The 288,358-nt window shown below is 36.9% G+C and overlaps 2 protein-coding genes across 4 annotated transcripts in view; one reads left to right on the forward strand and one right to left on the reverse strand.

The window, feature by feature from the left end:
- Positions 1 to 7,865: 7,865 nt before the first annotated feature.
- On the forward strand, positions 7,866 to 172,179 carry LOC150090631 (transcriptional repressor NF-X1-like). Of its 3 annotated transcripts, none has more exons than XM_090371845.1 (13): positions 7,866 to 8,172; positions 30,142 to 31,155; positions 44,735 to 44,896; positions 54,680 to 54,933; positions 70,435 to 70,570; positions 81,740 to 82,042; positions 84,183 to 84,497; positions 96,525 to 96,724; positions 120,877 to 121,107; positions 125,622 to 125,794; positions 138,595 to 138,796; positions 150,914 to 151,059; positions 171,951 to 172,179. In XM_090371845.1, exons 2-13 carry the CDS (start codon positions 30,159 to 30,161, stop codon positions 172,123 to 172,125), a joined length of 3,294 nt encoding a protein of 1,097 aa, XP_090227971.1. In that variant the 5' UTR covers positions 7,866 to 8,172; positions 30,142 to 30,158; the 3' UTR covers positions 172,126 to 172,179. The 3 variants fall into 3 exon arrangements, with proteins under 3 accessions (XP_090227971.1, XP_090227987.1, XP_090227980.1); XM_090371861.1 differs by lacking the exon at positions 7,866 to 8,172 and adding an exon at positions 8,247 to 8,344; XM_090371854.1 differs by lacking the exon at positions 7,866 to 8,172 and adding an exon at positions 8,607 to 8,707.
- A 24,169-nt stretch (positions 172,180 to 196,348) lies between these two features.
- Positions 196,349 to 288,358, reverse strand: part of LOC150090632 (translocation protein SEC62-like) — a 124,701-nt gene continuing 32,691 nt past the window's right edge. Inside the window, exons 2-8 of the mRNA XM_090379248.1 lie at positions 285,325 to 285,448; positions 249,670 to 249,775; positions 236,870 to 237,059; positions 232,010 to 232,102; positions 218,219 to 218,279; positions 208,092 to 208,211; positions 196,349 to 197,416 (exon numbers count right to left, since the gene is read on the reverse strand). Of these exons, the coding sequence (XP_090235374.1) occupies positions 197,040 to 197,416; positions 208,092 to 208,211; positions 218,219 to 218,279; positions 232,010 to 232,102; positions 236,870 to 237,059; positions 249,670 to 249,775; positions 285,325 to 285,448 (1,071 nt within the window). The 3' untranslated portion in view covers positions 196,349 to 197,039. The remainder of the gene's footprint in view (positions 197,417 to 208,091; positions 208,212 to 218,218; positions 218,280 to 232,009; positions 232,103 to 236,869; positions 237,060 to 249,669; positions 249,776 to 285,324; positions 285,449 to 288,358) is intronic.

The raw sequence follows: 288,358 nt of genomic DNA on the forward strand, positions 1-288,358 counted from the left end.
ATTATGATCCTGCTCAGATAGCAAACAAACTGAATGAGTATTTTGTCTCTACATTCACACATGAGGAGTTATTAAGGTTCGAGAATGGCAGAAGAATATCAAATTGTAGCAGTGTGCGTAATGATTTTGTAAAAACTGAGAGCAAAGTGGAGAAGAAATTGTTGACGTTAAACATAAGAAAGGCACCTGGGGTGGATGGGATCTATCCAGTTATATTAAAGGAGGCGGAAAATCAACTAAACAAACCCTTAGCCATAATTGTGAGAGCATCTTTAGATTCAGGGGGGGGGATCCCCCACGGACTGGAGATGGTCAAATGCATCCCCAATTCACAAAGGGGATCGAAGGGTGACACGAGTAATTACAGACCAGTTAGTTTAACTTCTGTACCGGTAAAATAATGGAGTCATTGGTTAAAGTTTCATTACAGGATCATCTAGACAAGACTGCAGTAATAATTCAGACATAGCATGGGTTTGTTAAGGGAAAGTCTTGTCTGACAAATTTGGTAGTATTTACGATGTGGTTACAAAGGAACTGGATGCAAAAAATAATTTTGATATCATATATTTGAATTTCAGGTAAGCTTTTGACACTGTTGCGCACGGAAGACTATTGTACAAATTGGAGCAGAATGGTATTCAGGGTAAGTTGCTACAATGGATAAAAGGTTGGTTGAGTGGGAGAAGACAGAGGGTGGTAATCAATGGGTGCTGCTTTTCGGGACTAATGTTATTCGAGGAGTCCCACAGGGATCGGTGTTGGGTCCACTGTTGTTTATTATATTTTTCAATGATATTGATCAATGATATTGATGAAGATATATCAAGCGTAGTGTCGAAGTTTGCAGAAGATACAAAGGTTGGCAGGGTTGTTAATGACAGTAATAGCAGTATGCTACTGCAACAGGATCTAGAAAATTTCTGCAGATGGGCTAAGAGGTGGCAACTGAAGTTTAACCTTGACAGATGCTATCGAGGCAGTGTTAGGTGGGTCGGAAAACTGCTAGCTTGGGGGGATACATAGACGAATACAGAAACAGTAGCCACTGGTAGAGGTGAAAGAGATTCTCGCACTGCTTCTATTGGAATGAACAGAAGCCTGAAAAACAAGATTCAAGATATTTCAGAGACTGCTGGGAGTCATTGCGGTACAACTAAACACATGGGTTGTGTTAGGGTAGCTAAGAATAGAAATAGGTTCATGTATACTTGCGTGTACGTCAATGCTAGGAGTTTAGTAAATAAATTTCATGAATTTGAGGTATCGCTCAAAACATCAAAGGCAGATATTGTTGGGATATCAGAGAATTGATGTCGCACAGATATAAGGAATGCAGAACTGGAATTGGGGGAGTACAACGTCTACAGAAAGGATAGACTGGATAGGAACCGAGGAAGTGAAGCCAGTGGACATCGCTGGACAGTGCAGTGTCGAGTCAGTTTGGTGTGACATAAGCATTGGGAGATCAAAATTGAGAGTTGGAGTGTGCTATAGTCCTAATGACTCTGATGAGTATAGTAAGAAACTGTACAGGGAAATAGAGTGGACCAGTAAATCAGAGAGTCTTATAATGAGAGATTTTAATTTCCCAGATAGTGACTGGAATTTTGGGACTGGTCACTCACACACAACAAGGCGTTTGTGGATTTATTGGATGATTGTTTTCTACATCGGCATGTTCGGGAGGCAACTAGAATGAGGAATACTCTTGATTTGATTATCATTAGGAATCTGCAGATAAATGAACCACTAGGTGGCAGTGATCACAGTGTGCTGAAATGGGATTTACTCAAAGAGGTAACTACCATTAGGGGTAAAGGGAAGGGTTATTGCTTTCGTAAAGGCGACTACGATGGACTGAGACAGTATTTAAATTTTATACAGTGGGACCAACTGATGATGTTACCAAGAGCAAATGCAAAATGGGAAGCATTCAAAGAACTTATCTTGGAAGCTACTAGGCTTTACATACCAGCTAAGAAATATTGTTCAAGGTTCAGTCCTAAATGGATGTCAGATGAACTGATGTGGTATATGGCAGAGAAGAAACATGCATGGGATACATACAAATTAACACATGACACAGAAGCCTATGATAGATACAAGTTGATCTGTAACCAAGTTAGAAAGGAGGTTAGGCAGGCGAAGGCAGATTACGAGAAATCTTTAGCAAGGGATGCAAAGGAAAACAGCAAACAGTTCTTTATTTATGTAAACTCTAGAAGGAAGGAGATACTGATGGGTCAACTGTTGATGATCCTGCTCAGGTAGCTAACAAACTAAATGAATATTTTGCATCGACATTCACACATGAGGAGTTATTTAGCGAGGGGAAAGCAAGAGGTGTATTCAACTCTAGCAGTAAGCTAGAGATTCTTGTAATAACTGAGAGTAAAGTGGAGGAGAAATTGTTGAAGATAAACACAAGAAAGGCACCCGTGGTTGATGGTATCTATCCAGTTATATTAAAGGAGGCAGCAGAGGAAGTAAGCAAACCCTTTGCCATAATTATGAGAGCTTCCTTGGACTCAGTGGAGGTACCCACAGACTGGAGATGTGCAAACCTGACCCCAATTCCCAAAGGAGAATCAAAGGCTGACACAAGCAATTATAGACCTGTGAGTTTAACTTCTGTTCCAGGAAAATTAATGGAGGCACTAGTTAAAGAAGCACTGCAGGATCATTTAGGCAAGACTTCAGTTATAGCTCGGACACAGCATGGTTTTGTTAAGGGGAATTCTTGCCTGACGAATTTGATTGGATACTATGATGCAGTCACAAAAGAACTGGATGCAGGGAATAACTTTGATATTATATACTTGGATCTTAGAAAGGCTTTTGATACTGTTGCACATGGAAGACTGCTACACAAATTGGAGCAGTGTGACATTGGAGGCAAATCGCATAAGATGCGCATCCTCTATTTCCAGTAATAATTTCAATAATAAACGAATAAAAACACGAAATTGTTTCGAACTTTGAAGTTTAATTACACGTAGCTCTCATTGTGCGCCAGGCGGTGTCACATTTTGTATTCCAGTGAATATCTCGTAGTTGGTTGCCATTGGCAACTTGTCGATATAAATTTTTTATAGGTGAAACGAATAAAAGTCACTGTAAAGTGCGCAGTAAGTTTTCCTCATTGAACCATGATGGGTGTGTAGCCACAATGACGGTGTCTTTTTGTTATTCGCCTGAATTCCCATTAATTAACTAAATAATACCAGTTTTAAGTCAATAATCAACATTCAAAAGTGTAATTTTGTGATTACAGCTTAATTGCTAATTGAGCTTGAACTTTGTAAGTTGAAGGTGATGTGTAAGTAAAACATTATTTCTTAGGCACATGATTTTGTGAAATTTGATTCGATCATGTCCTCCATTCCTCATGAAGTATATATATGTAGTATCTTCTGTACAGCGGTTCCAGGAACATAAGTTCGTCTCTGCCATGTTACTCTGTGATGATATAAAACTCTGTAGAACGGCCAGAAACATGTTATGTTTCTGGCCGTTCTACAGAGGCCGCAAACATAACGCCAGTTATGTTTGCGTATATTATGTGTTGTTTAGTTGTTTTTGGCCTCTTTCCCACCGGGCAGGCGATCTCCTGGAAATCGTGCCCGATGCCTGTATACACCACGAGGAGGTGGGCCACAACTAGATATGTCCTTAGCCAAGTGGAGATAGACCATTACAGTCTTTGTCAGCCCTGAAGAGGGCGAAGTCCCGCACCTACCTGAAGTAGTGCTATACCAGTGGTTGCATGAAAACCCCTACCCAAACTTTGGGTACCAGCACAGAGAAAAAATAAATAAAGGAAATCATGATTTAAAAAAATAATAATAATTTAATTTAAAAAATAAAATAAATAAGTTAATTAAAAAAACAGATAGTAAAATAAAATAAATAAGTTAATTAAAAAAAACAGATAGTAAAATAAAATAAACTAAGTTAAAAATTTATAGATAAGAGTAGAAAAAAGTAAATAAAACACTATTAAAAAAAGTAAATAAAACACTATTAAAAAAGTAAATAAAACACTATTAAAAAAAGTAAAATACAATAAAATAAATAAATAAAATGAAGGTTAAATAAAATAAAATAAAAAGCGCCATTCAACATTCTTCTTCTTCTTTAATGCTGCCGAATGGCGTTTGCGACTTCGTTTTGATATTGTTCTCTGTCTAGCGCTGCGTGTAGAATTTGTGCTGTTGTCATGTGAAGCCAGGTGTTGATGTTATCTAGCCATGCCATTTTCGGTCTGCCTGGGCGTTTCTTGCCTTCGATCTTTCCCTCCAGGATGAGTGGTAGTAGGTGATATTTTTGTTGGTTCCTAGCGATGTGACCTAGGTATTTGCATTTCCTGCTGATGATGGTTTTGAGCAGGTCCCGTTCCGTGTGCATGTCCTGCAGGACCTGTGCGTTGGTTATCTTGGCTGTCCACGGAATTTTCAGCATTCTTCGGTAGAGCCACATTTCGAAGGCCTGGAGCTTTTTTGTAGTGGCTGATGTTAGAGTCCAGGTTTCTACACCGTAGAGCAGTATTGGCCAGATGTAGCATTTCAATGTGCGTAATTTGAGCATGATGTTCAAGCTTCTGTCGGTGAGGAGGGTTCTCCATTTGGTGAACGCCTGCCTGGCTTGTTCAATTCTGCTTTTGATTTCGGCCTCATGGTTCAGCTGGTCATCAATGAGTACTCCGAGATACTTGAAGCGGTGTATTTGCTCTAATTTTTCATTGTTCAGTTTGATTGTGATTTTGCTTGCAGTCCTGCTGACCTTCATCACCTTTGTTTTCTTTTTGTTGATTCGTAGCCCCCATGCTTGGCTTTCTATGTCCACTTCGTTCAAGATGGTCTGTAAATCTTGTTCTGAATCCGCTATTAGTGCTGTGTCATCGGCATATCTTAAGTTATTGATGTAGTGTCCGTTAACTTTTATGCCGACGTTCTTGTCAGCCAGTGTTTGGTCGAAGATCATTTCCGAATAGATGTTAAAAAGAATGGGAGATAATGGACAGCCTTGCCGGACGCCTTTTTTTATTGGAATTGGGTCTGTCAGGTCGTTGTCATAGCGAAGCCGGGCTGTTTGATTCCAGTAGAGAGTTGTAATAAAGTTGATATCATTGTTTTCAAGCCCAAGGTTTCTCAGTCGGTCAATTAGGCGGTCGTGGTCTACTGAATCGAAGGCTTTCTCGTAGTCAATAAAACATATATACACGTCTTTTTGATGTTCATAGCACCTTTGTAGCAATATTTGTAAACAGAAAATTGCTTCTCTGGTGCCTAGTCCCCTGCAGAATCCGAACTGTGTGTTTCCTAGTGCACTTTCGCACTTACATCTTATCCTTTGCTGAATCACCTTGAGGAAGACTTTTAGCACCTGGCTCATTAGACTGATCAGCCTGAAGTCTTCGCATTTCCGGCTGGTAGCCTTTTTTGGTAGGGCCACAAAGATGGATTGGAGCCATTCGGATGGAATGTCGTTGTTGTTATAGATTTGATTGAACCATTTCGTTAGTTGTTGGATATTGCTGTAGTCTAGTTGTTTCAGCAGTTCCACATGAATCTGATCAGGTCCACAGGCCTTGCCTGGCTTTGTTATTCGGATGGCATGTTCCACTTCAGATGTTAATATGTGGAGATTGTCTTCCTGTGTTTGTTGTTGCGTTTCTGCCGGTTTTCTGTTGGTGCCGAACAGATTGTATATATAGCTCTTCCAGATGTCGAGTTTGGCTTGTTTGCTTAGTATAGGTTGATTGTTGTCCGTATATAAGCTTGGGATAGGAGCCGGTTTGTAGATGTTTCCAGCTTCTTTAAGCTTCTTGTGCAGGTTATAGTTGTCATTTTTCTTGATTAGGTCTTCGATTTCTGCACACTGATCTTCCATCCATTTTTCCTTCGCCTTCCGGATTTCCTGTTTGATCTTTTGTTGTATTTCTTTGTATTTTTCCCGGTTGTTGTTGCTTTTGAATATTCTCCGTTCATCCATCAGGTCTAGTATGTGCTGGGTCATCCACCGTTGTTTCTTTTTCGACGCCTGATGTCCTAGCAGGGTTTCTGCTGTTTCATTGATGCACTGTTTGAGTGAACGCCCGAATGCTTGCACGTCTGTTGTTACTGCTTCGATCGATCGGATTGTAGTGTTGAGATGAAGCTGTACTTGTCGCCTGTTATTTCAACATTAAAAAGAATAAAAACATTTTTAAGGAGCACTATGAATCAGGAAAGGTTAAATGCTCAAGCAAAGCTTTCAATGAAGAAAAGCTTGGTCAACAGTGCACCAAACTTGAATGAAAAAGTTATTAATCTATTTTCAACAAAAAAAAACTGAAGAATAGATTTTGTTTTTAAATAAAAGTTCAAGCCTGTTAATGGTAAATGTCTAGTTAATGTTTTGTAGTATTTTTAACTCGCTTATTATTATTACTGTTTATGTCTACATGTCTTATAACCATGGCAATTTAATGTAACTTTAAGACGTAGCATCCCCAAACATCAGAGTCATGAACCGCCACTGGTAATTTCTATTGCCTCAGCTTTTTAGGAGATCCGATTTATTAGCAATACTAATATATAAACAGTGCACAAAAAAAAATCTGTAATATTTTTTATTTCAAGTAGAGTTATCAATTAGTTAACTACAGGATCACAGAAATCATAATAAAGGTACGATATCCTATTGTACAAGTCTGGTAATACGGCAGAATTTTTAGATTAGTGAAATTTGTCAAACGTAGAGCATAACATAAGATAAAATTATCATATAATAGTAGAATCCACGATAGATATGTGCCCTGCGGCAAGCTCGTGGATGAGTTTTTGCTAACGTTTTAAACTTAATCTAGCAGTGGCTTGACTGGATTTTAACGACTGCCAAAGAACTTACTGGAAAATGCACCCATTACTGACTGGCATTACCACTCTTAATAACTATAATATCGTTTAAAATCATTTTCTATGATAGAATTATCACATATCAGCAGAATCCATGATATAATCTATGGTAGAGATGTGCTCTTCGGGAAGCTCATGGTTACTAGTATCGTTTGTCCTAAGCTAATCTAGCTGTGCCTTGACTGGTTTTTAACGACTGTCAAAGAACTTTCTGGAAAATGCGCCCATAGCTGATCGGCACTACCACCGCAGTAACTATCATATCGTTTAAGATAATAGTGGTGAAACTCAGATAGCATCAAGTGACTCAGGTCCTCCATCAAGGGGATGGGGTACTCCAACAAGGGGACTGGGAGCTGGCTGAAGGTTGGTTCAGTATGGTTTTTAAAGATCGCGTTAGGATATTTGGGCAATTTTCTGAGAACCCATAATTCATAGCTTCACTTCTGAAAGATAATTCCCTCCTATTACGTTTCTGTATGCATTTTGCTTGTTCATGATAATATACAATATATATTTTTAATTGTGTATTTTATCGATATCAATATTCTCTTTTTATCGTATAAGTTTTTAATATTACAGTTCTGTTAGCTTCTATTGCCATATCATGTCCGTTCCAGAACATGGTTGTTCCTTTCTTGTATTGTGACTTTAAGGGAATAAATGGATATTGATTGACTGAGAATTCTTACTTCGCTTATTAGCTTAAGTTAGACTAAAACTAATATAAACGTGACGTAACCGTGTCCATACCTCACGTGATTTTTTTCGTAATCTCTTTAAAACATGTACATACCTCAGTCAGCAGTAGCGCCGCCTGCCCAGCAATAGCTGTTTTTGGGTGAAAGTATGGTTTTGATTTAGTAACGTTGTTTATTTATTTTTTCTTGCTCATGTTTAGCGAATAGTTATAAACTCTCCTATCCACCATCCAACAGAAAAAGTCTTATTAATCAGGATAATTATTCACGCTGAATTAAGTAATTTTTGTTATATGAGCTGTAGTGAACTGAATGGCTCCGTTGAGAAGTCCGGGAATTGCAACTTGTTCTGCAATTAGCTTTACTACTACGCTGTGTTCTCAACAGCGTTATTTACTTCATAGAAATATGGATTTTGGAAAGATAATGGGCCGTATCGGTTGAACGTTCTGTATCAGGATGACTCAAAATGAAAAGAAAAGAAATTCTAGATAAATTAAGAAATTTTCATTATCCTTTCTAACCTAAAAAAGAAAAAGCAAATTTTTGTCAGGGAAAAAAAATTTCAGGTGTGTATTCGAAACATTAATTAAGTGGAGCGCTAAGAAAGTTTCTTAGGTTATAATTGAATGTATCTGTCTTTCATCGCTGGCTACAAATCAAAGCCTGTTTTGTGGGTTTGATTCTACCTATTTTAGTTTCTTGGCGTACGAAACTGGGAAATTACTAGAGTTGCGCAATGTAAATTGTTCAAATTGTTCTCGTAATTGGGTTTATTTTTTCATTTTGGTCCCTGCTGTGTATTTCAACATTGGGCTTGCATTTTATATAATTCTAGTTAAGATGCGCTGAGGCTATTTGAAGAAATGCCCACACAAATCTTTAATAATAATTTACGATTGATAAGTGTTTCAGACCTGTCTTGCACACGTCACGAATATTAGTGATAGGTTTAATTACTATTTCAAGTAACTAAACCAATGTTGATTATGATTTTGAAAATGCATGATTTGTATTGAGCATAGGTCATATAATTCGAACGGATAAGGGATTTTTAATTAAAAATAAAGTGAACGGTGCCGTAAAAGATAATTGCGGAATCAGGTAATTAGTATTTTTAACAATGAGCATAAAATATGTGTACCTATGAGCGAAGTGAATGCTAAATGTACTGATATATGTTGGCATGACAGTCAACGCACTGTGCAAATGCCGATATAGAATATGTTAAAACGGTTATTTTAACGAGTGATAATTATGTATATAGTGAGCTAGTGAGCATAATTATTTTGTGTACTTAAATTTAGAAGGACGATATTGAATAATGCAAGTATTCATCACTCCTCATTCTTTTCTCACTCATGTTACCATTTTACAAAGAAATTGTTTTTTTTTTTTTTTAAAGATATTTTACTGGATTTATATGTTATCATTATTTCATTTCACCATGGATCCTAGTACAACAGGCCCATTTGTACTTATAGCTTGTATGTGGTTGTATACAAGTCAGTGGGCCTAAGCTTCTGGAGCCTTGTAAGCAGAGATCTTAGTGCATTACTGTGGTGTATTATTTATTTTTTAGCATTAGTAGAGGCACACGATGCAAGAAAGCAAGCTTATAGAGCATCAGCCAAAAAAAAAAAAAAAAAAAAATTTCCATTTCACTGATCAATTCATTCCAAATGTTTGTTTAGTTCTGCTTTGAATTTATTTACGCTATCAACTTCCACAACAACAGATGGAAGTTTGTTCCAGCAATCAACTACCCGCTGGCTAAAGGCAAACTTCCGAACATCTTTTCTACAACTGTCTTTCCTCAGTTTGAATTTATGCCCCCTCAGGTTTGTAATCTGAACAAGAGAAGAATCCCATCAGCATTAAGCCTGCTCAATCCATTCAAGGCTTTATGCACCTCAATCAGATCGCCTCATAGATGCCTAGTCTACAGAAGCTGCAATTTGCAGAACTTAAGCCTTTCTCCATAAGGGCACCCCTTTGTTCCCTTCACCAGTCTTGTTGCCCTTCTCTATACTCGTTCTAGTAACTCTACATCCTCTTAAAATGAGGCTTCCAGACCTGTACACAATACTCAAGGTGTGGCCTGATCATTGCCTTATACAAGGGGATAATCACCTCCTTATCCCTGCCAGAAAAATTCCTGTATATCATTGACAAGACATCATGAGCTTACTTGCAGACTGTCTGCACCACTCAGAAAACTTCATCTCTTACTGCACAATTACCCCCAGGTCATTTTCATTCTCCACTACCCTGAGTGTAGTACCACACAGTTGGTACATTTCTCTGAGGTTACTGCTACCCATATGCCCTTGTGTCACCCTTTGATCCTCTTTCCTTGTTAATGTTAAACTTCAGTTGCCACTTCTCAGCCTGTCTGCCCAACTTTTCCAGATCCTGTTGCAGCAGCATGCTGTCATTACTGTTATTAACAACCCTACAAACCTTTGTATCTTTTGCAAACTTTGACATTAAGCTTTATATACCTTTATCAATCTAATTGATAAATATGCAAAACAACAATGGGCCCAACACCGAAACCTGAGGGACACCACTAATAACATTAGTCCATGTAGAGCAGTGCCCATTGACCACCATTCTGTCTTCTCCCACTTAACCATCTTTTTATCCATTGTAGCAACTTGCCCTTAATGCCATACTGCTCCAATTTGTACAGTAGTTTTCCATGTGCAACAGAATCAAAAGCTTTCCTGAAATCCAAGTATATGGTATCAAAATAATTTTTTACATCCAGTTTCTTTGTGACCACATCATAGTATCCAATCAAATTGGTGAGATAAGACTTCCCCTTGACAAACCCATGCTGTCTGAATTATTGCTGCAGCCTTGTCTAAATGATCCTGCAATGCTCTTTAACCAATGACTCCATTATTTTCCCTGCAATGAAGTCAAACTAACAGGTCTGTAATTACTTGTCACACAAGGTGCCTCCGTAGCCAGGTGGGATGGAGTAGCAGTGCGTAGCACGCACTTCTTGATTAGACCAGGGTTCGAGCCCGCCACTACCAAATACGGAGGATGTGGAAAGGTCAGGGAATGACCACTGCATTTTCCTGAGCAATATGGTCTTAGTTGCTAATGCTCCTAAAAATCAAATAACAACATAACTTGTCACATTTTGATCCTCCTTTCTGAATTGGAGATACATTTGTACATCTCCAGTCCATGGGGACTTACCCAGAGTCCAAGGATGCTCTCATAATTATGGCTAAGGGTTTGCTTACTTCCTTTGCTGCCTCCTTTAATATAACTGGATAGATCCGTTCCACCCCAGGTACCTTTCTTATGTTTAACTTCAATTTCTCCTCCACTTTGCTCTCAGTTATTAAAAAATCATTTAACTCCTTGTCAGAGTCAGATAAACATCTAGCCCTCTCCTTGAATAACTCCTTGTGTGATGTAGATGCAAAATACTCATTTAGTTCTGCAGCTATCTGAGAATGATCATCAACAGTCAAACCATTGATATCAAGTGGACCAATCTGATTCGTCCCCTTCCTTTTAGAGTTACATAAATAAAGAAGTCTTTGCATCCTTTGCAAAAGACTTTTCCTAATCTGCTTTCGCTTTCCTAACCTCCTTTGTGACTTGATTACAGACTAGCTTGTATCTACCATAGGCTTCTGTGTCACTTGACAATTTGTGTGCATCCCATGCATTTTTCTTCTCTGCCATGAGTCTCATTAGTTCATCTGACTTCCATTTGTGCCTGAACCTAGACAGTAATTCTTAATTGGAACGAAAAGCCTACTAGCTTCCTAGATTACTTCTTTGAATGCTTCCCATTTAGAATTTGCTGTTGATAACATCATCAGTTGGTCCCAATGTATAGAACCTAAAAAAATTCTGAGACCACTGTAGTCACCTTTAGAAAAGCAAAACCCTTCCCTTTACCCATGATGACAGTTACATCTTTAAGTAAATCCCACATTAGTGCACTGTGATCACTGCTACCTAGTGGTTCCTCTATCTGTAAATTCTTAATGCACGAATAATAACTGCTGATAATCAGATCAAGAGTGTTACTCCCTCTTTTTGCCTCTCTAACGTGCTGCTGTAGAAAACAGTCATCCAATAAATCCACAAAAGCCTTACTAGTGTGTGAGTGACCAACCCACGAGTTCCAGTCTATATTTGGGAAGTTAAAATTCCCCATTATAAGACACTGATTTGCTGGCCCACTCTATTTCTCTGTATAATTGTTCATTGCACTCATGAGTCATTAGTCTAACAAATTCCTACCCTCATATTTGTTTTCACAGTGCTTATGTCACACCAGACTGACTCAACATTGCACCATCCATCTATGTCAACTGGATGCACTTCCTTATATTTTATGTGTTTCTTAACTAACAGCATAACTCCTCCTCCCTTCCTATCCTGTCTATCCTTTCTGTACACATTGTACTTCCCAAATTTCAATTCTGCATCCCTTATATCTGAATGGCACCAAGTCTCTGATAGCCCAACAATATCTGCCTTGGATGTCTTAACCAGCACTTCAAATTCATCAAATTTGTTTACTATACTCCTAGCATTGGTGTATATGCAAGTATACATGTACCTGTTCTTACTCTTAGTTACTCTAACACAGCCCATGTATTTACTTCTTTCATGTCTCCCAGGCAGTTCCTGAAACCCCCATCAACTGGCTTTCTGGGCTGCTGCTCATTCCAAAAGAAGCAGTGCAAGAATCATTTCCACCTCTGCCTGCAGCTGCTGTTAACCTATTATTCTGTGAATCCCCCCCCCCCAAAGCTAGCAGTTTTCCAACCCACCTAACGTTGCCTTGATAGCATCAGCAAATATTCTTGCACCCTTTCTATCTAAGTGTATCCCATCCCTGTAGAAGCAATCTCTCCTATTAACAAGCACAGATCATGCTGAGAAAAATTCTACCCCATGAGCCCTGCACAATCTCTCCAGAATCAAATTGATTGATAAGGCCCTCATCATATACTCCCTCCTATTGTGTCTGGGCAGGATTGCAGACACTTTAAATTTAACCCTAACTCGTGACTTTTTCAGCATGGACCTGTACTTGTTTAGTAAATCTGCTGATCTCTTACACTTAATGTCATTAGTGCTAACGTTATCACCATTGTATATCGATATCACCTTTTGTGCCCTTAAAAGATGCTATCTGCTCTACAACATCATCAACTTTTGCTCCTGGCAGACATACCCTGGTCCTATTCCATCTATCCTTTTTGCACAATATATTTCTCGTTTCCCTGATAATTGAGTCACCAGTAATAACTAGCTCCTGTGGGATCAGTGTTGCCGCTGTGTTGCCTGGTGCATAAGAGTGTGCTCTGGCATTGTTGGGCAGCTGAGAACTTGATGGGCCCCCAATTTTATTTCCTTCGAGGGCATTCACCTGACTCTTCAAGCTCTCATAGACGCCCAGTAGAACGCTGAGTTGGCATCTAATTTCTTCACATTCTCTGCACCTAGCACACACAGAGACATCCTCCATGGCTAGATCATGTCCTGTTCAAGAGAGAGAGATCTGCAACCATGTCGCATTTTGCACATTTTTTTAGACTAATGTGTTGGAGAATTGTTCCCTATGGTTCTCCCGCAAACCACAGCACTTTTGCTACTTTGCACAAGTTGCTTTGCTGCTCTAGTCTTTATAAATTTAATTGATTAATTGCAAATACTATATTAAGCTAACAGATTCCTACTGCATTATGCTGTCTAGTTTTACATTATGCCTTACACTATCAAGTTCGAGATATATGTAATACTATTCCATATTGATACTACACAATGGTGGCAAGTTTCGAATGGTACAAGTTTTACCGATACTAAGTAATAACCCACAAAAATCTCTATCCAAGTTCAAAATAAATTAAGTATTGTAACTAGGAATATAAAGCTACTTCTAGAAAATAAATTAATATGCCAATTTAGTCAATAAAATGGTAAAAATTTAAGAAAAACTTCTCTAAAACTTGGTGTTAATCATTCCACAGGGAATGATTAACACAAAGTATATTATTACAATCAGCAGCATAAGGCATATATATTTTGGAGGAGAAATTGACTGGCTCAAAACTCCTGTCAAAAATTACCAGTAAAAAAAAAAAACCCATTTCCACCCCTGATTATTAATATAAAATAAACGAATACATCTAAGTTCATTGGTCAAGAGGCTTGGTTCATAGAACATACGTGTTACTGAGACTAGAGAGAGATAAACGCAAAGTATAATTTAATGATAATTAAACAAATATTTAAAAGTAATTTTAATAATAACCTGTTACACATCAAATATCAATTTCTCGTCAACACCATAGACTGATGTACAGTCACAAGCAAAGGAAGGTGTCACTGTAGTAAACTAAAGGCTATTCCTTGTCTTTTCAGCAAAAAGACACTTGGGGAAGGGGGAGAGAGACTTGGCACTTTCAGCATTATTGGGAGTGAAGTAGAGCAACAATAATATTCCTATATTTTTGTTAACTGCAGATAATGTGGGAACCACATTGAAACATTGACATCCTTTTCCTTATCTGCAAAGGTCCAATGTAACATGTGCCTTGCTAGCCACCTGCTTAAGCTGTATGGAAAATTTTGTTTGACTGAATTATAATGTAATCTCTGACTCCTTTTTTGTTCTAAACCACCTTTAACTCCCCACCCCCCCCATCTTGTAAGTAACACCTCGGCCTCTCTAGTTTCAAAACCTTATATTTAAACGCATTACGTTTCAGTTGCCATTTTTCAAATCATTTGTGCAACTGATCTAAATCATTTTGAAATAAAATGGCCTGGTCATTAATCCCCCCCTTTCCTACCTTGAAATTGTCAATACACTTTTACAACTTCTCATGCACTCCCTGACTAGTGTGCGCCTCCGTAGCCAGGTGGGAAGGAGCAGCAGTGCGTAGCACGCTTCTTGATTAGACCGGGGTTCGAACCCGTCACCACCAAATATGGAGGATGCGGAAAGGTCAGGGAATGACTACAGCATATCCCGGAGCAATATGGCCTTAGTTGCTAATGCTCCTAAAAAAAAAACCAAATAAACCCTGATTAGTGTCATTTACCCAGTATTATTCATGCTGGACCAATTTGACCCCGAAGCAATTTGTGCTTCAACTACGCCAGGGATCCCTTTTTGGAGTTGTGACCAATTAATGAAATCCTTTATACTTCATCAATCCCCAACCATTTAATAAAAAGAAAATAATAATAGCAACAATATTTTAATGAGTTTCTGAATTTAATCACAGTGAAGAGAATGTGTTTCCTAATTTACGCTGAAAAATGTGGGAAACATTTAGTGAAGTGCTAAATGGGGTCTGATTTGATGTATATATTATTTAAAATTAAAGTATTTCAAATATTTTTTACTTATTTTAATTTAAAAATTTACTTTTGAAGTCTGTTTTTTTTTTCTGAACTCTTTGTTTTTTTGAAATTTATTCCATTTTTTTTCTGAATTCCTTTGCAAAAATAAAACTCATTAAAAATAAATTAACATATTCTTATCGAATTTTATGTCATATTAAGTATTATATTTATTGAACATTAATTCAATAATGTTCAATAAATGTTTTAATTGATGTTTTAATAAGCTTTTTAATATTGGGTCTGAGGTTTGTGGGTTTTAATCTTATCTCACCATGCTCTTCCAAGTTTAGTTGGTTCCTCTCTTTTGTTAAAATGCCATTTATATGACTAAAACCGGCTTTAACCCTGTAAGTGCTCCGAAATGCAAGTAAAAATGGCTCAACGGCTGGAAAGTTTTGGGATATTTTGTTGTAATATTTATATTCGTCCAATAATGGCTGATACTTTTATTATTAAATAAAGATTTAGCTTCTATATCAACATAGAAGATAAATATATGAATTCATTGATATTTTACATATCAATGAATATGTAAAATATCAATGTTTAAGTAACCTGGTTCAAATCCATTTTCGGTATTTATATCAAATTGCTTAGTGATCCAATCAGGTACAGGGATCCTCGTTATCCGAGGATAATTGGTTCCAAACAATTCCACTTAAAACAGGGACCAATTTTCATAATGTTTATTATTTAAATTAAACTAAATGCAAAAAGGCATAATATTTAAAGAGTTTAAGATTCTATATCTATATAATATTGGTGTAGATACATCATAGACAACTCTTAAAGAAAAACTATGATAGTAGTGTGAAAAGCATAATTTTATCTGTATCTCATATTGTGCTCATCCTTCACAATGAGTTGCCCATGTATTGCACTACCTCAAATAAGTAACACTTCACTAATAGAGAAGACTATTGTTACTTATTAAATGATGCTTTTCACACTACTATCATAGTTTTTCTTTAACAGTTGTCTATGGTGTATTTACACTGATATTATATAGTAATGTTTATCATGTATATAGTAAAAATATATACATGATAAACATAGTAAAAATCATGTACATAGTAAAAAATGGATGAAGGAACTGAAAAATGAGAAAATTATTTTATTAGACATTTTTTTATTATGTGTTACACAATGTAAGGTTAAGTAAAGTTTATTGAAGTTACACTATTTTTCAGTTGTACAAATAAAGAATGAATCCAGAGGTTTTTTTTTTTTTTTTTTTTGTTGTATTTTTTCAGATAAAATTGTGTCAGAGCATTTAGTTATGTCTTTAACATCTGTTGCACGATCATGAAGAAGATCGTTCTCACAAAAAAAAAAAAAATTATCAATTTTCTCAAGGGAAAAAGCTTTAATTCTTTAATTTTCAAATCCTCGTAACTGTGGGGATTTGGATATCAGGGACCCCCTGTACATTCATTTCCTCCATATGCTTCAGGTCCTTGAAGTGTATTTTAAAGTCGTCCCTTAATTTTTCAAGATGCTCTATGTATATTTCTAAATGATCATCTGAAAGTTTTTTACCTCCTCCTTCCAGTTGTTTTAAGTTTGAGAAATACTAAAAATCTCTGTGTGCCATTGAAGATCTATATAGGCCTATCTGGACTGGGAACCCTAATAGAATTGTGCAGGTTTGAATGATGGTAGCATCTTTACCATGGAGTCAGTTCTGTATCTCGTTAAATTTTGAATACAGGTCTGCCAAATAGAACAGATGGTTCTTACACTTTTTCAACTCTTCACATAGTGATGGATATATGCTCGTAAGAAGCTCCACAGTTAAGTCATACAAATCGACAGGTCTTTGCAAACTGTCACCTCTTGACAGCCACCTTCGGTATGCCAAAGTAATTGGTTGAATGTTCCATCATTTTTTTCACATAACATGGGAAACAGATGTGAATTAAATGGTGGATGCCTTTGATTTTATTAATTGTTCTGATACACACTTTTTGATCATCATGCAGCTTACCACTGAGTTTCTTTGCTACATGATGGTGTCTGTGTAACACACAATGTACAGTGCATACTTCTGGAACCTGTTCTTTGAGATGGGTGGCAAAACCTCTGTAATGGCCAACCATTGCTGGTGCATCATCAGTAGCCACTGCAGTTATATTGCTGAGGGAAATATTGTTTTTCTTAAAGTACTCTTTCCAACATCGTAAAATTGTCTTATTTTCTCCATCAACTTTCATATACATGGCAAATAATTCGTGAACAATATATTTTTGGCTTTGGCTATAATACCTCACATAGGCCATTAGAATTTTTGAACTGCTGAAAGTTGACTCATCAAGTTGGATGGAGAATTTGCAATTTTGAAGCTCAGATACCAAGGTTTTTCTCCACATTGGCCATCTCCTCAATGCGTTGTTGCACTGTATTTTCACTTAATGGCAGGCATTTTAAAACAGGATAGGAATCCTTCATAATCGTTTCAATCACCTCTTTAATTTCTGGTATTATAATCTCCTCACCAGTGGTATATGCTTTCTCTTTCTTTGCTATAATAAGAGAGACACTGAATGATGCCTTCAGTCCTCTTTCATTATCTGCATGAGCAGATGCTTTAAAAATATAGTTAAATTTGACTGATTTCTGAATTTTTTCTTCAGAGCCTTAAAAAATTTAAGATCTTCATTTTTCTTATCAGTATGAATCCGTTCAATGTGTTCTTTCATCTTCAAAGGTTTCATGGTGTCATTACTAAAAGTATTTTCATGTAAGAGGCACATAGGCATTGTGTCCTTGTTAATTGAGGGCACAAATCCAAATACTCTTGTGAATATTGTCGAATCTTTTCTTTATTCCTATTTTTTAAGCTTCCTATTTTTAATGCACGAAATTGTTAAACTGCGTATCTTACCTGTGCAATTTGTGTGTGCTCTATTTGTCGTTATTGATTGCTTATCTTTTTTAACGTTTTAAATTTTACAATCCAAACAAAATGTCAGCGAACAGAAATATCAATTAGTATGTATATATTACAGTGCTGTATTTACTGTAATATTTATTTATTTATTAGAAATTTAAGATTAGTGTTAGAAAATTTTATTGGGTTTCTAACTTTTTGTAGTGTTTTACTTATTGCACTGAACAAATTTTGAGTACTCTGCCCCTATGCTTATATTTCCCATAAGCCCTGTTGTTTTTAATGCACAAAATACCATGGTGCCTCCGTAGCTAGGTGGGCAGGAGCAGCAGTGCGTAGCACTCGCTTCTTGATTAGACTGGGGTTTGAGCCTGTGACCACCAAATACGGAGGATGCGGAAAGGTCAGGGAATGACCACCGCATATCCCCGGAGCAATATGGCCTTAGTTGCTAATGCTCCTAAATAACAAACAAACAAACAAACGAAATACCATAACGTTGAGATTTTTAGGAACACGTACCTCGTTATAGCAGAACTGACTGTACTGTATATTACTTATCTTTCTGTGTAGGATGTGTACAATACTATGTAGAACAAGACTACTCAAATGTATTTTGTATCTTTTGCTATGATGATTTTAATTAATTATTTATAGTATTTTTCTGTTTTAGATTTACTGTGGACTTGATATGCTATGGCATTAGTTGCTGCTACTCTATAAATCATTTGGTATTGCAAATGATTTACCCTATAAATCATTTGCAATACCTTAAGTTAAAATTGTAATTGGCTCTGAAAAGTTTTGCAGTGACTTTTACCATTTTTTTTTCTCCCCCATTTAGAAAGATTTTGCCTTTTAAAGAGAGAGAGAGAGAGAGTGCAAGCAAGCGAGCATTGATTGCAGTCATATGATTGAACTTACACTATAGAATAATGCAGCAACTAATACTTGCTGTCAAGTTCAGGTATATGTGAGAACAAGTGAATTTTGCTTTGCAAGAAAATATAACTTCAGGTTGAATGATAAAAATCAAGTTGTCTGCCATATTTGGAACAGGAATTTATTCTGAGGCTAACACATTATACAGAACATTGAGTTGGATTTGTTTTTAACTTGGCTTTGAAAAGGAGATTGCACAAATGGTCTTAAAACATTATCCCTGCTTAGTTCATTAATGCATTCTGTAGTTCCTTAGTGTCAGAATAACTGTTGCTAACATGGTGCACAGTGGGATTTTCATTATTCAGTTACCTCTCTCTCATATCATATTCATTCATCATTTTGTTCCTTTATTTTTATTTTTTATGCATACCAAAAATGGAAGGGATTATTCAGAACTAAACTAAATGTTATTTTTTTGCCATTGTAACCCAATTTTTGTTAACCTCTTTTGAACTAAGTACATAGATATTAGCATTAGTAGAGGCATTTGATGCAAGAAAGCAAGCTTATGCAGCATCAGCCAAAAAAAAAAATAAATAAAATAAATAAATAAATAAAAAATAACCACTTCCACTTCACCCATCTGTTCATTCGAAATACCTGTCCAGCTGAGCCTTAAACTTATTTAGGCTATCAACTTCCACGACAAGGGATGGAAGTCTATTCCACCAACCAACCACCCGCTGGCTCAAGGCAAATCTCCTCACGTCTATCCTACATCTGTCTTTCCTCAATTGCCCTCTCAGGTGATTATTCTGAGCAAGAGGAAGAATCCCATCAGCATTGAGCATGCTCAAACCATTCAAGGCTTTATACACCTCTATCAGATCACCTCGCTGGTGCCTACTCTCCAGACACTGTAATTTGCAAAACTTAAGCCTTTCTTCGTAAGTGCACCCCTTTGTTCCATTCACCAATCTTGTTGCCCTTCTCTGTACTCGTTCCAGCCTCTCTACATCCTTCTTGAAATGAGGCCTCCAGACCTGTATACAGTAGTGTGGCCTGACCATTGCCTTATACAAGGGAATAATCACCTCCTTATCCCTGCTAGAAAAATTCCTATATATCATCGATAATACACCATGAGCTACTCTTGCAGCCCGTCTGCACTGTCAGAAAACTTCATATCTGCCTGCACAACCACCCCCAGGTCCCTTTCATTCTCTACCACTGTCAATGTAGTACCACAGAGTTGATACGTTGCTCTGGGGTTGCTGTTTCCCCTATGTAGTACTTTACATTTGTCAATGTTAAACTTCATTTGCCACCTCTCAGCCCATCTCCTCAACCTTTCCAGATCCTGTTGCAGTAGCATAGTATCAATAGTGTCCTTGACAACCCTACCAACCTTCGTATCGTCTGCAAACTTGGACATTAAGCTTGATATACCATCATCAATATCATTTATAAATACAGAAAACAATAATGGACCCAATACTGAACCCTGAGGGACTCCACTAATAACATTAGTCCACGATGAGCAGTGTCCATTGATTACCACTTTGTCTTCTCCCACCCAACCACCCCTTTATCCATAGCAGCAATTTGCCTCCAATGCCACACTGCTGCAATTTGTGCAGCAGTCTTCCATGTGCAACAGTATCAAAAGCCTTTCTAAGATCCAAGTATATAATATCAAAGTTATTCCCTGCATCCAGTTCTTTTGTGACTGCATCATAGTATCCAATCAAATTGGTCAGGCAAGACTTCCCCTTAACAAAACCATGCTGTGTCTGAGCTATAACTGAAGTCTTGTCTAGATGATCCTGCAGTGCTTATTTAACCAGTGCCTCCATTAATTTTCCAGGAACAGAAGTTAAACTAACAGGTCTGTAATTACTTGTGTCGCCCTTTGATCCTCCTTTGTGAATTGGGGTCATATTTGCACATCTCCAGTTCATCCCCTGAGTCTTCCCCTGAGTCCAAGGAAGCTCTCATAATTATCGCTAAGGGTTTGCTTACTTCCTTTGCTGCCTCCTTTAATATAACTGGATAGATCCCATCCACCCCAGGTGCCTTTCTTGTATTTATCTTCAACAATTTCTCCTCCACTTTACTCTCAGTTATTACAAGATTCTCTAGCTTACTGCCAGAGATGAATACACCTCTGGCATTCCCCTCGCTGAATAACTCCTCATGTGTGAATGTCGATGCAAAATATTCACTTAGTTTGTTAGCTACCTGAGCAGGATCATCAACAGTTGACCAATCTGATTCATCCCCTTCCTTCTAGAGTTTACATAAGTAAAGAACTCTTTGCTGTTTTTCTTTGCATCCCTTGCCAAAGATTTCTCATAATCTGCCTTCGCCTGCCTAACCTCCTTTGTAACTTGGTTACAGATCAACTTGTATCTATCATAGGCTTCTGTGTCACGTGTTAATTTGTATGTATCCTATGCATTTTTCTTCTCTGCCATGTGTCTCATTAGTTCATCTGACATCCACTTAGGCCTAAACCTTGAACAATATTTCTTAGTTAGTATGTAAAGCCTAGTAGCTTCCAAGATAAGTTCTTTGAATGCTTCCCATTTTGAATTTGCTGTTGGTAACATCATCAGTTGGTCACACTGTATAGAATTTAAATACTGTCTCAGTCCATCGTAGTCGCCTTTACGAAAGCAATAACCCTTCCCTTTACCCCTAATGGTAGTTACCTCTTTGAGTAAATCCCACTTCAGCACACTGTGATCACTGCCACCTAGTGGTTCATTTACCTGCAGATTCTTAATGCATGAAGAATCACTGCTGATAATCAAATCAAGAGTATTACTCCCTCTAGTTGCCTCCCGAACATGGCGATGTAGAAAACAATCATCCAATAAATCCACAAAAGCCTTGCTAGTGTGTGAGTGACCAGCCCCCAAATTCCAGTCAATATCTGGGAAATTAAAATCCCCCATTATAAGACTCTCTGATTTACTGGCCCACTCTATTTCCCCGTACAATTTCTTATTATACTCATCAGAGTCATTAGGCCTATCGCACACTCCTACACTCAATTTTGATCTCCCAATGCTTATGTCACACCAAACTGACTTGACACTGCACTGTCCAGCAATGTCGACTGGCTTCACTTCCTTGGATTTTATGTATTTCTTAACGAATAGCATAACCCCTCCTCCCTTCTTATGCTGTCTATCCCTTCTGTAGACATTGTACTCCCCAAATTCTAGTTCTGCATTCCTTATATCTGTGTGACACCACGTCTGAAATCCCCACAATATACCTCAAATGCATCAAATTTATTTACTAAACTCCTAGCATTGGTGTAACATATACATATACATCCTGAAACATATACATGTTTCAGGATCATTTCAAGTATGTTTCCGATCTATCCATTTATGTATGAATTGTGTTAATCTTCTAGTAAGTGCTGCCATTTCTGATTTAGCCTCACTTTCCCTAATCTCAGAAGCACTAATGGTGACTTGCCATAATCGCACATGCCCTAATGAATGCTTGCCATAATGGTGACCTGCCCTAATCGTGCCATTTTTCAGACAAATTAAATTTATTTACGTCTTACTGAAGTAGCATTCTTTGGTTTCAATGATGGCTATCATTGTGGAATCATCATGCTAATTTTGGTCCTCAGACAATAAATCATGTGGAAGGATGGCATTATGCCTTAAAGAAATCTGTGGGGCACCATCATGTTAATATATTGAAGACTGAAAAAAACAAGCTAACTTTAAGAGTATACTAGGATTATTAAATATTGGAAATCTTCCACCTCGTAAAAACCATAAATACAAGGGCATTAATGAAATTAACAGCAAATAGACAAAACAGGGATGTCGATTTGCACACTTTTGTGCAAGCAGGTGGGTGCTTTTTTCCACTAAATGATTAGTATAATTTAAACTTTAATAATATGTATTTATATTTTAAACTTATGTTTATTTCTTTATTTGATATCAAAGCATTTATACATAAAGAAAAATAAATTGTTTATTAAAAAAACAATTTTTTTATTACTGTATTTTTATTTTGTTGTTCTTTTTTTATATTTTTTTCCATTATGTTTTTGAAGTCCATTTTTATATTTTTATCGCTCTGAAAAAATAGAATACAGTTACATACACACAATGGAAATATGGGATATAGGCCATGCGATTAGGGCAAGTGGAATATAGGGCTTAAGCTATTAGGGCATATGGTTTAGGTAAAAGTGACGTAATGCCTCCATTTATTATTGACGAGAAATGGCAGTACTTAGTATTAGTAGTGGCAAATGATGCAAGAAAGCAAGCTTATAGAGCATCAGCAAAAAAAACTAAACTACCCACATTGTTCATCCTGTCCAAGAATTTGTCTTATTCTTCCTTGAATTTATTCAGACTACCCACTTCCACAACAACAGATGGAAGTTTGTTCCAACAATCAACTCACTAACTGAAGGAAAAATTCCACACATCTATCCTGAAACATCCTCAATTTGAATTTATGCTCTTCGTGTTTTCTTAAGAATGCTCTCAAGAGCTCTTAATGCTCCCAGGAAGAGGAAGAATGCCATCAATATTACTCAATCCATTCAAGGTCATAAACATTTCAGTCAGATCTCACAGGTGCCTTGTCTCCAGATGCTGCAATTTGCAGAACTGAAGCTCTTTCTTCGTAAGAACAGCCTTTTGTTTCCTTCTCTGCACCCATTCCATTAGATCTACATCCTTTGTAAAATGAGATATCCAGACCTATATATGGTACTCAAGATGTGACCTAACCATGGCCTTGTACAAAGGAGTAATTATTCCTTTGTGCAAGGCCATGGTTATCTACTTATCCCTGCTAGCAATGTTCCTATAAATCATTGATAGAACTCCATGAGCTATTCTGGCAGCCTGTCTGCACTGCTCAGAGAACTTCATATCTGACTGCACGATTACCCCCAGGTCTTTTTCATTTTCTACAATGCTGTGTATAATACCACCCAGTTGGTATGATAATCTTGGATTACTGCTACCAGTATGCAGTGCTTTGCATTTGCCAACGTTAAACTTTGACTGCCATTTCTCAGCCCATCTACCGAATTTTTCCAAATATTGTTGCAGCAACTCACTTTGATTACTGACATTAACCACCCTACCAACCTTTGTATCATCTGCAAATTTAGACATTGAGCCTGATTATACCTTCATCAATATCATTGATAAATATTGAAAACAACAATGGACCCAGAACTGAACCCTGGGGAATTCCGCTAATAATATTAGTCCACGGAGAGTAGTGCCCATTGATAACTACTGTCTTCTTCCACTTAACCATCCCTTTATCCATAGCAGTAACTTGCCCTTAATGTCACATTGCTCCAGTTTGTATAGCAGTCTTTTTATGCGCAACAGTATCAAAAGCCTTCCTGAAGTTCAAGTATATGATGTCAGAATTATTTTTTGCATCCATTTCCTTCATCACTGCATCATAGTAACCTGTCAGATTGGTTAGCCAAGTTAGGTCATTGACAAATCCATGCTGTGATTGCAGTATAATTGCATGCCTATCCAAATGGTCTTGCATTATTTCTTTAACCAGTGATTCCATTATTTTCCCTCGAACAGACGTTAAGCTAATAGGTCTGTAATTATTCACTTCGCCTTTCAATCCCCTTTTTGAAAACGGGGATATATTTGCACTTTTCCAGTCCATAGGGACCTTCCCTGAATCCAAGGATGTTCTCATAATTATGACTAAGGGTTAGCTTATCTTCTTTGCTGCCTCCCTTAGTATAATTGGATAGATTCCATCTGCCTTAGATACTATTTTTATCTGCATTCTCAACAATTTCTCCTCCACTTTCCATTCAGTTATCACAAAATAATTTAACTCCCTGTTAGAGTTTGATAAACTTCTGGCATCCCCTTCCATAAAGAATTCTTCATGTGAATATTGATGCAGAATGCTTATTCAGTTTGTCAGCAACCTGAGCAGCATCATCAACAGTTAATTCACTGATATCAAGTAGCCTAATGTGATTCTACCTCTTTATTCTGTTGTTAGTATAAGCATAGAAGTCTTTGTTGTTTTTCTTTGCATTCTTTGCCAGAGACTTCTCATCTACCTTAGCCTGCCTAACCTCCTTTGTGACTTGTTTACAGACTAATTTATGTCTATCATAGGCTTCTGTATCACCTGATAATTTAGATAATTTATATGCATCCCATGCACTCTTTTTCTCTACCACATGCCTCAGTAGTTCATCTGACATCCATTTAGGTCTAAGCATTGAACAGTATTTCTTTGTTAGTATTAAAAGTGTAGTAGCTTCTTTGATTATTTCTCTGAATACTTTCTATTTATAATTTACTTTTTGGTAACATCAGTTGTTCCCATTGCACACAATTTAAAAACTGTCTGAGACCCTTTAGTCACCCTTATGAAAGAAAAGCCTTTCCCTTTACCCTTACCAGTAGTTATGTCTTAAAGGCACCTCCATAGCCAGGTGGGAAGGAGCAGCAGTACGTAGCACATGCTTCTTGATTAGACCGGGGTTCGAGCCCGTCACCACCAAATACGGAGGATGCGGAAAGGTCAGGGAATGACAACCGCATATTCCCGGAGCAATATGGCCTTAGTTGCTAATGCTCCTAAAAACCAAATAACAAACAAACAGTTATGTCTTAAATAAAATTCCACATAAGTGCACTGTGGTCGCTACCACCCAGTGGGTCTTTTATCTGCAGATTCTTAATGCATGATGAATCACTGCTAATAACCAGATCAAGAGTATTGTTTCCTCTAATTACCTCTCTAACATGCTGCTATAGAAAACAGTCATCCAAGAAATCCACAAAAGTCTTGCTAGTGTGTGAGTGACCAACCCACAAATTAGAGTCAGCATCTGAAAAGTTGAAATCCTTCATTATTAGGCATTCTGATTTGTAGGCCTATGCTATTTCCTTGTATAGTTGTTTGGTATACCCATCACAGTCATTAGGCCTATGACACATTCCTACTCTCAGTTTTGTTTGCCCAGTGTTTATATCACATCAAACTGACTCAACATTGCACTTGTCATCCAAGTCAACTGGATGCACTGCCTTAGATTTAATGTTCTTCTTTACTAAAAGCATAACCCTTCCTCCTCTCCTGTCCTGTCTATCCTTCCTGTGTACATTGTACTCCCCATATTCAAATTCATCATCACTTATGTCTGAGCGGCATCATGTCTCTGCTATTCCTACAATGTCTGCATTTGACGGTTTAATCAGTACTTCCATCAAATTTATTTACAACTCTTAGCATTAATGTATATGCAAGTGTACTTGCAGATATTCTCTCTTAGTTACCCTAACACAGCCCATGTATTCATTTGTTCCTTGATGATTCACAGCAGTGCCTGAAATCCCAGACACCTCGGTTTCCAGGCAACTTCATGTACCAATAGTAGCAATGTAAGAATCACTTTCACCTCTGCTTTAGTTGAACTGTGCATATCCCCCAACCTACCTATCACTGCCTCAATAGCATCAGCAAATATTCTTGCACCCCTTCTATTCAAGTGTATCCCATTCCTGTTAACCATTACAGACCATGCTGAGAAAAATTCTACCCCATAAGCCTTGCACATTCTCTCCAGGGCCAAATTAATTGACAAGTCACTGAACATATACTCCTATTTAACTGTTAAACGTTTGCCTGTACCAAATACACTGATCAATTTTTTGATGTATGTTTGACCTAATCTTTTGGCCATTATGTTTATAGATATATGCTATTCTGCAAGAGGTATGTAAACATCCTGTAAATGAAAAATTTATAGCTTAGTAATGTGGTAGTGCCACTGTAAGCTCAGGTGATAACTTGAACTGTCCAAGTTTATCCTCTGTGACTAATGGACATGTGATTTTAATCTTATGTCATGACTCCTTAAAAGGTATGTGCTGAGTGAAGTCAAAGCTGTGATATATGCCAGTAAACATCTCTTCATAAGTTTTCAACCTATCTGCAGACATAACAAATTCTCTTAATGTGGCTGCATGGAAATATAAAAATATTGTAACATAAAACAATTAATAACATAACAAGATTATAACACCAATATAATTTGATAGGTGAGTAGTATTCAAAGAACTTTAAAAATGAGATATATTCATATTGTTAGTATTGAGCATCTGAAAAGGCCGCCGTAGCCTAGTGGTCAGGCGCGCGGGTGCATAAGTACACGTGCCTTGAGTGACCGGAGTTCAAGCCCGTGAATGCTGAATACGGTGTTGTTTCTTGTATTCTGTCTATCTTGTGAACCCCTCTGACCGTTTGGTTGTCCTGGAGTATAAACAGAAAATTTATTTATTTATTTATTATTGTGTCAGGGCAGAAATGCAGACACCTTCAATTTCAATCCTAACTGTTGACTTTTTGCCGACATTGCCCTGTACTTGTTAAGTAATCCTTAGATCTCTTACTCTTAATATCATTAAAAGATATCTGCCCTTAAAAGATATCTGCTCTACAGCATCATCAATTTCCCCCTCCCTTCCAGACATACCCTGGTTGTATTCCACATATCCTTCTTGCATAACATATTTCCCGTTTCCCCGACAATAGAGTCACCAATAATAAATAGCTCCTGTGAGACCAGTGCATTCTGCCTTGAAGATTGCTGCTGTTGTCTGATGTACAAGAGTGAGCTGATTGGTGAGTTATCGGTGATGTTTAGTGATTCAATTTTAAGTTGTAACCCACGAGTTAAGAACCATTGGTAAAAGACTTCAGTATTCTTAGCTATATGCTCATAATTTATTATAACATCATAATAGCTTATGAGAATGATACAAATTCAAGGGTTTTTTAGATATTTTATAGGCGCCTCCATAGCCAGGTGGGAAGGAGCAGCAGTGCGTAGCACACGCTTCTTGATTAGACCTGGGTTCGAGCCCGTCACCACCAAATATGGAGGATGCAGAGAGGTCAGGGAATGACCACCACATATCCCGGAGCAATATGGCCTTAGTTGCTAATGCTCCTAAAAACCAAATAACTAACTAACTAACAGGATATTTTATATACAAGGCTATTATAATTAAATTATTCTTATACAGAATTTTATGGAGGGTTCTTCCACTCCATAGTCAGTGAAATACAATTAAACTTTCAACATGCAGGAGACAGAGAAGAAAAGAAAAAATAATTTGAAAGTATGCCACCAAGGGCCAGAGCAGCACCCTTGACAACACTTTGTCAACAAAGAACCTGCTCTGTGTGGTTATATCATTTATAATATACTCTTCTCATAAATGCATATTCAGTAGTTGAATATAAAAATGTCTGGACTAGTGTTTCCGACATGATGTGTTGTTTTCCCTAATGGTCTGCAAGGTTATGAATGTTTTCGTGGTACTTAGTGTTCTTTTAATAATCCTACAACTAGAAGTCATGAGGGTATGTTAGATGAAGTGTCACACTAAGTTAGATGCAACTGATTACTCTGTCAGATGTGAACCATTATTGTAGCAATTGTTATATAGAGAATAATGTATGAGGTGCTCCATTTTACATAAATACCAATCTCAAGGAATCCTCACTGTTGCACTTTGAGGAAAACAGTAGTCAAGGCTAGTCACAACAGGTGCTGTTCTGAGACTGGCCACTTGTTGACAATTGTTATCCTAGAACTCCAGTAGGTTGATTGTTTTGGAAGATGTATAGGCCAATAATGGTGACTGTGAAGTGACTTTCGTCGAATGCACAGAGACTTCATGCTGCCTCCTGAAGCTGCAGAGTTGCCCAGACTTGGCAGTTCTCTGTGTTAACAGACTATGCAAATTGAAATGGTCCTCAAAAGCTACCTCTCTTCCCTACAATATTCCATGATCAATAGACCTCAGGGGCCTTCTCCCCTAAAGGATATTCCATGTGAATATCGTGAATGGAACAAAGGGTTGCTCTTACGAAGAAAGGCTTAAGTTTTGCAAATTACAGAGCCTGGAGACTAGGCATCGGCGAGGTGATCTGATAGAGGTGTATAAGTCTTTGAATGGCTTGAGCATGCTCAATGCCGATGGGATTCTTCCTCTTGCTCAGAATAATCACCTGAGAGGGCATAAATTCAAATTGAGGAAGGACGGATGTCGGATAGATGTGCGGAAATTTGCCTTTAGCCAGCGGGCAGTTGGTTTGTGGAATAGACTCCCATCGCTTGTTGTTGAAGTTGATAGCCTAAACAAATTTAAGGCTCAGCTGGACAGGTATTTCGAACGAACGGAGGGGTGAAATGGGAGTAGTGGTTAGTTTTTTTTTTTTTTTTTGGCTGATCCTGAATAAGCTTGCTTTTTTGCATCATATGCCTCTACTAATGCTAATGACCAGTAGTCTTCCAGTTCCAATCATGTGAGGATTATCACAGCAAATATCATTCTCACTTGTATATATTACCTGCTTGGAGCTGTTGCACGAGGTGAATTTTTATTGAAGTACTGCAAAACTCTGCACATTACTTTCTATATTGTGCGAAATGGTGTATTTTTAAGGTCTGCAACTGCATGTGCACTGGTGTTGTTGTGTGGGCTGTCTTTTGATGTCTCTACCGCTGCATCAGCGATTCCAAAAGCTATAATTTCTGTACCAGTTTCTGCTCCTTCATGATTTTATGTTAAGATAGCCTGTTTCCTTGAACTTTGCAACCATGTTTTGTACAGTATAGGTGTCATCGGGCCTCGTTTAAGATGCTTTTGCCAATCTTTACACCATCTGCAAATTTAGACATCACACCCTCTATCCCTTCATCAATGTCATTTATGAAAATCAAAAACAACAGTGGTCTTAATACTGATCCTTGGGGAACCCCAAGGATCAGTATTAGGACCACTTACATCAACCCAGTCTGAGGAATAACCATTTATCACAACCCTCTGCCTACTGCCCCGAAACGATCCAGCTATCCATCTAAGGATTTTCCCTATGATTCTAACCTGTTCCAGCTTATAAAATAATCGCTCATGTGGGACTAAGTCAAATGCTTTGCTGAAATTGAAATAAACAGTGTTGAAATTGTTTATTTGGATTTCAATGCTTACATCTAGGTTTACATATAGTTTTTTTTTTTTTTGAACGATGCTATATAAACTTGCTTTCTTGCATCATTTACCATTATTACTACTACAAGCCAGAAAAATAAGAGAGATGGTAGGGACAGTATTCTTCCTATTTTTCATCATTTTTGAAAAAAAATTTTTTACTTTGATAAGTTTTTTTTTATTTTTAATGCATCTAGTTATAGTTCTAATGATAATGCTTTTAAAGATCTTTGTATTTTCTGTTTGGTATTTTTGATGTTCTTTTGTTATATCTTGTTTATTTTTAGGGGACAAAAGGAGAAAGATGGAGCCTGCTATTGAGCCTGAATTAGGTGCACGAAATAAAACATCAAGAACCCAGAAATTTTCTAACAAGAGGTTGTTTCATCATGGTCGTTATACAGGATACCGTTCTGATTATTATGATAATATGGATCCACCTGTAAGTGAAGATTATAATAGATACTTCCCTTCTTCCTCCTATCAATCTTATGGGAATGGCATTTCAAATTTGGTTGATTATCAGAGTCCTGAAACGTCCACATATGAAGAAAGCAAGAATAACAAAAAGAAGCCATGGCAGAAAAACCCTCGCAGTCAACAAAATTATCAACCCCGAAGGTTTTCAGATCAGCATGCAAAGCATTTTGAAAAATCCAGAAAAGGTGTGGATGAAGAAAGTGCACTTTGGAATCCAGAAGTGATAAATCAAGCTTCAAATAGATTAAATGTTGTAGATCAGAATGTTGATCCAAAATGTGAAGGTTATTCAGGCAAACCATTTAGAAATAAATATCAAAATAGGAATTCAAAATATATTGGTAGATATATAAAACAAGATATGCGAAATCTGCTGCCTGTGGAAGGTAAATATTTTCAACACGATGCTGCAAACATGTATGGCGAAAATATTAATAGTACCGGTTATTCACATGAAAATTCACCCCTACATAACAGCTATCCTAGCCCAAGTGGTAATAATGAACATTCTAGACAACATAGGTATAGACATGATATAAGGGACCAAAATTTTAATACTGGTAATCATAAATGGAATGGACAGAAGCCACTTCATTCCAAAGTGTCATATCCACCTACTTCCGAGTGTAATTCACATGAAGTTCAAGAAAAGTTTTCAAATTCCCACAGCCTTACTCTGGAAAAAAATTTCAGAAAACATACAGAAAGGAAAACTAATAATCTTAGATTCAAAAGAAATAAGGGAAATGCAACCTCAGGAAATAGTAAGGATCCCTCAGAAAAGGTTAATTGCAAGGATGATGATAATGCTACGCAAAGAGGTATATTTTAAAATGATTTTGATAGTATATTATCTCTAAGGAATTTAAATATAAAAGTACTCTAGAAAACCTTTTTTTCTCTTCCATTTAGGAAGAAGCCCATTCTGCTTATGTAGGCGCCTCTGTAGCCAGGTGGGAAGGAGCAGCAGTGTGTAGCACACGCTTCTTGATTAGACCGGGGTTTGAGCCCGTCATCACCAAATACGGAGGATGCGGAAAGGTCAGAGAATGACCACTGCATATCCCGGAGCAATATGGCCTTAGTTGCTAATGCTCCTAAAAACCAAATAACAAACTCTGCTTATGTAGTGAAAGGGATAGAGTTTAAATCCATATGATTACTGGATTTTTAAAATTTAATTTAAGGTTTCTTGTCTTTGCTGCATTAGCTAGTCCCAGGTGGTGGAAGTTAAGTTTCATTAGCAGTTTCAGCTTTCTATTATGCAAAATTGTATTATACATGTAGGTGGTAGATGACTTTCATCAACCGGTGTAATACCACCACTTTGCTTATTGGAGGCTTGAAGTGGTGAAACCCATGTTTAGTCTCTAGAGCAAAGTTTCCGGCATCCCCCTCCCCCCATACTTCTCCTTCAACCCATGAACGGTACTAAGTACTATAGGTTTTGATACCTTTCATGTTTGGGGTTTTCATAAAAAAAAAAAAAAAAAAAAAAGATATTCTAATTAAGCTATTGCACAAGCTTCATCACGATCCTAGTTTTACTTTGTGCAAACTTAGTCATGCAATCTTTTTAGAATTTTTAGTTTAGCTTACTTTCAGAGTGGAAAGTAGGTTTATGAGATATGGTCTGTATCACACCCTAATAATTCATAGCTGCCGACTCACCAGATATATGACAGAGAATTTATCTTTTTTACTCTATTTGACCCTTCTCTTCATTTTTGATTTAATTGGTGGCAATAAGTTTCTCAATTTTTTTTTTTGTCTTTTTTATTTTTACAAAAAATTGCACTACGTTAAAATTGGATTTTTTCTGAAAATTTTGCTAATTTCTGCTTATGTTTGTTAACAAATTGGCCACCAGCTATGCTGGTTTAGTCTGTGTTGCAAAATAGAAATGAGTGATAATGGCATTGTTCTATGTACTTTTGTAGTATGAAGCCAATTTACAATGCTTTTCAGTAAGGTTCCAAAGAAATATAATCTAAAATTTCAGAAGATATATATGCAAGCTTTTCCATGTATTGTAAAATCTGAAAAGGTAACATGTTTGTTTTTGTGTACCATATGTGAGTGTGAATTTTCAATTTCAAGTAGCGGGAAACACGATGTAATCAGACATATACAAACAAATGAGCATAGCAACAGTGTGGTGCATAGAAAGAAATGCAAATATAAGTGTATTTCATGGTGATGATGATGCCATGTGCTGAATATTTATTTGCATCTTTTGTCTTCAAACACAGTCTTCCTCTGAGATGTGCTGATTGTGCAGGTGTGTTTTTCAGAAATATTTTTCTGATAGTGAAACAGCAGAAAGACATAGTTATGGAAGAACAAAAACAAGTATTATTTGTAAAATTGTATGCGTAGGGAAAGAACAGGTTGTGATGGCTCTGAAAAATGGGCCATTTTTGATTGTTGCAGATGGCAGTATTCAAAGTGATGCAAAGCTATCTCATTGTGATGACCTTTTGCAAAAAAAAAAAAATTAAATGGAAAGCAGCTTGTTCTCAGTGCCAGAATTGGACTGTGACTCTACAGCAACGTTTCCCAAACTGTGTTCCCTGGAACACTAGTGTTCTGTGAAAAATTGTAATTAATAAAATAAAATAAATTTTGCAAATTTGTAGCATACACTGCTTTTGTATCATTATAATTTTTAACATTTTTTTTTTTTTTTTTTTTTTTCATTTATAAATATACTGGCATAGATTAATAATCGAATAGACTGCGGAACACTTTATTTTGGTGGACTTTTGCATATAGAATTATGCATATAGGTTATAACATCTACGAAAAAGTAGCAATGTAGTGATCAAATATGCCATTCGTATGTGATTTAGCCTGCGATTTAGTACACACAGGTTGAAGGAGAGGGGGAAGCGAACCAATATAACTAAACTCACTTCCTTGTATAATTTTTTTTGTTAATTATTAGTATTTCGAAATATTATTATATAATTTTTTTTGTTAATTATTAGTATTTCGAAATATTATTATTAAAATATGTGACCATGGATTTGTGGTTTAAAAAAGGAACTTTAAAACAAGAAGCAAAGTACTTCTAGTAGTGCAACAGTGGTTGATGAAAATGAACATGATATTGTCGCACTTCAAAGTGAGGATGAACAATCTCGCAGCCTTTTGTTCCCCAAAAATCCGAAGTGAAAAACAGGAACCAACTAATAAAAGACCAAAACGAAAATATAATGACAGTTATTTGAATATCGGCTTTACGTGTGTTGGAAATAAAGATGTTCCTGATGCACAGTGCGTCGTATGTAATAAAATATTAGCAAACAGTTCTTTTTCTCCCTCTAAATTTGTATTTCGTAAGTGTTCTCACTAAAAAAAGTTTGGGAAACGCTGCGCTACAGAGTGCAACATTGGATCAACCTGAAAGCATTTGGGATTCCTTCAAAACTGTCTTGTACTTGGTTTTGATAATTTGCCTATTACGGTAGGCCTAAAAACTTGATCCAGAATGAAATGTGTGTTCATGCACTGATTTTCATGTTGTGCGGACTGAAAAACCTGGAATAATTTGCAGGGTATGGGATGCTGAACCTACTTTCTCTGCCTGAGCAACTAATGACAGCCTTCATTGAACACTAATTTATAAATTCTTCTAGTTGTCAATGGGAATCGAGCCCAGACTTCTCCAAATGAGTGGCAGGTATTATGTACTTAGTCTTAATAACCAAGTTGGAATAAACTTCATTAAGCATGGGTATCCTTGAGAAGCACTACTTTTAAATGAATAACATCACTGAAAGCACTGCTGGTTTTTTTTTTTTTTTTTTTTTTGATGCCAAACTACATAATACAAAAATTTCCTAATTTACTGATTTATTTTGTAGGCCTTAATACCATTTTTTTCATATTAAATATCGAAGTTTAATTTTCAGGAGTCACTTGTCTCTTGGGAGGTCATTAAGTCTTGAAACAGATTGTCTGATTGATTGCAAACTTTTTATCCATTGTCTTGCATATTAAGTAATGAATAACATTACTTTCTGCCTTTTGGTGGTGGTGTTTAAAAGTAGTCCTTCTGAAGGAAATGTTTGATTGAGGAAGTTCATTCTGTCTTGAGTATTAAGACTACAGTGTTATTTATAGCAGTTGAAATTCTGTTCACCAAAAAAATAGAATGGCAGGATTGTCCCTGATTTATCAGTTTTATTTAATAGGACTTTTCCTATGTTAAATATTCAGTATTATACATTTTTATTCTTATTAATAACTTGCATTACTGCTATGCAACTCTACTAGAGTTAATTGTCCAATTTGATATGGGAAAAAATTAGCCAAAAATAAAAGTTCAGAGTTTTATTATTCCAATTTTTCTTTTCTTTTGTAATTAAAAATGTAGGACAAGAGGTGGATTTTATAAACCCATGCTGTGTTCCTTGTGTAACTTCTTGCCTATACATATGTTTTTGTGTAATTACATACCTGTCTATATGTTTTAGTAATACTGCCTTTGGACTCTTAATTTTCCCTTTCACAGAAGTTAAACTTAAAAGTCTAATTATTTCATTTTATTCTGGAGCCACCTTTGTAAATTGGAGAGACGCTTGCACATTTCCAATCTATGGGAACTTCACCTGAGTTCAGGAATGCATGCATTATAATAGCATTAGTAGAGGCATATGATGCAAGAAAGCAAGCTTATTCAGCATCAGCCAAAAAAAAAAAAAAAAAAAAAAACACAACCACTACTCCCATTTCACCCCTCCGTTCGTTCGAAATACCTGTCCAGCTGAGCCTTAAATTTGTTTAGGCTATCAACTTCAACAACAAGTGATGGAAGTCTATTCCATAAACCAACTGCCCGCTGGCTAAAGGCAAATTTCCACACATCCATCCTTCCTCAATTTGAATTTATGCCCTCTCAGGTGATTATTCTGAGCAAGAGGAAGAATCCTATCGGCATTGAGCATGCTCAAGCCATTCAAAGCCTTATACACCTCTATCAGATCACCTCGCCGATGCCTAGTCTCCAGACTCTGTAATTTGCAAAACTTAAGCCTTTCTTCGTAAGAGCAACCCTTTGTTCCATTCACTAATCTTGTTGCTCTTCTCTGTACTCGTTCCAGCAGCTCTACATCCTTCTTGAAATGATTCCTCCAGACCTGTATACAGTACTCAAGGTGTGGCCTGACCAATGCCTTATACAAGGGAATAATCACATCCCTATCCCTGCTAGAAAAATTCCTGTATATCATTGACAAGATACCATGAGCTACTCTTGCAGCTCGTCTGCACTGCTCAGAGAACTTCATATCTGCCTGCACAATTACCCTCAGGTCCTTTTCATTCTCTACCACTGTCAGCGTAGTACCACAGAGTTGATACGTTGATCTGGGGTTACTGTTTCCCATATGTAGTACTTTACATTTGTCAATGTTAAACTTCATTTGCCACCTCTCAGCCCATCTGCTCAACCTTTCCAGATCCTGTTGCAGCAGCATAGCATCAGTAGTGTCCTTAACAATCCTGCCAACCTTTGTATCGTCTGCAAACTTGGACATTAAGCTTGATATACCATCATCAATATCATTTATAAATACAGAAAACAACAATGGACCCAACACTGAACCCCGAGGAACTCCACTAATAACATTTGTCCACGTTGAGCAGTGTCCATTGATTACCACTCTCTGTCTTCTGCCACTCAACCATCCCTTTTTCCATAGCAGCAATTTGCCTCCAATGCCACGCTGCTCCAATTTGTGCAGCAGTCTTCCATGCGCAACAGTATCAAAAGCCTTTCTAAGATCCAAATATATAATGTCCAAGTTATTCCCTGCATCCAGTTCTTTTGTGACTACATCATAGTATCCAATCAAATTGGTCAGACAAGACCTGCCCTTAACAAAACCATGCTGTGTCTGAGCTATAACTGAATTCTTGTCTAGATGATCCTGCAGTGCTTCTTTAACCAGTGCCTCCATTAATTTTCCTGGAACCGAAGTTAAACTAACAGGTCTATAATTACTTGTGTCAGCCTTTGATCCTCCTTTGTGAATTGGGGTTACATTTGCACATCTCCAGTCTATGGGTACCTCCCCTGATTCCAAAGAAGCTCTCATAATTATGGCTAGGGATTTGCTTACTTCCTTTGCCTCCTTTAATATAACTGGATAGATCCCATCCACCCCGGGTGCCTTTTTTATGTTTATCCTCAACAATTTCTCCTCCACTTTCCTCTCAGTTATTAGAAAATCATCTAGCTCACTGCCAATGTTTACTTCACCTACGACATTCCTTCCTGAATAACTCCTCATGTGTGAATGTAGATGCAAAGTACTTGTTTAGATTGTTAGCCACCTGAGCAGGATCCTCAACTGTTGAACGATCAACATCCAGTGGACCAATCTGATTCATCCCTTTCCTTCTTGAGTTTAAATAGGTAAAGAACTCTTTTCTGTTTTTCTTTGCATCCTTTGCCAAGGATTTTTCGTAGTCTGCCTTTGCCTGCCTAATCTCCTTTGTGACTTGGTTACAGACCAACTTATATCTATCATAGGCTTCCATGTCACCCATTAATTTGTATGTATCCCATGCATTTTTCTTCTCTGCCATATGTCTCATTAGTTCATCTGACAACCATTTAAGCCTGAACCTTGAACAATATTTCTTGGTTGGTATGTAAAGCCTGGTAGCTTCCAAGATTAGTTCCTTGAATGCTTCCCATTTTGAATTCGCTGTTGGTAACATCATCAGTTGGTCCCACTGTATCGAATTTAAATACTGTCTCAGTACATCGTAGTCGCCTTTACGAAAGCAATAACCCTTCCCTGTACCTCTAATGGTAGTTACTTCTTTGAGTAAATCCAACTTCAGCACACCGTGATCACTGCCACCTATTGGTTCATTTATCTGCAGATTCTTAATGCATGAAGAATCACTACTGATAATCAGATCAAGAGTATTACTCCCTCTAGTTGCCTCCCGAACATGCTGGTGTAGAAAACAATCATCCAATAAATCCACAAAAGCCTTGCTACTGTGTGAGTGACCAATCCATAAATTCCAGTCAATATCTGGGAAATTAAAATCCCCCATTATAAGACTCTCTGATTTACTGGCCCACTCTATTTCCCTGTACAGTATCTTATTATACTCATCAGAGTCATTAGGCCTATAGCACACTCCTACTCTCAATTTTGATTTACCTATGCTTATGTCACACCAAACTGACTCAACACTGCACTGTCCAGCGATGTCAACTGGCTTCACTTCCTTGGATTTTATGTGTTTTTTTAACTAATAGCATAACCCCTCCTCCCTTCCTATCCTGTCTATCCTTTCTGTAGACGTTGTACTCCCCAAATTCCAGTTCTGCATTCCTTATATCTGTGTGACACCACGTCTCTGATATCCCAACAATATCTGCCTTTGATGTTTTGAGTAATACCTCAAATTCATCAAATTTATTTACTAAACTCCTAGCATTAGTGTACACACAAGTATACATGCACCTGTTTCTATTCTTAACTACCCTAACACAACCCATGTGTTTACTTGTACCGCAATGACTTCCAGCAGTCTCTGAAATATCCTGCATCTTGTTTTTCAGGCTTCTGCTCATTCCAATAGAAGCAGTGCAAGAATCTCTTTCACCTCTGCCAGTGGCTACTGTTAATCCATTAGTCTTTGTCTCCCCCCAAGCTAGCAGTTTTCCGACCCACCTAACACTGCCTCGATAGCATCAGCAAATATTCTTGCACCCTTTCTATTTAAGTGTATCCCATCCCTGTAGAAGCAATCTCTCCTGTTAACAAGTACAGTCCAGGCTGAAAAAAATTCTACCCCTTGAGCCTTGCACAGTCTTTCCAGGGCCGAATTGATCGACAAGGCTCTCATCATATACTCCCTCCTATCGTGTCTGGGCAGAATTGCAGACACTTTCAAATTCAACCCTACTTCACGGCTTTTTTTCAACAGTGACCTGTACTTGTTAAGTAATTCCGCTGGTCTCCTACTCTTAATATCATTAGTGCCAACGTGTACAACTATATCACCTTTTGTGCCCTTAAAAGATGATATCTGCTCTACAACGTCATCAACCTTTGCCCCTGGCAGACATACCCTGGTCCTGTTCCACCTATCCTTTTTACAAAGCATGTTCCCCGTTTCCCTGACAATAGAGTCACCAACAACTACTAGTTCCTGTTGGACCAGCGTATTCTGCCTTGGGGGCTGCCTCTGTGTTGCAAGATGACCAAGTCCAAGCTCTGGTGTTGATGTGGGCAGCTGAGAGCTTGATGGGCCCCTCAATTTATTTCCTTCGAGGGCATCCACCCTGTCCTTCAAGGTCTCATATAGGCCCATAACAACGCCGAGTTGTCGCCTAATTTCCTTGCACTCCTTGCATCGTGCACACACAAAGACATCCCCCATGGCAGTATCATGTCCCGTACCCGATTGCTCCGCAAACATCAAGCAAACAGTGCATCTTAAAAGGCCGTGATTCAGGGGGCAACCGCCCCCCTCAGTTCTCCCCTGAGTCACAGCACTCCCATTAGCTTGAGCCTTTTGCTTTGCTGCTCTGGTCAGAGTCATGATTTCGATTTAAATGTCAATAAAATTACAATTTCAGAACAAAATTAAAACCTTAAACTTGTATCTTAACACAGTTATAATGCTATATTTATTTTTCGGTATCGAGTGTTATCTACGAGTTCCCTTTATATAACTTCCGTATCAAGTATGTATTAATTATTTGTTACGTTTGTACTCTAAGTCGTTATATATATATAGTTAAAAGTACAATTTAATTGACAATGAAGTTTAACAAGATTAATAGATGTACTGATTAATTGACAATATTATATTATGCACTATACTATACAAAGCTAATGCTATCGAATTCCGGATATGCTGTATCGCGCTTCAGTAACGAGTGTTATCTACGAAATCCCTTTATATAACTTCTGTATCAAGTTATGTATTAATTATTTATTTTTACTAATTATTTATGTTCCGTAACCTAAGTGGTTATATGTATAGTTAAAATTACAATTTAATTGCCAATGAAGTTCGACAAGATTAATAGATTTTACTGATTAATTTTCACGTAACAATGGCGGCCGTTTATGAACGGTAAACACGTGGATTTGATACCCTTTCCGATACTAAGTAATACCTACAAAATCTCTATCTAAGTTATTTTAACTTTAAGTACCGTAAATAGGAATATAAAGCTACTCTAGAAATAAGTTAATATGTCAATTTAAACTAATAAAGCAGAAAATAAATCAGAAAAAACTTCTCTATTCCAAGAGCGGCAGAAAGGCACGTCCGCACGATATAAGGAACCAAGCTTTTATTATACTCATCAGAGTCATTAGGCCTATAGCACACTCCTACTCTCAATTTTGATTTACCTATGCTTATGTCATACCAAACTGACCACTGCCATGTCCATCGATGTCGACTGGCTTCACTTCCTTGGATTTTATGTGTTTCTTAACTAATAGCATAACCCCTCCTCCCTTCCTATCCAGTCTATTCTTTCTGTAGACGTACTCCTCAAATTCCAGTTCTGCATTCCTTATATCTGTGTGACACCACGTCTCTGATATCCCAACAATATCTGCCTTTGATGTTTTGAGCAATACCTCAAATTCATCAAATTTATTTACTAAACTCCTAGCATTGGTGTACATGCAAGTATACATGCACCTGTTTCTATTCTTAGCTACCCTAACACAACCCATGTGTTTACTTGTACCGCAGTGACTTCCAGCAGTCTCTGAAATATCCTGTATCTTGTTTTTCAGGCTTCTGCTCATTCCAATAGAAGCAGTGCAAGAATCTCTTTCACCTCTGCCAGTGGCTACTTTTAATTTATTAGTCTTTGTCTCCCCCCAAGCTAGCAGTTTTCCGACCCACCTAACACTGCCTTGATAGCATCAGCAAATATTCTTGCACCCTTTCTATTTAAGTGTATCCCATCCCTGTAGAAGCAATCTCTCCTGTTAACAAGTACAGTCCATCCTGAAAAAAATTCTACCACTTGAGCCTCGCACAATCTTTCCAGGGCTGAATTGATCGACAAGGCTCTCATCATATACTCCCTCCTATATATACTCCCCCCTTAGGTTCGTAATCTGAACAAGTGGAAGAATCCCATCAGAATTCAACGTGCTCAACCCATTCAAGGCCTTATACACCTCAATCAGATCACCTTGCAGTTGCCTAGTCTCCAGCCACTGCAATTTGCAGACCTCAAGTCTCTCTTGGTAAGAGGATCCTTTCATTCCCCTCACCAGTCTTGTTGCCCTTCTCTGTACATTCTCAAACAAATCTACATCCTTCCTAAAATGAGGCCTCCAGATCTGTATGCAGTACTCAAGGCATGGTCTGACCATTGCCTTATACAGAGGGACAATCACCTCCTTTTCCCTGCTAGCAAAATTCCTGTATATCATTGACAAAACCCCATGACCTGCCCTGGCAGCCTGTCTGCATTGCTCAGGAAACTTCATATCTGACTGCACAATTACTCCCAGGTCTTTTTCATTTTCTACCACCCTAAGTGTATTACCACACAGTTTGTACGTTCCTCTGTGGTTACTTCTACCCATATGCAGTACTTTGCATTTGTCAATGTTAAACTTCAGTTGCCACTTCTCAGCCCATCTGCCCAAATTTTCTAGATCCTGTTGCAGTGGCACACTGCCATTACTGTCATTAACAACCCTGCCAACCTTTGTACCATCTACAAAGTTCGACACTAAGCCTGATATACCTTCATCAATATCATTGATAAATATACAAAACAACAGTGGACCCAACACTGAACCCTTTGGGACTCCACTAATAACATTAGTCCAAGAAGAGCAGCACCCATTGATTACCACCCTCTATCTTCTCCCACTCAACCATCCTTTTATCCATTGTAGCAACTTACCCTTAATACCATTCTGCTCCAATTTGAAGAGTAGTCTTCCCTGCGCAACAGTGTGTCAAAAGCTTTCGTGAAATCCAAGTATATGATATCAAAATTATTTTTTGCATCCAGTTCCTTTGTAACCACATAATAATATCCAATCAAATTTGTCAGACAAGACTTTCCCTTAACAAGCCCATGCTTTGTCTGAATTATTGCTGCAGTCTTGTCTAGATGATCCTGCAGTGCATCTTTAACCAGTGACTCCATTATTTTACCCGGAATAGAAGTTAAACTAACTGGTCTGCAATTACTCATGTCACCCTTCAATCCCCCTTTGGGAATACATTTGCACATCTCCAGTCCATGGGGATCTTCCCTGAGTTCAAGGATGCTCTCATAATTACGGCTAAGGGTTTGCTTACTTCCTTTGCCACCACCTTTAATATAACTAGATAGATCCCATCCACCCCAGGTGCCTTTCTTATTTTACTTATTTTATTTTATTTTTTTATTTTATATATGCCTTTCTTATTTTATACTTCCATGTATAACCACATCAATCTTTGTGCTCATAAAAGAATTTTTCTCAGATATCAGTAACTTTTGCTCTTAGCTGACATACCCTGGTTCTGTTCCCTCTGGGCGCCTCCATAGCCAGGTGGGCAGGAGCAGCAGTGCGTAGCACATGCTTCTTGGTTAAACTGGGTTTCGAGCCCGTGACCACCAAATATGGAGGATGTGGAAAGGTCAGGGAATGACCACCGCATATCCCTGGAGCAATATGGCCTTAGTTGCTAATGCTCCTAAAAAAAAAAAAAAAAAAAAAACAAATCTGTTTTCTCTGTCCTCATGAAACAAGGATAGGACAATAGGACCCCTTCTCTCTAACAATTAAACTATTAAGTACTGTATATAACTTTTTTAGTCTGAACTGTTAATCAAACCATCTGAGTATACTTATCACAATAGAATATATAAAGCATAACCCCTTTTCCTTCTTGTTGTGTCAGTCTTTCCAGTGCACACTCTATTTACCATATTCAAATTCTGCATCCTGTATGACATGTTTCTGTTTTCATACTGTGCAAACATTTCTGATTTAACCAATACTTTAAATTTATTAACTATATTTCTATCATTAGTATACAACCATGCGAGTCTTTTTGTATTCTTTATAATCCTAGCATCGTGACGTAGTTGCTAATGTCTCTCGAACAATTGAACTCTTCAGTAGTAGTAGTAGTAGTGGTGGCATGTGATGCAAGAAAGAAAGTGTATGAGCTTATGCAGCATCAGCCAAAAAAAAAAAAAAAAATCACACCATTTCCTCCAAATGCCTGTCCTGTTCCTCCTTAAATTTATTTAACCTATCAACTTCCACAATGACAGATGGAAGTTTGTTCCAACAATTAACCATCCACTGGTTAAAGGAAATTTCCACACATCTATTCTACATCTGTCTTTTCTTAATTTGAATTTATGCCCCCTTAGGTTCGTAATCTGAACAAGTGGAAGGATCCCATCAGAATTCGGTGTGCTCAACCCATTCAAGGCCTTATACACCTCAATCAGATCACCTCGCAGTTGCCTAGTCTCCAGCCACTGTAATTTGCAGAACTTAAGCCTCTCTTGGTAACAGGATCCCTTCATTCCCCTCACAAGTCTTGTTGCCCTTCTCTGTACACGCTCAAGCAAATCTACATCCTTCCTAAAATGAGGCCTCCAGACCTGTATGCAGTACTCAAGGCATGGTCTGACCATTGCCTTATACAGAGGGACAATCACCTCCTTTTCCCTGTTAGCAAAATTCCTGTATATCATTGACAAAACCCCATGACCTGTCCTGGCAGCCTGTCTGCACTACTCAGAAAACTTCATATCTGACTGCACAATTACTCCCAGGTCTTTTTCATTTTCTGCCACCTTAAGTGTAGTACCACACAGTTGGTACATTTCTCTGGGGTTACTTCTACCCATATGCAGTACTTTGCATTTATCAAGGTTAAACTTCAGTTGCCACTTCTCAGCCCATCTGCCCAAATTTTCTAGATCCTTTTGCAGCAGCACACTGCCATTACTGTCATTAACAACCCTGCCAACCTTTGTATCATCTGCAAACTTTGACATTAAGCCTGATATACATTCATCAATATCATTGATTAATATACAAAACAACAGTGGACCCAACACCGAACCCTGTGGGACTCCACTAATAACATTAGTCCACGAAGAGCAGCACCCATTGATTACCACCCTCTGTCTTCTCCCACTCAACCATCCTTTTATCCATTGTAGCAGTTTACCCTTAATACCATTCTGCTCCAATTTGTACAACAGTCTTCCATGCGCAACGTTGTCAAAAGCTTTCCTGAAATCCAAATATATGATATCAAAATTATTTTTTGCATCCAGTTCCTTTGTAACCACATCATAATATCCTATCAAATTTGTCAGACAAGACTTTCCCTTAACACACCCATGCTGTGTCTGAATTATTGCTGCAGTCTTGTCTAAATGATCCTGCAATGCTCTTTAACCAGTGACTCCATTATTTTCACTGGAATAGAAGTCAAACTAACAGGTCTGTAATTACTTGTCACCCTTCGATCCCCCTTTTGTGAATTGGGAATACGTTTGCACATCTCCAGTCCATGGGGACCTCCCCTGAGTCCAAGGATGCTCTCATAAGTACATAACATTTGCGATCTGATTGCTTGCAAACTGAATTATCTGTTCGGAATTTTTATCACAATAAATACATGTACATTAGTTATTTCTCACTAAACAGAATCCTGCCTTCTCTGTTCTTTGCTTCTCATTCGGAAATTGGCATATATCTATGCAGATAAGTACATAAGTAAAAAAAAAAAAAAAATCCTCAAGGCAAAATCTCACTACTTTTAATCCTAAACTTCTGCAGGATATTTGCTTAAATACTTTCATTTTGCTGTCATTCATTTTATATTATTGGTAGAATGCCTTAAAATCTCTTAAAATGTCTTTTTGAGTAAAGGGGATTTCAGAAGCAGCTGCACCTCATTTTTCCAGGAACGTCTTTACAAGAAATGTCTTCTTCAGGTTCCGTGTTCCATTTGAACATGACCAGCATTTTCCAGCATAATGCATTGTACAAGAAATGTACAATGCATTAGACTGCCATCACAGTGGAATATCCTCAGTTCTAGCAAACAGGGAACTGGATATTGTATTATGGAATTGTTCATTTCTACTTAACTTTACAATCTTTTTTAATTGTGAAGGCGTTTAAACAAAGATTCAAAGTTCTGTTATTTTATTTTACTGTATTACACACAGCTTTCTTTTAAAATCAGGTTATGATTTATTGACAACTCTTGTAGTCTGCTCTTCTCATATATTTTTGGCAGTACTGTTACCATTTATCTTTGAATCACAAATTTGAGAATAGTATTGGAAGGATGTCTGACTTTTAACTTAATGTATTCATGTGACTTTTTTTCCTTTAGATCTTCTAATGCAACAGTTAAAGACTGCAGAATATGAATGTATGGTATGTTGTGAATCAGTTCAGTGTCGTGATTCAATTTGGAGCTGCTGCAATTGTTATCATGTCTTCCATTTACAATGTATTAGAAAATGGGCTCGATCTCCTGCAGCTGTTGTTGAAAGTAAGTATTCTATTTGAACTCAAGCTATACTTCACCATGATTTCTAATTTTATAAACTTTGAATTATTTAAATAAAAGTGGTATTTTAAAATTGTACAGATTATTGAACATGTATTTATGATAAAGTTAAATTATCAACTGGAGAGTAGCACACTCAACACTGTAGAAGATGAAGAGGACCAGAGGGTTTTAATGTAATCCAATATAGATGTTCTCACAATGGTGTAGTAAGGCTTCTAGAATAGGAGCATTAGCAACTTGGACCGTATATTGCTCCATTATGTATTATGGCTGAAAAACCTGGAATAACTCACAAGTTTATATAAAGGATGAGCTTTTAAAGTGGAGTGGGGAATAAAGGATTCCATTCCTACAAGAATCCTTAGATTGGCCAACTACAGCTTCGATTGAAGAGACCTTTAGAAATTCCTCCAGTCATCAATGGGACTTGAACCCAGACTTCTCCAAATGAGTGACAGGTGGCAAAATTTCTGTACTATAACAGAGGACACATACAGGCTGTCCTATTACCTTATATAGTATAGCACATGGGTTTCCTTGCAGCATATATTCCTGTATGTTTCTGACGTTACGGTCAATGAAATATAATGAATACAATTGCAGTGTGAGCTTATAAGCTTAAAAATAGTAGACTAAGAATTATTTTTAATGCAAGAGCTGGAAAATTTTAGATAAGAATCATTTTATTTAGGTCACTATAAAGGATTTTGTGGCTATCTTCAACATACTTTTTATCATGATGAATCAGGTTAATATCAGTATTTAGCTGTTTGATTATGTGGAGTGAGCGAGTAGAACTTGTCAGAATTGTCAATGAATATTAATAGGAATCAAGAATAGACATTGTGGTATTCCCAGGCAGGATATGCCAATGCTATCTTTATCCAAATTGAGGATGAAAACCATATTTAACAATTTTTTAAAGGTGAGTAGGGATTTTAATTTTTTTTTTTTTACGAAAACCTCAAACATGAGAACTTATAGTACTTAGTATCGTGCATGGGTTGGAGGTTGGGAAGATGAAAGAAGATATTTGTTGACATTAGACTTGAACTTCTGTAGACTATAATTTTCAGGAAATACATATGAAGAAAGGTTGTTCCAGAAACTGGCAGTTGAATGAATAAATGAGGAAGATGAAAAGTTGGTTCTGTGAGTTTGAAGTTGGACAGTAAATGGATGTTGGCTGGTGGTGGCACGTGTTTGGACTGTTTTGAAAGAAAGAGCAGGAATTATAGAAGTCAATTCAGAAGAATAGTGTCCATGGAAGCGTCTGTAAAAAAGGCATACAGCAGAAACAGAAAGTCTATGAGACAGAGAGTGGAGAGACTCTGTTAGAGATGAGTCATTAATTAACTTAATTGCCCTCTTCTGAATGGAATCTAGAAGTGGGGACACCGCCCTAGATGTGGGAACAATATTCCATGGTAGGGCAGTTTTACGATTTGTACAGAGTGAACAGCTGTTTGGAAGAAAAGTAACACCAAGAGCCAAAGAGAAAACCAAGTTTTTTAGATGCAGAGGAAGCAATATTTGTAATGTGTTTGTGCCAAGAGAGATTAGAAGTCAGGGTAATCCCAAAAGAGATCATCTTGCCTAGAAATTGGAGTGTCACCAAAGAGATGCACAGGAGCTGAAGAATCCTTTTTGCAAGATATAAGATAGGACTGAGTTTTAGAAGGATTGAAATCAACTGAGTTGTTTTTGCCCCACTGGAGAATTACCTGGAGATCGACATTTAAGGAAATGGCAGCAGATATTCAAGAAGTTGAAGCTGATTAAGCAGGGCAAGGTTTCTCAAACTAGAAAGTGAAATGCAATGTGCTATCATCAGCAAAACTATGGATAGGATTTCTGGTCAATGGAAGAAGGTTATTAATATACAAGAGGAAAAGAGTGGAGGAAAGAACTGAACCTTGGGGCAATCCAGCATTAGTGAATGGTTAGAGAGAAAACTGGATAACCAGTTACAAAAAAGAGTTAGCAAGCCATAAGATAGAAGCTTATTTAGGAGACTTTTATGCCAAACACGATCAAAAGCCTTAGAGATATCAAGAGTTTCACCAAACTTTTCCATTGAATTTGTCCATAAATGGGTAACATAAGCCAGAATATAACCAGTGGATCGACACTGACAAAATCCATACTGGTGATCGTTGAACAGACAGAGGTTTCTAGATAGTTTAAAGAGTTGGCAGTTAATTGATTTCTCCATTACTTTAGAAAGAGTAGAAGTAATTGCAGTGGGATGGTAATTGGATGGGAGGGATTTGTCACCCTTTTTAGGAACTGGCTGGATATGAGCAAATTTCCAAGCAGACTGAAAAACACCTTTGGAATAAGTGAAAAAGGGGGGCAAAGGACAGGAGTAAGTTCAGGAGCACAGGTTTTGAGAACAAGTGGAGAAATACTATCAGTACTTGGAGCTTTCTTAGCATCAAGATTCGTCAAAATCCTTCTGACATCCTTTTGATGGAAGACCGCAGGAGGCATTGAATGGAGCGTGTTGAGAATGGTGGGAGGTGTTTTACCAAGGTCATTAATACATGAGTTGGAAGAAAAGTCGGATGCTAGCAGGTCAGCTTTATACTTGGCTGAAGTGACAATAGAACCATCTGGTTTTGAGAGAGGTGGGAGAGAGAGATGGGCAAAAGTTGCAGCCAATAGCTTTGGCAAGAGACCAGAATGCTCGGCTACCATTAGGGCAAGAAGCAAGTTTTCTATTCTTAGCCGGTTTCCGCATCCTCCATATTTGGTGGTCACGGGCTCGAACCATAGCCTAATCAAGAAGCATGTGCTACACACTGCTGCTCCTGCCCATGGAGGCACCCTGTAACAATTGTAAAGCAGTTATTAATCAGTCCAAACTAGAGTGTGAACCGGGAAATTTGCCAGGGAATGACCACCGCATATCCCCGGATCAATATGGCCTTAGTTGCTAATGCTGCTAAAAACCAAATAACAACAGCAATAACAATTGTTATAAGCTTTGGTGTAGGCAGAAAATGAAACTGAAGAATTAGAAACAAGCCAATTACGATATGCAACATTCTTCTCTTGAATAGCCTTAGCACATTTATTGGAAAACCAAGGTTTATATAAAGGATGAGCTTTTAAAGTGGAGTGGGGAAATAAAGGATTCCATTCCTACAAAAATAATTTTAATGACACAATCTTAGCAAACATTGACATCAGAAGTTTTGAAACAGTAATCCGACCAAGGAAAAGAAGAAAAGAAATCATGCAGGTCACTCCATTTTGCATTCTTGTAATGCCAAACAACACGAGGTTGGGAATAGCCATGAGATAAAGGTTCCATTGGAGAAGAGACAATCAAGTTGTGATCTGAGGTGCCTAAAGGACCACTCACTTCTACCATGTACTTAGAAGGGTTGTTTGTGAGGGAAAAATCAAGTGTATTGGCTGTATGGTTAGAATTGTCCGGTATTCTGGTAGATAAACGAACAATCTGTGCAAGGTCATTAGTAATTGCAAAAGCCTCAGCATCTCGACCAGCCAGGTCTGTGTGACTAGAAAACGGAAGCCAGTTGGGGTTGTGTGAACATTAAAATCACCAAGGAAAATTACCGTGCTGTTAGGAAAGTTGGAATGGAGAAAGTCAAGTTGCAAAAAGAGGAAGTCAGAGAGCTCCACGTGATTAGTGGAGTTGGGAGAACGATAAAGACAACAGATGAATTGGACAGAATAAGGTAGAGAGATTTTAAGCCAGAGAAGATCAAAAAGAGGAGATTCCAAATTACCAAGTCTCTGGCAGGGTTTATCGGAACGGACATATGCAAAATTCCACCTTTTGGATGAAAGGAATCATACAGCAAATAATTTGGGCAACTTAGATGAGCAGTGGTTGAATTAACCGATAACTGAGATTCTGTCAGAAAAAGTACATGGGGTTTGACAGACCGTAAGTGGAAATGGACATCATTGAGATTAGAACTGAGACCACATATACAGTAAACCCCCGCTATTCGCGGGGGTTGCGTTCCTGAGAAATGCACCGAATACCGAAAACACGAATACTGAGTGATGGCTCTCATAGTAATAAAGGAGTTCCGTTCCAAAGCATGAAATATATAAGAAAAACTAGTCTAAAATTTTGTCTATGTATGTATTATATGAATCTTCATAATATGACTATGTACATAGTGAAATGCAAGCATATGGCATCGAAATGAAAATAAGAAACAATTTAATATTAAATGTAATATTTATTAGAAATTTCAAACAAATCTTTCAATCCAGCGCCTTTGCTAGCTAAAAAAACTTATCCCACCAGTACTACATCAGTTTCGCTAAAGTGTTGATAAAGGAGTTTTGCCTTTTCACGAATGATGAGTGAACTTAACGGAATTTTATTTTGAGTTCGGCCTTCTATCCACAGATTTAAAGCCTTTTCCATTTTTTCTAATTAACATCATGAGTTACAGAGCAAATTTTTGAAGCAATTAGCGCGTTTTCACGGACACTATGGCAGATTTTTTTCTTCCGATTTCTAGATTGATCGTACTGTTGACTCATTGATTTTATAATGTTTTGCCACCAGTTTCACCATTAGAAATTTTGTCTAATAACTCAATTTTATTCGCTAATGTCATCACCTTCTTTGATCTTTTCACATTTGCCTTGTTATTCTTAGCCATATTTTTCTACAGGTTAGAAAGAACTTGTCCACAATAAAGTCACTTTCTTCCGTTAACACACTCTAAAAAGTCTGTTTTACACTGCAAAACGGTAAATTTATCACTTTTGTAAGCATATCAATTTATAAATTGATAAATTTATTCAATTTATAAGCATATAAATTAAAAGCAAACGACGAAACCTTCCATGACAAGGGTATAACATATACTGAACAAGGATTAGTGAGAAACATCCATGCTGGGATTTTGTCACCCCTCTCCCCCCACCCACTGAGTGCTGTTTTGACTGGGAAAGATAATTTTAGCCACGCCCATGTTTTTTTATGGCGGAAAATGTTCACGGCGCTTTAAAATTCACATTTTTTAGGTTTCATTTTATATTAAATCAGCGACTGCGAAACCGCGAATACAGGTACCGCGAATAGCGGGGGTTTACTGTATTTGCGAAATGAACTAGGAAATGTTTCACAGGTTTAGATCTTTTCGCAGATAATTTTGTTCTATTAGTTTGACTATTCATGGTGTATTCAATAGTTAGAAAAAGTTGAGGGTGGGAGGGGAAATGCTGTATGAAGTAATGAAATTTTTGGATATGGCATACACATGGTAGGAACATACTTCTTGACATAACGTGATCTCGACAATGCCGCCTGCATACACACTACTCGGACTCCCTCCAGTCATTATCTGGCAGAGTAGAGGTAGCAAGATTATACACTAGCTGATCCGGAAGCCTCCTAGAGAGTTACCAATAGGTTCGGTGCGGTGTACTAACTAGTGGCTGGCCTGCGAACACCGTTTTAGAGCCGTACCCTCAAAATGTAAGGAAGTTGGATTCTGCCATGGTGTTCATCATAACTTCAAAAGATATCAATTATACTGCATGATGGAAGAGATGGGGAAGGGTTGACCGGAACTTAGCCCCGGGGACTAAACATGGGTTCTACCACTTCAAGCCTCCAATAAGCAAAGTGGTTGTATTGCACTGGTTGATGAGAGTCATCTACCACCTAGTTGAATATTTCTGAGAGATAAGCAGCAAAAGTTGAGGTAAGTCTGTATGGAAATAATCAAATTTTAGGTTGATTCATTTTAGGAGTTGGTACTTGACAGAGATTTTGACTTATGTTTTGAAGCCATAAGTCATTGAAGAAAATGGGAAGCTAGAGGCACATTGGAGTAGAATATCGAGGCTGCTGATATGAACCATATTATGTCTCGACATCCAAATACTTTTTATGGAGGAGATCTCAAGTTGAGCTAGGTGAGTATGGAAGAGCATTTTATTATCAAAATAAATACCTAGGCCTTTGTGAACAGAGGATGTCAGAAGTTTGCAATCAGCTATTGGAAAGAAAGGAAAGGGATCTTTTGTATCAGAGAGATGGACAGGTCTCTAAGAATTAATTTTAACACCAAACTGTAGATGTGTTCAGTAGTAGTTTGCAAGGCTTTACTGGTAATGTATTGGATATATTTACTATTAATATTAATATATTAATGCATAGGTTGGAAAAAAAATTCTTTATTTTAGGAATAGATAAATAATCCCAAATTCTAACATTTTGAAAATTTCAGTACTTTCTTCAAACAGGAAAATTTTTTATTCAGTCTTAAAATCTACATGGTGTGTGTGCTTGCGTGAATGCCCTGGAAAATCAAATAAGGTAGGGTTTCAAGAAAAAATAAAATAAAAATAAATGGCCAAAAAAAGATATCAACTGAAAAGGAGAGGGATGAAAGTGAAAGAAATTTGTGGCTTTCCAAAAAAGCATTTCTAAACTTATGGACCATGAAACTTATTTATTATTACAGGCAATCCCCCGTATAACACAGTACTTCTACAACACGGTTTTACTCTAACATGATTGATAAATTGCAGCAATCCTTGCACTACATTGTACTTATATAACATGGTTTCGCTCTAACACAGTTAGAGAATTTTGGTAAACCTCGCATAACTGGGTATTTTTGAGCTTTTGTGCCGGGGAAACCCGGCTATTATGTTGGTTGTAATTTTTCAACACTTCCACTCTTTTTTGAATCCCCGCTGTTGACTTGCTAGTCAAAACAAAAATTATTGAGAAATCCCTGTACTTTATTTTGTTGGGAAATCTCTGTGTTACGTTCTGTGCTATTGAACTTGTGGAAAAATCTAGATTTCAAAGTTTTATTTCTATTGGATAGCCCACCAGGCTATCCAAACATTGAAGTTATGTTCCTACCACCACAGTTGTACCAGGTTAATACAACTTGTTTCATTCAACCCTTAGATCAAGGCATTATATCTACCTTTAAAACTCATTCCATCAGAAAATCGTTACAATGGATTTTGGAAAAAAACGATTCCGAATCTATTGAAGTAATGGAGGCTCGGAAACATTTCTCAATTGTGGACTGTATCAGAATCATAGCTTTATTGCTTAAAGAAGTAAAACCGTCGACGTTAAATGCGTGCAGAAAAATGTATGGCCAGAGTCAGTTCCTTCAGGAAATATGATCGAACGGGTAGAAAACAGAATCGGTGCAATCGTCGAACTTGCTACATTGGTAGGAGGGGAAGGTTTTGATGATATGACTACTGAAGCCCTCGTGGGTAGTACAGTTGCTAGAATCGCCCTCCTCCCCACACTGGCTGGAAAATACCCGAGTTCAAATCCCATCGATGAAGGAAGGAATTTTTATGGGTCTTTTTCACAACTTGGCCGAGTTGCTTGGGCGAGGGTAGCATTGTTTTTTTCTACCGGAAACTTGGGTTTTTCGACCAGCAAAACAGAAAATCAACCTCAGGGCACACAAATTTATAGACAATATACACAGAGTAATATGGCCTTAGTCGCCGATTCTCCTAAAAAAATAAAAAAAGATATGATTACGTTCAAGAATTACTGGTAGAAAAAGAAGCTATTGTAGCGGATTTGGTGCAAATGGCATTGGAGATAATATCAAATCAATTCAGATGATGATATTGCAGATGAAAATTCTAAACTTCCAAATTTTACACTAAAAAACATAGGAGAAGGCATAAAGTTAGCTGAGCAATTAGAATCTTATTTTTTGATTGCAGATTTTTGAATGAAAGGAGCTCAGAGTTCAAAAGGTACTTCAAAAATGCTTAGTTCCATACGATGAAATTCACGGATTTATCAAGCAAAAGCAAACAAACCTAGATTACTGATTTTTTAAAGATAGCTGAAGATACACAAAATCTAGCATGGTGTATTTTTGTTAGCTTTTGGAACCTAACACCCTCCCCCCCTTCTTGTACTTTTCTTAGTCCCGTATAACATGATGTCGCACAACACGACATTTTGCAGGAACCTAATAACCATGTTATATGAGGGTTACCTGTACTACAATTATAATGGCAATTATTTTAGTAGTCTATGTTAAAAAGTTGAAGAAATCTACTGGTCAACTACATTTTGGGAAGATAACCACTATCCCAAAAGGCATAAATGGAGCTGAAAACAATCCTCTAAATGAGAGTAGTTTAACTTAAGAACCCCCTGAATTTGCAACTCTTGCTCAGGGATTTGTTTAGTAGATTTACGTGGGGAAAAAAAAAACCAAACCTCCATGCAAACTGTTATAGGGTATTGCATAGAGGCCTAATGAAATGCAAGTTTCGTCACACTTAAAACATATTTTTGGACAGTCTCTCTCTCTCTCTCTCTCTCTCTCTCTCTCTCTCTCTCTCTCTCTCTCTCTCTCTCTCTCTCTCTCTCAGCAGTGATAAAACTACCATATCATTAGGTCTGTAACTGTAGGGGGGGGGGCTGAAACCTTGGTTTAGATTAGTTCTTAAAGAGCACAGGAGGGGCTTAGCATTTTTAGATACTGCTACACAGGAAACATTTTCTGTGAAGTAAACAAAATGCATAATAAATGATTTCTAGTATTTAGTCTCTATTGTCCTTTTGTAAAAACCAAAAATGAATAGAAGGGCAGGATATATGTGGGTTTATTCCTTAAAAAAAAAGTATAATTGGGAAAGTGTTTTTTAAATGGGAGTGCTATAAATTTTTAAAAAAGTTTATGGCATTTCATGGGATTGCCATGCAAACCAGAAGAAAGAGCATTAAAAGTGGGAGGGCACTATAAGCAGGAGTATTATAATAGGAGTATACTGCTCTGCCTCTATGCAGTAATTCCATTTTGCTTTGGCTTATGTGGTTATTTAACAGTTTATTTGTCTTTCAGGCATGTTCATTATGCTGTTGGGCTGGTCATTTTATTGGTTTAATCTGTTTCAAATGATCATCATCTAACTGCCCCAAGTTTTGGTGATCACTTTGGCTTTACCCTGAAGAGATCAGACATTTTTGCTGTCTGTTTTTTTCTTTGTTCTTTAATTTTTTTTAATGACTGCAAACTACTCTCCAAAATATTTTTTTGAAGAGCAGCATGCAGATATTTAGGTCTTTCCATAATCTTTTAATTGCAGTTTTTAACAATTGAAATAATTTATTGTTTATTTCTGAGTACATTCCATGAGGTGGTGGTTTTTGTTGGATCTTAGGCAAATAATGACTTAGGCTATATACACATTGTGTATTATGTTATGCTCTTCTACTGATATATTACACAATGTTTAATATTTCGATAGAAGTGTGTGTTTATGGGCTGATTTGCAGGTTGTGTGGGCTGAAAGTATAGCCTTGATTCAAGAAGACTTTATAGAATCCTCCAGTCATAGATGAGAATCGAACCCAGACTTTGTCAAATGAGCAGCAGATGGTGAAACCACTATAAGAAACTAAACGAAACTACTTTGCTGTCACAGAAGACTTATGTGGTAAATCTCCCAGAGCAGGATTATGAGTTGCCATGTTTTTAATATTGGAATCAACCTGTTTTAAGTAGGACACATTATACGGTTCGTCAAGATTCTACATGTTAATACCTTGCAGCCTTTAACAGTTTTTAGGCAGTTTGTATGCCATGAGGTTTTATACTAATGTGGTTTTGATACTGTTTCTCAAATTCAGTATGCCTCTGAATGTATTGCATTACATAATTAAATTGTGCATCTAATTAATCTCATTAAAATAGACTTTATTACAAATTTCATATATTTACAATATCTTATTATTATTTTCAGATATTGGGTGGCGTTGTCCTGCATGCCAAAATATAACAAATGGTGTTCCATATAACTATTACTGTTTTTGTGGAAAAGTCAGAAATCCAGAGTTCAGTCGTTTTGATACTCCGCATAGTTGTGGCAAGGTTTGCTCTCGTAAAAGTGCTCTTCAGCAGTGTCCACATCGATGCACTCTGCTTTGCCATCCTGGACCATGTCCTTCATGTGTTGTAACTGTCAAAAGGAAATGTGAATGTGGTAAAACGCAACAGGTAAATAAAAAAAAAATATCCCAAGTATCTTGAAGTGAAATTTCCTCCAGTTTTGTTTTGTGTTATTTACTATTACTGTAAAAGTATCATCTCTGTAATTAGTTCACTAAAAAGTTCTAAATGAGTCCTAAATGTACTGGAGAAGTTTATTTTACTATGTTTTAAGTTCAAAAATTTAGCTATACCATGTATTGAAAGAACTGAGATTTCAATATTTTATAAAATAGAAGAGATAACTGAGAGTCATGGAATGTTGAAAATCTTAAGTTTTATGCATGATATTTACTCTTTTTCAATGTGAACATTTCACTGATTGGCCCTACAAACATCAATCTAGTGTGCTTCATTTGTATCTGAGAGTGTTCCAAATTATGTTTGCTAGAACTGTGTTAATTTTTCCTTCCTCTTTTTTTCTTTTACCCCTCCTTCAGCCTCTTGGCCATTTTGTACAACAATATTGTTCATTTTCTCTCATCAGACAATAAAGAGTGTTTGTTTATTTATTTATCCAAGTGATGAATTTTCTTAGCATGGACAATATTTTTATGTTTCCACACATGAAAAATTCTGAAGGTTTTACTTTAGATTTCTTGTCTTGGAAGCCACATTGGGTTACCTCTTCCTGTCTATTGGTTTTGAAACTTTACATTTAAAGCATCACAGAGCACTTATCAGTCAAAGTGACCTGTGAAAATAACTTGAGAGGCTAGTAGACAATGATAGAATCTGACATGGTGGATAAAGAGTTGCTGCTAACATGAATAGCTTCTATGTGATTAGATGTAAATTGTATGGTTTCAGGTGGTGCTGTCACTGGGGAGAAACAGGTGGATGCCAGTGCTTTGATTCTGGGGACAATTGGCAGAAAAAAAAAATCTTAAGAGTTTGGGAAGTTAGGACATCAAAAAGAGAATGAAGTTGGTTGTTTAAGCTCCTGTTCTGGTCCTATACATCTATAAATACTGTGATAAGTAGAGAAAGGCTGCTGCAGTTTGTATATGTTAATCCAGACAGGTATTCGACTATAATTATTTAGTGGAAGAGAAGCATTGCTTCTGAAATTGGGAAAGTTGGCATGATGTTTTGTATTAGCAAGATGATAAAGATATCTTACCAGTACAAAACATCATACATAATTATCACATAAAATCAAATCAAAATCATCACATCAGATCAAAACATTCTTGCTGCAAATTTTTCCAAAAAAAGACACTGAATGGGAATAAACTTCTGATTGCAACCATTGGTGCTTTTTAATGTAATACAATAAAATAATGTAATACAACAAACTTCTTTGTTGTAAGGGGATTTTAAGGGGATAAGGGGGGGGATTCACAAATCATTTCATTGTAAAAAAATTTCATTCAAAATTTTATATTTTGTAAAATAGAAGACACTCACAATGAGAGTTAAGTTATGTTAAAAGCCTCTGGATTTGCATGATACTTTCTCAATTTCAGTGTGAACATCACTGATTGGCTCTACAAACATCCATCCATCCAGTGTTTGTTTTTTGTTTGAGGGTATACCAAGTTATGTGATCATTACATCTGTGTTAATCCTTCCTCCCAATCAAATGGATACCTTCGTTTCCCCCTCCCCTAAACTCCTTGGCTGTCACCTGGTTCCTAACTGATGGACTGCCCCCCCCCCCCCAACAAAAATGTCTTGAAGGGTTGTTTAGCATAGTGAATTAAAAACAAAATATAATCTCAATCAAAGAAGTAAACTAAGCTTACTATTTTTATTAAGGGGATTACAGAACAATTACAGGCTTCAGCTCATTCAGAAAAAGAGGACTTCAGAAGTTGAAGGTTGGAAAATACAGCCCGAGAGCAGTAAATCAGAAAGTTATGTTCGTACACACTGATTAGAAATTGTTTCTGTACATTGGATTATGTTTACGGTTTCTTTTTAACACACACCTTAACACACTTGTATGTGGTGAGGGAACCTCCCAGTGATGCTGCTGGCCATCCAGATTAGCATCACTGGGACTCAGTGCCCACGCCTAGGTTCCAGGCTAACATCAGTGGAATCTGGCATGTTTTCTGTGTACTGCAACCTGTGGAAATTTGTAAAGGGGGATCCTGGTGGTTGAGGGGCCCAGCTTCAACACACCACTTTGGCCACTGCTTCAACAAGACGAATGATCCTGGTTGGCCCAGCTAGCATCAATCAGCTAGTGAATTCGCCTGCAAGGGTCAACCGTGTCAATGCCATGCCCTCATGGTCCGAGGGACAGGATTCAGGCTGGCAACAGTGCGAGTGTGGTGTCTGGGTAGCCCTGGCATTCCACTCCCGAGTGCATTTATTTCTTGCCAGGTAGTGGGCATCCCTTTGGGTTCCGTGGTGGGTAGGGAGCCTGGACACCGAACCATAAAAAAAAACTAATATGAATCCTGATAAACTTATTTCTTCAGGGGCCCTAACCCAATCCCTATCTGCAAATACAGACGGAAAGACAAAGTGCTATTGCTGCAAAGAGACAGTGAACTAAAGTACCATCAGGGCCTATCCCTAGGTTTTTAATTAACCACTCTACCAGTAAAAAACCTATTGGGACAATGTCGCCCTTTTTTAAACAGAAAGGTTTAGAGGGGTTATCAGGTTCCCCTAAATCAGTTGAGACTCCGTTCTGGAGACCTCTTAATTGAAACAAAAAATGATAGGCATTCTGAACAGCTACTTCGGGCAACATCATTCGGAGGAATACCGATAAATGTGACACCACATAGAACACTCAACTTGTCAAGAGGTGTCATTTCAGAGTGGGACCTTCTTAAGGTTACCGAGGAGGAAATCTGCTTTGAACTAAAACCATAGGGAATGATTGCCGTTAGAATTAATGCGCATAAGGATGGGAAACTAGTTCGAACTAGAAACATAATCCTGACTTTTGGCTCACCAATGTCTCCTAATTAGATTAAAGCTGGCTACATCACTGCCCACAGTGTCTCCATATGTTCAATCCTTAATGGTGTTTTAGGTGCCAGAAATATGGACATTTTCAAATGACTCGCCGTGGAGTCCTTGTGAGAGTGTTGCTGCAGTCGCGGTAGTGAATGGATGTGTCTACATGGAGCTGCACTTGATTGTTGACGGCGGACGGGGATCGTAGGATAACTTCGTTTGGTTTTGGATCAATGCTAGGATTTTACCATGGATTTTTTGGATTTTAAGGTACATGCAAATGGAGGTAAGTGATATATTCCAAGTAAGAGTTTTGCTTACTATAGTTTTCACCAATTTTTGTGCCTTTGAAAGTATTTTCGTGCAGCACGATCGCTAGCAGTAGCGATTGCACTGTAGTTTTTTTTTTTTTTTTTTTTTATGGAAACCCCAAACACGAAAGGTATCAAAACCTATAGTACTTAGTACCGTGCATGGGTTGAAAGTAAAGTATGGGGGGGGGGATGCCGGAAACTTTGCTCTAGAGACTAAACATGGGTTTCACCACTTCAAGCCTCCAATAGTATACTTGTAATATACTCAAAACAAGAGTTTTGAGTATATTACAAGTAAAACTAGCTACTTTAGACATATTTTGAATGGAGAATCTTGATTATAACGATAGTTATAACGTATTCTCAGAACTTGAGTTAGTTTTGTTTGTTTATAGAGGTTTTCCCGCCAAAACTGGGAAATCATGATATTCCAGTTTAAATAGGTGTACGTTGGAATTAGAAACATTAAATTATTTTCTCCAATATAAGGAACAAATGAAAATGGACAAAACGACTGGTCAAGAACAAAATACTGAGGATAAAAGACAAAAATCTGGAAATAACGATTTAGACATAGAGACAAATCCTGACTTAGAAATAAGAATTTTAAGCGAAAGGACTCCCAAATATGGCAATGAAACCAATAATAAAGGCTTAGATGCATGTGCTCTTGAGTATGAAAAGGGCCAAAAAAGTGAGGAACCAAGCTGAGAACAAAGAGAATAAACAAAGGAAAACAATGAAAAAACTGATAATAAGACGGAAGAGGAAAAAAGGTTTCAAGCAATGAATGAATTGGCAGATCCAATTAAGCAAATAAAAGAGTTGAAATTGCACTTAGAGGACTTCCTCCATAACCAGACTAGCAGAATAACATCTGCAGTTAGACTGCAGATTATAAACTGTTGGACAGCCTTAGAGCAAAGGGTATTAGAACTCAACACAGAAAATAGAGTTCTGAGATCTAGGAAAGACAATGTAACTGAGGAAAGGAATAACTACAAAGAAATGAACACCCTAAGTTATGCCCAGGTAGCAAGGGCAAGTAAACAGAAAATACCCAACCAAAGCAACTTAACAAACCTAAGGAAATACCCAGGACTAAAGAAACAAATATAATAATATTAAAAGCAAAACCAGACAGTGACTACAAGACTAGTGTGACTCCCCTCTTTCTTTGGGGTACACCTATGATATCTATCCTGCTTCAATTATGCAATCAGTTAGGACAATAATCTGAGCCCTCGGAAATCGGGTTTTAAGGGCCCTGGATCTCTGCAGCAGCAGATTGCGTTGCGTTTTTAATGGAAAGATCGTTTAGCATCTTTCCATCCGAAAAATCCATTTTCTTTATTTGTTTACCCTGGCGTGGTTTAAGATGCCGACAGAGAGAATGTGACATGCAAATAACACTTAACAACATTTATTATAAACAAAAAAGGGTCATGTATACAATCTGCTTTCACACAATAATAGTACAATGAGTAAAGTGTGCATCAATTCTAGGTGCAACAATATGCTAACAGTAGGACATAGTTAGAGTTACAAAATTCATTGGTTTCTCAATTTCATGCAATTGTACATTCTATCTTTCTAAGCAAATCCTGTCCCTTACTTCTAACATCCTCTAAACAATACTAGAACATAAACTATGATACACCTTATTGAATTAATTCTAATTTCCACATACAAAAGAGAATAAGAAAGGAAGCATTGAGTTTAATGTGAATTTGGCTGTGTCACACATTTTCATTCACACGTAAGAATGGTTTGCTTACCAGGTTAAGTTGGTTTGTCCTGGAGTCTGTTACAAGGCTTCCTTCTATAGTGGAGTGGACTGTGGTTTTCTCTGGCCATCACAATTCTGTCTCTTCAGCCAGACCGGATGGTTCAGGCAGCTACTGAAGAGGCTTGGGTGAGCAGCCGATGGTGACTGCAGCAGCGACGGCGACCAGCATTGATGACCGCAGGGATCCACTAGACGGCGGTGAACCGACAGCAACTATGTTGATGGTGGTGAAGATCGTCCGAGGAACATAGGACCGATGTTGACCGGAACCAGTAGAGCCTTCAGCAGTGGCGACGGAGACACCCCTTTGGGCTCATTTTGGACCCTTTTTATATTCTGCACTCTCCTTTGTCTTCTAGAGCAAAACTCTTTCATTGGCAACTGGAAGTCATGAGTTTCTTGCCCAAAATGGTCCAGGGATGACTCATGCTTCCAAAAAAATCACTCTGTCTCTGATTAACTTATTTGGGCACCGTGATGTTGGAAACATTAATAAATCAAATGACGCCCACCTACTTTCTCACGCTTGCTTCCCTTCTTCCCAACCTCCCACGACTTCTGTTCTGTTACCCCGGTCTTAAAATCTTTTGGGTATCGCGGTTGGCGAAGAGGGCCTGACCCACTGCATTCTTTCATGGTAGATTAATTGATGCAATTCTAGATGTAACCCTAGATAACGTTCTCTCTGACTCATCGTATCCCATGTTCGACATATGCTGTGGATGCCATGATGGTCTTCAGGGAAGTTTTATCTTACTTCTCATCCGATATGGGGGGAGAGAAACTAGTTAGAGCAAGAGGTTTTCACGTTCCTTGGGATACAAACTTCGCCTAGCTACAATGGAAATATTCTCTTTATTCTTTCAACTCGCAATAGGTACCCAATAGTTACATGACTCAGGCTTCATGTTATTCTGTTTACAATATTGATAACTGGGTATTAGTATGGATTGATTCTAATTACAGGGAAGGTAAAAACTCTCTGGCTAACAGAGGCAGTCAGAGAAGCTGTTGTGACTCAACTGAAACCCACCTAAAGGAGCTGAGAATAAGCAGTATGAGGAAAGAGAGAAAATGGGGTGCTACTGGAAGTAGCAAACAAAGAAGATTTGAAAAAGGTAGAAACTAACCCCAAAATCTTAAAACTTGGTTTAAAACCAGAGAAAGAACCCACATTCTACTGTTTGATGTCATACAATATATTCCTGAGAAGGAATTAATGACAGATATTATAAAAATTTTCAAGAAATAATGGACATAGAAGAGTTTGCTAAAAAGTTCCAACTCAAAAGAGCCACAAAAAGCAGACAGAATGGCCAGATAAATATTATCTACAAGGGCAGCAAAGAATCTATGCTGGCTGGACCAGCCATATATTTAGGAAACACTTCCCTGTAACAAGATGTTATAATTGTCATAAATTTGGACGCACTGCCAGGGATTGCAGTCAGAAAGAACTTGTCTGTGGTCACTGTGCAGTAGCTGGGCACGACTATAAAAAAACTGTAGAAATAAAAATCAGCAGCCAAAATGTGTTACCTGCAAGGCAGCACGGCTGACTGACTATGCACACAGCATCGGGGATGAAAAATGCCCCTACCATAAGAAAATGACAAAGCAAATACAATCTAGGACCAACTATGGGCCAGACTGAAAATAGAAATGTGACTAGGACTTTAAATCTCGTCCAATTGAATGCTCAAAGAGCAAGAACTGTTGTAGATCAAATCAAACTCAAATTAGAAGAAAGTAATATAGATACCTTGGTACTCCAAGAGCCCTACACTCATATGGGTAGGGTTCAAGGATACCAAAGAGGCTACAAAATAATAGAATACACCCCAGGTGTCCCTTCTACAGCAATAGTGGTCAGAAATACTAACCTCACAGTCACAAAGATGGGTCACCACTGCTCTCCCGTGGCAGTGTGTGCCCATATCACCAGTGTAGTTGGACAGTTCTATATTATATTTCTTTATGCAAGACCAGGTGAAGACATAAACCTTGATATAGATTACTTATAAGCAGTCATAAATTTGTTACCTACTGCAAATATAGTGTGTGCTGATGTGAACTGCCAGTCAGCCTTATGGCATAGCCGTACAGAAGACAGAGCAGGCACACACAATGGCCAGATATTATCAGATTTTATAGCCATCTCACCCTTTCAAGTAATAAATCAACCTAATAACTTACCAACTTTTAGCAGTACCATATAGGAGAGTGACATTGATGTTACTCTTGCCACCAATTCAATAGCTTATAAAATCACACACTGGTGTGTCCAGACAGTCTGGACCATGTCAGATCATAGAGCCATCACCATCGCCATCATACTAAACAGGCAAATACAAACAACCCAACACTTTTTGTTGGATATCAAAAGGTATAATCTTAAAAAGGCAAACTGGCAGATTTTCGCAGAACATACAGCAGCTGAGCTGCAAAAACAGGAAAATGAGTGGTCTAGATCAGGCAACTGTAGCCCGAACTAGCAAGCACTGATTATGGCAAACATTTTAATAAAAACAACAAACCTGTCTATCCCACGGAAAAAACCGAGGAAGCAGGTAGTCCCCTGGTGGTGCCTTGAACTGACCATACTCAGGAGAAGGGTGCACCAGGCGAGGAGAAATTTCCAAAGGACCAGAACAAAACATCTTGGCCACAAAAATGCACTGAGAGATTCTTATAGAACTCTCAGGAATCAGTATACAGCCCTCATAAGAGACAAGAAAAAGGAATGCTGTGGAGGCGCTTGGTGGGAACTACTGGAAACAATAACCCTTGGGGAGTTGTCTACAGAATAGTGACCAACAAGCTGGCAAGAGGAGATGTCTTGGAAACCACTGTAAAACCAGATGGAACCCCAACCCTGTGTTGGGCCGATTCTGTAAATAACATCCTAGACAGTATTATTCAGAGTGAAATTGGGAATCATTCCCCCCACGCAGCTGGACATTATAAAAGAAAACACTGAATATCACAATGCCAATATTGAACCTCTGTTTACTACACAAGACTTAGAAATAGCACTATCTAAAACCAAAAACAATAAATGCCCAGGTTTTGACATCTTAGAGGTTGAGATCATCAAAAAATTAGCAGAAATAGCACCAGACAAATTAATAGCACTATATAATAACTGTATGACAGAAGGTATATTCCCAAAAACATGGAAAAAAGCTGTGTTAAGATTAATTCTCAAAAATCCTGAGAAACCCTGTACTGATCCCAAATCATATAGACCAATAGCTCTACTCCCTGTACTAGGGAAAATATACAGATATATAGCAGATTAGCTCAATACTACACAGAAGCAGGTTTACATTCCAACAATCAGTATGGTTTTAGGCTGGGCAGTTCTACGGAGGATGCTATGCACCACCTACTGACAACAGTTAAAAACTCAAAGGATAAATATATGCTGGCAATCTCCATTGACTTTGCTGGGGCATTTGACTCACTCTGGTGGCCTAGTGTCCTTAGGAGACTTTGCCAGGAAATGTCCCACAAAACCTCTGAGGTAATAAACGGCTACCATACAGACAGAAGTGTCTCAGTATGTACAAGGTTCCAGGAATTGACACACCCTGTGAATAAAGGCTGCCCGCAGAGTTCAATCCTTGGCCCTTTTTTCTGGAACATTGTTCTGGATGAATTTCTGGGCTCCATGGAAAGCGTGGCCTTTGCAGATGACACGATTTTCCTTGTAAAAGGTAACACACGAGTAGTTGTAGAGCAAAGATCAAATGCCACCCTCTTGTTGCAAGAGTTGCCACAAATGCACATGCTCAAAATATTGCCTGAAAAAACCAAACAAATACTTCTAAAAGGCAATTTGGACATAAGAAGGTATCCACAAATCAAAATTAACACAACTATAAAAATGGTAACAGAACTAAAATATCTTGGAATGGTCCTTGATTCAAAATTAACTTTTTTTTTATCCCCAATTTGACCTGCTTGGCGAAGAAAGTGAGAAATTATGCAGGTATGATTGCCAGGATCAGTCAAGCAGACTGGGGGTTCAAAACCCTGGCAATCATATACTGTGCAATGTTCCTACCTGTATCACTTATGGAGCTGGTGCGTGGTTCACCCACTCGGCCCTAGTAAGAAATAGGAATAAATTTGAATCGATACAAAGGACAATACTTCTTACTATTACCAGAGCACGTCGCACAGTAACCACACCTGCACTACAGTTGCTGGCCGGAGCTCTCCCACTTTATCTGGAAGTAGCTAAAAGAGGCTTATATTATTGTTCAACACTCCCTAAAGGTGAAACTAACCTCCTGATGACCCAAACTGCACCTGTGGCAAGAGTGAAGACTGGGCACACATTCTATATGAATGTATAATTTGACACCCCCAGAACAGAGCTAATAGCACGGATTGGCCCCCTTCCCAGGGAAGAAGAACATCAGAGGAAAACTATAGTCTTTACAACCTTCACACAGAAAGGGGGGGGGGGGGATTAAATTCAAAACAGTAAAAAGATAAGCAGTCAATAACAAAGAACACGGGCACACACGGTATTATCGCAAATTCAATAAGATCGAGTTTACTATCAGTTTATGGTAGATTTCACTAACACAAAAGCCCAATAAACAGGTGACTGCTAATTGTTTTTATTGTTTTATGGTTGCAACCTCCAAAAATCCGAACTACGTTGTACAGAGACAATCGTAGGGTAATTTCCAGTGCTGTGGTCTCCTGCCCCGATTAAACGGCATTTTGTCCCAATTAAGCGAAGTAAACCCTGGCTATTTTCTCGATTGGGTTCTGTTTTTTAAGATTTGCCTCAAAATAACGGCTGCCCCGATTAACCGGTGGCCTAAATAACCGGAACCCACTGTATATTATAAAATATAAGAAAAAAAAAAAAGTATAAAAATAGAACACAAGTAGTATGAGAATGCAGATTATGAAGTAAATGTGTTTCTCTCCCACCCCCCCACTGCCAACTAACATATCCTACCCCTGGAGCAGGATAGGCAGTTTGACCATGCTACCAGAATCGACACAACATGGCATTGACAATCTGAACTGGGTACTCTAACCTGGTTCCCTTTAAAACCCCATTCCCAGGCAGGGAGGAGAGGAGACGGGTTTCTGTCTCCTCCTCTCCCTGCTTTCCCCATACTTCGCCTGGTGGGGTTCATCCCCACTGACCTCTTTGGGGATGCCTACTCTATCATCCCCATCCTTCTACCTGTTTCTCCCCCCCCCAGTCTTCAGTCTCCCCCTTCCTCTCTCATTAAATCGACCAAGTACATCCCTAACAATGCCGCCAAATTCTAATCAACGTCTAAATTCTATCGCTTCCTTGTAAATCTCTTTCGGCCTTTCCAAATTCTAGTGTTCAGCTCCCCCTTCCCTTTTTTTATAGTCCTAGCCACTGAAATCCTTGGAAACTAGGTGGTAACGCCTGCCAGAGTACTTACTTAAATAATCTACTGTGTGCCTGACCTGCCTCCTTGTGGCAAAGTGCGGGCAACGGTGGGTCCCAATAAGGGCCCAGCAGCTAAATGGTCAGAGAAACAACAGAACATAACATTACACAACAAACCACTCCCCATACACTTTTTAAAAATCTGGCCTCCACAGAGTTCTGTGTCACTTACAAAGAATACAACCTGGAGATGGAGGAAACCCCTGGTGCCTTCAGACAACTAACATACTTTACACTTTGTGTTCTTGCATACATTTGATGTGGTGCAAAGGACCACAAAACAACATTATTCTTAGTCACAAAACCGACTTGCATTAACTTCCAGGGAGAACATCGAGCCTGCTCATGAGCAGGCCAGAGGTGGTAAGAAGAAAAAGAAATTCAACGGTTGAAGCAGAGCTAAACATATCATACCAGGAGGCAAGAAAAGCGGTGAAACCTATAAACATCGATAAACCCATCTATGCCCAGAAGGTAGCAGGGAGATGTTCCATTGGAACGCAGATGGAAATGATGCTTCCTCCAAAAGTCATTTACTTCCATCACACATTATCTCTTAAGCTCACAAAAACCTGCACAGAAAGATCAACCAGTTGCCACTCCCATATTGGTGTACCTCCTAATGCTCCCAAAAGTAACAAAAGCAATAGCCAGAGAAAAGACCAAGAAAGATGAAGTACCCCCTAGTACCCAAGAAAATATGGACATTGAGGAGAAGGAGGTACAAGATGATTGTCTTGGAACTCTTTGCTGAGGAGGAAATGGACACCGCACAGCATCCATACTTCTCCAAAAGAGATAAATCCAAAACAGAAAAGTAAGCCCTCAGCACCTTGGAAGCACCTGAATGGCCCACCAAGCCGAAATAATGGGTAAATTCCTACAGTGGAACTGTTGTGGATTCCTGCGAAACAATGATGACATCAAGGCCCTCCTGCATAAGTATGAGCCAGTTTGCTTTTGCTTACAGGAGACATACCTGAAGGCAAATGAAAACCCTTCCCTTCGTAATACTACTATCGTTAAGGACAGAGCCAAGGTTGGACCTGCTCATGGAGGTGTTGCTATTCTTCTGGGCAACCATACCCTATTTCAGCCTATTCCACTCTTTACCAACATAGAAGCGGTAGCAGTTTGCCTTAATGGTGCCTCCGTAGCCAGGTGGGAAGGAGCAGCAGTGCTTAGCATACGCTTCTTGATTAGACCGGGGTTCGAGCCCGTCACCACCAAATACGGAGGATGTGGAAAGGTCAGCAAATGACCACCGCATATCCCTGGAGCAATATGGCCTTAGTTGCTAATGCTCCTAAAAACCAAATAACAAATAACAACAGCAGTTTGCCTTAAGGTAGGGTTCTTACTAACAGTCTGTTCAGTGTGTTTGCTACCTGGGGCTGACATCTCCCAGAAAGACCTTGATGATCTCATTGTGTAGCTGCCTATTCCAGTAAGATTGGAATAGGCAGCTTACTCCTAGACAATTTCAGTGGAATACTGCCCTGTGGGGTAGTGCTGATGTTAATGGAAGGGGATGTGTCAGAGTATATGCTCACTGACAATGACCTTTCCCTTCTAAATGTGGGAACTAATACCTTTTTACATGTGCCTACCCACAAGTTTTCTACCATTGATCTCACTGTATGCTCTCCCTCTGTGCTTCCTTCACTCATTTGGGAGGTAAAGGAGAACTACGGAAGCGATCACTTCCCTGTGATAAGCCTAATTAATGGAAGTCTATGCTACCCTTTAGGTTATCATGGTGGAAGGTTGATCAGGCTGACTGGAATGCCTTTCAACATCTGGTAGACTTTGACATCAGTACAGTCAGCCAGGAGCCTATCAATGATGCAGTGGTGTACATCACAGAAAGCATTGTCCATGCAGCTGCAACCACAATTCCCGAAAACATCTACCCAGTTTCCACCATTTCCGAAACCTTGGTTGAATGCTGAATGTAGAGCAGCAAAAAAAAGCACAAAACAAGGCCTGGGGTATATTTAAATGATATCCCACCACAGCCAATCTCTTAGCCTTCAAATGTGCACATACAAAAGTATGCTATATTCGTCGCCAGAGCCAAAAGACATTGTGGATCCACTATTACTGAGTTGACCAGCACTAAAGATGTCTGGGACAAATTCTGGAAAATGAAGGGAAAATATACATCGCCCCCTTCATTGGTCCTGGGACATAATGGATGTGTTATTGCAGATCAAACTGCAATAGCAAGTACTCTTGGGGAGACATTTTCTATCATCTCGTAAACATCTTCTTACTCCCAAGAATTTCTAGTCCTGAATTTCAAGTCTAAAAATTTTTATCCTTACATTGGGCCCTTCACAATAGAAGAGTTAGAAACAGCTCTAACTCTTACTAAGGCAATTGCTGCAGGACTAGATCACATCCATTATGATATGATCAAACATCTGTCGGAAAAATCCATGGGCCAACTGCTCTATCTTGTATATAATAGAATTTTTCTAGAAGAGCAGTTTCCAGATTCCTGGTATAAGGCAATTATTCTTGCCTTTCCTAAGCCAGGAAAAGATCCCAAAATCCAAACAAATTACCGTCCTATCACTCTGACTAGCTGTCTGTGTAAAATCCTGGAGAGAATGGTCAATGTCTGCTTTATATGGTAAGGAGGTAATATGGTAAGGAGGCAAATGGGCTCCTCTCCAGATTGCAGTGTGGCTTCCAAAGGAATAAGTCCACCCTGGACCATTTAATCCGACTCGAAACATCCATTCAAGATGCCTTTTTAAAGCGAGAACACCTGATGGCTGTGTTCTTCGATATGGTAAAAGCATACGACAGCTTGGAGATTTGGAATTTTAAAAGATCTTTATAGCATTGGCCTTAGAGGTAATCTTCCAGCTTTTATTAAAAACTTATCCCATCATTCTTTCCAAGTCCATGTAGGATCTACCCTCTCTCGGCCCTTTAGCTAAGAGGAGGGAGTACCTCAAGGATCAGTTCTAAGTGTTACTCTTTTTGCCATCAAAGTGAATTCCATCACAGAACAATTTCCTTCAACTGTAAACTGTGCCCAGTTGGCGATTTTAGCATATTCTGTCACTCCTGCAACATAAGGGTAATTGAGAGGCAACTACAAAATACCGTTGACCACCTGAATTCATGGGCAATGAATAATGGTTTCAAGTTCTCTCCATAAAAAGACCGTTTGCATGAATTTTTTCCACAAGTGCAATCTTCACCCTAAACCGGAATTGAGGCTTGGACGAAATACAATTCCAGTAGTACCTGAGACTAGATTTTTGGGGCTTGTTTGATAGAAAGTTGACCTTTCTACAACGCATCCGCCAACTACATGCGAAGTGAATGAGAAGCCTGAATATTCTATGTGCAATCTCATCTAATTCTTGGGGCGCTGACTGATGCACCTTGTTGCACCTCTATTGTGCATTCATGACATCTAAGTTAGATTACGGGTCCCAGGTATACGTGTTTGCTAGACTCAGCATACTCCAATGGCTGGATCCCATCCACCATCAAGTGATTCTTATTGTCACTGGAGCATTTCGAACATCCCCTGTCCAGAGCCTCTGTGTCAAAGCCAACGAGCCATTGTTATCGCTTCATAAGAAACAGTTGTCTCTGCAGTATGCTTTGAAACTGAAATCCCTGCCAGACCATCCCACACGGACACACCTGTTTTTGAGCCACTTTGGGAAAATCTGTACAATACTCTCCAGACTGCCAATCATCCATTTGGTATTCAAATCCAAAGGCTACTCAGAGATTTGGACATCACATTAGATAATGTTGCCCCAACACCAGGGCAAATTTTCTCCACCTTGGCATGCTCATGTCCCAAACTGTGACTTCTCTCTTAACAGCTGGGGAAAGGACAGTACTCCATTTGCTGTCCACCTGAAACTCTTTTCAGCACGCCGATCTGAACATTCTGATTTCTTGCTAGTCTACACAGATGGCTTGAAGTGTCTGTGGGATCTGCAACTGTTTTCCCAGACACCATGATACCTGAGCAGATCTCCCTTGGATGCAGTGTATTCACTGCAGAGCAGCATGCAGTTGAGCTAGCCTTGGATCATATACAAACCACCCACCAAAAGAAATGTATTATCTATACCAACTCTCAGTTCATTGCAGGCTTTATTATTAATGAGGTTCAGTTTCTCATCCTGTCTTGTCCCAGATACAGCAGAAGCTGCACTTCCTTTCGCAATCCAAATTTGATATTTGTTGCTGCTGGATCCCTGGCCACATTGATTTGGCTGCGGTGTCTGCCAATGATTTGGCAGACACCGCAGCCAAATCAATGTCATTTTTTAACTCTTGTCTGTTAGTCCCCTATACAGACTACAGGCAATTAGTATGTAAGAAACTGGTATCCCAATGGCAACACTCGTGGCTTGGGCAGGCTGCAAACAAGTTATATGAGATTAAGCCTGTAATTGAACATGGGCAGTCTAGTCTGCACAGGAACCGAAAAGAGGAAGTTGTTCTATTTCAGCTCAGCATAGGACAGTGTCACGTGATGTGCTTCTATCTGCTGAGGGCAAATGATCATCCTATGTGTAGAAATTGTGACACCATTTTAACTGCCCTTCATATTTTAATAGAATGCGTGAGTTTTAATAGAATGCGTGAGTTTTAATAGAATGCGTGAGTTTTAATCATCATTTGTGTTTTACCCATCTGTCTGAGTCTTATACACTCAGACAGATTTTATCGGACAATCACATGTCAGATATATTTACGTTTTTACAACTTATTAAATTTATATAATTTTATCTAGAATGTTTTATTGTTTTATGGTTTATAACTGTTTTATATTGTATACATTTTTACAATAATGTATTAAATTACTATAATATTATATTTTTATATTTTATACCTTTTTTTACTTGCCGCATTATAGCCTCAGATGCTAATGCACCATAAAACCTTTAAACAAACAAACACTTTTTAACACTTTCCCAAGTTTGAATTATTTAAAATATTCTCTAGTTGAAATTTTATAGTATTATTTTTTATTTTAGCTAGTTCGATGTAGTCAAGTTACTGTGATCACTTGTGAACAAGTGTGTGATAAAGTGCTCGATTGCGGCATTCATCGTTGTAAGTTACTGTGCCACCCAGGGTGCTGTGAGCCATGTAGAGTAACTGTGAAACAGAGTAAGAGAAAATAAACTATTATAATAGCATATACTTTTTACATTTATTATGGTTCATATAATTTGTTAATTCTGATGTGCTATTGCAATCTGCATGTCATATTTTTATTAGGCTGATATAACATATTTATACTGGTACTTGGATAAAGCATTCATTCCTTCTCAGATGTTAAATCAAATATTCCAATACTTCATATTGTACTTCATATCATACTTCATAGGGATATATTATTAAAGAGATGTCTCATTTTCTTGAATTTTTTGTTATATCCCCACAATAGTGTTGGGTGGTTCTCAAAGACCCTGTGCAACCTTCATTGATGTTTTGCTTTTGATCTGCTCAGTTGTCTGCATAGCTGAAAATAAATACCTTTCGATGAAAGTGTTTTCTTTTATTTTGCAATTGAAAATTCCAGAAATATATTAATTATCACACAAAGTAAAAATGCAGGATTAAGTTAGCATTACTAGAGGCATATGATGCAAGAAAGCAAGCTTATACAGCATCAGCCAAAAAAAAAAAAAAAAAAAAAAAACAACCCTTCCCATTTCACCCATCTATTGGCTCCAAATGTTTGTCTAGTTCTGCCTTGAATTTATTTAAGCTGTCAACTTCTATAATGACAGATGGAAGTTTGTTCCAGCAATCAACTACCCACTGGCTAAAGGCAAATTTCCACACATCTATTCTACAACTGTCTTTCTTCAATTTGAATTTATGTCCCCTCAGGTGATTAATCTGGGCAAGAGGAAGAATCCCATCAGCATTGAGCGTGCTCAAACCATTCAAGGCCTTATATACCTCAATCAGATCACCTCACAGGTGCCTAGTCTCCAGACACTATAATTTGCAAAACTTAAATCTTTTTTTCGTAAGAGCAACCCTTTGTTCCATTCACTAATCTTGTTGCCCTCCTCTGTACTCATTCCAATAGCTTTACATCCTTCCTAAAATGAGACCTCCAGACCTGTATACAGTACTGAAGGTGTGCCCTGACCATTGCCTTATACAAGGGGATAATCACCTCCTTATCCTTGCTAGAAAAATTCCTGTATATCATTGACAAGACACCATGAGCAACTCTTGCAGACTGTCTGCACTGTTCAGAAAACTTCATATCTGACTGCACAATTACTCCCAGGTCTTTTTCATTTTCTACCACCCTAAGTGTAGTACCACACAGTTGGTACGTTCCTCTGGGGTTATTTCTACCCATATATGCAGTACTTTACACATGTCAATGTTAAACTTCAGTTGCCACCTCTCAGCCCATCTGCTCAACTTTTCTAGATCCTGCAGTAGCATACTGTCATTAACAACCCTGCTAACTGTCTTATCGTCTGCAGACTTAGACATTAAGCCTGATATACCTTCATTAGTATAATTTATAAAACAACAATGAACCCAACACTGAACCCTGGGGGACTCCACTAATAACATTAGTCCATGAAGAGTGGTTGAATACACGCAGACATTGATCCTTAAAGCTCTTCAAACAGAGAAGTTTTTCCTGATTTATTTTCTGCTTTATTAATTTAAATTGTCATATTAACTTATTTTCTAGAGTAGCTTTATATTCCTAGTTACGATACTTAGTTTAAAGTTTAACTTAGACAGAGATTTCGTAGATATTACTTAGTATCGGTAACGGTATCAAATCCACGTGTCACAAATTGAACGAGAGGTCTTTTAACCAAATTTAGTCGATTTATTAACCAATTGTTATATCAAATTATCTTCTATAAGTAGATTATAGACCTAGTCAGGATCCTTAGTTTATTCTAAATTGAGATAGCGAGATTTCGAAGCTAATCAATACTTACGAGTCCGTAGAAATACCGTTCGTGAATTCCCGCCATTTTTACACGATAGCATAAGCTTAGTGTAGTATACTGCATAATATAATATTGTCAATTAATCAGTAAATCTATTAATCTTGATAAACTTTATTGTCAATTAAATTGTATTTTTAACTCTATAAATATATATAACGACTTAATCGTAACAAATAATTAATACATAACTATAGTGGTACACGTGATACGGAAGTTGTATAAAGGGAACACTAGATACCGAAAAAAAAAAAAAAAAAATATATATATATATATATATATATATATATATAACATAACTGTTTTGGGATATAACTTAAGGATTTAATTTTTGTTTTAAATTTTATTGAATTAAATTGGAATCATGACTCTGACCAGAGCAGCAAAGCAAAAGGCTCAAGCTAATGGGAGTGTTGTGGTTCAGGGGAGAACTGGGGGGGGGCAGTTGCCCTCTGAATCACAGTCTATTAAAATGCACTGTTTGCTTGATGTTTGCGGAGCAGTCGGGTACGGGACATGATACTGCCCAGGGGGATGTCTTTGTGTGTGCACGATGTAAGGAGTGCAAGGAAATCAGGCGACAACTCAGCGTTGTTATGGGCCTTTATGAGACCTTGAAGGACAGGGTGGATGCCCTCGAAGGAAATAAATTGAGGGGCCCATCAAGCTCTCAGCTGCCCACATCAACGCCAGAGCTTGCACTTGGTCATCAGGCAACACAGGGGCAGCCCCCTAGGCAGAATGCGCTGGTCCCACAGGAACTAGTAGTTGTTGGTGACTCTATTGTCAGGGAAACGGGGAACATGCTTTGTAAAAAGGATAGGTGGAATAGGACCAGGGTATGTCTGCCAGGGGCAAAGGTTGATGACGTTGTAGAGCGGATATCATCTTTTAAGGGCACAAAAGGTGATATAGTTGTACACGTTGGCACTAATGATATTAAGAGTAGGAGACCGGCGGAATTACTTAGCAAGTACAGGTCACTGTTGAAAAAAAGCCGTGAATTAGGGTTGAACTTGAAAGTGTCTGCAATTCTGCCCAGGCACGATAGGAGGGAGTATATGATGAGAGCCTTGTCGATCAATTCGGCCCTGGAGGGATTGTGCAAGGCTCAAGGGGTAGAATTTTTTTCAGCCTGGACTGTACTTGTTAACAGGAGAGATTGCTTCTACAGGGATGGGATACACTTAAATAGAAAGGGTGCAAGAATTTTTGCTGATGCTGTCGAGGCAGTGTTAGGTGGGTCGGAAAACTGCTAGTTGGGGGGATACAAGGACTAATAGATTAACAGTAGCCACTGGCAGAGGTGGAAGTGATTCTTGCACTGCTTCTATTCAAATGAGCAGAAGTCTGAAAAACAAGATGCAGGTTATTTCAGAGACTGCTGGTAGTCATTGCGTTACAAGTAAACACATGGGTTGTGTTAGGGTAGCTAAGAATAGAAACAGGTGCATGTATACCTGCGTGTACACCAATGCTAGAAGTTTGGTAAATAAATTTGATGAATTAGAGGTATTGCTCAAAACATCAAAGGCAGATATTGTTGGGATATCAGAGACGTGGTGTCACACAGATATAAGTAATGCGGAACTGGAATTTGGGGAATACAATGTATATAGAAAGGATAGACAGGACAGGAGGGGAGGAGGGGTTATGCTATTAATTAAGAAACACATAAAGTCAAAGGAAGTGAAGCCAGTTGACATCGATGGACAGGGCAGTGTCGAGTCAGTTTGGTGTGACATAAGCATAGGGAAATCAAAATTGAGAGTAGGAGTGTGCTATAGGCCTAATGACTCTGATGAGTATAATAATATATTGTACAGGGAAATAGAGTGGGCCAGTAAATCAGAGAGTCTTATAATGGGGGATTTTAATTTCCCAGATATTGACTGGAATTTGTGGGTTGGTCACTCGCACACTAGCAAGGCTTTTGTGGATTTATTGGATGATTGTTTTCTACATCAGCATGTTCGTGAGGCAACAAGAGGGAGCAATACTCTTGATCTGATTATCAGTAGTGATTCTTCATGCATTAAGAACCTGCAGATAAATGAACCACTAGGTGGCAGTGATCACAGTGTGTTGAAGTGGGATTTACTCAAGGAGGTAACTACCATCAGAGGTAAAGGGAAGGGTTTTTGTTTTCGTAAAGGCGACTATGATGGTCTGAGACAGTATTTAAATTCTATACAGTGGGACCAACTGATGATGTTACCAACAGCAAACTCAAAATGGGAAGCATTCAAGGAACTAATCTTGGTGGCTACCAGGCTTTACATACCAACTAAGAAATATTGTTCAAGGTTTAGGCCTAAATGGTTGTCAGATGGACTAATGAGACATGTGGCAGAGAAGAAAAATGCATGGGATACATACAAATTAATGGGTGACATGGAAGCCTATGATAGATATAAGTTGGTCTGTAACCAAGTCACAAAGGAGATTAGGCAGGCAAAGGCAGACTACGAAAAATCCTTGGCAAAGGATGCAAATAAAAACAGAAAGGAGTTCTTTACATACTTGAACTCGAGAAGGAAAGGGATGAATCAGATTGGTCCACTGGATATTGATGGTTCAACCAACAGTTGAGGATCCTGCTCAGGTGGCTAACAATCTAAACGAGTATTTTGCATCTACATTCACGCATGAGGAGTTATTCAGGAAGGAGAATGATGTAGGTAAAGTAAACATTGGCAGTGAGCTGGATGATTTTGTAATAACTGAGAGGAAAGTGGAGGAGAGATTGTTGAGGATAAACATAAAAAAGGCACCTGGGCTGGATGGGATCTATCCAGTTATATTAAAGGAGGCAGCAAAGGAAGTATGCAAACCCCTAGCCATAATTATGAGAGCTTCTTTGGACTCAGGGGAGGTACCCATAGACTGGAGATGTGCAAATGTAACCCCAATTCACAAAGGAGGATCAAAGGCTGACACAAGTAGTTATAGACCTGTTAGTTTAACTTCTGTTCCAGGTAAATTAATGGAGGCACTGGTTAAAGAAGCACTGCAGGATCATCTAGACAAGAATTCAGTTATAGCTCAGATGCAGCATGGTTTTGTTAAGGGCAGGTCTTGCCTGACCAATTTGATTGGATACTATGATGTAGTCACAAAAGAACTGGATGCAGGGAATAACTTTGATATTATATATTTGGATCTTAGAAAGGCTTTTGATACTGTTGCACATGGAAGACTGCTGCACAAATTGGAGCAGTGTGGCATTGGAGGCAAATTGCTGCTATGGATAAGCGGATGGTTGAGTGGCAGAAGACAGAGAGTGGTAATCAAGGGACACTGCTGAACGTGGACTAATGTTATTATGGAGTTCCTCAAGGTTCAGTGTTGGGTCCATTGTTGTTTTCGGTGTTTATGAATGATATTGATGATGGGATATCAAGTTTAATGTCTAAGTTTGCAGATGATACAAAGGTTGGCAGGGTCGTTAAGGACACTACTGACGCTATACTGCTGCAACAGGATCTGGAAAGGTTGAACAGATGGGCTGAGAGGTGGCAAATGAAGTTTAACATTGACAAATGTAAAGTACTACATATGGGTAACAGTAACCCCAGAGCAATGTATCAACTCTGCGGTACTACACTGACAGTGGTGGAGAATGAAAAGGACCTGGGAGTAATTGTGCAGGCAGATATGAAGTTCTCTGAGCAGTGCAGACGAGCTGCAAGAGTAGCTCATGGTGTCTTGTCAATGATATACAGGAATTTTTCTAGCAGGGATAAGGAGGTGATTATTCCCTTGTATAAGGCAATGGTTAGGCCACATCTTGAGTACTGTATACAGGTCTGGAGGCCTCATTTCAAGAAGGATGTAGAGCTGCTGGAACGGGTACAGAGAAGGGCATCAAGATTAGTAAATGGAACAAAGGGTTGCTCTTACGAAGAAAGGCTTAAGTTTTGCAAATTACAGAGTCTGGAGACTAGGCACCGGCGAGGTGATCTGATAGAGGTGTATAAGGCTTTGAATGGTTTGAGCATGCTCAATGCCAATGGGATTCTTCATCTTTCTCAGAATAATCACCTCAGAGGGCATAAATTCAAATTGAGGAAGGACGGATGTCGGATAGATGTGCGGAAATTTGCCTTTGGCCAGCGGGTGGTTGGTTGGTGGAACCGACTTCCATCACTTGTTGTTGAAGTTGATAGCCTAAACAAATTTAAAGCTCAACTGGACAGGTATTTCGAACGAACGGAGGGGTGAAATGGGAGAGGGTTTTTTTTTTTTTTTTTTTGGCTGATGCTGAATAAGCTTGCTTTCTTGCATCATATGCCTCTACTAATGCTAATGCTAAGAGCAGTGTCCTTTGATTACTAATCTGTCTTCTCCCACCAAACCATACCTTTATCCTTAGCAGCAATTTGCCCCCAATGCCACACTGCTCCAATTTGTGCAACAGTATCAAAAGCCTTCTCAAGATCCAAGTATATGATATCAAAATTATTCCAATTCCTTTGTGACCACATCGTAGTATCCAATCAAATTGGTCAGACAAGACTTCCCCTTAAGAAACCTGTGCTGTGTTCTAACTATAACTGAAGTCTTCTCTAGATGATTCTGCAGTGCTTCTTTAACCAGTGCCTCCATTAATTTCCTCAGAACAGAAGTTAAACAAACAGGTCTGTAATTACTTGTCACCCTTTGATACTCCTTTGTGAATTGGGGTCACATTTGCACATCTCCAGTCCATGGGTATCTCCCCTGAGTCCATGGAAGGTCTCATAATTATGGCTAAGAGTTTGCTTACTTCCTTTGTTGCCTTCTTTAATATAACTGGATAGATCCCATCTACCCCAGGTTCCTTTCTTATGTTTATCTTCAACAATTTCTCCACTTTTTTCTAAGTTGTTACAGAGTCATTTAGCTCACTGCCAAAGTTTAATACACCTCTGGCATACCCCTCCCTGAATAACTCCTCATATGTAGATGCAAAATACTAATTCAGTTTGTTTAGATACCTGAGCATGATCATCAACAGTTGAACCATCGATACCAATTGGACTAATCTGATTTGTCCCTTCCTTCTAAGGTTTTAAAGAAGTCTTTGCTGTTTTTCTTTGCATCCTTTGCCAAAGATTTCTCATAATCTTCCCTAGCCTGGCTAACCTCCTTTGTGACTTGGTTACAGACCAGCTTATATCTATTATTGGCTTCTGTGTCACCCATTAATATATATGAATCCCATCCAGTTTTCTTCTCTCCCACGTTTCATTGGTTCATCTGACATCCATTTAGGCCTAAATCTTGAATAATATTTCTTAGTAGGTATTGAAAAGCCTAGTAGCTTCCAAGATAAATTCTTTCAATGCTTCCCGTTTTGAATTTGCTGTTGGTAGCATCATCAGTTGGTCCCACTGTATAGAATTTAAAAACTGTCTGAGACCACCATAGTCATCCTTTACAAAAGGAAAACCCTTCCCTTTACCCCTGATTGTAGTTACTTCTTTGAGTAAATCCCACATCAGCACACTGTGATCACTGCCACCTAGTGGTTCCTTTATCTGCATATTCTTAATATCATTACTGATAATCAGATCAATAGTATTACACCCTCTGGTTACCTCCCGAACATGCTGCTGTAGAAAACCATCATCAAATAAATCCACAAAAGCCTTACTAGTGAGTTAGTGACCAATCCACAAGTTCCAGTCAGTATCTGCAAAATTACAATCCCCCGTTATAAGACAGTCTGATTTACTAGCCCACTCTTTTTCTCTGTACAGTTGTTTATTATATTCATCAGAGTCATTAGGCCTATAAAAACAAAAAAAAAAATATCACACTCCTACTCAATTTTGCTTTCCCAATGCTTATGTCACACCAAAATGACTCAACACTGCACTGTCCACCCATGTCAACTGGCTGCACTTCCATAGATTTTGTGTTTCTTAACTTATAGCCTAACTAATACCTTTTTCCCTTTCTATCAAGTCTATCCTTTTTGTACACATTGTACTCTCCAAATTCCAATTCTGCATTCCTTATGTCTGTGTGACATCACGTCTCTGATATTCCAAAAATATCTACCTTTGATGTTTTGACCAAAAACCTCAAATTCATCAAATTTATTTACTACGCTCCTAGCATTGGTCTACACCCAAGTATACATACACTTGTTCTTATTTTTAGTTACCCTAACACAGCCCATGCATTTACTTGTTCTGTGATGACTCCCAGCAGTCTCTGAAATCCCTCCTACCTTGTTTTCCTGGCTGCTGTTCATTCCAATAGAAGCAGTGCAAGAATTAATTTCACCTCTGCCATCGGCTTCTGTTAATCTATTAGTCCATGTATCACCCCCAAGCTAGCAGTTTTCCGACTCACCTTACACTGCATTGATAACATCAGCAGATATTCTTGCATCCTTTCTATTTAAGTGTGTTTCATCCCTGTAGAAGCAGTCTCTCTGGTTAACAAGCACAGACCAGGCTGAGGGCTCCTCCGTAGCCAGGTGGGAAGGAGCAGCAGTGCGTAGCACACGCTTCTTGATTAGACCGGGGTTCGAGCCCGTCACCACCAAATACGGAGGATGCAGAAAGGTCAGGGAATGACCACCGCATATCCCGGAGCAATATGGCCTTAGTTGCTAATGCTCCTAAAAACCAAATAACAAACAAACAACAAACTAGGCTGAGAAAAATTCTACCCCACGAGCCTTGCACAATCACTCTAGGGCTGAATTGATTGACAAGACTCATCATAGACTCGATAGGAGGGAGTATATGCAGAATTGCAGACACTTTCAAATTCAACCCTAACTCCTGGTTTTTTTCCAACATTGACCTCTACTTGTTAAGTAATTCCGCCGTTCTCCTACTCTTTATATCATTGGCACCAATGTATACAATACTATCACCTTTTGTGCCCTTAAAAGATGATATCTGCTCTACAACATCAAAAACCTTTGCTTCAGGCAGACATACCCTCGTCCTGTTCCACCTATCCTATTTTGCAAAATATATTCCTTGTTTTCCTGACAATAGCCACCGACAACAACTAGTTCCTGTGGGATCAATGCATTCTGCCTTTTGGATTGCCGCATTTGTCAAGTGCAAGCTCTGGCATTGATATGGGCAGCTGAGAGCTTGATGGGCCCCTCAATTTAAATCCTTCGAGGGCATCTCACCTGTTCTTCAAGCTCTCATAAAGGCCCATAACAATGCTGGGAGCCTCCGTAGCCAGGTGGGCAGGAGCAGCAGTGCGTAGCACACGCTTCTTGATTAGACCAGGGTTCGAGCCCGTGACCACCAAATACGGGGGATGTGGAAAGGTCAGGAATGACCACCGTATATCCCCCCAAGAGCAATATGGCCTTAGTTGCTAATGCTCCTAAAAACCAAATAAACAAATAACAACGCTGAGCTGGCGCCTGATTTCCTCACACTCCTTACGTCAAGTGCACACAAAGACATTCCCCTTGGCAATATCATGTCCCGTTCCTGATAGCCCCACAAACATCAAACAAGCAGCATTTCAAAAGGCTGTATTTCAGAGGACAACCCCCACCCCTCAATTCTCTCCTGACCCACAGCACTTCCATTACCTTGAGCCTTTTGCTTCGCTGCTCTGGTCTGAGGCATGATTTCGATTCAATTTCAATATAATTAAAATTATAACACTAAACTTATATAGTAGAGCCCCGCTCATACAGCGGGTTAGGTTCCAGACCACTGCCAAAAAGCGAAAATTGCTGAAAAGTGGGACACAAACCTTTTTTTTTTTCACTTGCAGATTCATATACAAGCCTAACAACATGTTTAAACTATCATATACAGGCAGTTCCCGCTTTAAGAGTTCCCGGGTTTACGAGTTTTTTTCCCCCCAAGTATCAACTATCAACAAAATTGAAAATATGAACATTAATTGCAAAAAAAGAATGTTAAACATTCATAAATACCACATTTCAAACCACGCTCGTAGCTGTACAATGCAATGCATCCTGTTTTATGATATTAATCCTTTCCAGAGATGCCATCGTATCGTGAAAATATCGTCATGTGAACCCAACAACACCTTTTTTTTTTTTTTTTTTTAATTTGTTCCAAGACCTTGGAAGTTGAAATTTTCGCTATATAACTAAGCTATTTATCTCTCTAAAAGGTAATTTTTATAATGGAAATTGTATTAGTTACCAATTCAAATCATTACAAACGCACTACACTTTCATCGTTATTCTATGTTCCGTTATAAGAATCAATTTTGAACGCCTTTGTATTTTTCTAAAACACATTTCATCACTATCAGAAAATAATAAAAACAATTTGCACTTTCGGGTTTATTGCTCTTTTCTATTAGTGCAATCTATTATAAACGGGTAGTAAACTCGATCTTATTGCATTTGCGATGAACCTGATAACTGGAATTCTGTGGGTTTTTACGCTATGGTATTATGATGGTGAAATGAGTTCCCCTTCACTGAATTTTTCAATCATATAAAAAACAAATAAATTTTCGGCATCTTCTCTTCATTCCTTTTTTTTTTTTTTTCCTTCTTTGTAAACTTGTTACTCCGCGCGAATCGTGTTAGTTGCCATCTCACTTGCACAAATCGTGTTAGTTGTTGCAATTTGTGTATGCCATTAAGAAATGCTTATGCATGCTATTATGAAATTTATAAAGAAAATAGAAGAGATTATCTTGGAAACAAACCCCTCTTGAAGCATTTCTGAAGAAGACGACTCCTTGTGCAACAAACCAACAGCGAGTGATCAACAAGTGTGCATTTAGCCGATGATGATGAATAAACATTCTTTAACATTTGTAAGTCATAAATAATTTCTTTAAATTATAATTACTACATTTATATAATTACTGTGACAGGCACAATTTGGTCTTAGTTGCCCTTGTGCTAGAAAATTCCCATTAAAACCAACCAGCGTAACTTAAAAGATTCTTTTAGATCAAAACGAAACGGGGACAGAATATATATATATAATTGAAACATTTAAGTGGGTCAGAATATCAGTAGTAGAATATATATATATTCTACTACTGATTACTAGTTGTCAATGAATTTGTATTAACCAAAAAAAAAAAAAAAAACTCTTTTATGATATGGCCTTGAGAGATATTTCAATAACAGTTTACTCTTGCATCCTGAAGGACTGTATTGTACTAATTAAATTTCTGGCTTCAGGAACTATTATTTAGTTATTCAGTTTTCTAATTTATTTTTAAAAAACAGGTAATCTGTTAAAAACATTTTCCTGTTGTTAATATAACTGTGCTATTGATTAGTTTATGTTCAAATTTATATGTTCTAAATTATGACATTATTTGAATTATAGATTCTGAATCAGAATTTTTATTTCTCTAGGATGCTACTGTGGAAAGTCTGACCGAGAGGTACCGTGCACACCAGAAACATCAACTTGTTCTCAGTTTTCCTGTGGACTTCCATGTAGTCAGAAGTTGAAATGTGGCCATCACATGTGTGAAGCAATTTGCCATCCTGGTGTTTGTGAACAGTGTCATTTTCTACCAGAGATACTAACCCATTGTCCCTGTGGAAAGACACAGATAGAACTTCTAGAAGGCATCATTATTAGAAAAAATTGTACAGACCTTATTCCCACATGTAATAATATATGTGGCAAGACTTTAATTTGTGGCCCAAAAGGTAATACCCTGAAAAAACAGCGTTATCTTAAACTGTTTTTAATTAGTACAGATAGTGCATAAAACTTAATGAATTAAAATGGTAATTAAATTTATTAATTATTAAATATTCTCTATGGATAGAAGCTATATGTTCTAATAAAAAGTGTTGCACTGAAGAAACACATTTCACTGCTTTGAAAGAAACAAAATTTTAGTGCAAAAATAACTGAGGTTACAATAACCTTTGATAAAGAATTTACAAGGCCGTATGTTTGGCCTGACACTTTCAGATGTTTCTCCTGTGGCTTTTAAGAAAGAAATTAAGAAAACATGGGCTGCCAAAATGTAGGATAGTGGACTCCCCATGCTGACTTCCTTCTTTTAGAGGTAGAACTCTCTTTGAAGTTGGAAATATGCCTGATCTGCTGTTCTGTTAAGGTCTATAAGATCTAGGATATCTTATCTGGAGAGTGGCATGGGGTGGCTGAAGTATATGTCAAGGTTGAGCCATTTACCAAGGCTAACCTGGGTACCTGTGAGTAGTATTCTGGTGAATATTGACAGTCTGCCAAAGCTTGCTAATGTGTTGAACAGAGGTGTGAGCCTAAGAGGTGTTTTGAGAGAATGGAAATTGTTAAGGATAATCTTGAGCAGGAAACATCAGACTTTCCCAGCACAATATGTCAAAGGAATAAATTTAAACGCTAAAAGGTCTAAAGAACAACCACTTCATCAATATTAGCAAGGCTGATAAAGGTAGAAGGAGAGGAGAATCATTCTTGACAAAAAAAAAAAAAAAAAAACCTGCCTATAGAAATATGCCCATGGATATTTTTCAAGATGAAGAAACATATTATAGCCTACAGGGGACCATATCAAATCTGTTGAGTGCTAGAGGCTGTTTTCCCAGTTTAAATGCACTTATTTTAAAAAAAAATTTAATTATTTAACAAATGGGAATGCCTACATTGTGGCTAGTGGCCTGTCCATGCTGGTATCAAGGAATATTAACAAAGTGGCAAAAATTAGAAAGGTCTTATGTACATCTATCCTTATAGCCAGAAACTTAAAAATTTTGTTTTCTAGCCATTAGGTTGGATGCATAGAAAGGCCTTTCTGATTTATTTACTAATATTATTTGTTTGTAATTTCTTTGTAAGTATCCCTTAATCCCATCATGGGCAGGATGCTATCTGAAATGTAAACATTTCCATTTGTTAAATGTTTTAAATATTCTTAATTGCTAATACTGATAAGGGTATTTGGATTTTATTTTTAATATTTAATTAAAATTTCAAAATAAACCAGCTCAATTAATGTAGCAAAGTATCTCTTTTAATAAGTGCTTTATTGTTTTGAAGATTTTTGCTGTTTCAACTGCTCTGATCTTAGTGCACCAGTTCCTTTGGTAGGTCACTTCATACATTTTTTATTGTTTATTATGTCTGTACAAGTGTTTTCTTGTGGGCTGATTTTCATCATGTGTGGGGAAAAAAAACCTGGAATAACTTGTGGGGAAACAGCTCTCACCGCTCTCTCACTAATTACAGTTACTCGTAAATTCGTTATTGTATCCATGACATTTCATTTATATTTTTTTCAAACATCAGATTTTTAGAGTGATTACAGCCTGAAATAAAGCAAAAAACCTATTTTTTTTAAAAATTTCTTTGTAGGAAATGTGAAATATTTATAAATGTCAGAATCAGATATAAATTACCTCATTGGTGTTATATGATTGATGTGATTAAACAAAAAATGCATGTTATTTAGAGGCACCCTTAAATTTCTATTTCTTGCTATTTTTGCATGCTGTATAAATTGTTTCTGATTAATCCTAAAAAACATAAGCTTCTGCCAAGGTGATTTTTAAAAAAACATTGCTGAATAATGAGAAATTTGCCCTTTAATGTTTTTAATGCTATTTCTATAAATTAAGAATGTTTTATATACTTTACTATTATTTGGTTCTTTCACAGTGATGTTGTTATGCTATGAATTTCCCAATATTTTAGTAATGTGCATATCAGAAAAATACCAAGTTCATTCATGGTTAACCTTCCAAATTTTCATTCTTAAGCAATATTTTTTACTTAGGTTTTATGTATGTAGCTTGTTATGAGAAACATAATGGAATATGTTTTCAAATTTTTCTTTAGGTGATCACCACAAATGTCAAGCTCTTTGTCATGTGGGTGAATGTCCAGCTTGTACGTTGGTTACAGCAGTCAAGTGTCGATGCGGTTCATTAACAAAAGAGGTTTTATGTGTTGATCTTGGTTCACTGGCTGAGTTTTTCTGTGAAAAACGGTGTAATAAGAGAAAGGATTGTGGTCGTCATAAGTGTTTAAATACTTGTTGTATTAGCATAGATCATAAATGTGAACTGACTTGTAATAGAAAATTAACATGTGGCCTTCACTTGTGCCAAGAACTGTGTCATAAGGGTAATTGTCACACCTGTTGGAATGTTGGTAAGTGAATATTATTCTCTAAAATGATTGGTGTTTTATTTCATTTTTTTAAAATATGATTTATACAAGTTTTGCTACAACAGGAATAGTTTGTTTATTAATGATGCGCTCCATCCAATGGAGAAAAAGTTTTGTAAATATCAAAGGAAATTTACATTTTAAGATATACACCCACTGCCAAAAAATTAGAAACCTTTATTCAGTATTTATTAGGATTTATTCAGTATTTAATATTCAGTATTCACATTTTGCCTGAATTACAAGCTCACACACATTGTTTCATAGATTCCACTGTGTTAGGGAATCTAACCCCACATTTGACCATTCTTCCATCTGGATATTTGCCAGCTACTGAATTGTGGTCAGTAGAGAACTGCTCTTTCCAGACATTCTCTGTTGGCTTCAGATCTGGAAAATCAGGGTAGGTTAGGTGTTGGAAATATTGAGAATGTTTCTCAAACCATTCACATACAGATCTTGCATGGTGAATAGTTGCATTGTATTATAAAGAAAGGATCATAATCAGGGTGAAGTTGGTTTGATACTAGAGAGAGAGAGAGAGAGAGAGAGAGAGAGAGAGAGAGAGAGAGAGAGAGAGAGAGAGAGAGAGAGAGAGAGAGATGTTCATTGTAGGTAACATGATCTGACAGTTGAGTGGACCCAGTCCGTGCCAACAGAATGTACCCCATACCATGATCACCTCCAGCCACTTGAGTGGTGGACATGAAACAATCTAGTTGCATGGTTCATGGGATTCACACACCACTTTCACTCAACCATTGGCAAAAAAGTATAAATTGAGACTCCTCAGACCACATTTTTTCCCACATTGTTTCACAGTTCAGTCTTAGCATTGGCATTCATTTATTTTTTTTTCATATGAGTAAAGTGGCCCCTAGCCAAAAAAAATCTGACAAATCCATACATATAGAAATAGTACAGTATACAATTATTTACAATACAAATTTCACATTCACATTACAAATCAACTGTGCTGTAGCTGATGGTCATCCCCTCGGCTACAACACAACTACCTGGCAAGTAGGCTACAGCAGAAACCGATGAAGAGACACTATCCACAGATGAGCACAAGCATCACATCCTAGAGACTGATCATCACAACAAGCTGGACAAGTAGGCTACAGCAGAAACCGATGAAGAGACACTTTCAGAGTGAGTGCAAGCATCACATCCTAGAAATTGATCATCGCTGGTATTCTCCAAAAGACAAATAGTTCAACAAACAGCCATCTACCAGCAGCCACAGAGATCAACAGAAGTTACTCATATTAACCAGCAAAACCAAGCTGGAAGAAGGCGTTATTGCTGGATCAAATCCAAGAAAAACAACTAAGGCTCCTTGGCAGGAGCAGAAGTGGACACCTACCCATTAAGGAAACAGAGTACCAACTTCCTGTCCACCTCTGCAAAGAATTTTCTGTTGTTCCTATATAAAAAATACTCTTAGCATTGGCAATGCCACTCCAATCGACAGTTCAGATTTTTTTACAAAAAGAAGTAGCTTTTGTATAGGTACAACTACTAAATCCCAGATTCTTCAGCTGACACTGTATAGTTTGGTTGGAAGTGGGGCTTTCTTTTTTTGCCTAAATTGAATTTTTGCATCATTTACTGAACACAATTGATGCAAATTTTGTTTTAAATTCTGCAGTCTCAATCTTGGAGTACCAAATTTTTGCCTCATTTCTTCCTTTTAGAGCTGCATTCTTCTTTCATCTTCCACTCATTCTATACTATTGAGATGGTTGCTTCTGACACAAGCGATTTCCTCTTGGTTTCTCAATTGTGACTTCTGCTAAATGTGCTCCAACAATGACACCTTTCTGAAAATTGAAAAGATCAACCATCTTTCATGACTGGGTTGATTAAGAAGCCCCAAGGAAACCATACAATATTTATCTGATACAAAAATACTTGTGATCATATCATACGACAAATTACATTTGCATCATCATCATCAGCCATTTTCAATCCACTGCAGGATGAAGGCCTCTCCAGCAACTTTCCAGTTCCTTCTGTTTTGAGCACTGGCCATCCATTTACTACTCAAAAACTCATGAATTTCATCTATCCATCTCCGCCTTTGTCTTCCAGGTTTTCTTCTAGCTCCTCTTGGGTACCATTCTGTTATTTTCTTAGTCCATCTGTCATCATGTCTTTGAGCTATGTGTCCTGCCCAAGACCATTTTAGTTCTTTAGTTTTGATAAGAATGTTCTTTACTTGAGTTTGCTGCCTAATTCATGTGTTTCTCTTCTTATCTAACAGTCTGATTCCCAATATAATTCGTTCCATTCTTCGCTGTGTAGTTCTTAGATTCTCTTCCATTCTTTTGGTGAGTGCCCAAGTTTCACTTCCATAAGTCATGGTGGGGAGTATACATTGATTCATTATTTTGCGTTTCAGACAAACTGGGATATTGCTCTTCAGTATGTGACTATATTTCCTGAATGCTATCCATCCAAAATTTATTCTTCTCTTGACTTCAAGCCATTTATCATTATTACAGCTAATAACTTGTCCCAGATAAGTATATGACTCCACCTTTTCAATTACTGCTCCTTCAATCATTATTTCCCTTTCCGTGGCATACTTGTTCATCATTACTTTTGTTTTAGCCATATTCATCTTTAGTCCAAAATCCTTACTAACTGTGCATAACTGATTAAGATTTTCCTCTAATTCTTTGGGATCGTGGCTTATGACCACAATGTCATCTGCAAATCATAAATGGTTTAGGTACTCTCCATTCACATTGACTCCTTTCTGCGACCAGTCTAATCTTCTGAAAGCTTCCTCAAGGGCAGCAGTAAACAGCTTCGGAGATAGTCTCCTTGTCGAACTCCTTTCTCGATTTTAAATTTGCTACTGTCTTTGTCTAGTCTAATAAAGGATGTAGCACTCTCATATATTTTCTTCAAAATCATAATATATGGAGTATCTATGCCTTGTCTTTCCAGTGCCCGAAACATTGCCTTATGCTGTATGGAGTCAAATGCCTTTTCATAATCCACAAATGCCAGGCATAATGGTGTTTTATATTCATTTGCTTTCTCCATTAGCTGTGATATTACGTGAAGGTGATCCGTAGTTGAGAATCCTGTCCTAAAGCCAGCTTGCTCTTTCGGTTGATTCTCATCAAGTATTCTTTCTAATCTGTTAGTAATGACCCTTGTGAACAACTTGTAGATATGGGATAACAAGCTAATTGGTCTATAATTTCCAATTTCTGATTTATCTCCTTTCTTATGCAGCAAAACTATGATTGCATTATTCCACTGCTTAGGCATTACACCTTTTCTAATGCACTTTGTGAAGAGCCTTGCCAGTTTTTGTGTTATGTCTCTTCCTCCCAATTTTAACAACTCTACAGTAACTTCATCTTTCCCCGGGGCTTTCCGATTCTTCATTTTCTTCAATGCATATTCTACCTCATCAGGAAGAATATCGGGTATGTCGTGTGTGTTGCTACTTTGCAATCCATGTTCCCCACTGCTGGTATCATTCCCTCACTCCTTGTATAATTCTCTATAGTAGTCTTCTGCTATTTGAATTATGCCTTCTCTGCTGTTTATAAGTACACCATCGCTATTCTTCAGTTTCAGTATCATTTGTCTTTCTGTATTACTGCTCATGGCTGCTGATTTAAATCCTTTGTTTTCCCTTAATGCTTGTTCTACTTTTCTTGTGTTAAATCTTCTTATGTCCTCTCTGAGTCTCTTTCTAATGGCTTTGCATAACTCAGTATACTCAATTTTCTCCCTGTCAGTGTTTTTCTTGCTCTTCATTTGTCGTCTTTGGTTCATCATGACAAGTGTTTCTTGACTAATTTTTTCTTCTTTGGATTTCTGTTTCCCTATAGGTTTCTTGGGCTTTATCACTTTCAGAAAGTTGTAATATTCCTCGTCGATATCTTGGTCCTGAGCAGTCTGCAGAAGCTCAAACTTGTTCTTAAGTTCCAGTACATACTGCTTTTTCTCCTCCTCTGTTATTTCAAAGACCTTTGTATTATTTACTCAAGTCAGTTTTTTCCTTTCCTTTCCTACATCTATATCAAGTGTACATCTTACCATTCTGTGATCACTTCCAATATTTACCTTATTCAGGACGGTAACATCATTCACAATATATCTTCTGTTAGTGAGGATGAAGTCGATTTCATTAGTTGTTAATCCATTTGGACTCTTCCATGTCCACTTTCTGTTCACCCTTTTCTTGAAAAAAGTGTTCATTACTGACAGTCCACTGCATACCGCAGTGGACTGTCAGTATTACATTTGCATACCGCATGTTAAATTATCTGCTGATTCTAGTTGCAAATTGTTTCTAATTTTTTTTTTTGGCCAGTGGGTGTACTTTTTGCCATGATATATTGATTTAGTATCAGAACGGCTATGGAAGCAGACTTTTTCTTCACACACACACACACACACACACACACACACACACACACACACACACACACACACAATTCACAGTTATTCATTGTCAAAAAATGATGATCTGGTTTTTCTTAGCCCTCTATGGCAGCCTAATTGGCATGATGCATTGCTCCCTGCTGCTTTTTTGGTGAAATCTGGGTTCGATTCCCTCCAATGACTGCAGGAATTCATTTGAGGCTGTAGTTTGCTGATCTGAGTCAGAGGGTGTAGCTCCTGTAGTGAATTATTCTGAGTTTCTCAGCCCATACAACATGCAAATCAGCCTGTGAGTACACACTCCTCTAGACATATGCTTACAGTTATGAGCGCATGCTTTGAGGGCCATTAATACCAATATTTATATATTTTTCTTGAATTCAACTTTACCAAATGCTCTCCTTCACAATCCTGATGGTAATTTATTTCTGATTCACAACACACTGCCTGAAGGTTAAATTTCATCAGATCCAACCTTCTGCTTATTTTCCAAGATTTTATATTTGTGTCCCCTAGTTTTTGTCTCTCTCTTACCAGTGAGAATGTGCCTCCCTTGTTCATTTTGCTGATTCCCTTCAGGGCCTTATACATTTCAGTTAGACCCCCAGGTATGTCCTCCAGACCTAACACAGTGTTCCAGATGCAGTCTCACCAATGTCTTATACAGAGATAAACAGTGACATGCTTATCCCTACTTGCAAGGGCACTTTTAATCATAAACAGAACACCATGTGCTTTTAAATAACTCCTGGATTTCTGTTTTCAAGGATCAAAACTTCATTTAGAAGCTGTAGACTGTCATTAAAGCCTGTGAGGATCGTACCTTAATATTATTTTTAAATAGACACATTATAATGAATGTTGGTTTCTGACTTGGGATTTTAGTTAGCAGCATATCAGTCGATTAGTTCTGTTGATAAATTTTATGCTGTTGTAAAAAGATTATTTATTTTTTTATTTTTATTTTTTTTATTTAAAATGTTTAAAAGTGAAGCCAATATGAATTTTAATATTCCTTCAGTGTGATTTTAGTTTTGACCATCAGTCTGCATTATTCATTGTGTTAGAATTGGAAAAAAAATACAACTATAGAAAAATCAGATAAGAAGTATACATTCTCACTGTTACATGCTTGCAAACTTTTTGGTTTTTTCAGGAAGATTTCCAGAAATTGTATCTTTTTTTAATAAATCGAAATATGTTGATTGAAATGTATCAATGTGTTGAGAAGATAACATTAAAATTTTTTAGCAGGAATAAATGGACCTTATGAGCATATTACTAGAAGGAATAAATATAGTTTATTAAATATAACAATAACATCCATAATTTTTCTTTTGCATTTTTATGCTATGCAGTAGTTATTTCTGTTATGAATTTGGAAGAAACATTTTGGATGAAAGATGAATTTGTTAAATGTTTTCTGGATCCTGATTCCTAAAGTTGGTAGGTATGCTATTAGCACACAAAGTGTATCACGTTCCGACATGGGCAAAATTTTTAGTTGTTTTCTTGAAGTAAAAAAAAAAAAGTTAGTTAATTTTTGCTGTCAAGATTATAGCCCCCCGAGGCCCTGTTAATCCACGAGTCAATATATTCAGCCCACTCTTCCATATCTGGTGGGATTCCCCCATCTGCAACCCAAGGGATGCACTCTCTAGGGGTCAGGGCCTTCCAAGAGAAGTGCCCATGGAGTTATGGAAATATGGCCGTGTCCAACTGATAAGAATAATAACAAGAATGTTAAATCAAATTTTGGAAGATGTGACTTCTGATGATTGGCCCTTATCATATATAACTCCTATCTTTAAGAAGGGCAATAAAAACAATCCTTCAAATTTCAGGGGCAGTGTGATGGACTCCATGTGTAGATTATTGAGTAAAATTATAACTACAAGGTTAGAGAAGAGTATTGCTTTCTGTGAGGTAAAAGAGGTAACTACTCAAAGAGGTAACTACCATTAGGGGTAAAGGGAAGGGTTATTGCTTTCGTAAAGGCGACTACGATGGACTGAGACAGTATTTAAATTCTATACAGTGTGACCAACTGATGATGTTACCAACAGCAAATTCAAAATGGGGAGCATTCAAAGAACTTATCTTGGAAGCTACTAGGCTTTACATACCAACTAAGAAATATTGTTCAAGGTTTAGGCCTAAATGGATGTCAGATGAACTAATGAGGCATATGACAGAGAAGAAACATGCATGGGATACATACAAATTAACACATGACACAGAAGCCTATGATAGATACAAGTTGATCTGTAACCAAGTTACAAAGGAGGTTAGGCAGGCGAAGGCAGATTACAAGAAATCTTTGGCAAGGGATGCAAAGAAAAACAGCAAAGAGTTCTTTACTTATGTAAACTCTAGAAGGAAGGGGATGAATCAGATTGGTCCACTTGATATCGATGGGTCAACTGTTGATGATCCTGCTCAGGTAGCTAACAAACGAAATGAATGTTTTGCATCGACATTCACACATGAGGAGTTATTTAGCGAGGGGAATGCCAGAGGTGTAATCAACTCTAGCAGTAAACTAGAGAATCTTGTAATAACTGAGAGTAAAGTGGAGGAAAATTGTTGAAGATAAACACAAGAAAGGCACCCGGGGTGGATGGGATCTATCCAGTTATATTAAAGGAGGCAGCAGAGGAAGTAAGCAAACCTTTAGCCATAATTATGAGAGCTTCCTTGGACTCAGGGGAGGTACCCACAGACTGGAGATGTGCAAATGTGACCCCAATTCACAAAGGAGGATCAAAGGCTGACACAAGTAATTATAGACCTGTGAGTTTAACTTCTGTTCCAGGAAAATGAATGGAGGCACTAGTTAAAGAAGCACTGCAGGATCATTTAGACAAGACTTCAGTTATAGCTCGGACACAGCACGGTTTTGTTAAGGGGAAGTCTTGCCTGACCAATCTGATTGGATACTATGATGCAGTCACAAAGGAACTGGATGCAGGGAATAACTTTGATATTATATACTTGGATCTTAGAAAGGCTTTTGATACTGTTGCACATGGAAGACTGCTGCACAAATTGGAGCAGTGTGACATTGGAGGCAAATTGCTGCTGTGGATAAAGGGGTGGCTGAGGGGGAGAAGACAGAGAGTGGTAATCAATGGACACTGCTCGTTCACTAATAACATTAGTGGAATCCCTCAGGGCTCAGTGTTGGGTCCATTATTGTTTTCTGTATTTATAAATGATATTGATGATGGTATATCAAGCTTAATGTCGAAGTTTGCAGACGATACAAAGGTAGGCAGGGTTGTCAATGACACTACTGACACTATGCTGCTGCAACAGGATCTGGAAAGGTTGAGCAGATGGGCTGAGAGGTGACAAATGAAGTTTAACATTGACAAATGTAAAGTACTACACATGGGAAACAGCAACCCCAGAGCAACGTATCAACTCTGTGGTACTACACTGACAGTGGTAGAGAATGAAAGGGACCTGGGGGTGGTTGTGCAGGCAGATATGAAGTTCTCTGAGCAGTGCAGACAGGCTGCAAGAGTAGCTCATGGTGTATTGTCAATGATATATAGGAATTTTTCTAGCAGGGATAAGGAGGTGATTATTCCCTTGTATAAGGCAATGGTCAGGCCACACCTAGAGTACTGTATACAGGTCTGGAGGCCTCATTTCAAGAAAGATGTGGAGCTGCTGGAACGGGTACAGAGAAGGGCAACAAGATTAGTGAATGGAACAAAGGGGCGCTCTTATGAAGAAACGCTTAAGTTTTGCAAATTACAGTGTCTGGAGACTAGGCACCAGCGAGGTGATCTGATAGAGGTGTATAAAGCCTTGAATGGTTTGAGCATGCTCATTACTGGTGGGATTCTTCCTCTCGCTCAGAATAATCACCTGAGAGGGCATAAATTCAAATTGAGGAAAGACAGATGTAGGATAGACGTGTGGAAATTTGCCTTTAGCCAGCGGGTGGTTGGGTGGTGGAACAGACTTCCATCCCTTGTCGTGGAAGTTGATAGCCTAAATAAGTTTAAGGCTCAGCTGGATAGGTATTTTGAACGAACAGAGGGGTGAAGTGGAAGTGGTTTTTTTTTTTTTTTTTGGCTGATGCTGCATAAGCTTGCTTTCTTGCATCAAATGCCTCTACTAATGGTAAATGCTAATGCTGTGTGTCAGAAGTACAGGCTGGTGTTACTGTTGGAAAGTTCTGTATTGATAATATCTTCACCTTGAGGCAGATCATAGAAAAAAGAACAGCCAAAGCACAGGGAAAAAGCCTATGATTCAGTTCCCATTATCAGACTCCAGGGATCGATGTGGAAAATGAATGTGAGTGAGTCGATCATCACTATGATTAAGAAAATGTATAGAATTTGCAGAACAGCTGTTAAATGTGGGGGTATGGTATTAACTGAGTTTGTAACATCCATGTTACTGACCCTATTTAATTTCTGCCTTGAAGCAGTACTAGCACGTTGGAATGCTTTGTGTGGAGCTATGGGAATTGCGATTGGGGATAGTGTCATTCATTCACTATTATTTACTGACAATCAAGTGATAATTGCTCAGGATCAGAATGATACTACTTTGTGATGAAATTGGTTGATGGTTATAGCATGACAGTTCTTAAAGTTAATTTTACAAAGACAAAGTATTTGGTGGAGAAGGCAGAGACGTAGACCTCTTAGTTATCAAAGTCAAGGCAGTAAAAGTAAACTGCAGCCATTATCAACCCACTGCAGGATAAAAGCCTCCTCAACAATTCGTGTTGAGGGAAATGGACCATTATCTGCCACGCTGGTCCAGTGCATGTTGGCAGATTGACTGTATTTAGCAGTCTGGGGCTTGAACCCCAGCATACTCAAAGAGCATGTGCTACTGCACTCCTGGTCCTGACGACTCTGCTACGGAGGCAGATCACTTCAAATATTTGGGATCTTTTATTCGTAAGTCAGGAATGTGTGAGAAAAGTGTAGATGATCGTATTACCCAGGCCCACACTGTTGTTAGGCAATTGAATGGTGTGTTGTCGAGTCGACATTCAACAGGAAACCAAGATGATACTCCAAAGGATAGTAGAAGTGTTTTGATGTATAGTGGGGAAGGATGATCATCAAGTACAAGGCAGCAGAGTTGTGGAGATGGATGATTTATGATGGAGTCTGCATATTTCTTGCCTTCAAAGAGTTCAGAATCATGGAGAGATTGAATTTGTGAGAAAATTTGGTGAATCACTAGGAGTGTTGATCTTTGAAGTAGTGTGGGCACATCTGACAGATGCCCCAGAAGAGATGGCCTAAGAGAGTGATGAATTGGTTGCCTCCAGGAAGGCAGAAAAAGGGATGGCCTCACCTTTCTTGGAGAGTAGTAGTGGATTTGATGCAAACCAAAGGGTTTCCAGGATGACCATTCACAATGGAGAAGGGATTTGCAATGCAACTAACCAGTGGAGATGCCTTCAAAAGAAAGAATGATCTTCACAAGTAGTGGATTATAGGATTATAGGTATTGTTTCTTAAAAAAAATTTTTCACATTATTTCTTGAGAATATTGCAAGTCAGGTGACCTTTAAAAAAAAATCAACTTTAACTTTCAAAAAATCTGAGTAAAAAGCATTTTCACATTTTATATTTTTCATATTATGTATTCAATAATATTTTAAGTGCTATAAAAATAAAATATATTATTCATGAAAATACTGTAGCCTTAAATAGTCACAAGGGCTGATTTTCATCTAGAATCATGTTGTGTAGCTACATAATGCAGTACTGCATTGAAATTCTCTCTATTTTTCTTTTTCTTTTTTTTTTTTTTTATTAATCTGGTCAAGTACAGAAAGAAGAAAGACGCTATTATAAATTTATTTACAAAACTTATTTAAAATCATGTAAAAATTGCAATTTTTTGGCTTCCTTTGCATTGTAAATTTGCTAATATAATTACCACAGTGTTACTAATTTTTGACAGGAAGCATTTAAACAATGTTGAAAACAACAACAAAAAAACCCTTTATCCATAAATCTTGATATTTCATGTTATGTGATACAAGAATCAGCTGCCCATGGGGGACTGTAATATACAGAATAAAAGATCAATCTTTTTGTGAAAGATGCAGAGTTTCAATATTTACTGCTGTTTTGAGTTGTAATCTGCTTAAATCAGTGGACCAGCTCTTTTTTTTTTCACTCAGGTTGAGGTCAAGCTCTCTGCTGGTCATTGCAATGGTATAGTGTTATTCTTGCCAAGCCATATGTTCATATTCCTTGTTTTGTGACATAGAGTATTATCATGTTGGAAGGTGGTCACTTCAATGCAAACAATGTAGGGTATGCAGAATTATTCCAGAACATGTGTTGGATGCAGCATGCATGTTTTTTGTGCTTTGTGATCAGTTGACCTAGTCCATACCATTAGAAACACCTGAAGACCATGATATCTTTTTCTTTGCAGGTAAAACAACACACTGAGTAGTGGGTGTTTTTAAGATGTCCTCCATACCTAAACACTTCCATCAGACTAGAAGAGCATGTAACATGACACATTGCTCCATACCATAAGACCAATTTCCATTGCAAGGTACCCCAAACCCACACTGTGTGTTTGGGATACCTTGCAACATGCCTATCGATGGAATTGCACTTTATTATGTTGCATATCTTGAACATACATAGGATAGCCACATTGTCATTTACTTAGTTAGAGCAAAAGAACTAAGGGTTTTTGATCTTTTTTTACTCACCCTATATGTGTGTGCATTTATTGTAATTATATATTTATTTATAAATATAATATATTAATATAATTTTCTTATTTGAAGGAATATATTTATTTATAAATATAATATATTAATATAATTTTCTTATTTGAAGGAATATATTTATTTATAAATATAATATATTAATATAATTTTCTTATTTGAAGGAATATGTTTATTTATAAATAGAATATATTAATATAATTCTTCTTATTTGAAGAAATTTATATTTCTAAAATTCATAGGCATACAGGATATAGTATTGTGTATTTTCATTGCATAATAATATTGTTTCATGTAGTCAAAATAAATTTCTCTCCCTTTTTTTTTAGTATGTTTACCTTGAATTTTACAAACACCTCAAATTTGTTGCTTATGGCTCAGAATTATTGGCTCGCAGACACAACATCTGATTATGTTTATATAGAATGTTTACATGATTTGCACACTCTGGCACCAATAATTTTATGTATGTGATATGTTATTTATTTAATGATTATTCACCTTATAATACCACTCAGCTTTAATATTGTTATCTTATATATTTTTTATGATTTTAGGTCTTTTAATATTACTCCCTCAAACTTAATTTGAGTAAGTAAAGGACTGATTTTGTGTCGGGGTTTTGTTACCTGGAAGGATTGTTAGCATGATGTGGTATCGATAGCAGTTAGTTGCCTATGGCCACATAGCATGAACTCAATTTACTTCGTGGGCAGCTGTAGCAGTTCATTTAGTAGAGTTAAAAAGAAGCTTTAGTTGGTTTTGTGTATCCTAATAAATATTTTCACTAAAAAATTACTTATATAGTAAGCTACTCCATAATAATATAGTTTTAAAATGTATCGTAGGATTTGATGAGCTGAGATGTTACTGTGGTACTTCTGTGTTGTTTCCACCTATCCCTTGTGGAACCAAACCACCAGAGTGTAATCAACCATGTTCTCAAATTCATTCATGCGATCATCCTGTACATCATAACTGCCACAGTGAAGAAGCTTGTCCACCTTGTACAGTACTCACTGAGAAATGGTGTTTTGGGAATCATGAGGTGTGTTTCATTTTAATAACTTAGGTATTTCGTGGAAAATTATTTTTAAGTATCACATGGAAATAATATAATTTTATTACTGCTTCTAAAATGTTTCTACCTAGTGTTTGTTTCAAGTTATTTTATCAAACAGTGTTGAGGACACATTGATATTTATAATTTATTTGTTATATATTGATATATTGACATTGATATATATAATTTATAATTTATTAGTATGTATAATTTGTTCAGAGGAAAAAATTATACTGTTAACTAGCAGGACAAATTAATTATATTTCAATAATTATTCATGTTGGTATTACAGAGAAGATACATGGGCTATGTGGTTGATATTTAGTGACAAGACGCATAAAAAAAAAGCTGTTTGATCATGTACATCAGGGGTGGCCAACAAGTCGATTACGATCTACCAGTCAATTGTGGCTTTAATTTCGGTCAATCACGACGACGAATTTTAAATATATATAAAAAGTAGATTGGTCAAAATCTAAATATTATTATTATGCGCTCCACTGCATACGCTAATTACAAATCTGTTGAATTATGTAACTACTCTTTTTGCCACGCAGTTGCTAGGCTTGTCTAATGAAAATTCACACAGTTGCTTGGTGGAGAGCATAGTGTATGTGTCAAATTCTTATTTAGCATAATATTAATAACTGGACAGTACTTATACATTATTAATTTAATAACCTTTGATTTAAAATGAATACTATGAAACTCACCCAGACTGAGTACACTCATAGACCCGACCAGGTAGCCAGAACAATACATCAGAAGCTAGCAAGGAAATAGAGCAAAATGTATCATCAAGAGTGGGAACTAGAATACTTTTTTTTGTAATGATAAAAAAAAAAATGCTGATGTTCGATTTGCAATGCTTCTGTGGCTATACCCAAAAAAAGGAAATTTAGAAAGGCACTTCAGTGCACTGATTAGTAGTATTTTTGCATATAAATATAAATTTTTGGCAATGGCTAAGGATCTCAAAGGGAAAAAAATCCGATCATTTTGCAAATATGCAAGATCAATTGCAAAGATATCTTGTTTTTGAATTTAATAGTGAGAAATATTTCCAAAATTGAGAAAGTTGTGGATGATTTTGAAACCAGATTCAGTGATCTACGGATTAGGCAATCCGCTTGTTCACAAAGAGGTCTGCCCATCTTTTCTTTGGTCTTCCTCTGTCTTTTTTCAGATTCAGTGATTTTAAAACAATTGAAGACATTGTCAATATATTTCTTATCCATTTAATGTCGACTTAGATACGAAACAAATTGCAAAAAAAAAGTCACTGAGATTTTTTCAAATGGGGAAAATATTACTTGAAAAGGAAATTTTGTTACATTGCGAAACGATATCTTCCTAAAAGCCAGAGCATCAGAAGAAGACTTTTGAAAATAAGTTTGCCGAGAAAAGTACCCAAATGTAAAAAAAAATGTAATGAACTTTTAAATTCCTGTTTTGGTTCCACATATCTGTGTGAATCGGCCTTTTCACATTTGAAACAAACAAAGACGAAGAATCGCTCTAATCTTACAGACTTGCACACAGAAGATTTTTACAGTTGGCCTTATCACGGTATATCCCCGATTTTGAAAGCTTGGCAGATGATATGAAGACACAAACTTTGCATAAATTAAAATTTTAAATACATGTGAATTTAAAATAAGAATTCTGAAATGTATTTAATTTTAAAATTTATAAACATTTTTCAATATGTGTTGATTAAATTTTTTAACCATGTGCAATGAAATTCTTGAGATGGTAGATCGCGGCACATTTTGAAGAAAAAAAGTAGATCGCATCACAAATTAAGTTGGCCACCCCTGATGTACATGATGCAATTTGGCATCATATAAATAGGCAGCAGAAATATGGCTAGGTAGAACTGAGTATACAGTTTGCTATTGCAAACAAAGTTGAATGGTTGGCTGTGCTTTAAAGTGGAGAGCAAGAATCACATGTATCTCCCATCCCTCTTTCATTTGCTGCATGGCAGTTATTTGCATTTTGATTTTTCCATCTATTGGTTAAAAGTTGGATGAAAGTTTGGTTGTGTTACCTGGAAAGATTGTTAGCACGATGTAGTATTGGTAGCAGTTAGACACCTATGGCCACATAGCATGAACTCAATTTACTTCATGGACAGCTGTAGCAGTTCATTTAGTAGGGTTACCAAGAAGCTTTAGTTATGATTGTGTCTCTAATCGTACTTGGATTGGAAATAGTGTATCATTATGAATAATTACCATTGTTTGTCAGTCAACAGAATTAATTATTTATATTTAGTAGTCAACACAGCATTAGTAATAAAACTTGTACTTCTGTTTTGTGACAAATTCACAATATAGTAGAATTTTGGAAGTTCAAGGGACCAGAATATGTTCATTTCAATTTAAACAGATTTTAAGTTCTTGTCAGTATTAATCAGTTGAAACTTTTATTCAGATATGAATACAATATAGAATTTTTACAATTCTAGTATTTAAAGGCTTTTATTAGTCATTTGTGAACAGATGACTAATATGTTAAATTAGTCAATATGAGAAAGATAACAATTGTACCATGGGGAACTTCACTTTCTTGCACATAATAAAAGATTGCAAACTTTCATTTTTTGCCACAATACCAAGAACTGTTTGTTAAAATAGTGTTATTTTGTATATTATGCATAATTGAAAGACACTCCCAGTATGGGGATGCAAAAGAAGAGAGTATCCATATATTGGGATATTATTTGCTGTACATATGATTACAGTTGTAAAAATTTACTCAATTTTCTGTACACTAAAATAAATAAAGCAAAACAAAAAAACATATATGCACACTGATTTGCAGGACTTTAGAATTGTCCATTTAAAACTCCTGAATCAGTTTCTATGGTTAATCTCTTTTATAAATAGTGACTTAATTTATGTGAACAAAAACTACATTTAATTCCAAGCTAAAATTTTACAGCTGTAATCAGACATACATTTTTCAAGCTACTATATCAATAAGGTAAGAATTTTCCTATTTCTCTTCACCCCAGAATGAAGCAATTCTGAAGTAATGTCAAACTTGGTCAATGGTTCATGCAAGTACTCTGTGACCAGTTTGTATAGCTGCAATTTTCTGGAGTAGCTTTTGTTGAGTTATGAAGTTTATTTGATAACCACAGTACTAAAATACAGAGAAATATCACCTTATTTTTTGCATGGATTATAAGTATTAAATGGCAAATAATATTCCAAAATATTTATACTCTCTCTTTAGCAGGCATGTAAATCATAAATAATAAACAGTTATTATATTAATGTTTAATACAGTTCGTATATATCATGCTGCATGATATTAGGCAGTGAAATGAAGCAACAATCTATGTTATTACCTGAGAGAAATAACAGAGATTGAGAAATACTGCATATACCATGTTGTGAATTCCTTAAGAAGAAAAGTTAATTTTTTATCCTATTTTTTCTTTGAAGCATTTATTGTCATTCTCTCACATATTGAGTGTATACATGTGTGGCTTAAAGAAAGCTGTACAGTACCTATGATGGGAAATTTCATGTTTTATGTCATTAGTGATTGCAGGATATTTTGGTTTCAATAGTGTGAACAATGGATTAAATGCATGCTCATAGTGCAAGTTAGAGGCTTGTGAGCATGTGATTCCACATCCAGTTTTGGAGGAAGTGGTTAAAGGCAATGTGTACAGAATAATGATACTATATACTGTACAGTAGCAATTTTTCCTTATAGCTCCATTCAATAATTGCTATAAGAATGTTTGTCTCTAGTTGATTTTGACAGTCCTTTTGAATTAGACAAAGCTATTCATAAGTTGTGGAACGTAACATTCAGACTTCAGCTTTCATTGTAGATGTATTTCAAATTATTCATACTAAAATACTTATAAAATCCTATATTGTTAGTTGAAAAACAATAGCCACTTCAAAATACATTTCGTTTCAAACAGTCTTATATTGAATTAAAGATATAGTGTACATGGGTGTTGTAATAAGCCTGTAAATAAGCCTCACTGATCGAACGTATTTGTTGCCACTATAAAAACTATTGTTTTGATCTTTGGTTTCTTTAAAAAAAATAATAATAATAAATAAATAAAAAAAGTCGACAAATAACCAGTATTTACTGAGGGAGCCGAGGTGAAAATGCCCGAATTGATAATTTTCAATTTTTTGCTGTAATGTTTTTGCTTAACTCTTCTGGAAATAATAAGTGGGCAGTTCTAAACTGATTGTTTCTAAATTGATTTTATAGTCTGCAAAAGAGTATCTGACCATGATATTTACAAAAAGTTATTCTGTATCAATTATATAGTACATAAACAGCCAATCTTGTTCAGAGGTACTTCTTTATATTCCAAGATGTCATGTTTTCTGTGAAAAAAAGTAGTGGCTCTTCATTCTCATGCCATTAGATTTTGTGTGTGATACTGAATTACATTATGTATAAGAAAAAATTGGTCTTTAGATTTTTTTTCTGTGCAAGGAGTTTGCATTTGTTTTTGTTTTTCCTTTGATACATATCCATTGCCCACCCATATCTATTCCTTTGAAGGAATAGATATGAGTGGGCAATGGAATAGATATGAGTGGATCCATATCTTTATGCAGTTGACATATCAAATAAAAAAAAAAAAAAAAAAAAAAGAGTTGTAAATAGAGTATTTCATTTACTATTACAAATATCAGTCTCTGGCTGGTTTTGTATTCTTAGGTTTCCGATACTGAATTCTAAGTTGAGGTATGACTTATGTAAGATTGTCTTTTGTTTTCTTTTTTTTTTTTAATTATTTTGTTTGTGTTGTGTTAGTTGCAAAAATTATATTAATTTTGTCAGTTCATTTCAGCTGCCAGTCCATTTATATCAAGTCCTTTTATATTCCTTCTTTTTAAGATAAAGTAGTTTCACTGTAATACACAAAGATATAGACAAATGTCACACGTACTATAAACTTGTTGAATTCTGTACGGTTTTACAAAAAAAGTGTTTTTTAAAGAAAATTTTATTACAGTTTCCTTTATATATTTGACCAGAAAAAAAAAATCAAGAAAAAATGTCCTGTTTACTGCCATGTTACAAGATGTTGTAACTATTAGTATTAGTTGAGGCATATGATGCAAGAAAGCAAGCTTATGCAGCATCAGCCAAAAAGAATGCTCCCATTTCATCCCTCCGTTTGTTCCAAATACCTGTTCAGCTCAGACTTAAATTTATTTAGGCTATCAACTTCCACAACAAAGGATGGAAGTCTGTTCCACCAACCAACTACCCGCTGGCTAAAGGCAAACTTCCACACATCTATCCTACATCTGTCTTTCCTCAATTTGAATGTATGCCCTCTCAGGTGATTTTTCTGAGCAAGAGGAAGAATCCCATCAGCATTAAACCTGCTCAAACCATTCAAAGCCTTATACACTTCAATCAGATCACCTTGCAGGTGCCTAGTCTCCAGATGCTGCAACTTGCAGAACTTAAGCCTCTCTTGGTAAGAGCACCCTTTTGTTCCTCACACCAATCTTGTTGCCCTTCTCTGTACTCATTCTTGCAATCCTACATCCTTCCTAAAATGAGGCCTCCAGACCTGTACACAGTACTCAAAGTGTGGCCTGACCATTGCCTTATACAAAGGGGTAATCACCTCCTTGTCTCTACTAGCAAAATTCCTATATATCATTGACAAAACTCCATGACCCGCTCTGACAGCCTGTCTGCACTGTCCAGAGAACTTCATTTCTGACTGCACAATTATCCCCAGGTCTTTTTCAATCCACCTCCCTGGGCTTGGTACCACACAGTTGGTGCATTTCTCTTGGATTACTCCTACCCATATGCAGTACTTTGCATTTGTCAATGTTAAACTCCTGTTGTGGCACTTCTCGGCCCATCTGCCTAACTTTTCTAGATCCTGTTGTAGTAGCATACTGTCTTTACTGACATTAACAACCCTGCTAACCTTTGTATCATCTGCAAACTTGGACATTATGCCTGATTTACCTTCATTGATATCATTGATAAATACACAACAACAATGGGCCCAGCACCAAACCCTGGGGGACTCCACTAATAACATTAGTCCACAGAGAGCAGTGTCCATTTATTACCACTCTGCCATCTCCCACTCAATCATCCCTTTATCCATTGTAGTGACTGCCCTTAACGCCATACCTTTGGATTTGCTGTGCAAATCCAATTTGTACAACAGTCTTCCATGTGCAACAGTATCAAAATCTTTCCTCAAATCCAGGTATATTATATCAAAATTATTTTTTGCATCCAGTTCCTTTGTGACCGTATTGTAGTAGCCAACCAAATTGTTCAGACAGGACCTTCCCTTAACAAACCCATGCTGTGTCTGAACTATTACTGAAGTCTTGTCTAGGTGATCCTACAACACTTCTTTAACCAGTGACTCCATTATTTTTCCTGAAACAGAAGTTAAACTAACAGGTCTATAATTATTTGTATCATCCTTTGAACCCTCTTTGTGAATTGGAGATACATTTGCACATCTCCAATCCATTGGGACCTCTCGTGAATCTAAGGATGCTCTCATAATTATGGCAAAGGGTTTGCTTACTTCCCTCGCTGCCTCCTTCAATATAACTGGATTGATTCCATCCACCCCAGGTGTGTCTTTTATGTTTAACTTCAGCAAGTTCTCCTCTACTTTGCTCTCCATTATTACAAAATCATTTAGCTCCCTGTTAGAGTTTAGTAAATTTCTGTCCTCCCCTTCCTTACAGAATTCCTCAAGTGGAATGTAGATGCAAAATACTCATTCAGTTTGTCAGCTATCTTAGCAGGATCATCAACAGTTGAGCCACCAACATCAAGTGTCTGTATCTGCCATAGGCTTTTGTGTCACCTGATAATTTACACTTGTGTTCCAAGAAAGTGCATCACCCCTTAAAATTGTAATTGTCGTCCGAATAATGTAAGTATATGGCAATATTTCTTACATATTGCATCAGATAAGATTGATTCGCGTAGGTGATGACGTATTATTGCATAAGCTGTTACTTTCAGCTATATAAGCACGCTCTGCAAGAGTTGCAGTTATTCCTTGCTTGTGTTGGGATGGCGAGTTATGTGCAGTTGATGCCATGAAGAAAGAGTGCTATCGTTGCTTTACGTGAGGAAGGATGTTCTTCCCATCATATTGCTTATAGAGTGTATTGTAATCAGTTAACAGTGAGTAGATTTTCCAAACTCAAGAATACTGGTTCTGCTGTTAGGAAAAAAGGAACTGGATGCATACGAGCCTCTATGCCAAAACATTACCGCGTTTTGAAGTGCTTATGCCTTAAAAACCATAAAGCTTTTTCATCTGAGCTAAAAAGAGAATAGTAAGAACATACAGGAGTGGTAGCAAGTGCAGTAACAGTCAGAAGACGCCTCTTCAAAAACGGACTTGTAGCCTGTCATCCTAAGAAGAAGCCCCTCCTCGCACAAAAAATGAAAAAGGCCCGATTAATTTGGTATAAGGAGCATGTCAAATGGATCCCCCCGGAGCAGTGGAAATCAGTTATTTTCTCGGCTGAGAAGAAATTCAACCTGCATGACTCTTATGGGAGACAAACAATTCGCCGTAGACATGGCGAAGAATACCATCCAGACTGTATGGTGTTGACAGTGAAATTCCTTACAAGCCAAATGATATGGGGGTGCATTTCGTATCTTGGAGTAGGTCACCTGCAGTTTATAAAAGGTTCCATAAATGCCAATGGATACCTGGCTATATTGGAAGGCAAATTGCTGCCAACCATTAGAGACCATTTCAACCTGCCAAGTAACTGCATCTTTCAGGGCAACTCTGCTCCTTGTCATCGGGCAAAAAGTGTAAGTAGGCACTTCTGTAGTTACTTTAGCTTCATTTCTGCATTAGAGGTTCGACAGTAATGTGTTTACATTTGTTACAGGGGAAAAAATGGTTGGAAGAACGGTCCATTACAGCTGTTAGCTGGCCAGAAAACAGCTCGGATCTGAATCCTATAGAGAACTGTTGGCATCATGTGGAATCTGCAGTTGCCAGAAAGAAACCAAAGACCCTTCGTGAACTTCGGGAAGCCATAATTTGTGTTCAGAACCACAAACTATCAGTTAACTATCATCAGAAATTGATCTTATCAATTTCTGATGATAGTTTCCCGATGACAGCAGTACACCGTCAAGGCATTGACGGTGTACTGCTGTCATCGGGACCAGAGGCGGTTCAACTAAATATTAGTTTGCACCTGGTGAACTTTTCATTTTGTTTTCCATTTAAAATGATAAACTGAAGCAAATTTGAGGGCTGATAACATTTCAGCCATAATTGTCGTGTTTACCAAAACTGTTGTATAAAGGCTGCAAATGCTCATTTTGGAATATTTTGTGAGCACCTGCAAATATTACTTAGCTTTGCCTTAACTATTAATAAATATCTTTTGTTTATCTTTCTATTTGTGATGCTAGTCATGAATATAACATACTATCATAAAAAAAGGTAAGAAATGTGAAATTCCTAGGTGATGCACTTTTTTGAACATCAGTGTACATGTATCCCATGCATTTTTCTTCTCTGCCACGAACCTCATTAGTTCCTTTGACATCCATTTAAGTCTAAATCTTGATCAGTATTTCTTAGTTCATATGAAAAGCATAGTAGCTTCTAACATGCAGCAATGAGATTTAATTTCACGTGTAACAGCCATGCTGAACAGAATTAATATATCAAATTTGCTCTGACATGAAATGACGTTGGAAGTGATATTTTTTGTTATGTTAAAAGAAGGTTGTGGGGGACGGAGTGTCATGAGCAAGGATTTTTGACTGCCACAGAAATTTAATAAGGTTAAGATGCCCGTGATGTGGAAAATAGTTGACCAGTCACTCGCAGGGTTGTTAAAAATGTCAAGAATGGTCAAGGATTTGATTCATTCAGATAGATGATTAAACAGCACAATGAACTTCCCATTATAAATACCATAATGAACTAGCATGTTATATGAACTGGTTTACATTAACTGTGAGAATGTTGGCCGAGGAGTTAAATTTAGATAAATAAGCATTCTGAAATTCTCATTCTGAAAAAATCTTAAAATAAGTTTGAGGATAAATAGAAAGAGTGAAGATTTGCTATTTGTTTTGGTGGTTTGTGGAAAGTTGCAGTTGGAAATGTATTGCACTCTTGAAGAAAATAATAAAAATAGTAGTCAGTGATGAAGCATGTTTTCCTTATGAACTTGTAACAGTGTCAAAGTGTGCAGTTGCACAGTGATTTACCTTTTTACTGTGACAACTCCATCTTTTGGTGTGCTTACTGAAACAAATTTTAGCCAAAAATGGTATTATCCAGCCTCATCTTGTACACTTGGCTCTGAATGATTTTGACTGTTTATAAAAATTGAATCCAACTTCAAAAGACACAAATTTCCATCACGGAAGATATTCAAAAGAACAAGACAATAGCTCCGAAGTCAAATCCAAATGAGTAGTTCCAATGTTTTGAGTAGTGGCAGCATTGCTAGAATAAGTGACTGTAACTCTGTACCATATCATAAGTAAAGGTGATCCTCCATGTTGAAGAAGTAGAAAAGAATTATCCACAAAACATCTATGCATTGTTACCTGTTTATTTTCTTTGTTATTTGGTGTAATAACTAAATCAATAAAAAATTGGTTAAAAATTTTCAAGGGTTAGTGTTGAATTTCCTAATATTACCTGCTTATTGTGCCATTGAAAGAAATTATTAAATCACTCATTACTTTATAGTTGCACCTCATATAAGTTGAAATTTGTGGCAGATAGAAAATTTGCAATCACTTAGGTTTTGCAAATAACATTCCCATTATGAAAATGTTATTTTGTTTTGTATAATGTTATATGGGAAGGATAGAAAAGGTCATAAGTGACTGCTCTATAAATGTTTAAATTTGGTCCAAAATGACCCCATGTACTACTCTCCATGATAGTATAGCAGATTAACCACTTGTCACCACTGTAAATTTGCAAATCATTTAGAGAGGTCTGAATTTGCATCCCTTTGGAGACTGGAGAAATTAAATGTCTTTGTTCTTAGCTGTAGTTAGCCCCCCCTTCCACAACACATGCAGTTTTGCCTGTGAACAACTTGTATAGCATAATATGTGATGAATACCACAGTGAACTAGCATATTATATGAACTGGTGTACATTGGTGCCTTCTAAATCCTTGATTCCACTGATGATCTTCCCATTAATTCCACCTTGTTCCAGTTTATGCAGTAACCTTTTTTGTGGAACTCTATTAAAAGCTTTACTAAAATCTAGTTAACCATGGCAAAGCTGTTTCTTGCTAACTTCTTTGGCCTCATAATAATAACTAACCAGAATGACTAGACAAGACTTTCTTTTTTACAAACCCATGCTTCAACCCTTTAATGTACTGTGCTTAGTGAGGTGGTATTGTGTCATGGTCCTAACCATATTCTCTGGAACCAATCGCAAAAGTCAGATTCACAAGTCTATACTTTCCCATCACCTTTTTAGGTCCATCCTTTATGGATGGGGAAACAGCACTTCTTCAGTACAAGTATCCTGGAGTTTCATATTATGTGACAGTTAAGACTGTACATTTGGCCAACACATTTTAAAATTCTCTGCATTTCAATAAATTTAATGAAACTTCAAAGTTGCAAAACTTATAGTAAGTAGCAAGTTGAATAAACAATTGTACTCCTAAATTTCACAACTTAATTATAAGTGTGAAAACAGCAGTTTTGTGGATATAAATAAATAAAACCAGTTATTGCACAGCCTGTTACTGTTGGCATATATGTTTTGTGTCATACATGTATCATGTGTACTGGCTTACATGCTTTTGTGGTGGGCAAAGTATACAGCAATTAATTTTTTTTTTTCTACATTTGATCGATTTTTTATTATTATTATTTTTTTATTTTGAAGAGAGGGTGTTTCTCTTTATACTCTGCAACAGTCATACTTCAAGAGGCATGTTGACAATGCTAAGTTTCATTGTTATATCATTATATATATATATATATATATATACACACACACTGTGCTGCCACTTTATTAGGTACACCTACCTAGTAGCGTGTTGAGCCTCCTTTAGCCTTCAAAACAGCCTGAATTCGTCTAGGCATGGATTGAACAAGATGCTGAAAACGTTGTGCAGGAATGGAGTACCATGCAGACATGAGTGTGTCACGCAGTTCCTTGAGATTCGACGGAGGTGTAGGCCTGCAGCGAACAGCCCTTTCCAGCTCATCCCAAAGATGTTCAATAGGATTGAGATCTGCAGACTGAGCGGACCACTGCAGAAAAGAAAAGTCACTGTCATGTTCTTGGAACGATAGTGACCTTTCCATAGTGATTCAGGCTTTGTGCACCGACACATTATCCTGCCGGAAGTAACCATCTGACTGAGGATCAACTGTCAAAATGAACAGATGCACTTGGTCAGCAACAATGTTTAGGTACAATGTGGCATTCAGACATGAATCTTTGGGTATCAATGGACCCAACGTGTGCCAAGAAAACATTCCCCACACCATAACACTGTCCCCACCACCTTGCACAGTAGTCGTCAGACATGACAGGTCCATGGATTCATGTTGTTTTTGCCAAATTCTGAGCCTTCCATCAACATGATGCACCAGAAACTTTGACTCGTCAGACTAAGCAACTGTTTTCCAATCCTCGATAGTCCAGTGCTGGTGTTGCTGTGCCCACAGGAGCATGCTCTCTTGTTCTTCATTGATAACAAAGGTACGTGATGTGGCCGTTGGCTGTTGTAGCCCATTCGCGGAAAAGTGCTTCTAGTGGTCCATTGCGATATTTTGTTCTGTGCACCAGGGTTGTATTGTGACGTGATGTGCGACATTGTGGCCCGTCTGTTTGCTTGCACAATTCTAGCCATCCTCCTCTGACCTCTCTCATCAACAAGCAGTTTTCTTCCACAGGAGTGCCGTTGAGAGGATGTTTTCTGTTTGTTGCACCATTCTCGATACACCCTTGAAACTGTGGTGCATGAAAAGTTTAGGAGAATTGCTGTTTCCAAAGATGCTTTGTCCTACACCTACTACCATGCCACATCCGAAGTCCGTCAGATCACTCCTTTTCCCTATTCTTGCTACGGTTTGTACGCTTGAATGATACTAAAAAGGTTGTTCTTCTGCATTTATATCCACAACTGTGGTCATGTTACTTGCAACGTTGTGGGACAAACCATTTGTGTGCACAGCAGGGGTTGTACCTAATAAAGTTGGCAGCACAGTGTGTGTGTATATATATATATATATAAATATAAATTATGAAAAATATATGAATAAAAGAGTAGCATACAAGATGTATCAGAAAAAATATATATGGAGAACACAACAAAAAAGCATGCTGACACTGATTCTGCTGGAATATATATTTAAAAATTTAATAGAGAAAAGAAATAAAACTGTAAAGATATATAGTAAGAAGATGGAAGTGTAGAGACCATGAAAATTAATTAAATTTAGAAAAACAAAAGAACAGGCAACAATCAAGAACAATTTAGAATCGGTTAATAAAGCTACTGATGAGATTAGGTTAAAATAAGACAGTGTGAAATATCACATTTAAGTGAGGAACTATGCACCAAATTCTGTTTAAATCCTAATAGGTAACATAGAAATGTCCAAGGAATTAAATTGATTAACAACACAAAAGGAAAATAATAGTATCGCCAAACATGGCCAAAATGAAATTGCAAAGTTTGCTGGCTACTGAGATGTTGGGACCACCAGATCCATTAGAGTTAAGCTGAGGTCTAAACTGCAAAATATCACATATAAAATAAACAGGGTGGGGGGGAAGAACCCCACTCAGTCATGATATCTCAGCAGCAATTTGAACAGTTTGGGACCCATGATCAATATTTTTTCTTTCTTTCCCCCCCACCCCCCTATTTTATGGGATATTTTATAGTTTTAGATCTCACCTTACTCAAATGGTTCAGGTGATCCTGGTATCTCTGTAGCCGGCAAAATTAGTTATTTTATTTTATTTTAGCTGTGTTGGGCAATACTATTATTTTTCTTTTGTGTTGTTAATCAATTTAATTTCTTTGCCATTTTTGTTTTTTCTTATTAGGATGCCCATAGCATTTTCCCAGTAGTAGCTTTATTATTTAATTTTAAATTGTTCTCGTTATTGCTTGTTCTTTTGGTTTTCGAAATTTAATTAATTTTCACGTTCTCTACACTTATATCCTCTCACTACTTATCTTTACAGTTTTATTTCTTTAGTACTGTTACTTGTTAAACACACACACACTATAATAAACCAATATATAACAGAATATCAGCCACCAGAGTCAAAAACCATAACATTTGTATTATTACTAGGAGACATCCGGTTACAGCCATTGACTAGACTAGGGGGTGTAGATACATATTCTGTTATGCAACAGAGGATAATATTATATACAATTTTACATTATATGTAACACTCGTTACTAAATTATACAATACAAGTAGTACTTATTATCAGAATTATACAATACGTTAATAACTTGTAATCTGCTTAAGACTTAATAAATAAACGAGAAAAATTTTATACTGCTGCGTTTAAAGCATAACATCACTATATTTACATTAGCATGGATATTCACAGCAGAACAGTATACAGAATACAATATAATACAGAGTAAAAGTGTAAAAAGTTCATTTTTACTGTTTTCAGCAGTCTGCTTTTTCTGTGGGAGTAGAGTGGAGTAGGTGAGGCATATCCAGGAGAGTGTTTCCAGATGAGGTCGGGATTCCTGTCAGCTACTGTATGGAGGTTCTTAGTGCTGTTTATTTTTTCTTACATCTGTATGTTTTGCTTGTGCAAAGTTTTTCAGGGTTAATTTTTAGCATATTAAACAGCTTTAGTGTTTGCTGGAAAGAATCTTTCCAGATTATCCAACAGCCTAAATGCTGTTCCTTACCTGCAACTCGTCTTTGTTTTTCTCCGGGTGTTACTAACCAATCTCGGGCTTTCGGTGAATCCAGCCATCCCGTTAAGATCTGAGCCAGTGTCATTATATTCTTTGTAGTGGTCATTTGTCTCCAGGGAGTGACTTCTAAATTGGAGTATAGTATACCTCTTGAGATGGTGAAAGGCTTAGCTGAAATTCTGTTCAGCCATCTCAAGAGCCAGTATTCTATTCCTAGAAAAGCCTTGATAGTGCTTTCCAGAGCTGAAGACCAGATTTGTGACACGTATAGAGGAATAGGGATAACACATCTATTAATATACTGAACCATTAAATTGGGGTTTCTAATACCGGGGAGCTCCTGCCTGGTTGTCCAGAGTGCCGCATGTGTTTTCCTAAGGATGTAAGCATAATTTGATAGCATATACTAATTAAATCAAGTAAAGAAGTGTGCTAAAATAAAAATACCATTTACTGCCTGAAAACATCCATGGGTACTCAATCAGGGACCAACATACATTGATGCTCTAGTATAAGTAATTAGCATTTCTCACTATTTGGTTCTGTGCCCCCATACCAGTAGAACAAAATATCAAAATACAGTAGATACAGACTGGCCTCAATTAATTCGTCCCGCGAACACATTGCACAAAATGGAAACTCGTTAATCGAATATAATAATCAATAGGAAAAATTATAATTGGTCCTTCACCTTCACCTTCAGGAATGTCCATAAAGAATTTTAAAAATACCTTTAAATAACTTTTAACTGTATACCCTGTAAAAGATAATGAAAATAATTATGGAATTAAATGTTTATTGCATAAAACAGCATTTCCCAAACTGCTGAATATTTTAAATTTTCAAGGGAAACAGTGATAATTGACATCTGTTGGACACCGCATGAACTATAGCTTGAGGTAGTTTACAGTTTCAACATTACTTATTAAGTTGTTTGGACATAACTACTTAAACAGAACTGTTAGGTATTTCTTTTTGCCTAGGGGTGCTGTGAAAAAATTACTGACACTAAGGGCACCGTGAACCGAGAAAGTTTGGGAACTTCTTTCATAAAATACACAATGAAGAAACTATTTGATATGAAAATATTTGAACAGAGCCGTTTGAACAGTGTTGGCTTTCTTTTTTTCATCAATCAATTCCCGATAGTCGACAACAATCTTCTCTAGGCCCTGGCGAAATAAATATCGCAGGGGAACCTCAAACAAAAGGTTTGAAGTTCTCTGCAATACGAAAGATTTCATCTAGTTCTTTTACTGTTATCTCCTTTGTGGTAACATTTTCATCTGGCTGCTCATTTAAAGATTAAGAATTTTTAAATGCAAGTCCGCAAGTAACTTTATTAGCGGGAGACAAACAAGTAACATATCTTCTTCCAGTGGTTGATGGAACAGACTGAGGTGGGCAGCGGGCAAACGCTTGTTTATTGCAAGTCTGAAAGTAAGCTTAGCGCACATCAAACATGCGTGGTAAGCTTGACGCATGATTCAAATCTTTTTCAACTGTCACATCACATAAAAAAACAAAATTCATTAACTAGAAATTTGCATCATGTAAAGCCAAAAGTGGTATAATTTTTTTCAAATAGTGGTAACTGAAAAACGTATTAATCGAACTTGCATTACGCAAGGCTTGGCTGTATTATATAAAGTATAAGTTAATTTTATATATAAATTTAATTTAATTTTAATTATAGGTGGGTACAAATTTAGCCATTCACTGGTATAAAGGAACTGTTGGTCTGACAGAAAACAACACAGTTACAATATCGAGTAACAAAGAGAAGTAAGTAATTAGACAACATAAGTGGCATGCATCCTTACTGTACAGTGGCAGGAACAAAATGGCCAAGTTTAGCTTTTGAAGTTGCCACTAAGTGATATTAAAGCTCTCTCTGTTTGAAGTGAAAACATGTACATACAGGAGTTAGTAATACATTACTTACTAGATGTTAATTAATAAAAATGAGAGTTGAAATAAAATAAAATTGAAGAAACCATATACATAGCATAGTAAAACATCACTTTATGGTCATATGCTATGGAATGTAGGAGTTTTTAAAAAGGGAATATGCCATTGGCTGTATGGGTACAAATTCTCATTAACTGTAAGACTTATGTAGTGGCTAATGACACAGCCAACTATACAAGTATATACAAACACCTCCCTGTTGAAATGACAGATACAAAAAGAAAAACAGAAAGATAGAAAAAGACAGGTAGAAAAAGGGGAAATATTTATGGAAAACCCATAAAATTATAACTCTCCTGTCCATATATCATTGCAAATAATGTCAGTTTTATTACATACGTTTTAGATGGAATTTTATGAAATTAGGTGGTACACCATTATGTTTAACTACTAATCTAGCAATTTCTGCATTAATACCACTGTTATCGTTGCAGATTTTAAATATTATTAAGCATTGTGTTGTTATTATATTACTATGAATATTTTTAGACATATTGGATATCCAGTTAGGAAAACTGATAGTTTTAAAGTTAAATGACTCTTTTGTTGTATAAATTGATAGCAACATGATCAGGTTTAATTGAGAATAGTATATCCAAATAAGCTGTTGACATATGATCCTTACTACATTTTATAGATCTGTTGGTATATATTAGCTATAGTTTATTTAAAATTAGGTTTTTTTAAAACAAGCAAGTCAACCACACACACACACACACACACACACACACACACACACACACACACACACACACACACACACACCACTGTTGCCATACGAACGCTACAGTAAGTAACACATTCTATAAAAGATATATAAGCATAATGCTATTAATTCAAATGTGATGCCTAGTTTCTAATCAGTGAGGTGCCATAAAGTACCGAAATAGCTATCTAGGGAGTGGTACTATATTACAGATAAACAGAATTAAACTTCTCTTTTGGAGAAATGTTACTTTTATGGCCTTTGGTATTAGTAGTAGTAGCAGTAGTGACAACTGATGCAAGAAAGCAAGCTTATACAGTATCAGCCAAAAAAAAAAAAAAAATGTGTAGCAGCACTTTCCATTTTACCTGCTCATACCCTCTAACAGTTGATCTAGTTCTTCCTGAATTTAATTGAACTATCCACTTCTACAATGCCGGATGGGAGTTTGTTCTGACAACCAACACCCTCTGGCTGATGGCAAATTTCTGCACATCTAATCTGCAGCCATCCATCCTCAATTTGAATTTAAGCTCCCTCGTGTGTGTGTGTGTGTGTGTGTGTAGTAGTAGTAGTAGTAGTGGCATGTGATGCAAGAAAGCAAGTGTATGAGCTTATGCAGCATCAGCCAAAAAAAAAAAAAATCACACCATTCCCTCCAAATGCCTGTCCAGTTCCTCCTTAAATTTATTCAACCTATGAACTTCCACAACGACAGATGGAAGTTTGTTCCAGCAATTAACCACCCGCTGGCTAAAGGCAAATTTTCACACATCTTATTCTACCTCTGTCCTTTCTTAATTTGAATTTATGCCCCTTAGGTTCGTAATCTGAACAAGTGGAAGGATCCCCTCAGAATTCGGCATGCTCAACCCATTCAAGGCCTTATACACCTCAATCAGATCACCGCGCAGGTGCCTAGTCTGCAGCCATTGCAATTTGCAGAACTTAAGCCCCTCTTGGTAAGAGGATCCGTTCATTCCCCTCACCAATCTTGTTGCCCTTCTCTATACACGCTCAAGTAAATCTACATCCTTCCTAAAATGAGGCCTCCAGACCTGTACGCAGTACTCAAGGTGTGGCCTGACCATTGCCTTATACAGTCACCTATCAACTTCCACAACGACAGATGGAAGTTTGTTCCAGCAATTAACCACCCGCTGGCTAAAGGCAAATTTCTGCACATCTATTCTACCTCTGTCCTAGCAGGGAAAAGGAGGGACAGTCACCTCCTTTTCCCTGCTAGCAAAATTCCTATATGTCATTGATAAAACCCCATGACCTGCCCTGGCAGCCTGTCTGCATTGCTCAGAAAACTTCATATCTGACTGCACAATAACTCCCAGGTCTTTTTCATTTTCTACTACCTTAAGTGTAGTACCACACAGTTGGTACATTTCTCTGCGGTTACTTCTACCCATATGCAGTACTTTGCATTTGTCAAGGTTAAACTTCAGTTGCCACTTCTTAGCCCATCTGCCCAAATTATCTAGATCCTGTTGCAGTAGCACACTGCCATTACTGTCATTAACAACCCTGCCAACCTTTATATCATCTGCAAACTTTGACATTAAGCCTGATATACCTTCATCAATATCATTGATAAATATACAAAAGAACAGTGGACCCAACACCGAACCCTGTAGGACTCCACTAATAACATTAGTCCATGAAGAGCAGCACCCATTGATTACCACCCTCTGTCTTCTCCCACTTAACCATCCTTTTATCCATTGTAGCAACTTACCCTTAATACAATTCTGCTCCAATTTGTACAATAGTCTTCCATGCACAACAGTGTCAAAAGCTTTCCTGAAATCCAAATATCTTCTTCAAGAGGAGTGTTTCCATTTACAGTGGGTTTCCTCAGGCTACAAGTTATTTCTTGTTAGGAATTTTTTCCCGCCATAAAGTGCGGTTCAAGGTGTCTTGGTTGGTTAAGCCTCGGGCTGTCATGCACTCCCGTACTCCATCCATCCATGTCCTCCTAGGTCTTCCTCTTCTCCTTCTTCCAGGAGGTATCCATTCCAGGATAGCCTTTGGATATCTGTTTTCTTGCATCCGTTTTACATGTCCATACCATGTTAGATGCTTTTCTTTGATGGTGTCAATAATAGTCTTTTTCACTTCCATTTTTTCCCTTATGTCTTCATTTCGTTTTCTGTCTCTTCTAGAAGTTCCTGCTGAGTGTCTCCAAAAATCCATTTCTGTGGAGAGCAATTTGTTTTCCGCTCGCCTATTCAATGTCCAGGTTTCCGCTCCGTACAATAGAATACTTTGTACAATCGTTTGAAATATAAGTTTCTTTGTTTTATTTAGGATATTTTTGCTCCACAGAACAGAGTTTAACATGCCGATAGCCTTTCTGCACTTGGGATGATCCATCACTTTGTAAGATTGATCCTAAATATTTGAATTTATCGACTTGTTTGATTTTAAAACCTGCAGTATTTAGAACGTGTCCTGGCCCTGAAGACAACATTTCAGTCTTGCTAAAATTGATTTTTAGACCCCATTGTTTATATTCCTCAAACAATTGATGACATGCATACTTTGCATCTTCTAAGTCTTGTGCTATCACCACCTGATCATCTGCAAAAAGTAAATTGAAAAGCACCATCCCAGGTACTTTTCTTATGTTTAACTTCAACGATTTATCCTCCGCTTTGCTCTCAGTTATTACAAAATCATTAAATCCAAATATATGATATCAAAATTATTTTTTGCGTCCAGTTCCTTTGTAACCACATCATAATATCCTATCAAATTTGTCAAACAAGACTTTCCATTAACAAACCCATGCTGTGTCTGAATTATTGCTGCAGTCTTGTCTAAATGATCCTGCAATGCATCTTTAAACAGTGACTCCATTATTTTACCCGGAACAGAAGTTAAACTAACTGGTCTGTAATTACTCGTGTCACCCTTCGATCCCCCTTTGTGAATTGGGGATACATTTGCACATCTCCAGTCTGTGGGAACCTCCTCTGAGTCCAAGGATGCTCTCATAATTATGGCTAAGAATTTGCTTAGTTGCTTTGCTGCCTCCTTTAATATAACTGGATAGATCCCATCCACCCCAGGTGCTTTTCTTATGTTTAACTTCAACAATTTCTCCTCCACTTTGCTCTCAGTTATTACAAAATCATTAAGTATCCTGCTACAATTTGATAACCTTCTGCCATTTTCAAACCTTAATAATTCCTCATGTGTGAATGTAGATGCAAAATACTCATTCAGTTTGTTTGCTATCTGAGTAGGATCATCAACGGTTGAGCCATCGATGTCAAGTGGACCAATCAGATTCATCCCCTTCCTTTTAGAGTTTATATAAGTAAAGAAACCCTTGCTGTTTTTCTTAGCATCTTTTGCCAAGGATTTCTCGTAATCTGCCTTCGCCTGCCTAACCTCCTTTGTAACCTGATTACAGACTAGCTTATATCTGCCATAGGCTTCTGAGTTGCTTGATAATTTATATTCATCCCATGCATTTTCTTCTCTGTTACGAGTCTCATTAGTTCATTAGATAACCATTTAGGCCTAAACCTTGAACAATATTTCTTAATAGGTATGAAACTTTTAGTAGCATCCACGATTAATTCCTTGAATGCTTCCCACTTAGAATTTACTGTTGGTAACATTGTCAGTTGATCCCACTGTACAGAATTTAAAAACTTTCTGAGACCACTGTACTCACCTTTACAGAAGCAAAAACCCTTTCCTTTACCCCTGATGGTAATTAAATCTTTAAGTAAATCCCACATCAGTACACTGTGATCACTGCCACCTAGTGGTTCCTTTATCTGCAAATTCTTAATACACGAATGATCACTGCTGATAACCAGATCAAGAGTATTACTCTCTCTGATTGCCTCTCTTTGGAATGGAACATGATATTGCCATGGGGGATGTCTTTGTGTGTGTGCGATGTAAGGAAATCAGGTGAAAACTCAGCATTGTTATGGGCCTATATGAGAGCTTGAAGGACAGGGTGGATGCCTTTGAAGGATCGAAACTGAGGGGCCCATCAAGCTCTCAGCTGCCCACATCAACGCCAGTGCTTGCACTTGGTCATTGCGCGACACAACGGCAACCCCCCAAGGCAGAATGCGCTGGTCCCACAGGAACTAGTAGTTGTTGGTGACTCTATTGTCAGGGAAACGGGAAACATACTTTGTAAAAAGGATAGGTGGAACAGCACCAGAATATGTCTGCCAGGGGCAAAGGTTGATGATGTTGTAGAGCGGATATCATCTTTTAAGGGCACAAAAGGTGATATAGGTGTACACGTTGGCACTAATGATATTAATAGTAGGAGACCAGCAGAATTACTTAACAAGTACAGGTCACTGTTGAAAAAAAGCCGGGAATTAGGATTGAATTTGAAAGTGTCTGCAATTCTGCCCAGACACGATAAAAGGGAGTATATGATGAGAGCCTTGTCGATCAATTCGGCCCTGGAAAGATTGTGCAAGGCTCAAGGGATAGAATTTTTTTCAGCCTGGTCTGTACTTGTTAACAGGAGAGACTTCTTCTACAGGGATGGGATACACCTAAATAGAAAGGGTGCAAGAATATTTGCTGATGCTATCGAGGCAGTGTTAGGTGGGTCGGAAAATGATATCTTGGGGGGATACAAGGACTAATAGTTTAACAGTAGCTGCAGGCAAAGGTGAAGGTGATTCTTGCACAAGTTCTATTAGAATAAATGATCTGGAGCGAGAGGTGTTGGGGGTTTCCGGGACAGATGGCAGTCATCGTGAAATAGGTGGGTATATGGGATGTGTTAGGATAACTAGGAATAGGAGCATGTATGCTTGCATGTATACCAATGCTAGAAGTATAGTAAATAAATTTGATGAATTTCAACTGTTGGTCAAGACATCAAAGGCGGATATTGTTGGGATAGCAGAGACGTGGTGTCACATAGATATAAGGAATGCAGAACTGGAATTTGGGGAGTACAATGTGTACAGAAAGGATAGACAGGATAGAAAGGGAAGAGGTGTTATGCTGTTAATTAAGAAAAACATAAAATCAAAAGAAGTGCACCCAGTTGATGTAGATGAACAGTGCACTGTTGAGTCAGTTTGGTGTGACATAAGCACTGCGAAAGCAAAAATAAGAGTAGGAGTATGTTATAGGCCTAATGAGTACAATGAACAATTGTACAGAGAAATAGAGTGAGCTAGTAAATCAAAATTTTTTTATAATGGGGGATTTTAACTTCCCAGATATTGACTGGAACTTGTGGGTTGGTCACTCACACACACTAGTCAGACTTTTGTGGATTTATTGGATGATTGGATGATAGTCTGAGGAAGAGGAGAATTCCATCAGCACTGAGCTTACTCAATCCATTCAAGGCCCTAAACACCTCAGTCAGACCCCTTTGCAGGCAGTCTCCAGATTCTGCAATTTGAAAAACTGAAGCCTTTCCTGATAAGTGCACCCTTTTGTTTCCCCCCTCACCAATCTTGTTTCTCTTCTCTGCATCCATTCCAACAGATCCACATGCTTCCTAAAATGATGCTTCCAAACTTGTATACAGTACTCAAAATGTAGCCTAGCGATTGCCTTATAGAATGGGATAAAATCCTCCTTATCCCTGTATGGCATTGACATAATCCCAAGAGCTGTTCTGGCAGCTTGTCTGCACTGGCAGTTCAGTCCTGTCTGTTTTGGCAGCCTGTTTGCTCAGAAAACTTCATATCTGATTGCATAATTAGCCCCAAGTCTTTTTCATTCTACACTGTCCTGAGTGTGGCACCACACAGCTGGTATGTTAATTTAGAATTATTGCTCTCTATATGAAATAGCTTGCATTTGTCAATTTTAAATTTCAGTTGCCATTTTTCAGTGGATCTACCTTATTTGTCTAGATCTTGTTGCAGTAGCATACTCTGATTACTGTGATTAACTATTCTGTCAACCTTCATGTCATCTGCAAACTTAGACATTAAGCCTGATTTCTTCATCAATATCATTGATAAATATAGGAAACAACTATGGGCTTAGCACTTGAGTACTGGGGAACTCTACTAATAACATTAGCCCAAGAGAAGCAGTGCCTATTGAAAACCACCCCTCTGTCTTTTCCCACTGAATCATCCATAGCAGCAACTTGTCCTCAATGCTACACTGCTGCAATTTACATTCAAGGACAAGGTTGGAATATCATTATTTCTATAATTATTATAGAAATAATTATTATATGTAGACAGGCTAAGAGCATTTGAAGCTCAAACTCAGCTGTCATTTTCACTCCTTTTAGTATGTGTCAAATCATTTTAGTATGTGAGTTAAATCATCTCTAGGTTGTCCCACCTTTGAGGTAGTATTAGTGGCATGTGATACAAGAAAGCATGTGTATGAGCTTATGCAGCATCAGCCAAAAGAAAAAAAAAAAAACCACACCATTCCCTCCAAATGCCTGTCCAGTTCCTCCTTAAATTTATTCAACCTATCAACTTCCACAACGACAGATGGAAGTTTGTTCCGGCAATTAACCACCCGCTGGCTAAAGGCAAATTTCTGCACATCCTATTCTACATCTGTCTTTTCTTAATTTGAATTTACGCTCCCTTAGGTTCGTAATCTGAACAAGTGGAAGGATGCCATCAGAATTCAGCGTGCTCAACCCATTCAAGGCCTTGTACACCTCAATCAGATCACCGCACAGGTGCCTAGTCTCCAGCCATTGCAATTTTCAGAACTTAAGCCTCTCTTGGTAAGAGGATCCCTTCATTCCCCTCACCAATCTTGTTACCCTTCTCTGTACATGCTCAAGTAAATCTACATCCTTCCTAAAATGAGGCCTCCAGACCTGTACTCAGTACTCAAGGCGTGGCCTGACCATTGCCTTATACAGAGGGATAATCACCACCATGGTGATTATCCCTCTGGTACCATGAGTAGCCCACATGCTACACTATAAATAGGTAACACTTCAATAAAAGATGAGCATAATGCTGCATTATTCAAATGTGTGGCGGCTACCCTCTAATCAGTGAGGTGGCAGTAAGTACTGAAATGAGGTGTCACTAAGCACCAGAATTGCTATCTGTGGAGGTAGAGTAGCATCATATTATGGATGAGCAGCATTATATTTTCTTTTAGGGAGGTGTTAGTTATTCAAGGTGTAGCATGTAGTAAACTTGTGATGGCAGCCTTAAAATATGAATGATCATTGCCTGAAAAGTTTGTTTTTAATTCAGTTTGCCTGGCCTATAAAAAGTGGACATATATCTCATAGAAATAGCTAAATATAAATTCAATAATTTTTTTATCCTTCCATTTTAATTTTATGGGGGATAAATTTTTTGTGAGAGAATGCATTTCAAATTATATGAATAGAAGTTGCTGAAAAAATAGTTTTACCCAATGAAATTTTGTTTAACAAAAGTTTTTCAGAATGTCTCTTTCATTAACTGAAAACTACTTCAGTATATGTGGTCTGTATCGTATATGCTTTTTAATTTGTTATTTATTTCTATTTCTAGAAAAGAAAAAATGTTCCTTGCTTTTTAACGGGTCTATCTTGTGGTCTGCCTTGTAAAAAACCTCTTCCTTGTGGTGTGCACACTTGTCAGAACACATGCCATGAAGGACTTTGTTTAAAGGAAGGTACTGTTTGTACTCAGCCTTGTCCTCTACCTCGAGTGGGTTGTGGTCATCCCTGTGGAGCCCCATGTCATACTGGATCATGTCCCAATACACCATGTAGGACTCAGGTATATTTACTTTGGTTACACTGCAGTTTAACAATATTTTTGATAACGTTTGTTTTTTTTATACTGGAGATTCACTTTTTTGTTTGTATACACTACTTTGTTAAAATATTGAATTTCTCTTATATTTAATTTCAAAATTGCCACTTCATTATGTAACACAAAAAATGTTTTGTGTTACATAATGGTCTGCTGTTTGCATAACACAGTAGCAGCGCAAGTCAAACCAGTACCCATTTCATAATTGCCATTAAAGCAGCCTTCCACTAAGCATTATTAGTGTTAATATCTTGAGGCATTCTTACCAGGTGGTCATGGTAACCAAAGTGTAACAAAAACAGTTGTCACCTTACAACTTTATTTTTAATTTCTGGAAAATGTTTTGGGTTTTTAAATTCTGCTTAAATAATGCCAGCGTTTTATCTTTTCTTAATGAATTGCAGTACTTGCTGTATGTACTTTTTTTCAATCTTAATAAAAAATTAAAAATAATAAAACATCCTTTTATTTAAAAAAACAAAAAAAATTTAATTCTGCCAAAAATTGCAAAAAAAAAAAAAAAAATTGATGTGAAATAAAAACATCAGTCTTGTTAGCCTCCTCCATTATTTAGTTTAACAAATTGTTAAGACTGAAATACATTAAGGGCTTTAGCCTCAGGCTGTGAGAGATTTAGACAACGTACAAGTTAGTGCAAATGCATCATTAGTACGCAGCTAAACTCTGAATTAGCAAAAATATGCAAAAGCGGCATCGCTTAAATTATATCTCATATTGTGAATACCTTCACAACGAGTTGCCGTGATGTTGCACTACTTCGAATAAGTAATGCTTCACCAAAGGAGAAGACTGTTGTTACTTATTCTCAGCAGATACCACCACCACCACCCAGATGGCACCGTTTCAGGGCTATTTGGCCCTTCTTTGGTGGGTGGGTAGGTACCCTAGTGATGCAATGATGACAAAACAGTTATGAAGTATAACTCAACAATATGAGAGATGCCTGATGGTGTATAATATAAATTAAGACTGAAATATGTTAAGGGCTTGAGCCTCAGGCTGCGAGAGATTTAGACAACGTACAAGTTAGTGCAAACATTGTCATCATTGCATCACTAGGATACCTACCCACCCACCGAAGAAGGACCAAATAGCCCTGAAACGAGTGCCGTCTAGGTGGTGATATCCGCTGAGAATAAGTAACAACAGTCTTCTCCTTTTGTGAAGCGTTACTTATTCGAAGTAATGCAATATCATGGCAACTCATTGTGAAGGTATTCACAATATGAGATATAACTTAAATGATGCTGCTTTTGCATATTTTTGCTAATTCAGAGTTTAGCTGCATACTAATGTGTTTGCACCAACTTGTACGTTGTCTAAATCTCTCGCAGCCTGAGGCTAAAGCCCTTAATGTATTTCAGTCTTAATTTATATTATACACCCTCAGGCATCTCTCATATTGTGGAGTTATACTTCATTACTGTTTTGTCATCATTGTATCACTAGGGTACCTACCTACCCACCCACCGAAGAAGGGCCAAATAGCCCTGAAATGGTACCGTCTGGGTGGGTATCCGCTGAGAATAAGTAAGAACAGTCTTCTCTTTTGGTGAAGCGTTACTTATTCAAAGTAGTGCAATATCATGGCAATTCGTTGTGAAGGTATTAGCCATGTGAGATATAACTTAAATGATGCTGCATTTGCATATTTTTGCTAATTCAGAGTTTAGCTGCGTACTAATATAATGTATTTGCACTAACTTGTACAAATTGTTAAGTGCATGAAATTTAAGTGCATAAATATTATTAAAAAATGAAACATGTGGTAGAACCCTATTAAGAAGTTTTCCAAGGAAGTGGAGGTTTAGAACTTCTTAGAAGGGAAAATGACCTAAGGGTATGAAATATTAACTACACAAATCAAAATGAAAAGATACACATGCTTAAGTTAAAGATGGTTTTAAGTACTATTTCAGAATTTATAATTTATAAATTATAAATATACAGTTGAACTTGGTTATAACGATCACAGAAATAACGAGATCATGGCTGTAATGAGCAAAAAGCTATAATGATTTTAATTTACGCGTATTCCCATACATTCGCTCACTGTTATAATGTGTGTACTGCACGAATAATACAGTACAAATTTTGGTAACTATGCAAACATTCTTAATTGCTTGGGTAGTCGAAAAAACCTAATTCTTGTATTAGACAGAAATGAAAAGGGCAACTTAGCTTTTATGACCACCCGAATCAGATTAGTGGTCAGTTTATGACCTTGTCCTTTTGGGGACATGGGCTATACAATAGTGCAATTGGTGTTCCGCTTGTTGCATTACTCTATTTACAGATTGTCTTGTATTCACTGAACCATAAATTTATTTTGGGACTTCTAAGAAGTTTGTATGCATTTCAGGACTTATAAGAACTTTGTGTGCAGATTACTTTACTGTTATTTTAAAGTAAAATCAGTTATAAACAAACCCTTCCTTCGGAAGTTTGTCTACTAACAAAAGAAAGTCTCTCAATTTGCAAAAAAAGTTGAAATTATTTGTGAGTTAGAATGTGGTGCAAAAAATGAAGTGTGTAAAAAGTTTTCTTTGCCATTTTCAACAGTATTGACATTGTGGATGCCTCCGTGGGCAGGAGCAACAATGCATAGCGCACGCTTCTTGATTAAACCGGGGTTCGAGCCCGTGACAACCAAATACGGAGGATGCAGAAATGTCAGGGAATGACCACCGCATATCCCCGGAGCAATATGGTGGCCTTAGTTGCTAATGCTCCTAAAAACCAAATAACAAATAACATAACATCGACATTGTGGAAGAATAAACCTGTTTATATATCAGCAGGTCAGCAGTGGAAAAGAACATAACCAAAAAAAAAAATTTCAAAGTGCGGGGTTACAAAAGTAGATGAAGCATTGCTTCGATGGTTCATTATACAAAGACATGCTGGATTTTCAATAGACGCTCCAATCTTGAAGGCCTGAGCTGAAAAATTTGCTAAACAATTTGGATGCAATGATTTTGTATGTAACAGCTGGATCAATTTAAAAACTGAATATAAGCATATTAATACAAATAATATGTAGGTATATACTAATATTAATAATTTCTCTGTAATATTTCTTTTGTTTTGTATCTATCTTTTTATCAAGTTATTGAGAATTAACAAAATAGGAGGTAGATTTCACTCATCACTGATATAGTTGAGTAATTGTTATAACCAAGTTTGACTAATTTATAAAACAATTGCAATATGTCCCTTCAATTATATAAAAATGTTTATATTATTTAATATTTTTTTAAATATTAAAAATAAAGAATTTCTATATTTAAAAAAATCGTATTAAGTGGGAAAACATTATTATAATTATATTATAAACGTATGTTGCTTCCCACAGAGTAGTGGTCATTTGGAGAGAATATTGAGTTTTGTGTTATTGTCTTTAATCTGCAAAAACAATAAATCTTTCAAAAACGTTTAGGGTAAGATGGTAGATGTTTATTGAACTAGTGGGAGAGGGAAAAACAAGTAACCTGAAACTTGAAACAAAGTGTCACTACTTCTTTGGTACTGCACTAATCTTCAAGCAAAAGCCAAATGGTTGCGAAGATGGTGATGGGTTCACCAGGCAGGTTCTTGAATGCAATTTCTGTATGAAAATCATAAAAAAATCACTTTAGAAGCTACGGCAATAAAAGTTTAATTTAAAAGAAGTTAGAAAATTTTTCAGATTTTTAATCATTGATTAACAGTAAATGTGGGAATGTTATTGTTGAGGATCACCTTTTGGGTGACCTTCTACTACTGCTGGGTTAAAGTAAATTGTGGAAATCACCAGAAAATCATGATAACCATGATTAAATATTGCCAAATCAATGGATGTCTACCAGAGGTCTCCCTTTGCAAAGGAAGAACTCTGGTAGACATCAGTTGCTGCAGAATTCGGACCACAGAGCTATCAAGAGGAGTGTATGAGTTTGAATTGCATGCAGCTGTACATGAATTATATGATAACATCAGCATGGGATGTGATTAGCCCATATTTACTCAAACTTCAGTTTCTGAGGTTTGATAGCCAAACAACTTTTCTTTATAGGGACAAAGGAAGATTCTGTGCTTTCAGCTCCTCAACTGGGAGATAGCTGACTGCATAAACTGGTCATTTTATCAGTTGATGGCAGAGCTCCACTGTTTTTGTATAAATGGTAGGGCTATGGCATTATGTTTATTTTATGATGATGAGAAAGCTGATATTAGAAATTCAGTAGAGTACATTTTATCTTTTTTTTACATTGGATTGTTAGCAAAAGAGGAGAAAACATGATAACAGTCACTGTGATGAATTGGATTGTTAGAACATGATAACAGTCACTTTGTTGTTTTGAAAAATTTCAATATTATTTCTGTTATATGAATTTCCACAGGTGTGGGGAGATAATTTTCTGTTTACTTTGAAATAGTAAAATAAATATGAGCTAATTTTAATTTCTTAATTTCAGGTTACAATGAAATGTTCATGTGGTAATCTGTCAGAGCTTGCAACTTGTGCAGATAACAACAAGGCTTTTCAACAAATATCAGCCTCTTTGCTGGCTTCAAAGATGCAAGATATTCAGGCTGGACAATCAGTAAGCCTTAATGATGTATTTGGAAAAAGAAAAAAGTTGAATAAGTAAGTATATTTTAAGTTTTTCAGCTGGCTTGATTTAAAGTAGCTATTTAAAGTAGGTATTAGCTGTTGTATAGAGTTTTAAGATTTAATTTGGCTGTTGTAGGAAGTTTAAAAACTATATTTATTATATTGAAAGTATTTACTCTATATTAGCATTAGCATTAACACATGATGCAAGAAATCAAGCTTATATAGCATCAGCCAAAATAAAAAAAAAAAACCTTATTTCGCACATCCACTCGCTCCAAATGTTTATCTAGTTCTGCCTTGAATCTATTTAAGTTATCAATTTCTACGACAGATGGAAGTTTGTTCCAGCAATCAACCACCTGCTGGCTAAAGGCAAACTTCTGCACATCCATCCTACAACTGTCCTTCCTCAATTTCAATTTATGCCCTCTCAGGCAATTATTCTGAGCAAGAGGAAGAATCCCATCAGCATTGAGCATGCTCAAACCATTCAAAGCTTTATGCACCTCAATCAGATCACCTTGCAGGTGCCTAGTCTCCAGACACTGTAATTTGCAAAACTTAAGTCTTTCTTCGTAAGAGCAACCCTCTGAACGAGTACAGAGAAGGGCAACTAATCTTGTTGCCCTTCTCTGTACTCATTCCAACAGCTGTACATCCTTCTTAAAATGAGGCCTCTAGACTTGTACACAGTACTCAAGGTGTGACCTGACCATTGCCTTATACAAGGGGATAATCACCTCCTTATCCCTGCTAGAAAAATTCCTGTATATCATTGACAAGATACCATGAGCTACTCTTGCAGACTGTCTGCACTGCTTAGAAAACTTCATATCTGCCTGCACAATTACCCCAGGTCCTTTTCACTCTCTACCACTGTCAGTGTAGTACCACACAGTTGATACGTTACTCTGGGGTTACTGCTTCCCATATGCAGTACTTTACATTTGTCAATGTTAAACTTCAGTTGCCACCTATATATTTTTTTTTATGTAAACCCCAAACACGACAGGTATTAGAACCTATAGTACTTAGTACCGTGCTTGAGAAGACGAAAGAAGATATTTGTTGATATTGAACTTATACTTCTGTAGATTGTAATTTTCAGGAAATACGTATGAAGGAAGATTGTTCCAGAAAACGGCAGTTGAATGAATAAACGAGGAGGATGAAAAGTTGGTTCTGTGAGTTTGAAGTTGGACAGTAAATGGATGTTGGCTGGTGGCTGCACATGTTTGAACTGTTTTGAAGGAAAGAGCGGGAATTATAGAAGCCAATTCAGAAGAACAGTGCCCATGGAAATATCTGTATAAGAGGCATGCAGCAGAAACAGTACATCTATGAGACAGTGAGTGGAGAGACTCTGTTAGAGATGAATCATTAATTAACCTAACTGTCCTCTTCTGAATGGAATCAAGAAGCTTGAGAGAGGTTTTGGGAGCACCACCCCAAATGTGGAAACAATATTCCATGGTAGGGCGGATTTGCAATTTATACTGAGTGAGCAGTTGTTTGGAAGAAAAGTAATGCCGAGGGTGAAAGAGAAAACCAAGTTTTTTAGATGCAGAGGAAGCAATATTTGTAATGTGCTTGTGCCAAGAGAGATTAGAAGTCAGGGTAATCCCCAAAAGAGAGATATCATCTTGCCTAGAAATCAGAGTGTCACCAAAGATAATCATAGGAGCAGAAAAATTCTTTTTGCAAGATATAAGACAAGACTGAGTTTTAGAAGGCTTGAAATCAACTAAGTTGTCTTTGCCCCACTGGAGAATTACCTGAAGATCAGCATTTAAGGAATTGATAGCAGATTTTCGAGAAGTTGAGGCTGATTGAGCAGGGCAAGGTTTCTCAAAATGGAAAGTGGAATGCAATGTGCTATCATCGGCAAAACTATGGATAGGATTTCCAGTCAATGGAAGAATGTCATTAATATACAAGAGGAAAAGAGTGGGGGAAAGAAATGAACCTTGGGGAACACCAGCGTTAGTGGAGAAGTTAGAAGATAGAGAGCCATCTACCATCACCCTCAGTGAGCGATCAGAGAGAAAACTGGATAACCAATTACAAAAAACAGTTGGCAAACCATAAGATGAAAGTTAAGTTTAGCCACCTATATATATTCATGTAATATTTGTATAATATATTCATATTAGGTATATTAATGTATTGATATATTCTATTCAATTCCATAAAACAAAATTATGCTTTTGAGAAATATGTTACAAATAGAAATTTTGACTAAATGAATTATGAAAAAAGAATACTATTATACCATGTCGTATTTTCAAGTAAATTTATGGAAACAACAATGCTTCAAAGCTTAATTGAATCCCACCATCAATCCTGGATTTATCAGGATTCAATTGAGTCTTGAAATGGCACTATTCAGTTAAGGTATTTATTTATAAATTAATTATAGGTAATTTGGTGGTTATTTTGTCTACAGGTAATCATTTTAATAACATGTGGGTTTAGTATCCTTTTTTAATAATTCTTAACTGCAAATAACTACTTATTGTCCCACTTTAAAAAATAAAAATGTAGAAAAATTGGGTTACATGTTGAAACTAAATTAGGCAACAAATTAGTAATAATACTAGAAATTACAGTGTGCACTTATTTATAATATGCAATTACTTTATATTAGGTAACAAAAGCAGAATTGGTTGGTCTATTTTGTGGTTAAAATAGGTTTTTAAAAATTAAACTAGGCATAGAACGTTCAATAGTTTAAGAAACATTACTAGAATCATGCACACTTACATTTCATATCCAGTTTTGTTGAGTTACAGCCAGTGGTGGGAGTCAAAAATTTTAAAAACCAGTTCTCTATCACCTTACTCCACCTTTTTGAGGTAAAAAAGAAAAACCAAAGAGTTTATTAATATTTTGTTTTTCCTTCAAGTACTTCCAAATTGCAAGTTGATTATCATCATACTGTTTATTTCTTCCATTTTTCACTCTCTTGTCATCGGCTGTGTGGTTAACTCTTATCTATGTTTGAACAGACGGAGTTAGATTCCTGGGACCCCACTGATCTCTGGAATCCAATGGAAGGCCGATCAGGTTAATTGTCGTCAAATTTGCAGCATTCTGGACCGTGAGGTGGCTTCTTTTATCTGAATATATAATATTCATCCTGCAAAAACCTCTTTCTGCTTCTGCAGAACTAATAGCAACTGTATTGATAATATTTTTTGCCTTTTTTATAATACTTGGAATTTCCTAGTTGTGGCAGTTTTTTTAGAAAACTTTCCACATAGTTGCAGAAATCATTGATGTGATTTCATGATTGAAACCTTTATGAAATTCACAGAGTTTTATTTGGCAGCTTTCCAAGGAACAACAACTTCATCAATATTCCAACAGTCCAATTCTAATAAGCTTACCACATCATGAATTTTATAATCTCTATTCTGTGCATTATTTCTTGATTTTAAATGATCACAATCCATCAACCTGGCTTCCATATTTTTTATTATTGTTTCCAGTAGTTTTTTACGAGGAAGGCCGACATATTTTTGATTCTCAACAAATCCAGTGATTTTTTTTGAAGCATTAACCGACCTTAAATGTGATATTAACTTGTGTCAAGTTTCTTGATGCCACCTTTAATAAACAGTAACACCTCATCGAATTGTTTGGGATTTAACCTGGATTGCTGTCTGTAAACTTATCACTTTTGCTAATATTGGGTATTAAGTTTTGAAATTTGCCCTTGTAACTAGTGCTTTCAATTACATTTGTCAACCTATTTTCTTAGCATGCAGAAGGAAATATTTTTTTTTTTTTTTATGGAATCCACAAACACAAGAGGTATTAGAACCTATAGTACGTAGTACCATGCTTGGGTTGGAGGTTGAGAAGATGAAAGAAGGTATTTGTTGACTTGAACTTCTGTAGACGCCAATTTTCAGGAAATACGTATGAAGGAAGGTTGTTCCAGAAAACGGCAGTTGAATGAATAAACGAGGAAGATGAAAAGTTGGTTCTGTAAGTTTGAAGTTGGACAGTAAATGGATGTTGGCTGGTGGCAGCACATGTTTAGACTGTTTTGAAAGAGAGAGAGAGCCAGAATTATAGAAGCTAATTCAGAAGAACAGTGCCCATGGAAGTAACTGTAGAAAAGGCATGCAGTGGAAACAGAATGTCTGTGAGACAGTGGAGAGACTCTGCTAGAAATGAGTCATTAATTAAACTAACTACCCTCTTCTGAATGGAATCTAGAAGTCTCAGAGAGCTTTTGGGGCACTGCTCCAGATGTGGGAACAATATTCTATGGTAGGGCAGATTTGCGATTTGTACAGAGTGAACAACTGTTTGGAAGAAACGTAAAGTTGAGAGTGAAGGAGAAAACCAAGTTTTTTAGATGCAGAGGAAGCAATATTTGTAATGTGCTTGTGCCAAGAGAGATTAGAAGTCAGGGTAATCCCAAAAGAGATCATCTTGCCTAGAAATCAGTGACCACCAAAGATCAGCATAGGAGAAGAAGAATCCTTTTTGCGAGATATAAGACAGGACTGAGTTTTAGAAGGATTGAAATCAACTAAGTTGTCTTTGCCCGTGGAGATCAGCATTTAAGGAATTTTTAGCGGACATTCAAGAAGTTGAAGCTGATTGAGCAGGGCAAAGTTTCTCAAACTGGAAAGTGGAATGCAATGTGCTATCATCAGCAAAACTATGGATAGGATTTCTGGTGAATGAAATAAGGTCATTAATATACAAGAGGAAAAGAGTGGGGGAAAGAATTGAAGCTTGGGGGACACCAGCATTAATGGAGAAGTTTGAAGACAGAGAGCCATCTACCATCACCCTCAGTGAGTGTTCAGAGAGAAAACTGGATAACCAATTACAAAAAACAGCTGGCAAACCATAAGATGGAAACTTGTTTAGAAGACCTTTATGCCAAACACAATCGAAAGCCTTTGAGATGTCAAGGGCAACTGCTTGTGATTCACCGAACGTTTTCATCGAATTTGTCCATAAATAGGTAACATAAGCAAGAATATTGCCAGTGGATCAACACTGACGGAATCCATACTGGCGATCGTTGATCAGACGGAAGGTTTCTAGATAGTTTAAGAGTTGGTGGTTAATTGATTTCTCAATTACTTTAGAAAGAGTAGAAGTAATTGCAATGGGAGAATAATTGGATGGGAGTGAATTGATACCCTTTTTAGGAACTGGCTGGATATGAGCAAGTTTCCAAGCAGAAGGAAAAACCCCTTTGGAATAAGAAAATGAAAAAAGGTGGCAAAGAACAGGAGTAAGTTCAGGAGCATAGGCTTTGAGAGCAAGTTTTCTACTCTTAGCCTGTTCAAAATCTAGTTTGGATTTATTAATAACTGCTTTACAATTGTTGCGAGCTTTGGTGTACACAGAAAATGAAACTGAAGAATTGGAAACAAGCCAATTACGATATGCAACATTTTTCTCTTGAACAGCCTTAGCACATTTATTGGAAAACCAAGGTTTAGATAAAGGACGAGATTTTAAAGTGGAGTGTGGGATAAAGGATTCCATTCCTGCAAGAATAATTTCACTGACACGATCTGAGCAAATGTTGACATCAGAAGTTTTTAAACAGTAATCCGGCCAAGGAAAGGAAGAAAAGAAATCTCACAGGTCATCACATTTTGCATTCTTGTAATGCCAAACTACATGAGGTTGGGAATAGCCATGAGATAAAGGTTCCATTGGAGAAGAGACAATTGCCAAGTTGTGATCTGAGGTGACTAGAGGACCCCACTCACTTCGACATGTACTTAGAAGGGTTGTTTGTGAGAAAAAGATCAAGCGTGTTTGCTGTATGGTTAGGATTGCTCGGTATTCTGGTAGGTAAATGAACAATCTCTGCGAGGTCATTAGTAATTGCATAAGCCTCAGCATCTCACCCAGTTGGATCTGTGTGACTAGAAAACAAAAGCCAGCTGGATATGTGTGAACATTAAAATCACCAAGGAAAATTACCTCACTGTTAGGAAAGTTGGACTGGAGAAAGTCAAGTTGCAAAGAGAGGAAGTCAGAGTTACAAGTGATTAGAGGAATTGGGAGAATGGTAGAAACAACAGATGAATTTGACAGAATGAGGTAGAGAGATTGTAAGCCAGAGAAGATTGAAAAGAGGAGAGTCCAAATTACCAAGTCTCTGACAGGGAGTATCGGAACAGACATTTGCACAAGTGACACCGTTGAGGCAAAAGGAATCATACAGTGAATAATTTGAGCAACTGAGATGAGCAGTGGTTGAGTCAACCGATAACTGAGATTCTATCAGAAAAAGTACACTGTGTTTGGCAGACTATTAGTGGAAATGGACATCACTGAGATTAGAACTGAGACCACGTATATTTATGAAATGACTAGGAAGTGTTTGGGAGGTTTAGATCTTCGCAGATAAGTTTGCTCTATTAGTGCGGCAATTCATTACCCAGACTAGAGCTACGAAGCAAAGATCACAGGCTAGCGAGAGTGCTGTGACTCTGGGAAGAAACGAAGGGGATGATTCTCCGATGCATCAGCTTCAAAAAAGTACGAAGTGTGAAATGTTTGCTGACCTTCCTAAAACAGGACATGATCTAGCCAAGGAGATGCCTTTGTGTGTGCTAGGTGTCTAGTGTCAAGAAATTAGGCACAACTTAGCGTTTTGATGGGCATCTATGATAGTTTGAGGTCTAGGGTAAATGCCCTCGAAGAAATTAATATGAGGGGCCCATCAAGCTCTCAGCTGCCCAACTCAACGACAGAGCTCACTCCTGTGAATCAGGCAAAACAGAGGCAGAATGTGCTAGTCCCAAAGGAACTAGTTATTGTTGGTGACTATTGTCAAGGAGACAGGGAATATACTATGCAAGAAGGATAGGTCAAACAGGACCAGGGTATGTCTGCCAGGGGCAAAAATTGATGACGTAGAACAGATATCTTTTAAGGGCACAAAAGGTGATGTTGTGCACATTGGAACCAATGACATTAAGAGTAAGAGATCTGCATATTAACTCAACAAGTAACAGGTCAACGTTGAAGAAAAAAAGTCGTGAGTTAGGGTTGAAGGTGAAAGTGTTTACAATTCTGGCCAGAGACGATAGGAGGGAGTATATGATGAGAGCTTTGTTGATCGATTCGGCCCTGGAAAGATTGTGCAAGGCTCAAGAGGTAGAATTTTTTTCAGCCTGGTCTGTGCTTGTTGACAGGAGAGACTGCTTCTACAGAGATGGGGTACACTTAAATAGAAAGGGTGCAAGAATATTTGCTGATGCTATTGAGGCAGTGTTAGGCGAGTCGGTAAAACTTCTAGCTTGGGGAAATACACAGACTAAAAGGTTAACAGCGGCCGCAGGCAGAGGCAAAAGTGATTATTGCACTGCTTCTATTAGAATGAGCAGCAGCCTGGAAAGCAAGGTAATGGAGATTTCCAGGACTGCTGGGAGTCATAGTGGAACAAGTAAATTTTAGGGTAACTAAGAGTAGGAACAGGTGCATGTATACTTGCATGTACATCAATGCTAGGACTATAGTTAATAAATTTGATGAGCTTGAAGTGCTAGTCAAGACATCAAAGGTAGATATTGTTGGGATATCAGAGACATGGTATCATACAGATATAAGCAGTACAGAATTGGAATTTGGGAAGTACACTGTGTACAGGAAGAATAGACAGGACAGGTAGGGAGTAGGGATTATTCTGTTAGTTAAGAAATACATAAAATCTAAGGAAGTGCATCCAGTTGATGTTGGTGGACAATGCAGTGTTGAGTCTGTTTGGTATGAAATAAGCACTGGCAAAGGAAAAATGAGAGCAGGTGTGTGTTTTAGGCCTAATGAATCTGATGAGTATAATGAGCAATTGTGCAGAGAAATAGTGGGCCAGTAAATCAGAATGTCTTATAATGGGGAATTTTAACTTTCCACATATTGACTGGAACTTGTGGGTTGGTCGCTTGCAGACTAGCAAGACTTTTGTGGATTTATTGGAACTGGTTTCTACAGCAACATGTTCGAGAGGCAACCAGAGAGAGTAATACTCTTGATCTGATTATCAGCAGTGATTATTCATGCATTAAGAATTGGCAGATAAAGGAACCATTGGATGACAGTGATCACAAAGTACTGTTGGGAAGGAGCCCAACAGTACCGTAGCCAGTTGGGAAGGAGCAGCAGTGTGTAGCACACGCCTCTTGATTAGACCTGGGTTCGAATCTGTGACCACCAAATATGGAAGATGCGGAAAGGTCAGGGAATGACCATCACATATCCCTGGAGCAATATGGCCTTAGTTGCTAATGCTCCTAAAAACCAAATAACAACAATTTAAAGATCGAGGCTAAAAGGAAGGGCTTTTGCTTTCGTAAAGATGACTACAGTGGTCTCAGACAGTTTTTAAATTCTGTACAGTGGGATCAACTGATGATGTTACCAACGTTCAGTGCTAAGTGGGAAGTCTTCAGGAACTTAATTTTGGAGGCTACTAGGCTTTTCATTCCAACTAAGAAATACTGTTCAAGGTTTAGGCCTAAATGGATGTCAGACTGTTCAAGGTTTAGACCTAAATGGGTGTCACCTGATACTTTATATGCAACTAAGATATAAAGTATCAGGTGACACAGAAGCCTATGGTAGGTATAAACTAGTCTGTAATCAAGTCACAAAGGAGGTTAGGCAGACGAAGGCAGATTATGAGAAATCTTTGGCAAAGAATGCAAAGAAAAACAGCAAAGAGTTCTTTCCTTATGTAAACTCTAGAAGGAAAGGAATGAATCAGGTTGGGCCACTTAACATAGATGGGTTGACTATTGAAGATCATGCTCAGGTAGCTAACAAACAATGAGTATTTTGCATCTACATCCACACATGAGGAGTCATTTAATGAGGGGAGTGCCAGAAGTTTATCAAACGCTAACAGGGAGCTAAGTGATTTTGTAATAACTGAGAGCAAAGTGGAGGAGAAATTGTTGAAGTTAAACATAAGGAAGGCACCTGGGGTGGATGGGATCTATCCAGTTATATTAAAGGAGGCAGCAAAAGAAGTAAGCAAACCCTTAGCCATAATTGTGATAGCTTCCTTGGACTCAGGGGGAGGTCCCCATGGACTGGAGGTGTGCAAATGTATCACCAATTCACAAAGGGGGTTCAAAAGAGGCTAGGCACCTGCGAGGTGATCTGATTGAGATGTATAAAGCCTTGAATGGTTTGAGCTTAATCAGTGCTGATAGGATTCTTCCTCTTGCTCAGAATAATCATCTGAGAGGGCATACATTCAAATTGAGGAAAGACAGATGTAGGATAGATGTGCGGAAGTTTGCCTTTAGCCAGCGGGTAGTTGGTTGGTGGAACAGACTTCCATCCCTTGTTTTGGAAGTTGATAGCCTAAATAAATTTAAGGCTGAGCTTGGACAGGTATTTGGAACGAACAGAGGGGTGAAATGGAAGCATTTTTTTTTTTTTTTTGGGCTGCATAAACTTGCTTTCTTGAATCATATGACTCTGCTAATGCTAAAAGGTGACACAAGTAACTACAGACCTGTTAGTTTAACTTGTGTTCCGGGGAAAATAATGGAATCACTGGTTAAAGAAGCATTGCAGAATCATCTAGAAAAGACTGCAGTAATAGTTAAGACACAGCATGGGTTTGTTAAAGGGATGTCTTGTATGACCAATTTGATTGGATACTATGATGTTGATCACAAAGGAACCGAATGCCAAAAATAATTTTGATATCATATACTTGGATTTCAGGAAAGCTTTTGATACTGTTGTGCATGGAAGACTGCTGTATAAATTGGAGAGGTATGGCATTAAGAGTAAGTTGCTACAATGGATAAAGGAATGGGTGAGTGGGAGATGACAGAGAGTGCTAATCAATGGACACTGCTCTTCATGGACAAATGTTGTTAGTGGAGTTTCCCAGGGTTCGGTGTTGGGCCCATTTTGTTTTGTATATTTATCAATGATATTGATGAAGGTATATCAGGTTTAATGTCCAAGTTTTCAGATGATACAAAGGTTGGCAGGGTTGTTAATGACAGTAAGCTACTCCAATTGGATCGGGATCTGCTGACCAGGCTAGCCGGGTGGGTAAAGTGCCTGCCTGGCAAACCAAAGGTTGCGGGTTCGAATCCCGCCTCGGGCTTGGATCAGAGTGGAAAATGCAAAAACTTTGGGAGGTGCAATATGGCCACAGAAGCTGATGTACTACCAACAAACTAACTGGATCTAGATAAGCTGGGAAAATGGGCTGAGAAGCGGCAACTGAAGTTTAACAAATGACAAATGCAAAGTACTGCATATGGGTAGCAATAACCAAAGAGAAACATGCCAACTCTGTGGTACTACACTCAGGGAAGTGGAAAGTGAAAAAGACCTGGGGGTAATTGTGCTGTCAATTATGAAGTTTGCTGAGCAGTGCAGAGACAGGCTGCCAGAGCATGTCATGGAGCCTTGTCAATGATATATAGGAATTTTGCTAGCAGGGACAGGGATGTGATTATCCCGTTATACAAGGCAATGGTCAGGCGACACCTAGAGTACTGTGTACAGGTCTGGAGGCCTCATTTTAGGGAGGATGTAGAGTTGCTAGAATGAGTACAAAGAAGGGCAACAAGATTGGTGTCAGGAAACAAAGGGATGCTCTTACCAAGAAAGGCTTAAGTTCTGCAAATTGCAGCACCTTGAGAGTAGGCACCTGCAAGGTGATCTGATTGAGGTGTATAAGGCCTTGAATGGGTTGAGCAAGCTGAATGCTGATGGGATTCTTCCTCTTGCTCAGATTAAGAACCTGAGGGGGAAAGAGAGTTGTTAGAATAGATGTGCAGAAATTTGCCTTTGGCCAGTGTGTAGTTGATTGGTGGAACAGGCATTAGTTTCCATCTTGTGGAAACTAATAACCTAAATAAATTGTAGGCTGAGCTGCACAAGCATTTGGAATGAATGGAGGGGTGAAATGGAAGCATTTTTTTTTTTTTTTGAATGATGCTGCATAAGCTTGCTTTCTTGCACCATATGCCTCTACTAACGCTACTTTGTGGTGTATTCAATAGTAAGAAAAAGTGTATGGGGGGGGGACACATGCTGTATGAAGTAATGAAATTTTTGAATATGGTGTACACATGGTAAGAATATACCCATATCCTTGACATAATGTGGCCTCGACAGTGCTCCCTGCGTACACACTACTTGGACTCCCTCCACTCACTATCTGGTAGAGTAGAGGTAGTAAGGTTATACACTAGCTGATGTGGAAGCCGCCTAGAGAGTTAACAATAGGTTCGGTCTGGTGTACTAACTAGCGGCCAGCGTGCGAACACCGTTTTAGAGCTGTACCCTCGAAATGTAAAGAAGTTTGGATCTCGCCATGGTGTTCATCATAACTTAAAAAGACATCATTTATACTGCATGATGGAAGAGATGGGGAAGGGTTAACCGGAACTTAGCTGTGGAGACTAAACATGGGTTCCACCACTTAAAGCCTCCAATAAGCAAAGTGGTGGTATTGCATCGGATGATGAGTCATCTACCACCTAGTATTGCCTGGTAACATAGAGGGGTAGCATTCCTCTATGTGGTGTGGGTGCTACACCTCGACCCCTACTTAAGATGGTTCACACCGGGTGGTCACCCACAGTGTGCTTGCACATGGGGGTTATATCCAGGATTGCTAATAGTCCCACCATTGTGAAGGTGCAAGGAGAGGATTTGGCTGTCACAGACCATCCGGACTTTGCCGAAATTGGATCCACTTGACTTGAGCATCACCTGAATATCAGTTCCATCAGCATTTTAGACTCCCAGGTAGCAAGCACAGCTTTTCTGGCATATCCGGGAGAGTGTCTGTGACAACCTCAAGAACCCAAGTAGCAATAAATCTCCTTTAATGTAATCTAATGTAAATCTCCTCTTATACGACAACCTCAGGGACCCAAGTAGCAATAAATCTCCATCACTAGAGATATTGCACGATGGAACACTTCTCCATCACAACTATGAATAGAATAGCTGAGGGTATGTGTCTGCCAGTGTGGAATGGGCAGAACATAGGTGACGTAGCGAACAAAAGTAGCATAGCTCGTATGGCATTTGGTGTGAAACGGCCTTTAGGGGACTGGTTTGGCGAACTCTGGGAAATTCTAGGAACAGATTCATATGAACTGGCTGTGTCCCACCACTGGTTACAGCTAATGTAACTCAATGTAATGTAATAGTGTTACAGCTTGAAAACATGTTCAGAAAAAGTTGTATCTAAATTATTTCCTAACTTCATTCACAGATCAAATCAGAGTCCAGTTTTTCTGTTGTCCGAGCTACTACGTGCATGTAAGTGGTAGTCAGGTGATAGTGTTAATATCCCTAAGAGTCCAAACCTTAAAAATAATGAAGTCCTTTTTCTTTATTGGCTTTGCATTGCATGATGAAACTAAACTGGATTTAATGTGATAACTAATTTTTGCTGGGGGGGGGGAAGTGGATAGGTTACATTACCAAAGTCACAACTCTGACTAGTCTATGACAAAAGTCATAGGATAGTCAGATTTATACTAGTTTGTGATGAAAGTCATAAGCTAGTATAAATTGTTTTCTGAATCAGTTTTATCTAGGATTCTTTTCCTTCCCTTTCTTCAAATCCAATTAATAGTTCTCATTATTTTCGGTTTTTTTGAAATCTTTATTCAATTATTTAAAATAATTGAAGATTTCATCCTGTGCTTCCTTTTCCACATTCTATTAGTTTAATTATTGTATATGTTAACAGCTCGGTTAATTATGTATGTTAATTATTGGTAAGGTAATTATTAAATTATTATTAAATATAAACTATAGTTTGATAATTTTGTTTTTAGCTTGGAATGTAATGAAGAATGTGCAATTCTGGAAAGAAACAGACGTTTGGCTGAAGCTCTTAACATTCAAAATCCAGATATATCAAATAAACCAGGACCTCCCAATTATACAGAATTTTTAAAAGAAGAGATGAAAAAAAGTCCATCTTCTGTAGCTTCTGCATATGACAAGATATCAGATTTGGTTCAGCTAGCTAAACAGGTAATTAATTTCAAAGTTAGAGCATCAGATTTGGCTCAATAATAAAATTAATGAAAGAACATTTCATATATTTAGCTACAACTCAGTTTCAATTCTTTGCATATACCACTTGAAACAGAAATGTAGCTAAATATATGTCACTTGAAACATGTATAAGCTGTCGTACCATAATTACCAATACCCATCATCAGACCATGATGGGTATCGGTAAGATACCTGAAACATCATCTTAATGCCTAGTAGTTTAGGTGAATAGCTTAATAAACTTCATTATTAATTTCACGTGGTATAAGAGTGGTATTAAATACAGTAATAATTTTAATGGAAAACAACCACGTAACATCCTTCCTTAACTATATTACATCTCTCAAAGATTCAACTCGTAGTTTATAAGTGTGCATCTGTTCATTAATATAATGCCATTTGTTATTCAGCTGATGATCAGAAGCATGTTGTGCTCTGCAGTGATTGGTCAGAAAAACATCTTGTTATATCTATCCAGCTATCCTATGGCTTTTCCCCACTGCTCATTGCATGTTATTTTTGGTCTTTATGGTTTACCACAGAAATATTAGCTATTTAGTGCTATGCATTGTGTTGAAAATGTACTAATAATCCTAATTAATTTTGTTGTGTGGGTGGGGAGGGGGGGTTGAATTGGCTATGAAATCCCAAAAACACAAAAACATTTTTATTCTGCTAATTAAGAAAGTGCATGCATTGTATTTCAGAATCAAAGCTGGGTGATCAGGATGAAAGCTAGGCTCCACTTGTATTGCAATTCATTTACTATTCAGTTTAAATATTACAATTCATTTACTCATTGAGAGAATGGTTACAAGATTTTTTTTCATCAGTGCCATTTGTTGTTCTGATGATTTGGAAAGACCCAGAGGTCCTTGTAAGTGATTACTATATCCTTTGATTTGTATATTTGAATATTTTTCAAGGTTGAATTATTCCAATATATGAGGGCTGTTCAATAAGGAATGATCATAATTTTTCACAAACAAGTTGTACTGCTTGCTGTTTCTAATTACATGTTTCTGTGGCACTAGCCACAGAAAAATGTAACTAGAAACTGCACTGTTGACGTGTTTGCACGGTGTGACCTTGGCTGTTATCCAGGTTTGTCTGTTCAGTTTCACCTATGTAACAATGGACATGACACACTAGGAACAGTATGCTGCTCTCAAATTTCTTCATTTGTCTCGAAAACAGCTGAAGCATATGAAATGTTAAAAGAGGTTTATGGCAGATCTGCACTTCCATATAGCACAGCTTGCAGGTCATTTAGAATGTTTAAGGTGGACGTGATTCAATTGCAAAAATTGACAAGTCCTGGACCTCCAACCACTGCTGTTACCAGAGAAACCATAAAGACTGCTTCTGTAATCATGAGAGAAGAACATTATATAACAATAAAGCAATTGGCAGAGATGGTGAGAATATCAGTAGGATGCATGCACAGTATTCTCCATTAATATTTGCATACAACACTTGTTCATGTACACTGAGTACAAGACTACTCACACCAGAGCAACAGGGCGCCTCCGTAGCCAGGTGGGCAGGAGCAGCAGTGCGTAGCACACGCTTCTTGATTTAGACCGGGGTTCGAGCCCGTGACCACCAAATACGGAGGATGCGGAAAGGTCAGGGAATGACCACCGCATATCCCTGGAGCAATATGGCCTTAGTTGCTAATGCTCCTAAAAACCAAATAACAAACAAACCAGAGCAACAGTAAGTTTGCATGGAGGTTTGGCAGGAGCTGCAACGGATAGTTACTGAACACAGTGAGGTTCTGCACAAGTTGATAATGGCAAATGAGACATAGCTTCATTTTGACTCAGAGAGTAAGTGACAGAGTTCTGTTTGGAAGTCTACATTATTGCCAATACTGAAAAAAGCAAAAGTTGTCGCTTCTGCAGGAAAGGTTATAGCCATCTCTTTTTTTTTTTTCTTTTTTTTTTAAAAACATTCAATGAATGTTTTACCAGCATGTTGTGCCGCATCATATGACTGTTACGGAATCTTACTACAAAACTACACTGCACACTTCGTGGGATCACGTTCACTGCATACAGGTGGGTGGATGCTGCATCATGACATTGCGAGACCTCACATTGCTCATACTATCATCAAGTACTTAGCCAGCATTAATATCAGATGTGTTCCTCATCTGCCCTACAGCAAATGAGGTAGCAGTCTGTAGCAGCAAATACTGCTACAGACCTTGCACCCTGCAATTTTTTTTTTTTTTTTTTTTTTTATAATTTCCAAAGTTAAAGAAGCTGAGGAAAATGTTTCCAGTCATCAAAAGAAGTTTTAAAAATATCGGAGGCAATTCTTAAATGAATGTCAAAAAATGGCTTCTGCCGGGTTTTTGAAGAATGGCAGAAACATTGGAGTAACTGCATTTCATTAAATGGGGACTGTTTTGAAAAGGACCAATCACCATATGGATGATTAATAAAGGTATGCTGTGGGGAAAAAAAAATTATGAACATTCTTTATTGAACAGCTGTTGTATTACTCAAACGTGCTATCTGCCATTTGAGCGTACTTCGTGATAAGAACCTACCAATACCTTATCTACCTGAAGGTGGATTTTGAAAGAAGAGTCAACCCATTGAATCAATGGCAACGCCTCAATTTATATATCCAGACTTTTGGCTGTCTGCATTATGCTTCACTTGATTTTAAAATCAGTTTATAATTTATTTTATTTAAAGAATAAATTCCTGAGAATTATTGAAGTGAAAATTAAGGAGTATTTTCATTGGCTCAAGGAGCATTAATTCTTAAAGTGATCACATTATAGCAAAAAAATTATGGTGATATTGTTAATATGCTGGAAGTCTTAAAAATATTTTGTTGCATTATATTCTTAATCCTGCTGCAATGGGGTTGGACCTGCAAGTTTATGTTTATAAACAGTTACATTATTATACAGTTACAACAACTTATACATCTGATCAAAGCCATTTTCAATAAGGGATCACTCCCTGGAAGATAGAAGGAAACCACTATCACCCCACTTTTTAAAAAGGGGGCTAAAGACACACCTTCCTCATTTCGACCCATACACAAATCTAACCCCCTAAGCAAGATCATTGAGAACCTCCTTTACTCTCAACTCTGCTCCTTCATGAAAAATAAATTCAGCCACATTCATCATGGCTTCCTAATGGGCAGATTAACAGTGCCTAACCTACTCTCCATAGAACATGACATCAAACTTAGCCTGGATAATAACAATCAGATAGACATTATATACCTAGACCTACAGAAAGCCTCTGACTCTGTACCACACAAGTTGCTTTGCCTCAAATTAAAGCACATAGGTTTATCAAGTAATGCCTTATCACTTATGTCTAACTTCCTTGACAACAGGAAAAGCAGACTTCATTTTGAAGGAAGATACTCCTCCACTTTCCATATACAAAGGGGAGTCCCACAGGGTTCTCCTCTGGGGGCCACTACTCTTTGCTATATATATTAACGACATACAAGATGGTATGCAACATGTTGACATCAAAGTGCTGTCATACGCAGATGACTTAAAAATATACAAAACCATCAAAACAACACAAGACTGTGAATCACTGGAAAATGGACTAGACACCATCACCCGATGGATCACAAATAATGGTCTAACACTAAACTTAAACAAATGCTGCACCATGTCGGTCGCAGACTATCACAAAAAACACAAGATTAATTATCCCTATAAAGCTAATAATCATGAGGTTTCAGATTTGGGAGTATGGTTTTCTGACAAGGGAAACTTCAACACACATGTAAATAAAACTACAGCTAAGGCCTCCAAATCCCTTGGACTGCTTAAAAGAATCTGCCTCGATTTCACCAACGTACAGCTCATAAAAACAGCTTGCATAATGATAAGCAACCCAATTCTAGAATATGCCTCACAAATCTGGAATCCTCACACCAAAACTCTTATAAAACAACTGGAACGAAATCCATAGTCAGATTCCTGGTGTACAAATCTAGGTTGGAATTGAACAAAAATCCTACGATGAATGGTGCATTCACTTCGGGATGGTACCACTCTCCTAATGCATCTCGTGGCTGGAACGTTGGATGCCCCCGAGCTGCTCTACCTCATCAACTTCAGCTGTCCTCCAAGAGTCTCGAGAAGACAAAATATGCTGGCACAAGAGCCATTCAGAACTGATCAACTTAAATTCCATTACTTCAACAAAACTGCTAAATGAATCCAACATTGATATTCTAAATGAAAACATTAATATCAAAAAAGAGTTTTTTTTTTTTTTTTTTTTTTTATTTGAACCCCAAACACGAGAGGTATTAGAACCTATAGTACTTCGTACCGTGCTTGGGTTGGAAGTTGAGAAGATGAAAGAAGATATTTGTTGACATTGGACTTGAACTTCTGTAGATTGTAATTTTCAGGAAATACGTATGAAGGCAGGTTGTTCCAGAAAACGGCAGTTGAATGAATAAATGAGGAAGATGAAAAGTTGGTTCTGTGGGTTTGAAGTTGGACAGTAAATGGATGTTGGCTGGTGGCACACGTGTTCAGGCTATTTTGAAAGAGAGAGCGGGAATTATAGAAGCCAATTCAGAAGAACAGTGCCCGTGGAAGTATCTGTAGAAGAGGCATGCAGCAGAAACAGTGCGTCTATGAGAAAGCGAGTGGAGAGACTCTGTTAGAGATGAATCATTAATTAACCTAACTGCCCTCTTCTGAATGGAATCAAGAAGCCTGAGAGAGGTTTTGGGGGCACCACCCCAGGTGTGGGAACAATATTCTATGGCAGGGCGGATTTGTGATTTATACAGAGAGAGCAGCTGTTTGGAAGAAAAGTAACGCCGAGAGCGAAAGAGAAAACCAAGTTTTTTAGATGCAGAGGAAGCAATATTTCTAATGTGCTTGTGCCAAGAGAGATTAGAAGTCAGGGTAATCCCCAAAAGAGATATATCATTTTGCTTAGAAATCGGAGTGTCACTAAAGATAAGCATAGGAGCAGAAGAATCCCTTTTGCGAGATATAAGACAAGACTGAGTTTTAGAAGGGTTGAAATCAACTAAGTTGTCTTTGCCCCACTTCAGAATTAGCTGAAGATCGGCATTTAAGGAATTGGTAGCAGATTTTCGAGAAGTTGAAGCTGATTGAGCAGGACAAGGTTTCTCAAAATGGAAAGTTGAATGCAATGTGCTATCATCGGCAAAACTATGGATAGGATTTCCAGTCAATGGAAGAAGGTCATTGGTATACAAGAGGAAAAGAGTGGGGGAGAGAACTGAACCTTGGGGGACACCGGCATTAGTGGAGAAGTTAGAAGACAGAGAGCCATCTACCATCACCCTCAGTGAGCGATCAGAGAGAAAACTGATCAGATAACCAATTACTAAAAACAGTTGGCAAACAATAAGATGGAAGCTTGTTTAGAAGACCTTTATGCCAAACACGATCAAAAGTCTTTGAGATGTCAAGAGCAACTACTTGTGTTTCACCGAACCTTTCCATTGAATTAGTCCATAAATGGATAACATAAGCCGGAATATCACCAGTGGATCGACACTGGCGGAATCCATACTGGCGAACATTGATCAGACGGAAGGTTTCTAGGTAGTTTAAGATTTGGCGGTTAATTGATTTCTCCATTACTTTAGAAAGAGTAGAAGTAATTGCAATGGGACGATAATTGGATGGGAGGGATTTGTCACTCTTTTTAGGAACTGGCTGGATATGAGCAAATTTCCAAGCAGAAGGAAAAACACCTTTGGAATAAGAAAGTGAAAAAAGGCGGCAAAGAATAGGAGTAAGTTCAGGAGCACAGGTTTTGAGAACAAGTGGAGAAATACCATCAGGACCTGGAGCTTTCTTAGCATCAAGATTCATCAAAATCCTTCTGATATCCTTTTGACGGAAGACCACAGGAGGCATTGAATGGTGCGTGTTTTACCAAGATCATTAATACATGAGCTGGAAGAAAAATGGGATTCTAGCAGGTCAGCTTTATCCTTGGCTGAAGTGACAACAGAACCATCTGGTTTGGACAGAGGTAGGAGCAGAGATGGGCAAAAGTTGCGGCCAATAGCTTTGGCAAGAGACCAGAATGCTTGGCTACCATTAGGGCAAGAAGCAAGTTTTCTACTTTTAGCCTGTTCAAACTCTAGTTTGGACTGATTAATAACTGCTTTACAATTGTTGTGAGCTTCGGTGTAGGCAGAAAATGAAACTGAAGATTAGAAACAAGCCAATTACGATATGCAACATTCTTCTCTTGAACAGCCTTAGTACATTTATTAGAAAACCAAGGTTTAGATAAAGGACGAGATTTTAAAGTGGAGTGTGGGATAAAGGATTCCATTCCTGCAAGAATAATTTCACTGACACGATCTGAGCAAACGTTGACATCAGAAGTTTTGAAACAGTAATCCGACTAACGAAAAGAAGTCTCGCAGGTCATCCCATTTTGCATTCTTGTAATGCCAAACATCACGAGGTTGGGAATAGCCATGAGATAAAGGTTCCATTGGAGAAGAGACAGTCACCAAGTTGTGATCTGAAGTGCCTAAAGGACCTCTCACTTCAACCTTGTACTTAGAAGGGTTGTTTGTGAGAAATAGATCAAGCGTACTGGCTGTATGATTAGGATTGTCTGGTATTCTTGTAGGTAAATGAACAATCTGTGCTAGGTCATTAGTAATTGCAAAAGCCTCAGCATCTCGACCTGCTGGGTCGGTGTGACTAGAAAACGGAAGCCAGCTGGAGTTGTGAATATTAAAATCACCAAGGAAAATTACCTCACTGTTAGGAAAGTTGGACTGGAGAAAGTCAAGTTGCAAAGAGAGGAAGTCAAAGAGCTCCAAGTGATTAGTGGAGTTGGGAGAACGGTAGAGACAACAGATGAATTTGACACAATGAGGCAGAGAGATTTTAAGCCAGTGAAGATCAAAGAGAGGAGATTCCAAATTGCCAAGTCTCTGACAGGGAATATCAGAATGGACATATGCACAAGTACTACCTTTGAGGTGAAAGGAATCATACAGCGAATAATTTGGGCATCTGAGATGAGCAGTAGTTGAATCAACCGATAACTGAGATTCTGTCAGAAAAAGTATATTGGGTTTGGCAGACTGCAAGTGGAAATGGACATCGTTGAGATTAGAATTGAGACCACGTATATTTGTGAAATGAATTAGAAAGTCTTTGGGAGGTTTAGATCTTTTCGCAGATAAGCTTGCTCTATTAGTTTGACAATTCACGGCGTATTCAATAGTAAGAAAAAGTAGGTGGGACATGCTGTATGAAGTAATGAAATTTTTGGATGTGGCGTAAACGTGGTAAGAATATATCCAGATCCTTGACATAATGTGGCCTCAACAATGCTCCCCGCATACACACTACTCGGACTCCCTCCAGTCACTATCTGGCAGAGTAGAGTTAGCACGATTATACACTAGCTGATCCGGAAGCCTCCTAGAGAGTTACCAGTAGGTTCGGTCCGGTGTACTATCTAGCGGCCGGCCTGCGAACACCGTTTTAGAGCTGTACCCTTGAAATGTAAGGAATATTGGATCTCGCCACGACGTTCATCATAACCTCAAATGTCATCAATCATACTGCATGATGGAAGAGATATGGAAGGGTTGACCGGAACCTAGCTCTAGAGACTAAACATGGGTTCCACCACTTCAAGCCTCCAATAAGCAAAGTGGTGGTATTTCATGAGTTGATGAGTCATCTACCACCTAGTACTGCCTGGTAACATAGAGGGGCGGCGTTCCTCCATGTGGTGTGGGCGCCACACCTCGACCCCTGTTGGTTCACACCTGGGTGGTCACCCACCATGTACTTGTGCATGGAGGTTATACTCAGGATTACTAACAGTCCCACCATCGTGAAGGTGCAGGCAGAGGATTTGGATGTCATAGACCGTCCGGACTTCGCCGAAATTGGGTCCACTTGACTTGAGTGTCACCCGAATATCAGTTCCATCAGCGTTTTAGACTCCCAGGTAGCAAGTACAGCTTGTCTGTCATATCTGAGAGAATGTCTGTGACAACCTCAAGGACTTACAAAGGTTTTACAATCAAGCTACTAGAGAATGAAAATAAATGACTAATTTAATAATAATAACAATAATAATACTATAAAGATAGGTATACTTAGCTTTAAAAAAAAAAAAATTTTCAATGAACAAAGATAAGAAATAACAATTATAAAAAAAAAAAAAAAAATAGGGATAACAATAAGAATAATAACACAAATAAATCAATGTAACTACTTAATGGGAACTAACAAGAAAAGAAAACAACAAAATGCTTAGAAATACAAATTTCTCTGTCACCACAGCTTTGCTCAAATGCTAATCGCTTGTAACGTATGATATGCATTGTATATGTTGTAAATTGACTTTGTATATTTCACATTGTATATTGAGACCTGACATTGTGTACAGATTGTAAATAGAATTATTACTGTATTGCTACTGTCATATTCCTCCTCTCTAAGGCTTCGGCTGTTTTGGAGTAATATATAAAAAAAAAAAAAAAAAAAATTTATGGTGATATTATGCTGAAAGTCTTAAAAATATTTTGTTGCATTATATTCTTAATCCTGCTGCAGTGGGGTTGGACCTGCAACTTTATGTTTATAAACAGTTACATTATTTGAAATCTATGTGAAATAATTTTGTAAAATATAGATCTGTTTAAGTATTTCTGGGAACCCACATGTGTAAACTGTAAATCTGTGTACATACTCTGAAAAGGTTAGCCTTCAGTGACCTCCACTATCATAAAGCTTAGTATATGACATCTTAGTCTTGGGGAATAATGTGACATTGGTGGATTAGCCCCCGATATTGGGATGAAATGGAAAAATGTGATAGTGCCTATCCATGAAAGCCAACATTTCTTGAATGGTTTCTTCTGCTTTCAACATTTCTCACATGGTTTCTTCCTCCTTTCGAGAATTATTTTATTTGACATACATCATCAATTGGTGAAAAGTGCCACAAAGATTACATGTTGTGTTAAAGGCAAAGGCAGTTACACTATATTACAGTTTGATCTGTAAAACCTGTTGGTTTTTCTTCTAGTGTCTCAGTATTTTAGTGTATCATAACAGTGCATATGTTAAGAACCAAGTTTAAATTAATTACACAAGTACTCTGATAAAATCATGGAGTACTCATGTAATTAACTTAATGGGGGCAGATCATTTCACAGGTGCCTCTTTTTTGCTGACTGGGCTAGCTGGGTGGGTAAAGTGCCTGCCTGGCAACCCAAAGGTCGCGGGTTTGAATCCCGCCTCGGGCTTGGATCAAAGTACTGCAAAAACCTTGGGAGATGCATTATGGCCACAGAAGCCGATGCGCCAACAACTACCCAAAAAAAAAAAAAAAAAAAAAAAAAAGAGGGTGCCTCTTCAAAATAATGATCCTGAAGTTAATTGTTAGTTAATAATTAAAAATCTGAAATTTTTTTTTATATACACACTAAATATACTTCATAATATACTAAATATACTTCAATAGTTTTTGAAGCAGTTGCTTAGTTTTATGCAAAGTAATTGCATGCAAGAACCTATCAGGTGCCCTGCCACTGTCTTTACAACCACTGCATATTCCAGCATGGAAGTCAAATTTATTTTTTGCCTTTAAAAATTCATGCTTAATCATATATTCATTGTGTAAGCTTACTTTTTGTTATAGTCATCTTTCGTATCTCACATAGTGGTGATTGCAGAAACCTGCATTAAGAACTGTCTATTTTTAGTTATTTCTGCCCTTTTAAAATTTAATAAAAAAAATTTCTTTAAAATTGTAATAAAATGCCAGTTTACATTGTGACATTTTATTCCACTGCACAATAAGTAGACTGAAGAATGTGGTAAGTATATACAGCACTTCCTTCTGTAGGTCACAGGACCAAAACCTATGGGCATAGGTGATGACATGTCATTGCTGTTATTGATGCTGTGTTTTCATGATGTAACTGAGTATTTCTTCGTTGCTTGTTTAGTATTGTACTGCAAATTGGTTTCTCTGTAAACAATGCCCCGAAATGGAAATGTATTTGCTATAAGAAATTTATGATCCTTGAAGTTTACTCTTTGAGAATTTGAAAAGTAAACCCAAAAACACAACTCTTGATAATTTTCATAAGCTGCTTTTGTCTGGTGAAGAGAATGAACAGATTCTTAGGTTTTAAAAGTGAGCAACAATGTATATTTTTTAAAAAAATGTATATGTAATAAATTGTAAATGTTGGTATTAATTTCATATCTTTCCATCCCTAAAGGCTTGTGCCTTTAGTTCAAGCGTAGCCCAGTGGTCAGGAGCGAGAGTGCATAGCACGCGTTCCTTGAGTGGACCGGGGTTCAAGCCCGTGACTACTAAATACGATAAATATTTGTATTGACGATTTATTGTAAACTCTACTGACTTGGTTGTCGTGCCGGAGTACAAACAGAAAATTTATTTATTTATTTATTTATTTATTTATATACTCGCTGTATAAGGCAGCCTTAAAATTTAGACAATTTTTTTATGCTTCCAAAGTTGACGCACTGGAATTTTTTTTTTTTTTTTTTTTTTTTTTTTTAACTGATGAGTGACAAGACTCCCGACAGGTGTTGATACTATGAAATTTCAAACTATGTTCGTTTCTATTTCAAAGTTATTTGATTTTATATTTTTGAAAGATTTGTTGTTTTTCAGACAGTAAAGACTACAATATTTGCTCGTGATAGGGTAGCAACATGGTATAATTTTCAAAATTTATTTAAAATTTGCAAATAGAAGCGGTTAATAGACCTAATATATATATTTTTAATGTTTTTTAAAAATATTTATGTACATAATAAGCAGAAATATATGTCTGTTTCAAATTGTTTTTTTTTAAACTGGATAATAGAAATCTAATAGTTATATACACACATTTATTCTGTATATTTTTTAAATTTTCAGAATAATTAAATTAAAAAAATGAAAGATTAAGACAGCATTTTTTGAATATTTAGTTTTTTTTTTTTTTTTTTATTAAAAAATACAAGTATTACAATCCATTAAGAAAAGATAGATATTGTTATTTTCCAAGCAGAATTTAAAAAATTGGAAAACTTTTTCCAGAAATTAAAGTTTTGCATCTGTTAGGTGCTCTGCTACCATTTGTACACTGGTGTGCAAAATTTAAGGACCAGTCAGGTTTTCAGCTGTAGCTTCTCATATAAGAGTGGCCTGGATATGGGAAAAGCATACCAAAGGAACCTCGTGAGGTACAGAAATGATGAAGGAAGCAACACTGACAATAACAACGGAAACAAAATGATACAGAGGGACTTTATTCAAAAATGGCAACATAGCACTGGAAAAAGTGCTATGTTGCCATCTCCTTCCCAGATGAGAATACCTCAACCGCCATATCGATCCCTTTCATTGATGTTTGCGGGGTGATACTGTGTGCCAACCTCTTGCCAGATTAGCTGACATCCAGAATCGCTTCTGAGACTGAATCTACTCTCATCAGTAAAGAGTACCCTAAGTAAAGATTTTGTGGTTGTAACCTTTAGAAATAGTGTTGGTCCTTAAGTTTTGCACACCAGTATATTAAAGTTTAGAATGTCACCACTGCCAGGTCAGTTAGTGGAAATGTCTCTTTTAAAGATATGCTTAAGAACATTGTGCATTTCCTTATTTTTTTGATAACTACATAGCAGAACACCTAATTAATTTTCTGCCATTATTTCTTAGACTATTTTAGGGAAAAAAAAGTGCTTGAATAAATTTGCTTTTAGTAAGTATTCAATTTAAGAACATAAGCCTCAGTTTTCTTAATTTATAAGTTTAAATATGCCTATCCAAATACAGAAAATGTATTTGTTTTATTTTATGCCTTGTTTACCAACCAGTTGCTCCATCTTATAAAAATTGCATTTCCATTTTGATAATATTCCAGAAAAAGGAAATTTTATCGTATTTCTCTGGATCTGAAATATTGTTTTTAAAAAAAATTGTTGCCTCTTCTGTGGTGATGCCTAGCCTTCCATACCCTGCAATTAATTTTCGTCCTCTTTTTATAATTTTTCTTTTTTGTTTGTATTTATATTTGCAGTCAAAGCACAAATCAAGGAGTCATTCCTTTCCCCCCATGAATAGTGAATCACGACGCGTTATTCATGAACTGGCTCAGTTCTTTGGTTGTGAAACACAAAGTTATGATCAGGAACCAAATCGAAACGTTGTGGTTACTGCTTTCAGGTAAATGTTTTTAGTTTTATTGTAAATAAGAAAATTTAAATGTTAAAAGTTGTGGAATGTATTACATTTTCATGTTATCATACAGGTGATCCCTGCTTAATGCTGATAATTTTTTCCGGAAAAACAGAGCGCTAAGTGAATCCGTGCTAAGCAAGCACCGCATTCCCATAAGGTAACATATGTATTTGTGAGTTGCGGTCGGTGCCATAGGATATTTCCTGATCAAAAATAAATGGTAGTGAAAAGATGCACAAATGTTGATCAAAATATTTAATATTCAAATATTTGTACACATAAATATTCTGCATTACATACGTATATAATTATGTGGTAACTACTTACGTATCAAAATTAAACTTAAAATTCCAATTAACATCATGAATTTAATCATGAAAAATGTGTCGATTTTGGTTCTATTTTGGCCCTCTTTCTGGTAAACTAAAAGGGATTTTAATTTTAAATCCCCCACAGCGTTACCACCCAACAGTAAAGTCAACTGATCCTTTGCCGCTTTGAAACCTGGCAGTTTTTTTTTTTTTTTGTTTTTTTTCCAATATGAAACTTCTTTTAGGCATTCGTTTCCAAAAAAGTCCATCTATGTTAAAAACTTGTTCAGAAGTATGACACATAATACCCATCTTCAATAATTTTAACAAGTTAATTTTTTGAAAGTTTCGGCTCCTTCATCTGCACTTGCAGCTTCTCCCTGGATTTTAAATCTATTCAACCAGTCCTTACTAGTTTTAAATGGTTCCACATTTTTTTTTAGGTAAGCTTTCTTCAGATCATCATATAGGCTAATCTGTCTCTCTCTCTCTTTTTTTTTTATAATATTTAACTTAATTCTTTAATTTTTATAATTGTTCTTACAATTAAACTTGCCAGTCCTAAATTATGGTACACATCCGCTTCATGTTGATCGGAATCGATTTGCTTCAAAATGTCTAATTTAGTTTTCAAATTCAGTCTTTTTCTTACATTTATAGTCTTCATACTGCATCCAGATGTTGTTGCTTTTTCATTCTTATCTGCTATTATTAACTCTTCGAAAATGTAACTGCATTGGTTGCATTAATTATGATAGAATGTTCGAGTAAACTGTCCGTTACGCACAATGTCTAATACTGTACCGAGTGATGTCTAGACTTCAGATAAATGCATATATTACAAGCAATATACTTGAAAATTAGCGTGTGAGAAATTTTCACTGAGCATGGGAAACTTTTTAATGCTGTTTTGTTATTCATTTTCAAGCTACCGGCTCCATCAAATGAAACGATTTCGTTAAATATGCCAAAAATGCAATCTGTAAAAGAGCGTTATAGTGATTTGTGACAGTGTTATAGTCAGATGACGGATTATAATATAAGAACAGCATTATAGCGAATCAGCATAAAGCGAACCGCGTTATAACGAGGGCCGGTTTTATTTTCTTGCATACAAGTGTATTAAATGTTTATTATGGTAAGAGAAGTTCCAAATTAGCATTAGAAATTTATTATCTGTTATAGCTTTTGGCACAACACACTAAATAAAAATAATACAATTGCAATTTCTGTAGATTGTAATAAATACATATGAACGGAGATTGTTCCAGAAAACAGAAGTTGAAGGAATAAATGAAGAAGAAAAGTTAGTACTATGTGTTTGAAGTTGGACAGTAGAAGGGATGCCGACTGGTTGCAGCACGTGCTCAGACTGCTTTGGAAGAGAGAGCCGGAATTATAGAAGCCAATTAAGAAAAACGGTGCCCATGGAAGTATCTATAGAAAAGGCATGCAGCAGAAACAGAATGTCTGTTAGACACAGTAGAGAGACTTTATAAGAGATGGTTCATAAATTAACATGACTGCCCTCTTTTGAATAGAATCTAGAAACTGGAGAGAGGTTCTGAGGACACTGCCCCAGATGGGGGAACAATATTCCATGATAGGGTGGATTTGCAATTTGCACAGAATGAACATCTGTTTGGAAGAAAAGTAACACTGAAAGCGAAAGAGAAAACATAGTTTTTTAGATGCAGAGGAAGCAATATTTGTGATGTGCTTATGCAGAGAGAGAGAGAGAGAGAGAGAGAGAGATTGATTGATTAGAAGTCAGGGTAATCCTCGGTAAAGATGTAATGTTGTCTAGAAATCTGAATGTCATTGAAGATAAGCATAGCAGCAGAAGAGTCCTTTTTGCGAGATATAAGACAGAACTGAGTTTTAGAAGGACTGAAATCAAATAAGTTATCTTTGCTCCACTGGAGAATTAACTGCAGATCAGCATTTAGGGAATTGGTAGTGGATATTTAAGAAGTTGAAGCTGTTTGTGCAGGGCAAGGTTTCTCAAACTGGAAGGTGGAATGCAATGTGCTATCATCAGCAAAACTATGGATAGGATTTCTGGTTAAGGGAAGAAGGTCATTAATATACAAGAGGAAAAGAGTGGGGAAAAAGAACTGAACCTTGGGGAACACCAGCATTAGTGGAGAAGTTAGACAGAGAGCCATGCACCATGACCTGGGTGCCTCCATAGCCAGGTGGGCAGGAGCAGCAGTGCGTAGCACATGCTTCTTGATTAGACCGGGGTTCGAGCCCGTGACCACCAAATATGGAGGATGCGGAAAGGTCAGGGAATGACCACCGCATATCCCCGGAGCAATATGGCCTTAGTTGCTAATGCTCCTAAAAACCAAATAACAACAACAACCATGACCTGCAGTGAGAGGTCAGAGAGAAAACTGGATACATAATTACAAAAAAAAAAAAAGTTGGCAAACCATAAGATGGTTTTAGAAGACCTTTTGCTTCTACTAATGACCTTATACAAATTGTTCATTTACCTGCTAAAATACTAGACAGTCCTGACAACAAAATCGGTGCTGTTGATCTCTTTCTTGCCAACATACCTAGTTAATGTTAGTTTGGTGATCTCTTATCCAGTGGAGCAATACCCCTATCATGTCATTTGGCATTACAAGGATGCAAAATCTGATCCAAATATTTTCTCAGATTATATCACTTAAATTATTCTTATAGGGATGAAATTCTTTATTCTGCATTCCTGTCAACTTTTTTCATTTATCAAACCATGGATTTCAAAGACCTATTTTCTTTGAAAATAGGTTGATCTTTGGAAGGATTCTTGGAAATTCTTGGTTCTATTTTCTTTGAAATTAAAACCACGGTATTTCTTTTTATTTTCTTTGAAATGTGCCAAGGCTGATAAGAATATTACATATCACTGAATTGTATCCAGATCTCTAGTTTCATTTTCTGTCTATACTGAGCTCGGAACAGCTGTAATCAAGCTATTAATAAATCCAAATCTGATTTTGGAAAGGCTAAGAGTATGAAACGTACTTCTTTCCAAATGGTAGTCAAGCCTTCTAATCTCTTGCTAAAGCTACTGACTGCAAATTGTGTCAGTCTGTGCTTTCATCTTTTTTACATTTCCGTGACTATTGCATCAAAGATAAATCTGATTTATTAGAATCTTAACTTTTCTTCTAACTTTGTATTGATTATCTTGGTAATTATCCTTCTACTGTAATGAGCACATTCTTTATAGTGACTCCACTAGTTTTTTGACAGAATAACATAACACTAATGATATTAAGAGTAGGAGACCGGCGGAATTACTTAGCAAGTACAGGTCACTGTTGAAAAAAAGCCGTGAATTAGGGTTGAATTTGAAAGTGTCTGCAATTCTGCCCAGACACGATAGGAGGGAGTATATGATGAGAGCCTTGTCGATCAATTCGGCTCTGGAGGGATTGTGCAAGGCTCAAGGGGTAGAATTTTTTTCAGCCTGGACTGTACTTGTTAACAGGAGAGATTGCTTCTACAGGGATGGGATACACTTAAATAGAAAGGGTGCAAGAATTTTTGCTGATGCTGTCGAGGCAGAGTTAGGTGGGTGGGAAAACTGCTAGTTGGGGGGGGATACAAGGACTAATAGATTAACAGTAGCCACTGGCAGAGGTGGAAGTGATTCTTGCACTGCTTCTATTGAAATGAGCAGAAGCCTGAAAAACAAGATGCAAGATATTTCAGAGACTGCTGGGAGTCATTGCGGTACAAGTAAACACATGGGTTGTGTTAGGGTAACCAAGAATAGAAACAGGTGCATGTATACCTGCGTGTACACCAATGCTAGGAGTTTCGTAAATAAATTTGATGAATTTGAGGTATTGCTCAAAACATCAAAGGCAGATATTGTTGGGATATCAGAGATGTGGTGTCACACAGATATAAGGAATACGGAACTGGAATTTGGGGAATACAATGTGTATAGAAAGGATAGACAGGACAGGAGGGGAGGAGGGGTTATGCTATTAGTTAAGAAACACAAAGTCCAAGGAAGTGAAGCCAGTCGACATTGATGGACAGGGCAGTGTCGAGTCAGTTTGGTGTGACATAAGCATAGGGAAATCAAAATTGAGAGTAGGAGTGTGCTATAGGCCTAATGACTCTGATGAGTATAATAAGATATTGTACAGGGAAATAGTGGGCCAGTAAATCAGAGAGTCTTATAATGGGGGATTTTAATTTCCCAGATATTGACTGAAATTTGTGGGTTGGTCACTCGCACACTAGCAAGGCTTTTGTGGATTTATTGGATGATTGTTTTCTACATCAGCATGTTCGTGAGGCAACAAGAGGGAGCAATACTCTTGATCTGATTATCAGTAGTGATTCTTCATGCATTAAGAATCTGCAGATAAATGAATCACTAGGTGGCAGTGATCACAGTGTGTTGAAGTGGGATTTACTCAAAGAGGTAACTACCATCAGAGGTAAAGGGAAGGGTTTTTGTTTTCGTAAAGGCGACTATGATGGTCTGAGACAGTATTTAAATTCTATACAGTGGGACCAACTGATGATGTTACCAACAGCAAACTCAAAATGGGAAGCATTCAAGGAACTAATCTTGTAGGCTACCAGGCTTTACATACCAACTAAGAAATATTGTTCAAGGTTTAGGCCTAAATGGTTGTCAGATGAACTAATGAGACATGTGGCAGAGAAGAAAAATTCATGGGATACATACAAATTAATGGGTGACATCGAAGCCTATGATAGATATAAGTTGGTCTGTAACCAAGTCACAAAGGAGATTAGGCAGGCAAAGGCAGACTACGAAAAATCCTTGGCAAAGGATGCAAAGAAAAACAGAAAAGAGTTCTTTACCTATTTAAACTCAAGAAGGAAAGGGATGAATCAGATTGGTCCACTGGATATTGATGGTTCAACAGTTGAGGATCTTGCTCAGGTGGCAAACAATCTAAACGAGTATTTTGCATCTACATTCACGCATGAGGAGTTATTCAGGAAGGAGAATGATGTAGGCAATGAGCTGGATGATTTTGTAATAACTGAGAGGAAAGTGGAGGAGAGATTGTTGAGGATAAACATAAAAAAGGCACCTGGGGTGGATGGGATCTATCCAGTTATATTAAAGGAGGCAGCAAAGGAAGTAAGCAAACCCCTAGCCATAATTATGAGAGCTTCTTTGGACTCAGGGGAGGTACCCATAGACTGGAGATGTGCAAATGTAACCCCAATTCACAAAGGAGGATCAAAGGCTGACACAAGTAATTATAGACCTGTTAGTTTAACTTCTGTTCCAGGTAAATTAATGGAGGCACTGGTTAAAGAAGCACTGCAGGATCATCTAGAAAAGAATTCAGTTATAGCTCAGACGCAGCATGGTTTTGTTAAGGGCAGGTCTTGCCTGACCAATTTGATTGGATACTATGATGTAGTCACAAAAGAACTGGATGCAGGGAATAACTTTGAAAATATATATTTGGATCTTAGAAAGGCTTTTTATACTGTTGCACATGGAAGACTGCTGCACAAATTGGAGCAGTGTGGCATTGGAGGCAAATTGCTGCTGTGGATAAGGGGATGGTTGAGTGGCAGAAGACAAAGAGTGGTAATCAATGGACACTGATCAACGTGGACTAATGTTATTAGTGGAGTTCCTTAGGGTTCAGTGTTGGGTCCGTTGTTGTTTTCGGTGTTTATGAATGATATTGATGATGGGATATCAAGTTTAATGTCCAAGTTTGCAGATGATACAAAGGTTGGCAGGGTTGTTAAGGACACCACTGACGCTATGCTGCTGCAACAGGATCTGGAAAGTTTGAACAGATGGGCTGAGAGGTGGCAAATGAAGTTTAACATTGACAAATGTAAAGTACTACATATGGGAAACAGTAACCCCAGAGCAACGTATCAACTCTGCGGTACTACACTGACAGTGGTGGAGAATGAAAAGGACCTGGGGGTAATTGTGCAGGCAGATATGAAGTTCTCTGAGCAGTGCAGACGAGCTGCGAGAGTAGCTCATGGTGTCTTGTCAATGATTTACAGGAATTTTTCTAGCAGGGATAAGGAGGTGATTATTCCCTTGTATAAGGCAATGGTTAGGCCACATCTTGAGTACTGTATACAGGTCTGGAGGCCTCATTTCAAGAATGATGTAGAGCTGCTGGAACGGGTACAGAGAAGGGCAACAAGATTAGTGAATGGAACAAAGGGTTGCTCTTACGAAGAAAGGCTTAAGTTTTGCAAATTACAGAGTCTGGAGACTAGGCATCGGCGAGGTGATCTGATAGAGGTGTATAAGGCTTTGAATGGTTTGAGCATGCTCAATGCCAATGGGATTCTTCATTTTGCTCAGAATAATCAGCTCAGAGGGCATAAATTCAAATTGAGGAAGGACGGATGTCGGATAGATGTGCGGAAATTTGCCTTTGGCCAGCAGGTGGTTGGTTGGTGGAACCGACTTCCATCACTTGTTGTTGAAGTTGATAGCCTAAACAAATATAAGGCTCAACTGGACAGGTATTTCGAGCTAACGGAGGGGTGAAATGGGAGTGGTGTGGTTTTTTTTTTTTTTTTTGGCTGATGCTGAATAAGCTTGCTTTCTTGCATCATATGCCTCAGCTAATGCTAAATTCCTGAACAGTCTTGATGTTAAGAAACCTCCTGGTCCTAGTGGCATTTCTCCACTTGTCCTTAAATCCTGTGCTCTAGAGTTCTGATCTTTGATCCTTAGTAACACAGTGGATATAATCACTCCTCTCCACACTGGGTGGAAAAGCCCTGGGTTTAATTCTTGTCAATGACAAGAGCAATTTTTAGTTTTTTTTTTGCATAATTTTATCTCCTTGGAAGCTCAGATTTTTTGTCCAGCAAACAGGCAAATTGACAACAGACTACATGCAGTTTACAAACACAGTGTACTGAATTCTGTTAACCTTAGTTGCTTTGGTGTTTAACATATGCACAGATAAACAAACAAGCAGTCTTTCTCTCTGTAATTTTTATTTTGGCATGGAAACTTTCTCATATCCAGCCAATTTCTTAAATATGTGACTAATTCCTACCTTCAAGTTACCTAATTGCGCTTACCTCAGTTCTTTTCAGAATACTGGAAAAATCTATCAACCAATAAACCTTACTCTGTCTTGAATCCTTTCATCTGATTAACAATCACCAATATGGATTTCATTAATGTAAGTCAAGTGGGTAATATCTTGGCTTAATAGAGTCTGTGGAAAAGTTTGGACAACCTTAAGCAGTTGCTCTCAACATTTTTAACTTTGTATTTAGCACATAAAGATTTTCTAATCAAGTTTAATCTTATTGTCTGTTTTCAATTTTTTTCAGTTAGGTAGTCAGTTTTCTCTCTGATTGTTTACTTTGCATGATGGTAGATAAAACTGAATGTTGGGTACACATCTTAACTTCTCAACTAAGGCTGAAGTTCTTTTCTTTCTGTATATTAATTACCATTTCATTAATGGAAAATCTTATCCATAGTTTTGTTGATAATAGTACACTACTTTCACTTTTAATTTCAGCAAACCCATGCTGCACAAACAGTTACAACTTCTCAAATATCCACTACTAGTTCTTTATGGGTTGAAATTGAAAGTGAATAAAAGAAAACTTAGTTAACCAAGTTAAAAATTATGCTTTCTCTTTCCCTCTCCATGTTACTTTTCTTCTAAACAGCTCCTGACTGGTACAAACTGCCAATCCAATCTACTGTGGAATAGTTTGGACATCTGGGTTGACTTACCCCCCCCCCCCCCCAAACCTCTTTTCACATGTTTGCTGCCACCTATATTTGATAGAGCCCATTCAGTGTACCATAACTTTTGGAATGTTGAGAAATAGTTTGAAATCCTCAGAATTTGAATTCCAAAAATTTTCAAATAATGATTGAATGATTTGCAAATAAATCAGAACCAAACTTGAAAGTTTATTCTGTGTACATAAACTAACTCTAATGCAAGTAAAAAATAACTAAATAAATAATGTATGCCAAGCTATAAACAAAAACAAATCATTGATGTTAATCAGAGTTCAGTTAGTGTGCCAACAGAATCATGCAGCTCATATCATGTACTTTTATCCCACTCATATATTGACTGCTTAAGAATGACTGCCTATATGTGTTATGACACAGCAGTTTGGTTACTGTTGAACACATATGTAGTAGTAGTAGTGGCATGTGATGCAAGAAAGCAAGTGTATGAGCTTATGCAGCATCAGCCAAAAAAAAAAAAAAAAAATCACACCATTCCCTCCAAATGCCTGTTCAGTTCCTCCTTAAATTTATTCAAACTATCAACTTCCACGACGACAGATGGAAGTTGGTTCCAGCAATTAACCACCCACTGGCTAAAGGCAAATTTCCGCACATCTATTCTACATCTGTCCTTTCTTAATTTGAATTTATGCCCCCTTAGGTTCGTAATCTGAACAAGTGGAAGGATCCCATCAGAATTCAGTGTGCTCAACCCATTCAAGGTCAGATGCAGCAAATCTGTTAAACTCCTAGACTCCATACAAAAGAGAACAGCCAGGTTAACTCACTCTACTCATATTACAGGTCTGGTTACCAAAAGGTTTCTGCCACGGGTGGCAATTGTTAGCCCAAAACCACCTGTGATATGCCCCTGCACTTTTTTTGCAATATTTATATTGACAGGTCACGGCTCCCTAAAGGCAAAACTAACCTCCTTAGGGCTGATTGATGACCCAAACTGCGCCTGTGGCAAGAGTGAAGACTCGGCACACACATTCTATATGAATGTATAATTTATGACATCCCCAGAACAGAGCTAATAGCACAGATTGGATCCCTTCCCAGAGGAGAAGAACATCTGTTCATCATAGAAAAGGAAAATTATAAAGCCTTTACATCTCTTTCACACAGAAAGTATTCGGAATACACAGAACTATCCAAAGAATGCCAATTCAGACCCCCCCCCCCAGAAATTAAACAATAATCAATAGTTAAAATTGCCCAAGTTTCCCACCACGCCCAGACAATGACTTAAAAACTGTCAGAATGGCAGTATTCTGCACCCTGAAAGAACTCCCCAGGACTACTCTGCCATGTGTAGGAACCTCGGGCCCCACACCAAATAAGTAACCATGTAGAGGAAAGATGTACAGTCAGCCAGGGAAGCAGATTAGCTGAAAAATATCAGTAAGCCAGTAGCAAGGGGATGCAATGTAGAATCAATGAATGAAAGACAGAATGAATAGGCTGGGCACTTAGTGAACTAGGAATTATTGTAAAAGGGAATAAATGCCAATTTTGGTGAAAGAGAGAGTGGGAATGAGTGGAAGAACAAATGTAATTGGCCGAAAGAATAAAAAATTAAAAATAACTTAGATTACTTTATATATAATAACTAACAACACAAACACTGTATTCTCCCCTGGCCTACACCACAACGGAAGAATAACTGTAAGTTTAGGTGCCCAGAGAGCGCAGTGCAGAAAGCAAGAGTTGAATAAATTAAATGAAAGCCAGAAGAATGAATGAAAGTGTAAGTGTGCGAGAAAAAGAACACAAACCATAAATGCTACAGTTAAGTACACACTAACCCTAGTTTTAATTAGTATTTAAATTTACACTACACATCATTGCATCTGCCCCTGGTGTGAGAAAAAGATGAATGAGTATGAGTAAAAAAAAAAATATATATATATAAAACTTGGAAAAAAAAATTATGAAAAAAAAAAAAGAATGCAAGTAGAGTGAGAATGCAGACTATGAATGGAATAAATGTCTTTCTCTCCCACCCCTTCGCCTGGTCGGTTCCCTACTGCCAGCTGACATATCCCACCCCTGGAGCGGGATGGGCAGTTTGACCTTCCTACTCGATTCGACACTACATGGATATGACAACCATTACCGACAAAGTCATACTGTAGCTTTGCTGCTGACACACCACTTTGGCGATCTGAACTGTGGGTAATCTAACCCAGTTCCCTTTAAAACTCCATTCCCAGGCAGGGGAGGGAAGGGAGGAAACAGGTCTCTGTCTCCTCCCTTCCCTGTCCCTCCCATACTTCACCTGGTGGGCCTTATCTCCACTGAACTCTTTGGGGATGCCTACTCTATCGTCACTGTTCTTCTATCTGTTTTCCCCTGTATTCAGTCTCTCCCTCACTAAACTGACAGAGTACACCCCTTAACAATGCTGCCAAATTCTAATCAACGTCTAAATTCTACCACTTTCTTGTAAATCTCTTTCGGCCAAATTCTAGTGTAACACCCCCCCCCCCCTTTTTTTTTTTTTTTCTAGGCTTGCCACTGAAATCCTTGGAAATTAGGTGGTGGAGCCTGCCAGAGTGCTTAAATAATCTACTGGGTGCCTGACCTGCCTCCTCATGGCAAAGTGTGGGCAACGGTTGGTCCCAGTAGGGGCCCAACAGCTAAATGGTCAGAGAAACAACAGAACAAAGCGCTACACAACAGACCACTCCCCACACACTTTTTTAAATCTTTGGCCTCCACAGAGTTGTGTGTCACTCACAAAGAATACAACACGGAGATGGGAGAAACCCCAGGTGCCATCAGACAACTAACACATTTTACACTTTACTCATATTACAAAGATGTTCAAGTGTTTCCTGTACGGACGTGCCTTTCTGCCGCTACTGGAACAGAGAAGTTTTTTCTGATTTATTTTCTGCTTTATTAGTTTAAATTGACATATTAACTTATTTCTAGAGTAGCTTTATATTCCTATTTACGGTACTTAAAGTTAAAGTAACTTAGATAGAGATTTGTAGGTATTACTTAGTATCGGAAAGGGTATCAAATACACGTGTTTACCGTTCATAGACAGCCGCCATTGTTACGTGAACATTAATCAGTAAATCTATTAATCTTGTCGAACTTCATTGGCAATTAAATTGTACTTTTAACTATACATATAACCACATAGGTTACGGAACATAAATAATTAGTAAAAATAAATAATTAATACATAACTTGATACGGAAGTTATATAAGGGGACTTCGTAGATAACACTCGTTACTGAAACGCGACACAGCATATCCGGAATTCGATAGCATTAGCTTTGTATAGTATAGTGCATAATATAATATTGTCAATTATTCAGTAAATCTATTAATCTTGATAAACTTCATTGTCAATTAAATTGTATTTTTAACTCTATAAATATATATAACGACTTAATCGTAACAAATAATTAATACATAACTAGAGTGCTACACGTGATACGGAAGTTGTATAAAGGGAACACTAGATACCGAAAAAAAAAAAAAAAAAAAACAATATATATATATATATAATATAACTTAAGGATTTAATTTTTGTTTTAATTTTATTGAATTAAATTGGAATCATGACTCTAACCAGAGCAGCAAAGCAAAAGGCTCAAGCTAATGGGAGTGCTGTGGTTCAGGGGAGAACTGAGGGGGCCAGTTGCCCTCTGAATCACAGTCTATTAAAATGCACTGTTTGCTTGATGTTTGCGGAGCAGTTGGGTACGGGACATGATACTGCCAAGGGGGATGTCTTTGTGTGTGCACGATGTAAGGAGTGCAAGGAAATCAGGCGACAACTCAGCGTTGTTATGGGCCTTTATGAGAGCTTGAAGGACAGGGTGGATGCCCTCGAAGGAAATAAATTGAGGGGCCCATCAAGCTCTCAGCTGCCCACATCAACGCCAGAGCTTGCACTTGGTCATCAGGCAACACAGAAGCAGCCCCCTAGGCAGAATGCGCTGGTCCCACAGGAACTAGTAGTTGTTGGTGACTCTATTGTCAGGGAAACGGGGAACATGCTTTGTAAAAAGGATAGGTGGAATAGGACCAGGGTATGTCTGCCAGGGGCAAAGGTTGATGACGTTGTAGAGCGGATATCATCTTTTAAGGGCACAAAAGGTGATATAGTTGTACACGTTGGCACGAATGATATTAAGAGTAGGAGACCGGCGGAATTGCTTAGCAAGTACAGGTCACTGCTGAAAAAAAGCCGTGAATTAGGGTTGAACTTGAAAGTGTCTGCAATTCTGCCCAGACACGATAGGAGGGAGTATATGATGAGAGCCTTGTCGATCAATTCGGCCCTGGAGGGATTGTGCAAGGCTCAAGGGGTAGAATTTTTTTCAGCCTGGACTGTACTTGTTAACAGGAGAGATTGCTTCTACAGGGATGGGATACACTTAAATAGAAAGGGTGCAAGAATTTTTGCTGATGCTGTCGAGGCAGTGTTAGGTGGGTCGGAAAACTGCTAGTTGGGGGGGATACAAGGACTAATAGATTAACAGTAGCCACTGGCAGAGGTGGAAGTGATTCTTGCACTGCTTCTATTGATATGAGCAGAAGTCTGAAAAACAAGATGCAGGATATTTCAGAGACTGCTGGTAGTCATTGCGGTACAAGTAAACACATGGGTTGCGTTAGGGTAGCAAAGAATAGAAACAGGTGCATGTATACCTGCGTGTACACCAATGCTAGGAGTTTGGTAAATAAATTTGATGAATTTGAGGTATTGCTCAAAACATCAAAGGCAGATATTGTTGGGATATCAGAGACGTGGTGTCACACAGATATAAGTAATGCGGAACTGGAATTTGGGGAATACAATGTGTATAGAAAGGATAGACAGGACAGGAGGGGAGGAGGGGTTATGCTATTAATTAAGAAACACATAAAGTCCAAGGAAGTGAAGCCAGTTGACATCAATGGACAGGGCAGTGCCGAATCAGTTTGGTGTGACATAAGCATAGGGAAATCAAAATTGAGAGTAGGAGTGTGCTATAGGCCTAATGACTCTGATGAGTATAATAAGATATTGTACAGGGAAATAGAGTGGGCCAGTAAATCAGAGAGTCTTATAATGGGGGATTTTAATTTCCCAGATATTGACTGGAATTTGTGGGTTGGTCACTCGCACACTAGCAAGGCTTTTGTGGATTTATTGGATGATTGTTTTCTACATCAGCATGTTCGTGAGGCAACAAGAGGGAGCAATACTCTTGATCTGATTATCAGTAGTGACTCTTCGTGCATTAAGAACCTGCAGATAAATGAACCACTAGGTGGCAGTGATCACAGTGTGTTGAAGTGGGATTTACTCAAGGAGGTAACTACCATCAGAGGTAAAGGGAAGGGTTTTTGTTTTCGTAAAGGCGACTATGATGGTCTGAGACAGTATTTAAATTCTGTACAGTGGGACCAACTGATGATGTTACCAACAGCAAACTCTAAATGGGAAGCATTCAAGGAACTAATCTTGGAGGCTACCAGGCTTTACATACCAACTAAGAAATATTGTTCAAGGTTTAGGCCTAAATGGTTGTCAGATGAACTAATGAGACATGTGGCAGAGAAGAAAAATGCATGGGATACATATAAATTAATGGGTGACATGGAAGCCTATGATAGATATAAGTTGGTCTGTAACCAAGTCACAAAGGAGATTAGGCAGGCAAAGGCAGACTACGAAAAATCCTTGGCAAAGGATGCAAAGAAAAACAGAAAAGAGTTCTTTACATACTTGAACTCGAGAAGGAAAGGGATGAATCAGATTGGTCCACTGGATATTGATGGTTCAACAGTTGAGGATCCTGCTCAGGTGGCTAACAATCTAAACGAGTATTTTGCATCTACATTCACGCATGAGGAGTTATTCAGGAAGGAGAATGATGTAGGTAAAGTAAACATTGGCAGTGAGCTGGATGATTTTGTAATAACTGAGAGGAAAGTGGAGGAGAGATTGTTGAGGATAAACATAAAAAAGGCACCTGGGGTGGATGGGATCTATCCAGTTATATTAAAGGAGGCAGCAAAGGAAGTATGCAAACCCCTAGCCATAATTATGAGAGCTTCTTTGGACTCAGGGGAGGTACCCATAGACTGGAGATGTGCAAATGTAACCCCAATTCACAAAGGAGGATCAAAGGCTGACACAAGTAATTATAGACCTGTTAGTTTAACTTCTGTTCCAGGTAAATTAATGGAGGCACTGGTTAAAGAAGCACTGCAGGATCATCTAGACAAGAATTCAGTTATAGCTCAGACGCAGCATGGTTTTGTTAAGGGCAGGTCTTGCCTGACCAATTTGATTGGATACTATGATGTAGTCACAAAAGAACTGGATGCAGGGAATAACTTTGATATTATATATTTGGATCTTAGAAAGGCTTTTGATACTGTTGCACATGGAAGACTGCTGCACAAATTGGAGCAGTGTGGCATTGGAGGCAAATTGCTACTATGGATAAGGGGATGGTTGAGTGGCAGAAGACAGAGAGTGGTAATCAATGGACACTGCTCAACGTGGACTAATGTTATTAGTGGAGTTCCTCAAGGTTCAGTGTTGGGTCCGTTGTTGTTTTCGGTGTTTATGAATGATATTGATGATGGGATATCAAGTTTAATGTCCAAGTTTGCAGATGATACAAAGGTTGGCAGGGTCGTTAAGGACACTACTGACGCTATGCTGCTGCAACAGGATCTGGAAAGGTTGAACAGATGGGCTGAGAGGTGGCAAATGAAGTTTAACATTGACAAATGTAAAGTACTACATATGGGAAACAGTAACCCCAGAGCAACGTATCAACTCTGCGGTACTGCACTGACAGTGGTGGAGAATGAAAAGGACCTGGGGGTAATTGTGCAGGGAGATATGAAGTTCTCTGAGCAGTGCAGACGAGCTGCAAGAGTAGCTCATGGTGTCTTGTCAATGATATACAGGAATTTTTCTAGCAGGGATAAGGAGGTGATTATTCCCTTGTATAAGGCAATGGTTAGGCCACATCTTGAGTACTGTATACAGGTCTGGAGGCCTCATTTCAAGAAGGATGTAGAGCTGCTGGAACGGGTACAGAGAAGGGCAACAAGATTAGTAAATGGAACAAAGGGTTGCTCTTACGAAGAAAGGCTTAAGTTTTGCAAATTACAGAGTCTGGAGACTAGGCACCGGCGAGGTGATCTGATAGAGGTGTATAAGGCCTTGAATGGTTTGAGCATGCTCAATGCCAATGGGATTCTTCATCTTTCTCAGAATAATCACCTCAGAGGGCATAAATTCAAATTGAGGAAGGACGGATGTCGGATAGATGTGCGGAAATTTGCCTTTGGCCAGCGGGTGGTTGGTTGGTGGAACCGACTTCCATCACTTGTTGTTGAAGTTGATAGCCTAAACAAATTTAAAGCTCAACTGGACAGGTATTTCGAACGAACGGAGGGGTGAAATGGGAGTGGGTTTTTTTTTTTTTTTGGCTGATGCTGAATAAGCTTGCTTTCTTGCATCGTATGCCTCTACTAATGCTAATGCTAATGCTAATGTTCAGTTTCCTCTGCATGGCTTTTTTTTACAAGTGCTTCTGAATTAGCGTCAGAAATTCCACTTCTTTTTCCAAACCAGTACAAAATGCATACATGATCATAGAATACGTGTGATTTACAGGCACAATATGCTGATGCCTCGTGAGCTCACCTCCCTCTGTTTATTCTGAATTGCTCAACCTCAGTTCAAATATATGATTTGTAGTTGGTCCTCCTAATGTAATTATGAACATATGAATGCAGAATGCAATTTTAGTCACCGTTAACTAATCTGAGACTGTCTAGTATGAAAGTTAACATGTTTCAAATCAGAATGAGGGGGGGTAATGAATGGGCATTATCAAGTACACCCAATGGATGTTAGCCATACCACTCCTTACAATGAAATCAAATAATCTACTGCAAGCTGGTGTCTTATTTCTGTAGCATAGACTGATGTGTTTCTGAAGTCATTCCTGACTCCTTTGCAATAGTAAATTGGATAAGATGTCATCTAATTGATTCTTAACATGGAAAAAAAAGCAGGGATCCCCAAGGACAGGTATCGGAAATGCAGTCAGTAGCCATAATGGTGTTTCAAGAATGGATGGGGGTAAGGGGGCACTGGTGCTTGTCACTCATATCCATGTTTGTAGAGCTATATTCATAGGCTGATTGCATATTGTGTGGCTTGAAAAACCCAGGATAACTCACAAGAAAACCCTATTCCCTCTGCCTGAGATCAGCTAACTTATAGCCTTGATTGAAGAGGACTTGAAAATTCCTCCCATCATCTCGAACCTCTTCAAATGACTGACAGATGATGAGTATGTAGCAGGCCATTCTGGCTTGAATAACGTTTCAGTACGAATATGAACTGTGGTGATAATACAGCGTAATCTCAGTATGCTACGGTTTCAGATATAATGCAAGTGTGATCATGTCCCCTAAGAGGGATACAGGAAAACCTCATTAATACAAATTTCAAGTGACCTAATTTCTTTCACTTTGTAATAATGAGGTTTACTTAGGTGAATAATAGAACGTCTAGGTTTTACAAACCTCATAATGAGGTTTGTGAAATGAACACGTCAAAATCAACTTTCTAATTTTGTTTCATACTTTACTTTGTTGATTAAACTTTAATTTGTCATTGTACACATTTTTACTTAAAATTAATATATTCATAAAAATTTAAAAAAAAAAACTTAATTCTGAATGAATGGAAATCAGTGGAATTCACAAGAACTACATTAGTGGAAGTTTTAAATTTAATGTTAATTAAAACAATCAAGGTTTTCTGTAATAAGAATTGTCTTCTGCTTAACTTTTTAAATTTTTAACATTTAATCTTTTTTAATTTTTTAACACTTGTTGATAACATTGGTAAAGAATGTTAAATTTCTTTTGCAATTTTTGTTTTGGTGTGCTCCAATTCTTCAATGATTTGGAGTTCCAGTACCCAAGTATAAATCATTTTATTTTTGCTTCTTTGTATCCATATTGAACAGCAGTAATTTTCACTTTCAACACAAACCAAATGTTTATTTCACTTAAAACTAAAAGTGATTTAAAAAAAAACACAAATCTCACTTTCATAGAATAAGTTGATTTTTGAAGTACATGCTGTTGAGTGACTGGTTCGCACATGTATGACTACAAAATAAATGCATTAATGGTCTTGTATTCTCTCTGTTTTGTGAGAACTCCTCTGATCCTATGTGGTCATTCTGGAGTATAAACAAAAAATTTTATTTTATTATGACACTGCTCATAGCTGTAGCTTGAATTATACCAATTGTGTTTTAGCTCCCCTCATATTTTGCATTAAATTGATGGATCTGACTACCCCTCTACTGAAATGACAAAGTGACCTTAACATCTAGGTATTGTAGTTTGATTGGCATACTTTGTACTAAATTGTGAGGAAAAGTATGATTATACTATCCATGGCGTATAAACATTAACTTTGTAATACACATTCCCAACTATATTTTGTATTAAACTAATTTTTTAACATGAGAATGCCTATTCTTTTTGAAGGAGAATGAGATCTATTTTGCATAAATTGATATTGTATTAACGTGTTTTTCCCATATAAACAAAAGTGCAGTTTATTGCAAAATTCAAATTTTACAATACACACTAGCATAAACAAATATCTCACAGACTACTGTAATGATTTCCAACGTGTGGACCACTAAATTATTGCATTTTCTTCTGTGGTGTATTATTCCCTCAATTAGATGATTAAATTTTTATAAACAAACGTAATTATTGTAGATAGTCAGTTTCTTCCTTGTATTAGAGATATAAAAATACATCAATGAAATGTTAATGGCACTCAAGACTTAAACATTTAGCCTTTGAGAGGAGAACCAGCTATCATATTTGTCAGTTGCAATATATTATTATAAATTTTTGTAAACAACAGCATTTGACATTTGTTTTCAGGGATGAAATCACATTTAGAATGGCAAAAACTTCTAAAGGTACAACCAGTGCAAAGTGTGCAGGAATTGATAAACAGTTCATTTATTTTTTGGACTAGATATCCCTGAAAAGGATATTTGATGCAGCTCAAGTATTCCTTAGTTCTTCCAAATCCCAGATCCAATTACATCATATAGATAGAGGAACCACAATATGGAGAAAAAGTGATAAACCATGAACCTGTTAAATGTGGGAGCAGTGTTAATGTAGGGAGCATAATTTTGTTGGGAGCTGAGATACTTAATCATTATGGACAAGCATGTGGATTGTAGAGTATACTGAAATATGACTGCATACTAGGTGGATTTCATCATGGTGACTTTAATTTTCTGGTGATGGAAATAGGATAATTTCACAAGATATTATCCTCCTTTGTAATGTGATGTGCTCTGTCATCAGTTCTGTATCAGGAATATGACAGCAGTCTATCCCAATTAATTCAATGACTGCATATACTACACAGTTACCAATTGGTCCTTTTGACCATCAAGCATGTGTGTCTTTGAATCCAGTCCAGGAATTGAAGGATATTATGGAGTCCACCTGGTTGAATTAGGGAATGTTGCTGTTCAGAAAGTCCTGCACAACATTGTGGTAAAGGCTTCTAATGAACTGTCCACTAACTATATTTTGAAACTGTAAATAAAATAAGGCAATATTGCCAGAATCTAATGTTATTTGCAAACAAAGAATTTAAATTTGTACTTAACAAAAGACAATGTTTTTAATATGACACTGGCTGATATTTTTAATGATTAAAAATTTGATGGCAGCACAAAATTAAATATTTTATATGAGGTTGAAGGAATTTTTGAGGAGTATATGAAAAAATACCTAGAGGTAGCTGTCAAAAAAAAAATAGAAGTGATTGGACATATAGGCAAAAATACAGTGCAGGTCTGTGCATATGCTGATGATGTCGCTATTATCAGGGGGACTAAAGGAAATAGTGGCCAGGCTGAATAGTAAAACACAAAGAAGAGGACTTAGGATAAATGAAGCGAAGACAAAATATATGGAAGTCCGGAGAACAGCAGATAACACAGAAAATTTAAGAACCAGCAGCTTCACGTTTGAACATGTTCAAAATTTTGCCTATCTAAGTTTGCAGATAAACCAGTCCAACTCTGTTGCTAATGAAATTAAGTCCCATATCCTGAGCGGAAACAGATGCTTCTATGCACATGAAAAACTAATGAAGTCCAGAGTATTGAACAGACATTTAAAATTAAGAATATACAAAAGTCTCATTAGACCAGTTACATATGGTTGTGAAGCTTGGACATTAACAAGTAAAGATGAGCAGTTGTTGAGAGTGTTTGAGCATAGAATTCTGCAAAAAGTCATTGGGTCCTACAAGATGTTGATGGATCCTGGAGGATCAGAATGAACCATGAACTTGAAAATCTTATTCACGGTGCAGACATTGTCAGATTTGTGAAGAGCCAGAGACTTGCCGGTTGGGACATGTTATGAGAATGGGTGACAGCAGAACAACTAAGAGGATGATGAAATGGAAACCTACTGGTAGGAGGGCAAGAGGAAGACTGCAGAAAAGATGGATGGATGGATGGATGACATAGAAGAGGACTTAAAGATCATGAGAATAAGAGGTTGGAGAAGTTTGACTTCCGGGAGGGCTTACTGGTGGAACATTGTTTAGAAGGCTAAGACTCACCCTGGGTTATAATGCCAGAAGAAGAAGAATATGAAAAAATAGATTTTTACAAGATTTATTTTGGAGAATAGTAATGACACTGACATTGGTGTATTACATGAAAGAGGAACTATTTCAGAAAGAATTTTCAATATAATAAGTATTTCTTGGCTAAATTCCTAAGAGTGTGAAGAAGATTGCTTATGCATGGGTAATACACACTCATCATTTATACTACCAAAGTAGTTTTACTGCCTATGGACCATGCACACCACAGGAATGTCTCATATTATGGAGTTATACTTCATAACTGAGTTATCACTATTGCAACAACAGGGTACCTGTTGTTGCAGTAGTGGGCAGAACTGCCCACCCACCGATGAGAGGCCAACAAGCTTTGAAATGGTGCTGTTTGGGTGGTAATATCTGCCAAGAATAAGTAACATTAGTCTTCTACATAGGTGAAGCATTACTTATTTGAGGCAGTGCAATACCATGGCAACTAGTTGTGAAGGTATTCACAATGAGATATAATTAAAATGATGCATTAAAAACTACCTTGGTAGTAGAAATGATGTGTGTGTGCATTACCCATGCATAAGAAATCCCCTTCATAGTCCTTTTAGAAATTAATTGTACTAAACAATGGCATATACCTATTTAATTTGAATATTTATATAGAACGCTCATGGCCTTACAAATAAATTTAGTAAATTGAGAACTGTTTTTCCTACGTATTTGTGGTCAGCAGACTTTCAACTGCAAGAGTTAGTTTTACATACTCACAATACAATGAACTTCTGTACACATGTCTTAATTTACAAACTGACAGTGGTGCCTTTCAAGCTATTTGAAAGGTACCACTGTCAGTTTGTTTTGACCTTAAGTAAAGGTTATGGTCTTACATTCGTAAGGCCATAGCAATTACTTTTGCCAATCAAGTCTGTTGGCTGTCAAACATATAGGAGAATATAGTCCTCAAATTTACTAATCTTATACCTATTTACAGGTACTCAAATAAATTTTATTTCGATGAATACTAATATCCAGTTTTCTTTGTTGTTGGATGTGTGCATGTACATGAACTTTAGTTATTAAATTTTGGTTATTATATACATGTGGACTTTTATAGGGAAAAAGGCTATATTCCATCAGTCAGCATCATGTCTGTTGTACAAAGAGATCTGGGTCACCGTAGAGGACCTGTACCTGTTTTATTTACCCACCAGAAAGAAACTAAGGAAAAGTTACCAGCAACTGCTGAAAAACAGGAGCCTGTGATTGATTATTTTGACTTTTGTCCATAAAAACAGATTTGAAGAAAACTGATGCCATTCATAACCAATCTGATGAAACATTGCTTGGACAACTGTGATTGTATAGAACATTTCATAGTATGTTAATACTATGGCTGTAGTTATAAATAACTATATTATCAGTTAATTTTTCTTTTTAATACATTTTCTCATTTGTAGTGGGGAAATATTCTAAAGATATCTGAAATTCTTCTCAGGTTTATTATATAAGATACAGCATGGTCGCTGTATTAATATTTGCAAGTAAAAGAGAAAAACTGGAATTAGATATAACTAATTTGTGAGATTCTCAGCTATTTTTTTTTTTTTTTTTTTTCCCGTCTTCTGGTTCTGGTTTTTAGGATGGTTATATAATTTTCAGCCTATATATATATATATATGTTATTTTCAATTTTTTATATTACTATATAACATTGGAAGAAATATTTCGGATATCAAAACTGCTATCAAGAAACTAAATTTTATATACTTCTTTATATATATTATATCTGCAAAAAAAAAGTTTCCTTTCTGTATAAAAGAAAATGATAAAAGTAATAAGTCATGTATATGAATAAATTTAAGATGGTTGCCTATTATATTCAATAATTGTTTTTACTAAAAGAATTTGTAAGTTTTTTGAATGGTATTGCTATTAATAGTTCATTATTAATATATGTTTATTAATCCGTTGCAGTGTTTCAGAGTTTATATAAAATACATAATTCTATCATAAATATGCAAATAGAGAAGCAGTTGAACAGAAGGACATAGAAACAAGAGAAACATCCTTTGAGAACTTTAGAGAGAGAGAGAGGGGGGGGGGGGTGTTTAGATAGTTAAGCAAAGGCTGCATTATTTGGAAAGTAAACTGTTCAGAGAACAAGATCCTTCTGGAGTAAAGGGAGGAGGTTACTGAATATACACTTCCCTACCATTATATCTGGACACCTGCCTTTAGACAAAAAAAGAGCTTTTATTGTATCATTTAATATTTTGTGCTGAAACCATTTGCTTTTATGATGGCCTTCAATCTTTGCAGCATACTCTCAACCAGCATTTTTATAAATGTCAGGTGATATGTTCCTCCACTCAGCCACCACAAACCCTAAAATTCTCCCCTGGTTGAGAACCCCTGACCTATACATTGCTTCCACGAGATGTCTGAAGACATCCATAGGGATCTGCAGCTGTGCTGTGCTGCCTGCAAGGCTTTTCAGTGTCAAAATGGGTGACAGTTTTATGTCCATGTCCCTCACTTCCATTCCAAAATATCGCTTTGGAAGATCTCATTTCTGTTTGGGAAAAAATACAGCATGGCAGGGTGCACATGGCAGGGTCTCACCAGTGAAAAATATTGGTCCATACACACCAGGGGTCCTAGTTCTTGCCAGCAAAACATGTACCATATTAAGCAACTACCACCACTTGCCTGGATAGTGGGCATCATACCTAATGGGTCCATGGACTTGTGCTACACACAAAGGCATTCGTTAGCATGTTGCACCAGGTATTTGGACTCATTCTGACCAGCACACTCATTTCCAATCCTGAAGTGTCCAACCAGTGTGTCATTGACACCACAGCATTTACTGTTGATAATCAGCAGTGAGGAGGTGTCGTTTGGGTTGTCTGCTGCTGCGGAACCCCATACATCGAATGTGGCACATCATCATTTGAGATACTGCTCTTACATTCCCCATATTGTATTTCACTGTCAACTGTCACACAGCAGCCTGCTGTTGAACCCAAGCAACACATTGCACCCTTTGCTTGCCATGAACATCCACCATGAATAATCCTTTACAGTCCTGTCAGTGGGAGGTAGTTTGACCCATGCAACACCATTCTTTGTACACCTTAACTACAGTGGGCCATGAGCAACTGACAAGACGTGCTGTTTCTATTATGGACACACTCCACACACGAGTTCCCACAATCATGTCCCTTTGAAACTCTGTGATATCTTTATTACATCCCATAACTGCTACTTTATCACTTTGAATTGCACAACCACATGTAAATTACCACTGCTCTAGCCTCAGAATTTGTTCAGCTTTTTATACTGCAAACTATGGGGGCATAGTCCATTATGAATTTGGTGGTCATAATTCAGTGATCACTGAGTGTATATATACAATATCATAACGAAACAGGCCTACGCGCTCTGGATTCATTAAGAATTTATTACAATATACACAGAGCGTACAAATAAAGGAAGAAATATATGAGCTTTCGGCTATATGGTAGCCTTCATCAGAATTAAAAATACATGAATGGCAGTTGGAATGAAGATGTGCACTGCCAGGTGCGTGAGACGCGAGGTTTAATTGTTTGTTGACGTCTGTGGCTGTGACGCATGATGACGTGGCCAGCGCTTGTCCAATGATAGAACTACTGACTCTGTGATCGGGTGGACTTGGCAACCACTGTTCCTGTTCAAGGATTTATCCGAAGATTTTATATTTAACGATTCCAACCAGGTACGTTTTAGGTAATGGTGGGATCTGTCTACCACCACGACATCGCGGTGTGGGTCGATGTCGTGGTGGGTTGTCCAGACATGTTCGGCGATAGCTGAGTGTTCTATATCCGCTAAACGGATCGCTCTTTTGTGCTCCGAGAGACGTTTCTCGAGTCGACGTCCAGTCTCTCCAAAGTAGCAGCTAGTGCAGTCACGGCAAGAGATGCGGTAGACCAAACTGCTCTGCAGAAGGGTGGGGACAGGTGTTTTCACGTTGGAAATGAAAGAACGCAGTTTCTTGCCTGGGAGTTGGATGCACTTTATTCCGTGCGTTCTCAGGATTCTACCGATCTGTTGTGACAGGTTGGGGTAGCTTTATTCCGTGCGTTCTCAGGAATAAAGCTACCCCTCGCGTCTCACGCACCTGGCAGTGCACATCTTCATTCCAACTGCCATTCATGTATTTTTAATTCTGATGAAGGCTACCATATAGCCGAAAGCTCATATATTTCTTCCTTTATTTGTACGCTCTGTGTATACTGTAATAAATTCTTAATATACAATATCAGTACACAACCGAACAAAGCAATATAAGCTTCAGTGCAAGTTAGTGAGAGTTATTCTGGGTTTTTCAGCCAACGCAACATGCAGATCAGCCTGTGAACACACTTGTACTGGCAATATGAGAAAACTATGTGAACTAGAGTAGAGTGCGCCAAAAATTCCCGACAAGTCAATATGCAAAGAAGTGTGTTCACGGGCTGGTTACATGTTTTCCAGGATGAAAAGTGTGGAATATCTAATGTATGAGATCAGATAATTACAGCCCTCAGTGAAGAAAAAAACCTTTAGGAAATTTGCTTATTGATAATATTTGCCTCTAGACTTTTCAAATGATCAAAGAGCTGCAAAACAACTATACAATCAGAGATCTAAATTTGTAAAATGTCTATTAAAAATAATGGCCAAAAATGAATTGAATAAAGTGACTGACTGCCAAACAAAAAATGTAAATAGCTGCCATCTCTCTCTAGATTCATGACAGGCTTTTTTGACTCCCTTTTTACTTTCTAAAATTGCATTTCTCTGTTTATTTCAGAAAAACAATAGAACTATAGCTTCACAATTAAATTCAGAATTTCAAAGTAGCTTTGAAAAAAATTTTGCTTAATTTTGTCTTCATCTCTACTTAACAATTGGCCCACTGGTATCCTAGTTTGTGTTGCATAAAATAATGTACAATATGCAAAATACAGTCAAACTTCCTTATGAATTTGATAAATCCAATGAGAAAATTCATTGTAGTGAAATCTCATTATACATAGAATATCTTTTTTATTGGAAATTGTCACTAATTAGAAAATAAAAACGAAAATGAATGTACATTTATTTTTTTATATTTTATTTAAAAAACATACTCATTTAAATTACGTTTACACAATTACTGTGGGTAAGTATTACAAATTAAAAAAGTTGGTAATTTTCTTTTCTACAGTACAATTAAAAAAATATCTTATTCTCAAAGAAAATCTCATTTATTCAGAGCATTTAAAAACACTATCAGGAACATTTTCAAAACATTGCAGACCCAGATGGACCTGTTCACGGGCTGGTTACATGTTTTCCAGGATGAAAAGTGTGAAGATACATTAGATATGTCCATGATTGTGCCTAACACTGTTCAATAGTATTTTATCTTCATTTGGATGTTCTGTTGTAGCCAGATCTTGGTCTACATTAACATAACCATCCAGTGTTGTGATTTTTGTTGTTTCCAGACAATTCTAATAATGTCTTCTAATAAAGTTTTTTAGTTGCAAAAGCAGCATTTCATCTTGTTCAACTTCTGTAGGCAATGCAGATTGCAATTTCAAAAAAGTCTTGAGTATATTCACTCACGTTGTTTGTCCAAACTTTTGCCAATTCACAGATGCGGTCTCTTAAGTTTTATTGTAACTTCCAGGTTTTTATGTTCTTGTAATGCATTGATAATCTTCATTAATCCCCTTTTGATAATAAAAGTTTAAAATTCTAATAATGCCTTGGCATTATTACATCAGAACTCCAGTCCATTGGCTGGAGTTCTGATGTTACATTTCATGGTAAAAATAACTTCACACTTAAGTTTAGTAGAAATACTGGCAGGATGTGCCGAGATTTTTATTTAGACATACACTTGTCTAGTTTTAATATATCATTCTTCAAAAATATCACTTGTCGCCCGTGCTTTTTTATTAAAGGTGTAGTCAACTTCCAATGATTTTGTGCCTCGAAAACATCTTGGGTTGTTTAATTTTCTGAAGATTAAGTCTTAATTTTTCACTTCCTGTCATATTGGCTATAACTAGCACAGTGAGTATTTCTGTGCTGTTTTACACCAAACTTTTATTCTTCTTAAAGTGTTTTATTAGGCAAAAAATTAAAGAATAACTCCATTTTGTCAACATTAAAAATGTCCTTAGGTTCATATTCTTTGAAAATCTTCAAGATCTTCACTTATGTTCATACTTTTTCCACAATTCTGTGATGCTTCTTAAATTTATTTAGCCATCCAGTCCTAGCATTAAATTCTATATGTCCAAGAGACTCCAAGTTTCAGAGCTTGTTGCTTAATTATCAAACCTGATATTGGCATATCTTTATCAACATCATATGCACATGACTTAATTTGCTTATTGTTGGTTCTCCTTCTTCAATTGTTTTTAAAATTGTAGATAAACTGCTTGCAGGTATGGTTTATTTCTTGGCAATATCTTTTTTCTTAAAACTCTACGTAAATTTCACGAAGAATCTTGACTATATCATTTACACTTAAAACATGTTCTCTTTGACATTTTTCCATCACAGTAAAAATTAGTGTGCAATTGAAATTAAACATCAGTTTACAAATCTGCCCTATTTATTGTAGTTTATGACCACATTTACCCAAAATTTATTAGAAAACCCGGTTAATCTTTAGTATACAGCAGGGGTGGCCAACTTAATTTGTGATGCGATCTACTTTTTTTTTTTCTTCAAAATGTGCCGCGATCTACGATCTCAAGAATTTCATTGCACATAGTTAATAAAGTTAATCTACACATATTGAAAAATGTTTATAAATTTTAAAATTAAATTCAGAATTCTTATTTTATTTGTGTCTTCATGTCATCTGCCAAGCTTTCAAATACTGTGATAAGGCCAACAGTAAAGAATCTTCTGTATGCAAGTCTGTAAAAAAAAAAAAAAAAAAAAAAAGGTGAACTGCAGCCATTATCAACCCACTGCAGGATGGAAGCTTCCTCAACAATTCATGCTGAGGGAAATGGACCATAATCTGCCATGCTGGTCCATTGTGGGTTGGCAGATCGACCGTATTTAGCAATCGGGGACTTGAACCCCGTCTACTCAAAGGGCATGTGCTACTGCACTCCCGCTCCTGACCACTCGGCTAAAGAGGCGTAGAACAATTCTTCGTCTTTGTTTGTTTCAAATACGAAAACGCAGATTCACATAGAAATGTGGAACCCAAACAGCAATTTTAGAGTTCACTGCATTTTTTTTTATATTTGGGTACTTTTCTCGGCAAACACATTTCCAAAAGTCCTTTTCTGATGATCTGGCTATTAGCAAGATATCGTTTTGCAAATAATTTTATTTTCAAGTAATATTTTCTTAACGCTTAATGTTTCTTTTAAGGGCAGTTATCCACATGAAAATACAATGTAATTTCTCTTAGTAACTTTCCTTATATAACTTTCAGAGAATGATAGAATCATATATTGCAATACGAGTAATAAAAAGAAACTTCGCTTCATTCTTAGCCTTCTCCGATGAGAACATTTAAAGTTATATTCCCATGGTTTCTAATGTTGGTTACTCTTCCGATAACATTAATAATTACTAATATCAATAAAGAGATAAATAAAAAAGAAAAGCATAAGATTACTAACAAGATTACTTTCAGTGTAATGATTTAAACAAAGGTGCCGCCAGTTGCAAGGCAGTGATAAGTGCCTTGCAACAATAGGTTTAATTTAATTTAATTTTTTTTATCATTGTTTTATTTGGGTTTTTTTTTTTTTTTTTTTGGCTGGTGCAGCATAAGTCATACGCTTTCTTGCACCATGCAGCCATTACTAATACTGGACAAAGTGATTAACTGGGCATTATTCATAGTGCCTGGACACTATGTACAGGGTGTCTCAAAAATATTGGTACAAACGTTTAGGGGAGGTAGGTAACATCTAAAGGAATGTGGATCACTTAGGAACCCGGAAACATCACAGGAAAGTAGTAGCAGAGGCACAAGAAGTAGAAATGACACAAGACAGTAATTAGTGGCAAACATTTATTTGACATAATATTAACAATGGAGTACGAGATGGATGCATTTCATGATGTTACAACAGATGCTAGAAGGTGCCACCACGACACGCAATGCATGTGTGACACCGATGCAGCATGGATTGGCGGACACAGTTGAACAAATCTGGAGTTTCTTCAACAGTAGCAGCAGTGCAGACGAGTCTCGCCACGCGAACCATTTCCATCTCCACAGGCAATTCATACACGATAGATTGGAGGGCCCGCCACAGAAAAATCAAGGCTCGATAAATCAGGTGAGAGTGGGGGCCAGGCAATCCATTGATGCCCAAAATGCCTGTTCAAATAGTCACGGACACTTTCCATAATGGGCAGGTGCCCTGTCATGTTGAAACTAAATGTTGTGTCTCACATTTGCTGGAACATCGTCAAGTAACCCTGGTAGAACTTGTTCAAGAAATCCGATATTTAGTGGAGTTCATGCGGGATGGTAACAGGTATGGGCCGACTAAGCAATCACCGACCATACCCGCCCATGCATTTATTGTGAAGTGATATTGTGCCACATGGGGGTGCACACTGTGTGGGTTGTCTTGAGCCCACACATGAGCATTGTGCTGATTAAATAAGCCTTTCCGAGTGAAATAAGCTGCGTTCGTAAACAAAACATAGGCTGGAAAATTCAAGTCTTGAACACTTTCTTGGAGAAACCACTGTGCAAAAGCCACATGTGGATGATCTTGGGGGAGCAGTAACTGAACCCTTTGGAGATGAAAGGTGTAAGGAATTGTGCCAGCCACGCTGTACACTGCAACGAGACACGCCTAAGGCAGAGGCACGTGTGCTGATAGTGGGATTATTCTGGACTGCATTCAACACTTTCTTTCATGGAAGGAGTTCGCGTCGAACATGGTCTGCCTGCACTACTCCTGTTACCTTTAAATGACCCATAATCGCACAAATTTTGATGCACATGCGCAAACATAAATTCGTCGAGTGGCTCATCCATTGCCCTCTGCTAATCCATACACTAGGTGCATGTCTGCAAGCTCACAGTTCGTATATCGATGCATGCTCTTCCAGAAACTGATGAACAGTCACCATAAGTCAGTTGATGAACAACTGACTTATGGTGACGTTTCTGGTTATGGGTTCCTATGCGATTCCCATTTCTTTAGATGTTACCTACCACCCCTCAACATTTGTACCAATATTTTTGAGACACCCTGTATAAGGACTGGAGATATTGGGCAGAGTGATAAAAATGTGTTAATTTTTTACTCGGACCGGGCATTGTCAATAATGTTTCTTGATCTCCGAGCAATGTGATATCCTATAAAGTTACAAAATATTTTTCAATGATTTTAACATTCTATGTTGGTCTGAAGGTTTGTTGTCTTCAGTAAAGATTATGCACACTAATTAAGAATGAAACAAACTATGAACTCTTAAATTAAGTATTAAACAGTTATTTTGAAATTACATGATTAAAAATTCAAGTATATTCCAAATATCCAAACAAAAAAAACAACATTCTAATCCAGTATTTTTTTTATTTTATATATTTATTGTGTTGCTCTCCTGAAACCAATGACATTCTTGAGCATTCTCTCAGCAAAATTTCTATATCTGGTAATTTCTGTATCTTCAACGGCCAAGAAATTTTCTTTGCAAATTTTAGTAAACTCGTTTCTGGAATATAGTGGGTTTAATTTTCCATATTTAGTGCCCAATTTATAGAAATTTATAAAATATTTCTTCCATCACTGCGTGCTCGGTCTACATCTGGTACTCGAATCTTTCCTTACAGATTCACCAACATTTGCAGGAGGATATTTTGAATATGAGATGTTTAGCATTTGCTTTGCTTGCTTTTTAAATTTGAAAGAGCAGATTTTCTAGTTGCCAAATCATTTTTTAAAGATGAAATTTCATCTAAAGACTATGTTTGGGGGTGTTCAGGTTTTTGGACTCAATAAATAAGGTTATAATATGAGTGAAAGTATATTGGAACTTCCAAGACATTCATCCAATTAGCACATTCATTGCATTAATTAAATCCTACACAAGGAGGATACCAAGATTGCTGTAAAAGAATTTAGTGAGAATTCTTTTACAGCAATAGAAAACAGAAAAACATGGGATAATATTTGTACCAAGATATGGCAACGTATATGAGAACTCATTAGTCCAGAATGATGACAGGTTTTATTCTACATAAATACAAAAAGGAAAGAGTAAACCAACATCTTTGTTCAATGGGAATGGTAGAATTACACACAATTCCAGCAAATGTCATTGGGGAGTTGAAGAGATACTTTACATTGATCTTTACAACAGAGCCGCTTTCTAGTGGGCATTGTTACACAAGAGACTTAACAAAAACCTACTATTTATGAGTCATATTGAAAAGAAATGCACCAAACCTTTAGGGTTAATTAAGAGGTTGCTCTTAGATTCAAGAATAATCCCCTTAGATTGAGCAGTGCCAACATCTCACCAGTACATGAGGGTGAATAACTGATGGATAGCTAAAGAGCAGTTAGTTTAACCCATGGCAGGGTATTAAAGGTACATTACAGGTTCATCTGGAGGATCAAAACACAGATTTGCAAAAGGGATATCTTGTTTGACTAACCTGATAAATTACTATAATATCATCACACAGGAGTTGGGCGCAAGGAAGAGTTTTGACATTATATACTTGAACTTTCTAACAATGCATTTTAACATACTTCCACATAAGAGTGCGGAAGAATGGGGCAGAGAATTGTTAATGATGATCAGTCTAGTCATGAAGGGTGCAATTTATAAAGGTTTGGGAACCCTTATTGGCTTTTAAAGGAGGATTTAATACCTTTACTATAACCTTGCTTACTTATAAAGGATTTAAATTAACATTTGTAATAAAAACATTTTAAAATCTTATTTAGTAGACTAAATCATTTCACACAAAAAATCTTGTGTATACCTTTAAATTAAATTTCTGAATTTCTTATATGGAAAAAAAGAGTAGGGAGGAAAACTTGAAACTATTCACTTAGAAGATATAAACAGTCTGACTGGTATGAATATGTGGGCAGAGGACTTGGTTGTTACAGAATGATTTAACCAAAATCTTGCAACTACAGCTGTGTCATAGGGTACATGGAGGGAGTGTCACCAAAAATGCAAAAAAAAAAAAATTCCCAAATTTCTGCAGAATATTTCTAGTTATAAGACATCTGGAGTTGTTTGGTAATGACCTAATGATGGTCTCTTCCAGAGGAGAGACCCCATGCCCCTACATTGTGTGATGACCAAGTCCTCTGCCCACATATTCATTCCAGTCACACTTATGGAGCTTAGCTCAGCCTTTTGGGCTTCGGTAATCTGGTATTGGTATTGCAACATGTCCTATCCTTCTGGAAGAAAACCCGCAACCAACTTTGTGCATCATTTAGAGAAGGCCTGGGCAAACTATGGCCCCTGAGCTTTAATTGTATTTTTGAAAAAGGTTTACTTATTTTATGCCTTTTGTGGCGCCTTTTTGAAATATAAATTTGTACAGTGTATGTAATATATTATACAATTTGTCGACTTGTAAATTGTTTTATCACCTCTGTATTGTTCAAATTGAGATAGAATTTGAAATTGTGCGCAAACCAGAGCGAGGCAATGGGCGCTTTTATAACGCTATAATTTGCAATTATAAAATAACCATGCGAAACTATGGTAACAGACAATGGCTCTGCTGCGGTGGCGGAGTAATAGGACAGGACTGCTGACCGTCATCCTGCAGCTAGTTGTTTTGCGTTATCTTCGGTTATCATCTTGGTGCTAGTAGTGATAAAAATATTTACGCCCTTTTAAAAATGAGTAAAAAACGAAAAATTCAACAACAGCACCATGTCTTCAATGAAGAGTGGAACACAAAATATTTTTTTGCTAAAATAAATAAATAAGCATATTTGTCTCATCTGCCAGGAGAGTGTCTCAGTGTTGAAAGAGTACAATATTAAAAGACATTTCACTACTAAAAATTCTGAATATGGTGCCAATTTAACTCCAGAAGCGAGAAAGAAAACTGCTGATGGATTGATTCAAAATTTATCCAGACAACAAAATGTGTTTATGTAGAGGCAAGTTTTGTTATTTCTCATATAATTGCAAAAAGCAACGAGCCTTTTTCTGATGGAGACTATATTGAAGAATGCATGACTGAAGCTTGTGGAATTATGTCCTGACATTAAACACAAATTTGAGAATATAAGTTTATCTCGGCAAACCATAGTAAGAAGAATTGAATGTATTGATACAAATTTGAATGAGCAATTATTATCAGTATTAGAATCCATAAGATGGTACTCGATAGCTTTCAACGAAAGTAACGACCAAAAGAATACTGCGCAGTTATTAATTTTCATACGTGGATGTACCTCTAATTTTGAAATTATTGAAGAGCTTTCGATGGAATCTCTTAAAGACCAAACAACGGGAGCTGATATATTTGAAAAATGCTTAACAAGATATAATTTACAATGGAACAAAATTTGACAAGTAAAAATGCTGGAGCATTAAAGAAAATTCAGGATGAAATTTATGAAAATTATCCTGATTATAATTTAATTACAATTCATTGTATTATACATCAACAAGTATTATGTAAAAATGTGTTAAAAGTTGAACATGTCACAACTTGTATTATTAAACTAGTAAATTTAATACGATCTAGGGGCCTGAAACAGACAATTAGTTAATTTTCTTCAAGACATTGAATCCAAGTACACAGATATTCCATATCATAGCCAAATTCGATGGCTTAGCTTAGGAAAAGTTCTTCGGCAAGTATGGGATCTTAAAGATGACATTTTATTTTTAAAACTGAAAATATGGACTATCCTGAATTAACTGATAATAACTGGATTTGTGATTTTGCGTTTACCCTGGACATCGTGACACACTTAAATACTTTCAACACCATGTTACATGGGAAAAATTTATACACCCATGATATGGTAAAAAGTTTGAATGGATTTAAATTAAAACTCCAGTTGTTCCTTCGACATTTATTAATTAACAAGGTAGACCACTTTCCAACCATGAAGTTGCTGAAGATTCCAGAAAATAAATTTGAAAAATATTATGAAATTATCAACGCTTTGAATGACGACTTTTCACGAAGATTTGGTGACTTCCGAAAAATTGAGACAAGTTTGGCAATAGTGCGCGACCCATTTTCAACAGAAATTGATAGTGCACCGAGTGAACTTCAGATTATAGATCTGCCGGAATTGCACCGTCCTGAGGAAATCTTTGAATTTTACAATACTCTTAATTCGGACCAATTCAACGAACTTATAAAGATTTTGCTTGAAAAATGTTGGTTATTTTTGGATCAACCTACATATGTGAACAAACATTTTCCATCATGAATCTAAATAAAAATTCTTTACGATCAAGCATCACCGATGAACATTTACAAGCAGTTTTAAGAATCTCAGCTACAAAATTAACACCCGAAATTAAAAAAGATGTAAAACAGTTCCATTCATCTCATTAGATTCTTGGTTGTTAGAGAATAATTTTTTGTTATATTTCTTCATGATAACAAATAATATATATCTAAAAATAGTATTTTACATGCAGCCCGCCTTCTTTTTAAATTCCTAATGTGGCCCTTCAGCCAAAAAGTTTGCACAGGTCTGATTTAGAGCCTTGATCTTCAACTGCAGTTTGCTAATCCCTTGAACAGGATTTTTTTTTAATGTGATATCATACTATTTGTCATTTACAAGGGGTCATTTGAAAAACTTGTGGCCTGAGTATGAAGGCTTTTCAATATACAGGTGATCCCCGCTTAATGCTAATAATTCATCCCGGAAAAACAGCTATGTGAATCAGCACTAGGCGACCGCCATATTCCCATAAGGTAACATGTATTTGTGAGTTGCAGTCTGTGCCATAGGATATTTCCTAATCAGTAATAACCAGTAATGAAAAGATGCACAAATGTTGGTCAAAATATTTAATATTCAAAAATTTTTACACATATATTTAATATTCTGCATTACATTTGTATATAATTATGTGGTAAGCAACTACATTACGTATCAAAATTAAACTTAAAATGCCAATTAAAATTCTGTATTTATTAATCCGATGGCCCTGGGCTGTCGAGTATTCGTGTCTTTGATCGATTTGGGTCTTACTTTGGCCCTCTTCCTGGTAAAATAAAAAATGTTTTAATTTAAAATCCCCTGCAGCACTATCACCCAACAAAGTCAACCGATCCTTTGCCACTTTGAAGCCTCGATGTTTTCTTCTTTCGATATGAAACTTCTCTTAGGCATTCATTTCCAAAAAAGTCCTGTTTCATCTATGTTAAAAACATGTTGAGAAGTATAACACCCTGTTTCAATAATCTTAAGTTATTTTTTGAAAGTTTCAGCTCCTTGATCTGCATTTGATAAGGACAAGTTAGCTTCCTGGATTTTAAATCTTTCGAACCAGCCCTTAGTAGCTTTAAATGGTTCCACGTTTTTTTGAGGCGAGCTTCCTTCAGATGATCATATAGGCTAATAGCTTTTTATTTTAATATTTAACTTAATGGAATTCTGCATTGGATATTATTATCTTCAATAAAATTATTTAGAAGTCCTTTCATTTCAATCATAATAGCCAGCTTCGCTCTAGCCAATTTAGTTGCTTGCAGTGGAACAACTGTCTTTCCTACTGCTAAAATTAATTCTTTATTTTTTATAATTGTTCTTACAGTTAATCCTGCCAGTCCTAAATTATTGCACACATCCACTTGTCGTTGATCGGAACCGATTCGCTTCAAAACGTCCAATTTAATTCTCAAATTCGCTCTTTTTCTTACTTTATAGTCTTTGTACTGCATCCAGACGTTGCTTTTTCATTCTTATCTGCCATTATTAACTCTTCGAAAATGTAACGTTGCATTAATTATGATACAATGTTTGAGTTAACTGTCTGTTACAGACGATTTCTAATACCATACTAAGTGATGACTAGACTCCGGATAAATGCATATAACACAAATATTACAAGCAATATACTTGATCATTTTTTTAAAATGTTGATCTCGGAACTACGTAATAAGTCACTGTACTGCAATTAAATTAGCATGTGAAAATTTCTCAAGTCAGCGTGGGAAACGTTTAATGCTGTTTTAATATTCATTATCAAGCTATTGACCACACCAGATGAAACGTTTTTGTTAAACATGCCAAAAATTCGATCTGTACACTGGTAAAAGAGCATTATAGTGAATCAGCATAAAGCAAACCACATTATAATGAGGGCCTACTGTAGTCCCCTTTGGAGTTGATAAACTTTTGCCACTGACACTGCAATGAGTTGATTCCAGCTGTGAAGAAAAATTTCTCTTAGACCTCCAGGAATGCATCTAATTGCAGCAGTGACGTCACTGTTGGTGGGAACATGGATGGCAGCCAAGTATTTTTTCAAATTAGGAAACAAGTGAATATGGGGGATGGTCCAAAATTTCAAATCTGTATTTATGCAGTGCAACCATGGCAACGACAGACTTGTGAGTAGGTGTGTTGTCCTGGTGGAACAACTCCTTTGCTAAGTTTTCCTTGGCATTTGTCTTTGATGTTTTCACACAAACACCTCACAAGGCATGCATAATATGCCACCGAGACTGTCTGGCCTTTATGAAGGTAGTCTGCTAGCAGCACTCCATCAGCATCCTAAAAAACCAATGGTTTTTTTAGGAAATGGCAATTGAGGTTTAATATTGGTAAATGAAAGATATTGCACATGGGCAGCAGTAATCCCAGAATAACATATCAATTGTGTGGTACCTCACAAGGTAGTGGGGAATGAAAGAGAACTGCAGTAACTCTACTATGCAGTCTGGCATGAAGTTCTCTGAGCAGTCAGACAGGCTGCCAGAACAGTTAGTGGAGTTCTGTCAATGATATACAGGAACTTTGCTAGCAAAGACAAAGAGGTGATTATCCCATTATTTAAGGCAATGGTTAAGCCAATCTTCAATACTGCACACCAGCCAGGAAGCCTTATTTTACGAAAGATGTAGATCTCTTGAAATGGGTGGAGAGAAGAGCAACCAGATTAATCAAGAATGCAAAGGGGTAAATATGAATTATTTGCTTTCCTCTACACATAGGTAACTATCCAGTTGACCTTTGAATTCATTCAAATTGTCAGCCTAAATTACCAGAAAAGGCAACCTGTTCCAGTAATCAACTTGCTGGCTAAAAACAAAACTTCCTACAATCCCCTAAGTCCAAAGATGCCCTCATAATTAACTTTGATGGTTCAATGCTGGGGGCCTTACTTACCTTTATGCTCAAAAGTTTTTCTAATAAACAGTCATTTGTAATTTCAAAATCTCTAATTTTATGATTCCACCTCATTCACACAGCCTTTTCTCAGCATGAAGGGTCTCTTCAGTAAACATAGGTGCAAAATACCTGTTTGATTCATGTGCAACATCGGCTCAGTTGTCTAAGACTATGAAAAATTCCTTGTCACCATTCTTTGCTTTCTCACACACAGCCTTGGCCTCTAATCTTATCTGTGGTACTGCTACAAATATCTTTTAGCTGTTGTAGGCTTCAGTACTTTTCATTGCTCTGTAACATGCTATGCTATCTTTTTCTGCTCTATTTGACCAGTCAGCTCCGCATTCATCCATTTCAGCATCCTCCTGAAACAGATGAATATTTTGTTAATGATATCAGCATTCATGACTTCACAACTGTGATTTTTTCTTTAAAGGTATTCCATAATTCAAGTATATTTGTCCTCACTCTGCATGCAATATGCCCAATTAATAGATGCCATATAGAACATTAAACTTTCAAAGTCCCCTCTTCTTAAATTAAAACCCATGCCTTTAACTACTGCAATGTCTTTCTTTATCTTCCAAATGTATGATCACTACTTGCCAGTGGTTTCTGTATTGTAATCCCTGTGATGTAAATCTGATTTGTGAGTAATGATGAGGTCAAGAATCTTCTCACCCCTAGTATTTTCTCTAATATGCTGGTACAAATAATAATCATTTAGTTTAAAAAAATTTTTCCCCTTCCACTTACTCCAATCAATCTGGGGCAGTTGAAGTCACCCATAAGACATTTACACTTGCTTATACTCTTACCACAAAAGACTTCAGCTCTGAAAATTGTAGTTGTTGTTGTTATTTGGTTTTTAGGAGCATTAGCGACTAAGACCATATTGTTCTGGTGATATGCGGTGGTCATTTCCTGACTTTTCCGCATCCTCCATATTTGGTGGGCACGGGCTGGAACGCCGGTCTAATCAAGAAGTGCATGCTACGCACTGCTGCTCCTGCCCACGGAGGCGTGCCGAAATTGTAGTAAACTTAATGATGATATTGTTGGATGGAACAAATTGCCATCTGGCATTGTGGAAGTGGATAGTTTGAATAAATCTAAGGAAGAATTAGACACATTATAAGATGGGGTGGACAAATGAGGCAGGCAATTGTTTTTTGGCTGATGCTCTATAAGTTAGCTTGCATTATTTGCTGGTACTAATAATAATTTCAGGATATTAGTATAAAATGATCACTGAAAATCATGTTTTAATTCAGTATTTGTTAATTTTCCTTTATGTAGTTAATGTGGGCAGTTACCAACCCTCTGGAATATTAGCCATTTTCAGTAGAAACTTTCATACATGAATATGTTTCAGGTGCTCTTTCAGTATTCCAAAAAGACACTGTTCACAACCTCTGTCAACAGCAATGCAGATTATTGTTACATCAGTATTGTCTATAGGCTTATTTATATACTGTGTATAGCTGATTTACTTACTTTAGATCCATGACTGATCAGACTTATAGGTATTTGAAAAGTTGCCTATATCTTACTGTCCAATATTTTGATAAGTATGCAAAAATAATGAAATTAAATTCAAACATATTTTGGGAATTATGTGGTATTAAACAGCATATATATTCACCAGATTTATAATAGTATAATATTAAAAACAATGCAGTAAGGTTACATTTCGAACAGCAAGCATTACTTAATTTAAACTTAACAAAACTTTCCACTGATAATGCATTTTGCAAATCTTTTTTCTCTGTGCATATTTTCAAAATATCTTAATCAGCGATATTTCACTCCAAAATTAGGAGTGAAACCTGCATATAATTTCTCATCTTAATTTTTCTTCATCCTATTTCGTATAATTTAAATACCATATTTCCCCATGTATAAGACACACCTTTTTTTGAAAAATTTGGGGTCTAAAAACTGGGTGCGTCTTATACAGTGGTTGTAGATTTATTTTTTACTTGCATTTCCTGCTTTTTTGCAATTGTTTTCTTTGCGCTCATTGTTTCGCACTTGTTACCGGTATATTAGGTTACGTTTTGCCATGTTCTGCCCAGAAATGGCTCAGAAAAGATTTTTGTAGAGTGCTGAATTCAAGTTAAAAGTGATCCAGTTTGCAAGTGAATGAAAATCATGCTGCTGAACGTAAGTTTGGTCCTCCTCCAACTGAGAAAACAATCCGAGACTGGCTACGGGAAGAAGAAACCTTACTGAAAACGCCACGGCAGAAGAAGGCCATTAGAGGCAAGTCAGCAAAATGGCCTAATTTAGAGAGGGAATTGAAGATACAGATTGAGGAGCGAAGGGCAACTGGAATTTCTGTGTCCACAAAGATGGTTCAGCATGAGGCAAGAAGAAATGCTGATGAAAAAGAAGTTACTGATTTCAAAGGAGGACACAATTGGTGCTTCAGGTTCATGAAACGGAATGGACTAAGCATGCGTACACGCACCAGACTTGCCCAAAAGATGCCTGAAAGCTATGAGCAGAAGGTCCTTGAATTTCATCGTTTTGTCATTCAATGTCGGAAGATACATCAGTTTGAGTTGGGACAGACTGCAAATATGGACAAAGTCCCCCTTCAATTTGATGTCCCAAGTAACAGAACTGTTGATAAGAAGGGGGTGAAAACTGTAACTGTGAAGACAAGTGGACATGAAAAGAGCCATTATACAGTTGTTCTAGCTTGTTGTGCCGACGGAACCAAGCTGCCTCCTATGCTGATTTTCAAACGCAAAACAATGCCAAAAGAAGACATTCCTCGAGGAGTGATTGTCCACGTTCATGACAAAGGTTGGATGGATCAAGATAGGATGAAGATCTGGTTTCAGAAAGTTTGGAGCAGGAGACCAGGTGGGCTCTTACGCAAACCTGCCCTATTGGTGCTTGGTCAGTTCAGGGCACACATAACAAAAAATACAAAGAAGATTGCTGCAGAGCAAAAAACAAAACTTGCCATCATACCTTGACATCCCAGCTCCAACCACTTGATGTCAGCATTAACAAACCCTTCAAAGCTGACATGAGAGACGAATGGAACCAATGGATGAAGTCTTCTGGGGACAATTTGACACCAGCAGGAAGAGTGAAGAAACCAACTATAGGAGAAGTTTGTACCTGGGTGAAAAGATCCTGGGATAATATCAAGATTGAGATCGTTGTCAAGTCATTTAAGAAGTGTGGAATTTCAAATGCCATATATGGAATTGAGGACGAGGCAATATATGAAGACAGTGATTCGTCATCAGACATGGATGAGGACAAGCTAATGGATGAGTTTTTTGACAGTGATGAATTTTATGATGAATATAACTTTATGTAATACATTTTTTTTCAAATTTCGGGCCCCAAAATTAAGGTGCTCTTATACATGGGGAAATACGGTAGATGTTTAATATATATATTAAAAGTATGTATTACTGGAATTAAGCAAATTAAAGAATTTCTGATATTTTAAAGATATGCATATAAAAATATGTATATTTTTAGTTACTACAAAATCTGAAAATAAAGTTTTAAAAATAAAATTCAAGTGTAATAAGTGTTACTTTAAATAAAAGCTTTTTGAAATATTTCATATACAGAACTATATTAATTGGGGGGGGGGATTCTTTGTAAATAAGCAGAGGAACAAGCCACTGTTCAAGCCACTAATCCAAATAGTGCATGTTACCTATTCATACATATTTTAATATATTGACATTACAGTTGTAAACACTTGTTAATCAAAAAAATACTATGAAATTGCCTACCTCTTTTAAAGTTTTGGTGCATATCTAATGATTAAATACACCATGAATGTATGTGCATCATGGTCCAAATGTATTCATTAGTAGAATGTCGCAACACTTCCTTAGTGGTCAAGTTCTCCCTTCACTAGTGGAATTCTATGGCAATTTCCAATCAAATACATTATGTTATATATTCAATATTCTTAAATATGTTTGTCCATGATCTATTTATATTGCAAACCCATGAGTTTGCAATATAAAAAAATTAGATATCATTCAAAAGGTCTTGATAAGAAATCAAGTCTGTGATATTTACCAGAACTAAAATTTTAATTACAAAATTAATGTAACTGAATAACTGCTTTGTCACCAAGTTGCATAGTTCAACTACTTTACAATTATGATCTGGCATTAGATTTCAGTAAGAGTATTATAAGCATTTGAGACAATGGGTGGTATGGGTTTCACATGTTGCTTTCATATTTCTTGGTATATATTAAAAAATAGAAGGTTTGTAGACATTGTGTGTGAATTTTTGTATTAAATTGGAGTGTATTAATTACTACAAAATCTGAAAATAAAGTTTTCAATGTAAAATTAAAGTGTAATGAGCGTTACTTTAAATAAAAGCTTTATGAAATATTTCATATATAGAACTATATTAATTGGGGGGGGGGGGGGCAATTCTGTGACATAAATAGAATTTGTGGAATGGATCAAATAAATGACTGCATGTTATATATTGCTTGTAAGCTAATAACCAACCTCCCCATATGAATGTTAAGAATTCTGTAATCGACTTATATCACAACATAATCCATTTCCTCGTTGCAAAAATTATAAAACACTTCTGGATTAAAGGATGTTTGCTATATTCCTTGGCCAGAATAGCACTGATTCTCTATCTTAAGTTTTTTTTTTTTTTTTTTTTTTTTAAATCCAGCAGTGGTGGTACCTTGTTCAATAGGCCCATCAGTGAAATATCTATTGTACATTGATTTCCAGTGCAAGATTTATGGCTATTACTCCCTCTACCTTCCTATATATAGTTTTACTAACTTATGATCTTATGGTCCGTTATGCCATGTCAATCAGTTTCTCTGTTCCTCTCAATTGTCAGTGGGGTGCACAGTCATATTTGCTTTTATGATATACAATGTTAATTTTATTCTGCTGACCTGTGAACTGTGTAAATTACTAAAACTAATCATGCTTGATTTACCATCGAGCTTTTATTTGTTTCCTCAAACAGTTGTTCAAACACTCCCACTTGGTAACTAGTTATATCAGCTGATGTCAAATGTTATCAAATGACATTGAAGATACAGAGGTGAAACTACAAAATTTGTAGTTTCACCTTTGTATTGTAAGCAAAAAGAGAACACCATGGCAACACCTACTGGTAGGTGTTATAACCAAATTATTGCCATGGTGTTCTCTTTTTGCTTACCAACAGCATAAGAGGATACTCAGCTATTACAAGTACAATTTTATGCTGCAGACCCGTGAATGTGTAAATTACTAAAATAAACCACATTCGTTTGCCGCCCGGGTTCTGTATATATAACATTCCTGCTTGGCAACTGCCTTGCAGCTTAAAATTAAACATGTGCTTTATTGTTACTGAGCTCTTTCTCTCATTTAATATTTCATCCAGTTTCATTATGGTAAAGTAGGTAAGAAAAATTTGCAAAATGGACAGTAGAAATACATTTGGATCTTGTATGAATGAGCAGTGTTATTTTTACTAGAATTACAATGGTTCCACTTGATGTGAAATGTTATGCTAATAGCTGAAGTGCACATGTTTGAATTTTGTCATATCGATATCATTTTAACTGAGCATGCACAATATCCATTTGCATTTTAACATAGTGGATATTGCAGCACTGCTCATTGCACATGGTCTACTTACCAAGTGTGTAGAAGACAAACAGGCTGCTGAGAGAGGGGTGACAGGCTGCACATTCTGTTTACCAAGCATGTAGTAGGAAAGCTGCCAACAGTTTCTTAAACTTTTTTTACCTTTACTGTTATTTTTTATGTGAATAATTAGATGAGGCATCACTATTTGTACTATTTTTGTCTTCTGCTTAACACCTCTAGTGAAAATAAAATATTTGACATTTCAAACTTAAAACAGAAAATAGAAGTGAAACTTTGTGTATATTTAGGAAACTAGGCAGAGCATAAATCCCTAATTTGAAATTAAAATTAGTGATATTTTTTAGGTGGGCCTGCAATGCCTTGTGCTACTGCTGCCTGCCAAATAAATAAATAAAAAAAAAAAAAAAAAAAAATTGTAGGTATCCAGGTTCTCTAGGATATAACTATTATTTCTATATTAAAAAATTGTTTTAAGTAATCAGTCCAGTACTGCATAATTCTGGGTTAAATTCCTGACTTATACAGGACTGCTATCTCAATTCTGGGTAGCTGATTATGATTTCTAAAAATACAAGAATATTTATTTTCCAACTGTGTAATCGAGCCTTACAATATTCTTCTATGAAAGACATAAAATTTTATGAAATACTTATTATTTTGATATTTCAGATTTTATGTTTACAACTTCATTTTCATACATCGGCATATTTAGAAAGAGTATTTATGAACTCCTCTTTGAAGTCCTTCTCCCCATAAGTCAACATGTATCTATGCACTGTAAAAATGTTTCACATCTCATTTTAGTAGCTTATGAGTATTTTCCTTATTTTTTTTGTTTCTGTCAATAATACTATACTTATGGTAAAAAATAACATTCACAACTGCAGTTATGAATATTATTGTTTTGTAAGAAATACTAACATATTTGGTTATACTGTCTGATTTTTCAAATGCAGCCAGATATATTTATCACTGAAATTTTTTTTCCCCTAGTTCAAAGCAAATGGAAGATGCTAAAACTTAATACCTTACTTTAATTTTAATAGACCATTTAATAAAAGAATGTAAAAGATGAAAACTGGAACATTATTATATGCCGATGATATCACGCATTGTAGAGCTTGAAAGATCTACAAAAGTTGTAGAGAATCTGGCTTGAAAATTGGCAGAGAGACAAGGTAAATGTAGTGTATACTTAAATAACCAAATATTGGAAGAAGTTTGTCTATAAACATGGAAAATTAGACATCAAAATAAACAACAGAATAAGTAATGCAGGAAGTGTAGGAAGCTATTTAATATGAAAAAAATCTTGGGATAATCAATATACAATCAAAAGTAAATGGAGGAAAGCAAATTTAAGATAATATGGACAGGTAGAAATGATGGGAAAAGGGAAATTAGCTAAACAATAAACAATTTGAGCAAATGAATGGTAACAGGCAAAGAGGAAGGTGGATTGATGGTCTCAAGCAAGCATTACAGAAAGAGAGGAAATTAGTGAATGGAAGGTGGATAAGTCCAGAACTAATTTGTGCTATTACAGTGACCTGTACACCCACCGGGTATAACCTATTTGGATGATTCACTACATTTCATATTGATATATAATTTTTTTTTTTTTTTTTTGGTGTCATATAATAATTACTTATTATTAATTTGGAATTTAGACTAAGGCACATTTAGGGCTAGAGCCTCAAAGCTGCAAACAAATTTGGACTATGTATATATAAAGTGCTTTAGCATCATAATACACAGCCATTTCTGAATAAACAGAAAATTTTTAAGGCAGCATCGTTTTTAATTTAAAAAACGGCCTTAAAAATGTTCTGTTTATTCAGAAATGGCTGTGTATTATGATGCTAAAGCACTTTATATATACATAGTCCAAATTTGTTCGCAGCTTGAGGCTCTAGCCCTAAATGTGCCTTAGTCTAAATACATCATACACCATCAGGCATCTCTCATATTGTGGAGTTATACTTCATAACTGTTTTTGCCATCATTGCATCACTTGGGTACCTACCCACTCACCGAAGAAGGGCCAAATAGCCCTGAAATGGTGCCGTCTGGGTGGTGGTACCTATCTGAGAATAAGTAACATTAGTCTTCTCCTTAGGTGAAGCGTTACTTATTCGAAGTAGTGCAATATCATGGCAACTCGTGAAGGTATTCACAATATGAGATATAACCTAAAACAATGCTGCCTTAAAAATTTTCTGTTTATTCAGAAATGGTTGTGTATTATGATGCTAAAGCACTTTATATATACATATTAATTTGGAAGTAATTTTCCAGACAATTCCAGCTAAAGACTGATCTGCATTAAAAGTTTTCTGGATTCTGACTTCTAAAAGTTTATATGTATGCACTCAGCCTTACATGTTTAAAAAAAAAAAGATGTGTATTCTTCAGAATTACTCTCGATATGCTGTATCAAAGAATTTCACACAAAACATTTCAATTTACACATTTATCAGCTTACCATTTACTTAAATTTTTAAAAGAACAAGTGTATATATATATATATCCTCCACCACCTCATAATATATATAGTAATACTAGAATTATAAAAGGTGATAAATCTGTATTGAGGAAGACTATTAAAAATGCAAAACATTAATAATTATGCTATGTTTTGACTGAGAGAAGGAAACCCATCCTTTATTAAACTAATGAAGAAATATCTGCTGATGGCAAGACTGAAGTCAGAAAAGACCAAGTTATAAGACAAATGAAGTTTTGATCCAGATGGTTGAATAAGTCTATAGCAGGCACACTGCATAGCCTGTATTTTATACTTCTTGTAAACAGTGTGAAATCCTGAACCTCCAACTTGAACACAAATCTAGTAGCCATTGCCTGGAGGTAACCTGTAGGTTTTTGATTCAACGGACAACATATCATCCAAAAATAATGTGCTGCCTTGATACATAATAACTGTCTGGAAAAATAAGTCAGTGAGGACTTCCCTAAATGATGTTCAGATGGGACAGCATCAAAATCAATTGTTTATAGATTTCAAGATATATGCATATCAAAGAGTGTGGTGAATCAGATGAAATTTTGTAAATGGGAGGGTAAAGACGCAGATGACTCTTCTGGTGATGAGAAAAGTGGTATAGAAAATAATGATTAAATATGAACTGGCCATGCATTGTAATTCATAGTTTGGTAGTGTCAGTTGTCATCCATTAATGATTAATACAAACTTCATATACAATACTTATGATTTTTAAATAATGAAGTATTAATGTGGTGGCTGAATATGACTGCTGTATTACACAAGTACTTTTCTTATATTCTGAAAAATTCTTCTAGGTTGACCGGAACTTTGGAGATGGGGGGGGAACATTATATTCAATTAAATATGGTTCAAGCATCATACAACTTGACCATTACATAATGTGTAATGTACATGGTTCGTGTGGAATGGAAAATTTGAGGTATGCATGAATTAGCAATATTAAAAAAAAAAAAAGACACAAAACTATAAAAATTAAGAATTTATAACAGAAATGATTCCATAAAGTACAGTGTAATTTAAACCAATACTGTCATGCAGATATTTTCTGTTATATACCACAATACTCTTACGGAGAACAGATTCAACTTTCTGAGATGTATTAACTATAGTCACAAAATTGGTGTTTTACCAGTACACTTACGTATTTTACTTTTAATTTTTCCCACATATCCCTTAAACATTTTCAAAATGAGTGGTATGATTACACTTCTAATAATAAATGGCAGGTGACATGGTTGCCTCTCCAAGGTCACAGTTGAAATATACTAAAACCTAAAAGCATATGGAGCACACTCTTTCATATTTCTTTGTTTTGAACTTCATAAAATAAATACATCTTACCAATTGGAGTCATGATTGTAGCCATTTCAAAAGAGGTTTTCATGTGGAAGAAATGATCTGAACCAAATACACACCAAGCAGCAACTGCTTGGAACCTATGTGGAAATTACTATCGAACAGTTCTACACAAATACAAAAATAGCAATAAATTATGTATATATTTTATACTTTCCCCTGCTACCTAGTCAAGTTTTCAAAATGTGTGTACCTGCGTGCTAAAATGCTGCATTTATGACCACCTTGGATCAGTAAGGTTATCGAAATAAAGTACATTTTATATAAAGCATATATGATACAAATATGATACCCTACGTTCAGTGATATTCATCTTGGTCATCTACATCATCCTCCGGATCAACAATTTCAAAACCATTATCTCCAATTTCAGTTTTACTTTTCTCACCATCACTTTCTTGTTCTGATTCTGTGTGCACATGATCTTTACCCTCTTGATCAGTGGTAGATTCTTCTTTCTCTTGGTCCACAGATTTCAGATCTTTGGAATCGTCCTTTTTCTCTTCTTCTTCTTCTTCTTTTTTATCTTTGTCTTTTTTGCTACCTTTATATTCATACTTATATAATGGCCAAAATGATTCAAAGAAACCAACATCTTCTGTTAAGTTTGGTAGTAACCACAAGTGATGCTTTCCAAATGATACTAACCAAATTAGGACGAACACCACAAGACGAACTGAAATCAGGACAAAATAATAAATTAAAAATGTGCATATATAAACAACTTAAATATTAATTTTGTACCAGTGCAATACAATTCACTTTATATATCTATACTTTCTCTACAGAATTGCAGGTATAAATTTAGATAATTCCTACTGAATCAGCTGTAATTCAGAAGGAATCATCTTCCGCACTGCACATAAATACATATATATTTATGTGACAGTATAAATACTTATCCAGGTTCTGAATAATTATTTATACAAACATGCGAAATATTTTTAGGCAATTTTCTTGAAATACATACTATTAACTCAAGTTAACTGAAATCTTTAATCGGCCTGCCACTAGAGCTTTAAGGAATTTTTAAAACTCAGAAACTATACTGTAAATTCTAATAACTATGGCTATAAAGGCATAATTAATTTGCTTGTTTTTGTCACATGCAAAACCGGTTTTCTGGTTTTCATTCAGAGAGGAGAGAGTTTTAGCATCAGAAAAATTATACCTAAACAAACACTAAGATTACATAAAGAAAAATTCATTCACAAATTTAAATGATTTTTGTTTTCACTGTAAGCATTGTTAGGAAGTATACTCATTTCTAAAGTGAAATGCTTATAAGGTTGTGGAATAAAGTTTGCTATCTCATTTCCAACTCTCAAATATAAAAAGGAATTTGTGAGAATTCACCCAAACATTGTTAATGAGTATAAAGATATGAGATATCAAAACTGAACTTTTCTTAAACTCTCAACAGGAGATGGAAGATACTTACTAATCCACTGAAATTTAGAAAGTTGTAATTTAATGCTAAATAAGATACATCTGCTGGAAAGAAATTTCTAAATTCTTCCTGAAAATCTCAAGACACATCGAACAATCTTTTAGACGTCAAGGTAATAGTAATTCCTTTTAGATAACTAATTTCTGAAGGTGAATTCTATAGACCTAAAAATCTTCTGAGTTAGGATCTAAACTTGCATTTATGTTGCTAGCATTCTTTAAATCTCAGATAAGAATAGTCAAGTGCATATAATATTTTTTGCATAAAGATAGGTAGATTAGAACCATGTGTGTTTGCTGGGAGCAATGATTAATGATGCTACCAACAAATGTCAGATTTTAAGGGGGGGGGTTAAGAAAGGATTATTATTCATGTGGGAGATAACAATATTAAACGAACCTGGCCTGACCATTTGTTGGATAAATATAGGACCATGCTGAAAAAAATTCTGCAAGTTATATAAGAACATGTATGTGTCTGCAATTCTTCCCATTCAGGATTATAAGCTGAAAGGCTTGGGGATTAACTCAAGCCTTGAGGGAATCTGCAAAACTCTATGGAAAAATTTTTTTATGAGCATGTCCCATAATTGTATATAGAAGGAATCTATTTTGTAGAGATTGTATTCATTTGAACAAAGGTAGCAAAAGGATTTTTGCCAGTATCATTGAGGATACCTTAAATCAGTGGTTCACAGCCTGTGTGCCCTGGCACATTGATGTGCCACAACCCTTTTCAAGTGTGCCGTGAGATTAGAAAAAACACCATTGAGTTCAGTGGCAATTACACTTAGATGAGCCGTAAATATACATCTTTTAACTTCAGATGTGACTTGAGTGACAGAAGGTAGGGAACCACTGCCTTAAAGGTTCAGGGAAACTGATAGTTAGAGGGGAGAAGGGTAACACAGATCCACATTTATCTGATAATATGAGTCAAAGTAATGCTTGTACTCACCTTTAGAATTCTTGTTTGTTGCCATAACACAGCCAAAGTTGACAAGACATTGAGGGTAGCAATATTTCAAATGAGCGGGATGAGAAAGATAGAGAAACAAGCTTAAATAACTTCAAGAGGTGTGTCAGGAGTGTTGTCAATAAAATGGCTGAATATGAACTCCTGGTTAGGACAACTAATGCTGATATGATAAGGCTAACTGAAATGTAGTGCCACCAGGACACTGCGGATGACGAGTTCCATAATGATATGTACAATCTATTTAGAAAATATAAAAGAGGTAGTGATGTCATGCTCTTTATAAAAAGCAGCCTGAGCACGAAAAGGGTTTTAGCTGAGTCTGAAGTTATGTCTGGAAGGATAGAATCTGTGTGGTGTGAGTTCATTGGTATGATGAGTCTTTACATGCAGATGGAATGAGCAAGCAAGCACGAATGTCTTATTATGGGTGACTTCAATCCCCAGATTGATTGGAATAAGTGAGAGGGAAACTCATGGGGGATTTTTCTAAATAAACTAGATGATTATTATTTATACCAGCATGTCAGAAATAATACTAGGGGTGAGTATATTCTTCTCATCATTATTCACTAATTAGGTGACATCACAGGGCTTAAAATACAGGAACCATTGGCAGGTAATGATCATGCAGTTATTAGCTGGAAGATGAAGAAAGATCTTGCAGTAGTTAAAGGTAAAAGCAAGGATTTAATTTCAGAAGAGGGTACTTTGAGAGTGTAAGGCACTATATGGCATCTATTAATTGGGCAGAATGCAGAGTGAGGGTGAATACATTTGAATTATGCAATACCTTTAAAGAAAAAAATCACAGATGTGATGAATGTGGAGCTGGCCAGTCAAATAGAGTTAATGATAAGTTGGAATAGGTACAGAGTAATGAAAAGTACTGAAGCCTACAACAGCTACAAGTTGATTTGTAATAGTACCACAGATAAGGCTGTGTATGAGAAAGCACTGTCTAAGAGAGCAAAGAATGGGGACAACAATTTTTCATGTATGTGAATATAAGGAAGAAAAAAAAGCAAATCAGATTGGACTCTTGTGTACTGGGTGTGGGGAGTCTTAGACAACCTAGCCGATGTTGCAGATGAATTGAACAGGTACTTTGCAACTGTCTTTACTGAAAAAAGACCCTTCATGCTGAGAAGAGGCCGAGTGATATGAAATTAGTGATTTCAAAATTACAGATGACTGTTTATTAGAAAAACCTTCAAGCATAAAGGCAAGTAAGGCTCCTGGAGTTGATGGCTTATAGCCCGTAATTTTGAGGGTTGCCCCAGGGAGTGTATTGAACCACTAAAGTTAATTGAGGACACTTTAGACTTGGGAAAGATTCCTTTGGATTTGGCAATTATTAAGAATGCATTCCACGGACATTTAGATATAAATGGCATTTTGAAGGACACACAACCTGGTTTTGTTATGGGAAAATCATGTTAACTAATTTAGGCTATTTTGACACAGTTACTCATAAGCTGGATGGAGGAAACAATTTCAATATAGTTTATTTGGATTTCAGCAAGGTGCTCGGCTGCAGGAAGAGGGTGTTATGATTAATAGATATTCTTCAGATTGGTGTAAAGTCAGAAGTGGAGTCCCCCAAAGATCGGTTCTTGGATAACTGTTGTTTCTGGTTTTCATAAATGACATCAACGATGGGTTAGAAGGCTTAATATTAAAATTTTCAGTCGACATAAAGATTGGTAGAGTAGTTAATTATCAATACCAAGCAGCACTCCTTCAGCATGACTTGAACAGGTTGCAAGAATAGTCAGAAAAGTGGCAGCTATGTTTTAGTGCAGCAAAATGCAAGGTCTTACTTACCCTTGGGGAACAGCAGGCCCAAAATAAATTTTGCACTCATTGGAATTGAATTAAAAACAGTAGAGGAAGAAAAGGATCTGGGAGTTATAATATGAGCAGGTATGAAGTTTTCTGAGCAATGTAAACAGGCAGCCAGGAAAGTCCATGGTGCTCTATCGACGACTTATCGAACATTATGGATAAGTAATGTTCATAGCCAAGTGGTCAGGAGCGGGAGTGCAGTAGTAGCACACGCTCTTTGAGTAGACCGGGGTTTAAGCCCCTGACTGCTGAATACGGTCGACCTGCCAACCCGCACTGGATCAGCGTGGCAGATTATGGTCCATTTCCCTCAGCATGAATTGTTGAGGAGGCTTTCATCCTGCAGTGGGTTGATAATGGCTGCACTTTACCTTTTTAATGTTCGACTTATCGAACATATTGACAGTCTGCTGACGAGGCTAGTGGGAGTCAGACATGTTCAAAGCCGCTAAGTGGATTTTCTTATTTATTGATTTGAAATTATTGTTTTTCTGAAACTTTTGATTTAAATTTAGTAGTATAGCATTATTTTGTGATTTTCTGTAACACGTGGATACCCTGACACGTGAGGGTATCCACGTGTTACAAGTTGCAGCTCCGCTGAACGAGAAGTTTTTTAGACATATTTAGCTGCTTTGTTGACCAATTGTTAATCAAATTATTTTCTATAAGTAGCTTATAGACCTAGTCAGGATCCTTAGTTTATTCTAAATTGAGACAGCGAGATTTGGAAGTTATTAATACTTAAGTGTCCGTAGATTTACCGTTCGTAACTTGCCGCCATTGTTATACAACACAACGTTATATCCCGAACTAGATAGCGTAAGCTTAGAATAGTACAGTATATAATATAATATTGTCAATTAATCAGTAAAATCTATTAATTTTGTTAAACTTCATTGTCAATTAAATTGTACTTTTAACTAAACATATATAACGACTTAGATTTTACAAGCGTAACATACTCGATACTGAAAAATATATATAGTGTTATAACTGTGTTGGGATACAAGTTTAGGGTTATAATTTTGTACTGAAATTGAAATTTTATTGAAATTAAATCAAAGTCATGACTCAGACCAGAGCAGCAAAGCAAAAGGCTGAAGCTAATGGGAGTGCTGTAGCTCAGGGATGAACTGGGGGGGGGGGCGCAGTTGCCCTCTGAATCACAGCCTTGTAAAATCCACTGCTTGCATGATGTTTGTGGAGCAATCGGGTATGGAACACGATATTGCCATGGGGGGTGTGTGTGTGTGTGTGTGTGTGTGATGCAAGGAGTGTAACGAAATCAGGCGACAACTCAGCGTTGTTATGAGCCTATATAAGAGCATGAAGGACAGGGTGGATGCCATTGAAGAATCTAAATTGAGAGGCCCATCAAGCTCTCAGCTGCCCTCAACGCCAGAGCTTGCACTTGGTCACCACGCAACACAGCAGCAACTCCCAAGGCAGAATGCGCTGGTCCTACAGGAACTAGTAGTGGTTGGTGACTCTATTGTCAGGGAAACGGGGAACATGCTTTGTAAAAAGGATAGGTGGAACAGAAACATGGTATATCCACCAGGGAAAAAGGTTGATGACGTTCTAGAGCAGATATCATCTTTTAAGGGCACAAAAGGTGATATAGTTGTACACATTGTCACTAATGATATTAAGAGTAGGAGACCGGCAGAATTACTTAACAAGTACAGGTCACTGTTGAAAAAAAGCCGTGAATTCAGGTTGAATTTGAAAGTGACTGCAATTCTACCCAGACACGATAGGAGGGAGTATATGATGAGAGCCTTGTCGATCAATTCGTTCCTGGAAAGATTGTTAACATGAGAGCCTGCCTCTACAGCGATGGGATACACTTAAATAGAAAGAGTGCAAGAATATTTGCTGATGCTATGGAGGCAGTGTTAGGTGGGTTGCAAAAGTGCTAGCTTGTGGGGGATACAAGGACTAATAGATTAACAGTAGCCACTGGCAGAGGTGAAAGTGATTCTTGCACTGCTTCTATTGGAATGAGCAGAAGCCCGGACAACAAGATGCAGGATATTTCAGAGACTGCTGGGAGTCATTACAGTACAAGTAAACACATGGGTTGTGTTAGGGTAGCTAAGAAAAAGAACAGGTGCATGTATACTTGCGTGTACACCAATGCTAGGAGTTTGGTAAATAAATTTGATGAATTTGAGGTATTGCTCAAAGCATCAAAGGCAGATATTGTTGGGATATCAGAGACATGGTCACACAGATATAAGTAATGTAGAACTGAAATTTGGGGAGTACAATGTCTACAGAAAGGATAGACAGGATAGGAAGGGAGGGGGGGGTTATGCTATTAGTTAAGATACACAAAATCCAAGGAAGTGAAGCCAGTCGACATCGCTTGACAGTGCAGTGTCAAGTCTGTTTGGTGTGACATAAGCATTGGGAGATCAAAATTGAGAGTAGGAGTGTGCTATAGGCCTAATGACTCTGATGAGTATAATAAGAAATTGTACAGGGAAATAGAGGCCAAGAAAATCAGAGAGTCTTATAATGGGGGATTTTAATTTCCCAGATATTGACTGGAATTTGTGGGTTGGTCACTCACATACTAGCAAGGCTTTTGTGGATTTATTGGATGATTGTTTTCTACATCAGCATGTTCAGGAGGCAACTAGAGGGAGTAATACTCTTGATTTGATTATTAGAATCTGCAGATAAAGGAAGCACTAGGTGGCAGTGATCACAGTGTGCTGAAGTGGGATTTACTCAAAGAGGTAACTACCATCAGGGGTAAAGGGAAGGGTTATTGCTTTTGTAAAGGCGACTATGATGGTCTGAGACAGTATTTAAATTCTATACAGTGGGACCAACAACAAATTCAAAATGGGAAGCATTCAAAGAACTTATCTTGGAAGCTACTAAGCTTTACATACCAACTAAGAAATATTGTTCAAGGTTTATGTCTAAATGGATGTCAGATGAACTAATGAGACATATGGCAGAGAAGAAAAATGCATGGGATACATATAAATTAACATGTGACACAGAAGTTTATGATAGATATAAGTTGATCTGTAACCAAGTTATAAAGGAGGTTAGGCAGGCGAAGGCAGATTACGAGAAATCTTTGGCAAAGGATGCAAAGAAAAACAGCAAGGAGTTCTTTACTTATGTAAACTCTAGAACGAAGGGGATGAATCAGATTGGTCCACTTGATATTGAAGGTTCAACTGTTGATGACCCTGCCCAGGTAGCTAACAAACTAAATGAATATTTTGCATCAACATTCATACATGAGCAGTTATTCAATGAGGGGAATGCCAGAGGTGTATTCAATTCTGGCAGTAAGCTAGATAATCTTGTAATAACTGAGAGTAAAGTGGAGGAGAAATTGTTGAAGATAACCACAAGAAAGGCACCTGGGGTGGATGGGATCTATCCAGTTATATTAAAGGAGGCAGCAAAGGAAGTAAGCAAACCCTTAGCCATAATTATGAGAGCTTCCTTGGATTCAGGGGAGGTACCCATAGTACCCACAGACTGCAGATGTGCAAATGTAACCCCAATTCAGATTTCTACAAAGGAGGATCAAAGGCTGACACAAGTAATTATAGACCTGTGAGTTTAACTTCTGTTCCAGGAAAATTAATGGAGGCACTGGTTAAAGAAGCACTGCAGGATCATCTAGACAAGACTTCAGTTATAACTCGGACACAGCATGGTTTTGTTAAGGGAAAGTCTTGCCTGACCAATTTGATTGGATACTATGATGCAGTCACAAAAGAATTAGATGCAGGGAATAACTTTGATATTATATACTTGGATCTTAGAAAGGCTTTTAATACTGTTGCACATGGAAGACTGCTGCACAAATTGGAGCAGTGTGGCACTGGAGGCAAACTGCTGCTATGGATAAAGGGGTGGTTGAGGTTCAACGATGGATGAGTAGTGTCGATTGATTACCACAGAGTGGTAATCAATGGACACTACTCATCGTAGACTAATGTTATTAGTGGAGTCCCTCATGGTTCAGTGTTGGGTCCATTATTGTTTTCTGTATTTATAAATAATATTGATGATGGTATATCAAGCTTAATGTCCAAGTTTGCAGACGATACAAAGGTTGGCAGGGTTGTTAAGGACACTACTGATGCTATGCTGCTGCAACAGGATCTGGAAAGGTTGAGCAGATGGGCTGAGAGGTGGCAAATGAAGTTTAACATTGACAAATGTAAAGTACTTCATATGGGAAACAGCAACCCCAGAGCAACGTATCAACTCTGTGGTACTACACTGACAGTGGTAGAGAATGAAAAGGACCTGGGGGTAATTGTGCAGGCTGATATGAAGTTCTCTGAGCAGTGCAGACGAGCTGCAAGAGTAGCTCATGGTGTCTTGTCAATGATATACAGGAATTTTTCTAGCAGGGATGTTGTTTGTTTGTTGTTTGGTTTTTAGGAGCATTAGCAACTAAGGTCATATTGCTCCAGGATATGCGGTGGTAATTCCCTGACCTTTCCGCATCCTCCGTATTTGGTGGTGACGGGCTCGAACCCCGGTCTAATCAAGAAGCGTGTGCTACGCACTACTGCTCCTTCCCACCTGGCTACGGAGGCAGCTTCCTAGCAGGGATAAGGAGGCGATTATTCCCTTGTATAAGGCAATGGTCAGGCCACACCTTGAGTACTGTTTACAGGTCTGGAGGCCTCATTTCAAGAAAGATGTAGAGCTGCTGGAACGAGTACAGAGAAGGGCAACAAGATTAGTGAATGGAACAAAGGGTTGCTCTTACGAAGAAAGGCTTAAGTTTTGCAAATTACAGTGTCTGGAGACTAGGCACTGGTGAGGTGATCTGATTGAGGTGTATAAATGAATGGTTTGAGCATGCTCAATGCTGATGGAATTCTTCCTCTTGCTCAGAATAATCACCTGAGAGGGCATAAATTCAGATTGAGGAAAGACAGATGTGCAGAAATTTGCCTTTAGCCAGCTGGTAGTTGGTTGGTGGAACAGACTTCCATCCCTTGTTGTGGAAGTTGATAGTCTAAATAAATTTAAGGCTCAGATGGACAGGTATTTCGAACGAACGGAGGAGTGAAGTGGAAGTGGTTTTTTTTTTTTTTTTTTGGCTACTGCTGCATAAGCTTGCTTTCTTGCATCACATGCCTCTACTAATGCTAATGCTAATTATCCTGTAGGGATATGGAGGTCACAGTCCTACTGTATTCAAGTATGGTGAACTCACATGAAAAAAGATGTTGAGCTTCTTGAAAGGATCCAAAGACGGGCAACTTACATGATGAGATCGGCAAAAGGGCAACCATATGAGGAATGACCAATAATGTGGGCTGCAGAGCCTGGCAAAACAGGCACCTCAGAGGTGACCTTTTTGAGATTTAGAGGGCTGTGAGAAGAGTTAGTAAAATGAATGAAGGCAGAATTTTCACTGTTATAGAGAATTCCTGAACTCGGGCATAAATTCAAATTATAGGGGAAGAGGTTTAGTCCAGATTGTAGGAAGTTTTCTTTTAGCCAGAAAGTTATTGATTGTTGGAACAGGTTGCCTTCACAGGTAGCCGAGGCTGACAGTTTGAATAAATTTAAAGGTCAACTAGATAGTTACCTATGTAAGAAGGTAAGCGATAATTTGTATTCTATTATCTATTTTTAAAAAATTTTTTTTTTGCCAGTGCAGCAAAAAAAAAAAGCCCGTGGTTTCCTTGCAAAAAAATAATTGTTATCAGCAAGTTTTCTCTTAGACTTTTCAAAATCAATATCAATATATGCCTAATGTATTTTCTAAAAGAAGATTATTTTCAGGTTTAAAAAAACTGAAAATAACTGATGTGTACACACAAAATTTAAAACCAGATTTGCTTACTAGTACTTATATTTTACTTCCATAACACAGGTAAAAAAAACCCTGTTAAATTAAGCTTGGCTTAATTTAATAATTAAGATTAAACTAATCTTGAAAGGTAATGTGAATTACTGCTGGGTTAGACTGTGTGATTGAAGTGGTAAGTTCTATTATAAATAAAAATTTAGTATTTTATATTAATGCTTCCTTTTGCTTTAAACTTTATTAATATAAACTAATTCAGCAGAATATCCTATTCAACTGAATTAGTTTATAAATTTTTATTTTTTATTTTTTCAGTTAATTTTAACTGTGTGCTAAGTTAAGAGTTAAATGCTTTCGTTGAAATATGTCTTATTTACATTAGGCAGTTTATGAGAAAATACTTCACTTAACGTAGTTTCACTCAATATAATAATATTATTTTTTACTTTTTATTTTGGAACACTTACTACATTGTAGTAAATATACTTATTTTCTGAATGCAGTTCCACTTAACTCTTAAGTGGATATCCTCCTTCTCTCTTCTCCCACAGATACCTCTCATTTGGTATTGAACCTTCATTGCACAAGATATCTATACATTTGGGCATGATTTTAATTAAAATATGTTCCTAAAACACATAAGTCCAAAAATCAAACAGCCACAACAAATTTATTATAAAAGAATAGTAAGGGGCGAGAATTCAAAGTACACTGTGGAATAAAATTTACATTCCCATGAGGATAATTTCAGTGGTAAATTTGGAGCAACTGTCAGCATCTGGATATTTACAGAGTTAAAAAAAAAATAAGTTTCCACTTATACTTCATACAGCCACTACAGACAGGACAGAAGAGTTAACAACTTCTGAATTGTTTTGATGCTATCAATATACTACTACACAGTTAACAATGGGCTGTGAATTTTTTGTAGCAGCATATGAAGTGAATCTCACTATGTGAATAACCATGAATAACCCCAGCTTTTGACATTTAGAAAATAAGAAAATAAAAGAGGAAGAGAAATTACACAGATCATCCCATTTGGAAAGTCTGGTAGATTTATTAACATTAAATATTAAATTAAACACATATTATCAAATTAAATTCATATTAAACATTAAATATTAAAAAACTATGGAATTTAAAGTGTTTACAATAAATTGACAAGAAGTGTATCGGTATGTAGCTCTCATTGTTTTTTTTTTTTTTTTTACAAATAAAAATTCTATTTTGCATGTGCCAAACAGGAAAACTTACCAACAGCTAGTCCAATAATGAACACAAGGAAGCCAGCAGCAGCAACACTGAGGTAATAGACATAATGTCTAACGGTTTTGGGCCATAATGGAAACAAACACACTAGTACAGCACCAACCACTAGTCAAAGAGACAAACAGTACTTATTTGAAGACATATGTATATTAATTATTTAACACTATTTATCTTAGTAAATTACTTTTTTTTTTTTTTTTTTTTTTTTTGAATCATGTTTAAGAATCTATGATTATTTTGATTCAAGTGGAACATTATAGGATGACTGAAAAGTTACATAACACATAAAGATGGTGTTTCTGTTCTAGATTAGTACTAAATTCATCATGCAATATGTGTATAAACATGGCTTCAGTAGTTAACTGCATCAATTGTGTTAGTTGTTAAAGAGCATAAATAACTTTTTCAAGGTATTTATTGTTGAACTATTATTTCACATTAGTATAGCATTTCCTAATTCTTCTCTTCTAAATAAATCAACATATCAAGAGCAATTATTTTTGTGAGACTGATGTCAATGATTTGCCTGACCTTTTGTATTAATGAATTGCTTTAAAATGTCTGTGCAAAGTTGTTTACAATTTTTCTAAAGAAATTGAGGAACCATTCCTAGCAATATGGACTATAACGTAGAAGTGCAAAAAAAAGATAAAAAATAAATAATAATAATAAAAAAAAATAAATTAATTAAAATAAAAAGCTAAAAAACAATGCCTCATGCTTATCACAATCCAGTTAGCACAAACTCAAAGAACCAGATAAAGGGGGGAAAAATTCAGTATTATTAGTGGTTCCATATTTTCATACAATATGGTGTAGATACCTTGGATACAATTATTATCTAAGTTCAGGGCCTCAAAAAAGGCAAATACAAAGTGCTTAAGTCGCTATAATTTTCATAAACAGAAAAAAACACTTGATAAAAATAGGAGCCAGGTGTGCTGTTTCACATTTGCATCTAACTATATGGTCCTTAAGGCGGTCATAGACATTCTCTCAGATATGTCAAGCTGAGCTTGCTACTTGGAAGTCTAAAATTCTGATGAAACTGATGTTCAGGTAACACACAAGTCAAGTGGACTTAATTTTGGCAAAGTCCAGTTGGTCTGTAACAGCCAAATCCTTTGCTTGCACCTTCACAATGATGGGACTGTTAGTAACCCTGTGATAATCCCCATGTGCAAATCCTGAAATACAGCACCTAGTATATTGGAGGTGACCACCCAGGTGCAAACCAATGTAAGCAGGGGTCTCTCTGATTGCTCACTGTGGGTAATGGTAGATGGCTTGCTGTCTTATAACTTCTCCACTAAAGCTGCTGTTCTCAAAGGGTGGGTTCTTTTTCCCACTTTTATCATCTTGTATATTACTGACCTACTTCCATTGATCAGAAACCCTATACATAGTTTTGCTGATGATAGCACACTGCATTCCACCTTACAGTTTGAGAAATCTTGCCCTGCACAAACAGCTTCAACTTCTGGAATATCCATTATCAATTCCTTAAATGCTGACCTCCATAATTCTCCATTGGAGCAAAAATAACTTAGTTGATTTCAGTCCTGTCTTATATCTCGCAAAAATGATTCTTATGCTAATATGATTATCTTCGATGACACTCTGATTTCTAAGCAAGAGTCATATCTCTACTGGGGATTCCCCTGACTTTTAGTCTCCCTTGGCATAAACATATTACAAATATTTCTTCTTCTGCATCTAAAAAACTGGATTTTCTGTTTCGCTCTTGGCATTACTTTTCTTCAAAACAGCTGTTTACTCTATACAAATCGCAAATCCACCCTACCATGGAATACAGTTCCCACTTCTGGGGCAGTGCCCCCAAAACCTCACTCAGGTTTCCAGATTCCATTCAAAAGAGGGTAGTTAGGTTAATTAATTACTCATTTCTAACAGTCTCTCCACTCTGTCTCGTAGACATTCTGTTTCTACTGCATGACTTTTCTACAGATACTTGCATGGGCATGGTTCTTCTGAATTGTCTTCTATAATTCCCACTCTCTCTTCCAAACCAGTCCGAACACATGCTGCAACCAGTCAATGTCCTTTTACTGTCCAACTTCAAACTCACAGAACCAACTTTTCATCTTTCTCGTTCATTCATTTAACTTCTGTTTTCTTGAACAACCTTCCTTCATACGTATTTCCTGAAAATTACATCTACAGAATTTCAAGTCTAATGTCAACAAGTAATATTAATAGTAAGAGTAACAGTATTCGTCATAAAGTGCAAGGAAGCCACAGGCTTTTGTTGCACTGGCAAAAAAAAGTAGATAAGAAAACACAAATTATATGCTTCCCTCCTCAAATAGTTAACTATTCAGCTGACCTTTGAATTTATTCCAACTGTTAGCCTTAACTACCCATTGAGGGCAACTTGTTCCAGCAATCAACGACTCACTGGTTAAAGGAAAACTTCCTACAACATAATCTAAACCTTAAGCCCTGCAATTTGAATTTATGACCCGTAATTCTGGAATTCTTTATAAACAGTGAGAATTCCACCTTTATTCATTTTACTAATCCTTCTCAGCGCCTTGTAAACCTCAATCAAGTCACCTCTGAGGTGCTTGTTTGCCCAGCTTTGTAGCTTAGTATTCATGAGAATGCCAGTCACCAATGCCACCAAAAACATATGGACTTGAATCTGATTCAGGATCAGAAAAAAAGTCTCCAGATGATGCAGAACCCAGAACAAGTACAGATCCAGACTCTTCAACTCTTGATACTGCAAAGCTGCATCTAATCACTCAGGCAGAATTGAATAATTTGGTCAAAGATTTGTACCTCTCCAAAACCAAGGTTCGATTATTAGGATCATGGCTTCAGCAGTGGAATCTTCTTGAAAAGGACGTCAAGGTGTCTTTTTACAGGAAGAGGCAATCTAACATAACGATCTATTACTCCATGGATGGTGCTTTGGTTTATTGTAACAATGTCCAGGAATTAATGAAAGAGTTACATCTGGGGCACGTCTCAAAGCAGTGAAGCCATTTCATTGATTCATCCAAGGTCAGTTTGAAATAGTTTTATTCCATAATGGAAATTATGGAATAAAACCATGGAAGATGGTATAGATGGATACTTCCAACTATACCACTGACTCATGCAGTTCACATGAAGGAAACGTACAAGAACCAATAGGTTCTTTTGCAAAAAATACGCAATCAAGAGTACAAATGGAATATCTGTGCCAACAAGGTGAAACACTAAATACTGCTGCTTTTTTAAGTGAGAGGGACAGCCGAGTGAAGGATTGCACCTACAGGGTAAAAAAAAAAGGTTTTTTTTTTTTTTTTTTTTTTTTCCCAGGAACTACACCAGGCCAGAAAAATGTAGCATATCCTCCTTTGGTGGATAAGTAAAAAAATATATTTACACCTATTGCACTTCAAGCTAGGTTTGATAAAAATATTTGTGAAAGCGATGGATAAAAGAAGGAGAAGAATTTCTCTGTTTGAGGCAAAAATTTCCTTGAATCAGTGAGTCCAAGATAAGAGGGAATTTTTGTAGGTCCTAAAATCAAACTGACTGCTATTCCAAGATGAGGAATTCACTATAAAATTAAATGCTACAGAAATAAGAGCATGAAAGGAATTCAAAAACATCTGCTGGAACTTTTTAGGCAATGAGAAAGCACAAAATTACAGTGAAATTGTGGACGAGCTAATTTTAGTGTAGGAATGTGATGCAACATGTTGTTAAAGCTTCATTTCCTACATTCCCATTTAAACATTTTTCCTAAAAACTTGGGAGCAGTCTCTGATGAACATGGTGAAAGGTTTCACCAACACATTTCTGAAATGGAAAAAATATACCAAAGAAAATGGAGTCCAAATACATTGGCAGACTACTGATGGAATCTCGTACAGGAGACACCAATAGACAATTATAAAAGGTAAAAAAAACAACAAAATAAGTGTTTTGTTATCAGATAAACATTTTTCTAAATAGAATAAATGTTAATAGACCCATTGTTCAATATTTAGTACTGTATATAACATTTTTTTTAAAACATATGAAATCTTTTTTACTAAAAACTTAGTTTTTGACTTTAATTCCCTTCTCCCTTAACACGTTGACTGCCACGTCAGCCGTACAGGTCTGACACAATTAGTTTTTTAGGTGCTACATCAAACATATATGGCTGATACCTTCTGTTTCAGTCAAGAGTTGTGTCAGCTGTATAGTAATGATGGGAATTTACATTACTTTTGAAAAACGTGACCTCTGGTGATACATATGATGAAATTAGCACAGCACTATGAAAAAAAAATAATAAAAATAAGCGAATAACTGCTGATTATTTAAAATTTCTTTATTATACGAATTTTACAATTACAAAGTTAATGAGGCATAACAACAATTCAAATCTGTTGTGAGACATTTTTGTTGCTAAGTTATTTTTACAGACAGATTTGGTTGACCGGTAAGATGAAATACTGCCCAATCTTACTAGTCCTACACCCTCTGTGTCAGCCAGAGCTGCATCAGCTCTATAGCACTGATGATTGATGGGAATTTACATTATTTTTGAAAGGCGGGACTTTACATTATTTTTGAAAGGTGATGAAATTTGCATGGCGCTATGAGAAAAAATAAGCAAGCAATGCTATTCATTTAAAAATTCTTTTTTATACAAATTTTACAAATACAAAATTATGTAGATTTGTGGTGTTGACCAAAATATTCTAAACACAGAAAGGTGATCACAGTCTGGGCAATAAGATGACGCCTCTGCTGAGAAGATCGGGTACTTTGAATTTTCTGTTTGGCATATCTGTTTCTGTTACAATAAGACTTATGACTCCATCAAAAGTAGCCTAGTGGTCAGGCGTGCGGAAACACCTCAAAATGAGTAATATTTCTTGCTACGTCTATTTGCAGTCCCAATTTGCCTGTAAAATCTTTTTTGGCATCCTTCGTATTTTGTCTATTCAATAACTTCATTTGTTTTAGTCACTTCAATCTCGGGTTCTTCGGTCTTTTCAATTTTGCTAATCACTATTTCCTTCTGCCACCCAGTCTTGAAGCACTTCTTCAATATTTTCTGTTATTTCAGTATCTCCTCTCCTCCTTTGTTTGATGAAATATCAATATCAAAAGCTTTAACAATACTGACAAACTTATTTCAACAAGTTTGTGATAAGTTTTTTTGCACAGCGCATGTGCAGTAAACTAATCACAAACGACCTTCATATGTGCCACATGTCAACCACATATGTGACCTAATACGGTCAAATATGTGACTGACATGGCTTCTCAAGAAATAAAGTAACTTACTGAGCCACTTATACGTGACACAAAGAACTCTTTTTTGAGATTAAGTGAAAAAAACGACATAGAACTGACATTGCAATATTTATTTTCGATTACATACTAACTAAAAAATGAATAGCAAATGCTTAGAAAACGGTACTCACCTTGTATAAATATGCAATTATAAATATACAAAAGCATTTGCTTAGAATAGTAAATGCTTTTCTAAGCATTTGCTATTCATTTTTTAGTCAGATTTATCACGGTATTATAAGGTTACTATAATTTCACTATTACATACTAATCAAATTATTTACTAAATATTTTTTGGCTCAGGGGAATTTTTCTTAAACTAGCATGGTAGCCAACATGTTAAAGGTGGTGGGTGTTAACAGCAATAGGGATGACATAATTGAATTCAGCAACGTCAAATTTACAAGAATAACCGTAAATTTCAACAGGAAGTGAAAAAATGTGTTTTTTTTTTTTTTTTTTTTGTTGACGACCGGTGTAATAAATAAATAAATTTTCTGTTTATACTCCAGGACGATCAAACGGTCAGAGGAGTTCACAAGATAGACAGAATACAAGAAACAGCACCGTATTCAGCAGTCATGTGCTTGAACCCCTGTTATTCAAGGCACATATACTTATGCACTCGCACGCCTGACCACTTACGGCGGCCTATTAATAAATAGGCCGCCATATTAATAATACCTCTTTCATTATCTTCAAATGATAGTCATAAACAACTCTTTAACTGCCATAAATTGGATTTTGCCAAACAGGTCTTCATCATCATCATCATCATCAGCCATTTTCAATCCACTGCAGGATGAAGGCCTCTCCAGCAACTTTCCAGTTCCTTCTGTTTTGAGCACTGGCCATCCATTTACTACTCAAAAACTCATGAATTTCATCTATCCATCTCCGCCTTTGTCTTCTAGGTTTTCTTCTAGCTCCTCTTGGGTACCATTCTGTTATTTTCTTAGTCCATCTGTCATCATGTCTTCGAGCTATGTGTCCTGCCCAAGACCATTTTAGTACTTTAGTTTTGATAAGAATGTCCTTTACTTGAGTTTGCTGCCTAATCCATGTGTTTCTCTTCTTATCTAACAATCTGATTCCCAATATAATTCGTTCCATTCTTCGCTGTGTAGTTCTTAGCTTCTCTTCCATTCTTTTGGTGAGTGCCCAAGTTTCACTTCCATAAGTCATGGTGGGGAGTATACATTGATTCATTATTTTACGTTTCAGACAAACTGGGATATTGCTCTTCAGTATGTGACTATATTTCCTGAATGCTATCCATCCAAAATTTATTCTTCTCTTGACTTCCAGCCATTTATCATTATTACAGCTAATAACTTGTCCCAGATAAGTATATGACTCCACCTTTTCAATTACTGCTCCTTCAATCATTATTTCCCTTTCCGTGGCATACTTGTTCATCATTACTTTTGTTTTAGCCATATTCATCTTTAGTCCAAAATCCTTACTAACTGTGCATAACTGATTAAGATTTTCCTCTAATTCTTTGGGATCGTGGCTTATGACCACAATGTCATCTGCAAATCGTAAATGGTTTAGGTACTCTCCGTTCACATTGACTCCTTTCTGCGACCAGTCTAATCTTCTGAAAGCTTCCTCAAGGGCAGCAGTAAACAGCTTCGGAGATATTGTCTCTCCTTGTCGAACTCCTTTCTCGATTTTAAATTTCCTACTGTCTTTGTCTAGTCTAATAAAGGATGTAGCACTCTCATATATTTTCTTCAAAATCATAATATATGGAGTATCTATGCCTTGTCTTTCCAGTGCCCGAAACATTGCCTTATGCTGTATGGAGTCAAATGCCTTTTCATAATCCACAAATGCCAGCCATAATGGTGTTTTATATTCATTTGCTTTCTCCATTAGCTGTGATATTACGTGAAGGTGATCCATAGTTGAGAATCCTGTCCTAAAGTCAGCTTGCTCTTTCGGTTGATTCACATCAAGTATTCTTTCTAATCTGTTAGTAATGACCCTTGTGAACAACTTGTAGATATGGAATAACAAGCTAATTGGTCTATAATTTCCAATTTCTGATTTATCTCCTTTCTTATGCAGCAAAACTATGATTGCATTATTCCACTGCTTAGGCATCACACATTTTCTAATGCACTTTGTGAAGAGCCTTGCCAGTTTTTGTGTTATGTCTCTTCCTCCCAATTTTAACAACTCTACAGTAACTTCATCTTCCCCTGGGGCTTTCCGATTCTTCATTTTCTTCAATGCATGTTCTACCTCATCAGGAAGAATATCGGGTATGTCGTATGTGTTGCTACTTTGCAATCCATCTTCCCCACTGCTGGTATCATTCCCTCGCTCCTTGTATAATTCTCTATAGTAGTCTTCTGCTATTTGAATTATGCCTTCTCTGCTGTTTATAAGTACACCATCGCATTCTTCAGTTTCAGTATCATTTGTCTTTCTGTATTACTGCTCATGGCTGCTGATTTAAATCCTTTGTTTTCCCTTAATGCTTGTTCTACTTTTCTTGTGTTAAATCTTCTTATGTCCTCTCTGAGTCTCTTTCTAATGGCTTTGCATAACTCAGTATACTCAATTTTCTCCCTGTCAGTGTTTTTCTTGCTCTTCATTTGTCGTCTTTGGTTCATCATGACAAGTGTTTCTTGACTAATTTTTTCTTCTTTGGATTTCTGTTTCCCTATAGGTTTCTTGGGCTTTATCACTTTCAGAAAGTTGTAATATTCCTCGTCGATATTTTGGTCCTGAGCAGTCTGCAGAAGCTCAAACTTGTTCTTAAGTTCCAGTACATACTGCTTTTTCTCCTCTTCTGTTATCTCAAAGACCTTTGTATTATTTCCTCGAGTCAGTTTTTTCCTTTCCTTTCCTACATCTATATCAAGTGTACATCTTACCATTCTGTGATCACTTCCAACATTTACCTTATTCAGGACGGTAACATCATTCACAATATATCTTCTGTTAGTGAGGATGAAGTCGATTTCATTAGTTGTTAATCCATTTGGACTCTTCCATGTCCACTTTCTGTTCACCCTTTTCTTGAAAAAAGTGTTCATTACTGACATTCCTTGAGATTCTGCAAATTCCACAAGTCTTTCACCTCTTTTATTTCTTTCACCAATTCCAAAATTTCCTATAGTTCCTCTTTCTGCGCTGTTTTGCCTTTTTCCAACCTTAGCATTGAAGTCCCCCATAATAATAGTGTAGTGGGTTTTCTGCTCATCTAGAAGACTCTCAATTTCAGTGTACATTTCTTCAACCTCTTCATCATCATGGCTCGATGTTGGTGCATAAATCATTATAATCTTTAGCTTGTACCTCTTAGAAATCTTGAGTATTAGTCTTGACACCCTTGGTGATGTACTTTTGAATTCCAAAATGTTGTTTTTAAAATCTTTATGGACCAGAAACCCAACTCCACCTTCACTCCTTTCACTATTTCCATTAGTGTACAGCAGATTTCCACTTGATAAACTTATAAGTGATTCATTTCTTCTTCTTGTTTCAGCCAAACCAATGATATTCCAATTCACATTTTCTAATTCCTTTTCCAGCTCTAATATCCTGTCTTCACCGATGAGTGATCGTACGTTATAACAGGCCAAGTTCAATTTCCGTGCATGGCAGCCTGGTCGTACCCAGAGATTCTTAGCACCCTCTGCTTCCACTCTGATCCTCTCGCTGCCGTAAGAGGGAGAGTGAAAGCCGCTGGGGACTGAGGGCCATTTGTATTGTTGTGCTCTCATTGCTGGAGGGTTTGGTCTTTTCCTCTTCACGCTGACCAGGCGTCTTGAAGAGAACCACTCTACACGTTCGTTGCCACCTAAGTGACGTAACAGGCCTTACCATCGAGAAGGTGTGCATGAGTGGATTTTAGGGAGGCAGGCCAACCGGACTTCTCCTAAATCTTCTGTAATAGAGAGATATTGGATCCATCAGTGTTTTAGGCTGAGTGTCTGATAACACACAGGATACCTGTTCCCCTCTAAGCCCCCCAGGGGCTTAGAGGGGAACAGGTCTTGACAAAGTTTAAATATGACATTTCCAAAAAAAAAAAAAAAAAAACATGAGCAGCAAAATATATTGAACCTTGGAGGCCACTAAGATCCAGTCATTTAGGAATATTGTTTTTAATTAAAAATAATATTCCTAAATTGCTAAATTAATATTCTCAAGTTCTTGAAATAACATAGGTTGTAAACAACATAAGAACTCATAGCATAAGGACCGTACATTTAATTTTAAGGATGCCCCTATGCACAAATTTTTCCAAATTTTTTTTTTTTACAATCTGCGTGAGCACCTCATATGATTCAACATGTCCCATTGATAAGTTTGCCCATATTTTATGGAGTTGCAGTTCCCAAGTTGCACAGCTGTTATGGTTTGTCCTTTGATTTCTGCAGTAAAAGCAAGAACGGGGGAATATAACATTATTATTAATTCATTAATTTTTAAAAAAGTGAGCCAGAAGTATCTCAGTACAGTTATGGCTGTTTCACTTCTTAATGCCAGAGCACACATTTTACCTTCTCTATATGGGTCGATCAAACGGTCAGAGGAGTTTTGATGTTTTGGCAAGAGTTCCATGAGCATCTGAGTACAATCTCAGTTTCCCAAATTTTCTTTTAAATGTTTTGGCATCATCTGCAAGTTGCATCTCTTGAATTAAATGTATGGTTATTGCATTATGAGCTCTTTTGTTGTTTATATAAAAACCTCACAGCAAACTTTACATTAATTTTGATAATTGCAACAATTACATCAAAAATGTTCATATAACAGTTTAACAAAACACTACTTGCCCATTAATGTCCCAATGATCCATGCTCTAACAGGAATAGGATCATAAATCCAAACATATGCCTATAAAACAAAGTTTTTTTTTTTAAATATTTTTTGGAAGTACACAATTCTTATGCAATATGAAAATTTTAATTTTAAATACTAGAATGAAATTTTTCACAGCATGGCTGATACTTCTGGAAAAAAGGAACTTGTGCTATGGTTGCTGAAAGGAACAGATAAGCTACAGAACTGGGAGGGTGAGGGAATATATCACATTAAAAGTTATTATAAATAAAGGTAAAAAGATCTTTTATAACTTCATTTTTTTAAAAACATTTTTTAAAAAATTATAGTACAGCTATGCTGGAGCCTGCTAAGTTGAAATAGTTGAGGGACATTTGAAAAGTTCATGGCCTGAGTATGAAAGGGTAGTGGTATGGGGTTGAAAATTTCTGAACTTAACGTATAACACTTCAAATAGTAACCCATCATGTTTCATGCAGCTTCAAAAATGTCTTTTTTTAATTACAGGTCCTGAAGTCAGAAAATCTGTGTGAATGAGAAAAGATGGATAAAATCAGTCACTGCACAGTCATCCAATTGGAGAAAAAAGGAATAATGCTAAAGGAAATTCATGAGGATATGACTGCAACATTGGGGAAAGATGTCTCTTCCTATTCCATAGTAAAGATGTGACCAGCAGAATTTAAACGAGGGAGGGAGACCCTGGAAGATTACCAACACTGTGGAAAACTTGCAACATCCATCACTCCAGAAGTTGATGATGTGCATGATCTGGTGATAAGTGATCGACAAGTGACGGCTCAGTATATTGCCAGAATCTTGGCATGTCATCTGAACAAGAGTACTACATAATAATTGAAGTTCTTACTATGTAAAAGGCATCAACAAAATGGGTCAAAGTTGTTGACAGCAGACCAAAAGCACATAAGAGATTGTTGTTGACAGTGTGCACGATCTGGCAATAAGTGGTTGATGAGTGATGGCTCAGTATATTGCCAGAATCTTGGCAAGTCATCTGAACATGAGTATCACACAATAACTGAGGTTCTTGATATGAAAAAGGCATCAGCAAAATGGGTCCCATAGTTGCTGACAGCAGATCAAAAATGCATAAGAGTTGTCAACTCAAGTGAACATTTGCATAATTTTCAAGCAGATCCAGAAATTTCATTGCAAGGTTTGTGACCATGGTTGAGATGTGGGCCCATCACTTTCAGCCAGAGACAAAGCAGCCCAAGTCGATTCCTTCTGCTGACAAAGTGATGACATCAGTTTTTTGGGATGCTCATGAAGTGTTGCTATGGATTACTTTCAGAGAGGCCAGACAGTCAAGGTCTGCATATGCTATGCAGACCTTGTGAGGCATTTGCACGAAAACATCAAAGACAAACAGTGAGGAAAATGCAAAAAAAGAAGCCTTGTTCCACCAAGACAACATGGACTACGCTCATGGCTGCACTGCATGAGTGTAGCTTTGAAGTCTTGGATGATCCCCATATTCTCCAGATCTAGCAACATTAGCAACAACTTTTCATCTTCCTCATTTATTCATTCAACTGCTGTTTTCTGGAACAACCTTCCTTCATACGTATTTCCTGAAAATTAAAGTCTACAGAAGTTCAAGTCTAACGTCAACAAATATCTTCTTTCTTCTTCTCAACCTCCAACCCTGGCTGGCATCCATTTTTCCACTAAGAGCAATATCATTGCTGCAGCGGATGCATTCCTGGAGGCCCAGGAAAAAACTTTCTTTGCAGCTGGAATATCAACACATTGCAACATCAATGGCAAAAGGGTACTAACATTAAAGAGTAACATGAAAGTAAAATAAACCCTTCATACTCAGGCCACAAACTTTTCAAGTGCTACTGAAGGCACAGAAGTTGATTGTAATTGTGGCAGGAAATTCTCTCAGAATAGCAATCATACCGGAAATATTATAGAGGCTTATTGAGTAAGGCACTAGACGGCAGTATAGAGATATTATTGTGGCAAAGGACTGGGGCAGAATAATAGGATTATAATATTAGGTAGAGATGACTGCAATGAGAAAAACTTTCAGATGCCCTTACAGCTAACTGCAGAACATTTATATGCTTTTGAAAGAAAGCTCTACCAAAAACAGTTACACGAACTGAGTCAGAACTATAAAGTAAAAGAGTGCTTATTTAAGATGAATTTGAATTAATGGTTAATTCAAATTCTTGCATATATAAAACCATCCAAAGATGCTATTAGAAGAACAGAAACAATGAATATGGTCCTTTCTGAATGCATATAAAAAGGAATGGGGATGATAGAGGGCGAGAGAATATATTTTAAATCAATATTAAAAAAATCTCAACTCAGCAACGAATCAATAAACAACAGGAAAACAAATGAGATTTTGGGAATGTTATAGATTAGATGATTGTATTAAGCATATAATGATCATTACGAGCAAATACACACTTATCTTAATAAAGTGAAATTCAGTTGTCTATAGACCAACTAGAACTTGTTAACTAACCTAGTGGCAGGATATTTCTGGATCAACTAAAGAACTTAATATGTTACTTCCAGTGTTAACATATCGGATAATTTCTTTATCTTATTTTTACCATTAGCAAATAGTAAGTGCAGTGGAACTGTAGAGTTTTAATTGTGATATGTCATATATATATTTTTTGCTTTTAGCCAAGAAATTTTACTTTTAGTAAGGATATAACTAATTTAAAATTCTGCTTTAGTGATAACTGCAAGGAAAGTGGAAGAGAAATTGTTGAAGCTAAACATAAAAAAGGTGCCTGTGGTGGATAGAATCTATTCAATTATATTAAGAAAGGCAGAAAAGGAAAAGGAGGTAAGCAAACCCTTAGCCAAAATTATGAGAGCATCCTTGGAGAATCGGGAGAGGTCTCAAAAGGTGACATGAGTAATTACACACCTGTTAGCTTAAATCTGTTCCCAAGAAAATAATGGATTCACTGGTTAAAGAAGTAATTAAGTACCATCTGACAGGAATGTAATTATAGTCTACTCAGCTTGGATTTGCTTAGGGGCCATCTTGTCTGACCAATCTGATTAGTTACTATGATGCAAAAATTAATTTTGATATTATATATTTGGATTTCAGGAAGGCTTTTGATACTCTTGCATATAAGAAACTGCTGTACAACCTGGAACAGTGTGGCATTAATGGCAAGTTATAGCTTTGGATAAAGGGATGGTTGGTGGGAGGAGAGAGAGAGTGGTTATCAATGGGCACTGCTCTTCATGGACTAATGTTATTAGTGGAGTCAAGGTTCAGTAATGGGTCCACTGTTGTTTTCAATATTTATTAATGACATTGATTAAGATGTATCAGGCTTAATGTCTAACACTGCAGATGACACAAAGATTGGCAGGATGGTTAATGACAGTAAACAGGATCAGCCATTGCAACTAGATCTAGGAAAATTAGGTCAATGGGCTGATAAATGGCAATTGAAGTTTAACATTGACAAATGCAAGGTATTACACATGGGTTGCAGTAATCCCAAATTAATGTCGCAACTGTGGTACTAAATACAGGTTAGTGGAAAATGAAAACGACTTGGCAGGTAATTGTGCAGTCAGATATGAATTTCTCTGAGCAGTGCAGAAGGCTGCCAGGAGAGCTCATGGGGTTTTGTCAATGACATACAGAAACTGCTAGCAGGGATAAGAAGGTGATTATCCCTTTGTATAAGGCAATGGTTAGACCACATCTTGAGCACTGTATAGAGGCCTCAATTTAGGAAGGATGTCGATCTGCTGGAATGGATGCAGAGAAGGGCAACCAGGTTGGTGAAGGGAAGAAAAAGATGCTCTTACCAAGAAAGAGCTTCAGTTCTGCAAATTGTAGGGTCTGGAGACTAGGCACTTGTGGGTAGATCTGATTGAGGTGTTTAAGATCTTGAATGGATTGAGTAAGCTAAATGTTGATGATATTCTTCCTCTTGCAGAGACTACCCATATGAGGCATCATAATTTCAAATCAAGGATGGTTGTAGGACAGATATGCAAAAGTTTGCCTTCAGCCAGTTGGTGGTTTGAGTAAATTCAAAGGAGAACTACACAAATTCTTGGAGAGTATGGATGGGTGAAGTGTGTAAGTTCCCTCCCCCCCTTTTCTGTTCTGGCTGATGCTTTAAAAGCTCGCTTTCTTGCATCATACAAGGGGGTATCAAAAAGTTTGTACCCTGACCTAGATAAAACATCAGTAGGAAGATGCCATTTTTAATATAAGTTGTCTACATATTCAATGACTAACATGTGAAATTTCATTCCCACAGGTGATCGTAGACCAGAGGTGGAGCTCAGAATCTGAGGAAGGATGCTGTGGTTGACAAAATGGAGTATAGGAGCAGTGATCAAATTCATGCATTTGCAGGGCAAGAAAGCTCAGGAAATTGACGAAGAAATGAAAGCTGTGTATGGGCAGAATTGTCCATCCTACAACACTGTAAAAAAAGTGGAAATGGGAGTTCCGGTGCGATCGTACAAGTGTCTTTGAAAAGCCAAGAGAAGGAAGGCCATTGACATCCACAGATAGTGAGATGGTTGCAAAGGTTGAGCAGCTGGTGGTGAGTGACAGACATGTGACAATTCATTTCATCACAAGTGAGAGTGGGAATTAGTTATGGGTCTTCCTACAGCATTTTACATCACCATCTGCATGTCTAAGGCCTCCGCACAATGGGTTCCAAGATTGCTGACACCCTTGCAGAAGCAATGTTGAATACGATGTTCTTGCTAACTGTTCGATTTGTGTAATGCGGATTTTGAGAACGCTTTTGATTGGTTGGTGACAAATGACAAATGCTGGGTCTACCAGTATGATCCTTTGATTCGTCTCAGAAGTCATCAATGAAGTGGAATCATGGTTTCAGGCAAAAAGTGTGGATTTCTATGATCAAGGCATTAAACAACTGATCCATAGATGGGAGAAATGTGTTACTATACATGGAGAGTACATAGCAAAGGATTAAAGTTCCTGTGAAGTTTCTCCTTTCTAGGGCTATTATTTCTAGGTAAGGATATGAACTTTTTGATGCCCCCTCGTATGCCACTAATACTAATAAGTTCTTTAGATATAAAGATATATCCAAAGAAATAACTATTTTCAAAAGGAAAGGGGAAGTGGTTTTCATTTTACGAGAGCGAGAAAGAGAGAGGATGATCTTGGACATTAATTCAATTTAATTGGAACCAATTAGTAAATTGAAATCAATATTTATTGAGGGAATGGGTCATTAAAATGCAAGAAGAAAAGTACACTCAGTTTGAAATAGGAACAATGGGTTTGAGTCAAACAGATTAGTGATGTCATTTCCACTTCTTTTTTGCATACATCACAAAGTGGGGGTATGCAAATCAATTGTTGCACACAATGCTATGCAAATTGTACTGTATTTTTTATAAAACGTGATGAAAATGCAAGGCTACAACGAACGGATTGTTGCTGTGGTACAATAACTTGATTACTGTGTATGGCCAGTAGAAGAGCATTAATGATAGCAGAATATGCAGACGCATTCACTTTGTGTATGGTTTATGCGAAGGAAATGATAAAGCTGCAGCCACTGAATACCAGCATCATTTTCCAACAAGGCAACACCCTAAGTGGCATGTGTTTGCCAACATCCACCATAATTTGAAAGAATGAGGTACAGTGAAAGGGCATTACAACCGAGGCTGGCCCTGATCATATTCTGCACAAGCAAAGGAAGAAGTGCTGGATATCGTAATATTAGATCCCTCCATTAGTGACAACAAGAGTTGTTGCAAGAACAGATCATTCCAAAACCTTCGTTTGGCACACACTGTGTGAACACATGCTGTATGCATATCATATGTGGAGAGTTCAGGCATTGCAAGCAGAAAATTCACTTGAATGTGAGCAATTTTATGGATATTTAATTGTATCAAAAACAGCCTTGACTTTCTTGTCAAGATCCTGTGGACTGACGAGGCAACATTTACACTTCATAGGATATTCAACATGCACAATTTCCATACATAGTCAGGAGAAAATCCTCACACCATTTGGCAATTCCATTTTCAGGTGAGGTTTAGCATCAATATGTGGGCCGGCATTGTAGGAGATAAATTTATTCATCACGAGTTCCCTGCCTGCCTAGACACTGATCATTACTTACAGTATTCGCAGATGACATTGCCAACACTTCCAGAATATGTTCCTTTAAGTATATGTGCCAATATGTGGTTTCAGCACAATGGAGCTCCTCCACATTTTGGGTGACAAGTAAGAACATTGTTAATGGAATCACTGGATCAGTTGTGGAGGTCCTATTTCTTGGCTACCATACTCTTCTGACCTTAACCTGTTGGATTTTTATGTGTGGGGTCACATGAAACAATTTTTTATGGCAAGAGTTTAACAACCTAGATGACTTGTTGAATTGTTTCCACAAAGCTGCTGCTATTAAACACAACACAGTGCTACTTGCATATGGGATTCCTTCTTCACACTCATTTTGAACATCTTTTGTGATATTTCTTTTGAACAAGCTTCAGTTTGATTACAGTACTAATAAAATTCTTTTACTCCTGCTGTACATGATTACCAAGTTTCTGGGTGCTCTTCAATTCATAGCTAAATTTTAATCAAAGAACATTTATTGTTCTGCATTTAATGATAACCATGTACAGTACAAGTAACATTATTCAGATACTTAGTAATAATTAAAATAAAAAAGTTTTATCTAAACTACTTTTTCATAAATTTACTATTATACAAAAAACGCTAGAAGTGGAAATGACATCACTAATCAGCTTAATGCTCTAACTCAAAACCCATTGCTACTACTTCAAACTGAGGAGTGTAGTCTTTTCTTGTATGTTAATGAACCATTCCCTCAATAAATATCGACGTTGATTTCAAGGACATCCAGTATAAATGGCATCATTAAAAAATTATTTCTGAAACCACAGAAAAAAATTGATAACCAAGCAACTGACAAAATTTACTAAAAGGGAAACAAAAAAAAAAAAAAAGAAAAAAAAAAAAGAAAAAAAAAAAAGTTTCTGGAATGATTAAAAATTTCAAACTAAAGAATGCTCTTTGTGTAAAGTGAAGCTGGCACCCATTAGAAATAAGCTATGAATAAAAGGATAACCCTGCTTAAAATAATTTTTTTTTTTTTTTGTATGCAGCGTACGTACAACTTTCCTTCCTTTATTTAAGAGTATGTTTAGTTTGTGATACTTTGCAAAAGACAAAAGGATATCATTTAAGAATTATCAGTTTATTAGTTCTAAGCAAACAGTTTAAACAGTTCAAATTATTTATAAAAGTATTCCAATAACTTAATAATCTAGTAAAAATGTTTCCAACCAACTTTGGGCTCCATTTTCAAGTCCAGTACCCTTTATGATCTGACAGTCTTTGTAGCCAATTCCGTGATTCAATGAGAAAGTGTTCACTCTTTCAGCACTGTGAATAATTCTTTTGTAACATTGTGAATGTTGAAAAGGTATTTTCAAGACTATCAGATCATACAAGATAACAACTTGAAAACAGACTACCTCAAAGTTGGTCCGAAATGTAGTCCAATGATGTGTGGGTATTGAATTACTGGTATACCCTGTAAATAATTAAAACTATTTAATCTTAGATATAATAAACAAGTATGAGCTTCTGCAGACTGCTGAGGACCAAGATATCGACGAGGAATATTAAACTTTTTGAAAGTGATAAAGCCAAAGAAACCTATAGGGAAAAAGTAATCCAAAGAAGAAAAAATTAGTCGAGAAACACTTGTCATGATGAACCGAAGACGACAAATGAAAAGCAAGAAAAACACTGACAGGGAGAAAATTGAGTATACTGAGTTATGCAAAGCCATTAGAAAGAGACTCAGAGAGGACATAAGAAGATTTAACACAAGAAAAGTAGAACAAGCATTAAGGGAAAACAAAGGATTTAAATCAGCAGCCATGAGCAGTAATACAGAAAGACAAATGATACTGAAACTGAAGAATGCGATGGTGTACTTATAAACAGCAGAGAAGGCATAATTCAAATAGCAGAAGACTACTATAGAGAATTATACAAGGAGCAGGGGAATGATGCCAGCAGTGGGGAAGATGGATTGCAAAGTAGCAACACATACGGCATACCCAATATTCTTCCTGATGAGGTAAAACATGCATTGAAGAAAATGAAGAATCAGAAAGCCCCGGGGGAAGATGAAGTTACTGTAGAGTTATTAAAATTGGGAGGAAGAGACATAACACAAAAACTGGCAAGGCTCTTCACAAAGTGCATTAGAAAAGGTGTGACGCCTAAGCAGTGGAATAATGCAATCATAGTTTTGCTGCATAAGAAAGGAGATAAATCAGAAATTGGAAATTATAGACCAATTAGCTTGTTATCCCACATCTACAAGTTGTTCACAAGGGTCATTACTAACAGATTAGAAAGAATACTTGATGAGAATCAACCGAAAGAGCAAGCTGACTTTAGGACAGGATTCTCAACTATGGATCACCTTCATGTAATATCACAGCTAATGGAGAAAGCAAATGAATATAAAACACCATTATGCCTGGCATTTGTGGATTATGAAAAGGCATTTGACTCCATACAGCATAAGGCAATATTTCGGGCACTGGAAAGACAAGCCATTGATACTCCATATATTATGATTTTGAAGAAAATATACGAGAGTGCTACATCCTTTATTAGACTAGACTAGACTAGACAAAGACAGTAGGAAATTTAAAATTGAGAAAGGCGTTCGACAAGGAGACACAATATCTCCGAAGCTGTTTACTGCTGCCCTTGAGGAAGCTTTCAGAAGATTAGACTGGTCGCAGAAAGGAGTCAATGTGAACGGAGAGTACCTAAACCATTTACGATTTGCAGATCACATTGTGGTCATAAGCCATGATCCCAAAGAATTAGAGGAAAATCTTAATCAGTTATGCACAGCTAGTAAGGATTTTGGACTAAAGATGAATATGGCTAAAACAAAAGTAATGATGAACAAGTATGCCACAGAAAGGGAAATAATGATTGAAGGAGCAGTAATTGAAAAGGTGGAGTCATATACTTATCTGGGACAAGTTATTAGCTGTAATAATGATAAATGGCTGGAAGTCAAGAGAAGAATAAATTTTGGATGGATAGCATTCAGGAAATATAGTCACATACTGAAGAGCAATATTCCAGTTTGTCTGAAACGTAAAATAATGAACCAATGTATACTCCCCACATGACTTATGGAAGTGAAACTTGGGCACTCACCAAAAGAATGGAAGAGAAGCTGAGAACTACACAGCGAAGAATGGAACGAATTATATTGGGAATCAGACTGTTAGATACGAAGAGAAACACATGGATTAGGCAACAAACTCAAGTAAAGGACATTGTTATCAAAACTAAAGAACTAAAATGGTCTTGGGCAGGACACACAGCTCGAAGACATGATGACAGATGGACTAAGAAAATAACAGAATGGTATCCAAGAGGAGCTAGAAGAAAACCTGGAAGACAAAGGCGGAGATGGATAGATGAAATTCATGAGTTTGTGGGTAGTAAATGGATGTCCAGTGCTCAAAACAGAAGGAACTGGAAAGTTGCTGGAGAGGCCTTCATCCTGCAGTGGATTGAAAATGGCTGATGATGATGATAATAAACTGATCAGTACTTATGTGGAGCAAAGTGTTAAAATCTCAATCTTCATATTCTTTTCACTCAACACATTAAAAAAGATATCCCCCATTTATTCATCCCGCTAAAGCCCAATTCTCTATGCAGACATCTAATTTCAAGATTTTACAACTCTCAAAGCTGATCTCCTTCACTCTATAGGAAATTTTTTTTTTTTTTTTTTTTTTTTTTAATGAAAACTCCAAACACGAGAGGTATTAGAACCTATAGTACTTAGTACCATGCATGGGTTTTAGGTTGAGAAGACGAAAGAAGATATTTGTTGAGATCATCATCATCAGAACTTTAGTTCTGGCAATTTAGCTTCAGTTGCCTGAAGTTAAACTTCAGGAAACTGAAGTTTAACCTTGACAAATGCAAAGTACTGCATATGGGTAGAAGTAACCCCAGAGAAACGTACCAACTGTGTGGTACTACACTTAAGATGGTAGAAAATGAAAATGACCTGGGAGTAATTGTGCAGTCAGATATGAAGTTTTCTGAGCAATTTAGACAGGCTGCCAGGGCAGGTCATGGGGTTTTGTCAATGATATATAGGAATTTTGCTAGCAGGAAGAAGGAGGTGATTGTCTCTCTATAAGGCAATGGTCAGGCCACGCCTTGAGTACTACATACAGGTCTGAGGCCTCATTTTAGGAAGGATGTAGATTTACTTGAGTGTGTACAGAGAAGGGCAACAAGATTGGTGAGGGGAATGAAGGGATCCTCTTACCAAGAGAGCCTTAAGTTCTGCAAATTGCAGCGGCTGGAGACTAGGCACCTGCGCGGTGATCTGATTGAGGTGTATAAGGCCTTGAATGGGTTGAGCACGCTGAATTCTGATGGGATCCTTCCACTTGTTCAGATTATGAACCTAAGGGGGCATAAATTCAAATTAAGAAAAGACAGATGTAGAATAGATGTGCGGAAATTTGCCTTTAGCCAGCGGGTGGTTAATTGCTGGAACAAACTTCCATCTGTCGTGGAAGTTGATAGGTTGAATAAATTTAAGGAGGAATTGGACAGGCATTTGGAGGGAATGGTGTGATTTTTTTTTTTGGCTGATGCTGCATAAGCTCATACACTTGCTTTCTTGCATCACATGCCACTACTACTACCACCACCACCTCAGGTGCCTTTCTTATGTTTAACTTCAACAATTTCTCCTCCACTTTGCTTTCAGTTATTACAAAATCAATAAGCACCCTGTTACAGTTTGATTAACTTATGGCATTTTCTTCCCTTAACTCCTCGTGTGTGAATGTAGATGAAAATACCCATTCAGATTATCAGCTATCTGAGCAGGATCATCAATAATCGAACCATCGATATCAAGTGGACCAATCTGATTCATCTCCTTCCTTCTAGAGTTTATATAAGTAAAGAAGTCTTTGCTGTTTTTCTTAGCATCGTTTGCCAAAGTTTTCTCATAATCTGCCTTCACTTGCGTAACCTCCTTTGTGACATGATTACAGACTAGCTTATATCTGCCATAAGCTACTGTGTCACCTGATAATTGTTTTTCTGTGCTTTTTTTGGCTTTGGAGAAGACAAATTCTTCCACTTAATAATCTAAAAATTATGCAAAACAATGTAAGAAATAAAAAGGAATAACAGGAATGGTGTGATTGAAGGAATGAAGGGATCCTCTTACCAAGAAAGGATCTCTTTATTTATTTATTTATTTTAATAAAAGTACTAGCTAACACATGTAGCAGTCTATTCCTGTAGACATTCTGCAGTGGGATTAATAAAAAATATTTAATTTAATATATCTTCAAACAGGCCTATGGGGCTGGGAAATTCCATACTGCAATAATTAAAGACAAACACCAAAAGCAGTCTCCAAAAGTTAAAAATACTGAAGCAATAAAATTATCTAAAATAAACTGGATTAAAAGCGATAAAACCTGAAGCTATCGGAGACTGCCGTCTCCTTCTTCAACAGTCTGTTGAAGAAGGAGATGGCAGTCTCCGAAAGCTTCAGGTTTTATTGCTTTTAATCCAGTTTATTTTAGATAATTTTATTGCTTCGGTATTTTTAACTACGTTTTTATTGTAGTTTATTTTATCATAATTTATTGTAATATTTTAGTCTTCCGATAGTGTTTTCATTATAGTTTATTTCTGTATATTTTATTTTTATAGTAAATTTAATTCCTTGGCTGGTGTTTGTCTTTAATTAATGCAGTATTTAATTTAATGTTAGACAATACATGATCAAAACAGTGAGTAATTTACAGACCTGTTACATTGACTTCTGTGATACCAAAACGAGTCCATATTTAGAAAAATTATGATCACCTAGATAGGAATGGAACTATAGGCAAATGAAAGCATGGATTGAGGTGTATAAAGATTATTCCCTCACACCCAATAATTCCATCAATGGAAATCACTCTATATGACTTATTTGCACCTTTCATCTGTATTTACAAATAGATGATGAAAGGTGCAATATTTGTAGAAGGGTACTAACAAAATATGTTATTGATCTGCAAAGATATTCCAGTCTTTTTCCCAGTTAGGAGTACCTAATAAATGAAAGCTGAAATTGAATGTTAAATGCTAGACTGAGAGTGAGAGAGAAAAGGGGGGGGGGGGCATCGTCACTTTCAAAAAAAACTACTAACATAGGCATGCTCCCAACCTAAGCTCATCCACACCTAATTAAACATTATTTATTATACACTTTGCATTATACATTTAATTTAAAAACATGCACTCTATTTAATCTCTTGGCCCCTGTCATCATTGAGTACAATTAAATTTTATGGCTGGGTTGCTGTTCCTGCCACAAGGAGGCAAGGCTCTACTAACTAGGATCCAGAGTGTCAGTATAAGATCACAGTCTCTCTACCCTATACAATGGCAGGTTTTAAGAATTAATAAAGTCTATGTCTTCTCTTTTCCTTTCATTCAGTGAGGACTTGGGGTTTCTGACAAAACAGGGCTCCAGTGAGTGAATAAAATTCTGCTTTATATTGGAAAATTTTTGGGAATTTATGTTTGCATCACATTTAGTTTTTGATGAAGTCTAGCATTTAGTTTTGAATTCTACTTCTGCATTAATTGTGTGTGTCATAAGTAACTGACAAAGGAAATAAAGTACGTCTCAACAAGTCTACAGACAATTTTATTATAATTTTTCATTTTATTTTGCAAATTTTCTTTTCAAATGTGCTTATCTAACTGCAGAGAAAAGATAGTCTAGGCATGAAAATAGTTTCTTTTCACTGGTGCTTTCCAAAATCTTTTCAAAACAAAGAATGCAGTAGAGTATACAAAACAAATGTTTGTAATTCTTACATTTATAATCAACTTATAATTTAATAAAAAGATCATTATTCCCCTGTATAAAGAAATGGTTAAAATACGTGATCACAGGTATAAAAACTGCATTTTAAGAAGCACGTGAGCCTGCTGGAATGGTAAAAAGAAGAGAAATGAGATTAGCTATGGATGTAAAGGGTAATTAGCTACTGAAACAACCAGATACCTAACCTGTAGGAACAGAAAAGATCAGGTAAATTTAAAGAAAGGTTAGACAAATATCAGATAAAAAAAAAAAAAAAATGTAATTACAGACCAACATTATACAGTGATTTATGAAAATATTAAAGAATGGATTACTTATATCATGTGATAAGAACAGTTTAGCTTAATGGTATGTGTATAGTAAAAAAAAAAATACAATTTTCTACTAGCCATAACAACCCAAATACTAAACTATGATTGGCCATTTCTCAGGATTCAGTTATTCCAGAATTCTGGTTATCAGGCCAAAAACAGGGAATATATATATATAGGTTACACATTTTACACGTATAATTAACTACTTGAATCAAAAGCTGAAACCATAATGTAATTTTATCATCTACATTATCAATAAACTGAATGGTTCTTATCACTTGGTACAAGTGTGTTTTTTCTAATTGTTTATAGAGACTTCTATAAACAATTAATGAGAGAAATATGGCTTAGAGTATTACAGAAATGGAATTTTTTTATTTATTTTTTTAAATGATGTGGCATAATTCTTTGCATCACTTTGTCAAGTTAATAACAAAAACCAACAAACATGTAAAATCCTCAGTTTACATACCTCATTTCCATCTACAAAAACTTGCTCTAAATGCATATCTAATTTTATTTTCTTTTTTTCTTTCTTTTTTTCTTTTTCGCTTCCCTTTGATTCCTAAAATTAAACAAATTGCTAAAATACCATTTGTGTTTATCATTCTCATTTAATTAATGTATAATTAAGCAAAAATTAATGCTAAATAACAAAAACAAATTCTGTAACTTTATGCTAAATTTAGTTAACCCTAATTGCAACAAAATACATATCAGAAGCAAAGTGGATATGCAATGGAGCATGTCCTTTTTTTTTTCTTTTTTTTTTTTTTTTTGGAGAAATCATGAATAATCCAATATAGATACAATATTCTATTTCATTCAATAATTCTTTTTAAAAAGGTAAACATATTCAAACAGATTAAAAAAAATTAATATAACCAACAGGTACTATAAAAGCCACTGAAAAAAACAAAAAAAAGTTTTCTTCATAAACCTTTGCAAAGATGATTCATATACAAAATCCATCTATATAATACATTAAAAAAAAAGGCACAACTTCATTGACTTTATCATTTACATATTTTATTATTTATATAAATGTTTTTGTGTTACCCTATCCATTGTGATCCATGCATTCAGTCATTTGCAGCTGACCCTGAGCTTGATATCATACTAAGTAGTATCTTATTTATATCTCAAAATGCAGATAGCACTGAATAATTTGGAAATCTTGACAATTTTTGGTTGGTTGTTTGGGTTTTAATGGCACATCAGCAACTGGGATTACTAACAATTTTTGGATGTACAGACATTTCAGTCTGTTATATCAGGATACTATGTAAAAAAAGTGCTCACATTTATATTATTTTAACTATTTCTTATATTTTTTGTGTTGAATATAATGCTGTCATTACTAATTTTTTTCCAGTGTCAATATTTAGGTAGCAATTAAATGTTTTATGTTTTTACATTTACATAAGTGCATATCATATATAACAGCCTATATAAGGTGGTTTTTTTTTTTTTCTGCAGTTTCCTTTGGTAGCTAAAGGAAAATATAAGTTATCTCCAGACCTGTTCTGCTATATGCTGTGGTTATTATCTAACTCCAAAGCAGGTAAAGAATAACATCATTGGTGGCACTAAGCTTTTCAGTGCATATGTAGACTATTTTGGATGATCAAGTTGTGGTTACCTCATTATTTCTGTCGCAGTTGCAGGTCAACAATAAAGGAATGGTTTTGGGGTAACACATATGTCTTTTGCTAATCTTGAATATGGAGAAAGACCACAACCCATCGTGATAACTAATACTTTTGTATGGTGGATATACCAACATACAAAAATAGAGTATGAATTTAAGATATTATCTGAAAAAAGTTTGCAGATTGAAAAGCTGCAGTGCGTCCCAATGTATCATCCTCTATTGCTATGGTACTGCACAATGACGACTTACTAATTCCCACCCACTTTCCAGTAAAGCTGTTTGTTGTTTAAGGGCTTTACAGCACAAGGACAGCAAGGCCATACTGCACCTAACTATGGTGATTCCAGTGAAGCTCTTCAAAACTGGATGATGAATTTAGTGAATGGGAACTGGGATTACATCTCAGAAACCTGTTCAAGTAATGCACCACACTTTCCAAATCAGCAAGCATTGAATGATAGTATGGAACTTGGGTCTAACCAAATTCAATGCAGAGCTCCTGATATCTTATTTAGGAAGGGAATCTACTGGATCAAAGCTGCAAGGCTTCTACATACAAAAAAAGATAAGTCACTTATGCATGTTTTTACAAAGCTGCAGAATCTGCATTGCTGTTTTGATTCGATTGATCTTTATAAACTCATTATGAATAAACTGGTATAAGTCACAATCCAGAAAAATGCAAAAAATAATTTTGATATCATATACTTAGATTTCAGGAAAGTTTTTGACACTGTTGCACATGGAAAACTACTGTACAAATTGGAGCAGAATGGTATTAAGGGTAAGTTGCTACAATGGATAAAAGGATGGTTGAGTGGGAGAAGACAGAGGGTGGTAATCAATAGGTGCTGCTCTTTGTGGACTAATATTATTAGTGGAGTCCCACAGGATTCGGTGTTGGGTCCACTGTTGTTTTGTATATTTATCAATGATATTGATGAAGGTATATCAGGCTTAGTGTCAAAGTTTGCAGGGTTGTTAATGACAGTAATGGCAGTGTGCTACTGCAACAGGATCTAGAAAATTTGGGCAGATGGGCTGAGAAGTGGCAACTGAAGTTTAACCTTGACAAATGCAAAGTACTGCATATGGGTAAAAGTAACCCCAGAGAAATGTACCAACTGCATGGTACTACAATTAAGGTGGTAGAAAATGAAAAATACCTGGGAGTAATTGTACAGTCAGATATGACGTTTTCTGAGCAATGCAGACAGGCTGCCAGGGCAGATCATGGGGTTTTGTCAATGATATACAGGAATTTTGCTAGCAGGGGAAAAGGAGGTGATTTTCCCTCTGTATAAGGCAATGGTCAGGCCACGCCTTGAGTACTGCATACAGGTCTGGAGGCCCCATTTTAGGAAGGCTGTAGATTTGCTTGAGCGTGTACAGAGAAGGGCAACAAGATTGGTGAGGGGAATGAAGGGATCCTCTTACCAAGAGAGGCTTAAGTTCTGAAAATTGCAGCGGCTGGAGACTAGGCACCTGCAAGGTGATCTGATTGAGTTGTATTAGGTCTTGAATGGGTTGAGCATGCTGAATTCTGATGGGATCTTCCACTTGTTCAGATTACGAATCTAAGGGAGCATAAATTCAAATTGAGGAAAGACAGATGTAGAATAAATGTGCGGAAATTTGCCTTTAGCCAGCAGGTGGTTAATTGCTGGAATAAACTTCCATCTGTTGTTTTGAAAGTTGATGGGTTAAATAAATTTAAGGAGGAACTGGACAAACACTTAGAGGGAATTGTTTGGTAAATTTTTTTTTTTTTTTTTTTTTTGGCTGATGCTGCATAAGCTCATACACTTGCTTTCTTGCATCACATGCTACTACTACTACTAATAATATATCTGGTTCTTGGTTTGGGGTGATTACAGTGACCACAAAAGACATGTTCTTATGTACACACTGAAGTATTTTATTTTTTTATTATTATTAACTCAAGGAGGGTTTCTACTTATAGTAAAGATTAATACAATAGACTTTCAGAATAACTGCACCTTTGGGGATTCAAGGTGCCGTTATTGCAATTTTTCTGTTATCTAGAAAGTTTTATTTTTAATATATTTAATGCAGAAATAATGAGGCTAAATAAGAAATATAAATTAAGAATGCAATTTTATTAACTGCACATAAAAACAAACACGTTGATAACACAAAGTTATATTCTGCCATTAATACACACCTACTTATGCCCCATTCTATTTTCTTTATTATATCAAGTTTGTCACTAAGCTTTAATGTTGTTGTTCTTTTCTTCTCTGTATGAGGTATTAACTTTAGGAGCCATAGTGAGGGATGATTTTTAATTTAAAATAAATGTAAAACATCAGCATAATCTGTGATATTAGTACAGAATTCACTTTCAAAATGGCGAACGTAAACAAATACAGTAATCATGTGACTTACTTTTTTTGGCACTGCAAGACATTTGTGCTGTATGTAAACATCAGATCTCAATGTGCCGTTATTTGGGGTGCTGTTACATCGGCAGTTTACTGTACTCTGTTCTGTACAGAAGTTGAACATTTTTAATAAATCTGATATAGTATTACTGTGCATTTACTTTTCTTTCATTTCCAGGCAAACCACAAAATGCTATGCAAAAACTAAGGTCAAATTCAAAATCAGTACAACCAACCTCACAGAGAACATCAAGAAATGCAGAGCCATTTCAAAAATTTGCTACATAGAGTTATCAGGATTACAAACACGGTGGAGTGAATTTCTGTAAGTTTCTCCATTTCAATTAAGACTGTTAGGAATACATGTGCTCAACATTCTTAAGTACTACATTTTTGTTTAATCAGCAATGCAATTTTATGTTTTGTTATAATTACTATGATATCTCTTAGTAATCTTGAATGCCCAAATCTGTTTATAAAGATAGTCATATTTCCAAGATTACTTCTAAAATTTCAGTGTCAAAAATTAGAAAATCAGATCTAAAACATTTGAAATTGAAAAGGCCACCTGAACATTATAATATGACTAGAATACCTGTGACGAATATTTCACCTAAACTGTTTCAGAAGGAAGTAAAGATTAATATCAAAGTAATTACAAAAACCTCTCCCTCAGCTCCCTTTGCTACCAGCTAAGGTGTCAGTGGGATGGACTAGGGTAATAAAATATATTTAAAAAAATAACTAAAATGCAATTTTATAAGTTTTTTTTTTAAGTGTACAATTATATCATCCTTCAAAAAAATTACAATTATTGTACAGACAAAAATTACAATTATTCTAGTGTACCATAGCAAATATTTCAGAAAAACTGTAAAGAAACTATTGCTCAACAGTTTTGTAATGGAACCGTTGAACTGTTAAAAAAATAACAGAAATTTTGAAAATCAGGCAGAAAATTTTTTCCGGCTGATTTTCAAAATGGAAATGTTTACTGCAAATTGTTCTTTTTTTCTCAATTTTACTGCTAAATAAAACCTATCACAAAAAAGAATCAGATCAAAAGCTTGTTTAGTCTGAGTTATTCAAGCTCAAAGAGTCTTCTGGACAGAGGGACATAAGCAAATTATTATACAGTTATACTCCAACCATGCTTTTAATATTTAACATCAGTATTAAAAAAAGAAAATGTATCAAGAACTAAGACATCTCATATAGCAAGTTATCTTAACACCTTAAATATTTAACTAAACTGAATTATTCAAAATATGACCTTTTCTTTCTTTTCTTCTTTCTCATCTTGCTCTTGCTTCTTTTCCTTTTTTTCCTTTGGTTTTTGGTCTTTATCCTTATCGTCTGTCATATTTTCATCCTCTTTCTCTTGATCTTTTTTTTTCTTTTTCTTTCCTTCTTTTTGAACAATTATCTTTTTTGCTCTATGGAAAAACTTGTGACGTAGCATTCTACATAAAAAACAAAATATGTAATCTAACTATAATATCAAGTAACGTTTTTTTAAAAAAAGTGAAAATTCAACTATTTTCACAAGCATGTTGCAAAAGATGCAACTAATAATATTATATGGTTCACTAATCCTAAGTTTATCCTAATTTCCATTGAACAAATCCTTTCCTTGACATTCAGAAAATTGAAAAGGAAATGTTTTATCACATTTCATTCACCAGTTATACTGCCTATTTTCAAACACTGATTTCCATGTTAGCGTAAAAAAAGTTTTGCACTAAGTTAAATAAATGCATACAAAGATTCATCACCTTCCTGATGATGAATCTTTGTATGCAGCAGTAAAAGTTAAACATTCCTTGGCTTTGTGAAATTGGAAATTTTACTGTTTTGCTTCATGAAATAATAATATCTATTAAAAATAGATAACAAGAATAAACACCTTCAAATGTAAAATTTTATTTTTAATGCAGAAAGTGGCTATAACAGTTTAAGAACTGTAACTGTTAAGACCACCAACCTTTTGCAATTCAAAACTGTTATTTTAGTAATACATTAAATACCCAAGGATAAGCTTATATAACATTTGACAGCAAAGAGATTTATCATAATTTAAATGTCTAACTCACTTCCTAGATTAGGTTTTTATGCAAATATTTCTTTCTAGATAAATTACCATTCAAATCTGGCATAAAATTAGCTACTTTTTCTTAAGTCATAAGTTATTAATCTTCCTGGCTTCCAAGAATATGTAATTACCAGCAGTGTTTATCATAACAGTAATAAACACTGCTTGTGGCATTAATGTGTTTTTGTGTGCAACGTTAACTGTCTACAAACTAAAGATACATTTTTTGATATCCAAATCATTCAGTACAACACGTTTCCAAAATATTATTACAATCAATTCTCACTAGTGTTATATTTTATTTTATATATTTTTTGAACAATGGTTGTTGGGTTATGTCACAAATAGTTATAATGGCAATGAAGGATTTAATAAATCAGATATTATTGACATGAATTTAGTTACACCCCTTAACCAATATGGTACCTGAACTCTATTAGTGTAAACTACTGTAAATAATAACATAATAAAATAATTTAAAAATATAAAATAAATCAATAACTCAATTTAACTCTCTGATTTGCCAAGTTTTATTTTCTTTTCTGACTATGTCTTTATTAGTCATTCTGTTCTGAAATTATTCTGTAAATGTAATAGTTTAATCTTTTTCTCAAGTATTAACAAAGATAATATGATTAAAGGAAAAATCTTATACATATCTCTGATAATAATAATAATTCACTGACAGTTTAGCTGTTCAATCTCTGTTGAAATGGAAAAGGTGACTTCTTTGTCATTTAAGGTTAACTGTTTCCCTCACAAATGAAATTTGGTGCTTGAGACAACTCTGCAATGGGTCATAATCTAATGTATGTATTGCAAATCAAGATTTACTTTAATAATATCTAAACAGTTTTAATAATATAGTAGAACCTCCGAGCATCTATTAACTGAGCCAACAAAAGCAAAAAAAAAAAAAGTGTTACAATATTAAGGAGTAACAACTAAAATATTTTGCATGTAATATAACAGCAATATGGCCTTAGATGCAAATGTTCTATGTGAATAACAATAACGGTGTAATATAAAAAAGTCAACTTATCATCCAGTGCATTTTATAACTTTATATTTTTAAACAGCTTTATTAAATGCTATAAGAGAGAATAAAATTACACATTTATTAATTTAGTACAGGTGTCAGCAACCTGCAGCTCACGAGCCACATGCGGCTCTTTGAGCATGTAACTGTGGTTCTAACTTTTAGCCTACATGAAGCACAATTTTAAATGGAGTTAAGAGGACTTAAAAATCAAGGACAGGTGGAGTGCAAGACTAAAATGCCTTAAAACTGAAATTGAGGATTTGGAGGCAAAAGCTGCCCTTGCAATTCTATACAAATGGACAGCAATAGATGAGTTGAAAAGCAAGACCAAATTGTGTGTGATGTGTCAAATTTATATACTGGACATGTATATAAATTTGAAAATATTTGCATTTGGATTTCTCTCAGTTTTTTGTTCAAAGAATTTCTGTGGGCAAATATTTTCAAACATGAACTATATTAAAAATAAATCAAGAAACCATCTGAACAATGTGAGTCTCTTAGCATGTTTAAAGATGAAAATTACGGCATACTCGCCTGATGTTGAGAGACTCACTTAAGAAGTTCAGCAGAAAAAAAAAACATTAATTTGTACCTACTGGATGTTTGTTACATTTTTTCAGTATTAATAAATATTTCAAAAAATATATTTTTTTAATAAAAACTTTCCCACTCTATTCCATTTCTTAAACCCCCCTCCCATTCTCTCAGCTTTAGCTGAGGCTCTTTGGATTCTCTCTTTTTTAATTAGATCAAAAATGGTTCTTCACTCAAAAAAGGTTGCCGACCCCTGATTTAGTACATACTACATATAAAGCACATTTTACATATAAAGTCAAAGCTCTTTATAGCAACCCTCTTTTTAACATCCTATGTGGTGGTCCCAGCCAATTTCTCATTAACCTAATGCTATTTTATATTCAGTATAATGACACTGAAAATAAAAGAATTTCTCTATAACAACCATAAATTTCTACCTCTTAATCTGAATTTTTACTTTTTTATTATAATATTCATGTTAAAAAAATGACAGAACACTTCAAATATATTGAAGTACAGTAGACCTTTGATTGTCCATCACCCTGTTTACTGTCAGTCTCTGTTAACCATCACTTAACCCCACTACGCTGTAATGCATTGTGATATTGGTGCCACCGTCACTCAGTCTTTGTTTACAACTCACTGTATATGGTTGTACTTTAATCTCTTGTTTCATATTTTAATAATTTTTATTTAGTTAACCTATTGAAATGACAGAGAAACATAAGCAAGTAGTGTTGGGATTAACACAAAAAAACTGAAATAATGAATCATCTAAGAAAAGGTGAAAGTGCTACACGTATAGCATTGTTTTATGGAAGAGGAAAAACAGTAAATGATATAAAGCGTGATGCAGACAAAATTGAAAACCACGTGTCGAAAATGGAAACCACCGACGGTAATGTTAAAAGTTTAAAACAATGAAGCTTGCTAAAAATGAACGACTAGATACTGCAAGGTTTCAATGGTTTGTTCAAAAACGTAGCCAAGGAATTCCATTGTTGGGACCTATAATAATCGAAAAAGCCATTGAAATCAATAAAAAACTAGGCGGAGATCCTTCATTCAAGGCTAGCATCAGATGGTTGGACAAATAAGTTTCGCCATGGTATTCGACAGTTGTCGATCCAGGGTAAGAAGCTAAATGCAGATAGAGCTGCAATTTCTGTTTATCGTAAAAAACTACAGAAGGAAATAGCTGATCGAAGTTTGGTTAAAGACCAAATATGCAACTGCGATGAGACTGGCCTTAATTGGAAGGAACTACCTCAAAAGACACTGGCCTCAATGACTGAACACATGGCACTGGGATATAAGATGCTTGCATCATTATAATGGCGTGTGCTAATGCCAGCAGTAGTCATAAATTGCCTTTGGTTGTTATAAGAAAACCAAAAAAGCCTAGATAATTTTAAAATATTAATTTAAATGCCAGTTAAATATTTCTCACAAAACAATGCGTGAATGAGCCAAGATATATTTCATGATTGGTTTCATAAAATATTTTTACCATGCCTATTGTGGTAAACCTTTTGATGCCAAGTTCACACTTGGCATCAAAAGGTTTACCACAATAGGCATTGCTACTGATGGACAATGCACCTACTCATCCCATTTAAAAAGTGATGGCAGCAAAATATCATGCCACTTTCTGCCAGCAAACACAACATTTCTCATTCAAATAATGGACCAAGGTGTGAAACATAGTTATTGCAAAATGTTCATTCAAAAACTTGTTTCGGCAGAAAATAAATTAGATGTAATAGAGAAAAGATAAACTATAAAAGATGCAATTTTCAATGTTGCTGATGCCTGGAATGATGTTACAGTTCAAACAATACAAAGAAGCTGGAATAAGTTGTGGCCAGAAATATACAAAGTGATACAGAAACCATTCCAAAAGAAACTGAAATTTTACAGTTATGTTCAAATGTTCCTGGTTTTAAAAATATTTCGATGGAGGAAGTAAATGATTGGCTGGATATGGACAAAATGGAAGTCGGATGCGAAATTTTAGACAACAATGAAATTGTGCAGAGAGTGATGACAATTTCGGATGATTCTGAAACTGAAGAAGAAAAAGTTGCTGCTGATGGAATAACATAATTAGCCACTGTGAAGCTGAAACCATGTTGTCAAAAGTGCATTGAGTGGTTCGAGGTACAAGAAGAGGCAGATGCTACGCAAGTGTTACTTTTGCGTAAAATTTGTAACATTGCCTCCAAAAAGAAAGGAAATGTTACAAATTTTACAAAAAGGAACTGACTTTTTTAGAAAAGAAATTTGATTATGTAATATTGTTTTCTTTTAAATTTTTTATGACATTATTAGACCAATGTAAATCAAAATATTAAAAATAGGTATGTATGTAGATATCTGTACTGTGATTTTTTTGATGACCCGGTAAAAAATAAATAATAATTAAAGTTTAATTAAATTAAATTAGGTTATGTATTATGTAATAAAATAAACAAGTTAGATGACCCGGTCTATTGTATGTATAATGTTTTTAATGTACATATTCTATTATTCATCATGGTCTCTCCCATACCCTGATAGACAATCAAAGTTCTACTGTAATTAACGAGCTTGCAGCCTGACTGTGAGAAATCATATGTTAAGATTTCCCACTCTTTTCTTGCAGTGTGGTAATGAAATGAACATCAGCTAGAAGTTCATTTCATTAGTTAGAGTGTATGTTTATTGGTATAATTCCAAGAAAGCAGATAGCTTTGCCGATTGCAGATAAAATTAGGATTTTGCAAACTGTAGATAATAGTGTGCATTCTAAGGCTGACGTCGCCATACAGTTTGGAATTCCTAAGAGTACTCTGTTCACTATTTTGAAATATTGGAAAAATATTGAAAGTTTAGAGAAATCTGCTGCATGGGTAGGATTCAAGCACGAAAGGCAAAGTATCTGGATCTTGAAAAGGTACTTTTGGAATGGCTAATGATGATGTGTGTAAAAAACATTCCCATAGATGGTAATCGTTTAAAAGCTAAGGCTGAATCATTTGCACATCAAATGGATATTGAAGAATTTAAAAAGTTCAGCTGGATGGTTACAGAAATTTAAGGCTAGTCACAGGCTGTTTTTCAAAAATGTGTGTGGCAAAAGTGCAGTCATGAACATTGATGCTACAAAGGAATGAAAATCATTTAAAAATGTTCTGCTAACATATGACCACAATGACATCTTCATTGCTGATGTAACTGGACTCTTTTTTAAATTTCTACTGGATAAAACACATTTAAAGGCAAGAAACACAGTGGCAGAAAAAAGGCCAAACAACAGATTACCATTCTCCTAGCAGCAAACATGTCTGGTACAGAGAAGCTTCCTCTTTTAATCATTGGGAAAGCCCAGAAGCCTTGATGCTTTAAAGGTTTGAAGACATTACTGACTATGTATTGAGCAAACCAAAAGGCATGATAACATCAAAAATCTATGAAGAATGGATCAGACTTAGATCGCACAACGAGTGAGAAGAATAGAAAAATTTTGCTGTTTGTGGATAACTGCACCCATCATTATCAAGTAAACAACATGTGCAATCACTGTCAAGTACCTACTACCAAATATGACATCAGTGGTGACAAATATGACACCACTCGATCAAGGTCCCATGTTTTAAGAAAAATTACCGAAGAATGCTATTAAACAGAATTATGCTATGCCTTGAAAGCAAAATTCAATGCAAAATTGATATCCTGCAGGCAATGTAGTAGTAGTGGCATGTGATGCAAGAAAGCAAGTGTATGAGCTTATGCAGCATCAGCCAAAAAAAAAAAAAAAAAAAACACACCATTCCCTCCAAATGCCTGTCCAGTTCCTCCTTATATTTATTCAACCTATCAACTTCCACAACCACAGATGGAAGTTTGTTCCAGCAATTAACCACCCGCTGGCTAAAGGCAAATTTCCACACATCTATTCTACATCTGTTCTTTCTTAATTTGAATTTATGCCCCCTTAGGTTCGTAATCTGAACAAGTGGAAGGATGCCATAAGAATTCAGCGTGCTCAACCCATTCAAGGCCTTATACACCTCAATCAGATCACTGCGCAGGTGCCTAGTCTCCAGCCACTGCAATTTGCAGAACTTAAGCCTCTTGGTAAAAGGATCCCTTCATTCCCCTCACCAATCTTGTTGCCCTTCTCTGTACACACTCAAGTAAATCTACATCCTTTCTAAAATGAGGCCTCCAGACCTGTATGCAGTACTCAAGGTGTGGCCAGACCATTTTTTTTTTTTTTTATGAGAACCCCAAACACGAGAGGTATTAGAACCTATAGTACTTAGTACCGTGCTTGGGTTGGAGGTTGAGAAGACGAAAGAAGATATTTGTTGATATTGGACTTGAACTTCTGTAGATTGTAATTTTCAGGAAATACGTATGAAGGAAGGTTGCTCCAGAAAACGGCAGTTGAATGAATAAATGAGGAAGACGAAAAGTTGGTTCTGTGGGTTTGAAGTTGGACTGTAAATGGATGATGGCTGGTGGCAGCACGTGTTCGGACTGTTTTGAAAGAGAGAGCGGGAATAATAGAAGCCAATTCAGAAGAACAGTGCCCGTGGAAGTATCTGTAGAAGAGGCATGCAGCAGAAACAGTGCGTCTATGAGAAAGCGAGTGGAGAGACTCTGTTAGAGATGAATCATTAATTAACCTAACTGCCCTCTTCTGAATGGAATCAAGAAGCCTGAGAGAGGTTTTGGGGGCACCACCCCAGATGTGGGAACAATATTCCATGGCAGGTCAGATTTGCAATTTATACAGAGTGAGCAGCTGTTTGGAAGAAAAGTAACGGCGAAAGCGAAAGAGAAAACCAAGTTTTTTAGATGCAGAGGAAGCAATATTTGTAATGTGCTTGTGCCAAGAGAGATTAGAAGTCAGGGTAATCCCCAAAAGAGATATATCATTTTGCCTAGAAATCGGAGTGTCACTAAAGATAAGCAGAGGAGCAGAAGAATCCTTTTTGCGAGATATAAGACAAGATTGAGTTTTAGAAGGGTTGAAATCAACTAAGTTGTCTTTGCCCCACTGGAGAATTACCTGAAGATCGGCATTTAAGGAATTGGCAGCAGATTTTCGAGAACTTGAAGCTGATTGAGCAGGACAAGGTTTCTCAAAATGGAAAGTTGAATGCAATGTGCTATCATCAGCAAACCTACGGATAGGATTTCCAGTCAATGGAAGAAGGTCATTGATATACAAGAGGAAAAGAGTGGGGGAAAGAACTGAACCTTGGGGGACACCGGCATTAGTGGAGAAGTTAGAAGACAGAGAGCCATCTACCATCACCCTAAGTGAGCGATCAGAGAGAAAACTGGATAACCAATTACTGAAAACAGTTGGCAAACCATAAGATGGAAGCTTGTTTAGAAGACCTTTATGCCAAACACGATCAAAAGCCTTTGAGATGTCAAGAGCAACTACTTGTGTTTCACCGAACCTTTCCATTGAATTAGTCCATAAATGGGTAACATAAGCCAGAATATCACCAGTGGATCGACACTGACGGAATCCATACTGGCGATCGTTGATCAGATGGAAGGTTTCTAGGTAGTTTAAAAGTTGGCGGTTAATTGATTTCTCCATTACTTTAGAAAGAGTAGAAGTAATTGCAATGGGACGGTAATTGGATGGGAGGGATTTGTCACCCTTTTTAGGAACTGGCTGGATATGAGCAAATTTCCAAGCAGAAGGAAAAATGCATCTGGAATAAGAAAGTGAAAAAAGGCGGCAAAGAATAAGAGTAAGTTCAGGAGCACAGGTTTTGAGAACAAGTGGAGAAATACCATCAGGACCTGGAGCTTTCGTAGCATCAAGATTCATCAAAATCCTTCTGATATCCTTTTGACGGAAGACCACAGGAGGCATTGAATGGAGCGTGTTAGGAATGGTGGGAGGTGTTTTTCCAAGGTCATTAATACATGCGCTCGAAGAAAAATGGGATGCTAGCAGGTCAGCTTTATCCTTGGCTGAAGTGACAACAGAACCATCTGGTTTGGACAGAGGTGGGAGCAGAGATGGGCAAAAGTTGCGGCCAATAGCTTTGGCGAGAGACCAGAATGCTCGGCTACCATTAGGGCAAGAAGCAAGTTTTCTACTCTTAGCCTGTTCAAACTCTAGTTTGGACTGATTAATAACTGCTTTACAATTGTTGCGAGCTTTGGTGTATGCAGAAAATGAAACTGAAGAATTAGAAACAAGCCAATTACGATATGCAACGTTCTTCTCTTGGACAGCCTTAGCACATTTATTGGAAAACCAAGGTTTAGATAAAGGACGAGATTTTAAAGTGGAGTGTGGGATAAAGGATTCCATTCCTGCAAGAATAATTTCACTGACACGATCTGAGCAAACGTTGACATCAGAAGTTTTGAAACAGTAATCAGACCAAGGAAAAGAAGAAAAGAAGTCTCGCAGGTCATCCCATTTTGCATTCTTGTAATGCCAAACAATACGAGGTTGGGAATAGCCATGAGATAAAGGTTCCATTGGAGAAGAGACAATTACCAAGTTGTGATCTGAAGTGCCTAAAGGACCTCTCACTTCAACCTTGTACTTAGAAGGGTTGTTTGTGAGAAATAGATCAAGCGTACTGGCTGTATGATTAGGATTGTCTGGTATTCTTGTAGGTAAATGAACAATCTGTGCTAGGTCATTAGTAATTGCAAAAGCCTCAGCATCTCGACCTGCTGGGTCGGTGTGACTAGAAAATGGAAGCCAGCTGGAGTTGTGAATGTTAAAATCACCAAGGAAAATTATCTCACTGTTAGGAAAGTTGGACTGGAGAAAGTCAAGTTGCAAAGAGAGGAAGTCAAAGAGCTCCAAGTGATCAGTGGAGTTGGGAGAACGGTAGAGACAACAGATGAATTTTACACAATGAGGTAGAGAGATTTTAAGCCAGAGAAGATCAAAGAGAGGAGATTCCAAATTGCCAAGTCTCTGACAGGGAATATCAGAACGGACATATGCACAAGTACCACCTTTGAGGCGAAAGGAATCACATACAACAAATAATTTGGACATCTGAGATGAGCAGTAGTTGAATCAACTGATAACTGAGATTCAGTCAGAAAAAGTACATGGGGTTTGGAAGACTGCAAGTGGAAATGGACATCGTTGAGATTGGAATTGAGACCACGTATATTTGTGAAATGAATTAGGAAGTCCTTGGGAGGTTTAGATCTTTTCACAGATAAGCTTGCTCTATTATTTTGACAATTCATAGTGTATTCAATAGTAAGAAAAAGTGGGTGGGACATGCTGTATGAAGTAATGAAATTTTTGGATATGGCGTACATGTGGTAAGAATATACCCAGATCCTTGACATAACGTGGCCTCGACAATGCTCCCCGCATACACACTACTCGGACTCCCTCCAGTCACTATCTGGCAGAGTAGAGGTAGCAAGATTATACACTAGCTGATCCGGAAGCCTCCTAGAGAGTTACCAATAGGTTTGGTCCGGTGTACTATCTAGCGGCCGGCCTGCGAACACCGTTTTAGAGCTGTACCCTCGAAATGTAAGGAATATTGGATCTCGCCACGACATTCATCATAACCTCAAAAATCATCAATCATACTGCATGATGGAAGAGATAGGGAAGGGTTGGCCGGAAATTAGCTCTAGAGACTAAACATGGGTTCCACCCCTTCAAGCCTCCAATAAGCAAAGTGGTGGTATTTCACCGGTTGATGAGAGTCATCTACCACCTAGTATTGCCTGGTAACATAGAGGGGCGGCGTTCCTCCATGTGGTGTGGGTGCCACACCGCGACCCCTGCTTACGTTGGTTCACACCTGGGTGATTACCCACCATGTACTTGTGCATGAAGGTTATACCCAGGATTACTAACAGTCCCACCATCGTGAAGGTGCAAGCAGAGGATTTGGCTGTCACAGACCGTCCGGACTTCGCCGAAATTGGGTCCACTTGACTTGAGTGTCACCCAAATATCAGTTCCATCAGCGTTTTAGACTCCCAGGTAGCAAGAACAGCTTGTCTGGCATATCTGAGAGAATGTCTGTGACAACCTCAAGGACCATTGCCTTATACAGAGGGACAATCACCTCCTTCTCCCTGCTAGCAAAATTCCTATATATCATTGACAAAATCCCATGACCTGCCCTGGCAGCCTGTCTGCATTGCTCAGAAAACTTCATATCTGACTGCACAATTACTCCCAGGTCCTTTTCATTTTCTACCACCTTAAGTGTAGTACCACACAGTTGGTACGTTTCTCTGGGGTTACTTCTACTCATATGCAGTACTTTGCATTTGTCAAGGTTAAACTTCAGTCGCCACTTCTTAGCCCATCTGCTCAAATTATCTAGATCCTGTTGCAGTAGCACAGGATCTTGATAATGTATTTATGTGTTTTTTACAGCATGAAAGTGATTGCCAACTGCTTCAAACATACTGGATTTACCGCCTTGAATGTGCAATATATGATGTTTCACATGCTTCTTCCTCTATTAATTGCGAAGAACAGTCCGATAATAGGGAAGAAGTATTAGAGTATGTGCATAAACACCTAAATTTACAGAAAAACTTAAGCTTCAAAGATTAGGTGAAAGTAGATGCAGACATTGAATGTTTCAGAATATGCTTGAATGAAGAGGAACTCATTGCAGGCATAATAGACTCTTCTGAAATTTGTAGAGATAAAGGGCCTACTGTTCTTTCTTCTTCTTTGGTCCTTAGCTGGCAGCTGGGGGAGGCGGTTGGCCACGCAACCAGTATGCTGCTGTAGGTGCCGCAGGGTTTCGGACTTGCTCTGTGATGTTCTTCCATACCTTACGATCCATGGCATCAGTCCTGGCCTGGTTAAGGTCGAGACGTTGGCTCTTCAAGTCATTTTCCACTTGCTTGGCCCATGTTTTCCTAGGCGCAGTCCGTTGGATGCTCCATTGGGTGGGTCGTTGTCTCCAAAGGAGTGTGGATGGTATTCTGTTCGTGCCCATTCTACATACGTGGCCAAACCATCTAAGCCTTCACTTCTGGATTTGGTCGGCAATGGTTGGTTGCTGTTGGCATCTGGCGTGGATGGTATCATTAGTGATACGGTCGCGAAGAGAGATGCCCAAGATCTGCCGCAGGCATCGCATTTGGAATACCTCAAGTTTGTTCAAATCTAACTTGAGACAAATCCATGTTTCCGATCCGTAAAGAAGAATGGGCAGGATCAAAGTCCGGAAGAGTCGGATTTTAGTCTTTGTGGAAATGTTGGTCCTCTTCCACAGACACCATTTGAGCGAGGCGAACGCAGTGGCCGCCTGTCCAATTCTGCTGTGGATTTCCATGGTGGATGCAACTTTCTTCTCCTGGACCAGCGACCCAAGGTATTTAAAGTCCTGCACTTGCTCGATCTGGACGCCTTCGAGATAGCTGGTGGCTTGCGACCCATCTGTTGTCAGGGCCTTTGTCTTACCAGCATTGATCTTCAAACCGTATGGCCGGGCAATGCGGGCAATGTCGTAGAGGATGTCCGTGGCTTCAGCGTCGTTACCGGCAAGGATAGCACTATCATCAGAAAACATCAGGTCAGTCACATAGTGATCCTTGTCATATTGTATGCCCTGTCTGTTTCTGAATGCTTGCCTCATAATGGCGTCGACCACGATGTTGAAAAGCAACGGGGAGGCTACATCCCCTTGGCGGACTCCAGTTTGGATGGTAAATTCCTCAGATAAATCGTTCTGGATGCGCACCTGGCTGGTTAAACCGTTGTATGCAGTTTGGAGGAGTGTGATGACTTTTCGAGGTACATGTTCAACCTCTAGTAGTTTCCAAGAAGTTTCAGTGGAAGACACTCATCAAGGATTAGAACTTATACGTTGATTTTTTTCAAGCGCAGGCTAACTGTGAAAGTGAAATAACTGCTATTGCACACCTTCATAATTCTCTTTTAAAACATGCTCTGCCATTTAAACAGCATGTTTTTACAGATTATTTTAAAGTATGAAACAATTGTTTTGTTAGATATTGATAGGTATGTAAGCCTATGTAGTGAAATTTACAACTTAATTGTAACTTTACTGCACTCTACAATCAATGCAAAATTTACAATCATAATTTTCTAGTTCATATTATAAATAAGATTATACTATATTAATAGTAATATTGTATTAGTAGAATTACATTAAATTTTCAAGCTTTTAGTTGTTTTGTTGTTGATTTTATGAACGATCGATATAACGTCCTTCAGATATAATGACTATTTTTCTCATTCCCCTGGGGGATTGTTACATAAGAGTTCCGACTACATTACTATACTGTATTTTGTTTAATAACACTTTTTTAAAAACGTTTTCATACTATAATGCTGCTTTTTGACTTTATTCCATTTGGTTCAAAAAATATTTCATATAAAAATACTTACTGGTCCATAAAAGATGCCACAGATTCACGGGTCGTAAAACTGACATCTGCTTTCTCCTTTCCAGACGCCCATGGAGAGTCAAGTAAACAGTCCACAGCCTTTGAAGCTATAATAAAAGTAATTAAAAATATATCTAATAAAGTTCCCACTTATGTTAAAATAAATACAAAAATAACAACAATCTTTATAGGGGTGTTAGCATATCTGCGTAAAGAGCTTACTGACGTGTCCACCTATCTGCATTAATAACTAGGCCTCTAGTGAACGGATTTTCATAAAATTTTATATTTGATTCCTTTAGAAAGGTTTGTCAAGTCATTAATTCTGTAATGGCATCTACTTAGATTTACACAAGTATATTTTTAGATAGTATGAACCAGAGCTGTAATGCTCAATACGTTCTACGTTGATATCAATATTTGTAAAATAATAAGAGAGGTTTACTTCAATATAGTATGTAGAACACTTCCGTATGATACTCTCCAGAAATTAAAACTTACATTAGAGTAACAAATAATTTAAAAAATAATTAAAACTCAATTTAACACAATTAAAAATAAGAAAATGAATTAAAAGAATTTAATGAAAAAAATTACAAAAATTTCCCTCTGCATGGAAGGAAAATCGTTTTGCAATTTTTTTCGTTACCGTGTTCACAAGAAGTACAAAAAGTGATTCGCGAATGATATCCCCCGTTTTATATCAAATTAACAACACCTGACACAAGATTATTTATATAAACCAATGTATGAATTGCTATTCATGCATAGAATTGCACCCACCACGAGAAATATTGTTTACAATATTTCTTGTGGTGCATGCAATTCTACTTATACTGGCTCAACCCAAAATTTACTTTCGGTAAGGATACAGCAGCATTTGGCATCAGTTAGAGCAGGTGGGATGGGTGCATCTGAGCTTGCATTTCATGCAATCACCGATGGACGTGTTTCTTTTTAATGAATCCAAGGTTCTTAACAAACAGCGTAAATATTTTAAATATTAATTGCCGAAACATTAGAAATGAGATTAAATGTTAATTCTATTAATATATGCAGACCTTATAATATTTCAGACTCGTGGACTCTTATGTGCATGCATGAATAGCAATTCATACACTGGTTTATATCAATAATCTTGTGTCAGGTGTCGTTAATTTGATATAAAACAGGGGAATATCATTCACGAATCACTTTTGTACTTCTTGTGAACACGGTAACAAACCAAATAAAGTGGTCTCTTAACTTCTTAAAAGAAGTTAATAACCATTTTAAAGTTTAACTTATGTGTGAATTAATTTATTAGTGTTGTCGTTTTTAGAATTTCACAACAATTGTTTTTCAATTCTCATGATGGCTTGTGGCGTTGGTTGGTTTTTGGAGGTCGGTGGCCACTGTCTTTCCGTGATTCTTTCCGATTCCCTTGACGTGATGTGAGTTGAATACATGCTTATTTTAATTAAGTTTGTTTGTTTGTTATTTGGTTTTTAGGAGCATTAGCAACTAAGGCCATATTGCTCCGGGATATGCGGTGGTCATTCCTTGACCTTTCCGCATACTCCGTATTTGGTGGTGACGGGCTCGAACCCCGGTCTAATCAAGAAGCATGTGCTACGCACTGCTGCTCCTTCCCACCTGGCTACGGAGGCGCCCTTTTAATTAAGTTATTTTAACTTGATTCATTTATGACAATACATGGGGGGGTAAGTTCATATTATAATCATTTGCAACTGAGTGTTGAGAGATTAACAGTCCTACTCAAAGGTATGAGGTTTTCACCTATAATTTAAGATTAGTATATAACTAAAAATAAACAAAGACAATAAAGTAAAATAAAAGTAAATATAAAGTAAAGAATTGCTGACCAATGAAACCACATCTCCCACAATTAATTATAATTAGTTTACTATCTTACAGTATATTGTGTTAAATAAATGTTTTCTATACTAATTTTTTTTTTCATTCTCAAAGACCATTGTTATGTATAGGTACTTAATAATAATTTCATATTATTACGCAATATCGCTTATAAAAATGTAGTACTGGAAATATTTTATAATAAAAATTCAGAACTATTATACAATTTCAGAGAATACAGTCATAGTGGTTTGTGATAAAAATATTATGATGAAAGGGGTTCGCAAGTCAAAAAAAGGTTGGGAACTGCTGATGTACATGAACTATTCATTTCAGAGTATCTTCTAAACTAATTATTGGAGCAGTGCAGCTATTTCTTCCAAACTGCTGTCCATTTAAATAAATAGAATCAGGAAAATTAGTAAATAAAAAAACATTTCTTTCTAAAAACCATTGGAAAATATCTTTTATATTAAATTGTAATACACTGCAGCATACTAAACAATGTACATCAAGATTCCCTTATATTTATATTTTTAAGTGGCACAAATACTACAGAAGAGAGTTTTTACAAAATTGGCTATTCATTATTGCATTTATTATATGCAATATGCTGGTGTCGATTTTTCACAAAGGCAACTAAAGCCACGAGTCATTTTGTATTGTGCCTGTAAACTACAGTCAGTTTTGTTTGTTCGATCAACACAAAATTATGTAATCCAATTCCATACCCAAAACCAATCAAACTCAATTACAGGGTGAAAAGAACCTACATTTAAATATATATTTTATACTATTTTATTTATTATTATATATTTTATATCATTTTATTTATTATTATATATTTTATACTGATCCCAAACGTGAACAGTACTGGAACTTACAATACTCTAGTACCATGCGTTTAAAGGTCGAAAAGACAAAACATCCTTTTGACAGTGAATTTAAATTTCCATAGATTGCAATTTTAGGAATATAGGTAAAATAAAGTTGTTCAAAAGAACAGATGCAGAAAGGATAAATGAGAAAGAGGAAATGTTAGTTTGGAAAGTTTGCAGCAGAACTGTGAACGGATTTTGATGGATTGATGCATGTGTTCAGACTGGCTTGAAAGAAGTATGTGGAATAACAGATGCTATTTTTGAATAGGGCCGGTGGAATACTTGTAGAAAAAAGCATGCAGTAGAAACAACATCTGAGTGACAGGGAATGAAGTGAGTTTATAAATGAGGGATCATTAATAATTAATTTAACTTTTTCTTTAGTCAGTTGAATTCATTCCCTGCTGCAGCTGATGGATGTCACTTTTTTCCTTTTACTAATTTGTAAATAAAATCAAATCCTGCCATGTACCTCCCCACCACAAACATCTCAAAACGATTATATATAGTATTTTCTTTTTTTTCTTTTTTTTTTTTTTTCCAATATACTATGAATTACAAGAAATCTATTCTTTGTTTGGGGTTTAATAAATGTCAAGTAAGCAATAGTACCTATGTTTCTTGTACTAGACTCCATACCGATGTGCCATCTGTGAGATGCCAGTGTGAGTTGTCCAATCGTGCCACAGAGCTTTGATTTTTCTAGCTTTGTGGAAATGAAATGTGAACAGCTGATAAAAACAGAGATAATCACATGGCATCTTGTAGACTGAAGCAAGATTGAAATTTTTCAGAAATATGATTACAACCATTATTATCATTGGTTTCTCTCATTTATTTTTGTTAAATATTTTATAATTGTGTTTAGCAAATCATAATTAATATAACACCATTTTCAATTCAGTAAGAAAGTTAACTACATATATATATTTTTTTTTTTATTTTTTTTTTTTCCATAATTAAACCAAAAAAGGTGCCACACAGATACCACGTAGGCATATCTGTTCTATTTAGAGTGTAGATCAGAGTTGAGAAAAGTTTTGAGGAAGTTTCACCAATATTAATACTAAAAGAAGGGCTGATGTACACAAGACTGCTGTACAAATTTCAGCAGTGTGGCATTAAGAGTGAGATCCTGCTGTGGATGAAAAGATGGTTGAATGGGAGAAGATAGAGAACGATTATTAATGGACACTGCTCATCATGGGCTAATGTTACTAGTGGAGTCCTTCAGGACTCAGTGTTAGGCCCATTGTTGTTTTCTATATTTATTAATGAGACATTGATGAAGGTATATCATGCTTAATGTCTAAGTCTGCATATGAGACAAAATTTGAGAAGGCAGCAAATAACAGCACTCAAGGTATGCTACTGCAACAAGAAAAAATTAGGCAGATGAACTAAGAAATGGAAATTGAAGCTTCAACATTGACAAATGAAAAGTACTGCATATGGGTAGCAGTAATGCTACCCATATTAATGTACTATGGTGCTGCACTTGAGGTAATGGAAAATAAAAAAAGACCTGGGAGTAATTGTGCAGTTAGGTATGAAGTTCTCCGAGCTGTGTAGACTGGCTACCAGAACAGTCAATGATATACAGGAATTTTGCTAGCAGAGATAAGGAGGTGATTATCTCTTTGTATAAGGCAATGGTGAGGCCACATCTTGATTACTGTATACAGGTCTGGAGGCCTCATTTTAGGAAGGATGTAGAGCTGGTGGAACAAGTACAGAGAAGGGCAACGAGACTGGTGAGGAGAACAAAGGATTCTCTTACCAAGAAAGGCTTCAGTTCTGCATATTGCAGCTTCTGGAGACCAGGCACATGTGAGGTTATCTGACCGAGGTGTTTAATGCTGGATTCTTCCTCTTGCTCTGACTACACACAAGAGGGAGAACAAATTCAAATTGAGGAAGGATGGTTTCAGAATAGATGTGTGGAAGTGGATAGTTTGAATAAATTCAAGGAAGAACTAGACAAACTATTGAAGGGAATGGAAGGGTGATGTGGAAAGTTTATTCTTTTTTTTTGGCTGATGTGATATAAGTTTGCTTTCTTACATTATTTGCTACTACTAATTATAACATCAGCCAGGTTAGCTAAAATTTTTCTGCATGGATTCCACAAGGGTCTGATTCGTTCTTATCTGTTTTGTATTCACATACAAAAAACAAGAGAGAAGAGAAAGAAACTTGTCCCATTCCTTGCTCTCTTAGTCAGTGATTTCTCATAATTTGACTTTGCCAGTCTAGCCTTTTCTGTTAAATAAACTTGTGCAATAGTAATAGATATATAGTGCAAGGAAGCCACAGGCTTTTGCTGCACTTGCCCCCCCCCCCAAAAAAAAGAGAGTAGATAAGAAAATACAAATTATTTGCTTCCCTCCTCACAGAGGTAACTGTCCAGCTGACCTTTAATTTGTTCAAAATGCCAGCATCAACTACATGTGAAGATGTGAAGGCAACCTGTTCCAGAAATCAACAACTTATTGGCTAAAAGAAAACTTCCTATAATCTAGTCTAAACCTCTTCCACTGTGATTTGAATTTATGCCCCTGAGTTCTGGAATTCTCTATAACAGTGAAAATTTCACCTTTGTTAAGTTTTACTAACTGCTATCAGAGCTTTATAAACCTCAATCAGGTCACAACTGAGGTGCCAGGTTGCCAAGCACACATATACCGAGTGTTTCCTCATATTGTCACCCTTTTGCCGAACTCACCATGCAAGTCACTCATCTTTGGACTGTTTCAAGAAGCTCAATGTCTTTTTCAGATGAGGTCTCTATACTTGAATATAGTATTCCAAATGTGGTCTTACAATTGCCTTATACAGTCAGTCCTCGTATAGCAGGATAGTTGTGTTCCTAGAAACCCTCGTGCAATATAAACAACAGGCCCAATGGGAAAAATGGGTTAGGTGCCGACCACCCAAGATTGAACACACGTTTGTAACGAAAACATTACCAAACACAATAAATAATCGTAATAAAATACTTTTGTATTTTTTTACGACTATTACGTAATAAAATATTGCTAATGCTTTTGCTTCTATCGTAAGCAAACTTGTTTGATTTTTCTATCCAAACAGATGACATCCGTTCCATCTCTTCCAATTCTTTGTGTCTTAATCTAATGGATTTTAATTACACTTTGAGTTGTTCCTGCTATGAAAGTCTTTATTTTCTCTGCATTCTTTGTAATTCTCGGCGTTGCCTCATTTAGGTCTGTAGCACATGCAATATCACATGGTCTTTCATTTCGCTCAAAGCGTTTCAAAATTTCATATTTTTTCTCTATCGACAGAGGCAGACTGGCCATAAGCCTTACCGGGAAACCCCAGTGGGCCAGAGTCCGGTGTGATTTTGGCCATAAACGTTAGTATAAGGCCACTATAAATTTTCCCGGGTAAGAATTTTTGACCCAGTCCGCCTCTGTCTATCGATATTGCTTTTCTTTTTCTCTCTGAACTTGTAGTGCCTTCACCAGGACGCTTCCTTTTCACACCTTTTAAGTATTTTACTCATTTTTAGGGAATAAAGCACAATTACAAAATGAGAAAGCACGCCTGATACACATAAACAAAGATTCGCGAGTGTAGCAACTGAATAAACAACACCATAAAGGCAGAGACACACTATTAACACCTCACTAAGCTCACATTTCTAGGGGTTACTACCATAAAACAATTTCCAGTTGCATTTCTGCTAGTGGAATCTGTTATAAACTGGTAGTAAACTTGATCTAATTGCATTTGCGATAATACTGACAGCTGGAATTGTGTGGGTTTTTATGTTATTATGGTGAAATGTGTTTCCCCTTCACTGATATAAAAAACAAATACATTTTCAGAATCTTCTCTTCATTGCTATCGTGTTGCGTTCAGTTCAGTTGGGGTGATTACACATTCGACTGCCATTTCTTGTAAACACAAAGGCAAATCGTGCATAAGCGAATTCGGTTCATGTTATATAAGATATCGTTCCCCTATTTATAAATCATGTATGATTGAATTCGTGTAGCATAAACACGTGTTATACAAGTACTGACTGTACAGTGGAATTATGACCTCCCTATCTCTACAATGTTCAATAAATTATGTAGGACACCACGAACTTCCCTGGCTGCCTGTTTACACTGCTCAGAAAACATTGTATATGTCCATAGTGTAACTACCAGATTCCTTTCTTCCTCTACTGGCTTTTTTTTTTTTTTTTTTTTTTTTATTCCAACCCCACCAAGTGTATAATTTATTCTGGGGTACCTATTCCCCAAGTGTAGGACATTGTATTCTGCTGCTTTAAACAGTTTCCACTTTTTCTAACCATTCTTGCAGTCTGTTCAAGTCATTCTGAAGGAATGCTGCTTGGTACTGATCATTAAAAACCCTCCCAATCTATAATATATTCTGTAAATTTTGACATTATGCCCTCTATCCCATCATTGATGTTGTTTATGAAAATCGGAAACAAAACAACAGTGGTCCAAGAACCGATCCTTTCTTAATGGATCAGTCCATTAAGGATTTATGGTTATCCTTAGCAATCTGAGGAATATCCATTAATCTCAATCTTCTGCCCTGCATCCACCCAGCAATCCATCTTAGAATTTTTCCAGTAATCCCAACATGTTTCTGCTTATACAATAACCTCTCCTGAGGGAGGAACGAGTCAAATTCCTTGCTAAAATGCAAATACACTATGTCAAATTGTTCCCTACATCCAGCTCATGAGTAACTGTGTCAAAATAGCTTACTAATTTAGTTAAACATGATTTTCCCTTAATAAAACCAAGTTGTGTTATTCAGAATGCCCTATCTATCTAAATGTCCCTAGATTGCACCCTTAATCACATTTCCTCTAAGATTTTCCCTACCACTGAAGTCATACTAACCGGTCTGTACTTAACAACTTTGCTCTTAGAACGGCCTTTATGCATTGGTGATACGTTGGCACTTCTCCAGTCCAACGGAATCTCTCCGAAGTCCAAAGATACCCTCATAATTAACTTCAATGGTTCAACACACTCCCTGGCGGCATTCCTCAAAATTACTGAATATATGCCATCAACTCCAGGTACCTTATTTGTCTTTATGCTCAAAAGTTTCTCTAATAAACATTCATCTGTAATTTCGAAATCACTAATTTCATATGAATCAGCCTCAGTTGCACAGCCTCTTCTCAGCATGAAGAGTTTTTCTTCAGTAAAGACAGATGCAAGGTATCTGATCAATTCATCCACAACATCAGTTAGGTTGTCTGACTTTCCCACACCCAGTGCACACGGGTCTGATTTCCTTTTTTCCTTCCTTATATTCATGTACATGATAAATCTCTTGTCCCCATTCTTTGCTCTCTTAGCCAGACCTTTCTCATATGCAGCCTTGGCCTCTAACCTTATCCATGGTACTGTTGCAAATCCACTTGTAGCTGTTGTAAGCCTCAGTACTTTTCATAGCTCTTGAACTGTCCCATGCTATCTTTTCTATTATATTTCTATCATTGTGTTATGGGGTTATTACTTTTCACTATCCTATATGTTTCTTAGGCCATCAGTTTTTGCCTTATTAGACTGGCCACTCTCTCTTCATCCATCTTGTCACTCTCCTCATGCTATATTTTCTTAATGGTATATATGCATTCATGGCTTCTGTGACACGAGTTTTGAAGATATACCATAATTCTAGTATTATCAATCATCACCCCTCAACTGGTAATTCATCTCTCAATTGGGAAGATAGCACATTCTGTGTGCTATCTCCGCAGTTGAGAGATGCCACCTGGAATAAGGTACTACAAAAAGAAACCAATGGCAAATCCCACTCTCACTGCAAGTCAAAATCTTTCTAGAATGTCACTTATTTGCATAGTTGTGATCTTTAAACCTAAACTTTCTGACCCTGTCTTTCTACATATTGACCACTTTAAAAAATTTCAGTGTTAACCAAAATTCCATACTGTACCTGAATGGCAGACTGTTTCTATGACTGAACATTTTTGCATGGGGATGGAGTGAGTGAGTGCTAAAATTACCGAAGCCATTTTGACTCCACAATACCTCCTGAAGGACTAAGAAAATACTTTAGAAAACCATACACTAGTTCATTACTGAGGTTAATATTCATGCTAAAACAGTCTTGCTTTGCTAGAGTCAGATGTAGAAGAGCCTACTACTGACTTTCCCACATTTTTGACTTTTAAAGGAGATTGGTTTATGTTCATCTATAACCACTAGCTCTAAAAAAAAAAAGAAGAGGAATCGAAATGTTTCTTATTCAAGTTTGTTTTTTATGTTATCCAGTTTTCAGAAGAAAATAAACTAGATGAGATGGTCTTGCAGAAATGATGATTAAAAGTGAGTATAAAGCAGATTAATACTATTTTAGATAGGCAAGAACACTTGCCACAACATTGCATAAGGTCAGGGCTTCCCAAAGTGGCCCCCTGGGTTCACCTGGTTTTTTTTTAGGGGGTGGGTGTTTTGTTTTTTTATGAAGCAGCTTTTTAATGAAATATGGAAAATCCCACTAATCCAGGTATGAAACATTTTATTTCAATCTTTGAAATTAAATTTATTAATTCATAAAGATAGCTAAAGTTGTTTATGTCAAATCTCTTTATTTGCATTGTTCTAAAAGATGGGAGGCATGAGAAATGTTATAAGGGGAGGAGGCAAGACAAAAGTTTGGGAACCTTTGACATAGGTGAAGTGAAAAAGATAATAGTACTGAGGCTTCTGATCTCAACACAATTCCCACTGATAGCACAATTGACAGAGAAAGGGCATGAGAAAATCATAATGCTCAATGGCACACCAATTTGGGAATAATTCAATAATTTTTTTTTTTTTTTTTTTCATGAGAACCCCAAACACGAGAGGTATTAGAACCTATAGTACTTAGTACCGTGCTTGGGTTGGAGGTTGAGAAGACGAAAGAAGATATTTGTTGATATTGGACTTGAACTTCTGTAGATTGTAATTTTCAGGAAATAGATATGAAGGAAGGTTGTTCCAGAAAACGGCAGATGAATGAATAAATGAGGAAGATGAAAAGTTGGTTCTGTGGGTTTGAAGTTGGACAGTAAATGGATGTTGGCTGGTGGCAGCACATGTTCGGACTGTTTTGAAAGAGAGAGCGGGAATTATAGAAGCCAATTCAGAAGAACAGTGCCCATGGAAGTATCTGTAGAAGAGGCATGCAGCAGAAACAGTGCGTCTATGAGAAAGCGAGTGGAGAGACTCTGTTAGAGATGAATCATTAATTAACCTAACTGCCCTCTTCTGAATGGAATCAAGAAACCTGAGAGAGGTTTTGGGGGCACCACCCCAGATGTGGGAACAATATTCCATGGCAGGGCGGATTTGCGATTTATACAGAGTGAGCAGCTGTTTGGAAGAAAAGTAACGCCGAGAGCGAAAGAGAAAACCAAGTTTTTTAGATGCAGAGGAAGCAATATTTGTAATGTGCTTGTGCCAAGAGAGAGATTAGAAGTCAGGGTAATCCCCAAAAGAGATATATCATTTTGCCTAGAAATCGGAGTGTCACTAAAGATAAGCATAGGAGCAGAAGAATCCTTTTTGCGAGATATAAGACAAGACTGAGTTTTAGAAGGGTTGAAATCAACTAAGTTGTCTTTGCCCCACTGGAGAATTACCTGAAGATCGACATTTAAGGAATTGGCAGTAGATTTTCGAGAACTTGAAGCTGATTGAGCTGGACAAGGTTTCTCAAAATGGAAAGTTGAATGCAATGTACTATCATCGGCAAAACTATGGATAGGATTTCCAGTCAATGGAAGGTCATTGATATTCAAGAGGAAAAGAGTGGGGGAAAGAACTGAACCTTGGGGACACCGGCATTAGTGGAGAAGTTAGAAGACAGAGAGCTATCTACCATCACCCTCAGTGAGTGATCAGAGAGAAAACTGGATAACCAATTACAAAAAACAGTTGGCAAACCATAAGATGGAAGCTTGTTTAGAAGACCTTTATGCCAAACACGACCGAAAGCCTTTGAGATGTCAAGAGCAACTGCTTGTGTTTCCCCAAACTTTTCCATTGAATTTGTCCATAAATGGGTAACATAAGCCAGAATATCACCAGTGGATCGACACTGATGGAATCCATACTGGCGATCGTTGGCCAAACGGAAGGTCTCTAGGTAGTTTAAGAGTTGGCAGTTAATTGATTTCTCCAATACTTTAGAAACAGTAGAAGTAATAGCAATGGAACGATAATTGGATGGGAGGGACTTGTCACCCTTTTCAGGAACTGGCTGGATAGGAGCAAATTTCCAAGTATAAGGAAAAACACATTTGGAATAAGAAAGTGAAAAAAGGCGGCAAAGAACAGGAGTAAGTTCAGGAGCACAGGTTTTGAGAACAAGTGGAGAAATACCATCAGGACCTAGAGCTTTCTTAGCATCAAGATTCGTCAAATTCCTTCTGACATCCTTTTGACGGAAGACCACTGGAGGCATTGAGTGGAGCGAGTTGGGAATGGTGGGAGGTGTTTTATCAAGATCATTAATACATGAGTTAGAAGAAAAATTCGATGCTAGCAGGTCAGCTTTATCCTTGGCTGACGTGACAACAGAACCATCTGGTTTTGACAGAGGTGGGAGCAGAGATGGGCAAAAGTTGCGGCCAATGGCTTTGGCAAGAGACCTGAATGCTCGGCTACTATTAGTGCAAGAAGCAAGTTTTCTACTTTTAGCCTGTTCAAACTCTAATTTGGACTGGTTAATAACTGCTTTACAATTGTTGCGAGCTTTGGTGTAGGCAGAAAATGAAACTGAAGATTTGGAAACAAGCCAATTACGATATGCAACATTCTTCTCTTGAACAGCCTTAGCACATTTATTGGAAAACCAAGGTTTTAGATAAAGGACGAGATTTTAAAGTGGAGTGTGGAATAAAGGATTCCACTGACACGATCCGAGCAAACGTTGACATCAGAAGTTTTGAAACAGTAGTCCGACCAAGGAAAAGAAGAAAAGAAATCTCGCAGGTCATCCCATTTTGCATTCTTGTAATGACAATCAATACGAGGTTGGGAAGAGCAATGAGATATAGGCTCCATTGAAGAAGAGACAATCACCAAGTTGTGGTCTGAGGTACCTAAAGTTTTCTAAAAATTTAGAAAATTTATTTATTTAAAGGACCACTCACTTCGACAGTATACTTAGGAGGGTTGTTTATGAGAAAAAGATCAAGCGTGTTGGCTGTATGGTTAGGATTGTTTTGTATTCTTGTAGATAAATGAATAATCTGTGAAAGGTCATTAAAAATTGCAAAAGCCTCAGCATCTCGACCAGCTGGGTCGGTGTGACTAGAAAATGGAAGCCAGCTGGAGTTGTGAACATTAAAATCACCAGGGAAAATTACCTGACTGTAGGAAAGTTGGACTAGAGAAAGTCAAGTTGCAAAGAGAGGAGGTCAAACAGCTCCAAGTGATTAGTGGAGTTGGGAGAACAGTAGACACAACAGATGAATTTGACACAGTGAGGTAGAGAGATTTTAAGCGAGAGAAGATTGAAGAGAGGAGATTCCAAATTATTAATTCTCTGACAGGGAACATCGGACATATGCACAAGTACCACCTTTGAGGTGAAAGGAATCATACAGTGAATAATTTGGGCAGCTGAGATAAGCACTAGTTGAATCAACCGATAACTGGGATTCTGTCAGAAAAAGTACATGGGATTTGGCAGACTGCAAGTGGAAATGGACATCATTGAGATTAGAATTGAGACCACGTATATTTGTGAAATGAACTAGGAAGTGTTTGGGAGGTTTAGATCTTTTTGCAGATAAGCTTACTCTATTAGTTCCAGTACATCCAGTAAGCAGAGATAGCAGATATGGATTTTTTGGCTGCTATTTACCTTCAGCATAAGGCTGACGCTAAATTTCCCCCATTCAGCACTCTGAGAGTTCAATAGACAAAAGACAGCAGCTCTTGGAATTTAAGCCATAAACTGTATGCCCAAGGAAGCCTGAAACCAATTTTCTATCTTTGTGGCAGTTTCTTTTTTTTTTTAATCAAGAAACATGCTTACTTTTCAGTAAGCATGTTTCTTGAACTACCCTAAAAAGTGAAAACTGCTCAAGCTGAAACAGATACTGCATGTTCTCTGTGTTTATGAACATTGCACAATCTCTATCATACTGCCATGATAAATTAAACTTTCTTATGTGAATAAATCTCTTCTTCTCAACTATCAATGATCCTCCCTCGCTCCCAAACATAGGGAGTCTGGCTATGGTCAGCATAAATGGCAAGAACTGATCTATTTGCATTTTGAAAAGATAAACAACCATTTCACAAACTATTTGCGGTTACATCCATAATACAGTTTAGGTTTTCGCCATCTCTGAGCTTTCAAATTACTTCGCAATTTTTATTGTTCTTTTTGTCTCTTTTTTATAAGCAGGCAATCTGTACAATGAACACAGCAACCCACCATTTTCATATCTGTGTTAATGTTTCATTCTTAATTTATATATATAGAATTTCTTATATAAGCTTTTTTTTTTTTTTTTTTTTTTTTTTGTTTGGTAGTTGTTGGCGCATCGGCTTCTGTGGCCATAGTGCACCTCCCAAGGTTTTTGCAGTACTTTGATCCAAGCCCGAGGCGGGAATCGAACCCGCGACCTTTGGGTTGCCAGGCAGGCACTTTACCCACCTGGCTAGCCCGGTCGGCCTTATATAAGCTGTGTAGAGTATCAATGCATACAAACATATGAACACGTTTTGATGCACTATCAATATAAGTCTATAAATGTAGACTATCTTGAAAATCTGGGAGAGGGATGTGACATCATCTGCTAACTGTGTTTATAAGAAATAGTAGTTTTTATATTTATAACAGAATCAAAAATCAGCAGGTACAACCTTTCAACAAGATTATATGGTGTGGGTTAGCACAAGCTGAAATTGAAGAAATTCAGATCCGGAACGCAGTATGTATTATTTGATTCAGCAAACCTGAATCAAGCAATATATACTGTCTACCCAAATGAGAAATAGATGGCTAGCACTTTGCTGAGAATATTCCATTTCTAACGGGCAGAGTCACAATCGCATAATTAAACAATGACATTATAAAATAATAAGAGTAGACTAATAAAAATATGTAAGTACATTCTCTCAATATCTTATTTTCATTAAATATAGCAATACATTAACTTTTTGGAACCAGTCAACTCTTCTTTAATACATTAATTTCCTTTTTTTCTGAACATGATGGTAAAGATCATGTGCAGAAAGTTCAGGGTATCTATCTTACTTGGGTAACAGTACATAATGTAGAGGATATTATACCATCTAAAAAAACAAAAATTAATGACTAGTTTTTATATTTTTTATGACAATTTTTGATCTTGATTTTATTTTTGACAATAATATCACGCTAATGTTCAGCTTAAAGTCAAAACATAAAAAAATTAAAATTTAAAAACATTTATACACACAGAGTTCAATTTCAATAAAACTTCCCTAAAAAAACTTGACTCTGGCATTCATGTTGTCTGGAAATGGTTAATATCAAATTTATATTATTAAATTTACAATATCAATGTTCTTTTTTTGAAGTAAAATTTTCTGAAATGTTTCCTAGTACATTTTAGGCTAAGGTAGAGAAAGCAAACACGAGAACCACAGGAAACTTTTACCGGACAAACTCGTTTCCCGCCACTGCAGTTTCTCCCTGCATTCTTGGTAAACAGATGGCGTATGTTATCGGTAGTGGAAGTAGAAGTCGATGATAATGATGTATTGATTAGCTTTTTTCTCATTATTAAAAGCAGATTATTGGAGTTCATGAGTGGGCTGAGATCTACTTATGGGTACACTCTCCAGACTGCCTCAGCCTTAGGGTATTTATCCCCACTTCCAGCTGTTTTAAAATAGGACAATGGACTTCTACTGCCACTAGCGATAACACGAACCATCTGTAGAAGCCGTTTTCCTATTTTAAAACAGCAGGAAGATGATAAACACCCTAAGACTGAGGCAGTCTGGAGGGTGTACCCGTAAGTAGATTTCTGCAGCGAAGGCATTATACCCATGAACTCCAACAATCTGCTTTTAATAATGAGAAAAAACTAATCAATACATCGTTATTGACTTCTACTGCCACTACCGATAACATGCACCATCTGTTTACTGAGAATGCAGGGAGAAACTGCGGTAGTGGTAAACAAGTTTGTCCAGTAAAAGTTTCCCGTGTTGGCTTTCTTTACCTTCACCACATTTTACGTATTGCAAAGAACCTCATAAATCTGGCATTCAAAAATCTGGTCCTTTTTTTGAATATTTCACCAAGGGTAGTTGATGTAGACATGGACAGAACACAAATAAACTGTCTGAAGAATTAAAAAAAACACCACAGGTGCCAAATTTATGCATTATGTTCCATTAATAAATCAAATGCCAATTTCTTTCCATTTTACATTTTTACTATATATTTGCAACATATAAAATCATTCATTTTGCAAGACATTCAAATACTAATCTACAATAGAATACATAGTACAGGAACTCCCTGACTTAGTAAGGGTTGCGTTCCGTGGAACGCTATGTAAGTCAGAATTTCCCCCATGCTTGTGCAGCACTCTCAACTGTGCTCGCTGAATTGATTGAATCAAAAAAGAAATGTTCGATGAACATGTGAATAGAATTATTTATTGTATTTATTCAATTTTTTATCTCATGCACAGGAAATATTACAAAAGCAAGCAATTTAAAAAAAATTTCAAAATTATAAAATTACAAAAAAAGAGAGGAGACAGCCATAACACCAGTAAATTTTACCTCTTGAGCATAGTTGCCAGAATTAACGTCTTCAGCTGATAAGTACACTGCTGCAGAGGATGAGGACTGTGGAGATTTAGAAGGGGTTGGCCACTCAACCTTACGAAAGGACATATTAATGGATGATTGGACGGTGGCTTTTTTCTTTTCATCGTAGATTTCTTTGTAGCAAGCAAGCATATCATTCACCCTTCTGTTAACTTTTAAGAATCGTTCACTGTCAGGATCCATCTTTTCAAACCCCACAATTTCAAAATGCAATTTCACGAAATGCCATTGCCATCTCTGGTGATGAAGCGTCTTGGCTCCTCATTTGGTTCATCTTGAGCTTTGTCAGCATATTCTTCTTTCACTATCGCTGCCTGCAAGTCAATAAGTTCTTCGTTAGATAATTCCTTCTCTTCCTTTATTAACTCCTCCATGTCTTTGGCATCAACCTCCAAACTGAAGTAGCTCAGCAACCTTTACAATCTTATCTGTAACCTCTTCACATGATTTGTCTTTTTCAAATCCTTCGAAACCTTTTACGTGGGCATTTCTTCCATGTGCCATTTAAACAACTTTCAGTAATTTCCGCCCAGGCCTTATTAATGTTTAAGATGGTGTGGTAAATATTGTAAGATTCCAAAAGTCTCTTAACGTAAAATTTTTCTCATCATCTACTGCAGACAGTGCCTGAGCAAATGTTGTGCTTAAATAGAATGCTTTTAACTTCGAAATAACATCCTGATCCATAGGTTGGATGAGTGAAGTCGCGTTTGGTGGTAGAAATATGACTCTCACGTTCGAATTGAAATTATTTAGATGCATAGGATGTTCAGGAGGCATTATCTAATAGAAGCAAAATCTCGAAAGGAACATCGTAGTTGTTACAATATTTTTCAACCTCGGGAATAAAGCAGCATTTAAATCAATCCTCAAAGAGTGATACCATTATCCATGCTCTCTGGTTTGATTGGAAATGCATGGGTAGGGTGGCTTTATCGATGCCCTTAAATGCATGAGGATTTCCAAAATGGTACACAAGCAGTGGTTTTAATCTGTAATCTCCTGCTGCATTAGCCCAAGCAAGAGTGTGGCCCTATCTTTTGACACCTTGAAACCTGGCATTGCATATTCCTCTTTGGCAATGTATGTTTGATCCGGCATTTTTTTTTCAATACAGAGCGGTCATGTCAATGCTAAAAATTTGCTGCGTTGAATAGTTGCCTTCATGAATAACTTTTTCGAACACATCACAAAATTTCTCTGCACAATGCTTGAACCTATTAAACCACCCGTTGCTTCCCACGACCTTGGTTGGGATTTGCCGTACTTATCCTTAATATTTAACTTAAGTGTATTATTGACAAATGCAAAGTACTGCATATAGGTAGCAATAACCCAAAAGAAACGTACCATCTGTATGGTACTACACTCAGGGAAGTGGAAAGTGAAAAGACCTGGGGATAATTGTGCAGTCAAATATGAAGTTTGCCGAGCAGTGCAGCCAGGCTGCCATGCAGGTCATGGAGTCTTGTCAATGATATATAGGAATTTTGCTAGCAGAGACAGAGAGGTGATTATCAGGCCACACCTAGAGTACTGGGCATAGGTCTGACAGCCTCATTTTAGGAAGGATGTAGAGTTGTTATAACGAGTACAAAGCAGAGCTTGTTGTTGTTGTTGTTGTTGTTATTTGGTTTTTAGGACCATTAGCAACTAAGGCCATATTGCTCTGGGAATATGTGGTGGTCATTCCTGACCTTTCCGCATCCTCCGTATTTGGTGGTGACGGGCTCGAACCCCAGTCTAATCGAGAAGCGTGTGCTACGCACTGCTGCTCCTTCCCACCTGGCTACAGAGGCGCCACAAAGCAGAGCAACAAGATTGGTGAGTGCTCTTACCAAGAAAGACTTAAGTTCTGCAAATTGCAGTGCCTGGCGAGTAGGCACCTGCGAGGATCCGACTGAGGTGTATAAGGCCTTGAATGGGTTTAGCAAGCTGAATGCTGATGGGATTCAGCCTCTTGCTCGGATTAAGAATCTAAGGGGGGCATAGATTCAAATTAAGGAAAGACAGTTGTAGAATGGGTGTGCAGAAGTTTGCCTTTATGCAACAGGTGGTTGATTAGGAGAAAAGACTTCCATCTTTTGTTGTGGAAGTTGATAGCCTAAATAAATTTAAGACTGAGCTGGACAAGCATTTGGAATGAATGGAGGGGTGAAATGGGAGGGGTTTTTTTTTTTTTTTTTTGGCTGAGTCTGCATAAGCTTGCTTTCTTGCATCGTATGCCTCTACTAATGCTAATGTCTTTATAAATACTTGTTGCTTTTGCTTGAATGGTCATTAGACTCAGGGGCACTTGCTTCTGAATCTGATTTTCCATCCATATTATTAACAGCTCTTCCATCTTCGATATAATTGTTGATCTTAAGTGCATTGATCCTTTAACATGTTCTTTTATACGCGCACTGTCCTTTAAAATAGCATTCACTGTTCAAGCAGAGAGACCTAATTCCCATGCAATAGATGACAAACTTTGTCCTGCTTCGTACTTCTTAATCATTTTCATCTTCATTTCTAAATCAATTTTGTTTCGTTTCCTGGCACTACCACCACTTGCACTTTTTGCTGGTTGCTTTCCCTTCATCATTGTAATACATAAATAAGAATGAAGAGAAGTTTCTGAAAAATTGTTTTTTATGACTGAAGATTTCAGTGAAGGGGAACACATTTTACCATAATACGGTAAAGTAAAAACCCTTCAGAATTGCAGTTATCGAAATTGTCGCAAATGCAATAAGATTGAGTTTACTACCCATTTATAATTAGATGCACTAACAGAAATGCCCAATAAACCAGAAAGTGCAAATTGTTTTTATTGTTTTATGGTCATGACCTCCAGAAATGTGCTTTAGAAAAATATCACAAAGGTGTTCAAAATTGATTCTTATAATGGGAAGGACGCCTCCGTAGCCAGGTGGGCAAGAGTAGCAGTGCATAGTACATGCTTCTTGATTAGACTGGGGTTCGAGCCCGTGCCCACCAAATACAGCGGATGCGGAAAGGTCAGGAAGTAACCACTGCATATCCCCAGAGCAATATGGCCTTAAATGCTAATGCTCCTAAAAACCAAACAACATTATAATGGGAACATATGATAACAATGAAGGTGTAGTGCAATTTCCATTATAAATATAACCTTTTAGAGAGATAAATAGCTTAGTAATATAGTGAAATTTTTAACTTCCAAGGACTTAGAACTAATTACGAAAAAAAAACAAAAAAAAACACAATATGTTATTGGGTTCACATTACGATATTTTCACAATACTTTCATTTATTCCTACAGATGCAAAATATGTTTCCACAATTTTTTAAGTTTTGCATTGGCCAGCAAAAACTTATGTAAAGTCGAATTTCCGTAAGTCGAATGTTAAGTAAGTCGGGGAGTTCCCGTATTACAGTACTGTATATTTCATTTTTAGGTGATATGATCGATTCCATCAATCATGTATCACCTTAAAAAATGGTATAATATTGATGAAATCATAACATATGATTTCATCAAATCATACCATTTATACTTTATATTATCTCCATCTCTCATGAGCTAAATTAAAAAAATACACTAACATGGTATTTATAAGACACTCCGTTTTAATGATAAAAATTTAACTTCAAGCTTTTTTATGGAATTGAAAACAGTGCTCTATTAATTATGACCTTCTAAAATCAATTACAAAATACTGAACAAAAATAAACAAGAGAACCCAATAATAAAAATGATGTTTATCACATTTCACAGAATTTTTCAAGGTCTCTCATCACCCAAACTGAAAAACATATCCCCATCTGGCAGACAATACATCATGAGTGGCTGTGTTTCAATTAGCTATTTGCATTTAACAAGCAAAACCAAAGCGCTATGACAAGATTAGATAGCTCTTGCTGGCATTTCACAGACCACATGAGAATGTGAGCAGAGTACAAGAAAGGCAGGTACTATACTTGTCTGATGTCTGTTAAATGCCAAACAAACAAGTTAGTTGACGAAATAGTGTGTTACATTTCAGGAATGTTAGTAAACAGTAATAATTCTTGATTTATTTTAAAAAAATGAGCAAGAAGCAACTACTTTTGTGCATGAACTGAGAATCTGAACATCTGCCATATTGCATGTCCATTCCTCCACTCAGTACATAGCAACAAACATAATATCCAGTGCTTCAACTGCAATATATGATATAGAGGTAGACTATGTGATATGCATGAAAAAAGGAAATAATAATTGCCAAATTTCTATTAATCCTATTTTAATTAAATTTGGCTTGGCTTGATAAATTTTTCTAAAAGAGCCAAATATAACATTTTACATCCACTAGGATGTCATGTTCTTACATATGGATGAACAAACAAGAGGTAAAGATAATAGGCACTTTATGCATATATGCTAATGCTCTTAAAAGCTGATTTCATTCATATTATATTGAAATGAAATTTTAAAAAAAATTATGGAGCACATTGTAATTTATATAAAAAAAAAAAAAAAGCAAAAAGCAACAATTCTGAAGTGCAAACCTAGAACATTTAAACTGGATATTAAAACATAATATCCAGTGTATCAGCTACAATGTGTGGTATACAATAGGGGCCTATGTAAAACATGGAAAAAAAAAAACAAAAAAACCATGGAATTCTAGTGGTCTAATTTTAACCAAATTCGGAAAGCTCAGCAAATTGCTCTAAAAGAGCCAAATATAAAATTTCACAAAAGTCCATCAATTGGGTGTTGAGTTATTACATGCAGGTGGATAGTTGGATGGACAAAAATGGATAACTGCCAGATTTCTATTAGTCTGATTTTAATAAAACTTGGACTCAACAAATCTTTTTAAGAGTCAAATATAAAATTTTATGAAATCCATGCACTAATAGTCAGCTTATTATATGCGGAGAGATGGAAAGATAGACACAGTAAAGACAGACACTTTACATATCATACCTTCTCTAGAAAAATTATACGTCAAAAAAAAGTGTAATTTTACAGAAATGCCAAAATAAGATTTTTTAAACTTTAATTCCTATTAATAGCAACAAAATAAATTTAAAAATTCACCAATTTTTACAGTTTGACTTGTGACACTTTTCAAGGTAAAAGAATACAACTTTCTGTTGCCTTTAAACCATTAAACTGAAAAACTCAAAATTTGACTTGTGTCATTTTTCTTGAGAAGATGCGATACATACATCAATGCAGCTAAAATTTAGCATCTGTCAGACATTATATTAGCAGTGGAGGGTTGAAAAATATGACAATCACAATACTGGAGGTGGGATTTAAACCTGCAATCTTCATTTCTTCAGCAACCATGCTGCCCACTGGACCAATCCCGTAGCATGGGTTCACTTTTCGCTTAATGGTGGTGGCTATCTCTGTAGCGATTATAGGGATAAGAGAGACTGAATTATCTAATAAAAATATTCAAATGTGATTTATGATAATAGTTTTAGGCTATGTAGTTAACAAAAGCATACTTATTTTATTATCCAATTGAAAGCTCTCTCAGAATTCACGCTGGGAAAAATTAAAATTTTGTCTCTGATCACATGACTGCAAAAATTATGCTATTGGCTCAACTGAGTTTGCCACCTGAGTGTACTAAGGCTGCCAGATTTGATGTTCTACTGTATTAAATTTATAATAAAAATTTAACAAATTCGCACATAAAATAAAAAATCAAAAGTCTAAACCATTTGCAATATACGGGGTCCTGAGAAAAAGACGCAATTAATGCCATGGCATTTACTTTTTCAAGTTAAAGATCTTTAACATTGTATCAGGTATCATGTTGAGAGTTTACAATCAGTATATCATGCTCCCCTTAACAGCAGAACTGCAGCAAACAAGATAAAAAGACATCCAGCATGGAGCAACATGTGTGGGGGGGGGGGGGGGAATTAGTACTTATGACATTTATCAATTTCCCATCATAGAATTTCAAAAGTTGAAGTGGAATTCAGAGGAACGATGGAACTTAAAAGATTCAGAAGAATGCAACTTTCAGACTCTGTGGTCTGAACAATCCAATAGTTCAACCAAAAATGGCTTTTTAGACACGTACCTACCAACTTTTAAAAATGAATGCTGTGGAACTGTGTTCCATCACTGTGAATAGTGATCCTAGACTTCTCTTCTAAATCAATAAATAATTAATGCATATTATACACTATCTCTAGTAAATCACACATCACCATGAAATACAATAAACTGTATTTTAAAGTTCTTCGCTTTTTTAAATTTTATTTTATACTACATTCTAATTTTTTAATAGAGTAATGTATTTGTGAAAGATTTCATCACCCAGCAGATTATTTTGAATCTGCTGGTAAGTGAACTACGCAAACAGTACATTTATCTTTGCTACAGCATCAGACATATTATGTTGTGCTGTAGCACAGATAAATGTACTGTGGTATTTCATTACCCAGCAGATTCAAAATAATCTGCTGGGTGATGAAATCTTTCACAAATAAATTCTCTTAAAAAAATTGAATGTAGTTAAACTAATATAATCATCTGTTAACAATAAACACAACTATAATATACAACACAGAATGAACTACCAATAATGAGTAACAACGCTGGTGTGCTAAACTCAACATGGGTCATTAATGCTACTCACAAAACAAAAACAAGCATCAAAATTAAGATATTAAAAGTTAAATATTTATTATGAAAACAAGATATATAAATATACCTGTTAAAATATATAACATACGAAATCCAGATATTTTTTTACCTACTGTTATACACATATAAGATAAACTCCCATTATAACACTCACACTTATAGCACTATCCCAATTTTAACACTTTTCTTCTAGTCCCATAGTAAATGTCATGAAGTGGCATGCATTATTTAATGGCTATTAAAATGGCTATAATGCTCCCATTTAATGGTTTTTGCCACTTATGCTTTTTTAAGGTCTCAAGAAAGAATAAACCAGGATGTAACCCTCCCCTACTCTTGATTTTTGGTTTGGAAAAGGACTGATGGAAATTAAATTCTAAAAACTACTAACTGTGGTTTGTTTACTTCACAGGAATCATTCCTGACACATGATGTTTGCTCACATCTCTGAAGGTAGACAGGATGCTCTTAACAACTCAATGTCTAATTATTTATCATTGTATTCTCTTGTTCTTTTCTTAAATTGAATATCCATCAGCTTTCCTTACTGGTAACAGTAATCAGGCCGACCAGGCTAGCCGGGTGGGTAAAGTGCCTGCCTGGCAACCCAAAGGTCACAGGTTCGAATCCTGCCTCTGGCTTGGATCATAGTAGAAAATGCAAAAACCTTTGGAGGTGCAATATGGCCACAGAAGCTGATGCCAACAACTAACAAAAGAAAAAAAAAAAAAACAGTAATCAGTGTCATGTTTTTGTGTATTCAACATGGCATCAATAAATTTCATTACTATATTATAGATAGTATGAATCAGAGCTGTAATACTCAATACGTTCTACATTGATATTAATATTTGTAAAATAATAAGAGGAGTTTACCTCAATATAGTACGTAGAACACTTCCGTATGATACTCTCCAGAAATTAAAAATTGGTTTTTAATTATTTATATTTTACTCTAATGTAAGTTTTCGATTTTTTCGTTTTAGCTGCATACAAGTCTGGAGGCCTTAAAATAAGGCCTCCAGACTTGTATGCAGTACTCAAGGTATGACCTGACCATTGCCTTATACAAGGGGATAATCACCTCCTTATCCCTGCAAGAAAAATTCATGTACAGGCATTCCCTGGCTTACGTAACACTTGACTTAAGGAAATTTGACTTTACGTAAGTTTTTGCCGGCCAGTGCAAACTTAAAAAAAATTGTGGAAATGGATTTTTCATCCCGTAAGAATTATTATTAGCCATATGGTGCAAGGAAGCCTGAGGCTTATGCTGCACCAGCCAAAAAAACTTCCCGAGTTACTCTGAGAGAGAGAGAGAGAGAGAGAGAGAGAGAGAGAGAGAGAGAGAGAGAGAGAGAGAGAGAGAGAGAGAGAGAGAGAAAGGAATCACCAAGGAAGAGAAGAATGATGATATCCAGCTCAGGACCCTGGGGATGCCAAACCCATACGCACCAGACGTTAACTCCTGGGGTGAAATTAGTGGAGATATCGTGAAAATATTGTAATGCCAATTATAATAACTTTTTTTTTGGCAATTCGTTCCAAGACCTCGGAAGTTGAAATTTTCACTATATAACTCAGCTATTTATCTCTCTAAAAGGTCACTTTTATAATGAAAATTGCACTACACTTTCATCGTTATCATACATTCCATTATAAGAATCAATTTTGAATGCTTTGTGATATTTTTCTAAAGCACATTTCTGGAGGTCATGACCATAAAACAATAAAACAATTTATACTTTCTGGTTCATTGGGCTTTTCTGTTAGTGCATCTAATTATAAACAGGTAGTAAACTCGATCTCATTGCATTTGCAATAATCCCGATAACTGGAATTGTGTGGGTTTTTCTGTTATTATGGTGAAATGTGTTTCCCCTTTACTTAAATCTTCAATCATATAAAAAACATAAATAAATTTTCAGAATCTTCTCTTCATGCCTTTTTTTTAAAATTCGTAAACTTGTTACTCCACGCGAATCGTGTTAGTTGCAATTTGTGTGTGCCGTTAAAAAATGCTTATGCATGTAATTGTGAAATTTAATTTTATATAACATTATAAGAATCAATTTTGAATGCCTTTGTGATATTTTTCTAAAACACATTTCTGAAGGTCACTACCATAAAACAATAAAAACAATTTGCACTTTCCGGTTTATTGGGCTCTTCTGTTAGCACAATCTATTATAAACAGGTAGTAAATTCAATTTTATTGCATTTGCAATAATCCGATAACTGCAATTCTGTAGATTTTTACTTAACGTTATTATGGTGAAATGTGTTCCCCTTCACTGAAATCTTCAATCATATAAAAAACAAATTTTCAGAATCTTCTCTTCATTCCTATTCACTTATTACAATGGTGAAGGGAAAGGAACCAACGGAAAGTGCAGTGCTAGGAAACGAAACAAAATTGATTTAGAAATGAAGATGATTAATTAAGAAGTATGAAGCAGGACAAAGTTTGTCATCTATTGCACGGAATTAGATCTCGCTGCTTCAACAGTGAATACTATTTTAAGGGACAGTGTGCATATAAAAGGACATGTTCAAGGATCAACGCATTTAAGATCAACAAGTGATCCCAAAACAGGATTCAGGTGCTATATCGAAGATGGAAAATCAGATTCAGAAGCAAGTGCCCCTGAATCCAATCGCCATTCAAGCAAAAGCAAGAAGTATTTCTGAAGATATTAAGGATAAGTATGGAAAACCCCAAGCCAATTTTGTGGAAAGCAATGGGTGGTTTAATAGGTTCAAGCATCACGCTGGTTTCCAAAACATTAAAGGGTCCAGTGAAGTCACCAGTGTCGATTCTGCAGCTGCAGAGAATTGTGATGTGTTGGAAAAAAACCTTCTAAAGCTCTACAGTCACAGCTGTGGCTGTAGAGCCACAGCTCAACTTCCACAGTGGCCTGCTTATCAGCTGGAGACTTAATTCTAGCAAAATGCTCAAAAGGTAAAACTTGCTGACATTATGCCTGTCTCCTCTCTCTTTTTGTAATTCTATAATTTTGAAATTTTTGTAATTTTGTACACTTTTGTAATTTTTCCTGCACATGAGATAAAAAAATTGAATAAATAATTCTATTTACATGTTCGTCGAACATTTCTTTTTTGCTTCAATCAAATTCAGAACGCATAGTTGCAAGTGCTGCATAAACATTTTGGGAAATTCTGACTTACGTAGAGTTCTGCAGAATGTAACCCTTACTTAAGTCAGGGAGTGGCTGTATATCATTGACAAGACCATGAGCTGCTCTTGCAGGTTGTCTGCACTGCTCAGAAAAACTGATATCTGACTGCACAATTACCCCAGATTTTTTTCATTCTCCACTACCCCAAGTATAGTACCACACAGTTGGTTCGTCTTCCAACCATATGCAGTACTTTATACATTTGTCAATGTTGAACTTCAGTTGCCACCTCTCAGCCCACTACACAACTTTTACAGATCCTGTTGCAGTAATGCACTGTCATTAACAACCCTGCCAACCATCATATTGTTTGCAAACTTGGACATTAAGCCTGATATACCTTCATCGATATCATTAATAAATACAGAAAACAACAATAGGACCAACACTGAAACTTGGGGAACTCCACTAATAACACTAGTTATGAAGAGCAGTGTCCATTGATTACCACTCTGTCTTCTCCCACTCAACCATCCATTTATCCATAGCAGCAATTTGCCCTTAATGCCATACTGCTCCAATTTGTACAGTGGCCTTCCATGTGCAACAGTATCGAAAGATTTCCTAAAATTCAAGTATATGATATGAAAATTATTTCTTGAGTTCATTTCCTTTGTGACCACATCATAGTATCCAATCAAATTGGTCAGACAAGACTTCCCCTTAACAAATCCATGCTGTATCTGAATTATAACTGCAGTGTTGTCTAGATTATCCCCCTTTGTGATATGGGGACACATTTTCCCATTTCCAGTCCACGGGGACCTCCCCATGGAAGCTGTAATAATTATGGCTAAGGATTTGCTTACTTCCTTTGCTGCCTCCTTTAATATAACTGGACAGATCCCATCCACTCCAGGTACCTTTCTTATGTTTAACTTCTGATAAATTTCTGGCATAACTCTCCCAGAATAACTCCTCGTGTGTGATCGTACTCATCACATTCATTAGGCCTATAAAACACTGCTACTCTCAATTTTGCTTTCCCAGTGCTTATGCCACACCACACTGACTCAACATTGCTCTGTCGTTTCGCTTGTCTGCATTCGCTTGTCGTTTCGCTTGTCTGCATTCCAGTTTACATGAGTTTCCGCTTGTCTGCATACAGCGTATGCAGACAAGTGGAAACTCATGTAAACTGGAAGAACTTCCTTAGATTTTGTTTCTTAACTAACAGCATAACCACTCATCCCTTCCTATTCTGTCTATCTTTTCTGTATGCATTGTACTCCTTAAATTCCAATTCTGCATTCCTTATATCTGTGTGACACATCTCTGATATCCCAACAATATCTACTTTTGATGTTTTGACCAACACCTCAAATTCATTTACTAAACTCCTAGCATTGGTGTACACGCAAGTATACATGCACCTGTTTTTATTCTTAGCTACCCTAACACAGCCCATGTATTTACTTGTTCCGCAATGACTTCCAGCAGTCTCTGAAATCACCAGCACCTTGTTTTCCAGGCTGCTGCTCATTCCAATAGAAGCAGTGCAAGAATCACTTTTACCTGTGCCAGCGGCTACTGTTAATCTATTAGTCCGTGTATCCCCCCCAAGCTAGCAGTTTTCCGACCCACCTAACACTGCCTCGATAGCATCAGCAAATATTCTTGCACCCTTTCTATTTAAGTGTATCCCATCCCTGTAGAAGCAGTCTCTCCTGTTAACAAGCACAGACCAGGCTGAAAAAAATATGAGGCCTTGTACAATCTCTCCATGACAAAATTGATTGACAAGGTTCTCATCAGATACTCCCTCCTATTGTGTCTGGGCAGAATTTCAGACACTTTCGAATTTAACCCTAAGTGGAGACTTTTTTTCAACACTGACCTGTACTTGTTAAATAAATCCACAGTTCTCCTACTCTTAGTGTCATTAGTGCCAAAGTGTACAACAATATCACCTTTTGTGCCTTTAAAAGGTGATATCTGCTCTATAACATCATCAAACAAAGACATCTCTCTTGGCAATATCATGTCCCATTCCTGATAGCTCCACAAACATCAAACAAGCAGTACATCTCAAAAGACTGTGATTCAGAGGACAACTACCCCCCTTCTTCCCTGAGCCACAGCACTCCCACTACCTTGAGCCTTTTGCTGTGCTGCTCTGAGGCATGATTTTGATTCAATTTTAATACAATTAAGAATATTACACTACATTTTTATCCCAATGCAGCAATAACACTATATATATACAAAGGGTACTAGGAAAGTTTTGCAATATGACGCAACAATGAATCACAGGAAGCTGCTTGTTGTTGCAGGTTGAGACATGTTCATACGTGCATAGTAGCTGCCGCACCAAGTCGATGGGCTCAGTTATTCATTAGTAGTGAGAGTGCAAAGTGCTTGCGATGGCATCGTGGTCACGAAATGAGATAAGGACAGTTTTGCGGTATAATTTCGTGCGTGGTTTAACCATAGACCAGTGCTTAGAAGAAATGACTCTTGCACTAGATGATGATTGTCCACATCGTACAACGATATTCAGGTGGTATAGAGAATTCCAAAGGGGAAATTTCACTCTGGAGGATTCGGAGAGGCCGGGAAGGCCACGAACGTCAGTTGCGGAGGAAAACGTTACTGCTGTGAGGAAAATGCTTGAGGAAAACAGGCGAGTGACCTACCAACAGATAGAGGGTACTTTGGGCCTAAATGCACCAGCAATTCGTTCGATTCTGCAAAATCATTTGCACGTGAAGAAACTTTGTTCTCTCTGGGTGTCGCATCAACTGACTGAAGAGCAGATGACACGACATGACTTGGTGCCGGGAGATGTTAAAAAAGTTTGATAAGGGACAATCTCGGTATGTGAACAACATCGTGACAGGTGAGGAGACTTGGCTGTACTATTACGATCTGCCGACCAAGGCTCAAAACAAAGTTTGGGTCTTTGATGATGACGACACACCCGTAATTGTCAGAAAATCCCGATCTGTAAAGAAGAAAATGATAGCTGTATTTTTCAAATCAAGTGGAATTGTGGAACGTGTCGTTTTGGACACGCAGAAGACAGTCACAGCTAAGTGGTATACTGAACAATGCCTGCCTAAAGTCATTGGATCTATGAAGAACCTGCGGCCAAAGTCAAGAATGGACACCTGGTACCTCCATCACGATAATGCTCCAGCCCACCGCGTCAAAGCCTGCACCGAATATTTGACCACGACAGGACTGAAACTTCTCGAGCACCCTCCCTACAGGCCAGACCTTGCTCCCTGTGACTTTGCACTGTTCCCGCATGTGAAAATGAAGCTAAAAGGGAGGCGGTTTTCCAGTGATGAGGACCTTCTACGGGCTTGGGACAACGAGTGCGCTTTACTCCCTAGTGAAACTTGGCAGAACTGGTTTAAAGATTGGTTTCGGAGGATGGAGAGGTGTATTGAATGTAGAGGAAATTACTTTGAAAAAATTAAATAAACAAAGCTGTATTGCAAAACTTTCCTAGTACCCTTTGTGTATATATATATATATATAAACATGTAGCCCTAGATTTACATCAGTGTTAGGTTCCTGGGGGAACAAGCGCAAATGGAACCATTTATATAATGAAGTCAACTGGAAATCACAGGGTTAGGTTCCACGCACCAAACATTTTACCTACCACTTTGCATCGATTATTTTATTTTATTAGCATTCTTCATAGTTGTAGTAATAGTCGACGGAAGCATATTCATAGCCCTACACAAGCCCTACACACATTGGGGCAGCTTTCACAGGTCCCATCCTCCGAAAATTGCACTAGGATTCAATGAACTTCTTTTACCAGACATGGCATCTCTGTATTCTATTAAATTAAAAACTTTATAACACGATTGGCAAAAACTGCACATGGATATCACTATTATTACTATTTAATTTATTAATAGCAGAATTAATAAAAAATATTAGTGTAATAAATTTCCAACACGTGTAAATAGCATAAACAACAACGAACTGAATGCTTCACCACATGGACCTTTACTACCCGCATCCACAAGTGATTACTTTGAGGGTGGGAATCTTTCTCGTCTCTGATATGGATGCGCTAATTGCTGATTGGCTCAGATTGTCCTAAATCACATGAACAGTGCATGGTACATAGCACAGTATGATGCAAATATGATATTTGCCAGTAGCATGGCAAACCAGTAGAGTGAAAAAGAACTTAGCTAAATAAAATAACATAACAATAACAGAAAAATATATAGGGCAGGATAAAGAAGAAAAGGGTAGTGTTGAAGCAACTTTCCTAAAATAATTTAGAAAATTAAGCCAATTAAAAGAAATTTAACGGCGACCCCTTGATGGCACTTGTTTCCGAATTAGTCAGGGAATCACAAATGGAGTGATTCCCTGACTATTATTGGCCTTGTGGTCCTCTGTCGAGATGGGGCATAATGGTCAGTCTATTTTATTTCATTTTATTAATTATTAATAATAATTATTATTATTAATTATTATTAGTGAGATTTCACAATTCGGAAATGAGTGCCATCGAGAGGGCGCCGCTAAATTTCTTTTAATTGGCTTAATTTTCTAAATTATTTTAGGAACGTTGCTTCAACACTACCCTCTTCTTCTTTATCCCCCCCCATATATTTTTCTGTTATTGTTATTTTATTTGGCTAAGTTCTTTTTCACTCTACTGGTTTGCCATACTACTGGCAAATATCTTATTTTAATTTAGCTTATTATAAGCAACAGGTAGTGGATTGTGCTTTTCTGCTGCCACTGATGTTAGCTTTCCTACTATTTTTTTATTATTTATTTTTAATAAATATTTTTATTAGTTTCTATCTCTCTATTTAATTTTTGGATTAATTGGATTATATATATATATATATATATATATATATATTTTTTTTTTTTTTTTCAGTATTGGATTTTATCTTCTGAATTACTGTTATATGAATTCGGTATCTCCTATAATGTTTAAGTTATTTTAGCTATCTATTGCCACCTACGTGATTCGAACTCTTGCGCAAGCTATTTGCGATATTATACAAATGTATCTACACCAGATCACCAATTCTAAAAGCTTTAGGAATATTAGTGTCGTAGTTACAGACTATGCGATAAGTTAAATCATTAAAACACATTAGTGCTATAAATTATGGTTTATAATCCTCTGCTAATACTAATTACACTGCTACAAGTTACGCAGAATTTCCAGTATCTGCTATATCAATACAATTATAATGGCTTTTCTGCTTAAAGTACTCTTTAGGTCCTTTGAAAGTGCTGTAATGGGAGTTTACTGTATTTGCACATAATGACATATAGACTAAACATGAGCAGGGCCATTTTAATAGAATAACTGTATATTTAAAAATTAAGCACAAACTTGACTAAAACCTGGAATGTGGAATAAAATTAAACTTATTGGAAGACCAAAAGGCACATTCAATTATTAGAAAATTTCCAACTGAACTGAAAGAGTTGGTAGGTATGTAGACAGTATTCAAAAATTTCCACACTGATGGAAGGTGCAGTGACCAATACATGATGGTTATGCTGACGAACTGTAATAACGTTTTTTGATTAACCATTGCAACCGAGAGAAGACTGAACCTGAATGAGTTTTAACCTTTGTTAACAAGACACCTATGGTTACTAAATATAATTAATAGGCAAGCCACATTTGTACTGAAATTGAAATTTTATAGAAATTAAATCGAAATCATAACTCAGACCAGAGCAGCAAAGCAAAAGGCTCAAGCTAATGGGAGTGCTGTGGTTCAGGGAAGAACTGAGGGGGGCAGTTGCCCTCTGAATCACAGCCTTTTAAAATGCACTATTTGATTGATGTTTGTTTTTCAGGTACGGGACATGATACTGATATGGGGGATGTCTTTGTATGTGCGCGATGCAAGGAGTTTTAAGGAAATCAGGCGACAACTCAGCGTTGTTATGGGCCTATATGAGAGCTTGAAGGACAGGGTGGATGCCCTCGAAGGATTAAAAGTGAGGGGCCCATCAAGCTCTCAGCTGCCCACACCAACGCCAGAGCTTGCACTTGGGCATCACGCAACACAGCGGCAACCCCCAAGGCAGAATGCGCTGGTCCCAAAGGAACTAGTAGTTGTTGGTGACTCTATTGTCAGGGAAACGGGAAACATGCTTTGTAAAAAGGATAGGTGGAACAGGACCAGGGTATGTCTGCCAGGGGCAAAGGTTGATGACGTTCTAGAGCAGATATCATCTTTTAAGGGCACAAAAAGTGATATAGTTGTACACGTTGGCACTAATGATATTAAGAGTAGGAGACCGGCGGAATTACTTAACAAGTACAGGTCACTGTTGAATAAAAGCCGTGAATTAGGGTTGAATTTGAAAGTGTCTGCAATTCTGCCCAGACATGATAGAAGGGAGTATATGATGAGAGCCCTGTTGATCAATTCGGCCCTGGAAAGATTGTGCAAGGCTCACGGTGTACAATTTTTTTCAGCCTGGTCTGTACTTGTTAACAGGAGAGATTGCTTCTACAGGGATGGGATACACTTAAATAGAAAGGGTGCAAGAATATTTGCTGATGCTATCGAGGCAGTGTTAGGTGGGTCACAAAAGTGCTAGCTTGGGGGGGATACAAGGACTAATAGATTAACAGTAGCCACTGGCAGAGGTGAAAGTGATTCTTGCACTGCTTCTATTGGAATGAGCAGAAGCCCGGACAACAAGATGCAGGATATTTCAGAGACTGCTTGGAGTCATTGCAGTACAAGTAAACACATGGGTTGTGTTAGGGTAGCTAAGAAAAAGAACAGGTGCATGTATACTTGCGTGTACACCAATGCTAGGAGATGGGTAAATAAATTTGATGAATTTGAGGTATTGCTCAAAGCATCAAAGGCAGATATTGTTGGGTCATTATCAGAGACGTGGTGTCACACAGATATAAGTAATGTAGAACTGGAATTTGGGGAGTACAATGTCTACAGAAAGGATAGACAGGATAGGAAGGGAGGAGGGGTTATGTTATTAGTTAAGAAACACAAAATCCAAGGAAGTGAAACCAGTCGACATCGCTGGACAGTGCAGTGTTGAGTCAGTTTGGTGTGACATAAACATTGGGAGATCAAAATTCAGAGTAGGAGTGTGCTATAGGCCTAATGACTCTGATGAGTATAATAAGAAACTGTACAGGGAAATAGAGTGGGCCAGTAAATCAGAGAGTCTTACAATGGGGGATTTTAATTTCCCAGATATTGACTGGAATTTGTGGGTTGGTCACTCACACACTAGCAAGGCTTTTGTGGATTTATTGGATGATTGTTTTCTACATCAGCATGTTCGGGAAGCAACTAGAACGAGTAATATTCTTGATTTGCTTATCAGTAGTAATTCTTCATGCGTTAAGAATCTGCAGATAAAGGAACCACTAGATGGCAGTGATCACAATGTGCTGAAGTGGGATTTACTCAGAGGTAACTACCATCAGGGGTAAGGAGAAGGGTTATTGCTTTCGTAAAGGCAACTACGATGGTCTGAGACAGTATTTAAATTCTATACAGTGGGACCAACTGATGATGTTACCAACAGCAAACTCAAAATGGGAAGCATTCAAAGAACTTATCTTGGAAGCTACTAGGCTTTACATAACAACTAAGTAATATTGTTCAAGGTTCAGGCCTATATGGATGTCAGATAAACTAATGAGACATATGGCAGAGAAGAAAAATGCATGGGACACATAAATTAACATGTGACACAGAAGCCTATGATAGATATAAGTTGATCTGTAACCAAGTTACAAAGGAGGTTAGGCAGGCGAAGGCAGATTACGAGAAATCTTTGGCAAGGGATGCAAAGAAAAACAGAAAGGAGTTCTTTACTTATGTAAACTCTAGAAGGAAGAGGATGAGATTGGTCCACTTGATATCGATGGTTCAACTGTTCATGATCCTGCGCAGGTAGCTAACAAACTAAATCAATATTTTGCATCTACATTCACACGTGAGGAGTTATTCAGGAGGGGGAATGCCATAGATGAAGTAAACACTGGCAGTGAGCTAGGATGATCTTGTAATAATTGAGAGTAAAGTGGAGGAGGAATTGTTGAAGATAAATACAAGAAAGGCACCTGGGGTGGATGGGATCTATCCAGTTCTATTAAAGGAGGCAGCAAATGAAGTAAGCAATCCGTTAGCCATAATTAACAGCTTCCTTGGACTCAGGGGAGGTACCCACAGACTGGAGATGTGCAAATTAACCCCAATTCACAAAGGAGGATCAAAGGCTGACACAAGTAATTATAGACCTGTGAGTTTAACTTCTGTTCCAGGAAAATTAATGGACACACTGGTTAAAGAAGCACTGCATGATCATCTTGACAAGAATTCAGTTATAACTCAGACACAGCATGGTTTTGTTAAGGGAAGGTCTTGCCTGACCAATTTGATTGGATACTATGATATAGTCACAAAAGAATTGGCTGCAGGGAATAACTTTGATATTATATATTTGGATCTTAGAAAGGCTTTTGATACTGTTGCACATGGAAGACTGCTGCACAAATTGGAGCAGTGTGGCACTGGTGGCAAATTGTTGCTATGGATAAAGGGATGGTTGAGTGGCAGAAGACAGAGAGTGGTAATTAATGGACACTGCTCATCGTGGACTAATGTTATTAGTGGAGTTTCTCATGGTTCAATGCTGGGTCCATTGTTGTTTTCTGCATTTATAAATAATATTGATGGTATATCAAGCTTAATGTCCAAGTTTGCAGACGATACAAAGGTTGGAAGAGTTGTTAAGGACGCTACTGACACTATGCTGCTGCAACAGGATCTGGAAAGGTTGAGCAGATGGGCTGAGAGGTGGCAAATGAAGTTTAACATTGACAAATGTAAAGTACTTCATATGGGAAACAGCAACCCCAGAGCAACGTATCAACTCTGTGGTACTACACTGACAGTGGTAGAGAATGAAAAGGACCTGGGGGTAATTGTGCAGGCAGATACGAAGTTCTCTGAGCAGTGCAGACGGGCTGCAAGAGTAGCTCATGGTGTCTTATCAATGATATACAGGAATTTTTCTAGCAGGGATAGGGAGGTGATTATTCACTTGTATAAGGCAATGGTCAGGCCACACCTTGAGTACTGTATACAGGTCTGGAGGCCTCATTTCAAGAATAATGTAGAGCTGCTGGAACGAGTACAGAGAAAGGCAACAAGGTTAGTGAACGGAACGAAGGGTTGCTCTTACGAAGAAAGGCTTAAGTTTTGCAAATTACAGTGTCTGGAGACTAGGCCCCAGCGAGGTGATCTGAGAGAGGTGTACAAAGCCTTGAATGGTTTGAGCATGATCAATGCTGATGGGATACTGCCTCTTGCTCAGAATAATCACCTGAGAGGGCATAAATTCAAATTGAGGAAAGACAGATGTAGGATAGATGTGCGGGAATTTGCCTTTAGCCAGGGGGTAGTTGGTTGGTGGAACAGACTTCCATCCCTTGTTGTGGAAGTTGATAGCCTAAATAAATTTAAGGCTCAGCTGGACAGATATTTCGAATGAACGGAGGGGTGAAGTGGAAGGGTTTTTTTTTTTTTTTTTTTGGCTGATGTATAAGCTTGCTTTCTTGCATCATATGCCTCTACTAATGCTAATTTCTAATAGCTATGCCAAAACATTTTTTTTCCATAAAATCAAGTGTCCTATAATTTCAATCATCCTGCTTGAAGTTACTGGACAAAAGTTTCTTGCTGGCTCGGATTAATGACCAGTTCTTGTATGATTAGGAATAAATTTGAGATTCTTACCCACCCACCACCCCCAACTGACCAAGAAAGCACATAACCAACATCATAAGTGGAATGTATTTTCTTTTCAAGCATCTCTGTGATAAAGCAGTGTGAAATTAACATTCTATCTGTTTCCTGCAATTAGTTTCTATTACTATAAATGATCATGTCTACATGAACCTAAGCAACAATTTAACAATTTCAGCAAGTTTCTGTTCATTGGTACACTCCAAAACAGTCACTGGCTGGAACTGTTGAACGCTTGTTCATCTAAGGATGGTGGTGAATACTATAATTTCTCTCACATTGAAAATGTTTTTATATGAATAAAAACTCCAAATTTTTTTTTTTTATTATTATTTCTTTACATCACATTTCAAAATTGTGCTTTCATGTCTTAAGTGTATTCTGTTATTAGGACACAGTGCCATGAAAATAACTATCTTTTTATTAAAGACCTTGTACCTTTCTCTATATCTAAATTCTTATTTACCAATAAAATATTCAACTTTGTGACTAAGAAGTGTAGTTTTCTTCTCTGGAAGTTTTTCTCGAAGATACTTGGCAACTGCATATTCAGCTTTGGTAGGTTTGGGTTCTTCTTCTTTCACATCTTGCTATAAATTAATAATTATAAAATAATTACATCTAAAATACCTATAAAGAGAGAACACTAATTTTTTTTAATTACAAACATTGATTACAGTTCTTTTTTTGCTTAATTAAGCAAAAGAGAAATAATCATGATTAATCACATAATGAATATGATTTAACCATGACGTGTGCACTCTGTTTTTACATGGAAAATAGATAAACACATTTCAAAAGAACAGAAAAATTTTAAGATAAATATAAGACTCTGTCCTCATTTTGTTAGAAAATTACAAATAATCACAGTAAACCCACAAAATTAATAGGTCTAAACTTATATAATATGAGCTGGAAGGGAGGAGAATAGAGAACTTTAACCCTTTCTCGAGTGAACATGGACCCTGGGGTGTGAACCACTTGCTGGCTCTGTGGAATGTTTCTTCATGAAATTTGGAAAATTTATAAAAGTGGAAACTTCATACACCATTCGTGTCTGCCAAAGGCATATAATAACAATCACTTCTCCATATCTCCTTATTCTCCAGTCCACCTCTTCATCCTCACTATATCACCATCCCCCCCTCTCAATTCATTGATCACAGCTTTCCTCAATATCCTTTATGGTCCTCTTCCCCTGAACTTTTTACTATATCACATCCTTCACCTTGCAACACATGTCCAACCCAATTTCTCTTCTGTCTTCTGATTATGTCAATAAAACATTCTCTCTGCATTCTCAAAATCTCATTTCTCACTTTATCAACCTATCTTACCTTCTGCTCCCACCACCACCCACATCTCAAAACTTTCCAGTCTTCTAATATCTTCCATTCTCAATGTTAATGTCTCTGCTCCACAAAGTATCACACTCCATAACAGACATCATACCAATCTTTTCCTTAAACTAATTCCTAATTTCCCACATAATATTTTTCTTCACTTCTTGAAAGCTTCTGAGAAGCAAAGACTGTACACAAATGCTTTTAAAGATTAATTTATTCTTATTTTAACTCATTTGCCAAATTAATTAGAGTGCAAATTATTGTCAAAAATCAGATCAGAATTTAAAAAAAAAAAAAAAAAAAAATTGCAAAAAATTTCATTGATATATATATATATATATATTTTTTTTTTTTCCCCTCCATGCAATAATATCTTGTACATTTGTTTATGTATCAATTCAATTTCATCTGCTTCCAGATCTTAATTCCAGAGAATTTCACCTTTTATAATCCCAAATTGAACAACAATGGCTAACAGACACAATCCCTAATCTGATTTTAAAAGCTATTTTCAGGCTGGCATCCATTAAAAACTGTTTACAATTACTTGGAAACACATATAAGAGACAGCAGCACTTATCTGAAAATTTTAAGGCATCAGAACATAAATTAACATTATCAGAAGCATTTAACCCCAGGGGCTCACATCTGGTGAGTATGGGCTTGGAACATGAACAGTGTCATGAACTTGGAACAGGGTCATGAACTGGATATCATCATTCATCTCTTTCTTGGTGATTCCCTTCTACTTCTGACTCTTGTCCTCTCTCTCTCTCTCTCTCTCTCTCTCTCTCTCTCTCTCTCTCTCTCTCTCTCTCTCTCTCTCTCTCTCAAGGTAACTCAGAAATTTCTTTTTGGGCTGGTGCAGCAAAAGCCTGAGGCTTCCTTGCACCATATGGCTAATAATAATAATACATGAAATGGCCTTGAAAAACATATACATATGTATATAGTCCACAGGACATGTGCAAAATGTACATATATACATACATACTTCAGAAAAGGTTAATGCCAAAAACGCAGACCAAAAAAAAAAAAAAAAAAAATTAACACAAGCGGAATAAAACATTTATTAAAAATTCCAGAACCTCTGAACTCATAATTCTATATGATCATAATAATTTAATAAAATTTTAATTGCCCATTCAGCACCCTCATTATTCATAAACTAGTGAATACTGAAACAGACAAACATGAATTATTACTATTCATCTTGCAACTTCTTCAAATTACTAATCTTCCACTTTTATAAAAGCACTTTATAAAAGTTATAAAAGCATGTTCTGAACTTAAATTATACCTTAAACATAGGCTGTAAAGGAAATGGGAAATATATTGTGCAAAAAGATAGGTGGAATAGGACGAAGGTATGCCTGCAAGGGGAAAAAGTAGACTTTTCAGAGCAGATATCTTTTAAGGGCATTAAGGGTGATTTGTACACTCTGCCAGTAATGACAATAACAGCAGGAGATCAGAGGACTTACTTAACAGGTACAGGGCAATGTTGGGGAAAAGTCGTGAGTTAGGATAAAATTTGAAAATGTCTGCAATTCATGCTGACAGCCCTGTCAATCAATTCAGCCCTGGAGAGATTGTGATGGCTAGTGGGGTAGAATTTCTCTCAGTGTGTTATGTGCTTGTTAACAGGAGAGACTGTTTTCACAGGGATGGGATACACTTAAATAGAAGAGGTACACAAATATTTCTGATGCTATCAAGGCAGTGAAAGGTGGAATGGAAAACTGCTAGCTTGTGGGGATACACAGACTAATAGATTAAATACAGCCACAGGTAGAGAGGTGTAAGTGATTCTTGCACTGCTTCTGTTGGAACATTCAGCAGCCTGGGAAGCATAGCATCAGGGATTTCAAGCCCTACTGTGGGTGGGTCCTCGTGGAAGAAGTAAATACATAGGCATGTTCGGGTAACTAAGAGTAAGAACAGGTGCATGTATACTTGTATGCATACTAATACTAGGAGGATAGTAAATAAATTTGATGAAGTTTAAGTACTGATTAAGCCATCAAATACAGACATCATAGCAATATTGGATCAATACTCTTGATCTGATTATCAGTGACAGTGATACTACCTGCATTAAGAATCTGCAGGTAAAAGACCAACTAGATGGAAGTGATCACAGTGTACTGGCAC

This window comes from Mastigoproctus giganteus, chromosome 1 (assembly GCF_048544385.1).
Source record: "Mastigoproctus giganteus isolate SK-2022 chromosome 1, ASM4854438v1, whole genome shotgun sequence".
Lineage (NCBI taxonomy): Eukaryota > Metazoa > Arthropoda > Arachnida > Uropygi > Thelyphonidae > Mastigoproctus > Mastigoproctus giganteus.

Excerpts from the sequence above, each read along its gene's own strand:
- LOC150090631 (XM_090371845.1), top strand. The coding sequence starts at position 30,159 with ATGGAGCCTGCTATTGAGCCTGAATTAGGTGCACGAAATAAAACATCA. Across the intron at positions 44,897-54,679 it reads TCCTGCAGCTGTTGTTGAAA|ATATTGGGTGGCGTTGTCCT; the intron begins GTAAGTATTCTA and ends TATTATTTTCAG. Across the intron at positions 70,571-81,739 it reads TAGAGTAACTGTGAAACAGA|GATGCTACTGTGGAAAGTCT; the intron begins GTAAGAGAAAAT and ends TTATTTCTCTAG.